This window comes from Oryctolagus cuniculus, chromosome 1, assembly GCF_051225735.1.
Source record: "Oryctolagus cuniculus isolate XC-2025 breed Fujian yellow rabbit chromosome 1, ASM5122573v1, whole genome shotgun sequence".
Lineage (NCBI taxonomy): Eukaryota > Metazoa > Chordata > Mammalia > Lagomorpha > Leporidae > Oryctolagus > Oryctolagus cuniculus.
This window is the reverse complement of record NC_142867.1, coordinates 45894885-46183242: the sequence shown is the minus strand read 5'-3', so window position 1 is coordinate 46183242 and position 288358 is coordinate 45894885. Positions and strand designations below refer to the sequence as shown.

The window sequence follows — 288358 nt, the reverse complement described above, 5'->3', positions numbered from 1 at the left end:
TGTGATTTGGATTTTAGTCAATCTGACAGGGGTGAGGTGATATCTCATTGTGGTTTTGATTTACATTTCTGGAATGACTAGTTATGTTGAGCAATTTTTCATATAATTTTTGGCCGTTTGTATTCTTTTGTGAACTTTCTATTGAGGTCCTTTGCCCATTTCTTAGCTAGATTGGTTGTTTTGTTGTTGTTAAGTTGTTGATATACTCTGCATATTAGTATTTTGTCAGGTAGGTATCTTGCAAATATTTTTTCCCATTCTGTTGGATGTCTTGTCACTATTGATTGTTTCCTTTGCTGTGCAGAAGCTTCTGAGTTTGATATAATTTCATATATTTAGTATTGCCTTTGTTACCTGTGCTTTGGGTATCTTGTCCAAAAAGTCCACTACACCAATGTCTTGGACTGTTTCCCCTATGTTTTCTTCAAGCAACTCCACAGTCTCAGGTCTTAGATTTAGGTCTTTGATCATCTTGAGTTGGATTTTATATAAGCTAGGAGGTATGGATCTAATTTCATTCTTCTACATCCAATTTTGCAAGTACCATTTGTTGAAGAGATTATTCTTATTCCAATGTATGTTCTGAGCACTTTTGTAAAAATATCAATTGGCTGTATGTATGTAGGTTAATTTCTGAGCTCTAATCTGTTCCATTAGTCTATGTGTTGGTTTTTATGCTAGTACCAAGCTGTTTTAATTATTATATCTTTGTAATATGCTTTGAAGTCAGGTATTGTGATGCCTCCAGCTTGATTTTCACCCCCCTCAGGATCACTTTGGCTATTCTAGGTCTTCTGTGAGTCCATATGAATTTTATGATTATTTTTTCTAATTCTATAAACAATGTCATTGGTTTTTGATAGGGATTGCAGTGACTCTGAAAATTTCTTTAAGTAGTATAAACATTTAATGATATTGATTCTTCCAAATCATGAACAAGGCATATCTTTCCTTTTTTTTAAAATGTCGTTGCTGATTATTTTTCATCAATGTTTTATAATTTTTATTTTGGAGATCTTTCATTTCTTTGATTAAATTCATTTCAAAAACTGTGTGTGTGTGTGTGTGTGTGTGTGGCTATTGTTAGAATTTCTTGATTTCTCTTTCAATGATTTTATCATCAGCATATATAAAAGCTACTGTTTTTAATGTATGTTTCATTTATAACCTACAAATTTACTGAATTTGTTTATCAGTTCTAATAGCTTTTTGGTGGAGTGTTTAGGGTTTTCCATGTACAACATCATGTCATCTGCAAACACGGGATATTTTTACTTCTTCTTTTCCAATCTTGATGTTCTTTGTTTCTTCCTCCTCCCTAATTGCTCTAGCTGAAGCTTCCAGTACTATATTGAATAAGAGTAGTAAAAGTGGACATCCTTGTCGTGTTCCAGATCTGAGCAGAAATGCTCTCAGCTATTCCCTATTCAGTATGATATTGGCTGTTGGATTGTCATAGGCAGCCTTTATAATTTTGAGGTATGTTCTTTCTATTCCTAATTTGTGGAGGATTTTTTTTTGTCATGAACAGGTGTTAAATCTTATCAGATACTTTCTCAGCACCCTTTGACATGACCATTTGGTTTTTGTTCTTCATTCTGTTGATGAGATTTGTGACATTTATTGATTTATGAATATTGAACCACACTTCCATTTCTGAGATAAATCCTACTTGATTGTGATGTATGATCTTTTTGATATGGTTTTGGTTTGGTTTGCTAATATTTTGTTGAGAATCTTTGCATTTATGTTCACTAAGGCTATAGGTCTGTAGTTTTCTTTTTGTGTTGTATCTTTGGTTTTGGTGTCAAAGTAAAGCTGGCCTCATAAAAAGAGTTTGTAGAGTTCTGTCCTACTCAGTATTTTGGAATAGTTTGAAAATTATTGAAATCAGTTTTTTAAATGTTATGTAGAATTCAGAAGCAAAACCAATCAGGTCCTGGGACTTTCCTTGATGGAAGACTTTTGATTACTGCTTCAATCTTATTGTTTGTTGTAGGTCTGTTTAGAATGGCTATATTCTCTTGATTTAATCTTGATAGGTTATGTGTATCTAGGAGTTTATTGATTCCTTTGAGGTTTTCCAGTTTATTGGTGTATAGTTTTTCATAGTAGTTTCTTATGAAATTTTGTATTTCAGTGGTATCAGTTGTAATGTTTCTTTTTTCATGTCTATTTTCAAATATTTAATTTTTTATCTTTTTTTGTAAGTCTGGCTAGAGGTTTATCTATTTTATTTACCTTCTCAAAAACCAATTTTTTATTTTGTTGATCTTTTGAATGTTTTTAGTTTTAATTTCATTTATTTCTGCTCTAGTTATTATTATTTCTCACCTCCTGCTGATTGGGGGTATGGTGTGTTCTTGGATTTTTTTGTCTTCAAAATGCATCCTTGGATCTTTGAGACATTTCTCTTTTTATAATATAAGCAGTTAATGCCATTAATTTCTATCTTAATGCTGCTTTTTCTGTATCCCAAAGGTTTTGATATGTTGTGTTTTCATTTATTTCAAGAAAGGTTTTGATTTCCTTTTTAATTTCTTCAATGACCCATTGATCATTCAGTGGCATGTTGTTTGATTTCCATGTATTTAAGTGCTCTATTCTTCTTCTTGTTGATTTCTAGTTTTATTCCTTTGTGATCTGAGAAGATACATGCTATGATTTCAATCTTTTAAAATTTACTGAGACGTTATTTGTGGCATACTATGTGTCCTATCCTAGAAAAATGTTCCCTGTGGTGATGAGAAGAATGTGTATTCTGCAGCTGGTGGGTGAAATGTCCTGTAAATGTCTGTTAGGTCCCTTTGCTCAATAGCATGTTTCAACTCCTGTGTATCTTTATTGATTTTCAGTCTGGATGATCTGTCCATTGATGAGCGGTGGGGATTGAAGTTATCAAATATTGTGTTGGATTCTATGTTTCCCTTAAGTGTAATAGTGTTTGCTGTATATATCTGGAGGTCTTTTGTTGGATGTGTATATGTTTATGATTATACTATCTTCTTGCTGAATCAAACCTTTTGTCAAAATATAATGTCCTGGGGCTGGCGCCGTGGCTCACTTGGCTAATCCTCCACCTGTGGTGCTGGCATCCCATATGGGCGCTGGGTTCTAGTCCCGGTTGCTCCTCTACCAGTCCAGCTCTCTGCTGTGGCCCAGGAGGGTAGTGGAGGATGGGCCCAAGTGCTTGGGCCCCTGCACCCTCATGGGAGACTAGGAGGAAGCACCTGGTTCCTGGCTTCAGATTGGCGCAGCACGCTGTCCGTAGTGGCCATTTGCGGGGTGAACCAACAGAAGGAAGACCTTTCTCTCTGTCTCTCTCACTGTCTATCTGTCAAATACAAAAAATTTAAAAATATAATGTCCTTTATCTCTTTTTACAGTTTTTGATTTAAAGTCTGTTTTATCTGATTTGAGGATAGCTATTCCTGCTCATTTTTGATTTCCATTTGCCAAGAATATCTTTTACCAGCCCTTCACTTTCACTCTGTGTTTATCTTTGTTTGTGAAATCAATCTCTTGAAGGCAGCCTGTAGTAAGATCTTGGTTTTTGATCCATTCAGTCAAACTAAGTGTTTTGGCTGGGGAATTTAATCTATTTACATTCAAGTTTAGTATTGATAGAAAAGAACAGACATCTTCATTTTGTTGATTGGATACTGATTGTACCCGCTCTGTTAGTGAATTTGGGAGTATCCTGTGTTTTTACTATGCTTCCTTCTAATGCAGGACTCCTTTCAGAATTTCTTACAAGGTTCATCTGGTGGTGGTGAATTCTCTCAGCTTTTGCTGATCTGGAAAATACCATATTCTCCTTCACTTTTTAAAAAAGATTTTTAAAAAATTTTATTTGAAAGGCAGAGTTAGGGAGAGAGAGAGAGAGAGAGAGAGAGAGAGAGAGAGAGAGAGAAAGAAAGGGAGAGAAAGGGAGGGAGAGAAAGAGAGGGAGAGAAAGAGAGGGAGAGAGAGAGAGGGAGAGAGAGACAGGGGGAGGGAGGGAGAAAAAGAGAGAGAGAGATCTTCCATCTACTTGTTCACTACCCAAATGGCTGCAATGGCCAGAGCTGAGCTAATCCAAAGCCAGGAGCTTCTGGCTCTTCCACATGGGTATAGGGATCCAAGTACTTGGGCCATCCTCTACTCCCAGGCACATTAGCAGGCAGCTGGGTAGGAAGTGGAGCAGCCAGGGTTCAAACCAACACCCACATAGAATGCCATGGCGCCAGCCCCTCTTCCTTCACTTTTAACAGATAACATCACTGGATGTAAATTTTGGGTTGGATGGTTTTTTCTTTTAAGACCTTGAATATATCATGGCACTCTCTTCTGTCTTGTTTTTGCTGATAAGTCTGATGTAAATCTAATTCATTTTTCTTTATGTGTAACTCGAAACTTTTATTTTGCTGTCTTTAGGATTCTCTCTTTGTTCTTAAATTTTGGAAATTTAACTATGCCTTGGAGAAGATCTTTTTGGTTGAGTCTACTTAGGGTCCTTCAATCTGCTTATATCTGAATGTCCATGTCTCTCTCATGATGTGGGAATTTTCCAACTATTATTCCACTCAGCAGGTTCTCAATGCCTTTTTCTTTCTGTTCTTCAGGAATCCCTATTATATGAATATCTGGTCATTTAACAGTACCCCACTTTCATGTAGATTTTCTTTATTGTTTTTGATTCTTTTCTCCTTATTTTTATCTGGGTTATTTAAAAAAAAGTCTTGTCCTCAAGGTCAGAAATTCTTTCCTGTTGTTAACACTCTGAATAATATTCTTTATTTCACTGATTGAAGATTTCATCTCCAAAATTTCTATTTGGTTCTTCTTAATGATTTTGATCTCCTTGCAACATTTTCATTCATGTCACTCATTGATTTCCTCTTTTCTTTAATCTGTCTGTACTCTCTTGTATCACATTAAGTTTCCTTACAATCATTATTTTGAATTCTGTTTTTGGCATTTCATAGATTTCCTTCAGTTCAGCATCTAATTGTAGAGGGCTATTTTGTTCTTTTGGAGGCATGATACTAACTTGTTTCTTCATGTCTTCTGTGTCCCTGCATTGATGTCTGTGCCTCTTGCATAATTGTCCCTTCTTTATAGTCTAGGTTTTATTGGAAAAATTTATGGTTTAGGGCCAGCATTGTGGTGTAGCAGGTAAAGCCACCACCTATGATGCCTGCATCCTATATGGGCCCTGGTTCATGTCCTAGCTGCTTCACTTCATCATCATCATCATCATCATCATTTTTTTAAGTTATTTGCAAGAGCTACAGAGAGACAGAGAGAGAGGAATCTTCCAACTGCTGGTTCACTCCCCAAATGGCCGTAGTGGCCAGAGCTAGGCTGATCTAAAGCCAGGAATCAGGAGCTTCCTCCAGGTCTCCCACGTGAGAGCAGGGTCCCAAGGACTTGAACCAGTGCCCACGTGGGATGCCGGCACTGCAGGAGGCAGTTTTACCCACTACGTCACAGCGCCAGCCCCAAAGGCAAACTTCTAAGCAGCTTATGACTTAGGGGTATACAATCAGTTCTTTAAGAAAGCCAAGATTACCTTAAATAAAAGGTTTCTAAGTTAAAAAAAAAAAAAAGGCAAGATCAATGATTAATTCCTTTATGTTTTTCAAATAATGACTTTGTTCCCTAGGCTCTTCCAAAGATCAAAAATGAAGTTCTGTTTTGGAATCTTTTGATTCCTGCTTTGAATTAAGAATTAGCCATATGAATATTTAGTATATTGAACCCATGGCCACTGTGATCATTGATATTAACATTGTCTCCATTTTGGCCAGCAGGAGATTCTTCAAGCTGGCCTAATTTTAGTGGCTACAGAAATGTAAGAATGTATTTGGAGTCAAGGCAAGTCATGTTTAAAAATGTTAGCATTAGTAATATCTGAGAAGATGAGCCCTAAGTGACACATTATGAAATATGCTTTCATTTTCTTATTCAGTGCTTTAACAAACACTTCTTGAGCCTCAACTCCATGACAAGCCTTATGCTGAACACTGGATATCTGATGCTAAAGCAGAGAAAATTCTTTCCTTTCATAGCTAGGGTGACCACATAGTATATTAAGCAACCCAAGACACTTTTTAGAGTGAAAGAGAGCACTAGTAACAATTACGTGGGTCTATAGGCATAAACCCAGATTATGTTGGGGAAACTCCTGGACATTATACACTCCTAACTGGACCCCATCCCTGGGCTTTGTTTTAGGAATAAGATCCATGCCCTTACTGTGGACAGGACTGTTAATAAAGGGTCCTCAGCCCAGCTGCTAAGTGTCTGGTCAAGTTACCAACCACCAAGGAAGAAGGCAGAGATCAAGATATCAAAACCTAAGCAGTTGGCTGGCGCCGCGGCTCACTAGGCTAATCCTCCGCCTAGCGGCGCCGGCACACCGGGTTCTAGTCCCGGTCGGGGCGCCGGATTCTGTCCCGGTTGCCCCTCTTCCAGGCCAGCTCTCTGCTGTGGCCAGGGAGTGCAGTGGAGGATGGCCCAGGTGCTTGGGCCCTGCACCCCATGGGAGACCAGGAAAAGCACCTGGCTCCTGGCTCCTGCCATCGGATCAGCGCGGTGCGCCGGCCGCAGCGCGCCGGCCGCGGCGGCCATTGGAGGGTGAACCAACGGCAAAGGAAGACCTTTCTCTCTGTCTCTCTCTCTCACTGTCCACTCTGCCTGTCAAAAAAAAAAAAAAAAAAAAAAAAAAAAAAAAAAAAACAACAAAACCTAAGCAGCTATAGATCACTGCCCAATAATAGGAATAGAGATGATTCTCAACCTTCAAACTTCAGACCAAAGTTCTGTTATAGGACACCCCCAAAACTGGGTCCACTTGGCCAACATACAGCAAGCCCACTACTGACAGCAGGATGCTCAAAGAAAATAGGTATTGATTGCAAAGCAAAGATCATGGAGCTGTATAGGTATTATTTAATTCTTGGGCTCCCTGAGGGGTCAGGGATAACATTTCTCATAGTTAGAAGTTGGGCCTGAGAGATGCATATTCAGTTCATGTCCGAGGTCCTGGTTGATCTGTAGTGCTTGTGACCTTCCTTTGATTGGTTGGTGATTCCATGCTTTTTTGTGAATTTTGAAGAGGGCAAAGTGAACTCCAGCCAGTATGGAGGCTACATGTAGGTGGTAATTACTTTTTGATTGGAATCTGGGCTTCCTGGAAGAGAAAGCCCTCCAGATGAGAGCAAGCATCAAGATGCTATCTATACAGGAAATAAATGACCTTGGGAGTCTTGGGTTCAGGGACCTTCTAGAGCCAGTTGCACTACTCCCACAGCTCAGTGAGCTAATTTTAGTAAGAAGTCAATTTTCAATCATGAAAACAGGACAAGGGAGCTTTAAGCTAAGGAAGGGAAGCTGGAAAACATGGGAAATTAGGGTACAATTGTTTCTAACATCTGCATCCAGGGCTCTGTATAGGCACTCCATTTCAGTTCCTTTCATGCCTTTGATTCAGAATTTGGATAGGGCAAGGTTGTGGTCAAAGGTCAGCACTAAATGACCACAGCATTGAGTCAGAGAGGACCCAAGGTGTCATGTCCTTATGTTCCCTCTTAGAAGGCAAGCTTCTGAAGACCCGTTGGATCTCTTGTCTTTTTTTAATCACTAATAATTTGTTAGTTCTAATCACTGTGTCTCCGCCATAGTGGATGTCCATTGTAGTTTGGTCTGTCAGGCTGGACTGTTGGCTATAAGCCACAGCAAACTTTATTAGGAGAACACGCTACAAAGAACACTGATGGGCAAGTTGGGAGGCCAGGCTCAGGAACAGTGGTAAAAGCATGAAACACTGTTGAGATCATGACTCAATCTCTTCAGGATCCTTGACCTTGGTGCTGCTGTCCTACAGCCCAGTGGGAGCACGGGTTTTGGGATGAGCAAATGTATCTGCTTCCCTTGGTTTCTCTTATGGGAAGCAGAGCTGTATCTCCCACTATTATTTATATGATGCTTGCTAGCCAAAAAGAATGTCAAATATACACTATAGTTATTTGAATAGAAATATCAAATAAAATTATGCTGTTTTTCCATCAGTCAGTTTCTACTCTGTAAAAGAAATCCAAAAATCTAAAAAGATGACATACTCTTGTTTTGCTCAGGCCCATAACTTCCGGAAGTACCTTTGTGCTTTAAACTCCACCTCTGCTCCATTTGTCGCCTAAGTCATCCAGTTGGAAGCGGGAGGTCCAGGAGCTCCACAGTTTGTAGAGTTTTCAGCACATTAGCATTGGCTTTGGGAGGTATCCTACAGGAAACTGGGTCTCATTTGGTCCAGGATCCCTTCTTTTCTGGGATGATTCCTTAGAGGAAAATGCATGTATAGAACGTAGTACAATTGGGACACTTAAGATAATAACAGTAATTAACAATAGATCACATATACCAAGCAGTTATTTTGCAGTAGGAACTGATGTATCACTTTGTGTTAAGTTATCTCTTATAATCCCCACAACAAGGCTAGGAAGTACATACAATCACTATTTGTATTTCATAGATAAGGAAACTAAAGTGCAAAGTGCAATAGCCTGTCCAGGTTATTCAGCAGAGATTCAAACACCAGGGCCCACGTGCAAGCAAAGGGCAATAGAGCCTGGAATGTCACCATGGAAACTAAGATTCAACAATTAATTTGCACAGCTGAACTTGAACCTTGTCTGGCTGACTTTGATGCCTATTGTTGTGACCTGGCCTAAGCCAGTTTGATCCATGAACAACTTTAGGTTCATTTTGGTAGACAGTTGTAGCTACTAAAGAAGTTAGTGATAGGTGGCTAGGTTGGCTTCTCTCCTAAACCCTGCTATGAGATGATAAAGAAATTTAGTTTCAGACTTCATTCTGCTGCATATACCACCAGTAACTGCATACAGTTTCTATGCTCTGTCCTCTATTCTTGATTAGGTACCAGTTGTCTGCTCATTTAGGTGCTCTGGACATACTCTGGAAGATTTACCTAAGGCAGGCATCAGCTTTCCTATGGAGTGAGTATTCAGTGCCCTTTAGTTGCATCAGACATTCAGAAATCCTTCTAAAGCAATATCTATATGCAGGATCAATTAAGGATCAAGTCAGTTAGGGTCAGCTATCCCCAAGAAGTTCAGAATATAGTCCTCAATGGATTCTTACACCTTCTTCATTCAAGGGTGGGAGTGATCCTAGATTATTTTACCCTATCCTTACATTTTGAATGCTTCTCACTTCTCCACTAAGTGCCCATTTCCTAATATTTATAATATTACCTAACAGTTACTAGTCTCAGTAATAATATCCTCCTTTTGACACCCAGAATACCAATTAGCACTCTGTGAGTTGTTGATCAAGAATGACTTGGCATGGATTCCAAAAGACTATGCCTTTTCTGAGACAGATGAGCAGGATACCATTTCTAGATATTGTATTCTTTATGGCATGTGAACTGCCAAACACTGGGGTTATAGTTAAAGCCATTTGGCATGTCCAGGGTATCGCATAGGCTAAATGGAAGTATTCTACAGCACATTGCAGTGCTATACAGCTGACCACTACATTGTACCATCAGCAGGGGTAATCCCAGAATTGTAGAAGCAGTGGTAATAGTCTTTTCCTAGTACATTTATGTCCTTGGGTCTCATCTAGCCTCTCATCTTACCTCCTGAAGTTCAGTTTTGTCATCTAAAATGGGAATGATGATACCAGCCAAAGCTTACATAATACAAGATTGTTGTGAGGCTCCAATGATATGTAAAATTTCAATTTTCTTTTTTTTTTTTTCCAGGGTGTCTTGGCTTTCCATGCCTAAAATACTCTCATGGGCTTTTCAGCCAGATCTAAATGCCTTAAGGGCTGATTCTGAGGCCAGAGTGCTATTTAGGATATCTGCCATTCTATGAGTCTACTGTGTATCCCGCTTCCCATATTGGATCGTTCTCTCCCTTTTTGATTCTATTAGCTAGTATTAGCAGACACTAGACTTGTTTGTGTGATCCCTTTGACTCTTAGACCTATCAGTGTGATCAATTGTGAAATGAAATTGATCACTTGGACTAGTGAGATGGCATTGGTACATGCCACCTTGATGGGATTGTATTGGAATCCCCTGGCATGATTCTAACTCCACCATTTGGGGCAAGTCCGATTGAGCATGTCCCAAATTGTACATCTCCTCCCTCTCTTATTCCCACTCTTACATTTAACAGGGATCACTTTTCAGTTAAAATTTAAACACCTAAGAATAATTGTGTGTTAATCACAGAGTTCAACCAATAGTAATAGAACAAAGCAAAGAAGACCTAAATGGAAGATCTCTGTGAGTGAGATCTCAGTGGAAAGAACAGGGCCATCAAAGAAGGAGGTACCTTTCTCTGAAGGGAGGAGAGAACTTTCACTTTCACTATGACCCTGTCAGAATAAGATCGAAGTCGGCGAACTCAAAAGGCTTCCATAGCCTTGGCAACTCATGACTAGAGCCTAGGGAGATTACTGATGCCATAAACAAGAGTGTCAAATTGTTAAGTTAACAACAGGAGTCACTGTGTACTTACTCCTCATGTGGGATCTGTCCTTAATGTGTTGTCCAATGTGAAGTAATGTTATAACTAGTACTGAAACAGTATTTTACACTTTGTGTTTCTGTGTGGGTGCAACCTGATGAAATCTTTACTTAATATATACTGAATTGATCTTCTGTATATAAAGATAATTGAAAATGAATCTTGATGTGAATGGAATGGGAGAAGAAACGGGAGATGGGAGGGGTGTGAGTGGGAGGGAAATTATGGGGAGGAAGCCATTGTAATCCATTAACTGTACTTTGAAAATTTATATTTACTAAATAAAAAAGAAAAAAAAAATTCCATTTTCTTTTTGTTTCTCCTGTTCTGACCTGTCCTAAGGTTCTTGGAATCCATTATTTAAGTTGTAATCTCTGAAAAATCAGAGAATAAGTTTAACCTCCAGTTCAGATTCTCTACAACATCTAAATGTGATGAAAAATAAAATTAAGCGTAATATCTCTTTTGCTAACACGATTTGATATTCATATATTTCAGAACATCCTGATGTGGTCCTGTTTTCTTCCCAGGTTTTAGCTGACTATTGAATAGGCTTGATCTGAGCTTTGGTTTGGAAATTAAGCCCTACTAATTAACATTTGCCTAATCCCCCCTGTGGATCCAGGGTTGTGTTTTCAAACAAAGTGAAAAGAGTTAATTATGAGGGCTTTGATATTAGATCCCAGACATCCAAAGTTTTTCCCCATTTCAGAATCTTTGGTGGTGCAGAGACAAAGCACTTGAGAGATTAACTTAATGTTGCAATACCATGTTTCATCCTTTGTTGTGCAAAACGGAAGGTTTTGATTCTTTTTCCAAGCATGGAAACCTCCTTCCTCAGGAAATGTACACAACCAAGACTGCCTCTTACTGCGTTCATTTATCAGTTTTTTTGATAGTCTACTTTTTCCAATTAAAAAAAAAAGTTCCTTTTGAAATCAATATTTCCCTTTTATGTGGTTTACTACCTGCTTTGTGAATCTATTTCTTCAGGCTCTCAAAATAAACAAAATGATACCCCACCCAATTGACCTGTGGAATTTCTGATAACAAATTAAGTATTTGAAGTGAGACAGCTTTGCAAAAGGAAGTCTGAAATAGCTCAGCCATTATCTATAATGTATGTGTGAAGTTATTAATTCTGCAAACATGTTGAATGCTTTCTATCTGCCAGGTGCAAGTGAATAAAATATAGTCCTGCAAAGAAGGAGTGTGTGTCCTCATTATGGATATGCAGTGGTTTCTTTCTTCTCCCCGCCCCCCCCCATTTTTTTTTAAATAACTTTAGTTTCTGTCTCTGAATCTCATCAATGTCTTTCTGAAAATGAAGCCTGGTCTATGTTAGATGTACCCAACATTGAAGTAGCAAAGATTGGCCAAGCTGCCAATAACTCTATGAAGGGAAAAAAGCAGCAAACACTGGTGATTCTAGGTTCATTCCCCTATGAGAAGAGTTCTTTCTCAGCAACTCAAAAAGTAAAACATTTAAAGTATTTCAGTGCTTCAAATGTTAATGGTATAAATTCAGTTTCAGTTTCAGTGTGTTCATTGGGTGCCTGCTAGCTGTTGAGTGAAGGAGTTGCGTTTTTCACTTTTTTTCATAAAGGCAGTGGATATTAGGTGTTAAATGTGTAGAATTGTTGCCAAAAACCTGAATATGCTGCATGCACAATATTAATCATAAATATCTGCAAGGCACTGTATATATTTTATTTCATGTTAACAATATATCATGGACTATTGATTCCATTTTTCTTTTTTGATCCAGGTAAACAAATTAAAAATCAATATCAAAAATGAGACCAGGCAAACAAAGGGAGATTTTATAATACAAAAATAGAAAATGTGCCTTAGAAGCCACTGTTCCCTAAGAATACTACTACAAATGTGACATTGATGAGACATTCATTCATTGTGGCTTCAAATGTTGCTAAAATGCCTGCCTCTGCGTCTCTGTTCCCTATGTAATTGATCTCTGAAATCCTTCCATTGTGAACATTGTATGGTTCTATTTCTGGCCAACCATCAAGTGCAAATGAATACTACTTTGTGGGGGAATTGCATTTGTAAAGGAAACAACTTAAGTGGCTATTGATTCTTGCTAGAATTGGATGCAGTAATTGGCTAATTTCTTCTCTTGATGGCAATGGCAGTGGCAATAAGAGAGAGCATGAGGTTTGGAGTCGGAGTTTTCTCACCATCTAGTATCTGCAGGACCTATGGAAATGGTTTCTCCCTTAAAGTCTTAGTCTCTTCATCTAAAGGCAGTGGTAATAAATGAAACTTGCAGGATTTTTGTTAGGATTGAGATCATGTGTGCTATTATAATGTATAAGGATTATTCAAAATATTAGTCCAATGATCATTCTACTTCCAATTAATGACCATTCATTAAGCTTTAAAGAAGCTACTTGCCACATCCCATCACCTCAAGACCTCACAGCAAGCTAATAATCCTAATCACAGAATCAGTTTGTGTTCTTTTGTTTTCTCGTACCTCTTCCTGCCACTCTGCAAATGCCTAGACCCATCTGGATTCCAGGAGCTTGCTTGGAGCTCTTTCCTTGACTAAGAATGGTGGTCTCCATTGCAGTTGCATCGGGAGAAACATCTGCTCAGAGAAGCCAGTCAATATTGTGGAAAAGTTCAAAGAATGCGGATCGTTAGTAGTGTCAGCTTTACAACTGGGAGGTAGTGGCGGTAAAGGGGATGGTCATAATACCCAACAATAGTGACCTCATTAACCAGTGATTTATCATGATGAAAAGACCTGTTTAACCTTTGGTCTCCACAAGCTTTCTCCTTTTAACAAAAAGCTCTATTATTTCAGGTTGTCAGGAGATAATTTGTGAGTTGTTAAAGGACAGATTCAATTACTCTTAAGGCAATTATATGGAAACTGTACTCGCTGCAAGATGCCTACACAACAATTTTTGTTTTCTTCAGTCATCTTTTCTGGGAACAAACAAGCAAACAAACAAAACAACCAAAAAACAACAAAAAAATGGGGTTAGATGATTTTGCAGCAAACAGCAATTGCAATTGTGCCTCCTTATGCCCCATTGTCAGGGTCTGATTACAAATTGGGCTTTCTTTGAAATTAGTAGAAGGGAGATTAGAGATAAAGGACTTCACTGCATTTTGATCCATGACAACATCCAAGCAACATGCCAAGCTCCCGTATCAACTCTGTGTAGCACTTACAGAGGGACTGTTGCAGGATCAACTGAGTTAGGTGCTGCAGGAGAACACAGTACAGTAATGGATACACTGGGCGCTGTCTTCTAGAAGCTCACAGAATTCTGTTGGGGATGTTCTTTCAACTTGTATTTTTAGAGCCATTCTAATAGTTTATGAAATGGTTGTGTGCCTGTTGATCTCCTGAAGTTTGTGTCAAAGACTAGGGACTGCTTCTCTCATGCTAAGGAAACTGATCTAGAATGTCAGAGAGACAGGGAAAAACTGGAAAGAGGTTCATCTTTTGGAATGGGCAGAATATTCATGCTACTGGATTTTGTCTCTTGGGTCCAAGGTGAAGAAGAATAAACACTACAACATGTGCCAATCCAGATCTGGGACTGTTTAGATCTGAAGCTGCCAGTTGTGACAAATTGAACCCAATTGTATGGAGGCTTTTGTGTGGTAGACAAACGTCCATCAGGGTCTCAAATGAGATCACCAAATTCAATTCACTGTGTCTTCTAATTTATACCCTGGGTCCTTTAGATGGGAGACTCTGCTGTTTGATTATCTGACCACAGTAAATAGCACCAACCAGGGAACTTTTAACTGAAGAAATTTAGAGAAAGTCGGGCTTTCTGAATGTGATGGCAGGCATATCTGGAGTGTAAGAAATGTTTGAAATATAATCATCTCTGAAGACTTGTATTCTGGGCTAAATGAGAACCTCAGGTTTTGGTTATAAGTTAAAATATGTGGTGCTGTCTTTAAGAAAACTTGTTGCTTATTGTTTATGGTGTCCAAATGTCTCACATTCAAAAAACTTAAATTTTTCTTTCTTTTTTTTTTTTTTTTTGAAAGGCAAAGAGACAGAGACATACAGATAGTCCCATCCTCTGGCTAATTCCCCAAACACCTGCAGCAAGCAGGGGCGGGCCAGGGCAAAACCAGGAGCCAGGAACTCACTCAGGATCTTCCATGTGATCAGGAGGGACTCATGTCCTTGAGCCATCACTTGCTGCTTCCCAGGAAACACATTAGCAGGGATCTGGAATTGAGAGTAGAGCTGGCACCCAAATCCACACACTCCAGCATGCAATGTGGGCATCCTAGGTGATGTCTTAACTGCTAGGCCAAATGCCAACCCTTGTGTTAAACTATTGTTCTTGTAGGACCCCAAAAGCGGTGTCCTCTTGTGACGACCCCAGAAACACAGACTCCAGACTGAAAGGAGCCAAGAGCCACCATAAAAAAAAAAAAATGGGGCTCCTGAGACAAACCGTTCCAGAGACGGCCTTGGGAAATGGGGAGTAAACCGGTTCACAGAGAAAGCAGTCAGCTACTGACCAGAGATACACAGAACACCCGCCTTGTAGATAAGCCCCTTCCTTCCTCTTGCTCAAGGTTAACTAAGAAAGTTACAAGGCATGTAGCAACCTACTCCTGTCTCCTAGAAACCCCCTCCCCTAATGTATCCCTTTGACCTAGTACTTTTCCACCGACATTAGCACTTCAGACTGCCATACAAGGCCCGCTACTGAAAATTATCCAATGAACTTACGCCAGCCTATAATATGTTAATTTTGTGGTTTTGCCCTTTAAAAGCTGTGTGAGATAGCTGCTCGGGGCTCCTCTCACTTGCTTGCTGCTTGCAGCAGTAGGGGGCCCATTTGTACAAATGAAATAAATTACCTCCTGTTCTATTGCATCGTCTGGTCCGGAGTCTGTGTTTCTGGGGTCGTCACAAGAGGACACCGCTTTTGGGGTCCTACATCTGGGGGCTCGTCCGGGATTTGGGGGACCCCAGACTCCCACACTCCATCGGCCAGACGGAGGTAAGTTTGCTTATTTGTGTATTATTGTAACTGTGGTTTGTACTGTTTGTCCTTGTCTGCCAGGACGACGTGGAATCCGTCCTGGGGCGCCTGTACAGGCTCAGTACTGACTGGACCAAAGGGGAGACAGACGTGTCGTGAGGCCCCTGGTCCAACCCTGGAGGACGCTCCAGTGGTGGTCTGGGAAGGAGGGAAAGAGAGCGTTTCCCTTCTTCAAAGGGAGAGCCTGGCCAAACGGCCGCTCCCTTCTGAAATTCTGGTTTTGGGTTTGTCTCGGTCTGTTGCCGCGCGGCTTGTGATTTGTGTTCTGTGTGTCACTGTTTTTGTTGTCCTTTATCTCTTACTGTCTCCCCCATCTGTTTTTATTGTTGTGTTTGATAGATGTATACTTGTATAAAAAATGTGTATTGTATTCTTATGATGTGTTAATTATGTCTACTTCTCAATGCAACTCTAGGGCCAAATGTAAGGACAAATTTTTGGGCTGGAGAGGCTTGTACCTAAATTTGGCTCTGGTAACCAAGAAACTTTGCTGCCGAATGACCTTCTCCTGCTCCTTGGGAGCCTGGCCAGTTCCCGGGGAGGAGGATAAAGGAATGTTTTCTGATAAACAGGTGGGCATGCTTCATGTCTCGGCTCTCTGGCCAAGACCCGAGATGGGACGCACTGCTTGCCTAAAATCTTGGCAATGAGCCACCCTTGTCCTTGGAGGCTTTAGGGGGGAGCCGGAGCAAGCCTCTGTTGCTGCTGTTTCATCCTGGGGGAACACGCAGTCAAGCTGAATGTTAAATGTGCCCGTAATGATTACATGATCAATTGGCTACTGTGATTGAGGTGTTCTGTGACAGTCCCTTTAATGAAAAATTAACAAAATGGATTAATAACAGGACATTCAGGACCTGACGCTCTGCTTGGTATGTCATTACAAAAATCATCAAGGAGGGCTATGCCTGATAAATGAGGGTGCTATAAATGTGGGCAACAGGGACATGTACAAAAATTGTCCAGAAGTCAAAAATCAAAATAAGGCTCTTCCTGGGATTTGCTTCCAGTGCTAAAGGGAAAGGCATTGGGCCAATAAGTGTCACTCCAAAACTGATAAAGAAGGTAATTCATTAAAAAACAGAGTTCAGGAAACTGGAAGCGGGGCCAGCCTCAGGCCCTCCCTACAGGGATCAGTGGACCATCTTGCTATAGTATCATTAAAGCAATGGAGCCATGTTTATTGCAACATTCTGTTAATCTATGCTCCTTTACCATCTTTCCTGTAAATAATTTTAGTGTGCACTACAAGGCTTGCAGCATATTTCTTGCAGATTAAAAGTAACTAAGTCTGTGCACAGCAGACAGCTAAAAAATAATTTACTGTCACAAATTGGCATAGTTGGCAGGATCTGCAAGTATGCAAAGCAATGCCTTTCTTTAAAAGAAAAACTGAAGTTGCATGTGTAACCTGTGATGTTCCTGGCTGAAAAGACCTTCAGTTCGCCTCTTTGGTGAAGGAATGGGCTCTCTGCTCAGAATCGAGTGAGAATTGGGATGGCAAGTTACAGAGTGCACAGCCTCCACAAGTTATTGAGGTTTTCCTATCAGTGCCGGTGGAAAAGGGGGATGAACTATAGGCTTTGGGGAGGTGAGAATAGATTTTGTTATCTGCATACTGATGCATGTATAAGCAATTAGAAAAATAAATACAGAATAAATATAAATTGGAAAAAAAAATACTGCCCTTTGGAGTCAAACTGCTAGGTAGTGGTAAAAAAAATTATATCAAGCTCCTGTACTGCTGCCAGGGCCAACTAAGGTTATTCAGTGTAAACAATACAGAATTCCAGGTGGATATGAGGAAATATCTAAAACAGTAAAAAAATTATCTTAGTGCTGGAGTGATGATTCCCATAATCACTAAAAGGAATTATCTAATTTGGCATGTTAAGAAATCAGATGAAACCTGAAAAATGACTGTGGATTACAGGGAATTAAACAAAGTTACTCTCCCATTGACTGCTACAGTCCCAGATACCATCATTTTGATGTAAAAGGTCACAAACATAAAAGCGTGTTCTTGATAAGGAAAGTTAAAAGAAAGAGATACTTTTAACTAAAAAAGGGATATGATTTGTAAAAATTGTTTATCTTAATGGCTGGTTTATACTGGAATAAAAAAAAAAGGGGGGGGAAGAGAAAGGTTTGAGCAAGTTACAGAAGGTGTAAAAAAAGTCGCAAAATATTATAAAAAAAAAATCTTTGGTTATTTTCTTTGACATAAAATCAAAATCTGATCCTCTGTTAAAGCAATGAGTTAAAGTAATCTATTATGTTCTCTTGATGTCTCTGTTAAATTCTAACTGCTTAAAAACAGCTGTAAAAAGAGCAGTGGTGAAATGGAGGGATCCTATCACCAATCAATGGAATGGACCTGATCCAGTACTGGTATGGGACAAGGGCTCCTAAGGGATGGGTTTTTCCATGTAACCAACATGCCTTTCTGCAATTGCTCCCTGGGCCGTGTGGCCCTGATGCTAACATCTGTATTTACAGCAGCGGATAGAGCACGTCAGTGGTGTGCTTTACCTGAAGACTACAATAACAACGTCATCCTAATAGGAGAGGACACTGCCCTTGCCATGGCTGCATCAGTAGTAAGTGTTCCTGGACTGGCCTTTGGAAATAATCGTGGACTATAAAGGCTTACATGTTTGGTGACCAAAGCAATCAATCTTACTGCTACTGTGCTATCCAATATAGCCAAAGAATTGGATCAAGTTCACTCAGGAGTGCTTTTAAGCCATGCAGCTAACAATTACTTGCTGTTAAAAAGATCATTTAAGTTGTAAACCTGCACCTGGGGGATATTGCTTTAACATTACTAACAATGTGCCATATATAGAGTCTGTTATTGATAAACTTAAGAGTGAAATGCAACATATGTTTATTACTAACCCACTATTCATTTAAAGGGTTTCAATGGATTCATTGGTTATTAATGTTGGCTGAACTGTTACTGCTCTTCTTACTTTGTATGGGATGTATTCTGTGTGTTCTGCATTTTATGCTGACTTCCCTATAGTATGAATGGACTGAGATTCATCATTTAAAACTTCGTACCAAGCCTCCTTTGTAATCAAAATAATTGATATTTGGCTGTATGTTTCATCTCTCACCTAATGTTGGGCTGGAATGGTACTCAAAGACGGGTAAGACGCTCAGCATCCTGTACCAACCTAAGACAGGGCTCTAGGCCAAGCTGCCAGAGTTACCGATGACGGGTAAGGACAGAGATGACTGAGGGCAACCTAAGACAGAGGCCATTCTCAATTTAATAAAAAAAAAATATATATATATAAAAACCCATGGCTGGCCATGGGCCCACATGCTAAGGCCTGGCTTGCTGATCATTGGCATTAGTCCTCACGCAACAGTATCAAGCCCTGGCCACCAGTGACCATATTGAAACCCCTCATTAACGGGCACACAATTTTAGGATTAAAATTAGTTCAAAGAGAAAATGGGGGAATGAAAGGAGCCAAGAGCCACCATAAAAAAAAAAATGGGGCTCCTGAGACAAACCGTTCCAGAGACGGCCTTGGGAAATGGGGAGTAAACCGGTTCACAGAGAAAGCAGTCAGCTACTGACCAGAGATACACAGAACACCCGCCTTGTAGATAAGCCCCTTCCTTCCTCTTGCTCAAGGTTAACTAAGAAAGTTACAAGGCATGTAGCAACCTACTCCTGTCTCCTAGAAACCCCCTCCCCTAATGTATCCCTTTGACCTAGTACTTTTCCACCGACATTAGCACTTCAGACTGCCATACAAGGCCCGCTACTGAAAATTATCCAATGAACTTACGCCAGCCTATAATATGTTAATTTTGTGGTTTTGCCCTTTAAAAGCTGTGTGAGATAGCTGCTCGGGGCTCCTCTCACTTGCTTGCTGCTTGCAGCAGTAGGGGGCCCATTTGTACAAATGAAATAAATTACCTCCTGTTCTATTGCATCGTCTGGTCCGGAGTCTGTGTTTCTGGGGTCGTCACAAGAGGACACCGCTTTTGGGGTCCTACAAGACCAGACGATGCAATAGAGCAGGAGGCAATTTTATTTCATTTGCGCAAATGGGCTCCCTACTGCTGCAAGCAGCAAGCAAGTGAGAGGAGCCCAGAGCAGCTATCTCACACAGTTTTTAAAGGGCAAAACCACAAAATTAACATATTATAGGCTGGCGTAAGTTCATTGGATAATTTTCAGTAGCGGGCCTTGTATGGCAGTCTAAAAGTGGTAATGTCGGTGGAAAAGTACTAGGTCAAAGGCATACATTAGGGGAGGGGGTTTCTAGGAGAGAGGAATAGGTTGCTACGTGCCTTGCAGCTTTCTTTGTTAACCTTGAGCAAGCGTAGGGAAGGGGCTTATCTACAAGGCAGGTGTTCTGTGTATCTCTGGTCAGTAGCTGACTGCTTTCTCTGTGAACCGGTTTACTCCCCATTTCCCAAGGCCGTCTCTGGAACGGTTTGTCTCAGGAGCCCCATTTTTTTATGGTGGCTCTTGGCTCCTTTCATTCTTAAGATTGACTCCAAGTTTTCACACCAGTCTTTTCTTGGGGAATTAATATTATCCATTATCTTGTTTGAAAGGCTTGAAAAATTTTTTTCTATTTTTAAAATTTACCTTTTCTAGGAATCAAATAAATCATTTCTGATTTCATTAGGAGGTAAAGAGTAAATACCACCCAACTTACATAATAAATATTTTTATCTGAAATAAGCATTGAGGTACAGTGCGTTAAGCCTGTACTTGAGAAGCTTACATCCCAAATCAGAGTGCCGGTTCAAGTCCCGGCTCCTCTGTTTTCTGCTAATGCATCCGTGGAGGCAATGGATAATGTCTCAATTACATAGGCCCCTGCCACCCATGTGAGAGACCCAGGCGGAATTCCTGGCTCCTGGATTCCTCCTGGCCCTGCCCAGGTTTTGTGGGAATTGGGGAAGTGAACTAGTGGATAGAAGATCACTCTCTCTTTTTTTTTTCCTTCTGCCTTTCATGTAGATGAAAAAAAATGCAACTTTTAAAAATGTATATTTTACCTGACTATATCATTATATGAATTTATTAAGAGGAATAAATATGGAGTCTTGTGTAGGTTGTAGATTTCAATATTAACAAAAAGTAGTGAAGGAAGGAAAAGACCTAACAGAACCCATTCTTAAACTGTCCTTACTAATTGTTTTTTTAAAGATTTATTTATTTATTTGAAAGTCAGAGTTACACAGAGAGAGGAGAGAGAGGGAGGGAGGGAGAGAGAGAAAGAGAGAGAGAGAGAGAGATCTTTATCTGCTGGTTCACTCTCCAATTGGCTGCAATAGCTGAAGCTAGGCCAATCCAAAGTCAGGAGCCAGGAGCTTCTTCTGTGTCTCCCACGTGGGTGCAAGGGCCCAAGGACTTGGGCCATCTTCTACTGCTTTCCCAGGCCACAGAAGAGAGCTAGATTGGAAGTGGAGCAGCCAGGTCTTGAACCGGCACCCATATGGGATGCCGGTGCTTCAGGCCAGGATGTTAACCTGCTGCGCCACAGCACTGGCCCCTGTCCTTACTAATTCAATCAGCTTCCTTTTTGAATGCCATCTACCCATTTACTTCCACAGAAGTTCTGAGGCAATTTAAATATAGTTGCAAGACAGACAAAAAAGTTTTGAGAAGTCAAAAGTCATAAAAAGAAGGGGGTAATTGTGAAGCAGCAGTAAAGTGCCTTAAACCAAAACGAGAATTGTGATAAATTTCTTATTTCCATTTTATAAGTACCTGGGTTTATCAGGAAAGACACTGTCTTGAAAAGAATACTCCAGAAGTAAGTTCTTTGTAGATGACTGACTTTCAAACTACAGTATTAGTTTCAAACTGAAAAGCATTTTAATCATTATCTCTTAATGATTAAAATCACTTTAGCAAAGAAAAAGCCTGGAAATTAGATCTCTATATAAACTTGGCAAACTTCACTTGAAAATATCAGCATGTAAGAGGAAATTAATGTTGGATGCATCGTCATGATCATGATCATCCTCATTTTAATTTGAGAGGTAGAGAAAGAGACCTCTGTTAGCTCACTCCCCAGATGCTGTAATGGCTAGAGAAGGGAATTCAATCCAGTTCTCCAACATGGGCGGCAGAGACTCAGCGACTTGAGCCATTACCTCCTAGGGTCCACATTAGCAGGAAGCTGGAATCAGCAGCAAAGGTAAAACTCAAACCCAGTGCACACTGAAATGAGATGCCAGTGTCCCAACTGGTATCTTAACCATTATTCCAAACACCCATCTATTATCTTAAGTGAAAAAAATCTGTTAGTAGGTAAATACATAAAAATTGTAAGCAAGTAGATGAAGGCAATGGAGGCAACACATATGCATCAAAGGCAATTTAACTATCTAATTTTAAAAAAAGATTTATTTATTTGAAAGAACTACAGAGAGAGGTAGACACACACACATACACACACACACACACACACACACACACACACACACACAGAGAGGTCTTCTGTCTGCTGGTTCACTCACCAAATGGCTGCAATAGCCGGAGCTGAGCTGATCCAAAGTTGGTAGCCAGGAGCTTCTTCCTGGTCTCCCACGTGGGTGCAGGGGCCCAAGAACTTGGGCCATCTTCTACTGCTTTCCCAGGCCATAACAGAGAGCTGGATCGGAAGAGGAGCAACCAGGACTTGAACTGGCGCCCATATGGGATGCTGGCACTACAGGTGGCAGCTTTACCTGCTATGCCACAGCGCTGGCCCCAATTGAATCATTTTAAAAGAAAATTTTCACTTTAGAAAATTGATATAGATACAAAAGAAAAACAGAAAAAAGTCGCTGTTAACACTTTGGTCTGTATACTTTTACTCTTTTTTTCTTTGTAGGTATCTTCTGTAAATTTACTAAAAACAAAATCACACCAAATCTTTTTTTTCTGAGCATCTTTTCATGTTGTTAAATATTCTTCAACAACACCATTTTAATGGCTTCAGAGGATATAATTGTACAGTTGTAGAAACATTAATTTCTAAAATTTGTTTCCTATATATAAAACAATTGTTCATATTTCCATTATTATAAATCATCCTTTATTGAACAGCCAGTAAATAAATTGTTGCACACTTGAGCAAAGCTTTTCCTTTTTTGAAGTCCTTAATGTGATCTTATTTTTGTGCTCCAATCATTCAAGCATTTATGAATTGTCCTTGCTTTGCACACACACAAAGTAATTTGAAGGCAGTTGTCAATGAGTGACATTTTCCTTAACATAAATTATTTGTAGGGAAATTGTTGACTCAAAGGCTATAAATTTTTATTTGTATCTCACAGAGCATTTCAATTTTTTAATTGCCATATAATGATTGTAATAGCCATGGGATAAAGTTTGGTAGTCCAGTCCACACATACAATGTGTGATGATCTTGTCATGGTAATTGGCATATTCATCACCTAACACTTGTTATTTGTTTGTGGTAGAAACATTAAACATCCTTTCTATTAACAATTTTACAATGTGCAATTAGTTATTGTCAACCACAGTTATCTTCCTGTGCTCTAGAACATGAGAAGTTAGTTCTCCCAACCAACTGCATCCCTCAACTCATTATGGATTTAATATAAGGTCTTTGTGAGTGCTGTTGTTTCCTGGTAAAGTTACATAACTTTATATCTACCAATAGCAAAACAAAGATGAACACAGGGAGTAATATCTTAAACTTTTTTTGATAAGTGAAAATTTCTATATCATTTTAAGTTGCCTTTAATAGAAAAGTTGATCATTTTATGTATGTTTTCTATTTCTGTATATTATAAAATTTTCATTATGCTTTTAGCCTATATTTTTATCTTAGTGTTTTAATAATCTTTAAGAAGCTATTTTCTTCTAGTGACACATCATGTTTCAAATGCACTTCTTTTGTCATTTGCCTTTTTTTAATGATGCCTGTAATTTTTGACATCAAAATTTTGTTTATGTAATTTGTTTTTAAGATTTATTTATTTACTTGAGAGGCAGAGCTACAGAGAGAGAGAGAAACAGAAAGAAAGGTCTTCCATCCCCTGGTTCACTCTTCAAATGGCCACAACAGCCAGAGCTGGGCTGAAGCCTGAGCCAGGATCTTCTTCTGGGCCTCCTACACAGGTGCAGGGGCCCAAGCACATGGGCCATCTTCCACTGCTTTCTAAGGCCATCAGCAGGGAACTGGATTGAAAGTGGAGCAGCCGGAACTCAAACCGGCGCACTTATGGGATGCAGACACCACAGGCAGATGCTTAACCTACTATGCTACAGTGCTAGCCCCTATATGTGTTCTAACTATCAATCATTGGGGCTGGTGCTATGGTGTAGCAGGTAAAGCTGCCACCTGCAGTGCCGGCATTCCAGTTGGGCCCCGGTTCAAGTCCCAGCTGCTCTACTTCCAATCCAGCTCTCTGCTATGGCCTGGGAAAGCAGTGGAAAATGGCCCAAGCCCTTGGGCCCTGCACATACATGGGCGACCCAGAAGAAGCTCCGGGCTCCTGGCTTAAGCTGGGTGCACCTCCAGCTGTTGCAGTCAACTGTGGAGTGAACCAGTGGATGGAAGACCTCTCTCTCTTTGCTCTGCCTCTCCTTATCTCTCTGTGTAATTCTAACTTTCAAATAAATAGATAAATCTTTTAAAAAAAATTATCAATCATTCCCTATAGACTAGTGTTAGGAGCCATCCCCTGATGTCCTTTTGCTCTCTGTGATTATTAAAATATTGACTTTCATCGTATATAAATATTTAATACATGTGGAATTTATTTTGACATATCAAAAGGAGTAATGCTTTACTGTTTCCCACCCAATGGTGAGCCAGTTGTCCCAACTATATGTATTGACCCTTTCTTCGGTGTCTTGAAATGTCATGTTTGTCGCATATAAATTCATTATATCAGTAAGTATGTTTCTTAACTCATTTTGTTCCACAAAGTTTCCTATCATATCCAAAAATGAAAAGTGATGCACTCCTTTCTTTTAAAGATTTATTTATTTGTCTGAGAGGCAGAGTTAGAGAGGGAGAGGGAGAGGGAGAGGGAGAGAGAGAAAGAGAGAGAGAGAGAGAGAGAGATCTTTCACCTGATGGTTCACTCCCCAAATGACCACAGTGGCTGGAGCTGGGCCTATCTGAAGCCAAGAGCCAGGAGCTTCTTCTGGGTCTCCCACATGGGTGCAGGGGCCTAAGCACTTGGGCCATCTTCTACTGCTTTCCCTGGCCATAGCAGAGAGCTGGACAGGAAGTGGAGCAGCTGGGGCTCAAGCCAGGGCTTGAACCAGTGCCCATATGGGATGCCAACACTGCAGGCAGATGCTTAACCTACTATGCCATGGTGCCGGCCCCTGTCACACACTCTTATATTTGCTAATATTTTTACACAGCAAGCACTGTGCCTATCACACTTATTACAATTCCTTTCTAAATGTTCTAGTGTCAGACCATACTATTCTCAATATACTTAAGATCATATTTGAGACTGAAACATGAATTGGGATCTTTATTGAAATTTCATTACATTTATAGATTATTCTAAGGAGAACTTGCATCTTTATAATAATCATTGAAGGGCAAACTGGGTCTCACATTTATTCAAGTTTTCATTTATGTTCCTCAGTAAAATTTTGTAGTTATTTTAAAGTCTGTTTATTTAGGGTTACCCAAGGTGTTACTTTGTTGTCCTTACCACTTCTGCTGGTATCTGTCTTTCCATTATATTTTCCAATTGAGTGTTATTATTTTGTAGCATTCTATTTGTGTTTTTTATTTCAAAAAAAAGAAAAACATTTTAGTTAATTTTGATAGATTTAAGCTTATTTTCTTGGGTTTGTCAATGTTAATTATATAATCTATAAATAATTATAATTCTAGCTCTCATTTTCTGGTTTTATTCCTCATGTCTATGCTATTTCATTATTTACAATGTTTTGGCTCGTAATTTCAGGCAATTCTTCATAATATTACATAACTAGTTATTCTTGAGAAGAGGAAATACTGTCTGAGCTTACACTACCAGAGACTTAACGGCCAGAGACTTCAACATGTGCCCTTCCCTGGGCCTCCATAGGCATTCTGCCACATCACCATAGAGGACTGTGGCCTTACAAACCCAACCTGGGCCAGCCCAAACCAGCATAGAGCCCTGCCCTACAGGGCACAGGTGGTTCAAGCTCAGAGGGGTGAGTCTATGTCTATTATCCCCTGGGATCTAGGGTCTGTCCCCCTCCACTCCTGGAGCCAGGTTACCTGTGGGTTTGGACCACTTCTGTGTCTGAGAACAGTTGCCACTCTCCCAATAGCTGCCTGGTACCACCACTGGATTGAGGGCAGCTGCTTCACGTTCATCTGTTGCCTTCCTCCATGTCCAGCTGCTCATAGGCCTATGCTCAGGTTGGTGCTACTTTTTCTCACCACTGCCTCTCCCCCATATCTGCATGCACTGGGACAAGGATAGGTGCTACAAGACCCCACTACCACTAGGGCTGCCAGAAAATCCCCTGGGTAGCAGATCCAGCCCCATCAGTGCCTGAGGAAGTTCCCATTGCATTCTCGGTAGCACCACTCCCATCACTGGAGTGGCCACACTGTGGGCACTACACCCCCTCCATTATCACTCAATTGAGCTTCTAGAGTAGTCTCATCCCTGTGTGGCCCCTGAAGAGAGTGGGTCCCCCCGAACTTACTTCTGCAGACATAACACATAAGACCAATGTTACAGCCAAAGAAGCTATAGGGAGACTGTATCACCCAACTGTCACCAAAGCCAGCATTACCTACCAAATTTACACTGCAAGGTGCATCTTGAGAAGAAAGAATTTACCATGAAACCCAACCTTTAAAAGTGGTAGAGACAACAGATCCACCAGATGTACAGATCTCAGTGTAGGGCATAGGAAATATGGAAACGCAGGGTAACATGATGCCTTCAAAGGAATATGATAATTCTCTATCAACAGACCTCAAAGAACAGAACATTGGCAAAATAAAGAATTTAGTAAATAAGAGGAAACTCCATGAAATTCAAGAGAATATAGATGTTTAACAAAATCAGGAAAACAATTGTTGATATAAATGACAATTTTAGCAAAGAGACAGGACATTAAAAATAATCAGATATAATACTTGTAAATGAAGAATTAAATAAGTCAAATAAGAAATACAGTTGAAATCCTCAACAACAGACCAGATCTAGCAGAAGAAAGAATACCTTTTGAAAATATGTCTTTTGATATATCCCAGTCAAACCGAGAGAGAGAGAGAGAGAGAGAGAATGAGAATGAAGACAACCTCTGAAACCATATAGGGCATCATTAAATTAATAAATATTCAAAATTTGAGGATTGTTGAAGGCAAAAAAGTGGGGGAAGCATTGAACTTACATTCAATGAAATAATTGCTGAACACTTCCCCACTTGGGAAATATTTGGGCACCAGATACAGAAGACTTATAAGACCCCCAAGTAGACATACAGAAAAGATCCTCACCATGACATATTATAGTTACACTGTCAAAAGTACAAGGCAAAGAGAGAATTCTAAAAACTGCAAGAGAATAGTGCCAAGTCACATTTAGGGGAATCTCACTAGACTAACAGCTGATTTCTCAGTAGAAACCTAACTAGCCAGGGAATGGAATGATATATTCCAATTTCTGAAAGAATAAAACTTCTACACAAGAATACCCAGCAGAACTAATCTTCAAAAATGAGGGAGAAATAAAGACTTTCCAAGACAAGCAAAAACTGAGGGATTTCATCACCACCAGACCAACATTACAACAGATGTGTAGGGGAATCCTACATCCAGAAGTGAAAGAAAGATAACTGCTATGTGAAGGCACATGAAAGCATAACACCCACTGGAAGAGAAGAAGCACAAAAGATAAACTGAAAAGAATCAAACCTGATCATTACAGTAAACCAGCAAACCAGAGGATGAGCAACAAGAGAGAGAGAATCAAACAATGAATATTCCAAACAAATGGAAGAAAGTTAACAAAATGACAGGAGTAAGTCTTTACTCTCAGTAATACCCTTGAATGTAAATGGACTAAATACCCCAATTAAAAGATGCAGACTGGCTGAATGGATTGGGGGGGGAGTAAGACTCAACAATATGTTGCCTGCAAGAAACTTCACCAGTAAAGACACAAACTGAAGGTGAAAGGATGATGAAAGGCATTCCATGCAAGCAAAAACCAAAACCAAACAGGAGTAGCTATGCTTGTATCAGAAAAAATGGACTTTAAAATAAGCAAAAAAACTATAAAAAGAAACAAAGAATCCCACTATACAGTGATCAAATGATCATTTCAATATGAGAGAGGGAAAGCTCTCACCTGCTGGTTCACAGCGGCCAGGGGCAGGCCAGCCTGCAGCCAGGAACCAGATCTGCCATATAAGTGGCAGGGATCACACTATTTGATCCATCATTGCTGCCTCTCAGGGTCTGCATTAGCAGGAAGTTGGATTAGGTAGCTAGAAGTGGGTATTGAATTTAAGAATTTTGATATGGGACACAGACCTCTTCTCCACTCTTTTGAAAACCCACCCCTTCTCTCATTTAATTTTTTTAAAAAAAGATGTATGTGTTGGGGCCGGCACTGTGGGATAGTGGGCTAAGCCTCCATCTGTGGTGCCAGCATCCGATATGAGCACCTGTTCCAGTCCCATTTACTCCACTTCCAATCCAACTCTCTGCTATGGTTTGGGAAAAAAGTAGAAGATGGCCCAAGTGATTGTGTTCCTGCACCTGCATGGGAAACCCAGAAGAAGCTTCTGGCTCCTGGCATTGGATTGGCCCAACTCTGGCCATTGGGCCATTTGGGGAGTGAACTGGTAGATGGAAGACCTCCCTCTCTCTCTGCCTCTGCCTCTCCATAACTCTGCCTTTCTTTTCTTTTCTTTTCTTTTTGATTTGATTGCTTCTTTTTTTTTCTTTTTTTAAAATAACTTTTATTTAGTAAATATAATTTTCCAAAGTACAGTTTATGTATTACAATGGCATATCACCCCCCCATAACTTCCCTCCAACCGGCACCCCTCCCCACTCCCGCTCCCTCTCCCATTCCATTCACATCAAGATTCATTTTCAATTATCTTTATATACAGAAGATCAATTCAGTATATATTAAGTAAAGATTTCATCAATTTGCACCCACACAGAAACACAGAGTATAAAATACTGTTTCAGTACTAGTTATAGCATTACTTCACATTGGACAACACACTAAGGACAGATCCCACATGAGAAGTAAGTACACAGTGACACCTGTTGTTGACTTAAGAATTTGACACTCTTGTTTATGGTGTCAGTAATCTCCCTAGGCTCTAGTCATGAGTTGCCAAGGCTATGGAAGCCTTTTGAGTTCGCCGACTTCAATCTTATTCTGACAGGGTCATAGTGAAAGTGAAAGTTCTCTCCTCCCTTCAGAGAAAGGTACCTCCTTCTTTGATGGCCCGTTCTTTCTACTGGGATCTCACTAGCAGAGATCTTTCATTTAGGTGTTTTTGTTTGTTTGTTTGTTTGTTTTGCCAGAGTGTCTTGGCTTTCCATGCCTAAAATACTCTCATGGGCTCTTCAGCCAGATCCAAATGCCTTCAGGGCTGATTCTGAGGCCAGAGTGCTATTTAGGATATCTGCCATTCTATGAGTCTGCTTTATATCCCACTTCCCATGTTGGATCATTCTCTCCCTTTTTGATTCTATCAGTTAATATTAGCAGACACTAGTCTTGTTTGTGTGATCCCTTTGACTCTGAGACCTATCAGTGTGATCAATTGTGAACTGAAATTGATCACTTGGACTAGTGAGATGGCATTGGTACATGCCATCTTTTTTTTTTTTTTTTTTGACAGGCAGAGTGGACAGTGAGAGAGAGAGACAGAGAGCAAGGTCTTCCTTTGCCGTCGGTTCACCCTCCAATGGCCGCTGCAGTTGGCGTGCTGCGGCCGGCGCACTGCGCTTATCCAATGGCAGGAGCCAGGTACTTATCCTGGTCTCCCATGGGGTGCAGGGCCCAAGTCCTTGGGCCATCCTCCACTGCACTCCCGGGCCACAGCAGAGAGCTGGCCTGGAAGAGGGGCAACCGGGACAGAATCCGGCGCCCCGACTGGGACTAGAACCTGGTGTGCTGGCGCCGCAAGGCAGAGGATTAGCCTAGTGAGCCGCGGCACCGGCCAGGTACATGCCATCTTGATGGGAGTGTATTGGAATTCCCTGGCACATTTCTAACTCCACCATTTGGGGCAAGTCCGATTGAGCATGTCCCAAATTGTACATCTCCTCCCTCTCTTATTCCCACTCTTATATTTAACAGGGATCACTTTTCAGTTAAATTTCAACACCTAAGAATAAATGTGTGTTAATTACAGAGTTCAACCAATAGTATTAACTAGAACAAAAAAAAATACTAAAAGGGATTAAGTATTACATTGTACATCAACAGTCAGGACAAGGGCTGATCAAGTCACTGTTTCTCATAGTGTCCCTTTCACTTCAACAGGTTTCCTTTTTTGTGCTTGGTTAGTTGTCACTGATCAGGGAGAACATATGATATTTGTCCCTTTGGGACTGGCTTAATTCCCTCAGCATGATGTTTTTCAGATTCCTCCATTTTGTTGCAAATGACCGGATTTCATTGTTTTTTTTACTGCTGTATAGTATTTTTATACTCTATAGAGTATATGTCCCATAATTTCTTTATCCAGTCTACTGTTTATGGGCATTTGGGTTGATTCCAGGTCTTAGCTATTGTGAATTGAGCTGCAATAAATATTAAGGTGCAGACAGCCTGAATATAACCCTACCATACAACCCAGCCATCCCACTCCTTGGAATTTACCCAAAGGAAATTAAGTTGGCAAACAAAAAAGCTGTAAATCTGCCTTTCAAATAAATATTTGAAGAGAGGGAGGGAGAGATAGAAACATCTTCCATTTGCTGGTTCACTCCCCAAATATTTACAACAGCCAGGGTGGACCCAGCTTAAACCAGGAGCCAAGAACTCCAGACAGATCTCTTACATTGGTGGCAGGGCCCCAAGCAATTAGGCTAGCATCCACTACCTTTCCAGGAACATTAGTGGGAAATTGGAATTGGAGGAGACAGGAATCAAACCAGCACTCTCATAGGAATGCCAGCACTGAAGTTTGTTATGGTGGAGTCTTAGATTATTGATTAAAGGACTTCTTCACCTATAAAGCATGTATTGCTATATTTTCCTCTAATCTGTATCAAGAATTTGTAATGTGAAAAATTAGCTTGTTCATGCTTATCAATTTATATAGCCTTGGTTAGAGCAGTAGATTCCTAAATGTTAATGATAGAATCTGCATTAGTTATCTTGGATCAGCAATAAATGTTTTGGCTGACAGATTGCATCTTTAGTATCTCTGCCTTGGAAGATGAAATCTAGGGGCTGGCACTGTGGCACAGTAGGTTAACCCTCGCCTACGGCACCTGCATCCCATATGGGCTCTGGTTCTAGTCCTGGCTGCTCCTCTTCAGGTCCTGCTCTCTGCTATGGCCTGAGAAAGCAGTAGAAGATGGCCCAAGTCCTTGGGTTTTTGTACCCACATGGGAGACCTGGGAGAAGCTCCTGGCTCCTGGCTTCAGATCAGTGCAGCTCCAGCCATTATGGCCTTTTGGTGAGTAAACCAGTGGAAAGATCTTTTTCTCTGTCTCTCCTTCTCACTGTCTAACTCTACCTCTCAAATAAATAAATAAAATCTTTCAAAAAATAAATAAAAATAAAGATGAAATCTAGGTTCTGACCCAGCTTTGCTCAGCATAGCAATGAAGAAGTGAGGGCTCGGGGAGAATATTGCAATTGGGTCCCCTTGGCCAGCCTCTCAGGAAGAGAGAAGAGCAGACTGTGGAAACTGCCACCTTTAACACTCCTCACTGCCAGCGATAAAAATGGTCCTAAAAGCTCAGGTTCTCTAACTCTCCCATCTGAGTTGGCAAGGAATCAAGGTGAGGAAGAGGAAAAAGTACTTTTTTAGTGCCTAAATAAAGGAGGAATTTCCGTTCCTCTCCATATATGAATGGGGGGAAAGGAGACATGGCCCCACCCTCCTTATGCTCCCACCCCACTTTCCCCAATTCACACATCTTAAAGATAAGTGCACTTAGGTTGGTGCTGCAGCTCACTAGGCTAATCCTCCACCTGCGGTGCCAGTATTCCAGGTTCTAGTCCCGGTTGGGGTGCAGGATTCTGTCCCAGTTGCTCCTCTTCCAGTCCAGCTCTCTGCTGTGGCCCGGGAAGGCAGTGGAGGATGGCCCAAGTGCTTGGGCCCTGTACCTGCATGGGAGACCAGGAGAAGCACCTGGCTCCTGACTTCGGATCAGCGCGGTGCGCCGGCCACAGCAGCCATTGGGGGGTGAACCAATGGAAAAAGGATGACCTTTCTCTCTGTCTCTCTCTCTCACTGTCCACTCTGCCTGTGAAAGAAAGAGAGAAAGAGAGAGAGAAAGAGAGAAAGAGAGAAAGAGAGAAAGAGAGAGAGAGAGAGAGAGAGAGAGAGAGAAAGAAAGAAAGAAAGAAAGAAAGAAAGAAAGAAAAGAAAAGAAAAGAAAAGAAAAGAAAAGAAAAGAAAAGAAAAGAAAAGAAAAGAAGAGAAGTGTACTTATTATGACTTCCTAAATAAGGCTCACAAGGCTTAAGTGGTAAGTCTTACCATACCATTGGTTAGTAATCGCACACACAAAGTTCCCTGGCTGCTGCTCTAATATACTTTTTCCACAGTGTAATGTTTAAATCATTTTCCCCTTGCTTTTAAGCTTATAACCAAAGTGTAGAGTGTGTGCATGCATGTGTGTGTGTGTGTGTGTGTGTGTAGAGGTAGATTTTAATTAAAGGATTTGATTAGTTAATTCCTAGCTAATAGAGATAATTGTCATATGGAAGAACTCTGTTTTAAGGAATAGGGATTTTAATAGAAAACATTGTTAATATTGAATTATGTCAAAATCATTTAACTTTGGAGACTGGGTGTCCCTTATTCAAAACCCTGCTCTGTCACCTCGTCTTCTTTCTTCTCTTAGGCAATGACAAACCCCAAATCATAAAGGCTTTTTGGTCTCAAAGGCATGATTTTCTTGCTGTTTTCCCAACTGCACAGCACTTAACCCAGAGGACTGACTGCAGGACTTCCGGCTCTAACTAACTGCCCTGATTTTGACTTCACAAGAGGAAGGAAGGCTTCCGTGGAGTGGATGATCTGGTTGAAGCAGACCCTAGTGTTAAAAGAGCAGTCGCTCCTCTTACTAAATGGTTCCAAGAGCAAGGAGTCAGCCTGCTCTTTCCCCTCCCAGCCAACCTCCCACCCTCCATCCACACCCCCTTTACCCAGGCAAAGGGATGTGTGTCTATCTGCATATTCATTAAAATGCGCCAAGTCTCAGAACTGGCTTTCTCTCCCCTCATTCTACTGCCTGACAAAGGATTTGTGACAAAAGACCTTCTTCCTGGTTTGTAAAACAGTTGTGTAAAACTCGGACTGTAAAGTCACAGTTGACTGCTTTAATGTGGAACAGCTGGGAGGGTGTAGACACACTGGCAGGTTGAGACAGGGACTGGGAATGGTCCCCCATTCTGCACAGGGTCGACTTAGTCACACCACCTGCTGCCCCTATTATCTCAAGAGCAAACCAGTCATGACAGCCTCAACAGACGGACACACGGCACCAGACGGTGCAAGGGAAGTTAAGAAAGGATAAATTAAGTGATCAATAAAGATAAGGGACCCGCTCAGCAGTAAATGGTGCTGACAGATCAGACAAAACATGAAGCAAAGGGGCATTTGATAATGTGGGGGTGTGTGGAGCTTAGCGTCAACTTTCATAGTATTGACATTTCAGAAACCACTGGGACATTGACAGTGGATTTTCCCTGACTGCTTGGAGGTGGTTGCCTTTATCTTTCCATGGTACATCGAGAAGGGTCCAACATCCAGTTTAAAAGTGTAGAAAGATACATGCATGAAGGAGATTTCTGCTGGCACTGCCCCAGGCCAAACTAGACAGTACACGTGGGGGAAATCTGAGGTCTGGTGACCACAAAGCTGCCTTTTTCTTTTGATGTGAGGAGGGTCATTCATTCATTGGGCATTCATTCATTCATTCATTTGAGCTGATCTTGTATGAGCATCCATTCTGGACACTAAGCACAGTGCTAGACCTAAAAGACGATGGAGGCTGATGGTTTTATTAGTGGCAGTGGTACAAAATTCTAATTTCCTGGAAGACATTTCAGACCAACAAAGGAGACAGCTTGTCCCAACTCAACACCTCCCCACCTCAACACCAGTCTGTAATCTTTTAAGTGCTACAGATGCTGATGAATGACCAGGACTGCATGAAGGCGTCAAGAACGTTTGTACAGAGCAGGCTGGACGGGAGAAAGTTCAAGGAGAGGCATTGCTGGCAGAAGAAACAGCATAGAGAAGCAGGGAGAGGTGGCAGATGTGGCCTTCTTTCCCAGACTTGGTCCTGCAGAGTGCTCAAAGTCATGGTCTACTGAAGGGAATGATTTCAACAGCGCAGTTTTCTTCACATAGACAGTAGTTCCATCAGCCTTTCGTATCCATGTATTTCGCATCCATGGGTTCTGCATCTGTGGATCCACACTCATGGATTCAAACAACTGTGGACCAAAAATTTATGAAAAAAAAAAGCAACTGTACTGAAGATATACAGAATTTTCTTGTCATTGTTCCTTAAACAATATAGTGTAACAACTAGTTACACAGCGTTAGGTATTATTAGTAACCTAGAGAGGATGTAAAGGCTGCAGGAGGACTTGTGGATGTAATATGCAGCCAGTACAGCATTTTATACCAAGAGTTGAGCATCTGCCGGGGATCCTGGAACCAATTCCTCTCAGACACCATGGGCTGACTGTGTGTAGTGGGGAGAATGAAAATTTGAATTAATTTTTTTGAGGTAAAACCCCAATATGTCCAAGGCATTGGGGGAGGGGGCTGTTCCATCAGGCTGCTTTCAGCTCTGTCCCTACAACTTCGAGAGTTTGTGCCTATTCTGCTCTGCTATCAGTAGAAAAGCTTGGGACTTGGATTTGCGCTGCACTCAGTGTGGTGCAGCTGGAAAATAAGAAGCATGGAGGGAAGAGCTGGGGTGAGCTGGGGAAGGGAGAAGGAACGAGGGTCGGAGAGGGCATGGCCATGACGGGAGGGCTCCCAGGCCTCCTGTTGAGACAGAGCATACAACATACAAAGTACTTTTAAAGAATTGTTTCGCTGGACTCTGAACATAACCCTTGAAACGGGGATAGTACAAGCACATCTGTGCATTTGTTTAATGCTGATTTTCAAGAAGGTCCTGTGACTAAAGCAAAAAGAATGGACTCAATGAAAAAAAGAGACTAAAATTATTGAGTGCTCACACTAGGCCAAGCACTTCAACATTCGTTATCTTATGTAGGTTTGGTTCATGCGGCAGAAGAGCCAAAACAAGATCAGCCTAAGCAGGGTTTAAATAAGAGCTGTCCAGAGGCGGTCATTACAGAGCTGGTGGGAGGGACCACTATCCTTCATCCTAGGCTCTTTCCATACTGTTCCATTATCCCCAAGAACCAAAAAGTGGTCAACCATGGCCATCATGCCGGTGTTCCAAGAAATAGGAAGGGATTAAAGAAGGGCCTGGGAGAATCCCGATTTTGTTTCACTGGCCAAAATTTAGTCATGTGGCAAAACTAGCTGCAAGGGAATCTGGGAAATGTAGCCTTCTAACTAGACAGCAGTGTGCCCAAATATAAATGAGGAGAACAGCTACGGAATTAGTATCTAGATGAGCCAAGTGCTTCTGAGAAGGTAAATGATTTGTCATGAGTCACAGACTAGAATGCTATAGGAAGCTAACGAGCCTACGTTCAGTTATAGTTCGCCCTAAATCCAAATCTGGTGCTACTTCTATACTTGGCTGCTCCTGGACATGGCACTGTGGAGTTTTGGGACGGTGGTGGGAGGTGATGGCTAAGCTATGATAAAATTAAAACTGAAAAAGTAGGAGTACACTGAATTCCATGATGAAGATCAGAATCAATGATAAAGAATCCTATACCATATGTTTGGTGATAATAATAAACTACCATTTCTTGAACCTTGACCACATAGAGGGCTTTATTCTGCAAAAGCTCACTATTGCTCCCACATTTAGAAGATAGTTATCAGTAGTTCACATTTACAGATGGGGTGTGTTAAATGAGTGGTTGGGATAAGCAGGAGAAGGGAGCCAGAGAAAGGCTAGTTACAGAGGATCTGGCCAGAGGGGTTAAATAACTTGACCAATTAGGATTTTTCTCTTTTTGCTCTATTTTTATACCACACTATCTCCCAATGAAGCATTTTAAAATAGTAAACTTCACTATATATTTGTATTCACCTACAGTTTACCTATCATTATTTCAGAGGCAAAACGATCCCTAGTCTTTACCAGTCAACGTCTGTGTCACTAATAGTGGAGATACTGAGGCACAGGCGTGTAACAACAGCAACAACTACATCAGTAATCCTAGTTAGGGAGTTCCGAGTGCTGCAGGGGAGCTGACTGCTCAGTGCTGGCTGGCAGTGCTAGGCTTGCTTCCATGACCCCTGTCAAGGGAAAAAGAATTGCTGATCCGAAGAACAAGACTCTAAAACGTTGAATGCATCATGGTTACTAGTAGGCAGGATCACTGTGCTAAAGAGCCCCCAACATTGCTCCCTACATCTGTATTCTGAGATCTGGACAGGGCCTGGTCCATCAGGGTAGGCCTAACCATCTCTGTCTATCTCATCCTCCTTCTCTTTCTCCTTTCTTCTCATCCTTTTTCCTCTCTCTCTTCATTCCTTATTCTCCCATTCTTCTTCCTCATTCTTTGCCTGTCTCTTCTCCCACTCCCACCCCCCAACAAACTAGCCAACACCTCTTCCCACTTTCCCTTGACCTCCTTTCCACCAGAGGAGAGTCAATTCCGAGATTCTGATTTGGAAGAAGAATGTGTAGGCTCGGCTTAGTCCTCAAGCTAAAACCATATTCCCCACCACAGCTTTTCCAGAACTTAGAACAAAGGTTTGCAAAGATAAATGCCAAAGTGGAACTTGGATTTCCATTCTGCTATGGATCCTCAAGTGTTTAGCTTCCTCAAAAGGAGGAGCAAATGCAGGGTGGGATTTGGTCATGCCTGATTTCTTCAATCCAATACAATCATCCTTGAGCAGCAAGAAGGGGTTACCTTGTGCAGGATCTCATGCGGCCCTCACAAAAGTCATCTTAGGAAAATGCTCTTACCGCTGACGAAGAAACCAAGATTCCCAGTGTGGAGGATGTTCCCAAAGTAACACCACCAGTGAGTGGCAGTGCCACCAAGGCTGTAGTCCATGTCGGTCTGGCTCCAGACCCTGCTCTCTCTGAAGGCTGGCCACTGGTTCCTCTCTTCTCCCCTCCACACACTGTACAAAAGGAACTTACATGTGCCAGTACCACCTTGACTGGTTACTCTGACAATCTTAAGTGAAGTAGAAAATCCCCAGTTTTTCTAAAACTGCTCCTGACAGTCAACATCCTAGTCTTTAGTTAATGCTTTGTATCTGTGAGCTGATTACTCACCAAGCTGGCCATGGAACTAATTCCTTTTGTGAACTGGACTACAAATTAAATCTTTTAAAAATATTTATTTATTTGAAAGGCAGAGTTGTAGAGAGAGGGAGGGAGAGACAGATCTTCCATCTGCTGCTTCACTACCCAAATGACTTTATTTTTTTAAATTTTTTATTTTTTTAATTTATTTGACAGGTAGAGTTATAGACAGAGAGAGAGAGAGAAAGGTCTTCCTCCCATTGGTTCACCCCCAAATGGTTGCTATGGCCGGCGCTGCGCCGATCCGAAACCAGGAGCCAGGTGCTTCCTCCTGGTCTCCCATGCGGGTGCAGGGGCCCACTTGGGCCATCTTCCACTGCCCTCCTAGGCCACAGCAGAGAGCTGGACTGGAAGAGGAGCAACCAGGACTAGAACAAGGCGCCCATAAGGGATGCCGGCGCTGCAGGCGGAGGATTAACCAAGTGAGCCACGGCGCTGGCCCCGCCCCCAAATGACTTTAGTTGGTGCTGGATCAAGCAAAAGCCAAGAGCCTGGGGGCGGGCACTGTGGCATAACAGGTAAAGCTTCCTCCTGCGGCACCAACATTCCACATGGGTGCTGGTTGAGTCCTGACTGCTCCAGCTCCCTACTAATGCACCTGGGAAAGTAGCGGAGGATAGCCCAAGTCTTTGGGCCCCTGCACCCACGTGGGAGACCCAAAAGAAGCTCCTGGCTTCTGGATTCAGCTCAGCTCAGGCTGTTGCGGCCATTTGGGGAGTGAACGAGCAGATGGAAGACCTCTCTCTCTGTCTCTCTCTCTTTCTCTACCTCTCTCTGTAACTCTTTCAAATAAATAAAATAAATCTTCAAAACGAAACAAAAAGAATGCCTGCCTTCTGTGTTAAAAGCCTAGGCCTCAGACCTTATGCTTAATTGCAAATGGCCAAAAGGTTTTGCAGACTCTGCTTTCTGGCTCATTGAATGTGGGCTGGCCTTGGGACTGACTTAGATCAACAGAATACAAGTGAAGTGGCTATAAATTCTGAGACAAGGTCTCAGCACTACTTGTAGGTTCTGCTTTCATTTCCTTGGAAGGCTGCCACCTGATGAGCAAATCTACAGAAGCCTCCTTGAAGAGAGGTCCAGTCCCAGCATTCCCAGCTGAGGCCCAGAGCAGTCATCAAGGCCATCCCAGGCCAGCTCCAGTGCAGCCAGTGTAAGCCCCCAGCCAAAGCACAGAATCAGAGAGAGTAATAAAATGGCTGTTGTAAGCCAGGAAGTTTTGTTGTGTAGCAAGTGGTGAGGTCAGGGGGCTGAACTACTGTGTAGCCGTGTGACCTCGGACAGGCTTACACAGTTTCCTTGAGCTCCAGCTCTCCTATCTATAAATGTGAATAACTAGTCACAAGTCAAGGGAACTGCACGTGTAGCACTTGCTATGTAGATATCAGATGGTTAAAACACATGAAATTCCTTCCTCATGAAGAATAAATTATGCAAGGATAAGCTTGAGAGGAATGCAAAGTGGCTGGAATATCAAACTGTAGATTAGATTTGTAAAAATTTAAGAACATGGTAAGTCACAAACTCCTGGAACAGATAAGTAGGTATAGGGAATTTTTTTTTTCTAAGAGGGGATTTAGAGTATTGGTTGCATGCCTGGATTTGAGGATCTTTAAGGTTTATTCTGTTCTTGAGAGTCTGTGAATCTCGGCTCCAAGAATCATTCTGTGAGCCAGAATAAAACTTTGTTCTCTTTTCCTCATGGTCTTTCTAACCAGATTTCCTGTAATGCTTACTGGTAATGCCGGATTGTGGCTGACATCTTACCTGCTTTGTTAGGCTTGGGTTCTTTCTAATGCCAACTTAAAGCTAGCCAAGAATAGAAGACTGAAAATTTGATGAATTCATCATCAAACACAGAGCAATTTTACAAGCAATGCTAATGGGAGCAGAAAAAAATGATTATGATAATAAAGGCAGCAGGAGATAGAAATATAGAAGTTTGGTTTTGCTGATTGATTAAATACATGTTAAGTGTTCTACGAGTGGTTGTTTGGATGGTATTTTTATTCGTGGTTTTGGCTTGCTTATTTTCAGTTGTTTGTTTCATATTTAAAGATTTCATCTTGATTTTATGGTGAAAAACCTTTTACAACAAGTGGCCTCCTGTTTTTCTGTTACCTATGGGGATCTCATGTAAACTCCTTAATTTCATTAAATAAATTGAAAACCCATACAAATGTCTTAACTCAGAAACCCACAGTTGCATTTGGTAGATATTCTTTTTTTTTTTTTTTAAACTAAAGACACTTAAAAACATAAAGTAAATTAAAATGAAATATTTCAGCAAGTGATAAACCAGTTGCTAGTTTTCCAGTTTTGGGTGGTTTGAGGGAACAAGGTACAGGGCTATGGCTTTTAAATTGAAGTTATAAAATAAACCTTCACAGAATATAAGTGAGCTGAAATATTCTCCTATGCCTCGCTAATGTTTTCATGGAAGAAAAATTAAATTCCCAGGTCCAGTTTTCTCCCTGTATTTTCTGGTCTCGAGCTCTGGCCTTGGGATCAGACCACATTCTGCATGTCTCTTTGCTGGTGCGAGTCCTCATCTTTGGGCTTCGCTCACCCCAGCGCTACTGATGAATAAACATCGTGCTGTCTGTGGCGCCCCACACACTTTGGAGACACTGTTCAGCTTCAAAGTGTTCAGAATTGTCCAGTCTGGTTTCGGTAATGACATTAGTGGGCCTGCATTGTGGGGGTGAGGGGCGAGACAATGCGCATCTCTTACATCATCAAGCACAAGGAGCTCTGTCTCCAGCTGTACAAACAGCACAGGAAATGGATTTTTTATCGTGTTATTTTTTTGCCTATTAAAATTATGCAAACCCGGCAAATACAACAATTGCTTTGTTAAGTCTCTGAAATGTCTAACCATTCATTTCCCAAATAAGGAGCCTGCGGTGCGTTTGATGCTGAGGACTGTTAATCCCAAACATGGAGAACTAATAAAATAATCAAAAAAAAAAAAGGGCCCCAGAAGTGTTTATAAATTTCAATTATCTCTTGCTCTCTATCCCAGGATTGGGTGAGACGGGATGGGGTTGCCTTCAAGTAGCACTTGAGTCAGGTTGCATTTTCTCTTCCCCGGCCCCTGCTCACCAGCGTCTCTCTTTTGTGGCTGAATCGCCTTAGTGGGGCTGGTGTTTGGAGGTGCTCAGGGCCAGTGGAGACAAAGCAGGCCTGCTTCACAAAGGCAAGGGAGCCAAAGAAAGCAAAATTGAATCTCCAGCACCCTGCTCCTGAGTAAACAGACAAAACTAATGGGTCTGCCATTTCTCCTCCCATCCAATTATCGAGCTCCAGTAGAGAGAATATGGCGACATCAGCTCACACGCATTCTAACACTTTTAATCCCCTGCACACATATAAACCTCACATCCACCCACATGACTGCATTCCCAAAGCCACCCAGGCAGGCAGTGTGAAGGAATGGGCTGACCAGCTGCAGAGACCTGCTTCTTCAAGTTTCAGTCAGCTAATGAGGGATATGCAAATGAAAAGCTTATGGGATTACGGCTTGTCGGACAGCGGTTCACCCCAGTGATAGAGAACTAATACAGGTGTTAGTAAACGGGTTATTAGGCCCAGCCTAATTTAGGCCTATTCACGCCGCGCTTGCACTCTTAGCCTAAGCATTTGTCCTCGTCCTGGAGGCCCAGCAGGAGCTATCTTTAGGCCTGTGGTGGGTCTGACGTGAACCCCTCACTAGAAGATATGAAGTTAATCAATCCAGCCGTTGGATAGTCAGGCACACAGGGCGCCATGAGAGCGGCCTTGCAGTGCCGGCTTTCTTCTCTCTCCAGGGGGAAGGGCCTGAGAAACTGCCGTGGGGCAGCGAGAGGCCGTTCAGCTCAGCAGTGTCCCCCGCCTCCTGCTGCCGCCTTCCAGCCCCTCCCAGGCAAGTACTTCCCGGGAGCTGCACCCCGCCCCTGGGCTTTTCTTTCTTGGAGCCCGAGCGCTCACTCTGTATGCTGCGCACCTCTGCAGGGTGGCACAGCCTCGCTGCGGACTGTGCAGCTGAGGATGGGTGCTGTGGAGGAACCAACAGCTTCAGCCGGGCAGTTTCCTCTGCTAGCTGACTACCAGGTGGGGTCAGGTCCCCAGCTCCCCTAGTCCAAAGCCAAGTAAGGCCCACATTCTTTCTCTGCATTTCTGAAATCCCCAAAGTTTAGAAAATCAAAGGGTTTTTTTCTTCTTCTTTTTTAAAAGATTTATTTATTTGTTTGAAAGAGTTACAGAGAGAGCGAGAGTGAGTGAGCGAGAGAGAAAGAGTGAGAGAGAGAGAGTGAGCTTCCATCCGCTGATTCACTCCCCAGATGGTCACAATGGCCAGGGCTGGGCCAGGCCAAAGGCAGGAGCAAGGAGCTTCAATACAGGTTTCCCATGTGGGTGGCAGGGGCCCAAACACTTGGGCCATCTTCCACTGCTTTTCCCTGGGCATTGTCAGTGATCTGGATTGAAAGTAGAGCAGCCGGCACACAATTCAGTGTCCATACAGGATGCTGGCATCACAGACAGTGGTTTTACCCACTGCACCACAATGCTGGCCCCCAAAGGATTTTTTTCATAACCATTTGACAGCTTTTGAATTGACACAAGGCTACATGCACCCTTTATATCAATCAAGTCTAAGAATTTATGTATATCTAGTGGCAGATATATTACTCTGTCTGATTTTGAGGTGCTATTATAGATGCTTTGGGTTTTATGTAATGTATATATTTGACATCATTTATAAATTTTTTAAAAAAATATGAATACTGAAACATATGTGGTCTAATAGTTTCAGAAATGAAGTTATAAAACTGAGTACTCGATTAATCCAGCAACAACTAGAGGAACATTTATCAATAACTACATTATAACCCTATACCACAAGATTTTTCCAATGTCAAAGACACTGCCAATAGTACAGGCTAACCCCTGTGTCGTCATCAAGGTACCCGTGAAAGCAAGCTAGAAGGCAGTAGTTAGGTGGTAACCGTAGATTAATTTGAACACATATCAACAACTGCTAATGTTACATGAAGAATTTCCTGTGTCGCCAGGCTCTGCACACACTGTGCTATTCAACACACAGGAAAGCCACCTTACAAATGGAGCAACAAAGACTCAGAGAGACAACTTTCTCATGTCCTTCATGTATTCTGAGGGATATTTCATCCAGACTTGAGAGACAGTGGTAAATTAGAACTACCTGAAAGTAGAATTCCTTGTTCTGGTAGTGGGAATATTCTCAGCTTCCTCCTTCCTCTGATAACATGGCAGAAACACTGACCAAGCTTTATAATTTTTGCTTCCGAAAGTCATTTTGCCTCACTCTGTCATGCCTGTCACTTGACAGCTTTCATTTTCTTTTCCAGTATTCTCACCTTCTGGGAATACAGCCTTCATCATTTCAACTTTATACCTGAGAAACTCAACTTTCCCTCTTTCCCATTACTACTTATATGTGTGCTTGTCTGTAAAATACCCAGATTAGAGCTCTGTGTTCAGTGTATCTGTATGTCTCCAAGAGCAGCTAGAACAAGGCTTCAAACAGGGAATTCACTCCCCAAATATCTCATGAACACCTACTACATGCCAGATACTGGGAAGACAGTACAGATGAAGAAATGAAACTTAACTGAAAAATGATCGCTGTTAAATATAAGAGTGGGAATAAGAGAGGGAAGAGATGTGCAATTCGGGACATGCTCAAGCTGACTTACCTCAAACGGTAGAGTTAGAAACATACCAGGGGATTCCAATTCAATCCCATTAAGGTGGCATGTACCAATGCCATCTCACTAGTCCCAGTGATCAATTTCTGTTCACAATTGATCATAATGATAGGACTAAGAACCAAAGGGATCACATAAACAAGACTAGTGTCTGCAAATACTAGCTGATAGAATAAAAAAGGGAGAAAATGATCCAACATGGGAAGTGAGATACACAGCAGACCCGTAGAATGGCAGATGTCCTAAACAGCACTCTGGCCTCAGAATCAGCCCTTAAGGCATGTGGATCCGGCTGAAAAGCCCATGAGAGTATTTCAGGCATGGAAAGCCAAGACACTCTGGGGAAAAAAAAAAAAAAAAACTAAATGAAAGATCTCCGCGAGTGAGATCCCAGTGGAAAGAACGGGTCATCAAAGAAGGAGGTACCTTTCTCTGAAGGGAGGAGAGAACTTCCACTTTGACCATGGCCTTGTCTAAATATGATCAGAGTCGGTGAACTCAGGGGGCTTCCATAGCCTTGGCAGCTCATGACAAGAGCCTAGGGTGATTACTGATGCCATAAACAAGAGTGTCAATTTGTTAAGTCAACAACAGGAGTCACTGAGCACTTACTCCTCATGTATGATCTTTGTCCTTAGTGTGCTGTACATTGAGATTTAATGCTATAACTAGTACTCAAACAGTATTTTTCACTTTATGTTTCTGTGTGGGAGCAAACTGTTGAAATCTTTACTTAATGTATGCTAAGCTGATCTTCTGTATATAAACAGAATCGAAAATGAATCTAGATGTGAATGGAAGGGGAGAGGGAGTGGGAAAGGGGAGGGTTGTGGGTGGGAGGGATGTTATGGGGTGGAAGCCATTGTAATCCATAAGCTGTACTTTGGAAATTTATAATCATTAAATAAAAGTTAAAAAAAATAAAAAAAAAGAAATGGATGGGATAGAAGAAAGCACTTATTGAACATTTACCATTCTCATTGATAGATATGTGTTAACCTGTTTAACTCTCTTCAAAATCCCTGGAAGAAAGAGCTAATATGATCTCCACTCTGATCAGAGAATGGAAATCAATTGCCCATAGATGATACAAAGCATATGGCAAATTTGGAATTCAAACTCAGGCAATATAGCACCAAAGTGTTGGTGTTGAACTGTTTTGCTGTCTTGTAGCTCCACAAGAAATAGTCTTTTTCAAGACATTACTGCACTGTTGGAGAAAATGGATTTGTAAAATAATTACAATTCCATATCCTCAGTATTAGCATGTCAGACAGTGGAAATACAAAACCAGGAGGCATCGACTCTGCCTGGAGAACCCCAGGAAAACCTCTTAGAGGCGGCTTTGATAGATCTTCACATAGACTTGTTGATTATAGCATGCATAGACTTCTTCACTTACTCTTGTTTATTTAACACGTGTCAAATATGGAGGCATGGAAAATGTTAACTCAGAGGGAAGTAAAGACGGTGTCTCCAATATGAAGACTTTCATGCAATACAACAGTTCAACTCACCTGTGTAAAAGGATGAAATCCTGTCATGTGCAGCAAAATACTTGAAACCGGAGAACATCATGTTGATGGAAATAAGCCGGACACAGAAAGACAAATACCACATGTTCTCCCTTATATATGGGAGCTAGAATTAAAAAAAAAAAAAAAAACAAGAACCTCAAGCTGAACATAGACTGTCGATTGCTAGAGGCTGGGCAGGGAGCTGGGAGGAAGACAAAGAGGAGTTTGGATTAAAAAAATAAGGAAAGCTGGGTGTGGTTCATTAATTGTGACCAAGGTACTAATATGAGACGTTAATACGGGGAATGAGGCCGAGGCCAGCATTGTGGCACAGTGGGTTAAGCCACTGCCTGCAGCACCGGCATCCCATATGGGTGCCGGTTTCAGTTCTGGCTGCTCCATTGGTGACTCAGCGCTCTGCTATGGCCTGGGAAAGCAGTGGAAGATGGCCCAAGTGCTTGGGCCCCTGCACCCATATGAGAGACCCAGAAGAAGCTCCTGGCTTCATCCTGGCCCAGCCCCAGCCCCAGCATTGCAGCCATTTAGGGAGTGAAGCAGCAGATAGCAGACCTCTCTGTCTGTCTCTCACCCAGCCTCTGTAACTCTGCCTTTCAAATAAATTAAAATAAAATTCTTTTTTAAAATGGGAGAAATGGAGTGAGGGGTATATGGGAACTCTGTATGTTGCCAGCTCAAAATTTTTGTTTTGTAAATTTAAGACTTCTGAAATAAAATGTTTAGAAGAAGACTTTCCCACTGAGATCAATCGTGATATTAACAAAAATAGCTTTTTAATGCTGTTTAAAGAAAGGTGCCAACATTTGGAAGATCTGCATAATTTATTTAACCAATATTTTTCAAATGACCAGTGCAAAATGCTGCAGTCAGGTATGGGTAAAAGATCCATTCAGAGTGCCAGTTGCACCAATGGTTTTTAATGTGACAAAGTATGAAAATTCCATTGAAATGGTTTAATTTCCACATTGCTGCTAATCTTTAAGAATTCACTACTTTTAAAGCTGAGGGGCACAGTCAAAGAATTAAATCCAGTAATGTGAGATAGTTGTTGAAACATTCATTTTTGTTTTTTCCGATTACATCCTTGTGGGGCCAATTTTTCTTCATATACTTCAACCAAAACAACATGTCAACAGATTAAATGCACAGGCAAATATGAGAATCCAGTTGTCTTCTACTAAGTCAGACATTAAAAGGATTTGCAAAAATGTAAGACAATGCCACTCTAATCAAGTATGTTTTCTTTTGGGAAATGGTTATTTTTCATAAAAATATATTATTTAAATACACTAACATATAAGGCATTTGTTTTTAATGAATTAATAAATATATTTTAAACCTTTCCATTTTAGTTGTTAATATTGCAAATAGTGAGAGAGATAGTCTTCATCAACAAAAGTCTTTGGAATTCTTGATCTTTTTTTTTTTTTTTTCCAAAGTATACAGGGGTCCTGAGACCAAGAAGCTTAAGAATCACTGACCTAATAGAGCATTATTTTGTCCATGAAGGAGAGGCCAAACTGGGTGCGTGAAGCCAGGGGGGCCCATGCTTGGGATGCCGTAAGGGGGTCAGCTTGGCTGGGCTGCAGCTTCTGCAGGGCTGAGGACAAAGGAGAGCTTGTAAAGCTGCAGACCCCTTGTTTGCCTGCACAGGGGTTTGTGTTTATTCAGTGGGCATCTGGGAGCCACCGGAAGTCTTTAAGCAGGGTCATGATCTGATCTGATCTGCAATTTAGAGTGATCGCTCTGGCTGGGTCTGTAGCAACATTTATCAGGGCCTAACCCCAGGAATTTTGTTGGGCTGTCATTGCATTTTAGAAGTTTGGGTTTGATAGCTGGTCTGTCCAATCATTGCTCTCGCAATCCCCGAGTCCCACATGCATGCCAGCTTCCTGTCCTTGGAGGGTGCAAACCTGAGAACACTGCAGCGGGAAGAGACAGGGAGGTCCACAGCAGAGGGGCTTTGCTCTCGATGGGGCAACCCTGACGGCTTACCAGTGTCTCCGGGAGGGTCCTCTTCGACCGGAGGGCCCTTGAAATGCAAGCACTCTTTGGCACAACAGAAAGAAAAGAAGGGGGCTTTATGTAACAAGCAAAATTAGGTTTTGAGAAAATAAGATTTTTCCAATTTTTAGATTTCTCTCATTTTCTTTTAGTGAAAAGAAGCCACTACACCTTATGAACTAATTTTCTACAAACTCTTCTGGAAGATAGCAAGTTGATGTACCCATTATCATAAGGGGTATCTTTTATCCTCTTGGGGGAAAATCTTATAGTAAATTAGTGTTTAAAAAATTGTAATTCTTATTTATTTCTCAAGGACAATTGTGATATAATAAAAGAAAAGAAAAAAAATCACCTCCAATCCCCTCCTCCACACACACTATTTTTATTATTTTCCATGAGCTCTGTCTTGGCCCACAACATATATAATTACTACACAGTCACAGCATTAGAACCATTTTCTATTCTACCTTCTTGGTTTATTAAAGCAAGAGAAAAATGGACCCAATTGAGTTCCTGCTGAATACCAGAGACTGTAGATGCTGTAACATACTTAATTCTTGTAGTTACTTAATAAGCGGGAATTAGTCGTAATTTTCTAGAAAAGTTAAGTGTCCTACAAGAGGCTGTGTGAATACTTATTGGTTATCAAAAGAACCAGCTTGTTAATGACAGAGGAAGACCAGCTCTTTCTGGTTGTAAGGTCTCTTCCTGTTTTCATCATATTTTCCCATATTGGTTCATCATCTCCATTGCTATACATTGTGTTAGTTTCACAGTATTCTTATAGATTATAAACTGCCCGAAGGCAGGAACTCTGGCTAAGCTGTCTTTGTCACCAGCACCTGCACAGGGTCTGCCATGTCAAAGGTACTGAATAAATATTTATTGAATAAATGCAGCCCACTTTGGATGAGCTCAGGGCTCATGAGAGCCTCCTACTGGATTTTCTCCCTCCTTCTCTTTGATTACTTCATTTGGCAACATTTGGTCAAATTTTTATATGCTTCATGAGTTCTTCTTCCATGTGAGTTCAAGAAGAAACTCACAGTCTAACAACGAGGCAGCAGGATACTGGGAAGGAAGTGCTTGCTAGAAGCGTGCACTTAGAGAAAGGAGCAACTCTCCTGGACTAGGGGTGTGGGAACATCTGGGATAGCCTTCCAAGAAAGACGGTGCTGTTCCTTCCACAGATGGCACCTAAAGCCTAGCTAGCTGTCATTTGCGTGAAAGAAGCCTCAGATGACAGGGATTTCATGGAGCAAAGGCGTGAAGGTTTAAGCTCGTCTTAATTCTTTTTGACATTTTATCTTAAACAGAAAGTACATAACACACATTTTTATTTTTTGAACACCATATGATTTAAATCCATAAAGGCATCTTGCTATGTTAAGGAATTGAAGGAATTCTATTTGTAATTTCTCTAAAAAGTGAATATTTTGCTATCTTCCCCCTGAAAAAAGTGACTTTTATCCATGACTCCATATACCTAATTTTCCAGCTTCTGTAGTTCATAGGGTTTAGAGTTAGTGTCATGTACAATGACTTTGGTTATTAAATTTTTCTTACCTGATACTGTAAAATGAAGGTAAACTCTTTACTGATTGGTTGGCATCAGTTTCATATGGATTTACTAGTGTGATCTTTTGCATTCTATCTATGCCAACATCCTCAGAACTCAGAATGTTGATGTGACACTTATAGCGCCAGATAGAGCTGATTCAGGATGTGTTACATAGTTATCTAAAGAAATGATTTTCTCTCCCTTCAGAAATGTCATTTACCAGGTCTATGAACTGGTATAGAATTTATCTTTGAATAACAACATAATCAACAGCCAGCGCAGTGCCCTGTAATTTGACTGGAGGAAACTTTTCTGAACTTGGAATTTGTAGGGACAGGTATATAATTAGACTTCTGTCCTCTGTCTCTAAAATTGTCTTCTTCTTCCTGCCCTCGCCTAGATTTCACTGGGGAATTTATTTTCCTGAAAAACTAGAAAAGATATTAGAATTATTTAAATGCCAGAGTACGAGGCAACCATATGTATTTTGTGATCCTGGTTGATCTATGGAAGAGTAATTCCAAATGAAAGTTATTGAACAGGGAGTCTTGTAATATGATTCTGCTTTTCAAACACAAAATAAATATCAGTTGTTTTTATCTGCAGTTGTCTCCTTGAATAGGAGAGAAACTTTAACTTCGTTTGTTCTCTTGGAAGAGAGAGGGCCGAGATTTCTCAAATTCTTCTACACAAAAGTGTTTTTTGCTGCCTAAATACTTTTACTGTTGGAAATAAAGGAATCAGTTGGCTAAGTCCTTCAGCAAATGTTCCAAATACCTAATTTGGGCCAACACCTTGTCCTGGGATTGGCCTGTTAACCTTTCACCCTTTACCCAGCCTGCCATGCGGACATGATCCTCTCAGCATCCTCCCAGGCCAGGCTCACAACATGCACGCTTAAGTCTATTTAGCCTGGGGATTTGGGGAGGCAGCTTTTCCACACGGCGTTGTTCATCACTGCCATTTGTTCTCTGTAGTTGCTCCCAATTAGTGGGCCAGCACTTTGAAAACACGTGATTTTATTGCCTTGTAGACAATTCCTCTGTTCCCAGTGGAGAGAAATAAGAATGGGTTCCTGACATTGTATAAGATGTCATTGTGTTTACGTATTCAGATCTAGTCCTTAAAGAAATTGGTGCCTCACATATTGCAACACCTGTGACTAACAACATTAGAGGTTCCAAGCCCACTTTGTAAGTTACAGACGGTGTTACATGTCCAGTTTCCCTAGCTCCTTGCAAGAAACCTGTGGAACAGGTAGCAATCATCAACACTCAGTTTCAACTGAAATTGAAGAAAGTATTTCCAAAACCATTCATGTAAAATTGACTTATTGCCTATTTCCACTTGCTATTTCATTTGAATAATAAGCTTTAGATTTAAAATAATTTGGTTTTCAACTTAATTGGTTCATTTTTCATTAACACAAGCAACTGAACAGGGAAAGTAAGATGTATCACAAGTCTACTGCTTCACAGTCTAGGGTTGGCACAACATAGAAGAATAAAAGAAAAATGAAGCATTAGAGGCAAATCGGAAAATCTAAAGAGAATGCCTTTGCGGACTTAGAATATGAGATTTGGCATTATAATTCAATAAAAATAGATGAGTCATTATGTAAATGGTACTGGATAACCATTTGGAAGAAAAAAGTCCCTAACGTACATCCTATATGAAAATTACAAATGGTTCAAATATCCCAATGTTTTAAAAATAAAATTAAAAATTTAGATAAGGGTTTTAGAAATCTATTAAGTAAGAGACTTTCTAATCAAGACAGGAAATCTAGAAGTCAAGAAAGAAATCAGATGTTTTTAATACAGCAAAATATATCATGACAAAATCAAAACCAAGCACTGGCCTAGAAATAAATATGAAATATAGAACAAAAAATCTTAATATTCCTACTATAATTAGTGCTTCTACAAATTTTAAAAACCCAACTCTAGAATTAGTCAAACAATATAAACAGGAAATTCACATAGGAGGAAAGCTGCAAGACCTAAAATATGTGAAAACCAAGCAATCTCAGTAGTCAAGAAGATATCTAATATTGTAATGGTGTGATATCATTTTATCTCATCCAATCGGCCAAAAATATAAAGAACAGTACCATTGTAAACTGGAGAGGATGCTAGAAAGTTGTCATTCCAAAAGATACATAGGAAGGGGGAATTTGTCAATCACTACAACCTTTTTGGAAAGTAATCTGGCAACAAATATTAAAATACTTTAAGATATTAAATTTCAATCTGGCTTAGCAACCCTAATTTTTTAAAGAATTATTTTTATTTCTTTTGAAAGAGAGGAGTTACAGAGAGAAGTAGAGCCAGAGAGAGAGAGAGAGGTCTTCCATTCCGCTGGTTCACTTCCCAAATGACTGCAATGGCCAGAGCTGAGCTGAGCTGATCTGAAGCCAGGAGCCAGGAGCTTCTTCCGAGTCTCCCACATGGGTGCAGGGACCCAAGGAGTTGGGCCATCTTCTACTGCTTTCCAGGACATAGCAGAGAGCTGGATCAGAAAAGGAGCAGCCGGGACTTTAACCTGCGCCCATATGGGATGCCAGTGCTGTAGGCTGGGGCTTTAACCCACTGCTCCACAGCACAGGTCCCAGCAACCCTAAAATTTAAAAAACACATTCCAGAGATACAAAACTTGATAAGGTTCTAAGATCAGGAATGCCTATTATGATGTCTATCATCATAAAATAAAACAGAGTATTCATTAATAGTGGCAAGGTAAATATATCAACTGTATGAAATATTATTCAGTCTCTATACAAACTAAGTTATAATTTTGTCTTTTAACTCAGATTAATCATGTGTTTTAAGAAAAAACTAGACTGGGAATGACTTTGACATCTTATGTTTACCTTTTTAAACTTTATGTGTGTATGTGTGAACTGTGACTTTTTCTAAGCCAGTTTAGTAATTCACTCTCTTAGGCTCCTACAATGCTAACCTCTTAAATTTTTTAGGTAAGTGAAGTTACAAAGGTACTTCAAAAATTTCATGGGAAAATAAAAGTATAAGATGTTTATTTTGGTGCAGAAAGTTTTGAAATCCATGCATAGTTTTTTCATAATACACATTATCCACGAGCATTTTAAAGACCCTTTATGCATGAATTTCAATTTTTTGACATCAAAATAAACGTATATTTTAATTCATTTCCTTTGGGAAGTAACTCATAGCAACTCTCTATAATATCACTACAAGTTTTAAACTAAACTTAATACATATACAAGTATGAACGCTTACTAGGAAGTAATTGCAAATGTGTCCCATCACCAGTCCTGGAAGCTCCGGGAAGTCAGCTAGCCCTTTGGTGGCTTTAGTCACAGTACTGCATGCCAGTTTTCCTTGAGCCAGAAGTGACACCAGTGCAGAGGCAGTTTTGATCAGGCTATCAGAAATCCCCCAAAACAAACTGGACTAACACCCTTTGAGATCAAGCCTTAAATATCATCTCTGGAGAAGCATGCTTTAGACCTTACCAGCACTTTAAACCTTACCCATGCAAGGACATGGAATTTAGATTAGCCCAATACAATTGAATACTGACAACTTCACCAGTGAATCTAAAAAGCTACTAAGTTCACTTGTGGAACCACTGAGTTCCCTGTGCTTATCAGCAAAGAATCATTGTGCTGATCAAAGATGAAGATTGTAGTAGCACATCTAGGGAAGGGCAACTGATTAATATTGTGTCACCTAAGCCAACTAAAATACACAATTTCAATCTGACATTTTAAGACAAATTAGCTATATTTTAATAGCATAATAGAGAGGAGAAGGTGGATTCTACACAAAAGCATTTCTTACAGATTTGTAGAAATGGAATGAAAAGTGGAGATAAAGAGAATACTAAGGAATGGGTATTTGGTGTAGCAGTTAGGACATGGCTTGGGATGCCCACATCCCATACCAGCATGCCTGGATTCATTCCCAACTCCCTGGATTCTGTCCCAACTCCTGCTTCCTCCGCATGCTTATGCAGCCCGGAAGCCAGCAGGTGATAGCACAAGTAGTTGCTTCTCAGCCACCATATAGAAGACCTGGATTGAATTCCTGGCTCCCAGCTTTGACCTGGTTCAGCCCTGAATGTCACAGAAGACATGGATAATCTCTCTCTTTCTCCACCTCCTCCCCCACTTTAAACAAACAAAATCCACAGACGGTAAGGACCACACACACACACACGAGAATATTAACTTGACCTTTATATACCTTTATACCTTCAACACTCATATTGTTTTGGTACTTTAATGATTTTAGAGAAATATTTTTAAAAGAGGCGATAACGTCATAAAATTAACAGCTAAATTTTGCACATGCTCTTCTTTCTACCTAGGACGTCCCACCGTCCTTTTCCATTACCTTGAACTTCCTCTGCTTCCTTCCAGTTCTCAGTTCAGAATTCACATCCGTTGGGAAGCCTTCCTTATCTGCCTCATGTACTTATTGTCTAGGCTCCTACATGACCACAGGTTTCCTAGCTGTACTCTAATAATGATTCTTCTTTGTCTGTCTTAGACTACACATTTTAGGAGAGCAGGAGCTTTGCCTTGTTGGATGCTGCACCTCTAAACCCCACACTTAGCAGTAGTATTCTTGTGAATATTAGGTATTGGATCCATAAAGGAATGAATGTTGAGATATAGCATTTAGGTTTTTTGTGGGACTTTTTAGCTTCACAATGGTTATGAAATAGGCCCAATAAAATTTCAAACTTTCTTGCCGACCTTGTTTCTGACCATTGTCTCATGAGAGAATACATGAGTCACCAGCATAGTTTTAAATGGTAATATTTGCAGTCCATAAGGGGAGAGTAAAAAGTTCTCCTATAGTAAATTGTCAGGCCTTATGCAGTAGTGGAAATTACACCCCTCCAAACCTACTTTTTGAATCATGGACTCACCGCTTATTTAATGTGAAATCTTGGAGGAAGTATTTAACCACTCACTGAGTTCTAGTTCCACCATGTGTAAAATAAAACAAAAAAGAAAATCACGACTTGAAGGTATATGGTAGAAATCAAATGATAGACTATAGGTGAAACCACTGTGTTAACTATGAAGTGAGGGCACTTTTTATTATAAGGAAGGGGGGATAAAGTCTCATATTAAGACCTAGGTGCACCATATTTCATCTTTTGGACCCTTCAGGAGAGAGGAACTATAAAATTACAAAAATATGAGCAGCTGAAGAGACTGCAGATTCTTAGTCCACTCTTCCCATTCTGAACTGAGCCCCAAGGAGTGTTTTTATGACTTTACTGAGGCCATTTTGGAACTTGGTTCAACCGAGGTTATCACATCCAAAAAGTTGACTTACCACACTTTTACCAGCTCAGTTTTTTGTGCCCCAAAATTCCAAGCAGAATTTTCCTTACTTTGACAGAAAAAAATATTTTCAATCTCAAACACAACACAAAAACTTCTTTAAGGAATTCACTGATGCGTTGAGCAATGATTCAGTTTTTGCAATGAAAAGATGCAAATTTCCTCAAAGAAATGTGACAAACATAATAGGCAGGTTTTTTCTAAAGATGCCGTGTGTGTGTGTGTGTGTGTGTGTGTGTGAGAGAGAGAGAGAGAGAGAGAGAGAAAGAGAGAGAGAGATGTATTTATGTGAATGATAAAGGAACAATAACAAGACAATGTGGGAGGGGGTTAGTGGAGAGTAAGACTTCCAGTAGCGTAAAGAGATAGATTATCTATAGCATCTGGACTTACTGTTTCAAATTTTCTAAATATCTATTTTTATGTAATATAAGTTAAAGGAGTTAAAGACTTGGCTGATTCACATCGGGGGACTTTTATGTCAACAGTGATGGCGGTGGCTGTGGCTGGATCACTTCTTCAGTAACCTGTACTGGCAGCTACATGATAGCACGTGGAACAACACAGTGATTGTGTACGAGTGCAGACTCTGAAATACTCTCTGAATTTAAATCCCAGATCGAACACTGATTGAGTGTGTGTTACTAGTTGTTTTATTACTTGTGTCTAATGTGGGGTGAATCATTTAACCTCACTGACTAGTTTTCCTTTCTGGAAAATGGACATGATAATGGTACCTACTTCATAGGGTTATTATGAAAATTGAATAATGACAAAATTCTTAGAAGAGTGTCTGGTAGAAAATAAATACTACATGTGTTTTCTATTATCATCATCTTCATCACTCCTAAGCCTGTACACCTAAACTCTCTTTTTAAACTAGGTGTTAGAGTACTAGGTATGTGTCTTAAGATAAGCAAGTTTTATAGCTTTAGATTTTAAAAAGTGTTGTGAAAGTATATGGCAACACAGCAGAATTTGGAAGTTTGCACACAGTGATTAAGTGTCCCAGCTCTCTTGGGGACAGAGCTATGGCATGGAGAGTTAAGCCTCCGCCTGTAATGCCAGAATCCCATATGGCTGCTGGTTCGGGTCCCAGCTGCTCCTCCTCTAATCAGCAATGAGTTATCTCAGTAGACTTCCTCATGGATTCAGTGAAAAAAATTCCCATGAGAAATGAAAACAGAGTTTCATATCAGCAGGTAGTACAGTTAGACTGAATTCTTGAGAAATTTCTCAGTTATAATCCCTTTTGAGAGTGAAAACTGACCCTTTTGTTTATCTATCCTTTTGTTTAAATCAGGCAGCCAACAATTAGCTATTGTTGATTGAGCACCTTCTGGGGGAATGTGAGGGATGCAAACTTGGATGTTTATATTTGAGGAACTCACAGTAGAATTAGGAAAAAGAAATGCTGAAGCATTGAGCTGTTCAGGAACAATTAAATTACATGTCTGTTGCACAGATGACCATCGGTGTGGGCCCAGTTTTCAGAGAAGGCTTCAATAAAATAGTGGAACATGAATCCAATGACAGTAGGGCCAAGTATCCTTTCTCCTTTCCAAAGGGCATCATGACTGCCTGTCTGTGCAGATCTGCTCTAAATTATGATTGTTTTAAGAAAATACCCAAGGAGAGAATACAGAGACAGTGCTACAGTCAGTCATGCAGCACAGCCAGCTGCCAGCTGCAAGCCACCAACCTACCATGTCGTGCACATGCCGCTGAGTATCTACTGAAGGAGCAGACACTCCACTGAGCCGTGACAGAGGCGTATCTCAAAGGTCAAAGCCATCAGAGGAGAAAATCAACAAGTGGTTTCACAAATGCCTACAAATAAACAGAGAAAAACAAGAAACACGAACATGGAAAATAATAGGACTCCCCCAAAGGAGCGCAACAATATTTTGATATTAGAATATGAAGACAGAGAGATTGATGAAATGCCTGAAAAGGAATTCAAAAGATTTCTCAAAAACAATGAGTAGCAAATTCATGTGTTAACAAAATCCATACACAACACGGATGAAAAATTTTATTGAGAGTCAGAGATATTAAAATGAATCTGAAATATTAGAAATGAAAGTTTCAATATATCAAAAATACAGTGGAAAGCTTTAACAACAGATGTGGTGAGGCAGAAGATATATTGTCCAATCTAGATAGCTAGGTAGTATCCAAGAAGACAGAAATAGTCAGACAAAAAGTGCATTTCTTTGTCTCTTTTAACAGTTTTTGTCTTAAAGTTTTTTTTTCTGATATTAGGATGGACACTCCCACTCTTTTTTGATTTCCATTAGCATGGAATATCTTTTTCCATCCTTTCACTTTCAGTCTGTGTGTATTTGTTGGTGAGGTGTGTTTCTTGCAAGCAGCAAATATATGGGTCTTGTTTTTTTATGTACACTATGGACCAAATATACTTAATTAATACTTACAGAACATTTCACCTCACAGTTGCAGAATACACATTCTTTTCATCAGTGAATAGAACATTCTGTAGAATAGACCACATGCTATGGAAATAGACAAAAAGAAAAAAAATATGATGGGGCTGGTGCTGTGCGCAGTGGATTAAAGCCCTGGCCTTAAGTGCCGGCATCCCATCTGGGCATGGGTTCTGAATCTGGCTGCTCCTCTTCCAATCCAGCTCCCTGCTACGGCCTGGGAAAGCAGTGGAAGATGGCCCACGTCCTTGGGCTTCTGCACCCATGTGGGAGACCTGGAAGAAACTCCTGGCTTCGGATTGCCACAGCTTTGGCCGTTGAGGCCATCTAGGGGGTGAACCAGCGGATAGAAGACCTCTCTCTCTGTCTCTACCTCTCTCTGTAAGTCTCTCAAATAAATCTTTTTTAAAAAAGAAAAATATATGAAATTAGAAAAACTAAAAACAATGTTCAAAATTTATGGAATAGTATCAACTGACGTAACATATGGGTCTTAGGAGTTCCTGAGGTGTGGAAAGAGAATGGATTCAAAGACCTACTTATTCAGTGAAATAATAGTAGAGAACTTCCCTGATTTGGAGAAAGAAAGTGTCATCCAAGTAGAAGAAGCACATAGAATTCCTCATAGACATGACCAGGAAAGAGCTTCACCATGACACATTATAGTCAAGCTTTTAACAGTAAAACATAAGAAAAGATTCTAAAATATGCACAAGAGAAACACCAGATTAGCTTCAGAAGATCTCCAATTAGACTGACAACTGATCTCTCATCAGAAACCGTATGGGCTATGAGAGAATTGAAAGACATAGTCCAAGTCCAAACAAAAAAAAAAAAAAAAAAAAAAAAACCTGACAACCCAGAATACTGCACCCAGCAAGGCTCTTATTTACAAATGAAGGTGAAATAAAGACTTTCCAAAATAAATAGAAATTGAAAGAATTTGTTACCACTTATCCAGCCTTACAAATGATATTTAAGGATGTGCTATATACTGAAACAGAGAAAGATAGTCATCATTACGAGAAAATGTGAAGGCAGAAAATCTCCTAGTAAAAGTACAAAAGAAATCTAAAACAAACAACAGGAATATTTATGGGAAAATGGCAAGAAAAAGTCGTTGCTTATTAATAATAACCTTGAATGTAAATGGCCTAAATTCTCCAATTAAAAGATATAGGCTGGCCAAATGGATTAAAAAACAAGACCCATATATTTGTTGCTTGCAAGAAACACACCTCACCAACAAAGATACACAGAGACTGAAAGTGAAAGGATGGAAAAAGATATTCCGTGCTAATGGAAATCAAAAAAGAGTAGGTGTGTCCATCCTAATATCAGAAAAAAAAATAGACTTTAAGACAAAAACTGTTAAAAGAGACAAAGAAAGGCACTGTGTAATGATTAAGGGATCAATTCAATAGGAAGATATGACTATAATAAATGTGTATGCACCTAATGCCAGGGCACCAGGCAATTTAAAACAAATGTTAATAGATCTAAAGGGAGACATAGACTCCAATACAATAATAATGTGAGATTTCAACACCCCTCTTTCATCAATGGACAGATCAACTAGACAAAAAAATTAACAAATAAATTACAGAGCTAATGTACACTATGGACCAAATATACTTAATTAATACTTATGGAACATTTCACCTCACGGTTGCAGAATACACATTCTTTTCATCAGTGAATAGAACATTCTGTAGAATAGACCATATGCTAGGCCGTAAAGCAAGTCTTAAAAATTCAAAAAAATCATACCATGTATCTTTCCTGAACACATTGGAATGAAGCAGGAAATTAACAACTTAAACTCTAGAAAATATGCAAATACATGGAGACTGAGCAACATGCTCTTGAATGAAAAGTGGGTCATAAAAGAAATCAAGGGGCCGGTGTTGTGGTGTAGTGGGCTAAGCCTCTGCCTGTGGCACCAGAATCCCATATGGGTGCCAGTTCATGTCCTGGCTGCTCCTCTTCTGATCCAGCTCTCTGCTGTGGCCTGGGAAAGCAGTGGAAGGTGGCCCAAGTGTTTGGGCCCCTTCACCCATTTGGGAGACCCAGAAGAAGCTCTTGGCTCCTGACTTGGGCTCAGCTCCAGCTGTTGAGGTCGTCTGGGGAGTGACCCAGTGGATGGAAGACTTTTCTTTGCCTCTGCCTCTGCCTCTCTGTAACTCTACCTCTCAAATACATAAATAAAGTCTTTTTAAAAAACTCAAAAGAGAAATCAAAATATTTCTGGAAACAAATGAGATAACAACACAACATACAAAAGCTTAAAGGATATGCTCTCTCTCTCTGTCTCTCCCTGCACCTCAACCTTTCAAATAAAATAAAATTAAAGCCTTTTTAAAAATTAAGATAAGGGATCGACATTGTGGCACAGCAGATTAAGCCACCACCTGCAGTGGTAGCATCCCATTTGGGCACTGGTTTGAGTCCTGGCTCCTCCACTTCCTATCCATCTCCCTGCTAATGTGCCTGGCCCCTACATCCATGTGGGAGACTTAGATGAAGCTCCTGGCTCCGGGCTTCAGCCTGGCCCAGCCCTAGCTGTTGCAGCCACTTGGGGAGTGAGTCAGAGGATAGAAAATTTCTCTGTCTCCCCCCACCCCCACTCTCTAACTGTGCCTTTCAAATAAATAAAATCTTTAAAAAAATACATTGAAAGTCATGAAATAAACAATCTAACAATGCATCTCAAGGACCTAGAAAAACAAAAACAAACCAAATCGCAAATTAGTGGAGGAAAGAAATAATTAAAATTAGAGGAGAAATAAATGAAATTGAAACAAAAAAAATGATACAAAACATCAATGAAATACAGATCTGGTTTTTTGAAAAAATAAAATTGATAAACTAATGGCCCAACTAACAAAAAATATTGAGAAGAGCCAAATTAATAAAATCAGAGATGAAAAAGGAGATATTACAATGGATACCAAAGAAACAAAAAGAATCATCAGAAATTACTACAAACAGCTATATACCAACAACTTGGAGACTCTAGAAGAAATGGACAGATTTCTGGACACATATCATCTACCAAAATTGAGTCATGAAGACATAGAAAACCTAAATAGACCAATAACCAAGATGGACATTGAATCAATAAGAAAGGCCCTCCCAACAAAGAAAAGCCCAGGACTGATGGATCCATTGCTTAGTTCTACCAAACTTTTAAACAACTAATTCCAATTCTTCTCAAACTACTCAATGTGATCAGAAGGGAGAGAATCTCCCCAAACTCCTTCTATGAGGCCAGCATCACCTTAATTACAAAACCAGAAAATGACAATACAAAGAGAACTTTAGACCAGTATCCCTGATGAACACAAAGGTAAAATCCTCAACCAAATACTAGCTAATTGAATTCAAGAACACATAAGAGAGATCATTCACCCAGACCAAGTGGAATTTATTCCTGCTATGCAGAGTTGGTTCAACATATGCAAATCAATAAATGTGATATATCACATTAACGAAATCCATAGATTATCTCAATAAATGCAGTGAAAGCATAAAATACAATGTCCTTTCTTGATAAAAAAAAAAAAAAGTTAGCTAATTCGGTATAGAAGGAACATTCCAGAACCAACACTGTGGCATGGTGGATTAAGCCACTGCCTGTAGCACCAGCATCCCATATAGGTACCAGTTCAAGTTCTGGCTGCTCCACTTCCAATCCAACTGCCTTCTAATGCACCTGGGAAACCAGTGGAGGATGGCCCAAATACTTTGGCCCCTGCACCCAAGTGGGAGAACAGGAAGAAGCTACTTGCTCCTGACTTCAGTCTGGCACAGCCCAGCCATTGCAGTCATTTGGGGAATGAACCAGTGGATGGAAGACTTGTCTCTCTATCTCCCTCTCTCTACCTTTCTCTCTCTCTGTAACTATACTATGTATTTATTTATTTATTTGCATAGAGGTTATTTAGTTTATTTTTTTAATTTTTAAATTTGTATGTATCTCATAAATACATTATGAACGTAGTAATGCTTCTCACCGTACCCACCCTCCCATCCATCCCCCACCCCTTTCTACCCCATCTCCTGTTTTACCTGAGATAGAAAAAGAAAAAAAGAGCAAGCAAAATAAAAGAAAAACTAAGAGTACTGTTCCTCAACAGTCTAGACCAGGGCTGTTCTATGTTATTGCTTCTCAAAGGTGATTTCACTTTTGTTCCCCCTCCCTCTTTTCCCTTCCTTCCTCCCCCTTCTTTCCTTTTAGAAACGTATTTGTCTTTAAAGAAGAACCAGTGGAGGATGGCCCAAGTCCTTGGATCCTGCACCCGCATGGGAAACCAGGAGAAGCACCTGGCTCCTGACTTCAGATCAGTGCAGTGCGCCGGCTGCAGCGTGCCAGCCACAGCGGCCATTGGAGGGTCAACCAATGGTAAAAGGAAGACCTTTCTCTCTGTCTCTCTCTCTCTCTCACTGTCCACTCTGCCTGTCAAAAAAAAAAAAAAAGAACCCAAGGATGATACATATTTTGTGAGCTCTTAGACATAACTATAATCTATCAGACATAATACTATCCTCCATTAAATACACTAAAAGGAAGTAATTCTTCAGAACAGGTTTTACTATTAAGTTTCATGGTACAACTCTTTGGGTACAGAGATCCTGCCTGGGAAGTTAATGCATACTGACTCTTGTTTATTTAACAAATAACACTCTTATATAAGACATCAGTGATCACCCAAGGCTCTTGACATGAGCTACCTAGGATATGGAAGCCTTTTGGATCCACTATCTTGACAAGGCCATAAGAAAACTGGATGTTCCCTCCACCTTTCAGAGAAAAGTACATCCTTCTTTGATGGCCCCTTTTTTCCACTGGGGTCTCAATCACTGGGGTCTTTTCACCAAAATCCACTCAAAATGAACTAAAGACCAAAATCTATTACTTGACACCATCAAATAATTAGAAAACATTGGGGAAACCCTGTAACTATACCTTTTAAATAAATAAAATGAGTCTTAAAAAAAGAAACATGTCTTAACACAAAGCAATATAAGAGAAACTCACAGCCAGCATCATATTGAATGTGGAAAAGTCAAAAGAATTTCCACTAAGAATGCCCACAGACAAGAATGCCCACTTTTACCATTGCTATTCAACATATTTATGGAAATTTTAGGCAGAATCATTAGGTAAGAAAAAGAAATCAAAGGGATACAAATTGGAAAAGAGGAAGTAAAATCATCACTGTTTGCAGATGACATGATCCTATATAGAGGGAAAACAAAAGACTCTACTAACAGACTACTGGAACTCATATAAGAGTTTGGTAAAGTTGCTGGATTACATAAAAATAAATAACCTTTGTATACATAGTCAATGTAAGATCAGTACCATTCATAATAGTTACCAGAAAATTTGATATCTTGGAATAAATTTAACCAAGGAGGTGGAAGAACTCTATGATGAAAATTATAAAATATAAAAGAGAGAAATAGAAGACACATATCAAAAAAAATGGAAAAATCTTCCATGTTCATGGATTGGAAGAATTAGTATCATCAAAATGTCCACATTTCCCAAAGCAATTTACAGATTATGTGATCCCAATTAAAATACCAAGGACAGTCCTCAGATCTAGAAAAAAGATGCTGAAATTCATATGGAAACACAAGAGACACCAAACAGCTGAAGCAATATTAAGCAACAAAAACAAAGTCAAAGGAATCACAATTACAGATTTCAAGACATACTACAGGGCAGTTATAATCAAAACAGCCTGGTACTGGCACAAAAATAGATATATAGACCAATGAAAGAGAATAGAAACTCCAGAAGTCAATCCACGTATCTATAACCAACTAATCTTTGACAAATGAGCTAAAATCAATCCCTAAAGAGAGTCTGTTCAACAAATGTTGCCTGGAAAATTGGATTTCTGCATGCAGAAGTATGAAACAAGACCCATACCTTACACCTTATACAAAAATCAACTCAAAATGGATCAAGGATCTAAATCTATGACCTGGTATCATCAAATTACTGAGGAGAACATTGGGAAAACTCTACAAGACATTGACATAGGCAAAGACTTCTTATAAAAGACCCAAGAAGCATAGGCAATAAAAACAAAAATAGACAAATGGGATCACATCAAGCTAAGAAGCTTCTGCAGGGTAAAGGAAATACTCAGAAAAGTGAAGAGGCAACTGACAGAATGGGAGAAAATATTTGCAAACTATGTAACTGATAAAGGATTAATATCCAGAATTTATAAAGAGCTCAAGAAACTCAACAACAACAAAACAAACAATCCAGTACAAAATGGGCAAAGGACATGAGCAAGCATTTTCAAAGGATGAAATTCAAATGGCCAAGACACATAAAAAAATGCTCAGGATCACTAGCCATCAGGGAAATGCAAATCAAAGCGACAATGTTTTACCTTATTCAGTTAGAGTGGTTATCATCCAAAAATTTAAAAATAATGCTGGCAAGGATGTGGTGAAAGGTGCCTGAACACACTGTTGGTGGGAATGTAAACTAGTATGACCATTATGAAAGACAATATGAAAATTCCTCAGAAATCGGAAAATTAATCTGCCGTATGACCTATCCATTCCATTCCTGGGAATTTACCCAAGGAAATGAAATCAGCATGTGAAAGGGTTATCTGTATCCCCATGTTTATTGCAGCTCAATTCACAATAGCTAAGATATGGAATCAACTCAGATGTCCATCAACTGATGACTGTATAAAAAATGTGTTATATAAGGCCGGCGCCGCGGCTCACTAGGCTAATCCTCCGCCTAGCGGTGCCGGCACACCGGGTTCTAGTCCCGGTCGGGGCGCCAGATTCTGTCCCGGTTGCCCCTCTTCCAGGCCAGCTCTCTGCTGTGGCCAGGGAGTGCAGTGGAGGATGGCCCAGGTGCTTGGGCCCTGCACCCCATGGGAGACCAGGAAAAGCACCTGGCTCCTGGCTCCTGCCATCGGATCAGCGCGGTGCGCCGGCCACAGCGCGCCGGCCGCGGCGGCCATTGGAGGGTGAACCAACGGCAAAGGAAGACCTTTCTCTCTGTCTCTCTCTCTCACTGTCCACTCTGCCTGTCAAAAAAAAAAAAAATGTGTTATATATACACAATGAAATGCTACCCAGCCATAAAAAGAGTGAAATCCTGCCTTTTGCAACAAAATGGATGCAAATGGAAACCATTATACTTATTGAAATAAACTAGTCCCAAAAAGACAAATATCACATTTCCCCTGATTTGTGGTAACTAATATACAGAGTACAAAAAATGTTATGCGGGCCAGCGCCGTGGCTCAATAGGCTAATCCTCCACCTTGCGGCGCCGGCACACCGGGTTCTAGTCCCGGTTGGGGCGCCGGATTCTGTCCCGGTTGCCCCTCTTCCAGGCCAGCTCTCTGCTGTGGCCAGGGAGTGCAGTGGAGGATGGCCCAGGTGCTTGGGCCCTGCACCCCATGGGAGACCAGGAAAAGCACCTGGCTCCTGGCTCCTGCCATCGGATCAGTGCGGTGCGCCAGCTGCAGTGGCGGCCATTGGAGGGTGAACCAACGGCAAAGGAAGACCTTTCTCTCTCTGTCTCTCTCTCACTGTCCACTCTGCCTGTAAAAAAAAAAAAAAAAAAAAAAAAGTAATGCATATGAGTGAAATTGACATTTTGGGATTAGATTAATATTTACAACTCTTGAGGAACAATTGTTTTTTCCATTTACTACTTGTTGAATTCTTTATTTCACGAAGGGTTAAGCATGCGATTATAAAATAAACAAAGTATGTCATTGTAGAAATTAAAATGGGCCTGTGCTGTGGTGCAATGGGTTAACGCGCTGGCCTGAAGCACTGGCATCCCAGATGCCCGTTCTAGTCCTGGCTGCTCCTCTTCCAGTCTAGCTCTGTGCTATGGCCTGGGAAAGCAGTAGAGGATGGCCCAAGTCCTTGGGCCCCTGTACCCACATGGGAGACCCGGAAGAAGCTCCTGGCTTCTGGCTTCGTATCAGTGCAGCTCCGGCCATTGTGGCCATCTGGGGAGTGAACCAGCAGATAGAAGACCTCTCTCTGTGTCTCTACCTCTCTCTGTAACTCTATCTTTCAAATAAATAAAATAAATATTTAAAAAAATTAAAATGAAAAATAAGGAAGGAGGAGGGAGGGTGCGAGGATGGGAGGGTAGGTAGGGTGGGAAGTATCATTATGTTCTTAAATCTGTGTATATGGAATACATTAAATTTGTTCACCTTATATAAATTAAAACTTCTAAAATTTTATTTAAGTTATACGTTTCATGTATTTCATACATACAGATTTAGGAACATAGTGATACTTCTCATCCCATCCCACCCTACCCCCCCTCCCACCAACACCGCAACCCTTCTTTCTCCTCCCTCTTGCATTCCCACTCTTCATTTTTACAAAGATCTACTTTCAGTTTACTTAATGATCATAAAGTTAACCTTACACTAAGTAAAAGAGTTCAATATAGTATGAAGAAAAAAGCCACTGTTCCTCAACAGAAGAGACAAGGGCTATAAACAATCATCAAATCTTAAAATGTCCATTTCACTCTAATATATTACATTTTAGCTACTCTATTACCTCGGGTCTAGGAAAACATATGGTATCTGTCTTTTTGGGACTGGCTTATTTTACTAAGTATAATGGTTTCCAGTTGCTTCCATTTTTTTTGCAAACAACTGAATTTCATTTTTTTACAGCTAAGTGGTACTCCATAATGTATATATACCATAATTTCTTTACCCAGTTAACAGTTGATGGACAGTTGCTGTCATTATCCTATAAATTAAATTTTCTTTTCTGGGGTAGTTGTCATAGTTGTTGGGGTAGTTGTCATAAACTAAAAGCATTTTCATAACCATGAGGATGCTTTCATTATAAATAAGAAACTTTCATTTTGGCTTAAGTAATACAAGGAGTATATCCTCTTTCTTAGAGACATGGGTGGATCAGGTTTTGGGTGCAGTTTGACTAGGGATATACCTCTATTTTTCTATGATTTCTTTTAAGATTTATTTATTTATTTGAAAGGCAAATTTACAGAAAGAAAGAGGGAGAAAGAGAGAGACATACCTTCCATCTACTAGTTCACTCCTCAAATGGTCACAACAGCTGGGGCTGGGACAGGCCGAATCCAGGAGCCTGAAATTCTATCTGGGTCTCCTACATGGGTGGCAGGTGCTCAATAACTCGGGCCATCTTCCACTGCTTTCCTAGGTGCATTAGCAGGGAGCTGAATTGAAGTGGAGCAGCCAGGACTAGAACCAATGCCAAAATGGGATACCAACATTTCAGGTAGCATCTTAAACCACTGTACTACAATGCCAGTCTCTATGAATTTCTCTTTTTATTTATTCCTTTGTGAATGGCTTTATCCTCAAGCTGGTCTCCAATGTTCTTCCATGTATGGTTCTGAGCTCAACTTCATCAGGATATCCTACTGATCCAGAACTTTGAGGTATGAGGCCAGGTGAAGGTGTCTAAAAATCTTACATGTTAACAGTATTCCAGGTGACTTAGTCATAGTAAAGATTAGAAACCACTGGGGAGCCTTGAAAGAGCACAGGGTGTATTCCAGGTGTTTCAATCCCAGGCCTGCAATGACGACAGGACATTAGCCAACACTTGGCAAGGCAAAGTCCCTTTATGATTATACCAGAGGCACTCAAAATTCAGATCAAAAATGCCATAAATTGTTTCCTGTATCTTTCCCTTGAGATATTTGACACAACAGCTCAGTCTTCACAGGGAGATCTCTAGAGGGAGAGGCAGAAGGGGGACTGGCAGAGACGATCCTTACAATATTTTCTTACAGCAACCAAAATATATCCTCTAACTGGCACTATTAGGAATAAAGGCATTCTTTAGATAGACTAAAGTATTTTCCAGGGAAAATTGAGCCTGCCATCTGGAACAGAATTTCCCTGGGTCCAAAAGGTGCTATGGCAGCTGAACAGCACAACCAGTGACTCCCCAGAGGGAGAGAAATGTTGCTCTCAGTCTTCATTTGTCTCATTTATGATTTGCAGGGTCTCTGTTGAGCTGCATTCGTGAAAAGATCCAGTGGGTAAGGATGTTTACACTTCCTTTGAGTATTTGTGGGATTCACATTTATTTCCAGGGAGACTTAAAATCAGAATTTGAAAATATTCATAGAAGCCTAGAAACTCCATAAAACTTATTAGAAATGAAAGAGTACATTCGTTTAAAAATGTTTTAGCCTGAGGTCTCCTTCAAAGTGTGCTCTATACAGTAGATGAAAGTATCACCACTCTGGTTGAAGTGGGGGGAAATCCCAAGCCACCTTTCTCAACCTCTCCAACTTCATCCACACCCTGTTGTCCCCCAGATAAGTCCCTTGAGGCACCCGTGCAACACTGTGCTAGTCAGCTATTATTGCTGCAAAGCTGTGTGACAAATCAGTCCCCAAACCCAGTGGTGTAGAACAAAGGGCACTGACTTATTTATCTATTTATTAACATTTAGCCACTTTCATTGACATTTGGGCATTTGCCATTTGTTTGACAGCATCTAGGTGATCGTAGGAATTAAGATTATTTTATAATTGTAACAATACCCTGTTATTCCTAGAATGCTAGTACAAATGGCACTAATTTAATCTCTTATGGTTCTGTAGACTGCATGGTGCTATGGTCATATCAGCAGATTAGGCGAAGCATGTGTGGCTGCTTAGAGTTTAATGGCAGGCAAGTAGGCTCTCTGCCTTAATATAAATTGTTCCATTGATGATGCCTTAATTTGGGTGTGCTTTCTCCACTTCTATTTTCAATAGTCCTAGAAATTTGTGAACTGCCTATTCTGTATTTGAGCCTACCCTGGGCACTTGAGAAACAGCACAATCTTTGGTGGGAACTTTGGTTTGTAATTTAAATTAAGGTATAGATGAGTTATTAAATCTGTTCACCACATACCTACTAGGACTTGCAAGCACAGAACACAGATATTTAGATAAATAGGGATAAGAGGACTGTGCTAGGGGCCAGGACTGTGCTAGGGGCCGGCACTGTGGCACAGCAGGTAAAGCCACTGCCTGTAGTGCCAGCATTCCATATGGGCACTAGCTGCTCCATTTCCAATCTAGCTCTCTGCTATGGCCTGGGAAAGGAGTGGAGGATGGTCCAGGTCCTTGGGCCCCTGCACCTATGTGGGAGACCCGGAAGAAGCTCCTGGCTCCTGGCTTTGGATTGGCACAGCTCTGGCTGTTGCAACCATTTGGGGAGTGAACCAGCAGATGGAAGACTCTCTCTCTCTCTCTCTCTCTCTCTCTCCCCTCAGCCTCTCTGTAACTCTGCCTTTCAAATAAAAAAAATCTTATAAAAAAATAAAAGGACCATGCTGGGCAGAAAGGACATAAACAGGGTTGCTATGGACTTTCTCAGCCTGTTTTCAAGGCTCTATATCTTCCACTTTCAAAACAATATACTTCTGAGAACACCAAACACAGAACTACGTATTCAATCTAGGCTTAATAAATAATTAATTTGTTCAGTAAATATTCACTGGTGTGGGCATTTAGTTTAGTGGTTAAGATGCCCACAACCCACACTGGAATATTCAAGTTCAACACTTGGCTTTGGCTTCGCTGATCCAAAACCAGGAGCCAGGAGCCTCCTCTGGGTCTCCCATGCAGGTCCAGGGACCCAAGGACTTGCGCCATCCTCTACTGCATTCCCAGGCCATAGCAGAGAGCTGGATCGGAAGTGGAGCAGCTGGGACTCCAACCAGCACCCATATGGGATGCCGGCATGGCAGGCAGCGGCTTTACCTGCTAGGCCACAGCACTGGCCCCTCTAATTACTACTTCTAAGTGGCACTAGTGCTACAGCTCCAATAAAAAAAAGTTGTAGAGCTAGGCTGTGTGAGCTACAGAGTACTGTGTGCATATCAATACTTGTGAAATCAGGGATTTAGAGCACTATCAGTATTATTGTTTAGGGGAGATGAGAGACTTAAAATGTGAGGCCTGTTTCAGGTTGCTGGAGAATGGAGACTCGTGTGATGAAGAGGGAACTCCACAACGAGTGTTGACCGTTTGATTATGGGCAGCATCCCCAGCCACTGTAATAGGTGCCGAGGACACAGCCGTGAACAAGGCAGGTACAACCAGAGTCCTCATGGAGCCTCCAATCCAGTGGAATGAGGGCCTATGGACAGGTGGTGATTATAATTTCCTGGAGTCAATCTTTACTGATGTTCCTCCATAGTAAACCACACTAGGATTAAAAACAAACAACAAACCATCCTGGCTTAGAGGATACTCACAGACATATAAGAAATGAATAAAATGACGTTTTAAAAATGCTGTCATCCAAGATGCACTTGTCGGAGACTATTACTTCTGACTGAGGAGGGCAAAGTCAGAAAAAGTCACAAATCACTGTCCTGGCTGAGCTCAGAGGATTGGGTTGGTTGACCAGATGGATCTGTGAATGTTGGGTTAAGAAGTTACCCTAATAGTTGACACTAGACTGTGCAAAACACACAACTTTGGAAAATATATGAACAGAAACAACTGCAGCAAAGCAGCCTTAGGCTTAATTCGGTTTATTTACAAGCTCAGTTATTTAAAACTTAGGTTTTTCTACTGATTTTGTTAAAATGTCTCCCGTAAGAGCTTGTCATTAGAAACATACTGATTGGATTATGCAGTGTTTGGATATAATTTATAGAGTGCTGCATGGGTGGCACATAAAATTTTCCAGTTGCTTCCTATTTTAACTTTACCTTTCCTGGACATTGCTTACCAAGACAAATAATGATAAAATGAAAAAACAAGATGGTGGGGGTGGGGGGAAGAGGAGACTGCAGAGGAGAAAGAGGGGAAGGAGGTAAAGGAGAAAGGAATAAAGGCAGGAAGGAAAGGAATAGGGGAGAGAGGAAAACTCAGGCCAGGGAGCAGAGATGAACTGGGGGTGTGTGCTCATTTGGAGGTGAGAATACAGTACAGAAGAGACATCAGTTGTGAAAAGGAATGGCACAAAAGCCTAGTACCAAGTGTGGTAAGAGACAAGCATGCTGAAGGAGTCAAAAGAACCAAAAAAAGTGGCAAAAAAAAAAAAAAAAGTGGACTAGGTCAGAAGACAAAGATGGTTGGGCAATGTGTCAATGCTCAATGAAGGTAACCTGGTTTCAAAAACAGGTGGAGCCTGGGCTGTTGCTTTACTTCCTAGCGAAACTTGCAAAAGGCATGCACAGGTTTTATCCTCATGCACAAAACCACCTAAAAATGAAACTTGCTTCAGTACAGGCAAAGTAGTTAAAAATGGGCAGTTTGCAGAAAAGAATATTAAAATTGCATATCCTGTGTGTGAGGTGAATAAGCCTAAAACCGTCTCTTTTAAGCCAGCAAGAATTATGCTTTGCAGGTTGCTGGGCACCAGGGTTGTTTCTTCTCCTTCTAGTGAACCTTTGGCCAAGAGCAATTTCCCACTTGCAGGTGCCGCCCAGTTGTTGCTAGCTATGGTTCCACCAGGAAATCATTTTCAGCTCTTTTGTAACAGAACAGTTGAAACAAGCTCGTGGGGGAAGATGACAAAGCCATCTTCTTTCTCATTATGATGGCTGAGTCCCACAGAGTTCCATTCCTTGAAAATATCCAAAGCCCAGGCAGCTGCACATGACTTGATTTTTCAAATAGAGTCGCAGGACTGTCATTTCCCCCAGGGATTTACCCTTTAAGCTGCAGAGCGACAGGCATCAAATGATACCCATCCTCCGCCACCGGGGAGCACAGGGAGAATTTTCATGTTTCACAGCTGAACCAAACTTCACAATGCGCCGCGGAAGAATTGGTAAAAGGTTGAGCTAGAGCAACCGTCTTCAAATTGGAATACTAATGATGACCTTTAATGAAGCCTGACAGTACAATCTGTTTCTCATTGTTGCTTAAGTGCCAGCTCCCAAGCTCACCCTGGCTTTCAAGGCAGGGCTGGACTAGGATGAATGGGCCCTGCTGGTGAGCAGGCCTGAGCACAGCTGATCTTTCAGCCAGGATTAAATTAATTAAAGTGATTCTCTCAGTCAGAGAATTAGTCTTTTTATCTGTCATTATTGTATTGTTTATTAATCTCCAATGGAGGCTAATTGGTATCTGAGCTTTTGGGGGCAAGGGATCTTGGAGTGATAGGGATGAAATTGTCCTCATTTGGAATGGGGAGAAAAGGAAGGGTTGTCTTAGTTGTAGATGTGAAATGACCTTGTTAATGTAAGACCTTCATCAAAAGACTACAACAGCCCAAGGCAAGAACTGTAAGGCCGATGAACCTATAAAGAGAAAGGTTTGCCTGTGTTGGCTTTGCCTCAGATTATTAACCAATGGAATGGTCACTAAGAAACCTACTACATGCAGAGAGCTGTGCCTGGGAATTGAGGGTGCACTCTAGTTAAATAGACTCTGAGTTCCATGCTCCAAAGAAATCTAGAAAAAGTGGGAATGCTTTCTAGTTCAAACTCCGATCTCAACAGATAATAGAGAAAATGTAGTATGTAGTGAGGAAGCTTATCAAAGCTATGTTATTTTGTAGAGTGGAGAAAGGTACCAGGCCAGCTTGAATCACCAAGATGTGCACCGAGTCCAAAGGGAATATAACCTCATTTTTAAAAGCTTTTAAAAATTTTATTTGAAAGGCGGGGAGAGAGAGAGAGAGAGAGAGAGAGAGAGAGAGAGAGAGAAATGGATCTTCCATGTACTGGTTCATGCCCCCAAATGGCTGCAACAGCCATGGCTCTGCCAGGCCAAAGCAGGAGTCTCAAACTCCATCTGGGTCTCTTTCCTGGGTGGCGGAGACCCATGTACTTGGGCCGTCTTCTGCTGCTTTCCCAGGTGCACTAGCAAGAAGCTGCATTGGAAGCAGAGCAGCCAGGACTTTAACTGGCACTCTGATTTGGGATGCTGGCATCCATGTGACCACCCCTTGGGGGTCACAGCATTGGCCCCAATGTGACCTCAGTTTTAACTCTGTCTTTGGTGCTCCTCTCAGGGCTGGGTGAACTCAGATGAATGACCCTTGGAGGGGATCTGGAGAATGGGCATATGTGGGAGGGTAGGACCCAGGACACCTTGAGAACAATTTCTCAGGGAAAGAGAGTCCCACGCTCTGTCTGATTTAGTGAATGCATTCTACATGGCAGCTGGCCAAAGCATCATTTCCTTCACGGTCATTCCAGGAGGAGACATCCAAGGGAAATCCCTGTTCAGAAGGTTCTCCTCTCTTCTAACACAGTGAGACACCACCCCCTCCCCATATGATATTGGAGAATGGGCTCTTAATGAAACACTAAAACACACAAAAAAAGTTTAGTATATTATCTCCTCTTTTGCTCAAAAATATTGTTTTGAAGTTGGCAGCAACTCCAAGATTTCCACTAAAGATCAGGGCTAATAGCACCATCTGTTATGAGATTAAAATCCCAACTTTCACACAACTTAATCGACATTGCTGCCTTATTGTATGATACAGAGCTAGCACAATATTATATTCAGTGAGATTTACTCTACACTCAGACACAGGTTAAGGCTCAAAGGCGGGGTGGGGGGGGGGACACCGAAGTATTGAGGAATGTAATCACTGCTGCAGACCAAAGGCTGAAATTTAAAATTTTGCAGTATTACCTATGATGTCTTAATAATTACAAAATTTTGTGTTACCTGGCTCATGAAAATTCAGAAAATTACACTTAATTTGGTATTTATTTAAAAAAAAAATCTATTTATTTACAATGCCAGCATCCCATATGGGCACGCATTTGTGTCCTGGCTGCTCCACTTCTGATCCAGCTCCCTGCTAATGGCCTGGAAAAGAAACAATGGAAGGTGGTCCAACCATTTGGGCCCCTGCCACCTACTAGGAGAACTGGATGAAACTCCTGGTTCTAACTTCAACTTGGCCTGTCCCTGGACATTGCAGTCATCTGGGAAGTTAACCCAAGAATTAAAGATGTCTCTCTCGCTCTCTGAAATGCAAATAATAAATAAATTAATTAATTAAATATTTTTTAAAAATATGGATAGCAAAACTGACTCTACAGAGTCATTGTGGGCGTCCAAGTAGGAAATATATGTTGTAAAAAGTGCATTCTCTATTAACTATATAATTCAGGATGATTTGGGGTACAAGTAACAGAAAATACATTTCAAAATAGCCTAGCTATACAGAGAATGTGTTAGCTTTCATGGCGGGAAACCCCTGAGATATGTTAGGCTCTACTTCTTTCTGTACCCACCTCTGCTCTGCTCATCTCTGTGGATATATTTACCATCAGGTTGCCTTCATTGGTAGTCTCGACACAGCTGCCAGCAATACACTGGGCCAGGGACTTCCTGGCCTTCCTATGGATACTTCCTACAGCTTTTAGACAAAAGTTCCAGGTTTTACTGTGACTTGGCAACTCCCAAATAAGGTCAAAGAGGAAAGAATTTTCCAGAGTGGCCCAAAACAATAAAGGACCACCCTAAGACCAAAGGATAAGGTCAATACCATCTAAAGTGTGTAGAAGCTAGATAATAAGTAATGTCTTTCCATAGTAGCATTAACATTGAGAAATAAAAGGGAGGGAGGGGGACAAATGCTGAGTAGGCACAAATCTCTACTCACTTGTGAAAATGGATATTAGCATCCTAGCTCAGTTTGGAGCACACACCTTTATACTTCTGTGTATTTAATCTTCATAGCTTTAAGTTTAATTGATTGAACTTATCACATTTTCCTCCTCACTTTTTGTTGCATGCCTCAAATTACTGAGCTTTTTCCACATTTGGTTTGTAACTCCACGTGTAGTTTCTCCACAGTGTTCATGAACTTTTTGAAGACCCTTCAGATGCATGGATTTCAAACATTTCTTGGACCCAAATACATTTATCTTTGAATTTTGTTTTGCACAAGCTTCTTTAAGTACTCTCAAACGTGGAAGAGCTTAGAAAACTGCTTTATACAAACAGCCGATACTCTCCTCGCAACTTGGCTTTTCAATATGGTCCTTTAAGTTTGGGGAGGCTGACTAGAATGTCAGAATCTTGTGCTTCTCCAGATAGTCAAATTCCTTAGAAATTAGATCCATTCATAAGAGATATGGCTTATAGATTCCAAGAAGAAACTGTTCATAACTTCAGACTTCTCTGAACAGATCAGTCACTGGCTTTTCATAGAATAGCTCTAATAATTTTTTAATGGCTCAATTTGTTTAGTGATTTAGAATCCTTAGGGATCAAACAGTGAGTGGTACCTCTAAAGCAAACCAAAAGCAATAACAACCAAAATTCCTTGTGGCATAATTATGACCTAAAGCCTAATATTTCTTTTTATACTTCTTAAATATCATAAGGCTTAAAAGTCTTTAATACTTAATTATCATATTTCTTCAATATATCTGTTCATTTGAGTCTTATAACCTCTTTTGGGATAGGTAAGAATTATTAGCTTGGCTTTATAATTGAGGGTAATGAATTGAAGAAAGGATAAAGACTTTGTCAAAGATTTTTTAAAAAGTGACAAATCCAGGTCTTTTGACTCCACGTTCAGTGATCTTGCTACAACAGCATGATGTGTGCATTTGGAAATTCATGGGAACTACTACGAAAATGTCCGATTCACTTGGAGCTCAGGGAAGGACTTGGGCGTCTGTGTCAGCAAGCTCTTGGAATGAGTCATGAGAGGAGCACCAGATCTTCGTCGCTGAGGAGTTTTCGAGGTCAGGAGACTCTCCAGCTTCATGAGTGGACACAGGAGGACAAGCTAATGATTTACCATCTCTTCTAACTCTTATGTTCTGGAATTCATAATGAAGGGCAGATGATCATTCCAAGAGCTTCAGTTACATTGTGAAAAATGACGTGCCCATCTTAAAGCATCTGTTTCTGACAATTAGGGTGTTTTATTGACAATTAAGTCTGCTTCTGAACCATGACCATAGAACTGATGTTGCCCGGCCACTCAAGTTGTTCCAGAAAAGAGAATACCGATGAGATGAGTTCATGTTGGCCCTGGTAGGTGTGGTCTCATCCATGACCCTCAAGGGAAAGGACCACCAATTCTGAATTGTGGAACGCATTTACAGGTGAGACCTCAACCACAGTGGTCCAATGATGACCATTCCTCCCTTTGGATTAGAATAGCTTTGGTTTAAATCACTAGTAGAAAAACAGATACAGATCCTAGCCAAGTTTTCTTATTAAAAAAACTCACTTTGTTGTTGTTGCATAATCCGTTAGCTGTAGTCTTTGCATCTCAGATACCTATAGTACATTTTTCACTTCAAAAGCACAATGCCTTTAAGACAGTAATCTTATATCCATTTTTGTGTCATATAACTGTAATGCTTTGTTATAAGCAAAAATAATCAAAGCAGATACTTTCATAGTGCCTGGAGAAGATAATGAATTATCTCTAATGTAACATGGATATATGGAGTTATTTTTCTTGTATTTACATAACAAAACTATTGCCAAATTACATTATCTTCCAATGATGCTTGTGTATTGTATATTTTTTCTTAATAACCATACATAATTAACATAACCAGCATATGCCTATTCTAAAATTTAATTACTATTTTTTATTCCATTTCACTCATATACATATAGCTGGAGTTGTACCAAAAAGGATATGCGGTAGAATGCTGTATGTTAATTAAAAAGTAAGATTTTTTAAAAAAACTTATGAGGAGACTATTTCAAGTCCACAAAAGAAACTTGAAACTCTAGCAGCTGACTTCAATCTCATCTATTTATGTATAATCTCAGAGTAGGCTTCAGTTTCACCACTTTCAAATCCCCCGATGAGTTCGTATTTCAGACCGAAGTGATCGAGGCCAGCAATGGTGGTAGAAAGCTTTCTGCGCCTATGGAACAGTTACTGCTCCTAAATGTTAGAGCTTCACACGTGACCTCTACTGCGCCAGGGAGCTTCACCGACCCCTTCCGGTCTTGATGTGCTTTTCTTTAAGCTCTCACCAGCTGAGCGATCCATAGCCTTGTGAAGTATTGTCATTACGGCAGGATGACACTTGGATGTGTAGGTGAATTTCTGACATCAAAATAATGCTATTGTTGTTACCATTACTGTTGTTATTGGAACAGGTCCTGGGATTTGACGAGAAAAATGGGGCTTGTGGGGTCTGTTAATAAACCTTTCCTTAACATCACCTTAACACATACTAGGACATTTGCATCTGCAGTGGCTCTGCAAGAATTCGAATTTCTGTATTCAAATCAGTCCAACTGAGTTCCACAGTTGTTAAATGGTTTTTTTGGTATGAGAATGAATGTGGCGAGACTGAACTCATTACACTTCTCAGCCATGACAAGGATGAAGATAAACTGTCTGCTGTTGTCATAGGTTGTGCATTGCCTATCTCATTCAGAAGTGGTTATGTCTTATGAAAATCAGTTTAGAGGAAAACAGTTACCAATTATGTTGCAAATATTGTGTTCCATAGGCTTGCTATTAATTGTGTTATCGAATCCTTCCAAGAATTCCATATATCTTTATGTTGCAAATAAATAGTGACTCAGACTGATGGATACCCAGCATGGATCCATCTGCCTCCAAAGCATGTGCTTGTTTGAGAGTAACGAATCCCAAAGCCGAGGCGTGTCATCCAAAATGTTATAACTCTAGTTAATGCAGTGTGTACTGACTCTGATTTAAAAATGTAAAATGTCACTTTTAAACACCATGAGGAATCAAACAGGCAATTCCTTCAACAAGTCAATAGCATCAATAAAGATTTGAGGTTTGGGAAAAGGAGATTATTTTATGTAGATTAAAAGAGGCAAAATAGAGCAGCCAAATACAATGCATGGACCTTGTTTGGTTACAATTCAACTATGCTGTAAAATTGTATTTGTGAGACAAGTGGAATTATTTGTACATTAAGTATCAAATAGTAGCACAGAAATTAATAAAGAGCAATAATCTATAATTATATAAAAGATGCATATTGAAGCATGTAGAGAAAATGATAACATGATGTCTGGGATCCACTTTAAAATGCTTCAGAAATAGGAGAAAAGAAAGGAGACATCTCTAATAAGGCTGGAAACTTGTTAATTATATTATCTGGGTGATGGGTATGGAAATTCACTATAGAATTCTTGCTACTTTTATATATATTTCAATGCTTGAGCATAAAAGCATTGAAAAACCTTGCTTGTATTTTGTCCATAATCTTATAGATGGACACTATAATCCTTATACCAAAGCTTTGCATGTTAATGTAGTATTTAGATACAACTGATGTTTAAGATTTCAGAGTTGGAGCTGAAATTCTCGAATTTTAGCGCTACACTGCTCTCTTGTGGTCTCTGTCAACATTACAGCATCAAGGCATGACTAAAATCCCCTCACTGTCTGCTCCCACCCCATCCTTCCTCTTCCACTCCATCAGTTGAGCTTGCCCGCTAGTTTTAAATTTAAATGCAGGTTTTAGAAGGCTCTTCGGAGATAATAGTGCCTTTGTCCACGCTGGAATCCTGAATGCTTCCTCCCCTGCACTTGAGATTTTCTCCCCTTCATTGCTTTCTCTTAACAGTAGACTGCATGAAAGTGACAAAGAGACTCCAGAGCAGCTAGTTTCCAAGAGCTCACATGTTTGAAAGGGAAACTGAAATATTTATTGAGCTGAGAAGATGACTGCGTTTTGATAATGAATTTTTGTAATTACTCAATTATGAATTTCCATTTATAAATAATTAATCAATGTTAATCAGAGCTCCTGAGAGGAAGCACGTTTGACAAATGGCCAACTGATTAGAAATCCTATTCAAAGGTATCCTTAAAATGACTTGAGGAAGAAAAAGAAAAAGACTTGGAAATGCTTTAAAATTATAAAAATGCTAAATGATATGATTCCTCCATAACTGAGAAAACGAAATATTCTTTACAAAACTTATTCTGACCAAGGCATCCGATGGGTCACTAATTTTTAACCAAACTGCTCTCTTACAAATCATACAATTAATGACTAGATTGTTTTCAGTTCACACTAGGCTTAACCCAGTGTTAAACACATAGCCAATCAACAGAAGAAAGTCAGCAAAATGAATTTTTTTATCTCTTTTACCCAGAAGTGGCATGAATCTAATGCATGCCTTCCCTGCTGTATCATGTTTGGCTTTTCCAGTCTTTTCACAACCCTATCATTTGATCCTCACAAGAAGTTGGGCGCTAAACTGAATTATTTTACACATGAGGAAATGGTAGAACCAACAGTACAAGAGCATTTGCCCAAGGCCACAGAGCTGGTAAGTGGCAGAGCTAGAATGAGGAGCCAGATTTGTGGGACACCAATGCTGGGCCCAGTTCCATCACAACAGTGCCAAGCACATAGCCCCTGTCTTGACCTCAGGGAAAGGCCCTGGAGCAAAAATTTAAGAAGATTCACTTAGTTCCAGTGCAAACAGATGCTCACAAAATCCTGCTGTAGAACCTGACAGAAATGAGCTCATCTTAAAAAAGTGTTATTTTAATGTCAGAGTGATAGACACATGCACACACACACATACACGCAAACACAGAGAGATCATCCATCTACTGGTCACTCCCCAAATGACTGCAACAGTCAGGGCTGGGCCAGACCAAAGGCCAGAAGCCTGGGACTCAAGCCGTACACCCGACATGTGTGGCAGGGACCCAAGCACCTGAGCCATCATCTGCTGCCACCCGGTGTGCAAAGTAGCAGGAAGCTGGATAAGATGCAGTGTAGCTGGGACTCGAACCAGGCACTCTGATATGGAATGTAGGTGTCCCAAGTGGTGGCTTATCCTGCTGTGTCACATATGCCCTAGGTTTAACTTTTAATTAATTAGTTAATTTATTTTATCTATTTGAAAGAGGGACAGACAAGAGTGGAAGAGAGGTCTCCCATCCATTGGTTCAATCCCCAAATGGCTGCAATCGTTGGACCAAAGCCAGGAGCCTGGAACTCAATCCCAGTCTTCCATGTTAGCTGCAGGGGCCCAACTGCCCAAGCTATCATCTGCTGCCACCTAGGGACACTGGAATCGCAGCAGAGTCAAGATCACTGATGTGGGATATGGGCATCCCAGGCAGCATCTTAACCACTGTGCCAAATACAAGCCCGCAAAAATCATTTTAGTGGTAGAATTGATGTATCTGTCAGTCAAAGTTCATACGTGCACATATGCATGTGGATACAGGCATGGGTGCATATGTTCATCTTCTGTTATGAAGATGTGAAATATATGTTCAAACAAAAGGGATTTTCATCATTGGTTAGTGTTGTGGCACAGTGGGTTAAGTCATTGCTTATAATACCTGCATCCCATATCAGAATGCTGGCTTAAGTCCTGGATGCTCTGCTTCCAGTGTAGCTTCCTGCTAATGTGCCTGGGAAGGTGGTGGAAGATGACCCAAGGACTCGGGCCCCTGCCAGCCATGTGGGAGACCAAGATGGAGTTCCTGGCTTCAGCCTGGCCCCTACCCAGCTGTTGCAGCTATTTGAGGAGTGAATCAGCGGTTGGAAGATCTCTTTATCTCTTCCCATCCCTCAAAATACTTTTTAAAAAAAATAGATTTATTTACTTGAAAGGCAGAGTATTTTGACCAATGCTATCAAGTATGGAATTATAAGTATTCTGCTTTTCAGGTTGTCCCATGCAGTCAAGGAAATATAACCCACATTTGTTCATTCATCCATTCAACAGTTATTTACTGCGTGTGCTGCTTGGGCACCACTCTGGCTGTTGGAGATATAAGAATGAATCAACCAGATTCCCTACCTTCATAGAACATTCATTCTAGTGAGATGCTTTGTCAGTACTATAGCACAGCCTGAAATTGCAGAGAAATATGGTGGCTGTAATGGTGAAGGTGTGAGTGGTGTAGAAAGGCACCACTGTTATATGGAGCCACCGACAACCAAAGTCACACGTCAAAAACATGGGTTGTACAAGGGAGTATTTGTGTCACTTCTGAATTAGTTATTTTTAAAAATGTATTTATTTATTTGAAAGAGTTATAGAGAGGGAAAGTCAGAGAGAGAGAGAGAGAGAGAGGTCTTCCATCCACTGGTTCACTCCCCAGATGGCCACAAAGGCCAGAGCTGGATCAGGCTGAGTTCAGGAGCCAAGAGCTTTTTCCAGGTCTCCCATGTGGGTGGCAGCAGCCCAAACACTTGGGCCATCCTCCACTGCTTTTCCCAGGCCATTAGCAGGGAGTTGGATTGGAAGCAGAGCAGCCAGGACACAAATCAGCTCTCATATAGGATGCTTGTGTCACAGGTGGTGGCTTCATCCACTACACCACAATGTTGGCCCCAAATACCTGACTTTAATGAGTAAAGCAAAAATTACATTCCAATTCCAATTCTTTCAGTTAGAAGTTGTGTGATCTTAAATGAGTTACTTAATGGTTTTACACTCCATTTCCCGATAATATTAATACCTACCTTATCTCTACTCACAGCATTATTGTGAGGATTATAAGATAAAACAGATTAAATATGGAAGGCACTCCACACAGTAACTGTCACAAAGTAAGAAAAAAATACAACTGTTGTATTAGTTGAAATTCCTTTTGTTGCAAATGACTGAAACTTAAAACAATTATTGGCCTTCATAATTACATCCAACAGTGCCTTAGAGCCTGATCTCTCTCTCTCTCTTTTATAAGGTTTTATTTTATTTATTTGAAAGTTACAGAGAGAGGGAGAGAGAGAGAGAGAGAGAGGTCTTCCATCTGCTGGTTCACTCCCCAAATGGCCATAACATCTGGAGCTGAGTTGACCCAAAGCCAGGAGCCAGGAGTCAGCAGCTTCTTCCAGGTCTCCCACATGAGTACAGTGGCCCAAGCACTTGGGCCATCCTCCACTGCTTTCCTAGGTGCATTAGCAGGGAGCTGGATCGGAAGTGGAGCAGCTAGGACTTGAACAAGTGCCCCTATGAGATACCAGTGCTGCAGGCTAGGGCTTTAACTCACTGCACCACAGCGCCAGCCCCTGATCTGTCTCCTGCTTGGTCCTGCTGTACTCTGCTCTGACTTCATTCTGGGACAGAGCCTCCTCCTCAGGTAACAGGACACCTTGCAATAATTGATATATTCAGGGCACACTGCCCCAGAATATGCACATTCACATACAGAATATTTAAGCTGAGGGAAATTGAGAAATGGCAGGAAGTGCTCCCTGAACCTCCCCCACCTGCCCTGAAGCTGCTCATGGGAGCCTCATGTGAGAGGTGCCCTCCCCACACCTGGAGCAGAGGAGCACCTTCCAACACGGAGGGATGCAGGGAGGAACGTGAGTGAATGGAGTTCCCCCAGCGCATTACCCTTTGTCCTAACTCACTTGTCCATGACTTTCCCCCTCTTCATCCAACCTGCCCTAAAAATGCTCCGGTTTAACCACTTCTCAGGCCTTCATTTCCTTATGAAGGCCCCTACTAATATAAATCATTAAGTTCATTTGTATGTTTTTTTCTCTTTTTAAATTTTATTTATTTACTTTGCTTACTCAATAATCAATTTATTTTTTTAAGATCTGTTTATTTATTTGAAAGAGTTACACAGAGAGAGGAGAGGCAGAGAGAGCGAGAGAGCGAGAGAGAGAGAGAGAGAGAAAGTCTTCCATCCGCTGGCCCACTCCCCAATTGACTGCAATGGTCAGAGCTGCGCCTATTTTTTTTTTTTTTTTTTTTTTTTTTTTGACAGGCAGAGTGGACAGTGAGAGAGAGAGAGACAGAGAGAAAGGTCTTCCTTTGCCGTTGGTTCACCCTCCAATGGCCGCCGCGGCCGGCGCGCTGCGGCCGGCGCACCGCGCTGATCCGATGGCAGGAGCCAGGAGCCAGGTGCTTTTCCTGGTCTCCCATGGGGTGCAGGGACCAAGCACCTGGGCCATCCTCCACTGCACTCCCTGGCCACAGCAGAGGGCTGGCCTGGAAGAGGGGCAACCGGGACAGAATCCGGCGCCCCGACCGGGACTAGAACCCGGTGTGCCGGCGCCGCTAGGCGGAGGGTTAGCCTAGTGAGCCGCGGCGCCGGCCTAAGAGCTGCGCCTATTTGAAGCCAGGAGCCAGGAGCTTCTTCCCGGTCTCCCACACAGGTGCAGGGGCCCAAGGACCTGGGCCATCTTCTACTGCTTTCCCAGGCCATAGTAGAGAGCCGGATCAAAAGTGGAGCAGCCGAGTCTCAAACCGGCGCCCATATGGGATGCTGGTGCCTCAGGCCAGGGCATTAACTTGCTCTGCCACAGCACCAGCCCCTCAGTGATCTATTTATTTAAAAGACAGAGATGGGGCTGGTGCTGTGGCATAGTGGGTAAAGCCGCCGCCTGCAGTGCCAGCACCCCATATGGACACCGGTTCTGTGTCTCTGTAACTCTGCCTTTCAAATAAATAAATGAATCTTAAAAAAATAATACAGAGACAGACTGGATTTTTCACCCACTGATTCCTTCCCCAGATGCCTGCAACAGCCAGGACTGGGCCAGGCTAAAGCCAGGAGCCCAGAACTCAATCCAGGTCTTCCACATGAGTGGTAGGGAACGAGATACTTGAGCTGGAACTGGAAGTGGAGCTGGGCATGTACGCCAACATAGGATGAAGCTGTTCCTAGTGGCGTCTTAACTGAGACACCAAACTCCAGTCCCTGCTTTTCTCTGGTTCATCTCTCCCTTTTTGCTCTCGTGGTCCTAGCAGAAAGCTTAGAAGGCTCGGAGGAAAAGATGTTTTTACTCCCCTCCATAGACAAATATACTCAGAGATTCGGGGCTGGCAGGAAAGACCACGCACCTTCTTCTTCAGCAGTCACAGCCAAAATAAACGATAGCCCGCGAGCTCTGCTTGAGTCCTGTAACACAATTACTAGGGCAAGGGGCAGAAAACACTCGGAGTGGTCAGCCCTGGATTGCATGCCTCTTCTTGGAAGTGGATGCTAGAGGCCCCTGCTGAGCTGGGATCAGAGAGGAAGGTCCCAGGGGAGTGTAAATAGATGCTATGTCAGCTGTCCACTGTTGTGTAGACATAAATGCTAATAGATAATGGAGCCGAGTACAGACTCTGCATGACTTTTTAGAAAATGCTTATGCTTTAATGGGAATGTCTTATTTTGTCATTCTCTGTCTCCAAGGCTATGTTTTCACTTTCTCTGATACATAGTGTTTTAATATACTGACTCAGTGTTTATCAAGCATCTGGTAAGTGCCAGGCTCTAATGTAGGTGGCAGGAATACAGTAGTGAAGTAAACACTGTCTCCATGGAGTTTATGTCTCTAGTGGGATGTACACCTGCACCTGCTCCAGCTTCTGCGCACAGCCTGGAATATACATCTGAGAGTCAGCACTGTGGCATAGTGGGCTAAGCCTCTGCCTATGGCACCGGCATCCTATAAGAGCACAGATTTGTTAAAGGGGAGAGTGATCCAACATGGGAAGTGAGATACTCAGCAGACTCATAGAATGGCAGATGTCCTAAATAGCACTCTGGCCTCAGAATCAGCCCTAAAGGCTTTCGGATCTGGCTGAAAAGCCCATGAGAGTATTTCAGGCATGGAAAGCCAAGACACTCTGGCAAAAGATCTCTGTGAGTGAGATCCCAGTGGAAAGAACAGGTCTTCAAAGAAGGAGGTACCTTTCTCTGAAGGGAGGAGAGAACCTCCACTTTGACTATGACCTTGTCTAAACAAGATAAGAGTCGGAGAACTCAGAGGGCTTCCATAGCCTTGGAAACTCATGACTGGAGCATAGGGAGATTACTGATGCCATAGACAGGAGTGTCAATTGGTAAAGTCAACAACAGGAGTCACTGTGCACTTACTCCTCATGTAGGATCTCTGTCCTTAATGTGCTGTGCATTGAGTTTTAATGCTATAACGAGTACTCAAACAATATATTTCACTTTGTGTTTCTATGGGGGTGCAAACTGTTGAAATCTTTACTTAATGCATACTAAACTGATCTTCTGTAAAAAAAAAAAAAAAAAAGAAATTATCAATTCCCAACTTGACTCTCGCTGGGATTAAACATGACAATAGGTCTGATCTGATTTCATCATCATTTAAAGAAAATCATCTACTATTTTTCACTTTATGTTTCTGTGTGGGAGCAAACTGTTGAAATCCTTACTTAATGTATACTAAGCTGATCTTCTGTATATTAAGATAATTGAAAATGAATCTTGATGTGAATGGAAGGGGAGAGGGAGTGGGAAAGGGGAGGGTTGTGGGTAGGAGGGACAGTATGGGGGGGAAGCCATTGTAATCCATAAGTCGTACTTTGGAAATTTATATTCATTAAATAAAAGTTAAAAAAAAAACTGAAAGAAAAAAAAAAGAGCACAGATTTGTGTCCCAGCGGCTCCTCTTCTCATCCAGCTCTCTGATTATGGCCTGGGAAAGCAATGGAAGATGGCCCAAGTCCTTGGGACCCTGCACCCTTATGGGAGACCAGAAGCTCCTGGCTCCTGGCTTTGGATTGGCCCAGCCCCAGCCATTGGGTCATTTGGAGAGTAAACCAGCAGAGAGATGACCTCTCTCTGTCTCTCCTTGTATCTTTCTGTAACTCTGCCTCTTACATAAATGAATAAATCTTTAAAAAACAAACAAACAAAAAAAGACATACTTACCTCATCTTTCTTTTCAACCAGGAAAGCAATATGTGTGCCTTCTTTTTATGTCATGGCTGAGAGGGACTTTTAGCCTCAAGGGACATTCCATGTCCTCTCCTCATGCTGTCCACCTCACAGTCTCTGGTATCCTGTCCTCCTCACAGAAAGGGAGAAATCCAAGCGTGCTGTGATGTCTGAGGTCTTTCTCCAGCTGTCACTTTGAAGTTTAAGGTATGTGTCCCTTCCATTGTGTGACTATTGCAAAGATAGTCTTTGTAGTTTGCCATTTGTTTGGTCTGGTGAGAGGGGTGATGGTAAAATCTGAAATTACTTGGCCAGTTTTCTCTGAAAGCCTCAGGTTTATAGTTTGTTGGTTCACCATAGCATGGAAGAACTGAACACTGATTCCGGGTGGTCTCTGGTGGTCTTAATCTGGGTGCCTTGGTTTTTTTGTTTGTTTTGTTTTATAAGATTTATTTTATTATTTATTTGAAAGAGAGTGACTGAGTGAGAACGAGAGATTGGCCATCTGCTGGTTCATTCTGCCAGGGACCACATGCCAGGGCTCAGCCAGCCTGGAATTCCATCCAGGTCTCCCATGTGGATGTCAGGGGTCCTAGTACTTAAGTCATCTTCCTTCCACTGCTTACCCAGGAACATTAACCTGGAGCTGGATCAGAAACGGAGCAGCATGAAGTCAAACCATGGCTCCGATATGGAATGGCAGCATCTCAGGAGGTGTCTTAACCCACTATGCCAAAACACCAGCCTCATCTTGTTCAATTCTCTCAACAGCTTTGAGAGGTAGAGCCATTAGTTTCCTTACTTGAAAGGTTAGGAACTTCTCCAAGTGTGCACAGCTAGCAAGTGGCAGAATTTAATTTTCTCACTTGTAAGATGAGGGGATCAGATTAGATAAGATTTCTGTTCCAGCTCTGCTGTGGTGTGATTCTGTGATTGCAGTGTGGGTTGTATCTAAACAGGAACTCACAGAGACAGAGCTCTTAAACATGACGCGATTCCAGGCACTTCGCATGGGTGATCTCATACAACCTTCACAACACCCAATGAGGCAGGTACTATACTGTTATAGTTCCATTTTACAGATCAGGAGACTAAGGCACGAGGAGGATAATAGCTAAAGTGAAAGAAGTAAGAATTGAATTCAGCTGTCTTACTCCACAGCCTTTCCTCTCAAACATTGCACATACTTTCTCCGGATATGATGTGAATGTGGTCATGGATGTGTATTACTAGGTGAAAGGTAAAGAGTAGAAGAATTTCAATTAGGGAAAATAAAAATCCCACAAAAAATTTAATTTCCAATGTCACTAATGGGATCAAGAGAAAATTATGAGTCTGTCTATCTTCCTGCCCACAGCATCTAACACACCACCAAGCACACAGGAAACAACTAAGAAGTGTTTGGTACATGGACAAATTTATTACCAGCAAACTCCTTTACTTTTTGCATTCTCTAACATCACTTATTTATTTTACCTTTTTCAACTGTGAACTACCCCGCTCCCCAGCGAAAGTACTGGTCAGCAAACTTACATGCTTAGTCATTCCACGTCTTGATAATCAAGAGAATAAACAGTAAACCTCTTGTTAAGGATGGGAGGGACTTTTCCACCACCAAGTGGGTCCTTGGGAAATACTGTTTCCACCTTCTCTGGCGCCCTCTGGTGCTTTGTAGCTGCGACAAATCCAGAGTGTGGCGGCTCCCAGGAGTTGGGGGATTTGCCAGGGATTCTTCCCTGCAGTGCTCTCTCTCTTTCCCCACCCCAATCCCATCTAAGGTACTTTTTGTTCCTAAATGTTGTTCTAATCAGTGCTTGCATCAGTAACCGTGAAATGCTCTGTAATCTGACTTCCTCTAGTCATTGCTAGGTTGTAATTTGCGTTATCAGTTTGAGTTTCCTTCAGGCACTGCTAGAGACACACAGCCTATAGAATGCCTTTATGTGTTTCTCGGAAGCAGGTCCCATGTGCGGCATTTGGCAAGACTGCTTCTCTTCCCAGCTCTCCCTCCCTCCTCTTCCTGAGCTCGGGGCTCCCAGTTTCTTGAGCAGTGTAAGGCGTAGGGAATACTCTCTGGATGAAGAAAGCATACAGTGTCTCCTTTCATTGTTCCTTTTAATTTTTGAAGATTTATTTATTTGAAAGGCAGAGAGAGAGAGAGAGAGAAATCTTTCATCCACTAGTTCACTCCCTCAGATGGTTGCAACAGACAGGGCTGGGCCAGGCTGAAGGCAGAGCCAGGAGCTCCGTCCAGGTCTCCCATGTAGGTGGCAGGGTTCCAGACACTTGGGCCACCCTCCGCTGCTTTTCCCAGGCCATTAGCAGGGAGCTGAATCAGAAGTGGAGAAGCTGGGACTCACAGGTGGCAGCTTTACCCGCTATAACACAGCACCAGCCCCAGCTTTTCCTTTATTTAAAGGAGTCCTCCAAGCAGCACTACTTATGCTTAAGTACCTTGCACAGCTTTTTGTGTGCATGTTAGTGAAACAGGGCTTTTGGCTTTGTAAGTCCCCCATGTACCATCAGACTCTTACACGTGACAGTGGGAAACTAACAGAGGCTGTGGAGGTAAATGTGACAACAGATCCCACATGGTCTCTGGGTCACCCTTCCTTCTGATGACTTTCTTACTGCATGAAGCTGCCTTGCCTGGGCTGGGTGTTTGGCACAGTATTCCAAGGTACCACTTGGAATGCCTGCATCCCATAATTAGAGGGCCTGGTTCTAATCCTGGCTCCTCTGCTTCCCATCTAGCTCCTTGCTAATGCACATTCTGGAAGGCATAGATGATGGTTTAATTAGTTGGGAGCCCCAGATGGCGTTCTAGCCCTGGGGAGAGAACCAGCAAATGGGAGATCTGTCCATCTCTCTGTCTCTTTCAAATAAAAATGAAAATAAGTAAATAAGTGAAATTTGTTTTAAATAAGAAACTTTTCGTACCTGGATCTTTCTTTTCTTTGGAGGCATCGTCTCCCAAGAAGCTCCTCAGACCCCAGCAAGTAGATTCCAGGTAGTCTGTCTCAGTAACTGGACAGATAAGCTCAGGTATTTCAGATTCTCATTAGACCTAAGTTGGCATCTATGCTGTATTTCCATGAACCTGAATAATTAATGGTATTAAAATGATCAATAATAATGGCTAAATTTCCCTTAGCGCATAGATGCAATTTATTTGTTCTAAATACACTGCTAAGTGCTTTATATGCCATAGCTCACTTAATTTTCAGAAGCCCCCTATGCAGTAAGGTATATAACAATCCTCATTTTATAGATAAGGTCACCAAGCTTTAAAGAGTTGACATGCTTTCAGAAACACCATAGCCTTGAGATAATCTATTTGATATAGTTGTCTAAGACAGAAGACTGTAGTTCAAGTGCTAGCTCTTCCACTTTGTAACTGGGCAACTTTCCGTGAGCTAGTTAACCTCTCTGTGCATCTGCTTCAGTGTCTGTGGTAATAATTCCTCCTTCATAAAGTTGTTGTATTCAGTGCATTATTATGTAAAAAGTGATTTAAAGTAATTGGGAAATACAAAGGACTATATAAATGTGGGCTTTTAAAATTTTTTAAAAAATTTATTTGAAAGGCAAAGTGGCAGGGAGGGAGGGAGGGGGAGAGAGAGAGAGAGAGAGAGAAATAAAGAGAGAGATTTTCCATCCACTGGCTCACTACCCAAATGGCTGCAATGGCTGGGAAGCCAGGAGCCAGGAACTCCATCAAGGGCTCCCAGGTGGGTGGCAGGAGCCCAAGTAGTTGGATCATCTTCCTCTGCCTTCCCAGGTAAATCAACCAGGAACTGGCAATGGAGCAGGCATCAAAAGTGGTGGCTTAATCAGTTGTGCCACAATGCCAGCCCCTATAAATGTGTTTCTTGTTTTTGTTTTTCCAGTAAGACAGTTGAAACCCAGTTTTCTTCAGGACACTATATGTCCTAAGGTGAAGACTATGTTCTCTTTATGGATATTATTAGAAAATGGGTATTATTAGAAAATGTGTACCATTAGGAAGTGGATCATAATAACATGTCCTTCCCCAGTGAATTTCTCCTGTAGTTTGGTAGCAGCATCACCCAAGCTATTTTAAAGGGCAAATATCTTTGCTTGTCTATAAGGTCCAGGGATGTTCATGTGTGGACAGCACTGCAAACCATGCTGCCATAGCACTGTGAACTTCCTTAAGGTCTTTCCCAGAATAAGATAATTGCTAATATTCTGCAGTGCTTACTTTATGCTGGATGCTGAGTGCTTTTTTGAATCATCTCAATTCTTCACTGGAAATGCTGTGAGTTAGGTAATTTTTATCATGTGCACTTTATATATGGAAAAAGCAAGACTACACAGACTAAGGCATTTGCCCAAAGTCTGTGCACTGAAGGCTGGCAGAGCCAAGATTTGAGATGAGGAGGAGGGATGCCATGACCTGAACCCTTAACAATAACTTATACAGCCCTCTCAAGTGGTGTTTCATTTAAATTTTGCAGATAAACCTCTGAGATAAACAGATTTTTTACCAATGCCCTCAATGTGTATTGAACTAATCAGTGCGCAAGCCAGCGCTTCTACCTGAATCTCATACCTCAAAAATGTATACTCTGTCATTATTATTGTAGAGAACTTCAGATAGACAGAGTTGGTTTTTTTAATAAGAATTTTTTAATGCATGGGTTTGGATTTATGGCAGGCCGGTTCCCCTGGGCGTCTCATAATATTCCATGGCAGAGCAATCTATGATCCCAAACCATTGGCTGGCATCTGTCCTTAGGTGTTGGCACTGAAGTGGGTTGCACAGTAGAAAAGAAAAAAAGAGAAAAGATTTTTAAAATTTATTTGAAAGGCAGTGAGAGAGAGAGCGCGCATGCTTCCATCTGCTCATTCACTCCCCAAATAGCTGAAATGACCAGGGCGGTGCCAGGACAAAGGCAGGAGCCCAGAGCTTCTTCCAGGTCTCCTATGTAGCAGGGAGCTCGATTGGAGGTGGAGCAGCCAGGTCTCGAACCAGTGCCCATATGGGATGCTGGCTTTGCAGGTGACGACTTAACCTGCTATGCCAAAATGCCAGCCCCCATTTCTTTTTAAGTAAGGTCTTTCACATGCACTTCCTCTTCCTGTTTCCTGCATGCTGCTTCAGACCAAACCCTCCCCCTATAGATTCTTTCAGCAAGAGCTTCCACCGGAAGTCAATCTTGTCTTCATTTCTTCCTGACTTTCTTTATCCATCAGGTGTAGAGTTCATCATGCAACTCTTTTGCTTAGTATCTGCCTAACATTTGTCCTGTTTGCCATGTGCAGTAGGCTGAATGGTAGCCACCTAAAGTTTATGTCCAATTCCTAACCCCTAGAACTTGAGAGTGTGACCTTTGGAAAAGGAGGTCATGCTGATGTCATTAAGGATCTGGAGATGAGATCATCCTGGAGCATTCCGGTGGCCTCAGTCCAACAGCAAATGTCCTGCTAAGAGGAGGGAGGAAAACACAGGAGCATGGAGAAGCCACGTGCAGACAGAGGCAGAGATTGGAGTTGCAGCCACCCACTAAGGAATGCCTACAGCCTCTGGAAGCCGAAAGAGGCCACATAGAATTCCCCAGAGTCTCCAGAGGGCACCGGACCCTGCTGACACCTTGATTTCTGACTTCTAGCCTCTGGAACTGTGGGAGAATAACTTTCCATCATAAGCTGCCAGTTTGTGGCCATTTGAGACATGAGCCCTAGGAAATGGTCATATCCTCTCATCACCTCTTCTTTGGCTTCTCTGCTCTTTCTGTTTTGCATAAACCTTCTGTCCATCTGGTTTCTTCTTCATTGTCTCCTCCCTGGGACGTTCGGATTGCTTTATGTGTCTTCTTTCATGTTGCTTTCTGTGCATTGGAAACAAGACATGCTGGCTCAACAGGATTTCTCCCTGGAAGGGAACTGTCTTTTGAGGTGGGGGTGACACTGGGGATGGAGATGAGATCTCCAAGGACGTGGGGGCGGTACAAGCAGGGCTCCCTCTGCGAGTGAGTTCCTTGCTATGTTTTCTCCTTTTATTACTACTTTCTGGTTTTTTCTTTTTTTTTTTTTAAGATTTATTTATCTGAAAGGCAGAGTTACAGAGAGGCAGAGAGAGAGAGAGAGAGAAAGAGAGGTCTTCCATCTGCTGGTTCACTCCTCAGATGGCTGCTATGGCTGGAGCTGTGCTGATCCGAAGCTAAGAGCCAAGAGCTTCTTCCGGATTTCCCACACAGGTACAGGGGCCCAAGGACTGGGGCCATCTTCCACTGCTTTCCCAGGCCATAGCAGAGAGCTGGATCAGAAGTGGAGCAGCCAGGACACAAACCAGAGCCCTGTGGGATGCCCACAGTGCAGGAGGTGGCTTTACCGGCTATGCCATGGCGTGCCGGCCCCACTTTCTTTCTTCTTCTTCTTCTTCTTCTTTTTTTTTTTTTTTAACTAGCCTCAACCATCCCATGCTGCCTCATGAAAGAGTATGTCTGAGGCTCGTTACTTCACAAATTGTGCCACATCCTTGGGCATCTTCTGTAAAGTCAGAATACTGACAAATGGACCACGACTCTCCTTCTCAGGCTCACGTATAAAATAAGGAAACCTATCCATGAAAAACTTTCTTCCAGAACATCTGCTAAGTGTGAAACACTGCCCTGGAGCTGGGGCTAGAGCGAGGAGATAGATGTGTTGGCCTCACAGAGCAGAGTCTTCCCGCGTTAATGAACACAGGGCTTATCTACTTGGACTTGGCCAAGGTCATACAGGTAGGCAGTGGCTGGAGAGGCTTCAAACCTACTTCTGTTTTGCTTCAAAGTTCCTACTTTCTGCTAGACTGGGTACATCAGTCAAGGACCTGGCAGGAAACAGAGAACATGCACCCATGGGGGCAACTGAGAGCAATTTAGACAGATGATTTAAGGGCTTGGGGAGGGTTAAAGAAAACCCGAGAAGAAGGGTGCTTGCCCCAGTACTAGAAGCAGCAGGAGGCCATTACCACACCTATGTCTAAGGGAGTGAGGTGAGCAGGTGGTTACTGGAGCCCAGAGGGAGTGCCGTAGCCCTAAAGGAGGCCATGAGACAGGAATTAGGAGCTTTGGTAAAGGGCCAGGCCCCCAGCAACCCTGCAGGGAGAATTGAGACTCTAACTTCTTACTCTTCCTGCCTTCAGTCTCCTGCTCTTGCTTGCTGTTGGCCAGATCCCACCAGAAGCCAGAGGACAAGGGTGATGCAGGTCTTCAAGGTCAGCTGAGGGTCGCAGAAGAAGGTACAGAGCTGAAAGTGGGTCAGCAATGCTGGAGTGAATGGAAAATGCCCAGCGCACCAGTGTTTCCCACACCTGACTCATTCAGACCGGACCTTCATGAATTTGTCTTCCTCATGTCCCTATAAGCTCGGCTGTACTTAATATAGTTTTAAACATTTTCTCAGCCGGTGCCACAGCTCAATAGGCTAATCCTCCACCTGTGGCGCTGGTACCCCGGGTTCTAGTCCCAGTAGGGGTGCCGGATTCTGTCCCCGTTTCCCCTCTTCCAGGCCAGCTCTCTGCTGTGACCCGGGAGTGCAGTGGAGGATGGCCCAAGTGCTTGGGCCCTGCACCTGCATGGGAGACCAGGAGAAGTACCTGGCTCCTGGCTTCGGATCAGCGTGGTGCGCCAGCGGCAGCACGCTGGCCGCGGCAGCCATTGGAGGGTGAACCAACGGCAAAGGAAGACCTTTCTCTCTGTCTCTCTCTCACTGTCCACTCTGTCTGTCAAAATAAACAAACAAACAAACAAACGTTTTCTCACTTTCATAATCTTCATTGAATGTATTAGCAGTAACAAGTACTAACAAACCTATGTTAATTAAGGTAATAGTCCACAGAAGAAAACTGTGAAAAATCAATATAACGACTGGAAATCAAGTTTACTAAATTAAAGATAAATAATAGATAAAGATAAATAATAATATTTATAAAGATAAATTAAAAATTAAAGGTAAATAATATTTATAAATGGTTATTTATCTTCTGAGGTCCTATATAATCCAGGACCTACTTGCCTCTCCAGTCTCCTGTCTTCCATCTCTGCCCCATACTTCTATTCCTCCATGGCTTTTTGCCTTCTCAAAACCAGCTATACTCCTATCTGTAACATCTGTAGTACCACTATCTGTACTTTTGCACATATTATTCCTTCAGTATAGATCAGTGAGAGAACAGTCAGGATTGCTAAGGAGGATGAATAATAATAATAATAAAAAAAAGAGGAGTCTTTAAAAGGTTCATGGAAAATGCAAATCATGAAGAAAAAAAAAACAACTATGCACTGGGGCCAGTGTTGTGGCCTAGAGAGTTCAGCTGCCATCTGCAACAGCAGCATCCCATATGAGCACTGGTTCGAGTCCTGGCTGTTCCACTTTTGACCCAGCTCCCTGATAATGTGCCTGGGAAAGCAGCAGAAGATGGCCCAAGTCTTTGGTCCCCTGCATCCAAGTGGAAGACCTGGATGAAGCTCCTGGCTTGGCCTGGCCCAGTCTTGTGCATTGCAGCCATCTGGGGAGTGAACCAAGTGACAGAAAATCTCTCTCACTCCCTCTGTCTCTTCCTCTCTCTAACTTTTCCTTTCAAAAAGAGAATGCATGGATTTCAACATTTTTTCCCACAAAAATATATGCTTATGGTTTAATTTCATTTTTCAAAATACTTTTTGAAGTACTCCCATAAAGCACTATCTGCTAAAAACAAGAATGATGCATTCCAGAAGAAGATTCTAGAACTGGACAGGTATTGCTAATGATTTTGCTATTGATCTGGATATCAGGTTTTTGTCCTGGCACCAACGCTTAACTCTATGCTCTTAGGTCATATATTTTACAGACACTTGAAGAAAATTAACACAGAGGCAGGAAATGTGGACGGATACACAAAAGGCTCTCCACCTTCACACACCTTTGAAAAGGAAAAACTGCTGAGAACATGGTAGATACACTAAATCAGCTGCCTACGTCATTGAACCTAATTCTTGGTTGTATTTGTTCTATGACAGGGGAATATTGCAATATTTTCTTTTAGATGCTTACCTCTACCAAACTCAACCTTTGTGTTCCTAATCAGATATCTTGGTTATGTGACATTTATTTACAGCTCTCCTTTGCAAAAAATTACCCAGCATATATATCCAGCATTAAATGGGGTAATAAAATGAAGACATATGGCCACTGTACATGCCATTTAGCATCCATTCTTCTTTCTTCCTATAATAATGACTTTTACTTTCTTTGGAGATGCTACCTTGTCCCCTAATCTCAGCCATGTGGAGAGAGTTAGGTCCACCCAACTTTGTTCCCTGGGCTGCAGTGACAGTCATAAACTCAAACATGTGGATAAATATTAAAACACATTTAGCAAAAAAAAAAAAAGACACAAAAGAATAAGTCTATGCAATATGATTCTGTTGTTATGAAGTTCTAGAACAGGCAAAACTAAGCCAGGTTGACAGTGATCAAGTGCTAGTGTCTAGGGCAGGAAGGGTTCACCAGGAAGGAGGAATGAAGGTGCTTTCTGGGTTGACAGACATGTTCTATATCTTGTTTTTAGTGGTCCTTACCTAGGTGTATACACAGCTCTCTAAAATCCTGTCTGTGAACCTTAAGAATCTGTGCACTTCGTTGTATGCTGATTGTGAAGTTGGGGTGGCCATTGGGCCTAGTAGTTAAGGTACCACATCGCATATCACAGTGCATGGAATGGAGTCCTGTCTGCACTTCTGATCCAGCTTCCTGTTAATGCACACCTTGGGAGGCAGTAGGTGAGGAGTCAATTAGCTGGGTTCCTGGGACTCATGTAAGAAATCTGGACTGACTCCCTGACTCCCAGCTTGTGCCTGGTGCAAGCCATGACAGGCATCTGGGCAGTAAACCAGAGGATGGAAGCCCTCTATCTCCCTCTCTCTCCCTTACTCCTTCCCTCCCTGCTTCTCTGCCTCTCAGAAAGTTATTATTATTAAAAAAGAGGAGAGGAGACACTAGAGTACATGAAACAATCTATCAACAGGCCTGATAAATGAATTCCTAAGACAAAAGCGAGCTGACAGGTGTTATGCTGCATTTTGGACTCAAAGGGAAGAGTCCAAGCGCTGAAACAGGCAAGTGGGGAATGAACCCATCTGCTCCCTTATCAGTCGAGGTTTTCCTTAGCAAACAACAGAAGAGATCTGGTTGGCTTGAGGGAGGAGAAAAATAATTTATTGATTTATATGTGAAGCAAGTCACAGAGAAGCCCCATGTACTGAAAATTTGGAATGTGTCCTTTATTTAGCCAGCAAGCCGGAGCAGGCTAATGCCTCAAGCTCCCTCCACCCGAGCAGAAGCAAGGGTTGGACTTTGAAAGCCATAAACCACAGTCACATTTGCTGGAGGGATAAACAGGACCAAGGAGAAGGCAGGAGGGTAACATTCAGCCATTATTATTTTTATAAGTTGATTTACAGGTGTAGACTGTGCTGTTGAGCAGGACATGGTAAATCAACCTGAACCATCAAAGCCTGACAGTTCCCAGAAAGTCTCCCGGCCTGCTCTCACCGGGCCGGGGGTGGTGGTCAAATAGAAAACAGCAAAGGGCACCTTCAGGCATTATGGAGGTTATAAAGTTAACCTGACACTTCTATAGAATAACAGAAAGTATTCAGAACAGGCTGTGAAAACAAGCAGCAATCATGGGAGGCAAAACATAGACAAGATCACATCAGTGGATCACGGGCATATCATGGGATGCCATCATCCTATACCCTTACCCTACCCGGTGGGACTGCAGCACAGGCTTTTCCGAGTATCTGGAGTTAAGTTCCAGTCCCACTCCCAATTCCAGCTTCTTGCTAATGCATACCCTGGGAGATAGCCATGAAGGCTCACGTAGCTGGGTTCCTGCTACCCACGTGGGAGACCTGGACTGAGTTCCCAACCCCAGCCATTGCAGACATTTGGGCAGTGAATCAGCAGATGAGAGTTCTCTTTGCCTCTCTTTCCCTCTGCCTCTCAAATAAAGATAACTAAATGATTATACAAAGGATCAGCTTATTGTAGTGCAATTTATTTTTAAATGTATGCATGGTTTTTTCATACTGCGCATTTCCCATGAACGTCTGAAGAGGTATAGCATAGTAACTCCCAAGAAGATAGGAGAGGAAATGTTTTCATTTGGCTTCTAGAGTGGGCGGTGGGCCCCACATGACCAATGTTCACAGCACAATCCATCTCCATTGTTCATATTCCTGCTGGTCATTCTAATCCATGTCTGGGACTTCCAACATCCAGGACAGGCCCAGTGTGAATAATTGTGGTTTAAACCATTGACCTGGGCTATGGATAAAATGTGGAGGGTCACCCTATCCTAGGCCAGGACTAGGGAGGGATGACTAGTTATACTGGTGAGCCAAGGCAAGAGCTTGAATTACATGACAGAAATATCTGGAAGGCCAAATGGGTGGACAGGAGTTTGTGGTTCATCTGGGTAGTGGAATAGCTGGCTAGGAGAGGGGTCAGAGGATTGCCCAACCGTGGTCAATGTCAGAAGGTCAGGGTGTGTGGAGGCCAGTGGCACTCAATAGGCAAAGAATAGGATTGTTTTATCTCTGGATGGCTAGACGGGGTAAGTTTTTAACGTGGTAAATGTGAGATGAAGACGTGTGACAGACAATTAAAACGACAGCTTGGGCGATCATCGAAGGTAAACCCCACAAAGGCTATGCCTGGGGCAGATGTGAGCTGACCCCGGTAGCGAGGAAGAAGGAGCCTGTGCGGGTCCTGGGGATTCCCGGAGTCGGGCACGAAGGCTCAGGGGCGATTGCCACCTAGAGCTGCGCACGTGCTGGGGCCATCGGCCCGCGCCGGCACCGGTCCCACGCGCCCTTGCCCAGGTCCCGCCCCAGTGGGCGGGGCGAGGCCGCGGCGCCGCGAAGTCACCCGGAAGACGAAGCCGGGTAGGCGAGGGCGTGGCCGTCGCTGACCGCTGGGCTGAGCCGCGGAGGGGTAGCTTCAGGAAGGACGGCTGCCCGGATGCGCGGGCCCGCGGCACTGGGCGCGGCGGCGAGCGCGCTGGTGGCCGCCTTGCTCCTGCTGCTGCGTGAGGACGCGGGGCCCGGTGCGGCCCCAGGGGACCCCGCCGGGTAGGGGACCGAGCCGGGCTCCCACACTCCCGCCGGGGCTGCGGCTGCTGTGCGGTCTAGAGGCCCGGTGGAGCCAGTCTAGTTGGTGGCGCCTGGGCGCACCCTGCAGGTCGGATCCCTTCCCAGGTGCCTGTTGGCACAGGTGCGGGGCCGCGCAGGTGACTCACCACTTTTCCCTTGGGCACCGATGAGGCGATGAACAGTATCTTCGGGACAAATAAACAGCCCTTATATCAGGGGTAAGAACGGGCCGGCCCTTCCTCAGTTCAGCAGCTGTCTCTGTTATTTCCCCAGCATGGCCGAGGCCGAGGAGCTGCCGAAGCTTCGGGAAGACTTCAGGATGCAGAACAAATCTGTCTTTATTCTGGGCGCCAGCGGGGAAACCGGCAAAGTGCTCTTGAAAGAAATCCTGGAACAGAGATTGTTTTCCAGAGTCACTCTTATTGGCCGGAGGAAGCTCACCTTCGACGAGGAAGCTTATAAAAATGTGGTGGGTATTTGAGCTGGGACCAAAAAATGTTCCGGCAATGATTCTGCCTGGTGAGCCCCTACTCTACTCCTGAGGGCTGAGCCGTGCGGGGCTAGTGGTGGAGACAGCCAGAGGTGGTCAGTCGGTGCCTGATTGATCTGTGACAGCCCCTCCTGGAAGCCTTGGCCAGGTTGTAGGCCCAGGCCAGCCTCGTTCCCACAACCCGTCTCTGGCCACTGCTCTATGTGGCCAGATCTAGCTTGTAAGGAGCGCTGTGCCAAGTCCAAAGAGTTCTCTTTGGTGGTTCATATTTGTACTGGATTCTAGAAATGGTCGTGTGACCGTGGCAGTTTTCTCAACTACTTTGCTTATTTTGTCGGCCTGTGCACTTCACATTGATGTGGTCAGTTCATCTGAAAATGCAGAATGCAACAGGTGTATGGAAATGACCAGAGGGCGTATTTTCGCTTGTTAAGAATTTTCCCTGCTTAGCTTCCCAGGCTTGTGTCTGTAAGTGGAATATCCACACTTATGGTGGATATACCAGTTTTCTATCTGGTGATAACCCCTGAATGTATGAAGAGTGAGCTCCATGGAGACCAGGTACTCTAAACTGGTTTGCTGAACAGCAGTGAATCCAGTAATATAGTGTGATCCTGAGATGCCACAACCGCAGGATTTGGCCCTGCCAATTTCACAGACATCCCAGATAAAAAGTGATCTCACAAATACATATCCTTGATTCCTTCAGGTCCATGTTCAGGTATTTTGCGAATGTCTTTGGTTCATCAGGTCTTTCCTGTTTAAAACAGACATTTTTGCTTAGGCTTCTGCAGATAATGTGCCGTCTTCATAATCTGGTTTGATGGACTATGTTAGATGCTCCTAGTATTTGGAACCTACCGTTGAAACCTTTGTTTTGAGAGTCAAGTTTTCGTGGCATGTATTTTGAGCAGGTGCTTTGTGAAAACGTGTGCTCTGGCAGCATTATGTAATTACCAGGAGAATTCTTTAGGAGGAATTGACGGTAGGGAAGGAAACCAACATTTTTGAACTTCTGGAAGACGGAATCTATCAGACTTTCATGTTTGAAGTTTTATAGCAAATCTTCATGGTTAGTTGGGGGTTCTTAAATTTCAGTGTGCATGAGATTTACTGTGGGAGCTTGTTAAAATACAGGTTCTGTTTCACCAGTATTGCTATGAGACCCAGGAATATGTGTGTTTATCTAGCACCCACTGACTGATTCTGATGCAAGTGGGTTCATGGATTGGACCAAAGGAAAGATTATCACCTACATTCTATACCTGAAAAAAAATTGAGTGATCACTAAGTTAGCCCCAATTACATGCCTTGTAAGTAGCAGGCCCAAGATTTAAACCTAGGTCTTAGAATCCAAACACCATCCCATCCCCACGTTATACTTGAGTGGTCTCTTTTTTGGTAGGCTACAGACAGATCTTTTATTTGTCCATAGAGAAATTGTAATTGAACCTAACTTTAGCAATCTAGTTAAACTTACAGGTACTGTGGACATTAAAGTTTGTGGGAAAATGGAATTAGAAGTGTATTTTGGTGCAAAAATGTTTTTAACACCATGCATAGTTTTTTCATAATATGCATTCTCCATGATTTTTTTTAAAGATTTATTGATCTATTTGAAAGTCAGTTATACAGAGAGAAGGAGAGGCAGAGAGAGAGAGAGAGAGAGTCTTCCATCTGCTGGTTCACTCCCCAGTTGGCTGCAATGGCTGGAGCTTTGCCGGTCCGAAGCCAGGAGCCATGATCATCTTCCGGGTCTCCCACGTGGGTGCCGGGGCCCAAGGACTTGGGCCATCTTCTATTGCTTTCTCAGGCCATAGCAGAGAGCTGGCTCAGAAGTGGAGCAGCCAGGACTCGAACCTGTGCCCACGTAGGATGCCAGCAATGCAGGCGGTTGCATTACCTACTATGCCATTGTGCCGGCCCCATCCATGATTTTTTTTAAAAAGATTTATTTAGTTGAAAAACAGCTACAGGATGAGGGTGAGGGAGAGGGAGAGAGGGTCAGAGAGGGAGGGAGAAAGACAGAGATCTCTAACATTCTTGGACTCACTTCCCAAATGGTTGCAACAGCCAATTCTGTGCCAGGCTGAAACCAGAAACCAGAAATTTTGTCCTGATCTCCCACCCAGGGGACAGGACCCAAGTACATGGGCCATCTTTTTTTTTTAAGGATTTATTTATTTATTTGAGAGGTAGAGTTACAGACAGTGAGAGAGACAGACAGAACTGTCTTCCATCCTTTGGTTTACTCCCCGAATGGCTGCAACAGCCGGAGCTACACCAGTCCGAAGCCAGGAGCCAGGTGCTTCTTTCTGGTCTCCCTTGTGGGTGCAGGGGCTCAGGGACTTGGACCATCTTCTCCTGCTTTCCCAGGTCACAGCAGAGAGCTGGATTGGAAGAGGAGCAGCCGGGACCAGAACCAGTGCCCATATGGGATGCTGGCGCCACAGGCGGAGGATTAACCTACTGCGCCACAGCGCCAGCCCCAAATCTTTTGCTGTCTTCCCAGTCACATTAGTAGGAAGCTGGATTAGAAGTGGAATATCCAGGACTCAAACCAGCATTCCAGAATGGGATGGCAGCATCACAAGTGGCAGCTTAACCCGCTCTGCCATAGTACTGGCATTTTGAAGACCTGTCATATGCAAGAGCTTAAAAAATGTTTGCATTGAAATCTGATACTACTTTCCATGAACTTTTTGAAGTACCCTAGAACATGTGCATTTTACTGCTTTTTGATTGGGAAAAATAAATTAGAAACATTTGATGTTATGTAGGCAAACCCTTCGGTAATGGTTTGTCGTTTATTCTTTAAATTAACACAGCTATTCCCTTGTCTAGAATCAAGAGGTGGTGGACTTTGAGAAGTTGGATGACTACGCTGCTGCCTTTCAAGGTCACGATGTTGGATTCTGTTGTTTGGGTACCACCAGAAAAAAGGCCGGGGCGGTAAGAAGCAATGTTCCCTTCCCCTTTTTGATGGCCAGTGATGTCCAGGAGCTGTTTCTTGCTCCCTCTTGGTCTTTCTGCCCATTGCAATGCTTAAGGCGGAAAAGCTCTGATTCTTGAAGATTCTCTGTGCTGCACTAACCTTTGCTGTCCTTTCAAGAGAAACTGATAAGTTCATCTTTCCTTCAGACTAATTCCTTCTTCAGTGCTGGAGACATGGAACATATTTGTATGATCTTCCCTCTTGTAAATATCATTGTCATTACAATAGCCCCTCACTAATTACTGAATAAAAGTAATTGGCTCATGCTGTTAGCAGTAGACTTTTTTCTCCCTTTTTTCCTTAATAAATGTTTGAAACTTGAAGCGTTCTCTCTCACTTGAGTGATTTGCTATTTTCATGCCAAGCTGTGAACTTCTGGGCTAGAAGATCAGAACACAGCGGCACGATTCAGCCATCCTCCAGGGATGACTCAGCCCGCAGCGCTGATTCAACCCCAGTGATGATTCAGTCTTCACTGACGCAAAACTCCTTTAAGCACATTTTATTTTCTTTTTAATAGTGTTCTAAATTGAGTCGGCTCCTGTCCAGAAATCATAGTTTACTATATAGTTATAAGCCCTAATTTATGGTGTAGATTCTGGGCAAATGCTAATACATCTTATTTAATTTATACTTATCTTTAGTGTCTCTCTCTAGCAGAACTCACTTGCTGGAGCTGAATGTGTCTGTTAAATATGCAGAATCCTGTTTCTGCCATAGGCGCTTGGCATTGGGTTATGAATAAGGCTGGTGCATCTGAATCTTTAGGGGAGCTTAGGGTTAGAAGCTATGATTTATACCAGCTGAGCAGGTGGGCTCAGCTGAATTTCTGCGGGCCTTGTGGAGTCCAAAAAATAAATTCTGTTTATCCTTTCAGTTGAGGTGTGTTTTCGTAGCATGTCCACCTTGGAACACAGTGTGGTGTTAAGTTCTGTGCTGGGAACTGTGGAGTGTAGAGAAGTTGGATTTGCCCAGGAATTGGCACAGCATCTCTGTTAGAAAGGGTCACGTTCCTACTCACCAGCTGGTACAGTCTTTTCTGTCCTAGAGACAATCACAAGCCATGTGCCCTCCAAAGGCATCCAAAACTTTTGTCCTAGTACACTGCAGGTTTCACAGTCTCAACTGCCAACCTGACTTTGGTGGTGACTCAGCAAAATAAAATACTGCATTAGGCATAGATCAGTTGATTTTCATGACATAAGGCAAATCTCATTGTAGAGCACTCCAGGGAAGAGTCCAAATTACATTCAAACTGTGTAATGCAATTTCCCGAAGAAGAATTGAGTGTCTTCATGATCCAGAATGTATTTTTTAAAAAAAATAGGATTGTTTCCCCACCTCTCAGGCTCCTCAGTACCTTTTGTTCCCCTTTAAAATCCATTTGAAAAGATAAAAGCAATGAATGAGTAAACCAGGTAAAAGGCTAGAAGCCAAGCTGTCTCATCAGAGAGTCAGGACTTCAGTGATCTAAGAGGTAGTGACAGAAAGTAAGCTGACACGGTCTGGGAGAGATCTTCTTTTTTTTTTTTTTTTTTTTTTTATGAAACTAATCGGGGTTGGGTGCAAAATAAAATTTGGAAGCTGTGATAACTTTGGGCAGTTTAAGCGGTCAAAAACAATGAAACCCAGTCATTTGCAACAAGATGGAGGAATCTGGAAAATATGCTGAGTGAATTAAGCCAGTCCCAAAGGGACAAATATCATATGTTCTCCCTGATCGGTGACAACTAACTGAGCACCAAAGAGGAAACCTGTTGAAGTGAAATGGACACTGTGAGGAACAGTGACTTGGGCCGGCGCCTTGGCTTACTAGGCTAATCCTCCGCCTTGCAGCGCCGGCACACCAGGTTCTAGTCCCGGTCGGGGTGCCGGATTCTGTCCCAGCTGCCCCTCTTCCAGGCCAGCTCTCTGCTATGGCCCGGGAGTGCAGTGGAGGATGGCCCAAGTGCTTCGGCCCTGCACCCGCATGGGAGACCAGGGAGAAGCACCTGGCTCCTGGCTTCGGATCAGCGCGATGCGCTGGCTGCAGCGCGCTGGCCACAGCGGCTTGGAGGGCGAACCAACGGCAAAAGGAAGACCTTTCTCTCTCTCTCTCTCTCTCTCTCTCACTGTCCACTCTGCCTGTCAAAAAATAATAAAAAATAAAAAAAAAATCTGTTAAAAAACAAAAACAAAAAAACAGTGACTTGATCAGCTCTTGTCTTGACTGTTGATGTACAATGTAATACTTTATCCATTTTACTATTTTTTTTTTTTGTTCTAGTACTATTGGTTGAACTCTGTAATTAACACACAATTATTCTTCGGTGTTTAAATTTTAACTGAAAAGTGATCACTGTTAAATATAAGAGTGGGAATAAGAGAAAGAGGAGATGTACAATTTGGGACATGCTCAATCGGACTTGCCCCAAATGGTGGAGTTAGAAACGTGCCAGGGGATTCCAATACAATCCCATCAAGGTGGCATGTACCAATGCCATCTCACTAGTCCAAGTGATCAATTTCAGTTCACAGTTGATCACACTGATAGGTCTAAGAGTCAAAGGGATCACACAAACAAGACTAGTGTCTGCTAATACTAACTGATAGAATCAAAAAGGGAGAGAACGATCCAACAGGGGAAGCGGGATACACAGCAAACTCATAGAATGGCAGATATCCTAAACAGCACTCTGGCCTCAGAATCAGCCCTTAAGGCATTCGGATCTGGCTGAAGAGCCCATGAGAGTATTTTAGGCATGGAAAGCCAAGGCACTCTGGGAAAAAAAAAAAGAAGACCTAAATGAAAGATCTCTGCTAGTGAGATCCCAGTGGAAAGAACGGGGCCATCAAAGAAGGAGGTACCTTTCTCTGAAGGGAGGAGAGAACTTCCACTTTGACTATGACCCTGTCTGAATAAGATCGAAGTCAGCGAACTCAAAAGGCTTCCATAGCCTTGGCAACTCATGACTAGAGCCTAGGGAGATTACTGACACCATAAACAAGAGTGTCAAATTGTTAAGTCAACAACAGGAATCACTGTGTACTTACTCCTCATGTGGGATCTGTCCTTAATGTGTTGTCCAGTGTGAAGTAATGTTATAACTAGTACTGAAACAGTATTTTACACTCTGTGTTTCTGTGTGGGTGCAAACTGATGAAATCTTTACTTAATATATACTAAATCAATCTTCTGTATATAAAGATAATTGAAAATGAATCTTGATGTGAATGGAATGGGAGAGGGAGCGGGAGATGGGAGGGAAGTTATGGGGGGGAGGATAGCAATTGTAATCCATAAAGTGTACTTTTGAAATTTATATTTACTAAATAGAAGTTAAAAAAAAAAAAAAAAACTTTGGGCAGTTTAAAAGAGAAGACAGCTCATCAGAGGCTAGGTTGCAAGAGTTGCTGGGAAGGTCATTGTGGATTTCCAGACTCCTGCCAGGTGTTCTTTAGAGGCGCTCACCTGCAGCTCATCAGATGGGTACTGCAAATCTGGTAGCAAGCCTAGTGTCATTCCGTAGCTGGTTTGTAACTGCAGCACCCTAGATTTTGCTTTTGCAACCCGAGTTTCCAATAGAGAAACTGCAAGAACTCCAGAGTTTCTACTTCAGTGTCTAGATCTCCCAGGTTACTGCTCTGTGGTCTTCAGTGCATTAATTTGCTGAGGCCTTCATAACAAAGTCCCATAACCTGGATGGCATAAGCAACAGAAATGTACGGCCTCACGGTTCTAGGGCCTGGACGTCTGAGCTGAAGTTGTCTGTAGGGTTGGCTTCTTCTGAGAGCCAGGAGAGAAAGGTTAGTTCAGTTCTCACTCCTTCTCTGTGTCTCCTCTTTCTCCGTGCCTCTTCACATGGTGTTTTCCCCGTGTGTGTGTGTGTGTGTGTGTGTGTGTCCACATTTCCGCTTTTAGAAGAGCACCAGTCATAATGGATTAGGGGCCACCCTCCTCACTGTGGCCCCATTTTAACTAATTACAGTGATCCTGTACAGTAATCCTGTTTCCAAATAAGGTCACACTCTGAGGTACTAGGTGGTTGGGACTTCAACATAGACTTTGTCTGTCTACTTAGATTTCTACTTAAAAGTCTGTCTACTTAGATTTCTGTTGAAAATGGTGCTTAGATAGGTGGGTGAGCTTTCTAATCTTCATTTCACATTCAGAAGCCATAGTTGTTGAAACAGTGCAGTGGCTTCCTGATATGGCCCTGATCCAGATCTACTGGATCTAAATCTGAGATTGGAGTCTGTATTTTTAGCAAGCTTCTTGGGAAATCCAGATGCAGCCAGCCCTGTTCTTCTTGCTGTACCTGCTTTCGGGAGGGCCTTACCTGCTGTTTTTCTGGGTACTGTAGTTGTATATGTTCTTCAACTTGCTTTAGTGAGTAACTTATATGCTAGGGAAGGTTGACGTACCCTTTGAAAACCAGATCTACGTTGACCTTGAGTGAAGAGCAAAAACTTAAGGATACCACTCAAAAACAATGTGTTTCTCCTTTGTGTTAAGAAAAGGATTTGGTTGGGAGTTTGATAGGGTTTCTCCATCTCCTTACCCGTTCAGAGTGGGCTCCAGCAGTCTGGGTTCTTAGATTCTGTTGGATGGATGTGTCAATAATGTGAAGAAAGAATGCAACTGCTGTAGTATTTGTTAGACTAAAATAGAGTCTCATGGCTTCTGGTTGTAGTGATAGACTCTTCTAATCTGGGAGTTTGCAACTATAACTTGTGGGCCAAATACTGAGCAGCACCTATTTGGCCTGTGAGCTAAGGGCAGTTTACTATTTTTAAAAGATTAAAAAATTCCAAGAATAATATATGTCATGCCATTTGAAAATTTAAGAAATTTAGATTTTAGTATCCATAATTAAACCTTCATTGGAATATAGCTATGTGCATTACCCTACATATTATCTATGGCTACTTTTTGTGCTATAATGCTAACATGCTCATTACAGAAGCTTCCAATGCTGAAAGTATTTACTATCTGATCCTTTACAGAAACAGTTTCTCCATTCCTCTTCTAATGTCTGTTGTTTCTGATGTCTAGGAGGGAGCTTGTGAAGTAGCAAGGACCCAGGTCAGGGGTGAGGAACCTTTTTTCTGCCAAGCGCTGTTTAGGTATTTCTAACGTCATCTAACATCGGGCCATACCAAATGATCAACCTAAAAATTGACCTGCTATAGATTTATTGAATTTTGAGTCCCACCTACAGTTGCTTTAGTAAGGCCAGAGTGGAGGCCAGACGTTTCCCACTCCTGACCTAAATGACTCAGGGGACTCAGATCACAGGCTCTATTTGGATGCCAAGTAGCTGGGGAACTTGGGTATGATGGTTAGCTTCTGTGAACTGTGCCTCCTTGTCTTTTGAAAGCAGAGGTGGCCACTACAAATTCCCTTCCAACTGCAAAATTCTTTGATTCAGCAAAACAGAGAGAAGTATTCCCCAAGTGGAAAAACTTCTAATGTAGAGATTGACCCAGGAATCCTCAATATCTGATTTTATTTTTCTACCCAGAGCTCTTTCCCTGACCTAGATCCTTCCCTGCTACAGTACCTCAAATATAGTGGTACCCTCCAGGACACAGATGGGGTCTCAGCTGATGCCGTTGGTTGGTTGTCAGCATGTCTGTTTTCTGGTCTAATTTATGGTCAGAATGAAGCAGAAATGTGGCTAAGTGGGTCCATTTACAGAGTGATAGATCCTTCCTCCTTAGAGAAGGACTCCATGACCTTGAGTCATTGGGCATGGTTTGTTGTCCTATCAGTCAGCTCTGAAACACCTTGTTAGGGTGAATTGTTCTGAAGTGCTGTTCTGAGTTTTCAGGCATTGGTAAAGAAGAGAAGAGGAAATACTTAATAGCTTTGGATTTTAACAAGACTTAAAATACGAATAACTGGGGAATCTGACTTCCTGGAGGTTTGTGGAGCCTGTGTAGATATCTCTGCTTAGTACATTGTGTTTATTTTGAGTGCGTATTGGGAAGGATTTCATCAATTCCTTTCTCTGGAAGAAACTCTGATTAGAGTAGAACACACCTGCTATGTAATCATTAAGCCATGATAAACCTGATGGACTTTGTGTTCTTTTTTCTGGCCATATATGGTTAGGGAAAGTAAGTACAGTTTTGCTGAAAACTGTTTCTGAAATACAGAGTAGTGTGTTTTAGTTCGTTTTTCTATTGTTTTTTAATTTGAGCTATTGGAAAACAGGGCAGGGCATTAATAAGATTTTAAAGATCGCTCCCTCCATCTATAAATGGAAACTGCTTTACTTCAAAGAAAGTGTGTGTCGATAGCTCCTAGCCAGTCAACCAGGACCCTTGCTTAAGTTCCATTTCTAAGTCCTTGAAAGCCGTTGACCCTTTTGCTTTTGAATTTCATTCAGCAGCTAAAAGGCCATGCCATCAGGGTGAGGGAAGTGAAATTCAAAATTTAGTGGGCTTGGAAAAACGCGTATCTATAATCAGCTTGAGGGCTCAGAGGATTTGTGAAATCGTTTTGGATTAGCAGCCATTGATTGCTAATAAAACAATATTTAGCTTTGTCCAGAGAACAGCAATGGAGAAAGGTATGGGCACCTTGTCAACGGGGCCCATTGAGCAGGGATGATGGGTAAGTGTGGGGGTCTCTGTGGCGGCGTGGGTGCTCGTCCTTCAAGGAGCGGTTGTCAGCCGCCGGCGAGGCCGGTGAAAGGAAGGACGCCAGAGGCTGATGGCTGGGGGGGTATTGATGTGCCTTAGCTGACTAATCAGATTGAAAAAGGCCCATGGTATTTATGTCACTTTAATTTTCATCAAACAATTGGAGACGACAGCACTCTATTAAGGAGAGGTTGATCCAGAACTAAAGCCAAATAAATTAGGGTCTCAGTTTAATCAAATTATCCCTTTACTGGCTCTAGGATTAAGTGAGGGAGACAGCGTCGGTCTAGAGACTTGTGATTGGTTGAATCTTTCCCTTATTTTTAAAGAAGCCGATGAAAGAAAACGCATTTTTGCAGCAACAACTATAATAATCCTTCTAAGAACTTGTGCTAAAAGAACAACAAAAATCACAGAAATTATTTCACTAGTTAACCATGTGATTTTATTGTGAATAGCAAACCTATTATTAAAAATTAGAGTTCTGGTGAATTGGAGGAGAAGAAATAGAGATGGAAGAGAAATTTGTTGTGTTTTAGAATTTTTCTACATAGTTTTGGGTTGTTTTTCTTGGCATACTTTCAGCACATTTAAAGTTTCATTTTAGAGAAAGACTCAAGAAGAATCACTCCTCTCTCACTCTCTCTCTCTCTCTGTCTCCAGGATGTGTTGAATATTAAAATTACTTTTCTTCACATTGAGTTACAAAGCAACAACCTGAATTTGAACCAGGTTGGAAGACAGGTTAGCCAAGTCAATTATTTAAGCTCAAACGTCAGCGTGTATAACACAAAAGGAAAAGGTGATGGTTCGTGGGACAGGAGATAAATTTATTTTACCTAAGGTAAGGCAGAAAAATAGCACTGCGCTGCAGGTAGTAGATGTGGTTAAAAATGTACTGGTGAGTGACGAGAAAGGAGGCTGTAGGGGGCTTTCAGGGTAAGGGTAATGCTCTAGTTCCTGTCTGGGAGGTGGTTGCAGAAGATGTCACTTTATGAAAATCTATCAAGCTCTGCGTTTATAATGTGCATACTTTTTTTTTTTTTTTTTTTTTTGACAGGCAGAGTGGACAGTGAGAAAGAGAGACAGAGAGAAAGGACTTCCTTTCAGTTGGTTCACCCCTCAATGGCTGCTGTGGCCAGCACACTGTGGCTGGCGCATTGTGGCCGGTGCACCACGCTGATCCAAAGCCAGGAGTACTTCTGGTCTCCCATGCGGGTGCAGGGCCCAAGGACTTGGGCCATCCTCCACTGCACTCCCTGGCCACAGCAGAGAGCTGGCCTGAAAGAGGAGCAACCGGGACAGAATCCGGTGTCCTGACCAGGACTAGAACCTGGGGTGCCAGCGCCTCAGGTGGAGGATTAGCCTATTGAGCCGTGGCCAATAGGCTAATATGCATACTTTTACAATCTACTTCATTGCAAAACAAAAAACATGCTGGACCTGTTGTTTTAAAATCGCATTTTTTGGGTGGGGGTTTTTGCTGCTCTAGCAAATTACAAATTACCACAAACTTAGTGTTTTAAAAACACAGATTTATTATCTTACAGTACTACAGGTTAGGAGTCTTCTGCGAGTTATCACTAGGATAAAATCAAGGTGCTGATCGGGCCTGTTCCCTATTGGAGGCTCCAAGAAAGAACCCACTTCCTCACCATCTCCAGCACCTGCAGCTGCCTGCATTCCTTGGCCCACAGTTCGATTTCTCCATGTTCTGGGCCAGCCCTCTTCACATGGCATAACTCTAACCTCTTCTGCTTCAATCCTCCATTTTCAGGGACCCCTCTGGATATGTGGGGCCTTCTTGTGTGATCTAGAGTGATCTCCTTATGTTAGGGTTGGTTGATTAGCAACTGTAATTCCCCTTTGCCAGGTAACCTTTTTGTAGTCATTTTTATCATTATAGCAGGAGATCAAAAGGAACATGAGTGGGAGGAAAGAGCCCTCCTCAAGGCCTCAAGAATCTGGAGTTCTGCTCTGCTCTGCTGCTTCCCAGCTGGCAGTTCACTGGGCCTTATCTCCCGTCTATACATGAGGGAGATCGACCCGATACCCCCTGAGGTCCCTCCTAACGTCTATGAAAGATATACATCACCACACCAAATAGAGCATTTAGAATCAGGAGCTGCCACAGAGACAGTTGTAAATTAAAAAGGTCACTGGGGAGGGACAGGTGTCTGGCACAGTGCTGAAGATGCCATTGGAGCACCTGCATCCCATATTAGAGTGCCTGGGTTCGAGTCCCAGCTCCACGCTTAATTCCGGCTTTCTGCTAATGTGCACAATAGGAGGCAGCAGGTGATGGCTCAGGTAGTTGGTCCATCACACATATTTCAGAGACCTGGATTAAGTTCCTGGCTCCTGACTTCATCCTGGCCTAGCCCTGGCTTTGTGGGCATTTGAAAAGTAAGCCAGTGGATGGGAGTGCTCTCCCTTTCTCTCTCTCTCTCTCTCTATATATATATATGTGTGTGTGTGTGTGTGTGTGTGTGTATACATATATATGAATATAAGCATATATAGATTAAAAAATCATCAGGCAGTAGTCCAGTCTTCATATTTGGAATCCCACACTGTAAGACGTCATTATATAGTTTTGTCACTTAGTGTCAGTAGACTTTAAACTTCTCTTCAGTTGTCTCAAGTTTGAGGATGCCACAATTTATAGTGAGCCCAGGAAGCTGTTACTCCGTAGAATTCCCTGCTCTGGGTTCTTCAGTTAGGCCCTGGACATGAATCTTCATCCTGTCGTTTCTGTCATCCTTTTCACTCCTGCTTTCACTGCATCTTAGTTCTGTGTATGTGTGTGTGTGTGTGTGTATGTTTTCCTGACTAGATTTGTCTTTTCTCAGCTTTGTTGGACTTTCATTCATTTAAGTATTTTTGGAGCACCTACCACGTTCTGGGCACGTGCAGATGCTGCCGTGTGATTCAGAAGACAGAGCTAGCCACCAGCCTCACTGGACTGAGTCTAGACCGGGGCTCTGTGCTCATTTTTTATTATAAACCCATGAGTACGAACATTTGAGGATGGGTTCCTTACTAATGTGTAAGGTATGTTGTATAGTATACCCCCAAATTGGGAAACTGAATATATTTTGTTCTCTTAGTACGGGTGTAGGGAATGGCCAGCCCACTGACAGTATAAGGCCCACAAAATCATTTCATCTGGTCTCGCCAGGGCAGCTGCAGGTGGAACTTGAAATTCAATGAATCTATAGCCAGCTATTTTTTTAAGATTTTTTTTTTTTATTTATTTGAAAGGCAGATTTACAGAGAGGCAGAAGGAGAGAGAGAGAGAGAGAGAGGGAGGGAGAGAGAGGTCTTCCATCTGCTGATTCACTCCCTAGGTGTCCGCAACGGCCAGAGCTATCCCGATCTGGAGCCAGGAGCCAGGAGCTTCCTCTGGGTCTCCCACATGGGTGCAGGAGCCCAAGAACTTGGGCCATCTTCTACTGCTTTCCCACACCACAGCAGAGAGCTGGATTGGAAGTGGAGCATCTGGGATTTGAACTGGCACTCATGTGGGATGCTGGCACTGTAGGTGGCAGTTTTATCCACTTCGCCACAGTGCCAGCCCCTTTGGCAGGCTAATTTTTAAGATAATTTTGGGAGCCAGCATTGTGGTGTAATCAGTAAAGCTACTGAGATACCAGCATCTGATATGGGCACCAGTTCGAGTCCCAGCTGCTCCACTTCCAATCCAGCTCCCTGCTAATGTGCCTGGGAGATCAGTGGAAGTTGGCCCAAGTGCTTGGACCCCTGCACCCACACACCCTTGTGGAAAATCTGGATGGAGCTCCAGGCTCTTGGCTTTGGCCTGACCCAGCCCATTGCTGTTTTGGCCATTTGGGGAGTAAACTGTGAATGGAAGATCTCTCTCTGTTTCTCCTACTCTCTCTGTAACTCTTTCGCATAAAGAAATAAATCTTTAAAAAAGGGGAGGGGGATGATAACTTTGTATGGCATACAAATGATGTTGTAAATATTCAGAGTGCCTTTGGCAATAAAAAGATTCCACACCCCTGTCTTAGTGTCTGGGCAGCGTCCCTAGCCATGCTTTGAGACCCTGGAGGAGTTGACCTAGAAGAGAAGACAGAGAGAAGGTTGTAAGACCATAAAATTATTAAAAGACAAATGTGTAACTGAACGCGGTTTCCCAGCTTGATCGTATGGTTCCCCTGGCTGCGCACAGTTTTGTATAGTGTGTGTTTCAGTGCCATCGTCCTTGCTTTGTCATTGCCGTTTGCCTTGCTGCTGAAGCTTCTGTGTCTATCCGGAGGACTGTACTTGGAGCATTTCCCAGGGTCTTCGTCTGTCTTTCGTGTCTTGCTCGGATGCATTTTATTTAGATCCTCTCTTCCCCTTGGCCTCCCAGACTGCCACCCAAGCTGAGTAGCAATCTTTAAAATAAACTTGCAGCTTTTTGGAAATAACTCACATCCTTTTCCCCCTCAGGAGGGATTTGTTCGTGTCGACCGAGATTATGTGCTGAAGTCTGCAGAGCTGGCAAAAGCTGGAGGGTGCAAACATTTCAACTTGCTGTCTTCTAAAGGAGCTGATAAGTCGAGCAATTTTTTATATCTACAAGTTAAGGTTTGTGCATGTTTCCAGCTTTCATAACTGTAGAGAACCCGGCCAACTGGCAGTTCTGAATATTAGAGTACTGTGTAATACCAACAATCTGTAAATGTGTTATGCATTTTTCTAGCTATAGGGACTGTTCCTTCAGGAATATATTCAGTAAGTGGGAGTTATTTGAAAGATAATTTCCCATGTCTTTCCCCTTATTAATTAAGCAGTAACCAATGGAATGAGGTGCGGCAGCTCTGGCCAGTGTGGCATCTTAGCACTGGAAGAGACTGGGAGACAGTGATTCTTAAACTTTTCCCTCAGTTGCCCTAACAGCTGACAGGAATATTTCAGTTTCCTGTAGATCCTGGGACAGCTAAGCTGAAGCAGTCTGCTAGGTACAAGCTTAACTTCCTTGAGTCTTCTGTTTTATCTTAAAAGGAAATCCATGTACATTTTACATGAGTATACATTCAGTACTGTACATGCTGTTAACATACCCGTGTTCGTTTCAATAAACATAAACATAAATCCCATGTTTATTTTATTAAGAGGATTCCATTGACTTACCTTCAGGATGAATCAGTGCTGAAGGAGTGCAGGCCAAGGCTCTGCTTTGTGTGGCTCCTGGTGCACCCCCAGTGCCCTTAGTTTACAAAGCAGGGCCTCAGAGGGCACTCCGCTGACGACTTCCAACATGAAATCTTTTTACACAAGGTCTCCAGCTTCTGCTCCAGTATCTGCAGCAGTAGGGAGTTGCCACTTGTGAAAACCTCCTCACCTTGCTCAGATCCACTTAAAGGCCTCCAGTTGAAATGCATCATTCTATATTTGAATTGTTATCAGTTCTGCATTTTAAAACAACAAAAACAAGTGTAATCCTTTTTTTTCCTGCCTGTAGTCTTTAACATATTTGGAGATTGTAATTGCTTTAATTGTCTTTTTCCCAGTCATAAGTCCTTGCACTGTTCGTTATTGGTTCCTATTTCTACCCCCTTCTTCACCCTTCCTCACTTTGTTAAGGGCAAATGTCACAAAGATGTACCAGAATTGTAGTGAATTTACTACTTTTCATGTCCTGGACACCATACCTTGATACCTCTTTTTTTTTTTTTTAAGTGAGATTAAGAGAGTGACCATTTTAGTAAATATCTTTTATCAGTTTGCTCATGATAAGTCTGTGATAATGTAAATTTTTAGAACTTTTCCACATGGCTTACAGCTGAGTCATATCTTTCCTATCCTAAGATGGTATTTTGTGCCAGGTAAAGATCAGGGAGCCACTGATGAAGTTAAATCAAGAATGGAACAGTTTAATTTTTAGAGTTTAGAACAGTACTGAAAGGAAAAGTATCTGTTTGTCCAAATACGAATGGAGGTTCTGAGAAATGTTATCAAGTAGGATTTTTGTTCTCACTGCTAGCATAATAAAAATTCATATCTTTTTGGAAAGAAAATATATTTTTTCATCTTTAAGAATAAAGACACAACAGCCTACTCATTGGGCCATAATACTGATTCAATTGAATAAAAAGAATAATATCTGGCATTCATTGAGTAAGGCAGTACTCTTTTTTTATCTGTGAGGGAGATGGAGAGAGACAGAGATTGCCCGTCTATTGGTTCACTTCCTAAATGCCCACAGTGGCTGGGATTGGGCCAGGCTGAAGCCAGAAGCCTGGAATGTAATCCAGGTCCCCCATGAGTGTAGCAGAGACCCAAATACTTGAACAATCACCACCTGCTTCCCAGGACACACATTAGCAGGAAGCTGACATCAGGAGCAGAGCCAGGTCGAACCCAGGTACTCCAACGTGGAGTGCAGGTGCTCCAATGACTTCTTAATCTCTACACCAATGGCCCACCCCCAGGTAGTGTTCTGAGGCCTTTGATGTGCATGTGTGTGGAAACTGAGGTACCATGAAACTAAGATCACCAGCTAGTCAGTGGCCTAGCTAGGATTTCAACGCAGGCACTGTGATTCCAGGACCCAGCAGAAGGACCTGGCACAGTACCTGGGCCACGACAGAGACTCAGCAAATCCTTAGCAAGGCCAGGAAAACAGAAAGAGACCTCTCCATTCGCTAAAGTTGACCTGCTTTTCCAACTGTGCTGGGTTATGCATTAGACTAATTAAAAGAACAGCAAGCCAGATGAATATTGAGCAATCTTCCCTCCTGAATAATGCATCGTCTCCTGCATGTAACAGTCTTAGTATTTATCTCCGATGTTCTCAGTCTCCTTATGGGTGAACTCGCCTCCTCGCACCTGGGCGTAGAAAGTCCTGCATTCTTTAGGAACAGTTACTGTACTCAACAACATTTCAAGCTGCCTTCATTGTGGGCCAGCTGTGGGGAGAAGCAGTCACATCCTTTTATGGGCTTCCTGCTGGTGCTGTGGGGAGAGATGCTGGGGTATGGAGCCCAGAGTGCTGGGGTGTGTTCTGTGCCCTCAGAGTCTGCTCTGTCGGGGAGGACACCACCTTCCAGAGTATGTGATCTTTTGTTATTGCATATAGTCCTTGACCTCAAAGATCTTTAAATCCGCTTGTAATAGGGGATCCCCAAAGGCATCCCCAAATTCAGTAGTGTGCTACAGGGCTCACAGGACTCAGTATATAGTCATTCTCACAGTGCTGATGCATTACAATGAAAACATAAAGCAAAGGGAGAAGGGCATGGTGTGAGTCTGGAGGAGAGTGGATGCAAGCTTCGACGAGACCTCCTCTCCCTCTCTCAACTCTGTTTGCACAGGCTGAGCCCATTTTCTCCAGCGTGAATACTGTCTACCAGAGAAATTTGCCCGAGCCCAGGATTAAGTCACAAAGGTGCACCCAGGCAGGCAAACATTGCAGAGCTTCAGAAAGAAAGCAGCATAAACCACACTGTAGGCACCAGCTCTTCAGGCACAGTGACATTCTCCTTGTCAGCCAGGGAACGGTGGGAGCATTCCTGAAATCCAAGCTCCCAAACCCATGCTCAAGGGCCAGTCATGCAGGCAGTCTCAGCTTGCTGCGGTAACTCCTACACACACTGCTGATAGAATCAAAACACATCATTGTAAAAAGCTAATCAAGAAGTGCATTTCTACATAAACCTAGTCAGTGATTGTTAGTAATAGCACGCTACTAGAATGATAGCCATCAGTTGATGAATGGATGAGTAAGATGTGGTACATCCATACAGTGGACTATTACTCAGCTGTAAAAAGGAATGCTACATGCTACAATGTGGATGAACCTTGAAAACATTAAAAACATTATGCTGGAACATTATGCTCAGAGAGGCAGTCACAAAAGGCCATAAATTATATGGCTCCATTGATAAGGAATATCCAGAATAGACACAACTGTGCACACAGAAGGTAGGTTAGTGCTTGGCGAGGTCCTGGGGAGGAGATGGGGAGTGACTGCTAATGGGATGGGATTTTTTTTTTAGGGTGATAGAATGTTTTAAACTTAGATTATGGTGAAGAGTGTACAACTCTGTCCATATACTAAAATCCACTGATTAAAAAATTTAGAAGATGTTTAAAAATAAGCAGCTAAGGTTATGTGATCTGGCAGGCTAGGGCCATGTGAATGTGGGAACAGGCCAGGAGGAAGGAGGAATGCCTGCCTCTGGCTGTCGACTGGCAAGGCCTTCTGAGGGGCCTGCAGCCTGCGCTCCCCTGGCATTTCTGGCTATGCAGACACATTGCATGAACAATCATGGGTTGCTTACCGACTCAGTTTAAAGCAACATCGGGATGTAATCTCATTGTCTTTTGAACTTCCGTGGGGTTTGCTAAGTGAGACATTGGGGCCAGGGTTGTGGTACAGCAGGTTAAGCTGCTGCCTACAACACCAGCATTCCTTATGAGTGCTAGTTCAAGTCCGGCTGTTCCACTTCTGATCCAGCTCTCTGCTATTGCATCTGGGAAAGCAGAGGAAGATGGCTCAAGTCCTTGGGAGCCTACACCCACGTGGGAGACACCCCCCCCCCCCCCCCCCCCGTGGAGTTCCTGGCTCCTGATTTCAGCCTGGCCCAGCCTATGTCATTGCGGTCATTGGAGGCGTGAACTAGTAGATGAAAGATTTCTCTCTCCTTTTCAAACTCTGGTTTTCAAATCAATCAATCAATCAATCGATCTTTTTTTTTTTTTTTTAAAGAAGTGAGTGGCACAGAGGGTCTGTGGGTTTTAGACACACCAGAACTATCTATAAGCCAAAAAAAGGCTGATGTCTGCTAGCCTGCTTTGTTAACCTGGATTAAAGGGAGGGTATTCTGTCATGATTGATCTACTAATGTATCATGTACCCTCACTGGATCTTGCCAGTGTTCATGAAATGAGAGGCCCAGCGATGCTGCCATTCACTCTTTCAGAAGATCCTATAAAAACACTCCACACAGCAGGACTGAATGATCTCTTCCTTTTTTAATATCTCTGACTCTTTGGAATCTAAGATTTTTGATAAAGATATTTATGAGTTTTGAGACCTAAGGAAGCAGATTATCTTCAGAACCCTAAATGATTTTCCCTTAAGATTAACCTAAGTGTGCTGGTCTCAATTAAATACTAAAAATGTGGGTTTTTTTTCTTAACAGGGGGAAGTGGAGGCCAGAGTTGAAGAATTAAACTTCGATCGCTACTCAATATTTAGGCCTGGGTAAGTATTGTTACTGCTGGAGAGTATTCTGTGGCTTGTCAGTCCCTAGGAGCTCATGTTCCTTTTGGAGAGGCTGACATCTGAGGTATTATTGTAAGATATGAAAGAAATAGGCGAGAGGTGGGTTGCCTCTCTGAAGGACCCACCCCTTGGCTTTGAAAGAACAGGTCAGTGGTGGTACCAGCTGCAGAACAATTCAGAAATTCCTGGATGGCACCGGCTACCTTCTTTTGAAACATTGTCTTCCTGTACCACCGTATCAGCTTGGGCTGCCATGATGGAGTCCACAGACCAAGTGGCTGAGGCAACAGAGATGGATTTTCTCAGTCTGGAGGCTAGAGTCCAGGATCAGGGGCCTGCCAGTGTTGCTCTCGGGGGAAGCTTTTTCCCTCACTGGCAGATGGGTGCCTTCTGTCTGTGTCTTCACCTGGCAGTTGTTGGTATATTGAGTGTATCCCTCAAAGGCTCACATTGGAAGCCTCGTCTCCAGAGTGGCAGGGTGCAGGTGGTGGAAGATGGGTCCTGGATCAGGTGTTTGGTGTGATGGTTAAGACCCTGCTTGGGGTACCTGCATCCCGAATCAGAGTGCCTGGATTCAAGTCCTGTCTCCCCTTCCAATTCTAGCTTCCTGCTAATGTGCACCTTGGGAGGCAGCAGATCATGGCTGAAGTAGATGGGTCTCTGACACCACATAGGAGGACCTGTTGGAGTTCCAGGATTGTGGCTTTGGCCTAGCCCTATCCTAGCTGTTGTGGTGTTTGGGGAGTGAACCAGTACATGGGAGATTCTCTCTCGCTTACTCTGGCTCTCTGTCTCTGTATGTCTGCCTTTCAAATAAATAAATAAAAATTAAAAAAGGATATGAGATCTAGTTAAGTATCATTAGGGTGGGGGCATGACCCTAGGAAGGGATTAATTCAAGTATTTGGGGACTGTATGAGTTCTCAGCAGAGTGGGTTGTTAGAAGGGAGCCTGGCGGTTCCCTTGAATATTTCTTCTGTGTGCATTACTTGCCACTCTTTTTTCTTTCTTTCTTCCTTTTTTTTTTCTTTTTTAAGATTTACTTATTTATTTGAAAGGCAGAGTTAGAGAGAGGGAGAAACACACAGAGAGAGGGATTCCACTCTCTAGTTCACTCTCCAAATGGCTGCAACCAGGCTGAATTCCAGAGCCAGGAACTCTCTCCAGGTATCCCACATGGGTGGCAGAAACCAAGCACTTGGGTCATTGTCCTCTGCTTTTCCAGGTGCATTAGCAGGGAGCTGGATCAGAAGTGGAGCAGCCTGGCCTCCCCAGTTTGAGCTGCAGCACCATAGGCAGTGCCACTATGGCTGCCCCTCCTCGCCACTCTTGCATGCACTCCAACCATTGTGACTCCATCCGCCATGACGGGCCCTCACCAGGTCTGAGCAGATGCTGGTGCTGTGCCCTTAAGCCTTCAGAAATGTGAGCTAAACAAACCCTTTATTATCAACTAGCCAGCCTTAGGTATTTTAAGAGCAACACAAAATGAGTTAAGAGAGACATCATTTAACCTCAGTTACCCCTCACATTGGCAGTTGGGGCTCAACATACAAGTTTTAGTTGAACCCAGAGCACCCGATATGGTCAGAATGCAAGTTACCATCTCCTCCTGTTTTTCTTTTTTTTTCTCTTTAGAGTTCTGTTATGTGACAGGCAAGAATCTCGCCCAGGTGAATGGATGGTTAGGAAATTCTTTGGTTCTTTACCAGAATCCTGGGCCCGTGGGCAATCTGTGCCTGTGGTGACCGTGGCTAGAGCAATGCTTAACAACATGGTGAGACTGAGCGACAAGAAGATGGAACTTCTGGAAAACAAGGGCATCCACGACCTGGGGAAGGCCAATGGCTCTCTCAAGCCATGAGCACAATGGAGAAACACTTTGCACTATAAACCCCACACCCAGCACCACATTGGTAATTTCAGGGTCTGAAGAAAAGTCAGCATGCCTCAACTTTGTTGTTTATTCTGGGACACTCAGAGCCAATCAGGACACGATCGTGCTCCGCCCCACTGGTTCAGAGCCCAGCTGGACATGCAGCTCACCCAAGGAGCTTTGGAAGAAGAGAGATTCCTAGGCTCTATCTTAAGCCTTCCAGATCAGAAGTTCTGGGACGTGGACACCAGAATATGTGCTTTCCTTTTGCTAAAACTGCTGCTGCTGGTTCTGACGTCACTGGTTGGGAGACCAGCTTTGAAACACTTGCCTGCAGAGTCACAGCAGCAGTCTCTGATGGACCAGAGATGAGCTCTGTTCTAAAACGGGTGACATTGTTGTCTCTGAGTTACCCAGGTGCTAATGAACCATAGAGCATTGTGTACGTGAACATTGTGCCTTTACTACTGCTTTGGAAAATATAATAAAAGTTAGAGCTAAGCTTATATAATTCAAGGGGAAAATGAAAAAGAAGAATAAATGGACAAATCTTAGGTGCTGCTTCAATTGTTTGAAAATGTCCAAGTATTCGTGGTGAAAGAATAGCAATTAATGTTTATTAAGTGCTTGCTAAGTTTTATCTTTACATGTGTTAGCTGTATGTTAACCTTCCAAACCGTCCATACTGTCATTAACCTCGTATCTTAAATGGGGAAACAGGCTCTTTGTAGTCAGCTTTCTTGCCCAAGGGCCAAAGCTGAAAACATCGCTGGGAAATGCCGGTCAGGATTCTAACCTAGATCAGCCTGATTGCATGGCTTCTGCTTTTATGTACTCTGCAAGAGCACCTTGTATCTGGGTATTTTCCAGTGACTCCAGTTAATTGTTAATACAAGTTGTGGATGAATAAAATTGGAATATTTGGGTTTCTCCATTGGTCTGAGAGCCTTCTAATTAATAACAAAATGTTCTCATAGTCAGGTCCTAGCTCTGTTCCAATCCAGCTTTCTTCTAATAGGTACCCAGGGAGGCAGCAGGTGATGGCTCCAGCAGTTGGGTCACTGTCACCCACATGGGATCCTGGGACTGAATTTAGGCTCTTGGCTTTGGCCTGGTCAGCTCCGGCTGTTGGGGATATTTGAGAAGTAAACAAGCAAATTAAAATTTCTCTTTTTCTGGCTCTCTGCCATTCAAATAAATAAAAATTTAAACATGTAAAACCATGGCAACAGAAAGGACCATGCAGAAGGAAGAATGAACAGTAAGAGGAGCACACAGTGCTGATTTCCATCATGAACAAAGGATGATGGTGAAACTTGTCTTAGCTTCTGTGCTGGGGGAGGCAAAGTGATTTGAGTGACTCAGTCAATTGCAGAGTCTGCAGTATGTCAAGTACATTTATAGCATCAATGGACACTGGAGGATAGAGGTATATATATTCTTAAAAGGGAGAGGATATTCCCCATGTCAGTCCTCCAGAGAAAGAGGCATACTCTAGGGCAGGCTGGGGTCCTGGAATCAGTTGTAATAAGCAGATGGGACACTTTCCTCCTACCCACTGGGGTTCCCTAGTGGCTGGATTTTCAAGAGCCTAAGTGGGTCCCAGTGCTGACAAATGTGGTCTCCAGGAAAAGAGGCAGCTGATGGGGGTGCCCCATGAGCATATGCTGAGACCAGTGGCCAGTTTTAACGTATTTCCTTACCCACAAACCTTCAGGCAGGTATCGTTCAATCCTCCAGTCTGATATCAAAAGTGAAGTGGGATGATGGAAGAGGGTCTGTGTTCATCTTTGCAGTGTGGAGAAAAGCAGCCCACTCCTGAGGCCCACCCGGTGGTGAGAGGTGAGCTTCAAGGGACAAGATTCTGGTCCACTCAGCCCTCCAGGCTGGGCGCGACTTCTACTTAACATTGGTGACCTGGTTGTCACTGAGTCAGCAGGTTTCCCCTCGCATGCAACACAGAGATGAGCCTGGCTGGATGAGTTCGTTTTGGAAATACAAAGGGAAAAATTCGATGGGCCCTGAATGCGTTCTTGAATTTACTCAGCAAACACCGAGTACTGCCTGTGTGCCAGGCACTAGGGCTACGTCAGTGAACAAAGCTCTTATCCAAGGGAGCCGGCAGATGCTCTGGCACTGTCATAGAAAGTAAAGGGGCTTCACAAAGGTGGTGGGAAAGTGGAATGAAGAGTTTGCATTTGGGTGCAAAAAGATTTTGAAATCCATGTTTAGTGTTTTCCTATGATGCATTTTTCTAAGCACTATGAAAAACTTTTTTGCACCAAAAAGTCATTTTGACGGTTCAACGTGGCCTCCAGGAGTTCCCAGTTAAGGGAGAGAGTGCATTCAGAACAGTCAGCCATAACACAAAAGCATCGCTTTCTTTATGGGCCAGGCCGCGTGATAATGTGACATATGGCCTTTTACCTCATCGTGGAAACAATCGAGCTAAAAAACGGTACGTGCTCTTGAAATAACAGTGGAAGCTATTTTTAGAAATGGTGGTCTCCGGAAAGACACTCCAGTTAGACCAAAGGAGGACCACCCATTTGCAGTGTTCAGTCCCCTCCTCACTTGGGTTACTCAGGGCGAGCCCAGGACCTGCGAAACCTGTGTCTGCACCGGGCTTCCTCCGCCACCAGAGGGCGCTGAGGGGTGGTCGCTCCTCCACAAAGCGCTCATCCTAGGAAACAGCCTTCCAGGCTCGGAGCACGCCATTCCGACCGTAAAACTGCACTGGCGTCTCACCGTATCAGGGCTCAGGGCGGCCGGCCGGGACCCCTCTCTGAGGCCTGCCGCTGCTCAAAGAGGGGTCTCCCACCAGACTGCGACGCCCACAGCTCATTACGGCGCTGTGTCAGCGCGCACAGCGCTCACCCTGCGGCAGCAGGAGGTGGGCCCCAGCCCATCGCCCCGCCCACTCGGCCCCACGTGATACTCCAGTCCCTAGCCCCGCCCACTCAGTCCCACGTGATAACCACCGCGGCCGCGAGGCCGGAAGCGCTCGCGAGCTAACGCGCGCTCTCGTTCCGGGTCGTCCACGGAGTTGTCCAAGCCCAGGCCCTGCCGCGCGCCCGCGCTCTCATTTCGGGTCGTCCACGGAGTTGTCCAAGCCCAGGCCCTGCCGCGCGCCCGCGCTCTCGCGTTCCCGGATCCCCGGCCCAGCGAGCTTGGCGGCGGCGGCTGGGCGCGCGTGGCCCGGCCGGTCCCCGCCCCCAGACACGCGGGGCTCCCGGGTGTCTCAGCCATGTGCTCGTTAGCGTCGTGCGCTGTCGGTGGGTACCCCGGCCCCTCAGCACCGGCCATGCCAGCCCCCGCCCCAGTCCCCGGCCCAGCCCCAGGGTGTGCCGCCGTGGAGCTGGAGAAAGACCTTCCGCTCGCCCCGGCGCCTTCTGACACGCGGGCCGGGGCCGTGGGGCCTTGTCGGGGGTGGAGTCGGGATGGAGGTGGTGCTGGGTGGGGACGGCGGGCCAGCGCGGCCGTAGGGCCCACCGGGGAGTGCCCTGTGCATCCCGCGAGCCCCGCGGGCTGCGGGGCGCACAGGTGTCCGGCGGCGCTGACTGTCGTGCATGTGTTAGGCGGCCGGGGCGCTGTGGAGGAGGCCGAGGACCTGCCAGAACTGTCGGACAGCGGTGACGAGGCCGCCTGGGAGGATGAGGACGAGGCCGAGCTCCCCCACGACAAGCAGCAGACCCCCTGCCTGTTCTGTGACAGGTGCGTCCGTCTGAGCACCCGGCTTGCTGAGAAGGAAGAGCCCACGGGGCGCAGCGGGTTTTACGCTGCCTGCCTCCTTGGGCCTCGGGGGCCCCTGTGTAGGATCAGACCGTTTTGCGCTGCGTCTGTGGTTCCCACTTTGGCGTGCACCCTCCTCCCTTGAGTCAGTTAAGACTACTACACATGCTCAATTCTGCACCTCGGGGACGGGTCTGGAACTCTGGGACACCCTCAGGTGATTCTAGTCTTGGTAGCTTGGTTAACACCTGTGGGAGCCACGCTGAAGCAGATAATTGCTAAAGGCCCTTCAAGACTTTGCATTCTGTAATTCCTTGACCATTGGAGAAACGTTGACCATTGGTGAAACGTTTCCATTTGAGCCCGTTCCATCCTGTTGTTCGGCTTAAGCAGCCCCCTCCACCTGTCGAAAAGGAAGGGATTGATGGCCTTTTCACTTAGGGAAAAGAGACTGCAGTATCAATAGCTTGCCCGAGGCCACAAAGTGGTGATATCTTTCCCACTTAAACTTCTGCCTCTTAGTCTCAAGAAGTTCTGACTTTGATTGCTGTGGGCAAGTAGGCATGGGAGAGGCATGGCTGACATTGGCCAGTGTGACTTCAATACACATTTTCTAGTGTCTCCTACCTCTGGGCATGGTGCTGGTTGGTAGTCTGTCCACGTTCCCGTTGGGTGGGCCAGTTGGCTGCATAGCCTCTAGTTGTCATGCAGTAATATTTATTGAGCATCAGGCATGCTGTGTCTTGCGATAGGCTCCATGAGTAGGGCAAGTAGCCTAGCTCGCTAAGCATTTGTTGAGGTCTAACTACAGTGTCTGTGCTAGGCCTCTGCAAGAGGTCCCCAGCTACCTTCTATGTCATTCGGCTTTGCTGGTCGTCATAAGGGCGTGGTCCTGTACTGCAGGTTCTTTGGGAACACTCCCAAGATTGCTTTTGAAATAGGGCACTTTGGGAATGCACGAGCTGTAAGCTTGCATTTATGGCTTTATTTCTAAAAGCTGTTTGAGCTGTGCCAGGTCAAAGCCTCTGAAAGCAAAGTTGACCCTTGAGGATCAAAGAATTCTCTAGAAGGGAGTTTTCAGGCCTTGTGGGAAACAAGGTCTCTCGAAGGGAACTCTTCAAAGCCCATTGATAAAATCGGTGCTGTTCTTCAGTGAATAAATTAACTTCCACATTTAATTTGCCCTATGTGTAAAATGGGACCCAGTAGTACTAATTCCCTTTAGAAGTGCTGGATTCTGTTCTTTTCGTTTGCAAGTGTGTGCTCCATCTTATTTGAAAATAGAATTAGAAAATAGCTGGGTGAAAAAAGTATACATTTAACATGAAACCCGTATTCAGACTTCTCCAAGGCCTGTTCCATGAAGCTGTTCTTGATTTTCCAGGTTGTTCACATCAGCCGAAGAGACATTTTCACACTGTAAGTCTGAGCATCACTTTAGTATTGACAGCATGGTCCATAAACATGGTGAGTGTTTTTAGAATTGAGACGATTTGAGTTGTGAAATTTGAGTTCAAATTTGATGATTTCTCAGTCTCTTTGTATACAAGTCTGAAACAATGAAACATACAGTAATATCTTCTGTAAATGCAGTTTTTTGACAAGTGATTTTGAGAAGGTTAATAACTCACCCTTATAGGCAAGATTCACAGTATTTTTCTTTCTTTTTTAAGATTTTTTAAAAGATTTATTTATTTGAAAGTCAGAGTTACACAGAGGAGAGGCAGAGAGAGAGAGATCGAGAGAGATCGAGATCTTCATCCACTGGTTCACTCCCCAAGTGGCTGCAACAGCCAAAGCCAGGAGCCAGGAGCTTCTTCTGGGTCTCCCACATGGGTGCAGGAGCCCAAGGACTGGGGCCATCTTTTCTTTTTAAGATTTATTTATTAATTAGTTATTTGCAAGTCAGAGTTACACAGAGAGAGGAGAGGCGGGGGTGGGGGGTCCTCCATCCGATGGTTCACTCCCCAATTGGCCACAACTGCTGGAGCTGTGCTGGTTGGAAGCCAGGAGCTTCCTCTGGGCCTCCCACGTGGTGCAGGGGCCCATGGACTTGGGCCATTTTCCACTGGTGTACCAGGCCATAGCAGAGAGCTGGATTGGAAGTGGAGTAGCCAGGTCTCAAACTGGCGCCCATATGGGATGCTGGCACCTCAGGCCAGGGCATTAACCTGCTGTGCCACAATGCCGGCCCCTTTTTTAAAGATTTATTTATTTATTGGAAAGGCAAAGTTACAGAGAGGCAGAGGCAGAGAGAGAGAAGTCTTTGATTGTCTGGTTCGCTCCCCAAATGGCTGAAACGGCCAGAGCTGGGCCAATCCAAAGCCAGGACCCAGGAGCTTCTTCCAGGTCTCCCATGCAGGTGCAGGGGGCCCAAGGACTTGGGCCATCTTCTGCTTTCCCAGGCCATAGCAGAGAGCTGGATCAGAAGTGGAGCAGCCGGCACTTGGACCAGCGCCCACATGGGATGCTGGCACTGCAGGTGGTGGCTTGACCTACTATGCCACAGCACCAGCCCCCACAGTATTTTTCTTAAGATGTATTTGTTTGTTTGAAAGTCAAGAGAGAGAAGGAGACAGATCTTCCATCTGCTGTTTCATTCCCCACGTGGCCAAAACAGCGAGGAGCCAGGAGCTTCATGTGTGTTTCCCACGTGGGCGCAGGGGCCATTTTCCTCTGCTTTTCCCAGGCCCTTTGCAGGGAGCTGTATCAAAAGTGGAGCAGCCAGGATGTGAACCAGTGCCCAAATGGGAAGTCAGCTATGCAGGTGGTAGCTTTCTCTGCTCTGCCCCAGTTCACAGTATTTGAGCTTATGATGGCTTCACAACTAAAAGGAGGGAAAAAAGATAAACACTTTGGTGTGTGATTGAAGTTTTGACCTATTTGAATTAGGGAAGGAAACAGTGGAGGTGGACTTGAGAAAAGGAGATACATCATCATGAAAAGAGGTAACTTCATCACATCCAGGCACATCATAGACTTCAGGGCCTACAGAATTGAGTTTTATAAGAAATGTGGTAGAGAGTATTGAAAAAGGGAATGATAAAATTAAGGTAGTACGTGAAATAGGTGGTAATTGCATTGAAACCTGCATTTAAACATACTTGGTGGTTAAAGCCTTCAACTGAATTACTATACTGTTACACTAAAGTGAGCTAAATAATAAATATTATTCTTCAATAATATTCAAACAATATTACTGAAGTATTCTTCAATAATATTCAAACACCAGATAGAATTTTAGGTCTCAGAGGAATATGTGATATAATGTGTTTATACATCATAAATTCAACTGCATTGACTTTTGTAAGACATCAATGACAACCATTTTTCTTCGATTTTTAGTATGGCATTTGTAAACTGAATGGAATAACACTTAAGTAGTAATTTTGTGTTTTTCAGTTACCAATATAAAGCCCTTAGTATGTTTTTAAAGCTACTTCATAACAATATTTTTCATGACAAATAGTAAGCAGTTTGTCATTGCTTTCCTTTGTGTTAAATGCTGCTTTGTTTCTGGAAAGATACAAGAACCAGATAACAAGCCTCATTATTTTTAATTTGCACTAACTTTATATAAGCTAATAAACTTTGACTATTCTGTGTCCCAGCAAAATTATAATTTGGTAGGCACCATAAAAAATAGAGATTGAGAAACTTTCAGCTCTCATGTTAACTGCCAAATACTTGATAAAATCTAGGACTTAATTTTCTGGCTTTGTGTTGTTCTGACAAATGAGTATAATTCTAAAAATTAATCTCCCGTTTTTATAAATACAAGAAAAGCACTTAATTTTGTCATCTATGGCTGCTTCTCAAAATATTTAGAGTTAAAATATCAAAATTACTATTTCTAATTAATAAAAAATGCAAAATACTGTAGTAGAGGTCAGACATTTTACTGTCTAATCAGAAGTTTTTATAGGACAGATTAAATCATGCTTACATTATGTTAAAATAAGTTTTTTTCTCTTTAGGACTTGAATTTTACGGATACATTAAACTAATAAATTTTATAAGACTTAAGGTAAGTTGGTAGCTTAATTTACAATTTTGATTGGAAAATAAATACCACAGTGACCGTCAATGCACTGAAGAAAGATGATGAGCAATTATATAAGGAACTGTTTTAAATTTCTCATTCATCCTCGAGGGAATCATAGACAATAGGAACTAGCACAGCATAAAATGCCAAGTATACGTTTATACACATACTTACATAAATGTCATTTTTACTGTGTCTAAGAGATGATTGACTGCTATGTGTGAAAGTAATTGAGATAAAGGGAATTACTGATAGGCAGTATTTCCATAAAATCAGAAATAATTTATGCTGTGATTTCAAGAGCTTAGGTTGCTGTTTTGTTCTTTTTTTCTTCAAATGCTTTTTCTTTTTGTCCTGTTTAATATTTACATTGTCACTTTCCCCAAATCTAAATGAAGATGAAACTCTACCTGGAGAACATTAAGTAACCAGATATCCAGTCAAGCTAACAAAATGGCAGATTGACTACAGACTCTTTTAACACTGATTTTATAAAATGCAGATAGAATTGTTTCTTAATTTGGTTTCCCTAGTTTTCACTAGGGAGATTTTTCTGACTACATGCAATTCAAAATCATGCAACTAATTTTACATCCAGAACCCTACAGTTGAATATATGAATTCCATATACAACCCAGTGCCTTGGGAAAAAGAAGAGTATTTGAAGCCAGTATTGGAAGATGACCTTTTACTTCAATTTGGTAAGATGAACTTGCTGTATCTGCTTTGACAGAGGGCAATTTCTTTTTTTTTCCCTTTTTTTAAAAAAGATTTTATTAATTTATCTGAGAGGTAAAGATACAGAGAGAAGGGCCCTCCATCTGGTGGTTCATTCGCCAAATGGCCACAATGGCCAGAGCTGGACTGATCTGAAGCCAAGAGCCAGGAGCTGCTCTGGGTCTCCCATGTGGGTGCAGAGGCCCAAGGACTTGGGCCATCTTCTGGTTTGGCAGGCCACAGCAGAGAGCTGGATCAGAAGAGGAGCAGCTGGGACTAGAACCGGCACCCATATGGGATTCCAGTGCTGCAGGAGCAGGCTTAGCCCACTATGCTACAGCACCGGCCCCAACAGACGGCTATCTCTTATAACAAAGTAGAGGTACAGTGTTCAGGAAGATATACAAGTAGTCTCCCCTTATTTGTGATTTCACATTTTGTGGCTTCAGTTGCTTGCAGCCTGTCGTGGTCCTAAAATATTAAATGGAAAAATCCAGAAGTAAACAGTTTATAAACTCTTAAACTGAGCCATTCTGAGTCACTTGATAAAATCTCAAGCCATGCTGCTCTGTCCCAGCAGGATGTGAATCATTCGTTTGTTCCCGTATCCATTCTGTGTACCCTGCCTGCCTGTTAGTCACTTAGTAACTGTCTTGGTACTTAAACACTTGTGTTTATTGAGAGAGAGGGAGGGAGACCATGTTCACATAATTTATCATAGTGTATTGATAAAATTGTTGTATTTTATGATTTTTATTCATTTATACTGTACCTAATTAATAAATTTTATCATAAACATGTATATAGGAAAATGGTATATATAAGATTCAGAACCATCATACTTTACAGGAATCAATTGGGAGCTTGGAATATAAGCCCCACAGATAAGAGAGGGCTATTTTATCATCTCTTTAATTCTCTGAAGACTTCTTCAGTTAGTTGGTTTCAGTCAGAAAATTAAGGCATTGAAAGTTTGACAGTCACACTGACAGTTACCAGGGAGGAGTTTAAAAGTAGAAACTGGTTCGAGACTTTTTATAGGATGTTTGAAACATAAAAAGACTTGAAAGAATAATTTTTTATTGTTTAACACTGATTTTAGGAAAACTTGAAGTTTAATAATATTTGCTACTCTTGTGTCATATATTCAGCCCATACTTTCATTGGGACATACATAGTTTATTGAGATCTTATTTTGATGCAGGACAGATTTTCATGGGCTTGTCCTTGTTTACTCTTAATCTTCCCTTGAGGCAGGGTCACTGTCATGTTGTGACAACTGCTTTCTTTTGTTTACTCTGTGCTTCGGTTTATTGCTTATTAAACAGGAGTCCAGGAAAAATGTTGTTTATCCCTTATACTTTATAGATCTGATTTGCAAGAGTGAAATTAAATACTCTTTTATTTATATTTGATTTCCTATTTCTTAGGCTAGTCAGGTGGAATGGAGGGTTTGAGCTCCTCAATTACCAAGGCTTTTTTTTTTTTTAAAGATTTATTCATTTATTTGAAAGAGTTACAGAGAAAAGGAGAGGCAGAGAGAGAGAAAGGTCTTCCATGCAGTGGTTCACTCCACAGTTGGCCCAATGGCTGAAGCTGCGCCCATCCAGAGCCAGGAGTTTCCTCCAGGTCTCCCACATGGATGCAGGGGCTCAAGGACTTGGGCCCTCTTCTACTGCTTTCCCAGGCCATAGGAGAGAGCTGGATTGGAAGTGGAGCAGCCGGGACTTGAACCAGCATCCATATGGGATGCTGGCAGTGCGGGCAGCGCTTTTACCCACTATGCCACTTTCTGGCCCCACCAAGGCTGTTCTAAACAGACTCCCACCTACAGAGAATAGGTTGACAATATGTATTTCAGCAGATGTTTGATTATAACTGGCATCAGAGAGCAAGGACCGTCCAGTACACAGATTCTTGAATTCCTATCAGGAAGAGATTTGGAGAATAGCAGGTAGCAAGCAGCAAGTGAGAAACAGAAAGGGCACACTGCACAACTAGAGTATGGAGGTGAGTGGCCCCATCTCTGAACTGTGTTTTTTATGTGGGTGTTTAATGAAAGGGAAGTTGCATTCTAATAAAGAGGAAGAGTAGTCATGGTTTTCCTGGGAAGTAGATGGGGATTTCCCTGAAGTGTAGCTCCTGCCCCTTTTTGCTCCTTAGATGGTCCAGTGTTTCATGTCCTGGTGGCTGGTAGCTGTGTTGTTTGGTATACTAATGTATCCAGTGAGTGTATAATGAGCGGTGGGTGCATCTAGGTCAGCCTTTGCTCCTAAACTGGTATGAACCTAACCTGTATTGGGGGAGGGGGCGGTGTCTGTTTATCTTCAGAGCATGAGGAACCAAACCCATATCCTTTACACCTTGAGATAACAAGAACTATTGCCAGGTGGCTAAGCTGCTCCATTGGCCTCTCTCTCATTACTACTTGTTTTCTTGAGCAGCACTGTTAGTGAATTGTATGGTGGTAAGATGTGGTATTAAGAACCTTAAAATCATACCGAGGTACTATTGACCTCGGACAAAGCTCTTAAGCTTTCTGTTTTCAGTCTTCTCATTTGTAAAATGAGGAATTAAGGCCAGATTTCTGAAAATTTTCTAGGTCTGAAATTTAGTGATTGTCAGATTGATTATTCCTCCACTTCACAACTTCAGTTTCACTTCTCAAAGTGTTTATTGTGATCTTCTTGGTGAATGACAAAGTGCCCAATAGGTGTTGATGACTTCCTAAATTCAAAATCGGGCGGATCACTCACAGGATGAGAGTAGTATGTTAAATGGATTAGGAACTTGAACAAATGAATGTCATTATCCTGTCCACAGGGAGCCCACAGTCTTGTACTTGGGTGCTTTGTAAAATCAAGTGTTTCATGAGAAGAAAAGGTAATGCAGGTCAGAAGAGGACATTTCTTAGATCAGGAACAGATTAATTGGGGACTTTGTGCCGGTCAGTATGGATACAGATCAGTATTGAACTGTTAACTTTCCAAAGCTCAATCAACTTAATTTCTTTGAGCCCGAATTTTAATTCATAGGAAGGTGATAATGACACTAACCTTGTAAGATTGTTACAAAGATAATGCATATTAGCACAGTCCTTGCCACAGGGTAAATACTTAATAAAGGAGAATTTATTGTTACTGGTAACTAAATAAATTCTACAGAAATTTATATGAAAAAGTTGTGACTAAGATCTAAGGCAATTAAAGAGACCTGGGATAGGAAGTAGACCATGAATTTACTTTTTTTTTTTTTTGTGCATTGCCATGTTCTCTTATAATCTATTCCTGGTGGATGGTGGAAAGATTGAAGAACTGGTATTCAGTCTCCTTGCTCCAGGCTTGATGACTAACCATTTCACCTCCATTTTCTTGCTATAAACAGTTTCCAAGTATCTGCTAAGTATTTGACTTTGAGAATATAAAAATGACTAATTTAGTGAAAGAGAAGACAAAGAAAATAGGCAGTAAAAGTTCAGTCTGAGTGGGAAAAGGTAACTTTATCATGGAGAAACCTGGCAAGGCTGTTTTTTTCAGATAATCAACATTTGCATCATCAGTGATAAGTCCTACAGATAGTAAATACCCTTGATCAAGGTTATCAAAGCCAGGAATCTGAGGAACTGCCACAGTCAACTGGGATTTAAGGAGATAAGACAGCTAGATGTACTGTATCCTAGGTGGGATCTTAGAACAGAAAAGAGACATTAAGAAAAAACTTGGGAAATCTGTATCAGTAAAAAAATATTCTGCAATGGGTTAATATCCTTTATGAGTTTAAAGAGTACTTAAAATTCAAGGGACAAATATTTGATAGATCAGTGGGCAAAAAATATGATTAGACTGTTTACCAAAAGTATGAAAATGGTTCTGAAATGTGAAAAAAAGGTTCAAACTCTCTCAGACATGCAAATTAAAATAACTCTTGAGATACCATTTCTCTTTAGCAGACTGGCAGAAGTGCTTTTGGATAACAAACTGTTCTGTTGCTGAGGCAATGGACAGTTAGGTGGACTTGTGCTTGTGGAGTGCAAATTTGATAGTGCTTAACAAAATTATGCATGCACTTATTTTTTTTTTTAAGATTTATTCATCTATTTGCAAGAGTTACAGAGAGACAGAGACAGGAGCGAGTGAGCGAGGGAGGGAGGGAGAAAGGGAGGGAAAGGAGACAGGTCTTCCATCCTCTGGTTCGCTCCTCAAATGGCTGCCAATCCGAAGACAGGAGCCTGGAGTTTTTTCCGGGTCTCCCATGCAGGTGCAGGGGCCCAAAGACCTGAGCCATCTTCTGCTTTCCCAGGCCATAGCAGAGAGCTGGATTGGAAGTGAAGTAGCTGGGACTTGAACCGGTGCCCACATGAGATGCCAGTACTGCAGGTGATGGCTTTACCTGCTACGCCACAGTGCTGGCCCCTGCACTTATACTTTAACACAGCAGTCTGACTCTTAAGAATCTTTCTTGAAGATACATTCTGAAAGTACCTATACACAAAAATTACTCATTGCAGTATTGTAATTTCAGAATATTGGAATTGACCAAATTCCCGTGTATAGGAGAGTCATATAAACTGTGCATCCACAGCATAGCAGAGTATACACCTGCTAAAAAACAAATAGCTCTGTGAACTGATGAGAGTGACAGCCAGAACATAATGTTAAATGCAAAAAAGTTAAAACCCAAAAGAACACTTAAAATGTGCTTTTCTTGTAAAAAAAAATTCAAGAAAATGCACATGTTGGCCATTTGTGCAAAAGGAATAGCGAAGCTAAAAAAGATTAGTTATTTAAGGGGGTGCTAATGTGGGAAGGGATAGCAAAAGTATATATTGGGAATTCGATAACAGAACAATGAGAGTGGCACTGTCTGAGTATATTTTTGTTTGGCTCCAACTTTTAGGATTACTGTAATGTTTCTCGTAGCTTTCATATAGTCCGAAAATCAAGGCACAGTATTTGGCCTAGCAGTAAGGTGCTGATTGAGAAGATTGAGAGTCATATGTTGGAATGCCTGGGTTTGAATCCTGGCCCTGGCTCCCAAGTCCAGCTTCCTGCTGGTGCAGCCACTGGAGGCAGCAGGTGATGGCTCAGGTAGTTGGGTCCTGGCCACCCACATGTGAGATTAAGTTCCTGGCTCCCAGCTTCCACCTGGCCTGGCCCCAGACATAGCAGGCATTTGGAGGGGTGAGCCAACAGATGGGAGCTGTCTGTATCTGCCCCTCTCTCATGTAGATTTAAAAAAAAAATTGGAAAAAAACAGGATGGGACTGGAGGAGATGGCAAGTGGTGTAAAATGGAATCAAAACACTAACAAAGTTGACTGTATTACAGGTGAATAACATAACATATTGAAGTGGTTGGGAAAGAGAACCTCAGTAGCCCTCCCCCCATCCAGTTTCCCTTTCTACAGTTTGGGTTACCTGCAGTAAGAATTACAATCTGAAAATATTAAACGGGAAATGTAATTCATACATTTTATTTTATTATGGCATATTATATAATTGTTCTATTTTTTTATTATCTCTTACTGTGCCTAATTTAAAATTAAATTTCATCATAGGAATGTATATATAGGAGCAAACATAGGCTCCGAAGGACTTGCGGTACTCTCCAAGGTTTTAGGCCTTGAGGGGCATTGAATGTATGTGTTTACAGTTAAGGGGATGAACCACTAATGTACTAGAATTTTGACTCAGTAATGTGATGAGTCAAAAAGCACTAATGTAAAGGAAGGCATTTCTCACAGGGTGTGGATTAGCAATTCTGACACTACTTTTTGTGTATACTAGAAATGAACAAGTCAGTATACTGTGGGAAATAAGAGCCATGTTGCTCCTTACCAGAGGAAGAGATCTTGAGGTAGTGAGAATGAAATGAATCCTGTGGTGATAGATTGGAATCAGCATTATCAGTGTGAATTCATGGTCTTTATGTAAATACAGATATATAGATGCAGAAACAGAGATGTATGTGCATGTGTTGGTATATTTGCATATATTTCCTGGCTTTCTACTGAGGGGGCCTAGAAAAATCCCATGATCAAAGAACACACTCAGTGCCCAGTTCTTTGTTTCCAACACTATTGTCCAGTAAGATGAACCAAGACTTCTCGGGAGGAAGTGCTGGAAAAATGAGGGAGTGATTATCAGGAACACAGAAAGCCTCCTGAAGGAACCCCTCATGCCAGAGCTAGAATGATTTGAGCAACACAGAAAATGATCATGAAATTGGATTTTAGCTCATTCCTGAGTCCATACTGACATAAATAATAAACCAAATAAATGAGGAGTAGCTAGAGTTTGACTTTAGAGTAAAATTCCCATTAATAAATACAGAAGGAAAGAGAAAAATGGAAAACCACCATTAAAGAAGCATAACAATAATTGCTTTCAGAAAAGATTGACCAATGAAAACTAATATTAGTGGACAGAAATTTAAGGATAAACAGGATTTGTGTAAAGTGAAGTATCTTCCCTAAGAAACTTTAATAACTTCAAAGACATAACATTTAAGAGCCGAAAACTGGCAGACAACTGAGGATACCCATTTCTGTGCTATTCTTGAAAAAATGTGTAATTTTATGCCAGTCATTAAAAAAACTCAGATAAACCTAGATTGAGGAACAGCTACAAAGTCACTGATTGGTACTCCTCATAAGTATCAAGATCATAAAAACGTGGAAGGACAGAGGAAACCAAAGAAATAAGTAGATGTAGTATGTAAGCTACATTAGAGGACATTATGGGGAAAACTGGTAAAATTAGAATAAGGTGTGTTATAACACTGTAGTGATTTTTTTTCTAATATTATGTAAAGTGTTGGTTAATATTAGGGGAAGGAATGTACTATTGCACTTTGCTTAAGTCTAGAATTAGTTCAGAATGAGCTTTTAGAATGTAATGATGTTTGAACATAGGGTTCTATAGGGTGGTGTGGAGGGAGGTAATCTAATCTGGAGGGTTTGGGAAGGCTTCCCAGAGGAAGTGATGCTTGAATAGAGTATGAAAGATTAAGTTGGGATTATTCAAGTGAGAAAAAAGAGATGTTCCAGACAGTACTTTTAGGCAAGAAAAGTTTAATAAAGCATATGAGGACCAGAAAGAACCAACCAATGTTATTTGCAGGTGTTGTGATTATCAACATAGAAGAGATAAAAGGATCTACAAATAAATTGTTAGTATACAAGAATATAAAGAAGTAAAATGCTTCTCATCTAGAAGTTAAGATTACTTGTGCATGACAAAATTAAATGGAGACAAGCTAACAGCAGTGGTAATAAAGACACCCTACTGTGTGTAATGTGTCCAAACAACAGACTTAGATTCATGTGTCTAGATTAAGGCAGATACAGACCAAATGAAGCTCTATAGAGTCAGTTGTGAAGTATCAGTTACATTGTACCTTCAATAAATGTCCTCCAAGGGTGGTTTGGGTATTGACTTCTGGCTGACAGAGAAAAAGTATGGAACACTGAGTGGAAGCTAGTTTTTGTTCTGTTTGTTTTCAAATGAAACCTGAGAGTGGCATCAGTTTCTTCTAATCATCTTCACTGAATGTAACTGGCCACACTTGAAGGCTGAAAAAGGCTGAAAAATACAATCTAGGAAGAAGTGGAAATGTTGATTTAATAGACCTGCCATAGTGCTGTATTTCTAAATTTTGTAATCATACAACATATAGATATCAAAGGTTGTTTGCTCATTGTTAAAGAGTAGGCAGGACTTTTTGGTTAAATAGATTATATGTCAGTTGTGCCTTGCTGATACTTAGTTTGTAATAGCTTTTGCAGCTGTGCAATGAAATGTTCTGTAGGTAACAGGTCCATTTGTTCAGTAGTGTAGGTTGGCTCTTTTTTTTTTTCTTGTCTAGTTGATACATTCATGAAAGTGGAATGTTGAAGTACCCTGTTATTATTGGAGCAAATGTCTCTAGATCCATTAATATTGTGAATAGCTGGGTGCTCTGGAAATAGCTGGGTGCGCTAGCATTGGGTGCATGTACATTTACTAAAGTCACATCTTTCTGTTGAATTGATCCCTTAATCATTACATAGTGCCCTTTGTCCCTGTTAAGTTGTTGTCTTAAAGTCTTTTTTTCTGATATTAGGATGGCTGCTCCAGCTTGTTTTTGATTTCCATTTGCATGGAATATCTTCTTCATCCCTTCACTTTTTTTTTAAGATTTGTTTTTATTTATTTGACAGTTACAGAGAGAGGTAGAGACAGAGACCTTCCATCTGCTGGTTCACTCCCAATTGGCTGCGACAGCCCAAGCTGCGCCAGTCTGAAGCCAGGAGCCAGGAGCTTCTGCCAGGTCTCCCACATGAGTGCAGGGACCCAAGGACTTGGGCCATCTTCTACTGCTTTCCTAGGCCATAGCAGAGAGCTGGATCAGAAGAGGAGAGCCAGGGCTAGGACTGGCGCCCATATGAGATGCCAGGACTTTAACTCACTGTGCCACAGCGCTGTCCCCCATCCCTTCACTTTCAAGCTGTGTATATCTTTGTTGGTGAAATATGTTTCTTGTAGGTAGCAAATAGATGGATCTTGTTAATCCACTCAGCCAGTCTGTCTCTATTTTTTTAAATTTTTTTTTAGAGATTTTATTTATTTGAGAGGTAGAGTTATGGAGGGAGAGACAGAAAGGTCTTCCATCTGCTGGTTCACTCCCCAGATGGCCACAGCAGCCAGGGCTGAGCCTGTCCAAAGCCAGGAGCTTCTTCTAGGTATTGCACACAGGGGCAGGGGCCAAATTGCTTGGGCCATATTCATGCTTTCTCAGGCCTTAGCAAAGCGTTGGATCAGAAGAGGAGCAGCCGGGACTCAAACCAGCATCCATATGGAATGCTGACGCCACAGGCATATGCTTAACCTGCACACCACAGCATCAGCCATTTTTACTTCTAACAGGAGGTTTTCTGTGCATTCTATCATGATGCTGATTATCTTTCTCTGTTTCTGTATGTTGCACACTTGCACATCCTTAAGTATCATTTGTAAGGCTGGACGAATGGTGACAAATTCTTCCAATTTCTGTTTGTTTTGGAAAGTTTTATTTTAACTTCATTTATAAATGAGAGCTTTACAGGGTACAGTATTCTGGGTTGACATTTGTTTTGGGACTTGGACTGTGTCTGTCCTTTCTCTCCTCTGGTGGGTTTCTTCCTCCCTCCCTCCCTCCCAAGATTTATTTATTTATTTATTTGAAAGTCAGAGCTACACAAAGAGAAGGAGAGGCAGAGAGAGAGAGAGATCAATCTTCCATCCACTGATTCACTCCCCAGTTGGCTGCAACAGCACGAGCTGCACCGACCCGGAGCCAGGAGCCAAGGGCTTCCTTCAGGTCTCCCACACAGGTGCAGGGGCCCAAAGACTTGGGCCATCTTCCATTGCTTTCCTAGGCCACAGCAGAGAGCTGGATCAGAAGTGGAGCAGCCGGGTCTCAAACTGGCGCCCATATGGGATGCTGGCACTGCAGGCGGTGGCCTTACCCGCTATGCCACAGCACTGGCCCCTCTCGGATTTCTAAAGAGAAATCAGCTGTTAGTGTAATTGGAGATCCTCTGAAGGTAACCTGGCATTTCTCTCATGCACATTTTAGAATCTTTGATTTTTGTTTTACTGTTGACAGTTTGACTAGAATGTGTCAGTCATGTCTATTCAGAGTTCTTTGTGCTTCTAGTACTTCATTGTCCCTATCTTTCTCCAAATCAGGGAAGTGTTCTGCTGTTATTTTACTGAATAGACCTTCTAATTGTCTTTCCACTCCTTCAGGAATTAAGACAGGTACGTTTGGTCATTTGATAGTGTTCCATAAATCTCAAACACTGTTTTCCTAACTTTTGTTCTTCTTATCCTCTTCCTCCTCCTTCTCTTCCTCCTTGTCTTTATTCCCTTTCTCCCTCCCTCCTCCTTGCTCCTCTCTCTTTCTTCTTCGTTCTTTTTTTTTTTTTTGCCTGCTCCCTCAGTGAATATCTGGAGTTGTGTGCTGGGTGGTGCCAGGGAGCTCTGGCCAAGTGACATGCAAATTGGGCATGGTAGATCTCTATCATCTGCGGGGTGAGGGTATGATCCTACTGGCTGGTGTGTTCACAAACCCAACCCCTCTTTGCCAGGGTGAGCCAGCTCCCCAGGATAATCCCAGAGTGCCTGTGCACCCCACCCTGTCAGGTGCACCATCCACATGAAAGGATCTGTGTGCTCCATAGTGTGACTAGGGAGCCTCACCAACTCTCAGGTGGCTCCTAGCTTCTGGAGTTGGACCAGTTGGACCCAGTGATCACTGAAAGACCCATCCACACCCCACACCCTCCTCAGTTTCCTGGTCTATGGCGCAGTCACAGGATTTCCACAGTCGCAGGCTGCAGGGCTCCCACAGCCACAACAGGCAGGGGATCTGCTCCCTACCCAGTGAGCTCCTCTGCGCACAGAAAGAGCCGCTGTGTTCCCAAGTCAGCCACCCACCCACCTGAGGCTGGCCAGGGGACGGTGGGGAACAACATCCCCTCCCTCCACAGAATCAAGTGGGTGCCCCGCCCCACCCCAACCAGTTTCCCAGACTGGACTCAAAGTCAGTGATCACCAGATTTTTCCCTGCTGTGTGGTCCACAGCAGCTATTGTTTGCTTTATTATGGGAAGATGGTGCTTTTTCCCCACTTGTCACTGGATACCTTGGTGGGGGAGTGGGAAGGAAATCGATGTGACCTCCCTTCACGGAGTTAGGAGGATACTCTGCCCCCTGCCAGCTCTTCAGGCTGCACCCAGAGTCAGCGGGGACTGCGAGGTTTTCCCTCAGTCAAGATCACCAGTGCCATGCTGGCTGCTGCAGCTTGTTCTCACCCCAGTCTGAGAAGATGGTGTCTCCATTGGCTGCAGGCGTCCCTAGTGGCCTCCTGCTAGCTGCTGTGTCACTGTAGAGTCTTCACTGCTCCACGGTGTCTCTCTTCTTTCTGTAGACTTTCCACTGGAAACCCCTCTCCCACTGTCCCTGGGAACGTGGTTCCTCCCCTGGTCTTCTGTGATCTTCTTATGGTCAGAGTCAACTGTCTGTTCCCTAGTTGGCCATCTTGGATTCTGGCTATTGTTTTTGTAGCTTCTTAAGTAGAACCTTGAGTGTTTCATTTCAGACCCTTCTTTTATATTGTAAACCTTCAAGAGCATACATTCTTTTCTTAGTACTGCTTTAGCTATGTCCCACCATTTTTGTAATCTTAATATTTTCATTGTTTAAAATATTTTAAACTTTTCTAATTTTTTTGACTGATACTTAATGGGTTTCTCAAGATAAAAATGTTTTCCCTAAACATTTCAATAATTGATTTCTAATTTGATTCCATTGTAGTCAATGATCATACTCCATTTTCTTTTCTTTTTTTTTTTTTATTTAATGAGCATAAATTTCCAAAGTACAGCTTATGGACCACAATAGCCTCCTCCCCCCCGTATCTTCCCTCCCACCCACAACGCTCCCCTCTCCCACTCCCTCTCCCCTTCCCCTTGACATCATGATTAATTTTCAGTTATCTTTATATACAGAAGATCAATTTAGCGTATGTTAAGTAAAGATTTCCACATTTTGCTCCCACACAGAAACACAAAGTGTAAAATACTATTTGAGTACTAGTTATAGCATTAATTAAACACCTGAGAGTAATTGTGTATTAATTACAGAGTTCAACCAATAGTTTTAAGTAGAATATAAAATACATCTTTTGTATTGTTGTGGCTTCCCCCCTGACCTCCCTCCCTCCCGTCGCCCTCCCCTCACCCACTCCCTCTCCCATCCCGCCCTTCATCACGTTTCATTTTCAATTACCTTCATATATTGAAGATCAACTTAGTATATACTAAGCAGGGATTTCAACAGGTTACACTCACACAACCGAACCAGGTATAGGGTATTGTTCGACTAGTAGTGTTGTTTTTGAGTTTCATAGTTAAACATATTAAGGACAGAGATCCTGTGTGGGGAGCATGAACCCAGTGACTCCCGTTGTTGATTTAACAATTGGCACTCTTATTTATGATGTCAGCAATCACCTGAGACTCTTGCTATGAGCTGTCTAGGCTATGGAAGCCCCTTGAGATCAGCAACTCTGAATTTGTTTAGTCAAGGCCATATCACAGTGGAGGTTCCTTCCTCCCTTCAGAGAAAGGCGCCTCTCTCCTTGATGGCCTGATCCTTCTGCTGGGGTGTTGTTCACCAGGATCCTTCATTTAGATTGTTTTTTGCCACCGTGTCATGGCTTTCCATGCCTGCGAGACTCTCATGGACCTTTTAGTCAGATCCGAATATCCCAGGGTTGATTCTGAGGCAGGAGTGCTGTTTTGGGCGTTTGCCATTCTGTGAGTCTGCTGTGTGTTCTGCTTCCCCCACAGGATCATTCTCTCCCTTTTGATTCTATCTTTCATTATTTGCTTACACTGGTCTTATTTGTGTAATCTCTTTGACACTTACCCTATCTTTTTTATCAGTTGTGTATTTATATTTGTCTCTTTACCAAGTGTGCTGGCATTGGTACCTGCCTCCTTGGTAAGGTTGAGTTGAAATCCCCTGGCACATTTCCAGTTCCACCATTGGAGGTAGGTCTGAGTGAGTATGTGCCGTCCTATATATCTCCTCCCTTTCTTATTCCCACTCCCAATGTTCCACAGAGATCAATTTTCTGTTAATTTTTAAAAGCTTAAGAATGGTTGTGCATTGATTGCAGAGTTCAACCAGTGGTCTTGTGTAGAGCAAATCGAGCAACAACAACAAAAATACTAAAGGAACAAAATAGTAAGTTGTTCCTCAATAGTCTAGCCAAGGGCTGCTCATGTCATTGTCTCTCATAGTGTCCATTTCACTTCAGTGGGTATCATTTTAGGTGCTCATTTAGTTGCCATCGATCAGGGAGAACATGTGATATTTATCTCTTTTGGACTGGCTTATTTCACTCAGCATGATGTTTTCCAGCTTCCTCCATTTTGTTGTAAATGCCCGGATTTCATTGTTTTTTACTGCTGTATAGTGTTCCAGAGAGTACATATCCCATAGTTTCTTTATCCAGTCATCCGTTGATGGACATTTAGGTTGATTCCATGTCTTAGCTATTGTGGATTGAGCTGCAACAAATATTGAGGTGCAAATGGCTTTTTTCACCCCTTTAATTCCATTTGGGTATATTCCAAGGAGTGGGATGGCTGGGTCCTGTGGTAGTGCTATATTCAGGTCTCTGAGGACTCTCCAGACTGTCTTGCATAGTGGCATTACCAGTTTGCATTCCCACCAACAGTGGATTAGTGTCCCCTTTTCTCCACATCCTCGCCAGCATCTGTTGTTGGTTGATTTCTGTATGTAAGCCAATCTAACCGGAGTGAGGTGGTATCTCACTGTGGTTTTGATCTGCATTTCCCTGATGGCTAGGGATCCCAAGCACTTGGGCCCTCCTCCACTGCCTTCCTGGGCCACAGCAGAGAGCTGGCCTGGAAGAGGGGCAACCAGGACAGAATCCGGCGCCCCGACCGGGACTAGAACCTGGTGTGCCAGTGCCGCTAGGTGGAGGATTAGCCTATTGAGCCGCGGCACCGGCTGATCATACTCCATTTTCAACACTTAGGTTTATTGGGGCTTGTTTTTATGGCCTGGCACTTAGTCTTTCTTGGTGAACATACTGTTTATATTTAAGAAGAATGTATATTTTCCAGTTACTGGCTGTAGTATTCTATAAATATTAGGTTGAGATGCTGGATAATTTTATTCGGATCTTTTCTTTTTGAATTTTTTGAAAAGATTTATTGAAAAGATGTATGTATTTGAGAGGCAGAGTTACAGAGAGACAGAGAGAGAAAGGTATCTTCCATCCACTGGTTCACTCCCCAAATGGCCACAGTGATTGAAGCCATGAGCCAGGAGCTTCTTCTGGGTCTCTCACGTGGGTACAGGGGCCCAAGGACTTGGGCCGTCTTCCACTGCTTTCCCAGGCACATTAACAGAGCTGGATCGGAAATGGAGCAGCTGGAACTGGTGCCCATATGGGATGCTGGCACTGCAGGTGGCGGCTTTACCCGCTGTACCACAGAGCTGGCCCAAAGATTTATTTTTTATTTATTTGAAATACAGAATTAGGAGGAGAGACAGCATGAGAGAAAGATTGAATTTTTTATTTGATTCTATCAGTGGTTGAGTGAGATGTGATTGAAGGATTATCTCTTTTGCCTTTTATTGCTTCATGTGTTTTGGGGCTCTTTTGTGACATTTATAAATGTTTGTAATGTTATGTCTTATGAAAAATTGATCATCTTTTGTAATAGTTCTCATCTGCCTCAAGGAAGTTTTAAAGGTGATTTGAATAGCGTGAAACGGAATGTAAACCTGGCAGTTTTCGTCTCTCTGAATGTGGTTTTGAATTAGACTGTCGTGACGAATTTGCTCTGAATCTTAATGTTTATGGAATACTTTGTCATTTTCAAGTTTATACGTTTAACCTTTAATATCTACAGATTGTTTGAGTTTTTAATATGACTGATTTTCACTGTAGCAGAAAGTAATTAGAAACTTGTCCAACAGTTTTGAGGAATTTTGAAAACAAAATAGAAATGAGGTTTGTAAAAAAAAAAAATGCTGTACGAGCCTTTAATGTCCAGGAAATAGTTTCTTGTGCTCATTATTTTCTGGTAAACTAAATAATGAACTAATATATAGTTTTAAAAACATCTCAGTATTCTGCAGAATAGTGAGAGGTTAGTAATATATAGCATGGCTTTTATAACAAGATTTCAACTTTAGCTCTATCCTGTTAGTTACAGTTTTATATCAAGCTTATTTTCTCTAAGAAATATCCTCTTAAATATTTCAGCTATAAACTGAGTGGGATGAAAACATTGCCATATTTCCTGGAGTGCTATATTGAGAAAATATAATATTTGCCTTGTTTATAGGATAAAGTTGATCTGAAAGTTAGACTGGTAAGTGGATATTAGGATTTTGTGAAACTTACCAGCTATGTATATTGTTTGTAGTTATTCTACAACATTAAATGATTTATGTGTACTGAAATTAAAATTTAAAAATTTAATTAATATTTATTAATATCAACTATATAAACTATAAAGTATTAATTTATATATTCTACTCTACTTTGCCCCAAATGAAAAAGTCATTGAATATTTAGAATTATTTATCTATACATTGTTCCTGAAGAATATTCTTTTTCTCTAGCTTTATTAATGCTTAATTGATAAAAGAAAGTTATATACATTTAAGATATACATGATGATTATATATATGTATGCATTGTGATTCCAGTCAATCTATTTAATATACCCATCACCTCATATACACATTTGTGTGTGGGTAGAGAATACTCAAGAGCTATTGTGTTGGCCAATTTCAAATACACTGTAAGCGTTATTAACAGTAGTCACCATGGCGTCATTTAGATGCTAACAACTTACCTCAAAATTGAAAGTTGTGCCGTTGTTGACCAGCATCTCCCCATTTCCCCTAACCCTTAGCCCCTGGCAGCCACCATTCTCTGATTTTTCTGGGGGGAGGGGGTGGCGTTCCCATATGTATGTGAGATCATGCAATGTTGTGTTTCTTTATTTGACTTATTTCATCTAGCATAATGTTCTCCAGGTTCATTCATGTCAACACAAGTGGCTGGATTCCACTTAAAGAATATCTAAATGGAAAACCTGCTTTTCTATAGATCAGGGCACAGCTTGTGATCTTGTGAAGTGGCGAGTCCATGAGCTAGGAGGGCAGGTCTGGGTTTGAATCTTGGTTCTTCATTAAACATCCATGTGACTTTGGGTTAGTTACTTAATTTTGCTGAAATTTATTTTTCCAGTACTTTAAAATAGAGATAAATATTTATTGACATCTTAGGCTTGTTGTTAGGATGAAATGAGATATAATGCATGTATACTTGAAACATACCTGGTGATCTGTAAATGTTAGGGTTTTTTCTTCTACCTTTTCCTTTCTTCCTGGGTTTAACTCAATATAATTCAAGTTCATATATATGTTCAACTTAGGTGACTAATAAACATTTAGAATATTAGCATACTCTGAATTCAAATTGAAACAGCTTGAATGTTAAACATTTCATTAAAAGTACTTCTGAGGCGCCGTGGCTCACTAGGCTAATCCTCCGCCTTGCGGCGCCGGCACACCGGGTTCTAGTCCTGGTCGGGGCGCCGGATTCTGCTCTCTGCTATGGCCCAGGAGTGCAGTGGAGGATGGCCCAGGTCCTTGGGCCCTGCACCCACATGGTAGACCAGGAGAAGCTCCTGGCTTCAGATCAGCGCGATGTGCCGGCCGCAGCGCGCCAGCTGCGGTGGCCATTGGAGGGTGAACCAACGGCAGAAAGGAAGACCTTTCTCTCTGTCTCTCTCTCTCACTATCCACTCTGCCTGTCAAAAATAAAAAAATAAATTAAAAAAAAAGTACTTCTGAAGGGCCAGCGCTGTGGCTTAGGTAAAGCTGCCGCCTGCAGTGCTGGCATCCCATATGGGCACCAGCTCAAGTCCTCGCTGCTCTACTTTTGATCCAGCTCTCTACTATGACCTGGGAAAGCAGTAGAAGATGGCCCAAGTCTTTGGGCCCCTGCACCCACATAGGAGGCCTGGAAGAAGCTCCTGGCTCCTGTGTTCAGATCGGCCCAGCTCCAGCTGTTCTGGCCATTTGGAGAGTGAACCAGCAGATTGAAGACTTTTCTGTCTCTGCCTCTCTATGCCTTTCAAATAAATAAAAATCAATACTTATGATTTTTTAATTGACTTTATAATGGGTACGAGGATATATTTATTCCTAACATAATGATGCATATTTCATTGTTATAAGATGGCCTGATAATAATGTCCCTTTATTTCTTTAGATGTAGAAGATCTTTATGAACCAGTGTCAGTCCCATTCTCATACCCCAATGGACTCAGTGACAATACATCTGTTGTTGAAAAATTGAAACAAATGGAAGCCAGGGCCCTGTCTGCTGAAGCTGCATTTGCTAGAGCACGTGAGGATCTGCAGAGAATGAAGTAATTAACCAATCTTATAGAAAATTAGATTCCCCAGAATAATATAGCTAATGGCAAAGCAGAATATAGTAGAACCTTTCTATTTTAATAGTGTTAAATGTATGTAGCATTTTATATATTGTGGATATTGTTGATTAATATAAAATTTTAGGGTTTTACCTGTTCTCATATACTTTTTCGTAATAACTGTTATACTAATGGTAGTCATTCTGACAGCTGTGCTCTTGTTCCTTGATGCCTATAGTCTTCCTTTCAGTTTGCCTGTTTCCAATTCATTTTTCAAATTCTTCCTATCCTAGATTTTCAAAAGTGTAGGGATTAGTGTTTTTTAGGTTTGAGTAAAAATAACAGGGTTGAAATTATTGTGTTTAAAGATTCAAAATGTGATTATAGTAATCAGAAAACCAGAAACATGGAGCAGCCTTTGTAGTGAGTAAATTAGCTTTCTAGTGCTATAGGGCTTCTCAAAGTTTAATGTTTATAGAATCTCCTGGGGATCGTCTTAAAATGCAGATTCTGACTGGAGAGTTCTGGAGTAGGCCTGAGATTGATACCTTAGAGTTTTCCCTGTTGAGTTTGTAAGGTTGTTGCTTGTGCCAGAGCACCTATTTGATACTTTTCTAGAGTGTCCAGCAAAAAAGGTAGAGCCAGTTAGTTCTTCCATAACCAACACTAGCTAGTTTCTGTTCTTGGCACTTCTCTCCCTAGCATGCCGAATCTGTGCTTAATTATGTCAAAGAGGGAGATGAGTTACAGAGATGGAATGGGTGGTGTTAGTATCTGTAGGGGCCAACTTTTTGTCCATTTTAACCTCTCAAGAAGGTTTTAAAGAATGTTAACAGAGCTGAAATATGCTAAATTGACTCAGCTTCTAAAACAAAGTCTTTAAACAATAGAAATAATAAATTCCAGTAAAGGTAAAGTGCTATTTTGTTCAATTGGAAGATATAAAGAGTTCTAATCCACGGCTAACGTTGTTTTTGTGATTTGCAGAAGTGCTTTCAAACTTGGTTTGAATATGCCATTGCGTTAAGATCCAGCAGGGGGAGCTTTGGGTTGCTTGGGATAGAATGTGATTTAAAGGCTCATCCCACTCAGTACTCCGCTCCCTCCCCTCTCTTCCTCAACCTCTAGCCTTTCCTTCTTTCATGGTCCAATAAACCTGTCTCAAGGGTGTATTTCAAATTGATTACAGACAATTTGCTCAGGATTTTGTGATGAACACAGATGTCAGAACCTGCTCGTCATCTACTACCATTGCAGACCTCCAGGAGGATGAGGATGGTGTTTATTTCAGCTCATACGGGCATTATGGGATACATGAAGAAATGCTAAAGGTTAGAAAAGAGCGCAGATGCTCCAAAGCCATATTAAGGGGAAAATAGAATTCAATAGGTTCCTTCTTAACACGTGTACAATGGGAGAACTGCTGCTTGGTGTGTTTTGGCATTTTTAGTGGGGGAGGGTATTCTGGGTTTTTGTTTTAGAACTTTTTTTTTTTTTTTTTTTTTTTTTTTTAAACCAGAGTAAGGGAAAAGGTTTATTGTCAGGTCGGAGGAACCCAACAGGCTGCATAAAAGAACAGCCTAGAACTCCTTTTTAAAGCTTTTTGGAGCTTTGTAGCTCATCTTAGGTTGAACAGATTAAAGAGGCATCAAAGTCCTTGTAAATTCTGTATAAGATTATTTATGAAATCACTTCTTAGAACATGGGAAGAAACTCAGTAGTGTTTTCAAGTGCAACTGTTCAGCAGTGATAATTAAATGATGCATTTTCCCTTTAATTTACAAAGGAAATGATTAGCTTTAGTGTTTTAGATAGCAATGTTGCCTTTCATTAGGCAATTAAATAATATTTTTGGTATAAAGTTTGACAGGTAACTCATGGTTGTTATGGTGTTAACTTTTTTGCATTTGAAATCATTGATAATATGGTAGTAGTTCCTAAATTGGCCAAATAAAATATTTAAGTCTGGCTTGTCTTTATTTTCATAATGGTAACATTTATATAAAGTAGAAATAGATTTTTCTTACCTTGTAATTACACATTTTATTAAATATTCTATTACGAATATAAAAGTAGGATGTTAATTTTAATCAGTAAAACTGAAAATAGCTAACTAGAAGAAATATATGTGAAAATGTAAAAATTACTGAAATTTTTAGATGTTTATCTCTGAATTTTAAATGCTACATTACCTTTTCATTTCTTAAACCAACAAAAAAAACCCTTCTAAATCCTTTCAAAAATTGTTTTATTCTACAGAAGCTCTAAGAATAGATTTTCCTGAAATGTATGCATTTAAAATAACCAGGAATATTTGATAGTATGTGTATATTGTGCTGAGTCAGTTTTGCAGAATCACAGAGTTGAAGTTTGCTGATACATAGCAGTGTCACATTTGTGCTTTTTGTTGTCACATGAATAGTGACATAGCATTACCAATTACAGGTATCTTGTAAGTAATGATTTTAAGTGAACTTGTTTAAAAGAAATTGACATTCTCTGTTTTTTGTTGTTAATTTTATGTTGTGTAGAATTTGTTGTCATTGCAGGAGTTAATCTCAGCCTGTGTTTATCATTTTAAATCACCCCCCAGTTTAAATGCCATGGCCCTTTAATGGGTTTGTTATAGAAATTATTTTGGGCTTTTCAGACAAAGAGCACTGAGACTCCCAGTAGATTTGAGTGTTCTCCTAGAGTCATCAGGAAAACTTAGTTTGAATAATTAGCACTACAAATCTCTATCCTGGACACTTGTTGTGGGGGTCGGAGGGAGAGACAGAGAGACCTTCCATCTGTTGGGTCACTCCCCAAATGGCCTCAACAGCTGGATCTGTGCTGATCAGGAGCCAGGAGCTGATCTTCCGGGTCTCCCATATAAGTGCAGGGTCCCAAGCACTTGGGCCATCCTCCACTGCTTTCACAGGCACATTAGCAGGGAGCTAGATTGGAAGTGGAGCAGCTGGGACTCGAACCAGCACCCATATGGGATGCTGGCTCTGCAGCTGGCAGCTTTACCCTCTATGCCACAGCTCTGTCTCCGTAGCTGTCTCTCTCTCTCTCTCTTTTTTTTTTTTTTTTTCGTAGCTGTCTCTTAAACTAGGGAGTGTTCACATCTGACTGTGTACCTTTAGGTCCTCTGATTCATAGAGATTAAGAAGTTCCAGGGACCATTGCTGTGGTGTAGCAGGGTAAAGCCGCCACCTGCAGTGCCAGCTTCCCATATGGGCACTGGTTCATGTCCTGGATGCTCCATTTCTGAGCCAGCTCTCTGCTATGGCCTAGGAAAGTAGTAGAAGATGGTCCAAGTCCGTGGGTCCCTGCACCGGTGTGGGAGACCCAGAAGAAGCTCCTGGCTTTTGGTTTCAGATCGGCACAGCTCTGGCAGTTGCAGCCAGTTGGGGAGTTAACCAGCAGATGGAAGACCTCTTGCTCTCTCTGTGTCTCTTCTCTCTCTGTGTAACTCTGACTTTCAAATAAATAAATAAATCTTAAAAAAAAAAAAAAAAAAAAAAAAAAAAAGCTTCCAGGGCCATCTTCTTCCCTTGAGAGAACCATTTAAGAATTCTTATTAACATCACTCTCCATTTCTTGGTTTCCCTTAGCTTTTGTATAGTATCATTACCTCTTGGAGATGATGGTCATCTGAGCCCCTTGAAGATAACTAAGTTCTAGTGATTTCATGGAAAACATGGATATGTTCAATTCAGAAAGAACTATGTATTATAGTTTGCATTATGTGCTATGGGTGAATGTAAAATGCACCTTAATCTATATTTCTTCTCTTTCTAACCAGAATAGTTCTTAGCAGATATAAACTGTTCATTGTTAACTTATCACTACAGTGTTATCTAATTTTTATAAATAATTTAAAATTCAGAAGCCGTATTTACAGGATTTATTTTTATGCTTAAAATTGGCATTTTGTTTAGTCTTAGGTATTTTAATGACTTTAGCACATGTTTTTTTTTTTTTTTTTTTTTATTTTTTGACAGGCAGAGTGGACAGTGAGAGAGAGAGACAGAGAGAAAGGTCTTCCTTTGCCGTTGGTTCACCCTCCAATGGCCGCCGCGGCCGGCGCGCTGCGGCCGGCGCACCGCGCTGATCCGATGGCAGGAGCCAGGAGCCAGGTGCTTTTCCTGGTCTCCCATGGGGTGCAGGGCCCAAGCACCTGGGCCATCCTCCACTGCACTCCCTGGCCACAGCAGAGGGCTGGCCTGGAAGAGGGGCAACCGGGACAGAATCCGGCGCCCCGACCAGGACTAGAACCCGGTGTGCCGGCGCCGCTAGGCGGAGGATTAGCCTATTGAGCCGCGGCGCCGGCCAAGCACATGTTTTAATTATGATTTTGAGCAAGTTATTAGCGGTGTTAAGATGAGGATAAATTTTTGAATTTCAGAGATAGCTATAAGGGGATAGATTTTGAAATTCCTTGCCACTTCATTTTTTCAAAGCAGAGTCATTATTAATATAACCTGAAAGCACCACTTTTTTTTATTTGATTTTTTTAGGAGAAACATTGTTCTCCCTAGTAGCACATATACAGGTCATAGTGTTAATTTGAAGTTTTGGCGATGTTTCTTTACTATATTCTTCCCATTGTACCAGCAGCTAATGCATGCGTTCTGTCAAATTTCACAAGTCTATAAATTAAAAACACTGTCATCTGTGTAGGTAAAATAAATAGTACATACCTTGTCTATTAGTCTCATTTTTAGTTTTTTTAATATTTGTAGAAATAATCCCATTGTACTTTACTAATCAAAATATATTTTCGCCTTGATTTTTAGAGCTTGATTTTGTTCTTTGTTTTAATAGGTTGGTAGAAAAGATAACTTTCTCTTTAAACCTTGTTTTATGTTAGTCTTTTTTTTTTTTTTTTTTTTTTGGAATAAATTTTTAGGGATGGTTGCAAAAGCTAGTCTTCTGTTTGCATATTCATGTTAAGTGGGTTATTTCTTTCAGAATTTCAGTTTTTAAATTGAGGCTGTGCTATACACAAGGCACAATGTTTGTATTGCGCTTTGAATTTCCATATAGTGGGGTGAACACATATAGAAAGAACCAAAATGAAAGATTGCAGTTCTCTTGAGCAGCAGTGCATGGAGTTAGGGCAGTGGTTGGGATTCCATTGATTGAGTTAAACAGTGGTGGGCCAGTGTGATTGGTGAAAACTTTCCAAGTGACTGCAATCACCCATTTTAGGTTTTGTTGTTTTAGCAAAAATCACTGGTTATCGTGTAAGCAGAATATAAATAAGTATAAATATAAATATAAGCATATTTAATGTTTAAAAATAAGTATATATGTATATAAAATGTACATTCATATATATGATATATGTATATATAAGTAAATATAAGTATATATAGGTATGCTTTAAAAGTTTTGAAAATAGATAATATATATAAATTTATTTAAACAGTAACTTTCCCTAGTAATTTCTTAAAATATATTTTAAGAATTAAAAGTTAATAAAGGGGAAAATTTAATAAGCTTAACAAAATTTTTGTAGAGCAGGTAGATGTGATAATCAGAATGCTTCCAGTTAGTTATGAATATTTCCCTTCTAAGGTCCAGTAATTAAGTAAAATGACTTGAGTTCCAATTTAAGATACGCTTTTTTTTTTTTTTGACAGGCAGAGTGGACAGTGAGAGAGAGAGAGAGACAGAGAGAAAGGTCTTCCTTTTGCCATTGGTTCACCCTCCAATGGCCGCCACGGCTGGCACACCGCGCTGATCCAATGGCAGGAGCCAGGTACTTATCCTGGTCTCCCATAGGGTGCAGGGCCCAATTACTTGGGCCATCCTCCACTGTACTCCCGGGCCACAGCAGAGAGCTGGCCTGGAAGAGGGGCAACCGGGAAAGAACCCGGCGCCCCGACCGGGACTAGAACCCGGTGTGCCGGCGCTGCAAGGCGGAGGATTAGCCTAGTGAGCCTTTAAAAAAGGCTCAATATTGGCATAAAAATGTTTTGGGGAACTATGGTTTGTATAAAATTTCCATATTATAACATTTGGTGTAACTCTTTTTACGTAGTGTGAGACTCAAAACCAGGATTGTCCTGTGATGTTTATTTTTATCAAAGTCATTATTTACTCGGTAGCAGAGCCCCTGACTGCTTAATTTGCAGTCAATGTGTGTCTCAACTTAGAGAATCAGTGCATGAACCAACGTAAATGTTAGAGTTGAATGCCTGCTATGGTTGCATATCAGTGTAGGAGTCTCATAATCTGGGCTTTGGTGCTTAAATGATTTACCTTTAGGCTTACAGGCTTTTAAGGATCATTTCCTAGTACAGAAATTTCTAGAAATTAAACTGTATTATAAATGAGATATGGGGTGATCACCGACTTTCTTAGAAAAATGTATTCAGAATGCCTTCATTTTTCATATGTAACTGCAACTTTTATGTTTACCTCTTTTTCTCTTTCCTGTTTTAATATAGCTCTGTTACATTAAGTACAGGCTCTAGGTTCCAGGCTCTTTTCAAAGGAGCATATATGATGATCATCTTTTGTTAGCTTTAATCATCACTTGAAATCTTATGGTAAAAAATACATGTGAAGAGGAAAATGTGTGCAGTTTTTAAGAATGTAAACAGCTCTTACTTGACATTCAGTGATCTTAAATATTTTGTTTTTGTGTTGTTGCTACTTATATTCTTTATTATTTTTTTTTGAAAAAAAAAAAAGTTTAATTTTCCAGGCAAAAAGTAGCTGTGGAAACTAGCAGTGTGTGATAAAATAGCAAATACTTTTCTAAAAAAATTGTTTACCTATCTTGTGAAATGATGTTTTTTTCTCTCTACCCTAGGATAAAGTACGAACAGAAAGCTACAGAGATTTTATATACCAAAATACACATATCTTCAAAGACAAGGTAAGTAGTAGAGGTTTAGAATAGAGTAATAGAATTGCACATTTTGTGGTGTTCTTGGGCATTATCCTCTGTTGGGTCATCATCATGATAAGCAGTTGATTTAACATACTCTAGCTTTATTTCATGGAAGACTTTTATGATAATGTTCTGTGATGCAGAATATTGATAACAGAAATGCTGATTGGTGCTGTCATTCCACACTTTTGTAAAAAAGATTAAGTCATTAATTACAATGACAAAGCCTAGTTAAATCCTCATTCAGATAATTTTACTTAAACTGTACTTTGATTTACAGTAATGCCTCTGAATTTCAAATGTATTAGACAAACCTTAAAGCACACCTTTGGATTTTTTAAATTTAGAAACAAATACAGAGATACCCCTAAGTATTTTTAATTCGAGAGGCAGAAAACAGGAAAAAAAGCACTCTGATCTGCAGGTTCATTCCCCAGGAGCCAGGAACTCAATTCAATCTGTATTTCCCATGTGAGTGATAGGAACCCAGTGTTTTAGCCATCGCTTGCTGCTGCCCAAGGTCTGTGCTGGCAGGAAACTGGAATCAGGAACTGGAACTCGGACTCAAACCTGTGCACTGGGATTTGGGACCCTGACATCCTAACCTGTCTCTTAACTGCTAGGCCACCAACCTGCCCCCACAGCACACTTTTAATTATTATTCTAGTTTATATTAAGTCATTAAAAATTAACAATTTTAAGATGTTATTAATGAAGAGGGTTAAATATTATAAGGTAGAACTTGCATTTTATGCGTTCTTGTACTACCTTATTAATTCACCTCTTTTTGAGTTACTTTGTATTTTACAATTAGTTTAATACTGCCTCAAGTTATTTCAAAGATGATCATACTCGTGTATGTGTGTTTGAAATTTGTGTCATTTGCTCTTTTGTTCCTTATGAAATTGTTTATTTTTTCCTTACTCCTTCCTTCCTTCTATCTCTCTTTTCCTCTTTGTCTGCATTGGCTCAGTTACTTAAATGTTCAGGTTTTCTGTTTATTCTTTCTTACTGGAAATTAGTCCACTAATTTAGTCAACAATATTATGATCACTTCATTTATAAAACTGCTTGGAAATTTTTCCCACCCTTTTCCTTCAAGAACATGTATATTGATAACGTAACAGATTTTTATAATTCCTTTTTCATCTCCATTTTAAAGGATACTTCTCTAAGGTTATTTTATGGGCTTTATGTGGTATTGGAGTAGAAACAACATTTATGTGTTGAGACTGTTTTTTCCTCATTTTTATAGTGCTTGGAAAGAAATCTGGGTTGACTTTTTAGAAATCTGGGTTGATTTTTCATTTTCTATGTTTCTTTCATAAGGGTACTGTTTCACTTATGAGTTAGCTGAGTTATACAGAAATGTTCTGAAATTTATATGATGCTGTGATATCTTTTGGCCAAAGTATATCATGAAGGACTTACAGTTGTGTGTTTTTGCTGATTCCCATCATAGACATACATGATTTCATTTTTAAAATCATACTTATTAGTACTTAGTTTGTTTTGAGTTAGATTATGCCAAGATTTTAATCTCATTTTTTCCTTTATATATTTTATATAATTTAAGCATGTGCTGGTCTGGGAATTGCTAATATTGGCTAGTCAGGAGTTAGCTATATAATTTTGGGCAAATAATGCATCTGTTTGGACCTTGTATATCAAGTGATTTTTTTGAATCCCTCTGGTTTTAAAATTCTGTAATTTTTGCTGTTGTGAGAGCATCCTCATTATCTTTCTTTGAGACATCTTCTGTTAATATTTGTGTAAGATGAATAAATTGGTTCAAGAAGTTAGAGGTTTCTCCTTCAGTATACTCTTGGATGTATTTTCACCTTACAGTAGGCAGAAGAGCACTGAAAAGGCTCGAATACCAGTAATTACAAGATGAATCATTGAACACTTAGTGTTAGTGTATATTTCTCTATACATGAACCACTTCTTCTAATTTGTTAAATTGAATGTATTTTTCTTTGGTATTTTACCTAAGCTGCTTGCATTTAACTTAGTGTGTAACACATTTGCTTGTTATTTATGTTTTCAATGCTGTAATGTAAAATATTATACAGAGAGGGCATTGTGTTATAATGGGTTAACCAGCTACTTGGGACACCTGCATTCCATGTTGAAATGCAGGGGAGTCCCAGCGACTGTGCTTCCAATCCAGCTACTGCACACGCTGGGAGGTAGCTGATGATTTAAGTGCCTGGGCCTCTACCACCCTTATGGCAGTTACTGGCTCCTTGCTTTGTCCTGATCTGGTGCTGGCTGTTGTGGACATTTGGGGAGTGAACCAGAAAATGGAAGATTCTCTGTTTCTTTCTTTTACTCTCACTATTGCTGTGCTTTTCAACTAGATGAAAATAACTATATAAACTTAAAAAAAAGGATCAGTTAAAGCACATTCAGGGTACAATTTTCTATAATTAACAATATTAAATCCAAAGAGCTCATGTTTTTAAATGATTTGGGGTACTTTTTTTTACACTAAGGCTGCTGATTTAGAAAATATATATTTAAATAGCTTTTGATAATTTGACAGATTAATTTCAAATATATTGTCCCATTGTTACTATATAATATAATTAGGACACATATTTGTTTCCATATTACTCATGAAGAAACTTCAACTAGTAAGATAATTGACTTGCCCCCAAAACTAGAAAAAATAATCAGTTTTTTACTATGTCTAGGGCTGCTAACTCTGCCACCATGCTTTGAACACCATTATGTTAATATAGAGTAATTAAGTAATAATTCAAATGGGATATGTTACATATCAACTCATACTGTTTTTCACATGTAAGTGGTATCATTGCCGTGTGCCATAACAGGATGTAGTCATGAAATTATTTAAATATAATTCTTTTTGTGCAAACATGGCACTGCTAGTGGCATGGAGCCTGCAGGTTTGCTCATGGCCTCGGCGCCTGCTGCACCCTCTTTACCTCTGCCTTGGCAACTGAGGGCGGGCGCAGTCCAGATGCCGCATATGGGACCTGCTCTGCCTTTGGTGCGTAAATTCACAGAGAAACATGAATGGATAATAACAGAAAATGGTATTGGAACAGTGGAAATTGGCAATTTTGCACAGGAAGCTTTGGGAGATGTTATTGTAGCCTGCCTGAAGTTGGGACAAAATTGAAAGAACAAGCTAAGTTTCGTGCTTTGGAAAATGTGAAAGCTGCTGGTGAACTCTATTCTACTCTGTCCAGAGAAGTAACTGAAATTAATGAGGAAGCCCTTGAAGAAAACCCAGGACTGGTCAACAAATCTTGTTAGAAGATGGTTGGCTGATCAACATGACACCGTGTAACCCTTCAGAACTAGATGAACTAATGAGTGAAGAAGCCTATGAGAAATACATAAAATCTACTGAGGAATGAAAGTGGAACCCTTATGTGAACTAGTATGGAATAACAGGACTTAAAATAGCAACTTTTAGCAATATTGATGGGAAGAGATAATACTTTCAACTCTGCTACTGGAAGAAAATCTCCCCTAACTTTGTAATGATTGCAAATGAACGCAATATGTATCTTTTTCACAGTACCTTGTGATTTTTATACTAGGGTCTAGACACTAGTATGTAGAATACATGACGTTATCTGTGGTAAAAACTAATTATAGAAATAATGTAATTCAAAGATCACATTGTTATTTTAAGCCTTTTGTAATATTGTAACTTTCTTATACCCATCCCTGGATTGGTCAAAATATGGAATGATCTTTCCATTGGAAGTAACTGGGAATAGAGAACAGTTTTTGTTGTACAGTGCCAGAGAAAGAACAATACTATCTTAATTTTGCAGTATACTGCATTTGCTGATGCTGTTTTATACAGTGAAGCAGCAGCTCTGTAGCAAAATAAGAAACATAATAAAATTTTCAATTTCCTCATTAAACAAAAATATAATTCTTTTTAAAATGTAGGAAATAACAGTTTCTTAAATTTTATTTCCATTTTTTTCTATTTGCTTTTGATGCAATTAGAATGGCAAACCACATCACCATACCAGCTTCTATATCACATTATATAAATGCATAATAGAGATTTTTTGAAGAGTACTTACAGTTAAAAATATTTTTCTTCCTTTTTTCCTTCCCTTTTCCCTCCATTCTTTCCACCTCCCCCATGCCTCCTGTTGTTAATATATTTTCAGTTCACAAAGCTCCTGTGGAGGCCATATGGTTTCTCATATTAATTTAACTTTGGTGTTCAGTCACACTATCACCCACTCATAATTAATTTCTATTTGTAGTTCATTGGAGAAATTCCCAGTTAGGTGGCTTCTTTATGCATTTGGTTATTATCTACAGTTACAATTGATAAATTTTTTGTCATCTTTTAGAACAAGTAAATCATATTCCTTCATCATTTTGTAAAATAATGTTATCCTGTCATTTCCACCTCTTTCTTTAATTCCATCAAGTTTTGTCTGCATAATCACTTCCTCCAAAGCTACATGTGAGAAATAATTGATAGGTAATTTAAAATAGAGGCTTTAGAGGCTAATTGACCTATGTTTCAATTCTCATTCTATAATTTACCTGTTGGGTGACTCTTCACCTGTTTCTTTCCCTCTCTGGAACCTCCTTTTGTAATTGAGGGTTAAATAACAATCAAATATATTTGTATGTACATTTACACATTATGTATGTGTGTGTTACCAGAGAAAACATACTCTAACTGAAGTGTACTATTCATGTCCTTCTATATTGTCTTCACTCAGAAATTTTTCATAGAGATAATTCATTCCTTTTTAACATTTTATTTCCTCCAGATTTGTTATTGTGGTCATGGTAGTGGCAGTAAAATACACATAATATAAAATTTACCATCTTAATCATGTAAATTATTAAAAAATTTATTTACTTATTTATTTGAAATGCAAAGTTAGCGAGAGGGAGAGACAGATCTATCTGCTGGTTTCATCCTGAATAACTTCAGGGCTGGGCCAGGCTGGGCCAGGCTGAATGTAGGGGCAGATCATTACCGGGAAACCATCTAGGCAGGGGTTAGGCCCAAAACAGTGCCCCTTTTTAAAATTATTTGAAAGACAGAGAAACAAACAATAGACAGATACTGCCCATTGGCTGGTTCACTTCCCAAATGCCTGAACAGCTGGAATTGTGCTAGGCCAAATAAGAGTGCTGAAATCTGAGTCCTGGTGTCACATCTGTGTGACAGGAACTCAACTCTCTGAGCTGTCACCTGTTACTTCCCAGGGTGTGCATTAGTAAGGTGTGCAATAGGAGGAAATTAGAATTGGGAATGGAGGCAAAGGTGGAACCCAGGCACTCTGATATGGGATGCAGGCATCACAAGCAGTAGCTTAACTGCCACAACAAACACCAGCCCCTGATACTGTGTTTTGACAACTTTCTTTAGTAAATACCAGACTGTTGAGATTTTCTGTCTTTTGGAGTCAGTTACATTAAGTTGTATTTTTAGCATATAATGAATCTCACTTATAATAATACAGAAGATAAAATACTGATGAACTATGTGCAGGACTTACCTGAACAGAGATTTTTTTAAAAAAACTGAAGAGTAATGATTTAAAGTTTAAAATTATACTGTTTCTGAATAGGAAAATTCCAAATAAAATTGTCTGCTTTCCCTAAGTTAATTTGCAATTTCAGCTCAATTCTCTTGAAAATTCTTTGACTTTTCTTTTATGACAGAGAAACTGATTCTCAGGTTCACGTAGAAAAATATATAAACTTATTCCAAAGCACTGTAGGAGAATTTTTGAAGTAAGGGTAGATCAGCTTTATTAGATGCTAAAATAATCTACAAAGTTTCTTTAACTAAAATAGTCTCATGTGAATGTATAGATTATTGGAACAAATGAAAATCCAAAATAGACCCAGATATATGCAGAAATACTAGTAAATGGTAAAGGTTTCATTTCAAATTGGGGGGATGGGGAAAACAGACTAATAATTGATATTAGGACAATTTGTTAGCTTTCTGAAAAAAAGTAGAACATTGCCTCTTACGTCATGATTAAAAAGTAACTTGTGTTAATGAAAGCACAAATAGGAAGAAATGTATAAGGATGTAATTGAGTACACTTTGGGGAAGGTTTGTACAATTATCAAAGTTCAGAAACCACTGACAAAAAAGTTAATAAGTTTAACTAATTAAAAATTTTCTGTACAGCAGTAATCACTGTATATCCTGAAGGGGTCCAGCATTGCAGCCTAATGTGCTAAGTCACCTCCTGTGACACTGGCATCTGATACTGGAGCACCAGTTCAAGTCCTGGTTGCTCTGCTTCTGACCCAGCTTCCTGCTAATGTGCCTGGCAAGCAATAAAAGATGGCCCAAGTGTTTGGGCCCTTGACTGCCACATGGGAGACCCCAGTGGAGTTCCAGGCTCCGGGCTTCAGCCTGGCCCACTGGCCCAGACCAGCTGTGTTGTTGCCATTTGGGGAGTGAACGATGAAGGCAAGATCTGTCTGTCCTGTCTCTCAGTCTGCCTTTCAAATAAATAAATCTTTTTTTAAAAAAATGCTAAAAGAAAACATTACGAATCATATCACAGATAGCTAATCTCAAAAGAACTCTTGTTTGATTACATTGATAAGAAAAGGACTAACATCAATGAAAAAATGCAGACTGAATATAAGTAGATAGTTGTCATAAAAATACAGGTATCTCTACAACATCAGAAATTATGCTAAATAATGAGTAAGAAAAAAATATTAAAACTAGACCAGTGTCATTACCTTGTGATTACCAGTTTGGGAGATATTCAAAAATTTGTGTATTCCTTGGGCTGATCTGATCTATAAAGTAGTTGGTACTGACACATGATTCATTGGGACCTTCAGGAGTAGAATTGCCCAGTGCATGCTAATTTGGTTATGTCTAACAAAATTAAAGTTACAGATATAATTTTTGACTCAGTGTTTTCACTTCTTGGAATATATCCTATAGATATACTCATGTGGGAATGGAATTATATATTAGGTTATTTATAGCATTTATTATCACAGTAAAATTTCAGAAACTACCTAAATACTTTTCAATAGGAAACTGGATTGGTAGATTATGGTACAGCCATAATATGGACTCCTACACAGCTATATAAAGGAAAGGAATTCTAAAAACTGATACAGAAAGAGGTCTAAATGAAGTAAAAAATTAAAAAGGAACATGTAACACAGTGAGCATAGTAAGTTACCATTTGGGTTAAAAGGAGAAGGGAGAAAGGAAAACAGCTTGTAATGTGCATAAAAATTCTCTTAAAAGATTAATAAGAAATATTTTGATGATTAAGCTATAAATATATTACCTAATAAAAAAATTGGTTAGCAGTATAATAGATTCTGTGTTTTAAAATGGTTTTATTTTTCTTACAGTAGTTTTTCCTTGCCTTGTATAAAATTGAAGTCTCTGTGTAATGTAACCCCTGCCTAATTCTGACCTTTCTTAGCTCCGCATGGCCTTTTTGTCAGCTAGCTAAGTCATGCTAGCTGTCTTTGCCTGGGATTTTGTGCTTTGCATTTAATAGCCTCCATGACTAAAATGGTCTAACACTGGATCTTTTCCTGGCACACCCCTTTATGTCATTTGGTTCTCTGTTCACCTGGATCAGGGTGGTATTCTCAGACCTATCTAAAATGCCACCCTTGCAGCCTCTACTTGATTTTCCTTGTAATACCACTTCCAGATGCCATTTTTTACTTGTTTAATATCTGTGTCTCCTACTTGACTGTAAGCACCTTTAGGGGAGGTGGTAGGTCTTGTTTGTGGCTGTGCCCCATCACTGAGATAATGCTTGCTTCTTGGTAATGTTCCGTAATTCCTTACAGTAGGAAAGGACAAAGGTTTTCATATTTTTGGGAAAATATCTAAGATTTTTCACCATTGATAATAAAAGACTTAAAGTACTGAAACTTTTAGTAATTTCGGAGTAGCATACCTCCAAGTATTTTAATGTTCTCGTGGCAACTTATTTTTGTTTTTACTATGAATTGAGCAGGTTTCACTATCCCATTCTGAGAAAGCCTTACGAGATTCTGATCTAGAAATAATTGCTCCCCAGTTGCCCCCAGTATCATCTTAAATTTTGGTTCTTCTAAGTACTTTTACTAATAATTGAGTTACTGGATTTTGAAGTTTATTCTTAGTTTTTTGGCATTTACTAAATTTAGTTGACTGATTTTGAAGATGGAAAAGATATGGTGATATTCTACAACCTTAATTCGTTTATAACCATTTTTAAATTGTTTTGGATCAAGCAGTTCTGCTTAAGTTAATTCCTGCCATTCATGCTTGAAAAGGTTTATTTCTACTAAAATCTACAATTATTGAGCCCAAATTAGAACATAGCTATAGTAGGGAAATTAAAAACAATAAATGTCTATGAAGAAATCTATTGAAATTGCTTGTTTCATACAAAATGTCTTTTTTTTTTTTTGAAGATTTATTTTTTATCTGAGAGAGTTACACATAGATAGGAGAGGCAGAGAGAGAGAGAAAGAGAGGTCTTTCATCTGATGGTTCACTCCCCAATTGGCTGCAACAGCCGGAACTGTGCTGATCCGAAGCCAGGAGCCTCTTCTGGGTCTCCCATGCGGCGCAGGGGCCTAAGGACTTGGGCCATCTTCTACTGCTATCCCAGGCCATAGAGAACTGGATTGAAAGTGGAGCAGCCAGGACTAGAACCGGCACCCATAAGGGATACCAGTGCTTCAGGCCAGGGCGTTAACCCACAGCGCCACAGCGCCAGCCCCACAAAATGTAAATTTAGCATGGTTGGGCCTAATGACAGCAGATTAAAATTATGGCTAATTATGCTGTTACTGATTTAAAACAGTCCACCGTAATATCTTCCGTTTCCCTCAAGTAGAAATTACCATATGTGCTAGAAAAATGTAAAATGTTTGTCATCTTTTCTTGGTCAGAAACACTACAATGTATGAATAGAATTTAAAATAAAAGGCCAGCACCATGGCTCACTTGGCTATTCCTCCACCAGAGGCGCCGACACCCCAGGTTCTAGTCCCGGTCGGGGCACCGGGTACTAGTCCCAGTTGCTCCTCTTCCAGTTCAGCTCTCTGCTGTGGCCTGGGAGGGCAGTGGAGGATGGCCCGAGTGCTTGGGTCCCTGCACCCGCATGGGAGACCAGGAGAAGCACCTGGCTCCTGGCTTCAGATCGGCGCAGCGCACCGGCCATAGCGGCCATTAGGAGAGTGAAACAAGGGAAGGAAGACCCTTTTCTGTCTCTCTCTCACTGTCTATAACTCTACCTGTCAAATTAAAAAAAAAAAAATTTAAAAGACCTTTTTGATGACATCTGTTTTTTTATTATGCCAGGTGGTTTTGGATGTTGGATGTGGAACTGGAATTCTCTCTATGTTTGCTGCTAAAGCTGGGGCAAAGAAGGTTCTTGGAGTTGATCAATCAGAAATACTGTACCAGGCAATGGATATCATAAGGTAGATGCATTTTTTAGTCTTCATTTTAGAATAGTTTAAAATTTGATTATTTAAGATATTTTATTGTTTTAGTACCTATGTAATGCAACCACAAGACTTTTCTCTCAGTAAAAACATTTCATAATAATAACATTTGAAATTGAATTGAGCTAGACATGTTTGAGCTCTGGTGCTGAATAATCTTTTTACAGTTCTCATTGACAAAAATCATCTCTATATAGTTTTTGGCTTTCCAGTGATGTCGACAAATATGTTAATTCTAATGAAAAATTAGAAGTCATTGGTACGTAGAGTAATATTGAAAGAGGACTCTATAGAACTAAATACGGCCAGCACTGTGGCTCACTAGGCTAATCCTCTGCCTGCAGTGCTGGCACCCCGGGTTCTAGTCCCGGTTGGGGCACCAGATTCTGTCCCGGTTGCCCCTCTACCAGGCCAGCTCTCTGCTGTGGCCCGGGAGTGCAGTGGAGGATGGCCCAAGTGCTTGGGCCCTGCACCCGCAAGGGAGACCAGGAGGAAGCACCTGGCTTCTGGCTTCGGATCGGCACAGCATGCTGGCCGTAGCGGCCACTTGGGGGGTGAACCAACGGAAAAAGGAAGACCTTTCTCTCTCTCTCTCTCTCACTGTCTAACTCTGCCTGTCAAAAAAAATTAAAAAAAAAAAAAAAAAACTGAATACATCAGTAATGTTTTTCTTTTATGAATAGCAGTTAGACTTAAGATTACGTTTTTCTTTTGTGACAACACTAGCCCTTCTAATTAAGTAAATTCCAAAATGTCCAAAGAAATAGAGTAGATTTAGTTTATCTCCTGAAACTTAATTTTATTCTCTAAAAATATCTCCTTTTTTTTGCTAGTTGTTAGGTTAATTGATTAATGGTAGATTTTATGGTTTTATATTCTACTAAGCAGGCTTTTAATTAAGTATAGCTTATACAATTAAATTTCTTTAGAGCCGTGCTTTACAAAAGTACCTTAGATTTGAAACTTAGGAGTAATTTGTAATTAATAAGCTTCTCAAAGCAGTTTTTAAATGGTGCTCCCACTTAGACTTATGCTCCACTTTTAGAATTGATTAGTGACTTATTGGTTGATCTTTTATCATGGATATAAAATTTAAATATGAGTATATAAAAATTTTCAGTGTTTTAGATTTTATCAGAATGGCTAAGATGTGTTGAAGAGTGCAGGGTTGAGTCAGGCTTGAATTGGAGTCCTCATCTACCAGTTAACCATTACAATCTAGTAACATTTGTTTTCCTAGGTCTTAAGTACAGTTACTGTGTACATCCTCCTCATTTTGTGGGTTCTGTAGAGAACACCTTCAATTGTTTGTGCAATTGCCATTTAAGCAAATGAGATCCACTGTTCCTAGAGAGGTCAACAGCACAAGAAATATTAATCCCAAACTATCTAGGTTCTGTACTTATCATAAACATTTTTTAGAAGTTCTTCTGATTCAAAATATTTAGTTATGTGAGGAAAAAAAACTTTAATCAGCATAGAACAAGTATATCTTAATAATATTTGAAAATATTTCCAAAGTTTTTGGAATATATTGAAATGTCACTAAATTATGACTTGCACAGATTGGCTGGAAAATCAGTTTGGAAAAGTATAATAATAAAATAGGGGGCCCCCTGCTGTGGTGCAGCAGGTTAACGCCCTGGCCTGAAGCTACACCAAGCACTGGCCTCTCACTCTTCTCTCTTGAATTCCACTCTTGACTTATATGTTATGAGATACATGTAGGTAAATTGGTTCTATAGTGAAGCAGTTTACCTATTTATCGTTTGACAGTTTGTCTGTGTGTGACAGGAACATCCAAAATCTACCTGTTCATCAAACATATCTAATACAGTTTAGTTTATTAGCTATAGTATTCATGTTGTACATTAGATCTCTAGACTGGTTCATCCTACACTTCTGCTATTTTGCATCCTGTGACCTACATTTCCTACCCACCAATCCTACCCATGGTAACCAGTATTTCATTCTCTATTGCTATTTGGCCTCCTCCTCTCTTTTCTTTTTGCTTTTTTTTTTTGGGGGGGGGGGTGGTGTTCCATATATAAATGAGATCATGCTGTATTTTTCTATTTCTGGTGTATTTCACTTAGCATAGTAATTTACAGAGCATTATAAATAAATGCCACATTTTCATTGTTTATTTGTTGATGGGCACTCAGATTGTTTCCATATCTTGGCTATTCTAACTGATGCTTCAGTGAACATGGAATACATATATCTTCATTAGGTGATGATTTCATCTCCTTTTAGCATATATCGAGAAGAAAGATTACTGGATTGTAGGGTAGTTTTGATTTTTTCTTTTTAGGAACCTCTATACTTTTAAAAATAAGGGCTGGCGCCGCGGCTTACTAGGCTAATCCTCCGCCTTGCAGCGCCGGCACACCGGGTTCTAGTCCCAGTCGGGGCGCCAGATTCTGTCTCGGTTGCCCCTCTTCCAGGCCAGCTCTCTGCTGTGGCCAAGGAGTGCAGTGGAGGATGGCCCAAGTCCTTGGGCCCTGCACCCCATGGGAGACCAGGAGAAGTACCTGGCTCCTGCCATTGGATCAGCGCTGTGCGCTGGCCGCAGCGCGCCAGCTGTGGCGGCCGTTGGAGGGTGAACCAATGGCAAAAGGAAGACCTTTCTCTCTGTCTGTCTCTCTCACTGTCCACTCTGCCTGTCAAAAATATATATATATATATATATGGACCGTATCAATCTATATTCCCATTAACAGTAGACTAGGGTTTCCTTTTTTCACACCCTTACCAACACTTGTTATTAAGGATGGATTTTTTTTTAAATAGCTAGTTCATTATTCTTTTAAATATGTGCAACTGCATTAGGGATTATGATTTCAGCAAATGAATATTCAGTCCATAACATACTCTACAGTTCAGTTTATAGGGAAATCTAGACAACGTAAACAAGTCTATAGTGACAGAGTGGAAATCAAGAGTTGCCTGAGAGGGGCCAGCGTTGTGGCATAGTGGGTTAAGATGCTGCCTGTAATGCTGGCATCCCAAATGATTTGGGTTCAAGTCCTGGCTGCTCCACTTCCGATGCAGCACCCTGCTAATGTGCCTGTGAGGACAGTAGAGGATGGCTTAGGTCCTTGAGCCCCTGCATCCAAATCGGGGATCTGGCTGAAGCTCCGGGCTCCTGGCTTTGGCCTGGCCATTGTGGGACTGACCCAGAGGATGGAAGATTTCTCTGTCTGCTTCTCCTTCTCCACCTCCATCACCCAAACTCTGCCTTTCAAATAAATAAAATAAATCTTAAAAAAGAAAAGAGTTGCTTGAGAATGAGGTTAGGGAAGGTTGGAAGAGGGATTCCCAAAGGGATAGGAGGAAATTAGGGGACTGTTGGATGTGTTCATTATCTCGATGGTGACGATGCTTTCACAGAAGCATAGTCACGTGTTATTAAATTCTACATTTGAAATATGTATGGCTTGCTGCTTATTAATTTTATTTCAACAAATATGTAAAAAGTAGAGTCTGATCTACTTGAAATAAATCATTTAAAAATTGTAAAAAAAATGTGCAACTGACAATCTTTGAGTTGTGTTCAAAATAATTATTTTTACCTCATGTTTTTATTTAAAAATGTTTTTATTTAAAAACATGACCTGACATTTCTAAAGAAATGAGTTTAGAATAGGATTAGAATTCGAATTGGGTTGATGATATAAACGGGGACATTAGGGTTTAAGAATAATCTGGCTATGCTGAGTTTGCAGAAATGATTAAAGTAGAATATAGATTTTTCTAAAATGTTGTTAGTAAGGACAAATAGAACTCAAAATGATTTATAGAAGGGAAAGAAATTGTTCTTGTTATTCTACATTGAACTGAACAGTGAATGATCACTTCAGAAACATAAACTTACCTAAGGATAGCAAAGCTATTCAGTGGCCAGACAATTGCATCCTGTGTTCACCCTCAGGAAGTAGAAATAGCTTCTGGTAATATTTTTACCATTACTCTGTTTGCCTTTGGTTTCTCATTGACACGGGCATAGAATAACTCATTTAGTTAGACTCATGGATTATTGCAGAGAAGTTTTCATGAGAAAGTTGATCCATTCAAATCAAATAGCCTCAATGCAGTGCTTTCAATTTCAGTTTGACATTAAGAATGCAATCTTTTATATTGCCTGTGTCTAGAATACTGTTAGGAAGAAAGATTAAGAGAAGCCTAGGGAGTATTTTGATCTGTTATAGTGCTTATGTAAGTGTCCTTCTCCAGACTCTAGGACAGGAGCTTTAGCTTCTCCTTCTTATCCCCGGCACTTTGCTAAGTGTCTGATACAGGGTAGATACTTAGTAATGGTATTTGAGTAGAACTGAGGTATCTGAAGATAATAATTTTACAAGGATACTTCAGAAGCTCATAGAAAATGGAATTAAAAGATCACTTTGTTTTTGGTTTAGTGAAGTTTGAAATTCGTGCATAATTTTTTCATAATACTCCTTTTGCATATATTTAAAGACCTTACATATAAGATTCACAACAGTGTCACAAAATATACCATCAGTAATTCTTAAAGTGAATTAAAGCTGAAGAGAATCTTGAACCACTGATGTGGCTAAAATGGTAAAACCATCTATTTTTCTGTTCAAAAGCCATATGACTGTATTGCAAGTCATGAAAGTGAGCAAGGCACGTTGTAAGGAAACTGATTTTAATTCCTCTTTCCCTCCCACCCCTAAGATCTCTTAATTTCCTGTCTGCTCAGTGAGCCTATCTTTGCGATCCCATGACTACCCACTAGTTCAGTGGTTCAACTGGAAAAACGCACACAACTCTCTATAAAGCTGTACTCACACCTGATATTTGTTTCAGCAAAGGATGCAGTACATGAACAGCAAGAAAGACACTCAGAGGCAGAGAGGCAGGTGCAGAATCCCACATCATCACTCCTTCTCTACAAGAGTCACTCAAGTTATGCTTTTATCTCCAGCTTCAAACCTAAGGAAAACATGTGAGGGGCACTATCCAGGGAAGGTTGCTTGGGTCTTAAGTATTCATAGTTCTTAATAGACATCTCATAATGCCAGAATATACCTGTCATGTGACCAGCCATGATGTAAACACAAATAAGACACCAGGTGCACATCATGAATTTTCATATTTACTTCATTCATGCTGTTAACCTGGCTTGCCCACTGCTTCAGATCAGTAAATTGCTACCCAGTAACTATGTGAATGTTCTAGGAGTTCTGGTTTTTAGACTTTGATGGAGAGTCATTGCCATGGCCACAGAAATAAGCAACAACTGAGTAGAACAGACCTGCTGTGTTAACTCTCTTTTCAGAGATCTAATCGGAACCCTGGGATTTGTACTTGATCTTTGCTTTTCCTTTACTCAACAAATCAGTTGGAGAAAGAATTTTATTGAGTATCCTAAATGTTTCTCAAATCTGTGCCTTAACGTACATTCTTTTATCCTCACCTGCATTCATGTGTCTGCATTTAACTGAGCTGTTGCTTGTACTTGGTCCTTACCTTCCATTGCTCTCTGTTACCCATTCTTCTTAGTGCTGCCAGACTGACTTTCCCACCCAGTTCTCCTTTCCTTTAAATAAAAAAGGATGAAAGGAAAAAAGAAGTTTTTGTGTTGGGATAAAAAGAAAACAAAAAATACCCATAATACTGCTGTCAGAGATGACTGGTACATTTAGTAAAAAAAAAAAAAAAAAAAAAAAAAAAAAAAAAAAAAAAGGCCAGCTCCGCGACTCACTAGGCTAATCCTCCTCCTGTGGCGCCGGCACCCTGGGTTCTGGTCCCGGTTGGGGCACCAGTTCTGTCCTGGTTGCTCCTCTTCCAGTCCAGCTCTCTGCTATGGCCCCGGGAAGGCAGTGGAGGATGGCCCAGGTCCTTGGGGCCTGTACCCGCATGGGAGACCAGGAGGAAGCACCTGGCTCCTGGCTTGGGATCAGCGCAGCGGGCCAGCCGCAACACGCCGGCCATAGCAGCCACTTGGGGGGTGAACCAATGGAAAAAGGAAGACCTTTCTCTCTGTCTCTCTCTCTCTAACTCTGCCTGTCAAAAAAAGAGGAAGAAGAAATATAAAAATAGGTTTGTTTTGGTGCAAAAAAATCTGAAATCATGCATAGTTTTTCATGATATACATTTCTATGAACTTCTTAAAGATCCGTCTTCTCTATAGTCTTAAAAGTGTTAGGTCACAGGAAATGAAATACTCAGAGATGTAAGCGTCACTAGAATATAAGCTCCCAAAGTTTAGGCAGAGATTTTTCTCTCTTCTGATTACCAGTATGCCTCATCCACCTGGAAGGGTACCTGGCACATAGGAGTTAATCGTTATAAAATACTTAGTGAATGAGTAAATAAACGAGTAAGTGTCCTAAGAACACACAACAGAAAATACAAAGGATGCATTTGGGGTGGGGCCAGTGTATGGAGTAGCCATGGTAGGCGTTCAGGTCTGACCTGTGTTTTTCACTGCCTGCTGTATTTATTTTTCATGGATGTGCATCCTTTTGCCCCTGCCTCTTGTGGTTGAGGATCCTTGCATTTTGTTTACATTTGTGACTGGAGGACCACGTTCTTTAATAAAAGGAACTGATACAGGTTTTCTGTTTGAAGGGAGGAGAGGGAGACCATGTCAGCTTACAGTTCCTTCAGTACTTGTTTAGTTCCTTTGTCAGGCCCACTTTACATACCTCTACACTTGAGGGGTTGGTTCCCTCCTACCACCTCTGTTGTCATCTTTCCTGATGAGTTCTGACCATTCGGTCCTTTGTCACATCTTATATGATTGCATTATAATTTTGCCTCCCATTAAGTGACCAGAATCTTTGGTTCCTCAATATTCTCTCCAAAATCTGCATACATTTGTTTGTTAGATTTTGTATTAAAATTTAAGTTATGTTATTTCAGTGCACTTCAGAAACAAAATCGTAATAAATATGTGTGTTTGGATGATAATAAAGTGATGAAACCAAAGTAATATTACTTTTTTATATTTTTAAATCTATTAGGGTATTACTAACTCCTTTATATGCTTTTTAAAAACACGGTTATCACTCATGTATTCTAGGTGAACTTGAGAGTTGTTTTTGTCACTAATTTTAAGTAGCGTTTACTTGATGATGTGTTCTGCATATAAATTCGCATAATACTTTATGCTCTTCACTTGTCAATATCCCTGTGTTCCTTAGAATAGACAATATATTTTGTCTAAGTCACATTGTACAAAAGCAGAGAACAAATTTCATTCTATATTTTTTAATCTAAGGATTGTGAAATGGCTGGCTCTTCATTGTCTTTAAGTAAAATCTAGACTTCTTACCATCACCTCTGAATACCTCCCAGCATTGTCTTTGCGCACTACCTTGTATCGCTGTCATTGAACTAAGCTGTGCATAGTTGTTAAAACTTGCCATTCCTGTGGCCGGCGCCGCGGCTCAATAGGCTAATCCTCCACCTAGCAGCGCCAGCACACCGGGTTCTAGTCCTGGTCAGGGCGCCGGATTCTGTCCCGGTTGCCCCTCTTCCAGGCCAGCTCTCTGCTGTGGCCAGGGAGTGCAGTGGAGGATGACCCAGGTACTTGGGCCCTGCACCCACATGGGAGACCAGGATAAGTACCTGGCTCTTGCCATCGGATCAGCGTGGTGCGCCGGCCGCGGTGGCCATTGGAGGGTGAACCAATGGCAAAAGGAAGACCTTTCTCTCTGTCTCTCTCTCTCACTGTCCACTCTGCCTGTCAAAAAAAAAAAACAAACAAAAACAACAACAACAACAAAAAAAACAAAAAACAAAAACCAAAAAACTTGCCATTCATCTCCCATACATTCACATGCAGGCAGCTGTATGCACTCGCATTCCTCCAGACCTCTAAACATCTTTGTGGGTGCTGTTTTCCTGGCCAAGTTCAGATGTCTCTGAGGTTTATCATATGAGATCCTGTAGTGCCCTGCCTGCTTACTGTCCTGTCTCCTTTAGACCATATTCTTTACCATATTCTTTCTTTCTTTTTCTTCCTTCCTTCCTTCCTTCCTTTCCCTTTCCCTTTCCCTTTCCCTTTCCCTTTCCCTTTCCCTTTCCCTTTCCCTTTCCCTTTCCCTTGACAGGCAGAGTGGACAGTGAGAGAGAGACAGAGAGAAAGGTCTTCCTTTGCCGTTGGTTCACCCTCCAATGGCCGCCGCGGCCAGCGCACCGCGCTGATCCGAAGGCAGGAGCCAGGTGCTTCTCCTGGTCTCCCGTGGGGTGCAGGGCCCAAGCACCTGGGCCATCCTCCACTGCCCTCCCAGGCCACAGCAGAGAGCTGGCCTGGAAGAGGGGCAACCGAGACAGAATCCAGCGCCCCAACCGGGAGTAGAACCGGTGTGCTGGTGCCGCAAGGCGGAGGATTAGCGTATTGAGCCACGGCACTGGCCAGACCATATTCTTAAGGGCTTGCACTTTATGTCTCTAAGCCCAATGTATGGTAATTAATCATGATGATGTCCGTGTACCATTATGTAAATGTTCAGTTGCTACTTTTAAGATGGACACTAAAAAAGTGTGTGTTCTAACAGAATTTCCACTCAGAAAAAGTTGGTAATTTAGTTTTTAAGGAATTCTCAGGTAATCCAATATAAATGCTCTTTAAATATATACATCATTTCTGTATCAAACAAAGCTATGCTGGTTTTTCAGCTCGTGTTTCCAAAGATAGGATTCATTTACGATGCTTTTATATTGAAGGAAGGTTTAGTGAGTTGCCGTTTGATATATAATTTCAGTATATATATATACACATATATATATATAAAATCTGTAGTATTTTTCATGAATGGAAAATCAGATGGTGATTGACAGTCTTAGGAAAGAGGTTATTTATGTAGTTGATATCGGTGTTGAGCTGTTTCATTATGAAAGTACTAGGATTTATGGAGCTTTTTCTTTTACTGTGTATTCCCTGAAATCGTATCTTTCCTGTTATATTCATATTTGAACAACAAGTAATTACTGATGCATTTGGGATTGTGACTTGTAGCAGACAGTAACCAGCCTGAGCAGGTGGCCTCTTAGAAAACACGGATCTTGTTGCAACATGACCATTCTGAAGATTTTTCTAGGCCATTGGGAATATTTTGCTCATTTAAGAAACTTGCATTTTGTTTCTCTTTGAAGTGTTTATGATTTTAAAGCCTTAATTAACTATAAGTAATTAATTGTATGCTATTTTAGTAATCTTATCAGAAGGAATTGTGTTAAGTATCCTTTTGAAAAACTTAGATAAGAATTTAACTTTCATCTTAAATATACATATAAAAGAAGTACATAAAACACAGATTTAATATGCATAAGTTTGTACAGGCATTGATTTTTGTGTGTGTTGTGAAGTAGTGGTTCAGGTTTGTTTTTCATTTCCCCCCACCCCCCTGCTTCTTTCCATCATTCTGAAAGGCAGAAAGAAAGAGATAGACAGGGAGATGAATTCCACCCAGTGAATGTCCCTCATGATGACGTGGTGTTTCTTTTTTTTTTTTTAAAGATTGAATTATTTTGAAAGGCACAGTTACAGAGAGGCAGAGAGAGAGAGAGAGAGAGAAAGTCTCCCATCCACTGGTTCACTCCCCAAATCACTGCAGTAGCTGTAACTGGGCCGACCTGAAGCCAGGAGCCAGGAGCTTCTTCCGGGTCTCCCACACAGCGCAGGGACCAAGCACTTGGGCCATCTTCCACTGCTTTCCCAGGCCATAACAGAAAGCTGGATGGGAAGTGGAGAGCTGAGGCTTGAACTGGCGCCCATATGGGATGCGGCTTTACCCTCTACAGCATAGAGCTGGCCCTGTGATGAGCTGTTTTGTTACTCCTCAGTCTATACCTACTTGCCATATATTTTTCAGGTCTCTCTCATTTTATTGTTTTCTGCAGTCATTTATGCAAACAACAGGCTTACTCAAATACTACTGACTGCTAGGATTTGTACTGTATCCTACACAGCTTGTTAATAATTTCCCACTAGAAATCCCTTTTAGCTTCTCTTTTTCACTTCATTTTTCAAAAACCATCCAAAGAAGCTCCTCTCAATGAGCTGATCATTGTTTTGTCCACAAGTCTTTTCACCCACTGATTATCCTTTTCTCTGTATGTCAAAAACATCATGTGGCTAACAGTCCCTGTTGCTTCAGCAGGATTTTATTTATAGATATGGGAGAGAATGGGGCAGTTACTGCTATTGGGGTAAGTGTCCTGCAACCCATTTTTACTCTCAGTAGCAGATAAATTGTCATGCTACTTGCAAGCATCCATTCACAACCACTTAGGTATTGATCATCAACCCGAGTAAGCCCTTCTAGTTAGGTAATGTAAAATGAGTGCTATAGCTCCTTGATTGGTATTCCTGAGAATCGGTGCCTGTAGTGCTTCCCCAGGCTTTTCTGGTATTTCTCTGTAATATACATCTGATTTCTTTCACTGAATACACTCAGAATCTGGGCCCACAAACTTGTTCTCCAGCTACCTGTGTCATCTTTGTAGGAACTCACAGCTTCAAGTTCATTACTTTCCTGGTGAGTACTTCATCTTTCCGGGCAGCCATAGAAGCATAAGAAGGCCTTTCAGTGAGAAGAAAAGAAAGGTGTTCTTAGAGCTTTTTCTCCTACCACGGTCTCCTCTGTGAAAGGACAGGTGTTTGTTAGAAACACTGCTAACAGCCAGAGAATGGGAATTTTCCCTCTTTTCCCCTCTGCCTGTTGGTCTCTACCAGTCTGTCAGGCAGTTTCTATCTTGCTACTTTATATGAAGGGTGGGTAGGCAGCCATTGCAAGGCTAGAACCTTTTCCTAGTTTTTAAGATTTATTTATCTGAAAGTGTTACGCAGAGAGAGAGAGAAGAGAGAGATCCTCCATCCGCTGGTTCACTCCCCAACTGGCCACAACAGCCAGAGCTGTGCCAGTCCAGAGCCAGGAGCCTCTCCCAGGTCCTCCATGCCGGTGCAGAGGCCTAAGGACCTGGGCCATCCTTCACTGCTTTTCCAGGCCACAGCAGAGAGCTGGATCAGAAGTGGAGCAACCAGGACCAGAATCAGTGCCCAGTGGGATGCCAGCACTGCAGGCAGCGGCCCCATCCACTACGCTGCCGTGCTGGCCCCCCTAGTTTTTGTTTTTTTTTTTTTTTTTTTTTTATCTTTTTCTTTTATTTAATGAATATAAATTTCCAAAGTACGTCTCATGGGTTACAATGGCTTTCCCCCCCATACCGTCCCTCCCACCCACCACCCTCCCCTTTCCCACTCCCTCTCCCCTTCCATTCACATCAAGATTCATTTTCGATTATCTTAGTATACAGAAGATCAGCTTAGTATACCTTAAGTAAGGATTTCAACAGTTTGTTCCCACACAGAAACATAAAGTGAAAAATAATAGATGATTTTTTTTTAAATGATGATGAAATCAGATCAGACCTATTGTCATGTTTAATCCCAGTGAGAGTCAAGTTGGGAATTGATAGTTTCTTTTCTACCCTCCTTTCTCTGGCCAAAGAATGCCTGTATTTTGGATTTAATCAATTTTTTTTTTGTCAGATAAGGTATTTTGCCTTTTTTCTTATAGTTATTTTTCTCTGTATATAGAATTTTTAAGTTGCTAGTGAAACTGCTGTAGTATGGAGTCAGTAAACTTAAGCCTGTAAGCCAGACACTGTTCTTGTAAAATAAAGCTGGGCCACTGCCATGCCCTATTGCTCACATATTGTTTCTTGCTGCTTTTACAGAACGTAGTTGGATAGTTGCAAAAGAGACCATAAGACCTACAAGTCTAAAATATTTGTAACTTGGCAATTTAAGAATAACATCACCAAATCTTTTTCTAATTCCTCATTAGTATCATTCCATTGTCTTCTGGCTTTATATTATTGATGTTGGTAAGAGACCTGTTAGAACAATCCTTACTCCATTTTAGGAAATTTGTCTTTGTTGAAGACTTTTCTCTTTGTCTTTGATTTCCTCAAGTTTCACTGTAATGTCTGAGGTTTTTTTTTTTTCTTTGAGATTCATTAGATTTTTTTAGTCTGTATTAATTTTTATCAGTTCTAGAAAATTCCCTCAGCTCCTCAAATGTTTCCACTTTTTCTGGTACCCATTTAACTCTAGATTAAGTCTTCCAACTGCATCTTTAATTTTCTTTGCTGTGCTTCCGCAGTGGTCGAAAGCATGACATGGTGTATTTTTTCTGTAAATGGTGGGATAGGAAATATTTTAAGCCTTGAGGATTATCTCTGTTGCTGCAACTACTACTCTTAAATATCTCCTTCGTTTGTGGCTGTACAAAACTGGATCATAATCTGAAAGGCCTTAATTTTCCAGTGTCTGATCCAGACATTCAGTTAAAGGACAGATTGTTGGGGGTCAGCGTTGTGGCATAGCAGGTTAAGCCTCCTCCTGCTACACCAGTTGGAGACCCGGCTTCTCCACTTCTAATCCAGCTCCCTGCTAATGCGCCTGGCAAAGTAGCTGAAGATTGCCCAAGTGCTTGAGCCCCTGCCTCATGTGGGAGACCCTGAAGAAACTCCAGGCTAGTAGCTAGTTTTTTCAAATACTCTATCAATAGGTATTTGAATATTACATTTCAAAAATATTTGATATTCATAGTGAAATAGCCTATGAAGTCAATAGGGCAGGGCTTACCTATTTTTACACATGAGCTCAGAGCTTAAAAAAATCTTCTTTTTAAACCATACATTTATTGGGGTCAGCATTCTGGTGCAGTTGTTTAACCTGCCACCTGTGATGCCAGCATTCCATATTGGAGCACTGATTTGAATCCTGGCTGCTCTGCTTTCATTCCATCTCCCAGGGAAAACAGTACAATGCTCAAGTGTTTGGGCCCCTGCTCAGCCTGGCCCTGTTGCAGCCATTTGGGGAGTAAACCAACAGATGGAGGATTTTTCTCTGTTTTTTTCTCTCTCTCCCCCTCATTCTCCTCCCCCCAACACCCATCTCTTCATCTCTCTCACTCTGCCTTTCAAATTAATTTAAAAAAACTTAAAAAAATTGTTATGTTTTTGATCTGTCTGTAACCTCCTTTTTTAAAAAAAAATACTAACTTTATTGACATGTATTCTTAATAAAATTAGGATTTCTTTTCAGGAAGCAGTTTGAAATGTTGCTTCAGTGTATTGCTGTATCAACCAGAAACACTTTTTGGTGTCTGAAAAATAATTATGATGACCAGAAAATAAACTTTGAAGATACTTTTTTTGTTCCACAAAACAATATGAACCATTGGCAAGAAATTATGTAATTTGACTGCCTTTCAGAATCTGTTTCATTTACTAATCCAGTTCATTATGATAATTTTCAGACTAAACAAACTTGAAGATACTATTACACTAATTAAAGGAAAGATTGAAGAAGTTCGTCTTCCAGTAGAAAAAGTGGATGTTATTATTTCTGAGTGGATGGTAAGTGTTCACAGAAGAAAAAAAACCTCTTCATTTATAAAAATAAATTAAAGCAATTTATATGGTAGCACTTTTTCTGCATTTAATTATATTTGATAAGTGGAAGAATGGTAGCATTATTTTAAAAATAGCTATAATCTTTTCATGATACTTTATTCTGAAAAGGCACTTGTAAATTGGCTGTTTATCATCTTTTTTAAAAAGAATAAAGTTTTTTAGGTTTATTAGAACAAATAATTACTATTTTTCTACTTTCTAAATTTGTCAGGCCCTGAATGTTTGCCTGAATCCCTCCAAGGACTAATAAGTACTTATTAGGACTATTTCATCAAAATCAATATGATGCTAGCAACATTACTGTCATACTAAACGTACTATTTTGTGATGTTAGGTCACGTAATCAATCTTTTATCACAAAAAATAGTTTTTTTTTTTTTTTTTTCAAAGATTTGTTTATTTGAAAGAGTTACACAGAGGAGAGGCAGAGCAAGAGAGAGAGAGGTCTTAAATCTGATGGTTCACTCCCCAATTGGCCGCAGTGGCCGGAGCTGCGCCGATCTGAAGCCAGGAGCTGGGAGCCTCTTCTAGGATGCAGGTGCCCAAGGACTTGGGCCATCTTTTACTGCTTTCCCAGGCCACAGCAGAGAGCTGGATTGGAAGTAGAGCAGCTGGGTCTTGAACCGGTGCCCATATGGGATGCTGGCACTTCAGGCCAGCGCCACAGTGTAAAATTCTATTACAGAATTTTAATTTTTTCTTCATTTTTTAAGGTAAACATATTCCATATAATTCATATGTACAGATTTATGAACATAGAGATACTTTCCACCCTACCTTCCTGCCTACCTGTGCTCCCACCCTTCCTCCTCCTTCCTGTCTTATTTTTACAACGATCTGCTTTGAGGTTATTTCATACTAATAGATTAACCCTACACTAAGTAAAGAGTTCAGCACATAGAAGAAAACACACTGTTCCTCAACAGAAGAAACCAGGGCTTTAAACAATCATTGAATATCAAAATATCGATTTTACTACTATACATTACCATTTTTGGTACTCTGTTAAATACTACAAACAGAAAATACATGGTAGTTGTCTTTTTGGGACTGGCTTATTTCACTAAGCATAATGGTTTCCAGTTATATCCATTTAGTTGCAAAAGACAGGAATTCATTTGTTTATATGGCTGAATAGTGTTCCATAGTTTATATATACCATAATTTATTTATCCAGTCATCAGTTGGTGGGCATATGGGTTGATTCCATGTTAACTATTGTGAATTGAGCTGCAGTAAATATGGGGGTACAAATAACTCATTCATATGCTGATTGTGTTTCCCTGGGATAAATTCCCAGGGTGGGATTGCTCAGTCATATGGTATCTCTATTTTCAGCTTTCTGAGGTCTCTCCGTACTTCCTTGCACAGTGGCTGTACTATTTTACATTCCCTCTGGCAGTGGATTAGGATACCTTTACCACACATCCTCACCAGCATTTATTGTTTGTTGATTTCTGTATGAGAGCCACTCTAACTGGAGTGAGGAGAAACCACATTGTTGTTCTGTTTCGCATTTTCCTGATGGTTAGTGATAAAGAGCATTTTTTCCTGTTTCTTTTAGCCATTTGATTTCTTCTTCTGAAAAATGTCTGTTCAAATCCCTGCCCAATTCTTAACTGGGTTGTTTGTTTGTTGTTGTTGAGTTTCTTGAGCTCTTTATAGATTCTGGATATTAATCCTTTATCAGTTGTGTGGTTCCCAAATATTTTCTCCCATTCTTTTGGTGTTTTCTTTTGCAGTGCAGAAGTGTTTCAGCTTGGTGTAATCCCATATGTCTATTCTGGCTTCGATTGCCTATGTTTCTGGGGTCTTTTCAAAGAAGTCTTTACTTATCCCAATTTCTTGCAGAGTCTCTCCAATATTCTCTAGTAATTTGAGGGTAACAGGTCATAGATTTAGGTCCTTCATCCATTTTTAGTGGATTTTTGTGTAAGGTGTGAGGTAGGGGTCTTGGCTTCATGCTTCTCCATGTGGAGATCCAGTTTTCCCAGCACCATTTGTTGAAGAGACTATCTTTGCTGCAGGGATTGATTTTAGTCCTTTTGTCAAAGATACGTTGGTTGGAGATGTGTGGATTGATTTTCAGAGTTTCTCTTCTATTCCATTAATCTACAAGTCTGTTTTTGTGCTAGTACCAGCCTGTTTTGATTATACCCCCAGGATATATCTTGAAATCTAGTATTATGATACCTCTGGCTTTGTTTAAGGTTGCTTAACTGTTCAGGGTCTCTTGTGTTTCCATCTCAATTTTAGCATCCTTTTTTCTAGATCTGAGGAGAATGTCATTAATATTTTTATTGGGATTATACGGAATCTATAAATTGCTTTGGATAGTATGGATAATTTGATAATAATTCTTCCTATGCACAAATATGAAGATTTTTCCATTTTTTGTCTTCAGTTTCTTTAATGTTTTATAGATTTCAGTGTAGAAATCTTTGATATCCTTGGTTAAATTTATTCCAAGGAATTTCATTTTTTGTAGCTATTATGAATGTGATTGATCTTTGAAGTTCTTTTTAAACATGTCATTGTCTGTTTATACAAAGGCTATTGATTTTTGTGTATTAATTTTATATCCTGTCACTTTACCAAAATCTTTTATGTATTCCGATAGTCTCTTAGTGGAGTCTTTTGAATCATGTCATCTACAAATTGGGATAATTTTACTTCCTCTTCCAATTTTATCCCTTTGATTTCTCTTCTTGCCTAATGGCTTAGGCTAAAACTTATAGGACTATATTGAATAGCAATGGTGAATATGGGCATCTTTGTCTGGTTCTGGATCCTAGAGGGAATGCTTCCAACTTTTCCCCATTCGATAAGGTGCTGGCTGTGGGTTGGTCATAAATTGCCTTGATTGTGTTGAGGAATTTTTCATAGATACCGAGGTTGCTTAAGGTTTTTATCATGAAAGGATGTTGTATATTATCAAATTCTTTCTCTGCATCTCTTCAGGTTATCATATGATTTCTGTTCTTCAGTTTGTTAATGTGATGTATCACATTTGTTGATTTGCGAATGGTGAACTATTCCTACATACCAGGGATAAATCTTACTTGGTTCAGATAATGATCTTTCTGGTGTGTTGTTGCATTTGATTAGCAAGTGTTTTATTGAGCATTTTTGCATCTGTGTTCATCAGTGATATTGATATATAGCTCTCTTTCTTTGTTTTTTTGGTTTTGCAGTTAAGATGATGCTGGCTTCATAGAAGGAGTATGGGAGGATTCCCTCCATTTCAATTGTTTTTTTTTAATTTTTTTTTAACTTTTATTTAATGAATATAAATTTCCAAAGTACGATTTATGGATTACAATGGCTTCCCCCCCATACCGTCCCTCCCACCCACAACCCTCCCCTTTCCCACTCCCTCTCCCCTTCCATTCACATCAAGATTCATTTTCGATTATCTTAATATACAGAAGATCAGCTTAGTATACATTAAGTAAGGATTTCAACAGTTTGCTCCCACCCAGAAACATAAAGTGAAAAATAATAGATGATTTTTTTTAAATGATGATGAAATCAGATCAGACCTATTGTCATGTTTAATCCCAGTGAGAGTCAAGTTGGGAGTTGATAATTTCTTTTTTCTTTTTTTTTTTTTTTTTTTACAGAGGATCAGTTTAGTATGCATTAAGTAAAGATTTCAACAGTTTGCACCCCATAGAAACACAAAGTGAAATATATTGTTTGAGTACTCGTGATAGCATAAATCTCAATGCACAGCACATTAAGGACAGAGATCCTACATGAGGAGTAAGTGCACAGTGACTCCTGTTGTTGACTTTACCAATTGACACTCCTGTCTATGGCATCAGTAGTCTCCCTATGCTCCAGTCATGAGTTTCCAAGGCTATGGAAGCCCCTTGAGTTCTCCGACTCTTATCTTGTTTAGACAAGGTCATAGTCAAAGTGGAGGTTCTCTCCTCCCTTCAGAGAAAGGTACCTCCTTCTTTGAAGACCTGTTCTTTCCACTGGGATCTCACTCACAGAGATCTTTTGCCAGAGTGTCTTGGCTTTCCATGCCTGAAATACTCTCATGGGCTTTTCAGCCAGATCGGAATGCCTTTAGGGCTGATTCTGAGGCCAGAGTGCTATTTAGGGCATCTGCCATTCTATGAGTCTGCTGAGTATCTCACTTCCCATGTTGGATCACTCTCCCCTTTATTTATTCTATCGGTTAGTGTTAGCAGGTACTAGACTTGTTTATGTGCTCCCTTTAACTCTTAGTCCTTTCATTATGATCATTTGTGAACTGAAATTGATCACTTGGAATAGTGAGATGGCATTGGTACATGCCACCTTGATGGGATTGAATTGGAATCCCTTGGTATGTTTCTAACTCTACCAATTGGGGCAAGTCAGCTTGAGCATGTCCCAAATTATACATCTCTTCCCTCTCTTATCCCCACTCTTAGGTTTAACAGGGATCACATTTCAGTTAATTTTCAACACTTAAGAATAACTGTGTATTGGCCGGCGCCGCAGCTCACTAGGCTAACCCGGCGCCGGCACACCGGGTTCTAGTCCCAGTCGGGGCGCCGGATTCTGTCCCGGTTGCCCCTCTTCCAGGCCAGCCCTCTGCTGTGGTCAAGGAGTGCAGTGGAGGATGGCCCAGGTGCTTGGGCCCTGCACCCCATGGGAGACCAGGAAAAGCACCTGGCTCCTGGCTCCTGCCATCGGATCAGCGCGGTGCGCCGGCCGCAGCGCGCCGGCCGTGGCGGCCATTGGAGGGTGAACCAACGGCAAAAGGAAGACCTTTCTCTCTGTCTCTCTCTCTCACTGTCCACTCTGCCTGTCAAAAAAAAAAAAAAAGAATAACTGTGTATTAATTACAGAATTAAACCAATCATATTAAGTAGAACAGACAAAAAAACTAAGAGGGATAATGTATTAAGTTGTTCATTAACAGTCAGGGCTATGCTGATCAAGTCACCGTTTCCCATAGTGTCCATTTCACTTCAACAGGTTTCCTTTTTGGTGTTCAGTCAGTTGTCACCAATCAGGGAGAACATATGGTATTTGTCCCTTTGGGACTGGCTTATTTCACTCAGCATGATGTGTTCCAGATTCCTCCATTTTGTTGCAAATGACTGGATTTTGTTGTTTCTTACTGCGGTATAGTATTCTAAAGAGTACATATCCCATAATTTCTTTATCCAGTCTACCGTTGATGGGCATTTAGGTTGGTTCCAGGTCTTAGCTATTGTGAATTGAGCTGCAATAAACATTAGGCTGCAGACCGCTTTTTTGTTTGCCAATTTAAATTCCTTTGGGTAAATTCCAAGGAGTGGGATGGCTGGGTCGAACGGTAGGGTTATCTTCAGGTTTCTGAGGAATCTCCAGACTGACTTCCATAGTGGCTTGACCAGTTTGCATTCCCACCAACAGTGGGTTAGTGTCCCTTTTTCCCCACATCCTCGCCAGCATCTGTTGTTGGTAGATTTCTGTATGTGAGCCATTCTAACCGGGGTGAGGTGAAACCTCATTGTGGTTTTGATTTGCATTTCCCTGATTGCTAATGACCTTGAACATTTTTTTCATGTGCCTGTTGGCCATTTGGATTTCCTCTTTTGAAAAATGTCTATTGAGGTCCTTGGCCCATCTCTTAAGTGGGTTGTTGGTTTTGTTTTTGTGGAGTTTCTTGATCTCTTTGTAGATTCTGGTTATTAACCCTTTATCTGTTGCATAGTTTGCAAATATTTTTTCCCATTCTGTCGGTTGTCTCTTCACTCTCCTGACTGTTTCTTTTGCAGTACAGAAACTTCTCAATTTGATGCAATCCCAATAGTTGATTTTGGTTTTGACTGCCTGTGCCTCCTGGGTCTTTTCCAGAAATTCTTTGCCTGTGCTAATATCTTGAAGGGTTTCTCCAATGTTCTCTAATAACTTGATGGTGTCAGGTCGTAGATTTAGGTCTTTAATCCATGTTGAGTGGATTTTTGTGTAAGGTGTAAGGTAGGGGTCTTGCTTCATGATTCTGCACGTGGAAATCCAATTTTCCCAGCACCATTTATTGAATAGACTGTCCTTGCTCCAGGAATTAGTTTTAGATCCTTGATCAAATATAAGTTGGCTATAGATGTTTGGGTTGATTTCTGGTGTTTCAATTCTGTTCCATTGGTCTATCCATCTGTTTCTGTACCAGTACCATGCTGTTTTGATTACAACTGCCCTGTAGTATGTCCTGAAATCTGGTATTGTGATGCCTCCGGCTTTGTTTTTGTTGTACAAGATTGCTTTAGCTATTCGAGGTCTCTTGTGCCTCCATATAAATTTCAGCACCAATTTTTCCAGATCTGAGAAGAAGGTCTTCGGTATCTTGATTGGTATTGCATTGAATCTATAAATTGCTTTTGGGAGAATGGACATTTTGATAATATTGATTCTTCCAATCCATGAGCATGGAAGATTTTTCCATTTCTTGGTATCCTCTTCTATTTCTTTCTTTAAGGTTTTGTAATTTTCATCGTAGAGATCTTTAACGTCCTTGGTTAAGTTTATTCCAAGGTATTTGATTGTTTTTGTAGCTATTGTGAGTGGGATTGATCTTAGAAGTTCTTCCTCAGCCATGGCATTGTCTGTGTATACAAAGGCTGTTGATTTTTGTGCATTGATTTTATACCCTGCTACTTTGCCAAACTAAATAGTCTCTTAGTAGAGTTCTTTGGGTCCCCTAAATAAAGAATCATGTCATCTGCAAAGAGGGATAGTTTGAGTTCTTCCTTCCCAATTTGTATCCCTTTAATTTCTTTTTCGTGCCTAATAGCTCTGGCTAGAACCTCCAGAACTATATTGAATAGCAGTGGTGAGAGTGGACATCCCTGTCTGGTACCAGATCTCAGTGGAAATGCTTCCAACTTTTCCCCATTCAATAGGATGAAAGCATTTGATAAAATACAACACCCGTTCATGATGAAAACTCTAAGCAAACTGGGTTTGGAAGGAACATTCCTCAATACAATCAAAGCAATCTATGAAAAACCCACAGCCAACATCCTATTGAATGTGGAAAAGTTGGAAGCATTTCAATTGTTTTAAATAGCTTGATAAGAATTAGAATTAGTTAAAATTCTGGCTTTTCTTTGTGGGGAGGGTCTTTATTACTGATTCAATTTCCATCTTGGTTATTGGTCTGTTTAGGTTTTCTGTGTCTTCATGACACAATTTTGGTAGATGTATGTGTCAAGGAATCTGGTTCTTTGAGATTTTCCAATTTGTCAACATATGACTGTTTGTAGTAATTCCTGATGATTCTTTTTATTTCTGTGGTATCTGTTGTTAGATTTCCTTTTTTGTCTCTAATGTTATGAATTTGGGTCTTCACCCCTCCCTTTTTTTTTTGGGGGGGTGGGCTAATGGTATATCAGTTTTGTTATTTTTTTAAATAACACAGCTCTTCATTTTACTGGTCTTTTGTAATTTTTTGATTCAATTTTGCTTATTTTCTAATTATTTCTTTCCTCCTAGTAATTTGGGATTTGGTTTGTTGTTTTTCTAGGTCCTTGAGGTGCATTGATATTAGATGTCTTTCAAATTTGTTAATGTCGGCACTGGTTGTTCTAAACTTCCCTGTTAACACTGCTTTTTGTTGTAACTCATAATTTTTGATATATTGTATTGTGATCTTTATTTCCAGGATTTTTTTTATGTCTCTTTTGATTTCCTGTGACTCACTGTTAATTCTGGAGTATGTTGATCGGTATTCATGTGTTTGCATATTTTCTAGAGATTCTTGAGTTGTTATGTTCCATTGTGGTCACAGAAGATGCATGGAATGACTTCAGTTTTTTTGAATTTGCTGAAACTTGCTTTATGGCCTAGCATATAGTCTATCCTAGATAAAGTTCCATGCACTGATGAGAAGAATGTGTATTCTGCGACTGTCAGGTGAAAAGTTCTATAGATATCAGTTACATCCATTTGGTCAATAGTGTAGATTAGCTCTGTTGTTTCTTTGTTGATTTCCCGTCTAGTTGGTCTGTCCATTGATGAACATGGGGTGTTACTATTGTATTTGAGTCTATGTCTCCCTTTAGATCCATTAACATTTCTTTTAAATAGCTATGTGCCCTATAATTGGTTGCATATATATTTGTTATAGTCACATCTTCCTGTTGAATTAATCCTTTAATCATTATGTAATACCCTTCTTTTTTAATCTATTTTGTCTGATATTAGAATGGCTACACCCACTCATTTTCACTTTGAGTTACCATGAAGTAACTTTTTTCATATTTCACTTTTAGGCTTGCATGTATCTTTGTTGGTGAGATATGTTTATTACAGGCAGCAAATAGAAGGGTCTTGTTTTTTAATCCATTCAACCAGTCCATGTCTTTTAATTGGAGAATTTAGGCTATTTACATTCAAGATAACTGTTAATAGATAATGACTTGGCCCTGCCATTTTCCCATAAATATTCTATTGTTTGCTTTGGATTTCCTTTTTACTTTTACTGGGAGATAGTCTACCTTCACATTCTTTCATAATGATGAATATCTTCCTGTGTTTCTGTGTGTAGCACATCCTTAAGCATCATTTTTAAGGTAGAACTAATGGAAACAGATTCTTTGAATTTCTGTTTGTCATGGAAGGTCTTTATTTCCTCTCATTCCCAAATGAGTGCTTTGCAGGGTACAGTATTCTGAGTTGACAATTCTTTTCCCCTTAAGACTTGGACTATATCAATCCATTCTTTGCTAGCCTATAGGGTTTCTGATGAGAAAGCTGTGAATCTAATTGGAGATCCTCTGAAGGCAGTTTGGTGTTTCTCTCATGCACATTTTAAAATCTTTTCTTTATGTTTTAGTTTTGAAAGTTTGACTACATTGTGTCATGGTGAAGATCTTTTCTGGTTATGTCTGTTAGGAATGCTATGTGCTTCTTGTACTTGGATGTCCCTTTCTTTCTCCAAATTGGGGAAGTTTTCTGTAATTACTTCACTAAAAAGGCCTTCTAATCCATTCTCTCTTTGCAAACCTTGAAAAACTCAGCAAGGGAGAGGGCATGATCATATCTGTTGGTTTATTCACACCTTCACCTCTCTTCTAAGGTGATCAGTGCCTGGGGTTAGCCCACAGTGGGTGCAGTAGTCACCAGTGCTGCCACATGAACCACACGAAGGATTTGTGCAGCCCTCAGGGTGAGCACAGACGCTCTGCAATGACTCACTCTAGGCAATAGGGAGCTCTGGGCCTCTGGCACCTCACACGGTCATTGCCCAGAGACCAGCTACACCCTGTGCCTTTTGCAGTTACAGTGTTCCCACAGTCATAACATGCAAGGCTCCCACCGTCACCTGAGGATCCTCACTGTCCCACTGGCCTGTCCCATCCACAGAGAGAGCAAAGATGTTCCCAAAGCCAGCTGCCTGTGGGTGCTCTGCCTCAACCATTTGAGCCCTAGAGCCTGTGATATGTTGAGGGCATTGGGGTACCTCACAGTCCTACGTGGCGGCTCAGTCCCTTCTCAACCCTCCCAGCTAGACTCAAAGTCAGTGGGGAACACCAGTTTTTCCCACTGGTTTAATCCTCTGATCACACAAGCCCACATGAGCCACCGCAACCACTACTGGTGTCAAAATGGCACTTTCTCCCCACCAGTTGCCATGTGCCCTTCTAGGGGGATGGGAGAAAGAAACATTCTTTTCTTTTGCTGGAGTAGGCAGATGCTCTACCTCTCATTAGAACTCCAGGCTGGACTCAAGACAGTGTGGTCTGCAAGGCTCTCCTGGCAATATCATCAGTGGCATGGGCTGCCACAGTCTGCTCTCACCTTGCTCTCCAAAACTGACATAACCTCCAGTTCTGGACTGCAGGTGTTGTATTTGGTTCCCACATTAGTTGTTGCAGGTCTGGGCCTTCCACACTGCTCCATGAGGTACCTCTTCCTTCTCTACAATTTCCACTGCAAACTTCTCTTCAGCTGTCCCCCTGAAAATGCACTTTGCTTTTTTTTTCTGCCATTTTAGCCTTGTCTGAAGCAGTACATCTTTTCCCTAGTCAGCCATTTTGGATTCCCCCAGATACAGTCTGCTGTTACAGAATTAATAACTGTGTATTAAAAAGCTTCATATTGTGCTGTTAAAATCTCTATGTAAGCAAGAATATTTATTTTAAAATGTTTAGAAGTTAAGATTAATGGTATTTGACGTACTGATACGCTAATATTATCCATATTAGCATGATGCGATGGAGCTAGGTAACATTTCTTGTGAACAAAGCTTTCCTGTTATCTTAGTTTTATGCTTTTCAATATTTGATATTGCAGTGTGACTAGCTGAGTAGTTCTTGCCCTAACCACAGAAACTGTATTCTGGATATTGATGTTCTGGGAGTTTTTATTTCAAAATCTAAGATAATCTAGAAGTATAAATATGCAGTTGAAGTCTTGGAGCCAGTTAGTCTCATGAGTGAAATAAGAAACTAGCTGGATCGTGTGAATTTCTGAGACTTTATTATGTGAATGAACTTTTTGAAAGTCGTGTTAGTCTTTGTCCTTAGATCCATTTTGCTCCCTTCTGTTTTTTTCTGCACTGAATGTGGACTAACCTGGAAGGCTTCCTTTTACAACTGACTTCCACTCAGTTTGAGGAAGCCAATAGGAAGCACTTATAGCTTTAGAGTAGGAAGAAACCGGAGCATTTCTTCTCTTCTCACATTACTTGTCTTGTTGCTACAAAAGCTCACTCTTGGGTGACTGGACTATCATAGTCCAGCAGCTTCTATGCTGCTGTGTCCTTATGGTCTTGCAGCGCTACCTCTTCTTTTGCATTTGACCTGTAGGTGGTATCATTTCCTGGGGTTACTAAAGTCTGGTTGCCCCATAGTCTTGATGATGCTCATGCCTTTTATTTTTTTGGATAACTTACTTCCTGCATTTTCCTCTTTTTGAGAGAGAGAGGGCACTTCCATCCACTGGTTTACTCCACCAAAGCCCACAATAGCCAGGACTATGCCAGGGCAAATCCTGTAGCCCAGCAAACTATCTGTATGTCAGGAAACCAAATCCTTGAGCCATCAGAGCTATGTACCATGGTCTGCATTTCCAGGAAGCTGAAGTCAGGAGCCAGAGAAGGGAGTCAAACCTGGGTACTGTGATATGGAATGCATGCATCTTAACCACTAAGTTAAATGCCTGCTCCCAGTTGTCCTCTATTTACTTCTGTTTTTCTAAGTGGGCTCTAACTGATATAAAGGGCAGCTTTCATTTTGGGAGGCCTGTCAGGTGTGATCTCTGCTTGATTCAGAAGGCATTGTTACATAAGCAGTGTTGAGCAACTGGATCCTGAGGTGAAAGGAGTCTTTGGTTTGCGAGCCAAGAAGCTGATGGAAGCCCTTCAGTAAGGGAAACAAATCAGCATGTCCTGGAAGTTTTAACTAGGAACTTCCCTTTTTACTCACAACAAAGATGTAACTTAAGTGTTTGTATTATCTACATTTCTTTGTAAGTGTAAGTGGAGTTGAAGTGTAATCGTAGTATTAAATGCTCTAGATATTAGACACAGTACTCTTTGGCAGTTCTATCACAGTCAACTCTGGATGGTTATTTCTCTAATGAAATTTGTATATAAGACTTTTAGAGGGATTGTGCTGAAATATTTTGAATCATCTTCGTAAACTAAAAATACCCTTCTAAATTCTATAAGTCCTCTCCTAACTGTGGTGTTGCCATTATAATTTCTGAGCTGAAAACCTGAAAAATAATGACATAATGAAAAAAGGGACAGATGTGCTTTCTAAAGTTTATCCACCATTTTTATGATACTCCTACTTTGGCTGAAATAGTGGGCAGTTGGCAAATATTTGACCATTATAAATCTGTAGCCACATTTTCATGAACCAACATTGTAAAAACAGAATCTTCTTTCAAAGATTTATTTTTATAAATGGCGTAGTAAGGTCACAGAAAATCTAGAATGAGCCATGTTTAAGCTGTAGCACATACTTTTTTGTTTCTTTTTAAGTCTATTTTCAATGGAGAGGTACCAAAAAAGGAATCTCCTCTCCCAAATTAGCTACAGATGTTTAATGGACTTGTAATCCAGTGTAGCAGTGTAAACATCATACATTGCAGAGATATACATCTGTTTTCTCTACTATGGTCCACTAACTGTTTCATGGCTTAATCTAGATATGTTTTTTTGTCTGCAGCTGTTCATGGATTTCATATTCCATTTGGAAGATTTTTCTAGACAAGAAAGTAATTCTAAAAGCTAAATCTGCTGTTAAGCAAGTTGTCCAGTAAAGTTTCCTTTCCTTTTATTTTTATTTTTTTAAAGATTTATTTATTTTAAAGGCAGAATTACACAGAGAGGAGAGGCAGAGAGAAGTCTTCCATCCAATGGTTCACTCCCCAAATGGCTTCAATGGTCGGAGCTGTGCTGATCTGAAGCCAGCTGGGAGCCAGGAGCTTCTTCAGGGTCTCTCACACGGGTGTAGGGGCCCAAGGACTTGGGCCATCTTCCACTGCTTTCCAGGCCAGAGCAGAGAGCTGGATCAGAAGTGGAGCAGCCTTGTGCCCATATGGGGTGCCGGCGCCTCAGGCCAGGGTGTTAACCCACTGTGCCACAGGGCTGCCGGCCCCTCCCTTTCCTTTTAGACTAATGAATTTCTAGGCTCAGACTTGCCTTTAATTTTACATTTCCAATTTTATTTCCTAAAAATATTTTGTTATATTTAGAATATAATTTATTTTATATAAGGTGTATATCATGATGCTTTGATGTCTGTATACGTAATCAAATGATGACTAGACAATTTAACATAGCTATCATCTGACATATCTACTGTTGTGTGCGTTTGGTAAGAGTGCCTAAAGTCTACTCTGCAAATTTCTGGTGTATACTACAGTATAACTAAGTGTAATCCTCATGCTGTACGTTTTCATTTTATTGAATAGGAATTTCTGTTTGACAAAATTGTATCAGTTAAATATAAACAGCTGAATCCCTGGAAGATACTAATATTTATACCTAAGAGAATGTAGTCTAATTTCTCACATTTTATAGAAATAAGATAGTAGAAGCTATTGTTTCTTTTTTACTTCTTTCTGATTGCCTAATAAAACTGCAAAAAATAAGTTTATTAATTCTGGTCAAGCAAACCAAACTGACTCATTTTTGTCTTGCTTCTTTCTCTGTCATTAGCATCACTTACAAGTACATGGACAGGGTTCTGCAGCTGTGATTATGGTAGTCACCACAGGGGATTCTTGTTTGTACTCCTGTTATTTTCATTCCTCAGGACCATCAACCAAAATACACATTAGGTGAACTATATATTTTGTAGTCGTGATCACAAATGATACACATCCAAATTATTTAAGGTCCCTTGTAATTTTTCTGTTTAAGTTTGTTTTTTACAAATTTGTTTTTTCAAATGTTCCTGGATTTGTCCTTGAAATTTAAGAATCAGTTTTCCATCCCATCTTCACCAGATAGGATTATCTGTATGCGCATGTACTCACTCATAAACCCCCCACTTAGATTGGTGGGATGTCCTTATTCATATTTAATTCTCTTTATTGTTATAAGTAGCTATTCAGGTTTTTAAGCCTTTAATCACTTGGAAAATATAGCTTATGTTTGGCTTGCCAACTTTCCGGGAAGTGACCATGAAGCCTTTCATAAGGTCACATTTTAATCTGTTGGCAGTAGAGCTATGCCATTTCAACCAGCTGCTATGAAGATTAGGGGCCTTTCCTAGTGCGTTTTCTGCTTTAAGTGATAAAAGTTTATATTTTTCTTGTTCTAAGGAATGTTATTCTGAAAGTTTTAAGATAAACTTAGGCAATTTTGTATATATAGTTTCATTTACAAAAATGTTTTCTAAAATAATATCATATGTCTGGTAGTTCAAAATAAGGGAATATAAGACATACTTCACTCAAACTCTCTACTCTTCCCATTTTTTTCCTTAGATTTCTTATTCCTCTGTTGCTGCCTAAGAGAAACAACACCTTTTCACTGTAGGAGTTCTTCTACTTTTTAAAGTCAGTAATCAGAGTTACCTAAAAGTAACTGTAAAACGTGTTTTTGAGGGCAAGGATTATTGTTCTTGTTGCTGTTTTCTTTCTTCTCTTTTCTATCTTGTTTTTGTTGCTGTAAGAGAGAGACACAGACAGACAGACAGACACAGCTAGCTTCTATCCTCTGGTTCACTCCTCAGATGCCCATGACACCCAAGGCTGGGCTGAGGCCAGGGAGCCAGAAACAACCCAAGTCTCTCTCCCAAGTGAGTGGCAGAAACTCAATTACTTAAGCTATTATTACCCTGCCTCTTAAGGTCTGCATTAGAAGAAAGCTGAAGTCAGGAATGGGAGCCAGGAATTGAATCTCAAGTACTCTGATGTGAAATTTCAGTCTCTTAACCACTAGGCTAAATGCCAACCTCTTTGACACTTTTTAATTAAGCCTTCTTGAATTTTTTCCAGAAAGAAATTATATAAAAGAGATTTGAATGCTGATACTGGCATGGTTCATAATAGCAAACACTAGAAAGAAGCCAATTTCCATTATAGAAGAGCTCAATAAGCTGTGACATATTTATTCAGAACATCATCCTGAAGAGAAATGATCATACAAGCATCAACATGTATAAGTCTGAAATAAAATATATATATCTGAAATAAAATATTTTGGTGAATAGCACTATAAAAAGGACTTGTGAATTTCATTGGTACCTTTTTGTTTTTGTCTTGTTCATTTTGAAATACATAACACATAAAGAGTATTTGAAAAATATCTAAATACAATTTGAGAACAATAATAAAATAAGCACCCTTGTCCTCACCATACAATCCAAGAAAACGTATTTTCAGGAAGCCTCTTTGGTACTTGAACACAGGTCACATATTTATAAACCTATAGTACCTAAGCTTCTTAATTTTCATTAATTACGCCTTTTCTGCTTGGGTATATATCCTTAATTCCATTGCTTAGTTTTTACCTATTTCAACTTTATGTAAAGGAATTATACAGCCTATATTTTTCTTTGACTTGAAAGTTGTGCTTAACTTTATGGTTTTATTTCAGATTTATACATGTTGATGCTTGTATGATCATTTCTCTTCAGGATGATGTTCTGAATAAATATGTCACAGCTTATTGAGCCCTTCTGTAATGGAAACTGGCTTCTTTCTAGTGTTTGCTATTATGAACCATGCCAGTATCGGCATTCAAATCTCTTTGTCCAGGTGAATACCTGCAATTTCTCTAGAATATATGTCAAATAATAATAATGTTGATAGATCATGGGGCTCTAAAAATACTGAATAATGGCAGATTTTTCCATAGCATTCGTGTGAATTTACACTCTTTTGTATGTTGGCTGAGAGCTTTCTTTGCTCTGCGCCTTCACTAACACTTGATACTGGATGACATTTTAATTTTTGCTAACCTAGATGATGTAAAGTACTTCTTACTAGTATGTTTGTAGCTCATTTAAGTGTACTTTTATGTGAGATTTCTATGGGATTTTTAATCTTTTTATTATTCTGAAAAGGTACTTTATTTTTCTAGTTACCAATCCATTATTAGTACTTTTCTCATTACCTGTTCTTCTTGTTTCTGGGCACATAGAATTTAACTTACATGTCCTTTTTGAAGTCAAATGTGGCCCTATGATTTACTTTGGCCAATGAATTCATTAGAAATGGCATGTCATATCCAGATAGATTGTTGAAGAGCCAGTGTGTGATTTGCTACTACCGTTTTCCCTAGAACATTTATTGTAGAATTGTATATTAAAATGAACCTCCTCTTAGCCTGACTCCTTGAGTAATAGTAATGAGCAATGACTCTTGTCAGCTTGTAATACAGGAAATAATTTTCTTTAAAGTAGTGATTTGGGTACTATTTCTTTTTATTTTTTGACAGGCAGAGTGGACAGTGAGAGAGAGACAGAGAGAAAGGTCTTCCTTTACCAAGTTGGTTCACCCTCCAATGGCCACTGCGGCCGGCGCGCTGCGGCTGGCGCACCGTGCTGATCCGATGGCAGGAGCCAGGTACTTATCCTGGTCTCCCATGGGGTACAGGGCCCAAGTACTGGGGCCATCCTCCACTGCACTCCCGGGCCACGGCAGAGAGCTGGCCTGGAAGAGGGGCAACTGGGACAGAATCCGGCGCCCCAACCAGGACTAGAACCCAGTATGCCGGCGCTGCAAGGCGGAGGATTAGCCTAGTGAGCCGTGGCGCCAGCTGGGTATTATTTCTTAATGTAGGATAACCTAGTTTTGTTTGTTTGTTTGTTTTGGTAGGAGAAGATCAGAGGCCCTCTGTGGGACCCTTTGCTGCTGGTGGCCTATGGGGGCATAGGGAAGGTCAGGGAGGCAATGCACTGTCCCTTCTCAAACTGCAGCGGTTGTTTAGATACCAGTCAACTTCTTTGACTAAATAGAATTCCCTCTCAGCTACAACTGCACAGCAATTTCTTTCTACCTTTACTTGGTAAGATGGCAGCTCACAGCTGGCAAGCTTGCTGTGCCTGACGGCAGGCTGCAGCAATGGTCTCTTCTCTCCTCTGGTCACACAGTCTTTGTTGTTTTGTCACTTCAGTACCAAAAATTTCCTTTTCAGGACCCCTGGAAATGTCCTCCTTTTATTTTTTTCATCTCCCAGAGCAGCTGAAGTCAGTGTGGCTGCACCCTATTCAGCCATGTTGGATCTCTGACCTTATTTCTGATAATTTTATTATACTTAACCATGAAATTTTTGGTTTTGATTATTATTTTTTACTTCTAGGGATTATTTTTGGTTCCTTAAAAATTTGGCTTGCTTATTACTAGTATATTGAAACCTCTTCTAATGAATCATAAATTAACATATTTTTACTATTTTTAACTGTAATATCAGTTATTTTTGTAGGTTTGTTTTTGCTTACTGTTTTTGTTGACCCTTATTCATGGTGCTTATTGTTATCTGAGTGTTTAGCACTGTTTGATGTACAATATACTTTATATATGGAAGATACTTTGATTCCTAGGTAGAAGTTTCTTTCCAAATGATTGGCTATACATCTTTGCCACATATCTGAAGTAATTATAAATGCAGAAGATTCACTCTATACTAAGAGTTCAACAAATAGTATGAAAAAAAAAGAACTGATCCTCAGCAGTTTGATTTCCTCCATGACCCACTGTTCATTCAGGAACTGTTTAGTTTCCATGTGTTTGCATATGTTCCAGAGATTCTTGAGTTCTTGAGTTCCAGCTTCATTCCTTTGCAGTCACAGATGACGCATGGTATGATTTTTTTTTCTTTCTTTTCTGAGACTTGTTTTATGGCCTGTCGCTCCCCGTCTTCGTGGAGGAACGACACAGGACCCTGCACTGTTCTTTCGTCTGCTCGGCCCTCCCCGGGTTGGCTGCTGGTCCTTCCCGGGTTGGCTGCTGGTCCTTCCCGGTTTGGCTACCATCCCTTCCACCTCCGTGGAAGGGCAGTTCCCCCTGCCACATTCCCCACTTCCGCAGGGGAGCGGCACACCGCCGGCCGGCTCTCTCGGGGGCTGCACAGGTGTTCCTTCAGGTAGATGTTCCCCTTAGATGTTCCTGGTGCATGCCGTCTCTCTCCTCCTTTATAGTCCTCCTCTGCCAATCCCAACTCGGCTGCCCACACGCCGAGTACGCTGCTCTCCTCCAATCAGGAGCAAGTCCTACAGTTTATTGGCTGAACTGGAGGCAGCTGTGTAGAAGCTGTTTTCTTCTCTCCCAGCGCCATATTGTGGGAGGGCAGATGCATAGAATAAGTCTTAATTCCAGTAACTTAGTCTAGTCGGAGTTGCTCCCAGTTGCTCCCCACAGATCCCCCTTTCTTTTTATTTTTTGGCGTTGATACGCGCCTGTCTTCGGTGTCCCGCGGCACACACTCTGCTCTGCTTGCTAGAGTTGCCACAGGTTCTTACAAGTCCTATCAATCAGGCAAACCGAATCCAAGCCCTCTCATTGCCATATTGTGGGGAGGCCTTATTGATGTTAATTCGTGCCTATCTTCGGTGACCTGCAGCTCATACTCTGGTCGAGCCGCCTGCTGGTGCTTACCGCCTTACTAATCAGGCAGACTGAATCCAAGCCTTCTCATTGCCATATTGTGGGGAGGCCTATTGATGTTAATAACGTGCCTGTCTTCGGTGACCTGCAGCGCATAAGTTATTAGCCGCCCACAGGTGCTCACCACTTCCCTAATCAGGCAGACCGAATCCAAGCTCTCTCATTGCCATGTTGTAGGGAGGCCTTTCTATTTCTCTATTTCTCTATCTCCGGGCATTCCTATTTCTCCCATTTTACTTCTAAAACTTCTGTTTCTCTTATCCCTGCGGCTTCCCGGCGCCCGCCCCGAGGCTGCTTCTTGGCGGCTTCCCGGCTCTGAGCCGCTTCAGCTGCTTCTCTCATCTGCGCGGCTTCCCGGCGCCCGCCCTGCGGCGGGCTCCCGGCTCTGCGCGGCTCGGCTTCGCGCGCACACTCCGCGGTCTCCACGCACTTCGCGCCCGCACCACGGCCTTCGCGCCAGCCCCGCGTTCCCTATCTATTCACGCCCTGTGCTCTCTCTGCACGCGGCGGCTTCCACGAGTCACACAGCCCCAGCTCACGTTTCTGCCACTAGCATTCAATCCAAGTTCCCCGGACTAACCTGGCGAATTCCAACCTGGCGGCCCACGTCTCTGCCTCTGGTTCCAGATCTTCGCCTCTTGCTCCCCGGGCTGACTTGAAGAATTCCAAGCTGGCTTACGTTTCCGCCTTGGCCTGCACTCGCGGCTTCATCCTCCCTAACATTTTTCTCTACCCGGTATGTTTCCCTAAGTTTTCTTCCAACAATATTCCTCCCTCATTTCTCCTGGCCTCTCCCCACAGTCCGTATCCAAGTCTAAGTTTCTTATAGGTTTCACTTTCACTTTCAACCTGCAGTCCGTATCTGAGTCTAAGTTTCTTCTTGCTTTCACTTTAAATCCTAACTTCTTTCCCACAGTCCGTATCCGAGTCTATGCCTAGGCTTTCGATAGCTTCTTCCAGCACCTTTTCTGTCCGGCTTTTCCCTAGGCTCTTTGCTAGTCTCTCTCTCCGGTATTTTCCGCTTCTTCCCGTTTCTTCCCTCCTAGGTTTCCTATCCGAGTCACGGCACCATTATGTCGCTCCCCGTCTTCGTGGAGGAACGACACAGGACCCTGCACTGTTCTTTCGTCTGCTCGGCCCTCCCCGGGTTGGCTGCTGGTCCTTCCTGGGTTGGCTGCTGGTCCTTCCTGGGTTGGCTGCTGGTCCTTCCCAGTTTGGCTACCATCCCTTCCACCTCCGTGGAAGGGCAGTTCCCCCTGCCACATTCCCCACTTCCGCAGGGGAGCGGCACACCGCCGGCCGGCTCTCTCGGGGGCTGCACAGGTGTTCCTTCAGGTAGATGTTCCCCTTAGATGTTCCTGGTGCATGCCGTCTCTCTCCTCCTTTATAGTCCTCCTCTGCCAATCCCAACTCGGCTGCCCACACGCCGAGTACGCTGCTCTCCTCCAATCAGGAGCAAGTCCTACAGTTTATTGGCTGAACTGGAGGCAGCTGTGTAGAAGCTGTTTTCTTCTCTCCCAGCGCCATATTGTGGGAGGGCAGATGCATAGAATAAGTCTTAATTCCAGTAACTTAGTCTAGTCGGAGTTGCTCCCAGTTGCTCCCCACAATGGCCTAGCAAGTGGCCAGTCCTAGAGAAAGTTCCATGTACTGGTGAAAAGAACGTGTATTCTGTGGCTGTAAGGTGAAAAGCTCTGTAGATAACTGCTAGGTCAATTTGGTCTCTTGTGTCAATTAAGTCTGTTGTCTCCTTGCTGATTTTCTGTCTGGTTGATCTGTCCATTGCTGAAAGTGAGGTATTGAAATCCCCCATTACTATTGTATGGGAGTCCATGTCTCCCTTCAGATCACTTGACATTTTTTTTAAATAACCAGGTACCCTGTATTTAGGTTCATATATATTTATTATAGTCACATATTCTTGTTGAGTTGATCCCTTAATCATTGCATAGTGCCCTTTGTCTCTTTTAACAGTTTTTGTGTTAAAGTCTATTTTGTCTGAAATTAGGATGGATATACCAGCTCTTTTTTGGTTTCTGTCAGCATGGATTATCTTTTTCCATCCTTTCACTTTCAGTCTGCATGTATCTTTGTTGGTGAGATGTGTTTCTTATAGGCAGCAAATAGATGTGTTTTTTTTTTTTTTTCCTTTCAGACAGTATCTTTTAATTGGAGAGTTGAGGCCATTTACATTCAGAGTAACTATTGATAAGTAATGACTTGGCCCTGACATTTTTCCATTAATATTCCTATTGTTTACTTTGGATTCCCTTTTTACTTCTACTGGGAGATTTTCTGCCTTCACCTTCTTTCACAGTGATAATCATGTTTCTTTGTGTAGCAGCATATCCTTGTAAGGCTGGATGAGTGGTGACAGATTCTTTTAATCTCTGTTTGTTATGGCAGGTCTTTACTTTACCTTCATTCATAAATGAGAGCTTTTCAGGGTACAGTATTCTGGGTTGACAGTTTTTTTTTTTTTTCTCAAGACTTGGAATATATCATGCCATTCTCCAATCTGTAGGGTTTCTGATGAGAAGTCAGCTGTGAGTCTAATTAGAGATCACATTTTAGAATCTTTTCTTTATGTTTTACTGTGGAGAGTTTGACTACAATGTGTCATGGTGACTATCTTTTCTGGTCATGTCTATTAGGAGTTCTGTGTGCTTCTTGTACTTAGATGTCCCTTTCTCTAATTATTTTACCAAAAAGGCCTTCTAATCTATTCTGTATTTGCCCGGTATGTTGAATGTTGGGTTATTTGATAGTATCTCATAGATCTCCAACACTGTTTTTTATTTTTCTAATTTCCTTTTTTTTTTTTTTTTTGGTCTGACTGTAAATTTTCCAGAGATTTGTCTTTTAACTCAGATATTATTTCTTCTGCCTTTTTTTTTTAAGGTTTGGATACCACTACTTTTTTTTTTTTTTTTTAAGATTTTATTTATTTTTTGAGAGGTGAAGTTACAGAGAGAGGGAGAGACTGAGAAGGGTCTTTGTTCTGCTGGTTCACTCTCCAAATGGCTTCAATAGCTGGAGCTGGACCATTCTGAAGCCAGGAGCTTCTTCCAGGTCTCCCAAGCAGATGCAGGGGCCCAAGCACTGGGGCCATCTTCTGCTCCACTCCCAGGTGATAAATAGAGAGCTGGATCAGATTAAGAGCAGCTGGGACATGAACTGGTACCCATGGGAGATGCCAGTGCCGCAGGCAGAGGCTTAGCCTACTATGCTACAGCACCAGCCCTGGGCTTTTTGTTTGTTAACATTTGATTTGTTTGAATCAGGATCCAAGTTATACTCTCATGTGGCACATATTTAGTATGTTTCATAAATATTATTTTAATTAAGCCTTTTGTTTCAGGAAAATTATAACTGACATGTAATTGTAAGAAATAATACAGAGATCCCTTGTGTATTTATTAAGCTTTCTTCCAGTGTCACATTTTGTAAAGCTAGAATGTAGCGTTTCAACCAGGTATTCATACTGGTATCATCAAGACTTAGAGTTCTGTCACCACGAGGACCCTTCCTGTTGCCCTTCATAGCTACCCCCACCACTGTGTTCCAGTCCTCATGCTTGACCCCTACCAATCACTAAATCTGTTTTCCAGTTCTGTAATTTTGTCGTCTTAATAATGTTATGTAACTAGAAGTATGCTGTATATGCTGCTTGAGATCAGCTTTTTTCCACTTAGCCTGAGAAATTCATCCATATTTGTTGCACATACCAATAATTCGTTCCTTTTTATTTCTGACTTAGTATTCCATGGTTAAGAATATGTCACATAGTTTTAACTGTTTGGTTTTTGGAAGATATCAATTTATTACTGTTAGAAAGCTGTATAAATATTTGTGCATAGATTTTTGCGTGAACGTAAGTCTTCATTTCTCTCAAATTCCCAAAACAATTTGTGCTTAAAGTTTGATGACATATTTTTACCTTTTCTGTGTGGAAATTCTTGGTTCCTGAGATGATGTGGCTTATATGCTTTATCTTACGATCTTATGATTGAAAAATTTTATACCAACTTGACTACTAAACTGTGAGATTTCTAAATGCAACTTAGAATTTTAGATTTTCTTTCGCCCTAGATGATGGGGAATCTTCAAAATGTCCATGGAAAATATATATTATGAAAAACTCTTAAGTATCCTTGTATATATCAGGAAAAATGTACTGTCAAAATACTGTTTTAAAGTCACCTGAAGTAAGTCACACTGTTGCTAGAAAAAGAATGAGGTCTTCCTCTTTAAGTCCTGAGTCATACTATTCATAAATATTTTCTGTGCCTTCAAAAATCTGTAACTTGTAGGTATATAGAATCACTCTGTTGGTTAGACCACCTTTGCTACCATTAAAAATGACCAGAAACTATGTAACTTATAAACTGGGAAAATTTATTTCTCAGTTTGGGATGCTGGAAGCACAAGATTAAGGCACTAATAGATTTATTATTTAATGAGGCCCTAGTCTCTTCTGAGATGGTACCTTGTTGCTGTATTCTCTACAGGGGGCCAGAAGTGTATGTTCACACTGTGGTTGGGACAGGAGGGAATAAACCCACTCCCTCAAGCTTCTCCCTGCCCTGTTTTTTTTTTTTTTTTTTTTAAGTTTTGTTTGTTTGAAATGCAGAATCTCACACACACACACACAAACACATCTTCCATCCACTTTTTCACTGTCCAGAGCTCTGTCAGGCTCTACTAGGTCAAAGCCAAGAGCCAAGAATTCAATCCAGGTCTCCCACATGGTCTAGGCTAACACCCAAGTATTTGAGCCATCACCTTTTGCCTCCCAGAGAGCACATTAGCAGGAGGCTGACTTGGAAGGGAGGTAGAATTCTTTCCCAGGCACTTCAAAAGGACCCATCTCTTAAGATCATAACCCATGCTGTTATTATAAATTATTGTCTTTTAATAAGAGTAAAATATTTGGTTGTAATTACTGATTTTTTTCAACCAATGTGGAAAACTCAGAATGGTTTTGAAATACTCTACCCTCATTCTTGGAAACTGACTCTGTAGGTTTAGTTAAGGCACACACATGCCGTTGGAAAGATCTTGAGTTGGTTTATTTTTTCCTTTGATAGACTTGGATATTCAGTAGCTGGCTGCGGTTTGTGGAAAAGGCTGAATAGGCTGTCAGTCTTTTGATAATTGAGAGTGCCATCTAGTGGGAGAAAGACTTGAACTAAATTTTTTCAGACTTCAAGAATGCAGAGAAAATTATCTTGTTCTCAGTGGCATACTCCAGAGGTTCACAACACTAAAAAGTAAGAACTATCTGTTACAAAGTGAAAGAAGAAGAAATAGTAGTCATCCCAGATGGTAGTAAGCAAATAATAGCTACCTATTAAATGGTAGTTATCACCATGGTTCTCAACTGTGAGTCTTACTCTTGCATGAAAGGCAGTGAGTAAGTGAAATAACAGTTAAATAGGACTTGTTCTGACATATTTGTCATTTATGTTATAAAATTTTGTCATTTTTGACTAGTAATCCATAAATGTTAGTTTTTTGCAACAAATATTATAAATTTTATCTTTCCCTTTATTACTCAGAACCAACTACTAATCCCCCATACAAATCTGTTAGATTTCTAGAATATGCTTCCTAAAAATTTTAAATCTGTTACAAACATATGTTCATATATTGATCCCTTGGCATACTCATGCATGTAACAAATATTGTATAGCGGCTGTGCCTGGCACTGTTTCAGGTAGGATCAAGCGGAGAACAAAACAGATCATAGGAGTCAGTGCTGCGGTGTAGCAGGTAAAACCTGTGATGCCAGTATCCCATATGGGCGCCAGTTCAAGTCCCATCTGCTCCACTTACTGATTTTTTTTTTTTTTTTTTTTCAGATAGAGTTAGACAGTGAGAAAGAGAGAGACAAAGGTCTTCCTTCCATTGGTTCACCCCCCAAATGACCACTACGGCTGGAGCTACGCCAATCCAAAGCCAGGTGCTTTTCCTGATCTCCCACATGGGTGCAGGCACCTAAACACTTGGGCCATCCTCCACTGCCTTCCCGGGCCACAGCAGAGAGCTGGACTGGAAGAGGAGCATCCCATATGGGATGCCGGCATTGCAGGCAGAGGATTAACCAAGTGAACCATGACACTGGCCCCCTCTACTTCCAATCCAGCTCTCTGCTATGGCCTTGGAAAGCAGTAGAAGATGGCCCAAGCGCTTGAGCCCCTGCACCCGTGTGGAAGAAACTCCTGGCTTGAGATTGGCCCAGTTCTGGCCATTGTGGCCATTTGAGGAATAAGTCAGCAGATGGAAGATTTTCTTCCTTCCTTCCTTCCTTCCTTCCTTCCTTCCTTCCTTCCTTCCTTCCTTCCTTCCTTCCTTCCTTCCCTCCTTCCCTCCTTCCCTCCTTCCCTCCTTCCCTCCTTCCCTCCTTCCTTCCTTCCTTCCTTCCTTCCCTCCTTCCCTCCTTCCTTCCCTCCTTCCCTCCCTCCCTCCTTCCCTCCCTCCTTCCTTCCCTCCTTCCTTTCTCTCTCCCCCTCTCCCCCTCTCACTCCCTCTCACTCCCTCTCACTCCCTCTCACTCCCTCTCACTCCCTCTCACTCCCTCTCTTTGTCTCTGCCTCTACCTTTGCCTTTATGTAACTGTACCTTTCAAATAAATAAATAAATCTTTTATAAAAAACAAATTGTAGTCATCACATTTATATTTAGCATAGGGTAGGCATATTCTATACTATGGTTCTATATCTTGCTTTTTTCTCATCAATTTTTAACGTATAAATTTCCCTCTGATGACTGATATAGCTGTATTCCTATAATTTGTTCAATTCGTAATGTTATCTTGTGATTTCTGCTTTGATTCATACATTATTGAGTAGTATGTTGCTGTTTGTGTTAGGAAATTTTTTAGGTTAATCTTTCTGTTAATCATTTCTAATTAGGCTGTCATTCCTTTAAGTTTGCTCAGACATTGTTAGCTGTGTCTTGTGGTCCAATGAATGGTCTGTTTGAGTGTTCCACATTGATTTAGGATGAATATGCAATATTCTGTTATAGGATGAAATTTTATATATTGTCATTTGAGTCAGGTTGGTTGACTAGATCACTTAATATTTTAGTTTACATCTTTTGTTAATTACTGAAACAAGAACAGTGAAATTTCTACCTATAGTTTAAATTGTATGTTTCTCTTTTCAGTTTTTATTTCTGACATTTTTCTAGTTATTAGATGCATACACATTAGGATTTATCATGAATTCTTGATCAGTTTGACTTTATTATTATGAAGTTTTCTTTGCCTTTGATAGTATTTTTGTTCTTTTAGTCTATTTGGCTGATATTAATAAAGGCACTGGAATTGTTTTATGGTTAATGTTTGAATGTAAGGTATTTTTCAAACTTTTTCTTTTAACTCATTTATGTTTCTGTCTCAGGGATTTTTAAATCCATAGCATATGCTATAAATATGCTTCAAAAAGTTCATGGGGAGTGCGATATTATGAAAAGACTTCATGAATTTCAGATTTTTTTTATATCACGTTAATCTTTTATATAAAGATTTCTTTATTCGAAAGGCAGAGTTAGAGAGAAAGAGATGTCTTCCATCTGCTAGTTCACTCCCCACATGGCTGCAACTGCTGGAGCTGCACTGATCTGCGGCCAGGAATCAGGACCTTCCTCTGGTCTTCACACGGGTACAGAGGTCCACAGCCTTGGGCCGTCTTTTACTTAAGCCATAGCAGAGAGCTGGATTGGAAGTGGAGCACCCGGGACTCAGGGACTCAGGGACTCAAACGGGTGCACATATGGGATGCCGGCCCTGCAGGCAGTGGCTTTACCTGCTGCACCACAGCAATGGCCCCTCGTTAATCTTTTAATTCCATTTTTCATGAGCTCTTTACTGTCATAGTTGATTTTTTTTAAGCTGCTCTAACAACTCAGCCTATAACCTTTTTTTTTTTTTTTTTTTTTTTTTTTTTTTTTTTTTTTGACAGGCAGAGTGGACAGTGAGAGAGAGAGACAGAGAGAAAGGTCTTCCTTTGCCGTTGGTTCACCCTCCAATGGCCGCCGCGGCCGGCGCGCTGCGGCCGGCGCACCGCGCTGATGCGATGGCAGGAGCCAGGAGCCAGGTGCTTTTCCTGGTCTCCCATGGGGTGCAGGGCCCAAGCACCTGGGCCATCCTCCACTGCACTCCCTGGCCACAGCAGAGGGCTGGCCTGGAAGAGGGGCAACCAGGACAGAATCCGGCGCCCCAACCGGGACTAGAACCCGGTCTGCCGGCGCCGCTAGGCGGAGGATTAGCCTAGTGAGCCGCGGCGCCGGCCTCAGCCTATAACCTTTGATTTTGTCCCTCATTTTTAAAAAAAAGTCATGATTCCTGATATATTTTTATCTATCTATCTATCTATTTATTTAATAGGAAGAGGGAGGCAGATGGGTAGAGGGGGCTCCCATCTCCTAACTCACTCCCCAAATGTCTGCAAAGGCTAGGACTAGGCTAGGGCCTAAACCAGGAGAGAGGAATTCGCTCTGGGCCTCCCACGCTTATAGTGGGAATCCAAGCACTTGAGCCATTACTGTTGGCTTCCAGTAAAAGGCTGGAGTCAGGAGATAGAGGCTGATATTGAACCTAACCAGTCTGATATGGGATACAGGCATCTTAACTCCTAGGCCAAATCCCACCCCAGTTTCATGTTTTTGTTCCAAAATAAAGTATAAAAGACTACAACGGTTTTTAGCTTGTGATTATATAGTACAATAGCGGTTTCTAAAGTTAGGAATTTATATTGAAGAAAGAGTCTCATTCCCATGCCTGTAACCCTGCTGTTACATTAGCCTCTTTCCTTAATTGGGTGATATTCTATACATGTAAACAATTTTAAATAGACATGAGTATGTATTCTTTATGCTTTCATCTATATTATGGCACACTATATTATTTTGTAACTTTTTAAGTTGTCAAATATACAAAGAAATTGTGTGAACTTACAGGTGCAGTGTTACAAATAATTATATAATGAACCCTGTGTAATCATCAACCAAAATACAGAAAGAAACGAAATACTGTATCTGAGTATAGCTCCCTTCCTACTCCAGAGATAATGACTCTCTTGCCCTTTATGATTAATTATGTTTTTACTTTTCATTTATGGTTTTATCGCTTATATTTATATCAGCAAACCATGTACTTTCTGAAAAGCTTGTTTTTTTTTTTAACTAGGGTTTTTTTTTTTTTTGCTTTCATTAATCTGCCATTTTATAACATTTAATGATACTACCTATAAGGATAATTGTTCATTTTCATTTTTTGTTTTGCATTTATGCATATATTTATAATTTTAAAAGTTTTTTAAAAAATTTTACTTAAGGTATATAAGTTTCATGGATTTTATATATACAGATTCAGGAACATAGTGATGCTTTGCACCTTACCCTCCCTCCCCCCTACCCATTCTCCAACCCTTCTTCGGCCCCAACTCTTATTCTTAATTTTTACAAAGATCTACTTGCAGTTTACTTTGTATTCATAAGGTTAATCCTACACTACATAAAGAGTTCAACAAATAGTATGAAGAAAAAAACACTGTTCCTCAACGGTAGAGACAAGGGTTATAAACAATCATTGAATCTTAAAATGTCCATTTCACTCCAATACGTTACATTTTAGGTACCGTATTAGTTACGCCAGATCAGGGAAAACATATGGTATTTGCCTTTTGGGAACTGGCTTATTTCACTAAGTATTATGGATTCCCGTTGTATCATTTTGTTGTAAAGAAAGGATTACATCTTTTTTTTACAGCTGAGTTGTACTCTCTAGTATATATATACTATAATTTCTTTATCTAGTCATCAGTTGATGGACATCTGGGTTGATTCAATACCTTAGCTATTGTGAATTGAGCTGCTATAAACTTGGGGGTACAGATAACTCTTTGATATGCTGATTTCTTTTCTTTTGGATATATTCCCAGGAGTGGTATGACTGGGTCATATGGTAGATCTATATTCAAATGTCTAAGGTATTTCCATACTGTCTTCCACAGTGGCTGTACCAGTTTACATTCCCTCCAGCAGTAGATTAGGGTACCTTTTCCTCCCACATCCTTGCCAGCATTTGTTGTTTGTTGATTTCTGTATGAGAACCATTTTAATTGGAGTGAGGTGAAACTGCATTCTGCTTTTGATTTTTGGTGAGGTGTGTTTCTTATAGGCAGCAAATAGATAGTCTTGTGTTTTAATATATTCAGCAAGTCTTTATCCTTTAACTGAATTGAAACTGATCTTTTCCATTGTGGCTTAGGTGGAATGTTTGCACTTTAGTGAATACCCAGAGGGGTGGCCAGGGGGCTCTGCTCACTACTCCAGGGTGGAGTGAGTATCCAGGGTAACACCCAAATTGGGCATGATAGATCTCTCCTTGTTAACAGAGAGTGGGGCTATGGTCACCTCTGTTGGTGTGATCACACCCTCAGTCTCCTACCTTCCAAGGCGATGAGTGCCCAGGTGTTAGCCCTCAGTCTGTGCAATACTCATCTGCACTTCTTATAAACTGTACAAAGGACCTGTACAGTCCTCACCCACCCACCCACTTGAGAGTAATCCACCCAATGCAATCAGGGAGCTCTGAGCTTGTGGATTGACACACAGTGATTGCAGAGACCCAGCTACACCCCATATGCTTTTGTGCTGTCACAGAGTCCCCACAGTCTCAGTCACAAAGCCCCTGTAGTCACAGAGAGAGGATCCTCTCTGCCCCCAATAGCCTGTCCTGTCCATAGAGAGGCAGATGTTCCCAGAGCCAGCTGCCTGTGCTCTGCCTAGGTGGTTTGAGCCACAGAGTCTGTGGTGTTTTGGGAGGCTGGGGGCTCCTCACAGTCTTACGTGGATGCCCAGCCCACTATCAGTCCAGCCAGAATCAAAGTTAGTGGGGAATGTCGATTTTTCCCTCTGTGGGAATCTCTGGATCACATACATACACAAGAGCCATTGGTCAAATGTAGCCTTCTCCCCGCCGGTTGCACCACAGCTGCTCTGCCAGCACTGCGGAGAAGATGGCGTCGTGTCTCAGCTTGTTGTGCACTGCACAAGGGTTTCCGCAGCTGCTGCTTGTGCCCAAAATGGCGCCCTCCCTCTTTCTGTCAGTTGCTGGGTGCTGTTCTTGGGAGGAAGAAATGTCTTTTTTTTCCCCACTGGGTTAGTAGGTACATTTTCCCCCTTAGGGCTCTAGGCCAGACTCACAGCACACTCTCTGGCTATATCACCAGTGGTACAGGTTGCTGCAGTCTGATCTCACCTCATTCTCCAAAGCTAGTACTTGGTTCAGCTCTCACCTGCTGGAGTCATGTGTTGTGTCCCTGTTTGTGTTACGCATCTGTACCTTGCGCACAGATCCGCAGTGTTCCTCTTCCTTCCATTGAATGTCCACTGCAATTTTCTAACTCTCCCCTGAGAATGTATTTCCTACACCTTTTGTTTTCCATTATTTATCCCTAGCCTACCACTGTATGCAGTTCTCTATTCCACCATCTTCTCATTTTCATTTTTGTAGGTGCCTTTGTATGGACGTGCTGCAATGTATTCTTGTATTGTTGATGGACACTGGATCTTTTCCAGCTATATACCAAGAGAAATAATGCAGTAGTGCATCTGTTCATATATGCTGTTAAATTTAAGTATGCTCTTATAGGTGTATAATTAGAGTTGCTGGATCACAGGATGTGCTGCTCTTCGACTTTACTAGATAATGCCAGACTTTTCCAAAGTGATAAATTTTGTTTCATGCCTCCGTAGACTTAACACTGGGTGTTGTATAATTGCTAATCCAGTAGTGATGTAGTTGATTCCTGTTGTGTTTGAATTACCAATGAAGTTTAACATTTCTGCATATGGTTGATTATTGGTTATTTGGATTTCCTATTTTGTGGAATAATTGTATATAATTATTTTATCCATTTTTCTTGATTCTATGCTTGTATTAAAAATAAGTAGTATTCTGTGCTAAAGATAGAAATATGTGTGTATTGGGAGGAGGTAACTGATATCTTTTGAAACTCAGCAACTTATCTTTCCATTCCTTTTGTGCCTTTTGATGAGCAGAAGTTCTGGGTTTTAATGTAGTTAAATTTGCTACTTTTTTTAAATTTATGATTAGTACTTTTCCTCCCAGGCATATGAAAATATTCTCCATAAGCTTTACCTTTCACTGTTATTATTGGTCTTCAATCAACTACTACAATTACAGTGGTAAAAATTGTCATAGTCTTTCTGTGCAGCAGTTTGATTATTCAGATCAAAATATTAAATGTGCATATCTTTTAAGCCAGGAATTTTGGTTCAAAAACATTGAACAGAGATGTATGTGTATATATATAGATGTTCAAAACAACATTGTTTCTCTTATACATTCTGTGGCTAATCAGTTGAAAGGGTACAGGTATACACATGTTATTTCTTAATATCCTCAGTCACCTTGCATTATATGCCAAGTATGAGTCTGTTTCAGTTGCTATAGAACTGTCATAAGGAAAGTGTCTTACTCAAAAGGATTTTACCTAATTACCTTGAAAACTGTCATGTAACCATTTGTAATAAATCATGTAGTAAACATTAGCACATTTTAAGGTGAAAGGGTCAAGTGACAGACTGAGGAATCATCGGAAAAATTTTGTAGCTCAGTATCTAAGGCTGCTGTAATTGTTAACAGTGAAATAGAGTTTACATTACAACCTCAAGTTTGTTGCATTTTTCACAGAGGGCACTGTAGATTAGGAAAGAATACTTATCCAGTTATTTCTTGGATACCTCTACAGAAGAAGTTCTCAGTGGGATATGGGGGTCAGTTTTTTGCCCTGGGGAATATTTGGGTAACGTCTGGAAAATCGCATGTTGCTGCAACTCGGATGAGTAGGCAAGACAGTGATCATACATCAAGGAATGCTGCATCCTGCAGTGGATACAACAGCCCCCATAATAAAATTTTATCAGCTGCAGCTGAGTGAACAGATGCCCCTCAAAAAAGAAAGTTTTATCTGGCCCAAAATTTCAAATAGTATCAAAGTCAAGAAACTTTACTTGTGAGTTCTCATTTCTGTGCATTGGTAACAACTCAACCTCTCACTTAGGTAGTATTATTAAGGTTACCTGTCCTAATCTGGAGCATCAGGAAAAGTTCCCTGAAGCAGTGACATCATAGAAATATATTTTGTTATGTGAATATGTAATAGTCTTCCCTAACCAACTTGCATTTAACAGACTTGCCAAATTAATGATTTTCCTCATTTTTTTAAAAACACATTGCTAGGTTACTATGGCCTAGGTTTCTATGGCTTCTTTAAAACTTTAAGCTGCTCCAGTATGCTGCTACTAACTATTCAGCTCCTGTCATTTGTGTTATGTGTCTGTTGCCAAGAGTTGATAGTATTTGTCTGCTGTTTATGTTTGATCAGTGAAATACAAATACAGACTATTGAGTAAGATTGTAAAAAGGACATGAAAAGGAAATTGAGCACTTTGGAAAAACTCAAGGGAAACCACTAAAATAAATGAACTTGAAATGAAGGGGTTAGTAAAACAGTTATGAAAGACTAGGAGTTAAAAGATGGCAATTAGGGAATTCAAGGAATCTCTGCTTGGAAATACCCTTAGAATATTTTTCTGTTTCAAAACAACCAAAACTGGAAACTATGTATAACATGTGAGTATATTTATGCAGGGATGATGGTAAAGATTCCAATCAATGGAATCAATCAGTTTTGGCAACCAAATGTACATTTGTCTTGTTACTTAAAATCAACTCTCAGTCCCAATCACATTGGATAAAAATTAGGTTTACAGTAAATCTTATTGGAAATTGATAGTAACATTGGGGAAAATACGATCAAACATTTACTGTGATTCAGAGGTATAGTACATAGAAATTGTGAGTAGGTTTTGTAGTCTTGTTTTTTTGCTTTAAGTAATCTTTTATCTTTAAATAATTCTGGTTTATTAACTATTGTCAGCAGTCTTTTGCAGATTAGCTCGTCATTTTATTTGATTCATTTTTCCATAGCTAAATATTGCCTAGGTGTATATTGATAATTCAGCTATTTGAACTAAAAAGTAGACATACCTTACGCTGAAAGTATCAAGTTTCTTTTATTACTGATGTGTCACATGAATATTTCATGAACAACATTTAAAAAATACTACTAGGGTTTCCATTTCAATGAATAATGTTAATATTCTTGTCCCTAATTTAATTCCATATGTTCCTATTTAGTAACTAATTTTTAGAATATAAATGCAATATTTAATTTTTAAAATTGACATTTTTGAAAGATGACTGTCCCAAGAGCATCATGGGAGAAAATATCAGTATAATTCTGCTTCCAGATGGCACCCCTACAGGTGAGGCAGCAGCCTGTGAAATTACAGTCTGAATTATGCTGCAGATGAGCTGAGCATTTGGAGGAAAGCCTCCTGATATCAGTATAAATGATTTGGTTCAGAACCAAGGACAATTCCCAGGAACTTAAATGCTGATTTGTCACATAGGGAGCCTATAGTAAAATGATGTTTAGTAAAGTGGAAAGTTGAGAGAAAGAACAATGACCATTAGCAAAACATAGATGAATCTTCATTTGCTAATTTTAACTGGGTATATTAATGTATTTCATAAATTTCTTTTTTTTTTAAACTTTCATTTAGTAAATATAAATTTCCCAAGTACAGTTTATGGATTACAATGGCTTTTCCCCCCCATAACTTCCCTCCCACCCACACCCCTCCCATCTCCCACTCCCTCTCCCATTCCATTCACATCAAGATTCATTTTCAATTCTCTTTATATATACAAGATGGATTTAGTATATATTAAGTAAAGATTTCATCAGTTTGCACCCACACAGAACATAAAGTGTAAAATACTATTTCAGTACTAGTTATAGCATTAATTCACATTGGACAACACATTAAGGACAGAGATCCTACATGAGGAGTAAGTACACAGTGACTCCTGTTGTTGACTTAACAAATTGACACTCTTGTTTATGGTGTCAGTAATCTCCCTGAGTTCCCTGATTTCTATCTTATTTAGACAAAGTCATAGTCAAAGTGGAAGTTCTCTCCTCCCTTCAGAGAAAGGTACCTCCTTCTTTGACGGCCCGTTCTTTCCACTGGGATCTCATTCGCAGAGATCTTTCATTTAGGTCCTCTTTTTTTTTTTTTTTTTTTTTTTCATTGTCAGAGTGTCTTGACTTTCCATGCCTAAAATATTCTCATGGGCTCTTCAGCCAGATCCGAATGCCTTGAGGGCTGATTCTGAGGCCAGAGTACTATTTAGGACATCTGCCATTCTATGAGTCTGCTGTGTATCCCGCTTCCCATGTTGGATCGTTCTCTCCCTTTTTTATTCTATCAAGTTAGTATTAGCAGACACTAGTCTTGTTTATGTGATCCCTTTGACTCTTAGTCCTATCAGTATGATCAATTGTGAACGGAAATTGATCACTTGGACTAGTGAGATGGCTTTGGTACATGCCACCTTGATGGGATTGTATTGGAATCCCCTGGCATGTTTCTAACTCCCCCATTTGGGGCAAGTCCAATTGAGCATGTCCCAAATTGTACATCTCCTCCCTCTCTTATTCCCACTGTTATATTTAACAGGGATCACCTTTCAGTTAAATTTAAACACCTAAGAATAATTGTGTGTTAATTACAGAGTTCAACCAATAGTATTAAGTAGAACAAAAAAAAATACTAAAAGGGATAAAGTATTAAATTGTACATCAACAGTCAAGACAAGAGCTGATCAAGTCACTGTTTCTCATAGTGTCCATTTCACTTCAACAGGTTTCCTCTTTGGTGCTCGGTTAGTTGTCACCGACCAGGGAGAACATATGGTATTTGTCCTCTTGGGACTGGCTTAATTCACTGAACATGATGCTTTCTAGATACCTCCATTTTGTTGCAAATGACCGGATTTCATTGTTTTTGACTGCTGTATAGTATTCTACAGAGTACATGTCCCATAATTTCTTTATCCAGTCTACTGTTGATGGGCATTTAGGTTGATTCCAGGTGTTAGCTATTGTGAATTGAGCTGCAATAAACATTGAGGTGCAGAGAGATCTTTTGTTTGCCAATTTAATTTCCTTTGGGTAAATTCCAAGGAGTGGGATGGCTGGGTCATGTGGTAGACCTATATTCAGGTTTCTGAGGAATCTCCAGACTGACTTCCATAGTGGCTTGACCAGTTTGCATTCCCACCAACAGTGGGTTAGTGTCCCTTTTTCCCCACAACCTCGCCAGCATCTGTTGTTGGTAGATTTCTGAATGTGAGCCATTCTAACCGGGGTGAGGTGAAACCTCATTGTGGTTTTGATTTGCATTTCCCTGATTGCTAGTGATGCTGAACATTTTTTCATGTGTCTGTTGGCCATTTGATTTCTTCGTTTGAAAAATGTCTATTGAGGTCCTTGGCCCATCTCTTAAGTGGGTTGTTTGTTTTGTTTTTGTGGAGTTTCTGGAGTTCTTTGTAGATTCTGGTTATTAACCCTTTGTCTGTTGCATAGTTTGCAAATATTTTTTCCCATTCTGTCGGTTGTCTCTTCACTTTCCTGACTGTTTCTTTTGAAGTACAGAAACTTCTCAGTTTGATGCAATCCCAAATGTTAATTTTGGCTTTGATTGCCTGTGCCTCTGGGGTCTTTTCCAAGAAGTCTTTGCCGGTATCTATATCTTGCAGGGTTTCTCCAATGTTTTCTAATAATTTGATGGTATCGGGTCATAGATTTAGGTCTTTAATGCATGTTAAGTGGATTTTTGCATAAGATATAAGGTAAGGGTCTTGCTTCATGATTCTGCACGTGGAAATCCAGTGTTCCCAGCACTGTTTATTGAATAGACTGTCCTTACTCCAGGGATTGGTTTTGGATCCTTGATCAAATATAAGTTGGCTGTAGATGTTTGGATTGATTTCTGGTGTTTCTATGCTGTTCCATTGGTCTATCCTTCTGTTTCTGTACCAGTACCATGCTGTTTTGATTACAACTGCCCTGTAGTACGTCCTGAAATCTGGTATTGTGATGCCTCCAGCTTTGTTTTTGTTGTACAAGATTGCTTTAGCTATTCGAGGTCTCCTGTGTCTCCATATGAATTTCAGCATCATTTTTTCCAGATCTGAGAAGAAGGTCTTCGGTATCTTGATTGGTATTGCATTGAATCGATAAATTGCTTTTGGGGGAATGGACATTTTGATGATATTGATTCTTCCAATCCATGAGCATGGAAGATTTTTCCATTTTTTGGTTCTCTCTTCTATTTCTTTCTTTAAGGTTTTGTAATTTTCATCGTAGAGATCTTTAACTTCCTTGGTTAAGTTTATTCCAGGGTATTTGATTGTTTTTGTAGCTATTGTGAATGGGATTGATCTTAGAAGTTCTTCCTCAGCCGTGGCATTGTCTGTGTATATAAAGGCTGTTGATTTTGTGCATTGATTTTATACCCTGCTACTTTGCCAAGCTCTTCTATGAGTTCCAATAGTCTCTTAGTAGAGTTCTTTGGATCCCCTAAATAAAGAATCATATCATCTGCAAAGAGGGATAGTTTGAGTTCTTCCTTCCCAATTTGTATCCCTTTCATTTCTTTTTCTTGCCTAATAGCTCTGGCTAAAACTTCCAGACCTATATTGAATAGCAGTGGTGAGAGTGGGCATCCCTGTCAGGTAGCAGATCTCAGTGGGAATGCTTCCAACTTTTCCCCATTCAATAGGATGTTGGCCGTGGGTTTTTCATAGATTGCTTTGATTGTATTGAGGAATGTTCCTTCCATACCCAGTTTGCTTAGAGTTTTCTTCATGAAAGAGTGTTGTATTTTATCAAATGCTTTCTCTGCATCTATTGAGATAATCATATGGTTTTTATTCTGCCGTCTGTTAATGTGGTGTATCACATAGATTGATTTGCGAACACTGAACCATCCCTGCATACCCTGGATAAATCCCACTTGGTCTGGGTGGATGATCCTTCTGATTTCTTGTTGCATTTTATTGGCCAGAATTTTATTGAGGATTTTTACGTCTATATTCATCAGGATAATTGGTCTTTAATTCTTTCTCTGCTACATCTTTTTCAGGTTTAGGAATTAAAGTGATGCTGGCTTCATAGAAAGAATTTGGGAGGATTTCCTCTTTTTAAATTGTTCTGAATAGTTTGAGAAGAATTGGAGTTAGTTCTTTTAAAGATGTCTGGTAGAATTCAGCAGTGAATCCATCCAGTCCTCGGCTTTTCTTTGTTTGGAGGGCCTTTATTGCTGAATCAGTTTCTGACTCGGTTATGGGTCTGTTTAGGTTTTCCGTGTATTAATGGTTCAATCTAGGTAGGTTGTATGTGTTCAGGAATCTATCCGTTTCTGATAGATTTCCCTGTTTGGTGGCAAAAAACTCTTTGTTGTAATTTCTGGTGACTCCTTATTTCTGTGGTGTCTGTTATATTCCCTTTTTCTTCTCTGATTTTATTGATTTGGGTCTTCTCTCTCCATTTTTTGGTAGTTGGGCCAATGGTGTGTCAAAATTTTGTTTGTTTTGAAACACCGCTGTTCATTTTGCTGATCTTTTGTAATTTTTTTAATTCAATTCTATTGATTTCTTCTAATATTCTGGGTCCTGCGCTGTGGCGCAATGGGTTACAGCCCTGGCCTGAAGCGCTGGCATCCCCTATGGGCACTGGTTCTAGTTCCAGCTGCTCCTCTTCCGATCCAGCTCTCTGCTATGGCCTGGGAAAGCAGTAGAAGAGCCCAAGTCTTTGGGCCCCTGCACCCACATGGGAGAGCCGGAAGAATCTCCTGCCTGGCTTTGAGTCGGTGCAGCTCCGGCTGTTGTAGCCATCTGGGGATTGAACCAGCGGATGGAAGACCTCTCTCTTTCTACCTCTCTCTGTAACTCTGTCTTTCAAATAAGTAAAGTAAATCTTAAAAAAAAAAAATGTTCATTATAGGGTATTTGGGGAGATAGTTATTGTTTATTATTTCAAATGGAAGCAGACATATGGGAAAGTAAGCATAAATACCAAAGTTTAGAGTACTAAGTGAAACTGAGTTTTTGCCATGGCAGGGAGGGGGTGGAAATCCCTGATTATCCTTGGTAGGAATCTCAAGTTGGAATTGGTACTAATTTGACCATTATCCTCAAACTATTTTTAAAATATGAATGTGTGTGTCTGTGTATGTGTGTGAATTTGAAAGGCAGAAAGAGACTGACAAGGAGTGATCTCTCATCAACTAATTCACTCCCCAAATGCCCACAGTTACCAGGGATTGGCTATGATGAAGTCAGGAGTCAGGAACTAAATCCTCGTCTCTGATGTAGGTGGAAAGGACCCAGCTATTTGAACCATCATCTGCTGCCTCCCAGGAAATGTATCTGCTGATTCACTACCCAAATGGCTGCAATGTCTGGGGCTAGGCCTGGCGGAAGCCAGGCGTCCACAGAGTTCCATCTGGGTCTCCCACATGGGAGTCAGGGGCCCAAGTAATCATTTGCTGCTGCTGCTGCTTTTTTAAAGATTTATTTATTGTAAAGGCAGAGTAATGGAAAGGAAGAGACACAGTGTGAAAAACATATTTTATCCACTGGTTCACTCCCCCACAATAGCTAGGGCTGGGAAAAGCCAAAGCAGGAGATGGAAACCAGAGCAGCCAAGACTCTCTCGCTCCATGGCATGCCAGCAATGCGTGGGCAGCTTATTGTGTCATAACACCAGTCTCTATTAACATGTTTGATCAGCTGATTTTTTTCCCATAAACCACCTTTTAGTAATTCCTCAGAATAATTATAGTTCACTTTGATCAATGAATGATTGCCTGTTTATAAGCATTTGTGTGCATAGATCTACATAAATTATGTCAGATTGATAAAGATTTCTTAGTTGAATTCTGCAAAGTCCTTGGTCTTTGAATACACAGATATTAATGGAGAACTAACTTTTAAGAATTTGACATATTATTGAAGTATTCTATCCAAAAAAGCAGTGTCTACCAAATCCTTACGTTTCCTAATATAAACACATTAATAAGTAAGCTTTGTTTTGCAGGCAGTTATTTCTTATCAGTGAATTACTGTTGGGAGGAAGGGGGAGGTAAAAGCCAGTGTGGAGTTGCTGGTGGCAATTTAATTAAGTTCCTTTATAAGTGATTCAAGCATGAGAGCTGAATTTTCTATAAATTTAAATTTGCTGTTAATCTCTTGTGGTGATTATCCTTTCTGGGTTTCTAGGTTTCATTTTTTTCTTGTTCTAGTGAAACCCTTACAACATTTTTTGTTCACCTGGTTAAAGAATGTTGTGTTTATCTCATCTGGGAGTTGGGTATGTGAGGAACAAATGATTGGATGAGGACAGTTTTTATTTAGAATGCTAAGCTAAGGGTAAAATTCATATTGGTTCACCTTAAGCAGTAATAAGATGTATTATGTGTTAAGCAGTATGCTAAGCACTTGACCTTCCCTGTGGCATGGAGGCGATTGGGAGTGCATGCTAGAAAGCAAAAGATGAGAAGAAACAGGCACTGACTCTTCAGGTCATGATTTTGTCATTTTAGTAATAATCTGTATAGCATACTATTATGTTGCAGTGTATTTGTGACTCTGGTAGCAGCAGATTCTTTCTATTTGTATGATTATTGTCCTTTCTTGGTAGATGATTCATTACTGTGCTTTAAAATCTGCAGTACACTGGGATCATGTTTCATGAACTGTATTTCAAGCACCATTTGTTCTGCAAAATGTGGATAGTGGTAAAAAAAAAAGGGGGCGGGGGAGAATCCTGTATTCTGAAAGTGGCAATACTGGGTTCTAGCATGTTCAGCATTTCTCTACCATAATACTACTCAAAACTTCTGTTGTGTTGATGTGAACTTTGACTCTCACATGTAGCATGTGGTGTTCCTCAAACCTTTTAACTAAGGACCTTCTCCTCCTTCCCCTCCACTCTCAAACCTCTCCCCACACCTTTTAACCAAAAAAAAAAAAAAAAAGGCAGGAAACACTTTGTGAAATGCTGTTGTAGAGTAGGGTTTTTGAGCCTTAGAGCTGTTGACATTTTGGGACAAGGAAAAATATAGTTGAGCATAGTTGAAAATGGCTTCTCTACATTAACATTACAACATTCCAGGAAGCTATACTGTTTGCTAACAATTTCTTTCTACAATTTTCCTTTTAACAAAGAAGAAATAGTAGTATGGAAGGTAGACACAGGAAGACTGAGTGTATTCTTCTGTAAGGAACTTGATGGGTCTGCTTTGTCCTCTGGTTTTATAAAAATTACTATTTGGAGAATTTATGCCTAAAGTAACTTCAGATGTGGCAAATATTACATATTTTATTCATTATTGAAATCTACTCTTTTCCTTTTTTTATACAGGGCTATTTTCTTCTTTTTGAGTCTATGTTGGATTCTGTCCTTTATGCAAAGAGCAAATACTTGACAAAAGGAGGATCAGGTGAGTGTGAAATTCTACTCTTAATAATTTAATTTTAGTCCAGTAGAACCAGATAAACCTTTGGATTTCAAATAACCTATGCATGACTGAGAGAGTTCCCAATACAGATGAAAGATATTTCCATTAGAAAAACTTTAAGGCATTCTTCACTATATTTTTGAAAATAGAACATTATGTATGACATACAGCACTCTTAAGTTAATGGTTTTCTCAAGAACTATAATTAGAGGCTTTTTTTTTTTCTTTTTAAGTAAAATCCTAAGGACTAGGTTTTGGAAGCTTTTTGAAAAATATTTATTTAGGGGCCAGCACTGTAGCATAGTGGGTAAAAGCCACTGCCTGCAATGCCAGCATCCCATATGGGCGTCGGTTCCAGTCCCAGCTGCTCCACTTCCGATCCAACTCCGCTATGGCCTGGTAAAGCAGTGGAAGATGGCCCAGGTGCTTGGGCCCCTGCACCCACGTGGGAGACCTGGAAGAAACTCCTGGCTCCTGGCTTCAGATCGGCGCAGCTCTGGCTGTTGCAGCCAATTGGGTAGTGAACCAGTGGAAGGAAGACTTCTCTCTCTTTCTCTCTCCCTCTCTCTCTCTTCCTCTCTCTACCTACCTCTCCTTTCTCTGTGTGTAACACTTTCAAGTAAAATAAATAAATAAAAAAATATTCATTTATTTATTTGAAAGAGCTACAAAGAGAAATCTTCCATCTGTTTCTTTTGGTTCACTCTCCAGGTGGCCACAATGGGCAGGGCTAAGCCAGGCCAAAGCCAGGAGCCAGTAGCTTCTTCCAGGTCTCCTGCATGGGTAGCACAGACCCAAACACTTGGGCCATCCTCTGCTGCACTTCCAAGACCATTAGCAGGGAGCTGGATCACTATTGAGTAGCTGGGCCACTAACCTGTGCTCATATGGGATCCGGCATTGTATACTGTGACTTTACTCACTATGTCACAATGCTGACCACTTGGAAGCTTTTCGATATTCAAATTGAAATCTAACAGGAACTTCTTTTTGTTTTTAATCTTTATATCATTTAGTTCCTTTTTTCCCAGTAGCATATTTCATACTAATTTCAAGATTATTCACTTTAATGGTGAACTTTCCCTGATCTAACTACATAAACCTAGCATCTGTATGATTTATTGAGACTATCAAAGTAGTGACTGGTTTCTAGTAAGTTTTTGGAGTACAGCATACACAACCAGTGTATAAATGAATCCCAGTAAATTAGGAAGGCTTTCTTTTCAAGTTTCTGGAAAATATTTCATTTTACTAATGACATATTCAGAATAAGACTGTGTATAGGTCTTCTGCTGTGAATAGTTGTATATAAACAAAATGTCATTCAGGGCAGGGATTATTTTTCCTTATTATTGATTCTTCAGTGAGTTCCACAGCTTCTGGAATATAGAGTACCATAGGTGTTGAGTCATTAAAGTTGAATTGAATGGCATCTGTCCCTCCTTGTTCAACCCTCTCCTTGTACCTTTCCTTTCTCAAAGCTTTAGGTTCAACAAATGTTTTCCGTGATCAGAGTTCAGTTGACAAACTCTTAGATGATAATGGATAGTGATGGAGCCATGTGTTCTGTCAATGTGCATGCCAGCAGTTGGTCACCCACCTTTGCAAATTTTTCTATGAATAAATTTGATCTGATGGTAGATTCGTGTACTGTCTCCTCTGTTCTGTGCTTCTTTTCAGATAGAGAAGAGGGACATTTTGAACTGGCAACATAATATGCTTGACCATAGTCATGCCTCCTGCCCATCAGTGTTCAGTGAAGTTAGTTTGGCAATTATGGTACAATTAAAAATCAGTAAGGCCCAGGGCTAGCGCTGTGGCGTAGCAGGTAAAGCCGCCGCCTGCAGTGCCAGCATCCCATATAGATGCCGGTTTGAGACCTGGCTGCTCTTCTTTCAATCCAACTCTCTGCCATGGCCTGGGAAAGCAGTAGAAGATGGCCCAAATCCTTGGGCTGCTGCACCCGCGTGGGAGACTTGGAAGAAGCTCCTGGTTTCGGATCGGTGCAGCTCCAGCTGTTGTAGCCAATTTCAACCAGCAGATGGAAGATCTCTGTCTCTCTCTCTCCTCTCTCCTCCTTCTTGATCTATGAAACTCTGACTTTCAAGTAAATAATCTTTAAAAAAAAAGTCAGTAATGCCCAAGCATAAAACTCAGAAAATTTTCTCGGACAGTAGTAGAGTTATTTTCATAATACCATTTAATCTTTTTTTCATTGCTGTATTTCTGGCAGCCATTTCAAGACTGTGCATGTTCTGTGCCATGAACCTAGCTCCCCCTAGTGCGGGAGGACAGCGTGTAAGTGTTCTTGCCAGGCTCTCCTGGGTCAGTGGTGTGCTCCCCAGATGATTCCAACTGCCAGATCCGTACTGGCCTGAAACAGGAGTTGGGAAGTCTGGGGCTCCCACATGGGTAGCAGGGACCCAGCTATACCTGAGCTGTCGCCTGCTACCTCCGAGGGTGTGCATTAGCAGGAAGCTGAGATTGGAAGCAGAGCCAGGTATAAGACCATCCCAAATGGCATCTTTCCAGTGTGTCTAACAGCTGCCTCTAAAATTTTTGAATGTGTTTTATCTTGCGACACTTGGATATATCTTTCTCTAATTGTACTGGATTTCTTTCACCAGTACTAACAACACTATTTCCTATAATTTGTTCATTGTCTATTACCTGCCAAATAATGTACTCTCTATTTATTTTTGTTATCAGATATAATCCTCACAGCAGTCCTTTGAGGTTTTAGAAACAGTCTCATAAATGTTCTGGATGACACACATTACGTAGCCATGGCTTGCTATTTTATTATAATTCAGATCTATGACTTCAGATGCTCTTCACTAAACCGCTTTGTTTTTCTATTATAGGGCACTTTTTTAATTTGATGCTTGAAGTTCCAGGAAAGATTCAAATAACTTTTTATACTTCCCAGGGTGATATTCATTGATCTTACTGTCAGCAACTTAATACACTTAAATTGAATTAGCAAAATTCATTAAGAACCTTTAGCATTTTAACAGTGGCAGAAGCTATTTCCCATCATCAGAGCTATAAATAAGGAGGTTCAAGTATAGGCCTCTGCATATTTTTATATAGCTAATATTTATGTTAAGGTAATCTGGAAGTACATGGAAAAGAAGTTAGCATCTACCTGCATAACCGTGCTATTCAGTGTTAATTGTTAACAAAATCAAGATAAAAGAATAACATGAAATGTTTAACCTCTTTGTGTATTTGAGTATATCTTGATGAATATCACCAGTTGTTTAGATGCTCATTCTTATAGTACACAACACAGTTTTCCTTTAAATATTTCTGAAGGAAAGATTTTAGAAATAACAATTGCTCTATGAGAGAGGGAGAATATTGAAGATCCTTATAAACATGATGGAACTATGCTTTATTTTCACATGAATTTAGGTTCAGTTTATGTCTCACTATATGGTGGTATTTCAGTTTGAAATTCATACCTAGTTTTTCACAACATTTTCACACATTTTCCTTGAAGTTTTTGAAGTATCTCATACAGATACACATGGCATGGAGTAAAGGCTTTATAAATAACAGCCAAGAAACTGGTATTTAGCCTAGCAGGTAAGGTGCTCACTTCCCACATCAGAGTGCGTGGGTTCAATTCCTGGCTCCAGCTTCCTGACATTTCAGGTATTGGAAATCTGCAGTGATGGCCCACATGGCTGGGTTCAGGCCACCCACGTGGGAGACCTGGATGGGCTGTTCCTCGCTGCTAGCTCCAGCCCTGGCAAAGCATCTGCCATTGCAGACATTTGAAGAGTGAACCAATAGTTGGGAGCGCTCTGCCTTTCTACCTCTAAAATTAATTTAAAAACAAACCAAAAACATACAAGCAGCCAGTAACTTAGCTATTTATCCTCCTGTTATTGCCAAGTATTTCTACAGTTATTTAGAGGTACTCATTCATTTCTAAAACAATTGGTAAAGTTAGTTGAAGATAGGTTTACTAAATACTACATCTGTTTCTACTTAAGACTAACTAAGCACTGTGTGTCAGGAATTTTAGTGTTTTGCATTCAGCAAACTAAGTGATGAGGTAAAGTTGGAAAATGTGAGAAATAGGTTTTTTATATAATTAGAATTAAAACTACAACAAATGTGTATTTTAGGGTAATAACATAGAATGTAAATGTTTTATATGCTAACAATGACATATACTGTAACTCACAAAAATGGGAAAGGCGATGCAGAAGGCAGATGGGAAGAAGTATTTATGCTTCTGTTGCTTTGTCTTTCATAGCAGGAATTAATGGAACATATTTAAAACCAACCGGAGAGTAATAGAATGCTGTCTACAAAGCTGATGTTAAAATAATGCTATTAAAATTGAGTGATGAGATTTGTGGTGGTAGTTCATGTCAATCTCTTGCCTGAGATGGTGTATGTATTTTTCAGAGCACATAGAATTATACACCAAAAGGATGAGTTTTGCTGCATTTAAATTATACTTCAGTAAAAGTGATTTTAAAAACAAAATGAGAGGCAGGCATTTGGTGAAATGGATGAGTCAGTACTTGGGACATCTGCATGCCACATCCGAGTACCTAGTTCAAGTCCCACTTCCAGTCAGCTTCCTGCTAATGCATACTCTGGGAGGTAGAAGATGATGACTCAAGTACTTGGATCCTTACCACTCATGTTGGAGACCCAGATTGAGTTCCAGGCTTCTAGTTTTGATTTGCCCCAGCCCTGGCTGTGATAGGCATTTGAGGAATAAACCAGCAAATTAAAGAAACCTATCTCTATCTCTTTCTCTGTCTATTTCTCAGTCTCTCTGTCTACCTTTCAAAAAGTTAAAATGACACTAAATAAACAGAGTAAAATTTTAAACTGAAGTGGCAACTCTTTCCTGCTTTAGGACAAATGAATTATGACATGATTTGATTCCTAGCCTTTATGAACAATATATTTATTTTTTAAAAAGATTTATTTATCTATTTGAATGAGTTATATGAAGAGAAGAAGAGACAGCTTCCATCTGCTGGTTCACTCCCCAAATGGCTGCAAGACCCAAGGCTGGGCTAGGCTGAAGCCAAGCACTGCCTTCGGTCTTCCACATGGGTGTAAGGGCCCACACACTGGGGCCATCTTCAACTGCTTTCACAAGCACTAGGAAGGAGCTGGGTTGGAAATGGAGTAGTTGGGACTCAAACCTCTGTCCATATGGGATGTTGGTGCTGCCAACAGCGACTTAACCCATTGGGCTACAATGCTGGGCCCTCAGTGTATGACTTTTTTTTTTTTTTTTTTTTGACAGGCAGAGTGGACAGTGAGAGAGAGAGACAGAGAGAAAGGTCTTCCTTTTGCCGTTGGTTCACCCTCCAATGGCCGCCGCGACTGGCGCGCTGCGGCCGGCACACCGCGCTGATCCAATGGCAGGAGCCAGGTACTTCTCCTGGTCTCCCATGGGGTGCAGGGCCCAAGCACTTGGACCATCCTCCACTGTACTCCCTGGCCACAGCAGAGAGCTGGCCTGGAAGAGGGGCAACCGGGACAGAATCCGGCGCCCCGACCGGGACTAGAACCTGGTGTGCCGGCGCCGCAAGGTAGAGGATTAGCCTAGTGAGCCACGGCGCTGGCTTCAGTGTATGACTCTTAACACATCTTTTGTTAAGTTTAAAATTTTTGCAAACCTTAAAAATGCAAATTTTTAAACACCATTTTTCAGTTGGTTACTGCTAGTATAATAAACAACTGATTTTTATTAAACTTGTATTCTATAATCTTATTTAGTTTACTGGTTCCCTCTAGTAGTTGTTTTATAGATTCCATAGGTTTTGTTTGTAAATAATCATGTCCTTCAGAAATAGTTTTACTTCTCCCATTTCATACTTTATACTTTTAATTTTTTTCTAGCCTGTAACCATTTGAATTAAATTGGAAATAATAAGTTTATTTATACACAAATAACTAAATGAAAGTCTGATTAAAAATGTGATATTTGGGGCTAGTGCTGTGGTGTAGTGGGTAAAGCCGCAGCATATGGATGCCATTTTCAGTCCCAGCTGCTCCCCTTCTGCTCTAGCTCCCTGCTAATGTGCCTGAGAAATCAAAGGAAGATGACCCAAGTACTTGGTCTCCTGCATCCACATGGGAGACTCGGAAGAATCTCCTGACTCCTGACTTCAGTTTGGCCCAGCTCTGGCAGTTATGGCCACTTGGGGAGTGAACCAGTGGATAGAAGACCCTACTCCCTCCCTCTGTCTGTGTAACTCTACCTTTCAAATAAATACATTAATTTTTTATAAAAGAATGTGATATTTACTTACTTTCAAAGTCTCTTCCAGAAAATATTTATTTACAAAAGGGAAAATAAATTTGTGGTAGAAGCCCAGCTAAATCCACTTTACTAAACTAATCAAAATTGACATAGAGAGGAATAGAAAAAAATAAAATTGTATACTGTTAGGAGCATATAGAAATAATTCATTAGGTGAGGGCATTTGGCATAGCAGTTAAAATGCTGCATCTGATATCAGAATTCTTGGGTTTGAGTCCTGGGTGTGCTTCCAGTTCCGGCTTCTAGCTAATGTACACTCTTGGAGACAGCATTTGATGACTCAACTCTTGGGTCCCTACCACCCATGTGGGAGACCCAGATGGGATTCTAGGCCCTTGACTTCCTCCTAGCCCAGCTCTGGCTGTTGCAGTTATCTAGGGAGTGAACCAGCAGATGGAACATTTCTCTCTGCTTTTCAAATAAGAATTTTAGAAGGAAGAAAAATTCATTTCTTGGCAATACTCCCAAACCAGTAGCAGTTTGTAAATTATAACCGTTACGAAAGAAAACTTAGGGAGTCCATTAATTGCAACATCTTCCATATAGCTAGAAATTTGTTTTCATTGCCTTTCATTAGAAGCATAATGAAAGTGTTTTTGTTTTCTCTCTCTTTCTCCAAGATTTTCTATTACATTTGAAATTGGAAAACCTGATCTATGCTAATAAAAAACTGCTCTGTTATGAATTCTAAATTTGCAGATATACTTTCCATGCTGTTTCCCTCTTTGCATAGAAAACTGAATCATGTTTCTTACTCCTTCCTTATTTCTGCTCGACTGCTTCTTACTATTTTTTGTCCTGTCATCTCATTACTTAATTCAACAAAATAAGACAATGTTTCCATTTTCCTCACTTTGCCTTGAAATTTTATTAAACTCTACTCTTTCTCAACCCCTTTTCTCCTTCCTCTTTTTTCTTTTTCTTTATTTTTAATTTATTTATTTGGGAGACAGAAAAAGAGCTCCCATCAGCTGGTTCATTCCATAGATGCCTGCCACAGAAGGGGTTGGCCTGCATTGAAGCCTGGAGCCTGGAAATCAGTTCAGTGTTCCCCCACAGGGCGGTAGGAACCCAACTGCTTGAGTTATCACCACAGCCTCCCAGGTACCTAGATCTGGGAGGTGAATCCAACTCCAATGGGGATGTGGGCCCTCCTTCCTCTTTGTTTTCCAACAAGTGCCTACTGATGTAACTTAGCAAGATGGGGTTTCTCTTTGCCTTTCTTCCATTTGAAAAGCTTAAAATGTGGTGTCATACACAATTGAAATCATATGGAATTTTTAGTTAGACCTTAACTAACTGTGTCCTTGATGACTAATTACCTTATTGGCTGATGGAGAACAGTAATTTGGACAAGTTACTTTCAGTTTCTTTACCTTTACAATGAATGTTTTCATCCAGCTTTATAGAACCATTCAAAAGTCACTGAGATGCTTGACATAAAGTAGTTTCTTAATAAATATTAAATATAACCCCTCCTGTGTAAAATACAGGAATTATGAGATTAACATTAGGTTTGTACTTATAAATGTTATGAAGTGAATTTAAGTATTGTGATAATAATGCCTGTCATTTGTATAGCACTTAATATTTTCTAACTTTGACATAATCTCCATATAAACAACCACTGGCACTTGTTCATAGTGGTTATAAAGGTTTCATGTAGTCTTCATGTCTGGTTTTCACATTTAGCATTGCTTTTGTTCAGTGATGTTATAGCAGTATCATTTTTGCTTTTTTTCAATACACGGGTTTTCAAAGTATATTGTGGCTACATATTAGTCTAGCTGTGCTTTACTAGGCTTAGTCACTGTAAGTCAGTGTTGAGGTAATATGTCCAATTTCAAATAATATTAAGGTGCCCTGATTATACAAATTGGAAATTCATTATTAAAGTTTTTCTGGCTCCCAAAATATCAGCTGATTTGGTGGCTGTCTATTTCCTTTTTTGTATATCAAGCATTTTGCTATCATTGACTATATTAACTAAAACCTTGCTCTGTATTGTTCACATATATTGTGAGATGAACAGTTTATTTTGACTTCATTTACTATTCTTTTGTTCCCAATCTTTTTACTCTGTGGTTATTTATATACAAGCAGTGATTGTAGTGCTTCCTAGGAATCGATTCTTTATGCATCTCAGTCTTATCCTTCAGTGTCTAAAAGTTTGCAAGGCATTTCTAAGGGATAAAGGATTTCCCATCTTTATCTATTCACCATGTGAGCTGTTCTAGTGACAAATGAATTCTGGGCACTGAGTCGAGAAGGACACAGATGTCAAAGCCATGAATTTATAAATGGTCTGTTAAGAGGTGCTTTTGTCCAATCAGCGTTTTGTTAATTTCACCTAAAAGAAGGAATAATTATTCAATTATAGCTTCTATCTGACAAAAATCAAATGACAAATGTTTCAGGATGTGAACATAAAGGATCTGCCAGGATTCTGGCAGGTGACCCAAAATTTAGGCAGCTGTGAGGAGATGGACATAGAGCAAAACTGACTTATAACACTGATTATAAATATTATCCCTTATGAATATTTATAGATCTTACTGAGAGGTAAATAATTTGATTTATAAATACTGTCAAATGCAAAAACCATTATTTTGTATCTTTGTGAAATATAGTTAACTCAAAAATATACTTCAATAACTAATTGTATTCTTTTAGTTTACTCTTAGTATCAGTATAGTTTCAAGACTGTCTTATTACTTTCACTAAGTGTTTTTCTCACAAAAAGTTATTTTTATTTCTTAGTGACATTACTGATAATATTGAAATGTCACATTGCTTGATGAAGAGCCAAAGATCAAAACACTTTTTGTATAAAAGGCCAGATAGTAAATATTTTGGGGTTTTTAGGTCATACGGTCTCTTGGGCCCAACTATTCCTCTCTGCAAGTGTAGTGCAGAGCAGCCATGGACAATAGGTAAACAAGTGAAAGTGACAGTGTTGCAACTATATTTACTGAATAGCATCAGCCAGGCCATCGTTTGCTGACCCTAACATAGCGGTGGGTGGTGTTAGAAAATTCTGAGATTTGCAAGAATATTCTACAATAGAAGAACTAAATGGATGTGTCAGATATCTTCATGTCTATATACTGTACAGCTCTGGATGCTGCTTAATTCCTGTAAATGATAGTGTGACTGGCACTCCTGGAGGGTGGCACAGTGTGGTGGCCTTGATCAGAACCATCTGTACCAGGAGTTACCTGTGTATATCCTACCTGTTTTGAAGATAAAGTTTATTGGAACACAACATTGCTCATTTGTTCATGTTTTATGTATGGTTGCTTTTGCACTAATAGCAGTTTTTAACAAAAGCCATATGAGCCTACACAACCTAAAATACTAAGTTTACAGAAAAATGTTTGCTTTCTATACCATTATTATGATCCTCTTTAAGGATGAAATTACAGAGCATAATATAAGAAAGCTTCTATGATTGTCATATTTAGTCCAACAAAGGATATATCAGGAAGTTTGCCAAAAATCTAATGTCACTTTCAAATTCTTTTTTCTTCAACATGGAGGCTAAATATACTCACTCTAGCTGATTATTTTGCTGTGTGGGCATTTTGAGTAGCATATTATTACTTTGAAGAATTTATCTCAATCAGAAATTTAAGTAGGAGGTTTACCCGTTGGTGGAAAATGGGAAAATAGAAACAATCCAGTCTGTATAGTAGTGGATTCCCACTCAATGCAGCCAGCTTACTTTCTTTACATGCCCTCTTAAGGAAAACTTGAGAAACTTCTTATCAATGACATAGCCTAGGTCTTTTTTTTTTTTTTCTGGGTATCTCACAAATTAAGTTTGGAAGCAGTTGCTTTGATGCCAGAAGATATTATCTTGGGCCTTATTTGGAGGATAATTTAGTGCTGCTGTCATTAAATAATAAAATCATCCACACTGTAGATAGGAACAAAGTTGGGGAGGAAAGTGTGATTTCTCCGCTGTTTCACTGTTAGTGCTAGTGAATAAGCATGAGAATCTTTGTTTTCTGAGTGTCTTTGGTATGTTTATACTTGACTTCAGTTTGCTGCTATGAGAACATGTGATTTATATTTTTATTTCATGAATCACCTAAAAGTTGATATTTGAGATAGGTGAAGGATGGAGTTTGTGTTATAAAAACTTTTACTTGTTATCAGTAGGGTTTCTTCCTGAATGATTCTTTCTTAACTCTGAGGACATTTGCCCACCTGGTTCTCTGCTTGCTTCTGCGACCTCAGCTTCTCAGCCTCCTTTTCTCCATGCCCCTTAAATGCTGTCACTCACTGTGTATTCTCCTGAGGTCTCATGAGCTCCAGATACTTAATTTCCATTTGTATGTGCATATCTTGAAATTCATATCTTGAATCCATATAATTGCTTTTGCATTTCAAACCTGTGTATTATGCTTCTTATTAGATATTTTTATCTGTCCCATAAGCAGAGAACTCTCTCATCCCTATTGAATGTGCCCATATCATTCCCTATTAATAATGATTAGTTGGAAGTCTCTAAAGTAAGTTACTATAGCTAAATACTGCCTTTTTTGACTCTTCCACAAGTCCACAGCCAGCCTCAGGGTCCTGTGAGTTCTACCTCCTAAACATTCCTTGAATACTCCTTTCACCAGGGCATTACCCTCCTCCGGGCCACCTGGATTATTGCAAGTATCTCTTAATTTGTCTCTGCTTTTAGTCTTGTACCTTCCCATTCATTTTCCACATTGCAATACAGATGATTTTTACCAAAAGCAAAATCTAATCCTGTTACTATCTTATGTTAAATTTTTCACTAGATTATCCTTATTCTTGGACTCTTAATTCCAGCTTACTGACCCAGCCACACATTATTTGTTCCCTACTTAACTTGTTAGACCTTATATCTCACTGTGTGTCTCTAATTGGATTGTATAAGGGCCGTCTATTAATTCTAGTAACTATGCACATGACTGACTCTTCCTAAAACATCCTTCTCCTTCCCTTCTCCTAGCTTCCTGTGATGTCAGTTCTTACCTTACTGGTAGCCCTGCTGCCCTGCTACAGCCAGTTTTGAATTGCTTGTTTTTGCTTTGAGCTCCAACAATACCTTGTATTTTGTCTATTTTAGTATTTGTTAACTCACAAGTAGTTGTACATTTGTTAAGATTGTCTATGTATAACTTCCTTGAGAGTAGGAGGCATGTAAATTGGATTGGCATACTTGATGCCCATAAATATTTCCTTTTATATTGAGAGGATAGTATGAACTGGTATTCTATACAACTATAAATCCCATCACATTTTTTATGTGATATATATTTTTTCATTTTTTGTTTATTAGAGCGAGCCCACCTGCTGGTTCACTCCCTAAATACTTGCAGTGGTGGCCAGGCCAAGCTGAAGGTGAACTCAGTCCAGATCTACCATGTGGGTGGACTTACTTTAGCCATCATTGGAGTTTGCATTAGCAAGAAGCTGGAGTCAAGAGTTGGAGCTGGACATCAGATTTAGACACTCTGATATGGGTTAGAGCATCACACCCCTATTTCAACCTCTAAAATAATTGCCTGTCCATTTTAAAAATGATTTATCTTTCCATGTTTTAGAGCAGGAGTGGGGAATGTTCAGTCCTCAGGATGTATAAGGCCTGCAAAATCATTTGGTTTGTCCTGCTCAGGCAACTCCAGGAGGGAATAAAGTTTCAATAAATCTGTAGCAGGCTAATTTTAAAGTTATAATTTTGTATGGCCTGGGAATGGATGTTATAAATATCCAAATGGCCCTTGGCTAAGAAAGGTTCCCTATCTGTTTTAGAAGAATATACAAAGTAAAAATCTAGTACTTTTTAAATAGGAACCCATCACTAAAATCCTTATTTTATTCTTAGCATCATATCTTTTATTTTTTCTATCATGCTGTCTCTTTTTTTTAAAGACTACTAGATGGACCTTGGTTGTTTTCCCTTGTCTTATACCTTCGTGAATCTCCAGTTTTGTAATCCATACTGATGGGTTTGGTGTTTATATGTAACCTTTAAAAAACAATATTCTGTGGTGAAGGGAGATAATGCTAATTTGTTGTGCGACTTATTTGTTGCAGTCTACCCTGACATTTGCACGATCAGCCTGGTAGCAGTGAGTGATGTGAATAAACATGCTGATAGAATTGCTTTCTGGGATGATGTCTATGGCTTCAACATGTCCTGCATGAAGAAATCAGTCATTCCAGAAGCTGTTGTGGAGGTTTTAGATCCAAAGACTCTTATCTCAGACCCTTGTGGTATTAAGGTAGGTATTTTATCAATCTGTCTTTTATCACAGTATTGCCATTTATCTTAGTTCTTGAAATTATAATATATTGATTTTATATATGAATATTTAGTCTGCTTCCAATTTTAATGGTTCTAAAACAACTTGAAGTCATAATATTTACAGCTGACTACATTATCCTTTGGAATCACTTTTCTTTATGAATGCCATTTACCTTGTTTTATGTTTCTTCAAATCTAACTCTGAATTGATGTAATTATTTACATTTATTTGGTTCGTTTAAGGCAAAAAGTCTTGTAGTATTTTTTTCTGCTTCACTGCCATGCCCTAGCCTTGTTCTAGCTCTTCATTTACAGCTAGATTTTTCTTCATATCATATATTCTATGAACTTTAATTTCTCTCATTCAGATTTCTTCTAGTCTTTTCAGATTCAGTAATTACCATGAATTTGCCCATGAAGCTGAAGCTCTAGTCTTTGTTTCTCAGTTACACTTCTTGTGTTTTATTATCTTTCCCACATTAATCTTTGATTTTATTGTGACTTTTTCTATGTTGAATTTACTGTGTGAAGAAAAGTCATCCTGCTTTTCTTAAAAACTCTTTAATTTGTTTCAACAAGCTAATCAAATATATATATAGTTTGTTCAGCATTAGGTTAGGATCTCAGAGCATCAGTAATTGTTCTTCAAAAAGTAGATATTCAGTAAATGTTAATTTTCTTACATGGATAAAATGTTAAAAATTAGCATAGAATAATGAACATGAAGTTTCTAAAGAGCAAGCCAATTAAAATTACATTCAGCTTTTATGAAAAACAAACCACCGCCGGCTTGATGTTTATAGGACTGATCAGTGTTCTGGTATGCTGATAATAAGGGATTTACTTGGGCTTTTTTGGTTCAGGGTAGAGGTATACAGTTAGAGTCAATACAGTCTAAAGACTAAGCAGAAAGGGGATTTGGGGGAGGAAAATGCTAATTTCTCTAGGGGTCTTTATACTTAGTGCCCAAAACCACTATGAATAAATACATGAAATGGAAAATTTAAGACTGAAAAATAAAGATGTTTTAAAAACATGCATGCCTTTAAAAATATTTATCATTTTGAGCAAATGCAATTTGTTCTGTGTTCTCCCATCCTACAAATAAAAGTAACCACATTGTAAAGGCTTAATTTTTTTCTCAAACTATTCTGTGGTGTCATGTCTCAGGTATTTGGTTACATGAGTTGTGTTCTCTGGATTATAAGCTACTCATGGCAAGGCAACTAACGACACACTTCCCATCAGATTGCAGTGGCTGAGAGGTGATTCCCTTCTCTCTCCATGGTGAAATAGAGAATTTGAACCAGAGAAGAGTAGAAAAATAAAGATAATTGGCTGTTTTTTCCCCAAATTGAATCTTAGTTTTTATGTTTGGTTTCAATATTTGTGGTTTTTCCCAGTATCTTAAAACAAAGTTATCTTCAAGTGCAGTTAAAAAAGTGAATTTTAGAACAACTTTTTGTTTTCATTAGCATGTGTCTTCAAATTGGCATTTCCTATAAAAAATATTGACTGTTGTCATGTACCACTTGTAGTAAATGTAGGAGGAAAATCACAGTGGTATGCAATATGATTTTAGATGGAACACAGAAAATATTTATTTGAAATTGTTTACATTAGTTTGCCTAAGGAAAGCTTTAACTAGTAGATTAGAGCCATGATGTGATATATATTATTGCTTATAAGAAGTCCAAGTAAAAAAAAAGACTAATTTAAAGAAAACATAACTAAATGATAGTATTTGAAATTACTAAATGATACTAAATGTTATTTATTTGAAAGTAAATCCCAAAAAATGACACGTGAATAAACAAAGTTTTTGAAACATGGGTTTGAAGCATTTCCTTTTGCCAAAAAAGGAATCAATGTTTTTCTGTTTTGGGGTTTTGTTTTTATATGTATACTAAATTCTTCCTTTGCCCTTTTTAATGTGTAGCACATAGATTGCCATACAACTTCTATCTCAGATTTGGAGTTTGCTTCAGATTTTACCCTGAAAATTATGAAGACATCCATTTGCACGGTAAGTTATGTCATTCTGATTTCTCAGATTTCACTAGCAACTGAGTTGATTGGCAGGCTACTGAATTAATTACCAGATTTGTGATAAATGAAAATGCCTGTTGCCTTTGAGAGTCTGTCTTTGCCATCGTGAGGCCATTAAACAGATCTGAATAGGAAAGTGGACTTCAAAAAAGTTAATGTAGTTCAGTAGAGAAAGCATAAGGAAACTATGTTTACATAATGATTTCTTTTTAGATTCTTGATCATTATCTATTATATAATTAAGAATCTATTGTATGATTCATCAAGAGCACTCTCCAAAGACACAAATTTGTATCCTGGGGCCTGTGCTGTGGCATTGTAGGTTAAGCCTCTGCCTGTGGCACTGGCATCACATATGGGAATTCATCATTTCTGAGTCCTATTACTCCACTTCCAATTGAGTTCCCTGTTAGTGCACCTGGGAAAGCAGCGGAAGATGGCCTGAGTGCTTGGGGCCCTGCACCTACATGGGAGACCCAATGGAATCTCCTGGTTCCCATCTTGGGATTGGTGCAGCTATGGCCGTTGTGGCTATCTGGGGAGTGAACCAGTGGATGGAAAACCTCTCTCTCTCTCTCTCTCCCCCTCTTCCTCACTCCTTCCCCCCCTCTCCCCATCTCTTCCTCTCCCTTTCCTTATCTCTTTGTGTAACTCTGACTTTCAGAAAAATAAATCTTTAAAAAAAAAAAAAAAAAAGGCAGAGTTACAGAGAGTTAGAGCCTCCATCTGCTGATTCACTCCCTAAATGGCCATAATGGCTGGGGCTGGGCCAGGCCGAAGCCAGGAACTTCATCTGGGTCTCCCATGTGGGTGTAAGAACCCAAGGATTGAAGGCATCCTCTGCTGCTTTCTCTGGCCATTAGCAGGGAGCTGAGTCAGAAGTAGAGCAGCCACTTCTGACTTCTGCCAGGGCATGAACCGGTACCCATATGGTGAACAGTATTGGAATTACCTCCTCTTTGAAGGTTTTATAGAATTCAGTTATAAAGCCATCAGGTCCTGGACTTTTCCTTAATGGAAGACTTTTGATTACTGTTTCAATCTCACTGCTTGTTATGGGTCTGTTTAGATTGTCTGTATCTTATTGATTTAATCTTGGTAGGTTATATGAATCCAAAATCTGTCATTTCATAGATTTCCTTCCATTCAGGATCTAATTCTGGAGAGTAATTGTGTTCTTTGGTAGGTGTCATGCTGCCTTGCTTCTTCATGTCTCATGTGTCCCTAATTGATGTCTGCCCATCTGGTATCTCCTTTATGGACTGGCTTTTATTGTAAAAGAGTCGATGGTTTAGCTAGAATGCAGAGTCTTACTAGGCTTGTTGTTTTGGCTTTGGTTCTAGGTGAGCCCAGGAGTGTAGTCTGAGTGATTTCTTTTGTCTTTGCCAGTGTCAGCTGTGTCTATAAGTGACACATTGGTCTAGTCTGCTGCAATTCATAGCAATTGAAGTGTCACTTTTAGGTGAATAAGGGTTTCCTTGAGCATGTATCTCTGGTCCACAGAGAGTATGGTGTCAGTCTTCCTGGAAAAGGTGATAGCTAGGGCCTTGTTTTTGGTACTGAGGGAGACAAAGCTGGCTGCCCCTTGTCCTGCTGGCAAGCCTGGGTGATGCTAGGGCTTGTGACACTACATGCTGTGGCTCCAGGACTGTGTAATGTTGATGGACCCTTCCTTAGGTCCTGCTAGGAGAGTCCAGCTGGTACTGTGTCTTATAACACCAACAGCTCTAGTCTTTGGACTAGGGGACATGAATTGAACCTGTTGCAGTCCTACAGGGTGATTACAAGGTATACAGGAGAGTGTGACTCCAGAGAGGTGGAATGCAGGTAGTGTCTTCTCTATGTCCACCGGGTGGATTCCAGTGGCACTGAGAAATTTAGAACAAACTGTTACAGTCATGATATTGCAGGGTATAGAGTAGTCATTACCCATATCTCGCAGCATGGGTATAGTTTTTTATGGGCTGTTTCTGGTGTTAACTCCCAGAAGCCAAGGTGAGTCCCCTGGCTTATGTAGAGTACATGAGAATAGTTCTGGGGCTGAATCCCTTCACAATTGCAGGATACAGAGGGTCTATCTTCTGCCCCTCATGTTGCCCTGCCTCTGACTATGATGCTTGTAGGAACAAAAACAGAGGGGCACTGTGAAGCTTTTTGCTCCCAAGTATGACACTCTGCACAGGTTGGGAAGGGGGAGAAAGTAAGGGAGCTTCCCTGCTCCAAGCCTAGCAGTTGCTTATACCCCAGTCGGCTCTCCAGGCCGAAGTAAAAGTGAGTGAATGACTGTGGAATTCCCTCTCCACTAAAACTGCAAGTGGCTGTGCTTGCGGAAATGTCTTCCTCCTTGGCATGGTAAGATGGCAACTCAAGCCGTGAGCTAGCTGCACTGTGTGACTGGCTGCAGCCATATCTCTGATTGTTCCATGGAGTCCACATGTTCTCCCCGCCACCACACTTCTTTGCTAAAAATTTCCATCAGTGAGACCTCTGGAAACCTAGACCTTCCTTTGTTCTTTTCATATCCCAGAGCAGCTTAAGTTACTGAAGCTATACCCTGTTCAGCCTTCTTGGATCTCTAGATTTATTTATTTATTTAAATGGCAGAGTGACAGAGAAGGAGAAGAGTGATCTTTCGTTCATTGATTCATTACCAAGTGGCTGCAATGACCAGGACTGGGTCAGGCTCAGGCTGAAGCCAGGAGCTCCATCCAGGTCTCCCATGTGGGTGGCAGGGACCCAAGTAGTTGGGCCATTGTCCACTGCCTTTCCTTTGTAGCAGGGAGCAGGATCATAAGCAAAGCAGCAAAAGCTGGAACGTGAACCAGCACTCATATGGGATGCTGATGTCACAGATATTCTGTGCCACAAAGCTGGCCCCAAATCCATTATTTTTATAGAAATTGTAAGATTATAATTTATCTCATGAGTTCTAATTTACTTTTAATGTCATTGTGTAATCATGTAATGTTCTCTTACTCCATATACCAGCAGCATTTATGTTAGCATCAGTCAGAAAGTTCCTTACAGGTACAGAAAAACATCTTCGTTGATAATCTACAATGTATTTTAATTGACTTTTAATAATGCTCTTACTATAGCAAGTGAGTTTTTTATCTTGTAAATGAAAATATTACCATTTTATCAGGGACATCCTGATACAAATAAGTGTCTTCGGGATGTAAAAAAATTTATTTGGTATTATCTTAGTCATTTTCATGTGTTAGTTTCAGTGTAATAATAATAACAAGGAATGTTATCCTCCCTTGTTTTAAAAAAAAATGATTTTAATTCTTTAATTGAGAGGTAGAGTTACAGACAGTGAGAGGGAGAGACAGAGAGAAAGGTCTTCCACCCACTGGTTCACTCCCCAAATGGCTTCAACGACTAGAGCTGGACTGACCTGAAGCCAGAAGCCAGGAACTTCTTCCAGGTTTCCCACACTGTTGCAGGGGCCCAACCACTTGGGCCGCCTTCTACTGCTTTCACAATCCATAGCAGAGAGTTGGATCAGAAGAGAAGCAGCTGGGATTAGAACTAGTACCCATATGAGATGCCAGTGCCACAGGCAGAGGGTTAACCTATTGCACCACAGTGCTGGTTCCTATTCTTCCTTTGTATTGGCATGTACTGGAATAGCTTTTTTCCATTTATACAAACTTCACTTAAGAGGTTTTTAAAACCATTTAACAAGGAATGTTATTTTTCCTTAAGCATTTTTTAATATTTTATTTGTATGTATCTCATAAATATACCATTAGGAACATAGTACCCACTGTACCTGCCCTCGCTCCCATCCCACCCCCACCCCCATTTAATCCAAGAAAGAAAAAGAAACAGAAAAAAAGAATGGAATATAAAAACTAAGAGAACTGTTCAATAGTCTAGACCAGGGCTGTTCTATGGTTTTGTTTCTTGAAGGTGATTTTGCTTTTTATTCCCCTTCCTCTTTCCCCTTCATTCCTCCCCCTTCTTTCCTTTCAGAAACTTAATTGTCTTTAAAGAACCCAAGGTGGTACATCTCTTGTGAGCTCTGACGTAACTTTAACTTATGAGACATAGTATTATCCTCCATTTAATACACTAAATGGAAATAATTCTTGAGAGCAAGGTTTTTTTTAAGATTTCATTTATTTATTTATTTTATTTGAGAGGTAGAGTTACAGACAGTGAGAGGAAGAGACAGAGAAAAAGGTCTTCCTTCTGTTGGTTCATTCCCCAATGGCTGGAGCTGCGCTAATCTGAAACCAGGAGCTTCTTCTGGGTCTCCCACGCAGGTACAGGGACGCAAGCACGTGGGCCATTTTCCACTGCTTTCCCAAGCCATAGCAGAGAGCTGGATTGGAAGAGGAGCAGCTGGGACTAGAACCGGCGCCCATATGGGATGCTGGCTCCGTAGGCAGAGGATTAACCTACTGTGCCACAGCGCCTGCCCCATGGATATTGTTTTTTAATCCATTCACCCAATCCATATCTTTCAGTTGGAGAATTTAGTCGGTTTACATTCAAGATTATTGTTAAAAAATAAAGAATTAGTCCTGTCATTTTTAAAATTTCTTTTTAATATTCTGTGTTCTTCTCTTATTGGTTTTCTTTGTTATTTGTTGTTTTACTGCATCAACATTTGCTGCTTTTCTGTTTCTCTTGTATATCTGCTCTTCTAGTGGGTTTCATACTTTCACTTGTTTTTTTTTTTTTTTACCTTTAATTTAATGAATATAAATTTCCAAAGTACATCTTATGGATTACAATGGCTTCCCCCCCATAACGTCCCTCCCACCCGCAACCCTCCCCTTTCCCACTCCCTCTCCCCTTCCATTCACATCAAGATTCATTTTCTTTTTTTTTTTTTTTTTTTTTTTTTTTGACAGGCAGAGTGGACAGTGAGAGAGAGACAGAGAGAAAGGTCTTCCTTTTGCCGTTGGTTCACTCTCCAATGGCCGCCGCTGCAGCCGGCGCACCGCGCTGATCCGATGGCAGGAGCCAGGATCCAGGTGCTTTTCCTGGTCTCCCATGGGGTGCAGGGCCCAAGCACCTGGGCCATCCTCCACTGCACTCCCTGGCCATAGCAGAGAGCTGGCCTGGAAGAGGGGCAACCGGGACAGAATCCGGTGCCCCGACCGGGACTAGAACCCGGAAAGGGAGCACATAGACAAGTCTAGTACCTGCTAACGCTAACTGATGGAGTAAATAAAGGGGAGAGTGATCCAACATGGGAAGTGAGATACTCAGCAGACTCATAGAATGGCAGATGTCCTAAATAGCACTCTGGCCTCAGAATCAGCCCTAAAGGCATTCGGAGCTGGCTGAAAAGCTCATGAGAGTATTTCAGGCATGGAAAGCCAAGACACTCTGGCAAAAGATCTCTGCGAGTGAGATCCCAGTGGAAAGAACAGGCCATCAAAGAAGGAGGTACCTTTCTCTGAAGGGAGGAGAGAACCTCCACTTTGACTATGACCTTGTCTAAACAAGATAAGAGTTGGAGAACTCAGAGGGCTTCCATAGCCTTGGAAACTCATGACTGGAGCATAGGGAGATTACTGATGCCATAGACAGGAGTGTCAATTGGTAAAGTCAACAACAGGAGTCACTGTGCACTTACTCCTCATGTAGGATCTCTGTCCTTAATGTGCTGTACATTGAGATTTAATGCTATAACGTGTACTCAAACAATATATTTCACTTTGTGTTTCTATGGGGGTGCAAACTGTTGAAATCCTTACTTAATGCATACTAAACTGATCCTCTGTAAAAAAAAAAAAAAAAAAAAAAAAAAAAAAAAAAAAGAAATTATCAATTCCCAACTTGACTCTCACTGGGATTAAACATGACAATAGGTCTGCTCTGATTTCATCATCATTTAAAAAAATCATCTATTATTTTTCACTTTATGTTTCTGTGTGGGAGCAAACTGTTGAAATCCATACTTAATGTATACTAAGCTGATCTTCTGTATATTAAGATAATCGAAAATGAATCTTGATGTGAATGGAAGGGGAGAGGGAGTTGGGAAGGGGAGGGTTGTGGGTGGGAGGGACGGTATGGGGGGAAAGCCATTGTAATCCATAAGTCGTACTTTGGAAATTTATATGCATTAAATAAAAGTTTAAAAAAAAAAAAAAAAAAAAAAAAAAAGATTCATTTTCGATTCTCTTTATATACAGAAGATCAGTTTAGCATACATTAAGTAAAGATTTCAACAGTTTGCTCCCACACAGAAACATAAAGTGAAAAATACTGTTTGAGTACTAGTTATAGCATTAAATCTCAATGTACAGCACACTAAGGACAGAGATCCTACATGAGGAGTGACTCCTGTTGTTGACTTAACAAATTGACACTCTTGTTTATGGCATCAGTAATCACCCTAGGCTCTTGTCATGGGTTGCCAAGGCTATGGAAGCCCCCTGAGTTCACAGACTCTGATCATATTTAGACAAGGTCATGGTCAAAGTGGAAGTTCTCTCATCCCTTCAGAGAAAGGTACCTCCTTCTTTGATGACCCGTTCTTTCCACTGGAATCTCACTCGTGGAGATCTTTCATTTAGGTTCCCCCCCCCCCCCAGAGTGTCTTGGCTTTCCATGCCTGAAATACTCTCATGGGCTTTTCAGCCAGATCCGCATGCCTTAAGGGCTGATTATGAGGCCAGAGTGCTGTTTAGGACATCTGCCATTCTGTGGGTCTGCTGTGTATCTCACTTCCCATGTTGGATCATTCTCTCCCTTTTTGATTCTATCAGCTAGTATTTGCAGACACTATTCTTGTTTATGTGATCCCTTTGGTTCTTAGTCCTATCATTATGATCAATTGTGAACAGAAATTGATCACTGGGACTAGTGAGATGGCATTGGTACATGCCACCTTGATGGGATTGAATTGGAATCCCCTGGTATGTTTCTAACTCTACCGTTTGAGGTAAGTCAGCTTGAGCATTTCCCAAATTTCACATCTCTTCCCTCTCTTATTCCCACTCTTATATTAAACAGCAATCACTTTTCAGTTAAGTTTCAGCACTTAAGAATAATTGTGTATTGATTACAGTATTCAACCAAAAGTATTAAGTAGAGCAAACAAAAAAAATACTAAGAGGGATAATATATTAAGTTGTTCATCAACAGTCAGGGTGAGGGCTGATCAAGTCACCATTTCTCATAGTGTTCATTTCACTTTAACACATTTCCTTTTTGGTGCTCAGTTAGTTGTCACCTATCAGGGAGAACATGTGGTATTTGTCCCTTTGGGATTGGCTTATTTCACTTGTTTTCATGATAGGAGTTAGCTTTCTTTTGCTTCTCTGTGTAGAATATCGTTAAGCATCTTTCATAAGGCTGGTCTGGTGGTGATGAATTACTTATTTTTGCTTGTCTTCCAAAGTCTTTATTTCCCCTTCGTATTTGAAGGATGGTTTTGTTAGGAATACTATTTATGGGTGACCGTCTTCTTTTCTTCAGAACTTTGAATACTTTAATGCCTTTCCCTCCTAGCCTGCACAACATCTGAATGGAAATTCCTTTTAATGTACTTGGTGATTTCTTGTGTGGTTTTTAGAATTCCCTTTGTGTTGCTTTTTATTTGAAAGGCAAAAAGGAAGAAACAGAGATCTTCCATCTACTGGTTCACTCCCCAGTACCAACAATCGTTAGGGGTAGGCCATGCTGAAGGCAGGAGCCAGGATACTCCATCTGTGTCTACCATATGGGTGGCTGGAACTTATACTTTCGGCTATCATCTGCCATCTCCCAGGCACATATGCAGGAAGCTGAATAAGAAGCACAGAGTAGCCAGGATTCCAGCCACCCGTATATATGTAAATTCCAGCACTCATATGGGCAGTGGCTTAACCCACTGCGCCAAAACACCTGCCCCAGTGTTGTACTTTTAGTCATTTTGCTATGATATACCAATGGTGAGAATCTTTTCTGGTCATGTCTATTTGGGTTTCTGTGGGCCTACTGTCCCTGGGTGTCCATTCTTTAAGTTGGGGAAATTTTCAGCCGATTTTGGTTTTTCTGTGCCTTTTCAAGAATTTCCCAAGACTTACATATTTGTACACCTAATATTGGAACCTGCCTTCAGAAGTTCAGATATTTTTTTCTGCTTGATAGTTTTTTGTTGAGGCTTTCAATTATATTTTGTGTTTTACTTACTGAGTGCTTTTTCAGAATCCTATTTCTGCTGAATTTATCATTCATACATTCATATCATATACACAGTGTTTTCCTAATTTTCTTTGCATTGTATGTCATTGAGTTTCTTTATCATTTTAAAATTTATCAGCTAGTTCATGGGGGTGGGGAGCTAGAATTTGTTGCTATTTATTTTTTAAGAAAAGTTTTAATTATTTATTGGAAAGGCAGTGTCAGATGGATCTTCCATCCACTGATTCACTCCCTAAATGGCCACAACAGCTTGGGTCAGGCCAAGCCAAAGTCAGGAGCTGGGAGCTTCATTGGGTTCTTCAATGTGAGGGCAGGGACCCAAGTACTTGGGCCGTCTTCCACTGCTTTCCCAGGCCATTTGCAGGAAGCTGAATCAAAAGTGGGGCTTGAATCAGTATCCATGCTGCTTAACCCACTGCGCCACAACACCGGCCCTTGCTCAACATTTATCAAGTGCCTTTGGGAGACATCATGTTACCTTGTTTTCTCATATCGGGTATCAGCTATTACTTTTTTTTTTTCCATTTAATTGAAAGGCAGAGCTAGAGAAAGACCTATCTTCCATGGCTGATTGACTACCCAAATGGCCACAAATGCCAGGGCTGGGCCAGGCCAAAGCCAGGAATCTGAAACTCCATCTAGGTCTCCCACATGGGAACAGGGTCCCCAAGCATTTTGGCCATTTTCTGCTGCTTTCCCTTGCATGTTAGCAGGAGCTGGATTAGCAGGCAGGATTCAGCAGGTGCTCATATGAGATGCTGGGGTCATGGGCTGTGGCTTAACCCACTGCACTGCAATGCTGGCCCCTCTATTTCATGAAGTATCTTCATAGTCAATGCCTTTAACCTGACGATGTGCCTTACAGTATTTGTTTGGTGGGCTACATCAGCTTTATTTCCAGTTTGGCACCATAATATCATGTCTCCATAGCTCTTTTGGCCTTAAATGTGGTGCCTGCAGTGGTAAGGTCAGTTAGCCCTTCTAACTCCACAGGCCACTTAGGGTGAGGGTACTGTAGTGGCTCAAGTGGATATTGTGCTCACAGCAGTGGTAATGGCACATCCACTATGTGGTCACTCCAGCTATAGAAGTAGTGGTACCAAGAACATAGAGTGAATTTTCCTCCAGTAGCAACTGCAGTAGATGTCATACATTTATTGCAGGAGGTGGGTGGGACATTGAAGATAGCATGTTGTGTAGCATGCAGCATTCAGGCTCATAGTGCCTTGGGTTGATGACTGGCAGGCATCACTTATATGTCACTGTGCTATGACAGCCTGGACTCTGTAGCTTGGGAAAAGATGCTGCCAGAACTTGCTCTGAAGCATAACTATGGGCAGATCCCAGGTAGCTTTCCTAACTGGACTCCAAGTTTCCAACGTCTCTGGAACTCTAGGCCCAAGCATTGCCAGTGATGGGTCCATGGTGATGGGTCCTGCTGTAACTATCCCATTCACTCTACCCCCTGTAATGAGAACTGCCCCAGCCTGAGGACCAAGTTGTCCAGCATGCTTTGTACTACTCTCATTGCTGCTGTCTCAGGAGTCTGCATCTTAGAGTGTTGCCATCTCCCGCTTGCTGGCTTCCCGTGCCCCTAACCTTAAATTGCAGCTATTTGTTCTTCTGGTTCTTCTTTGGTGGAGCCAGCCTTGGCACCTTGATTGACTTTCTTGCTGTTCCTTTCCCATATTGTATTAGCTAATAATTATAAACATTCCAGATATCACATTTTGATTCTAGAATCGTAGTTATAATCATTCTCTTGGGATTTTCATATATGCTGATTCACAGAACCATCTATGATTGTACTTGTCTTTGAGTTATACTTTCTACTTTTTTCTCATGTTTCTTGATTTTATATTTTGTGTTAGATACAGTATTTTAAAAGTATAGACTAGAGTAGCTAGTATTTTCCCCTAGAAGGGCATCCCTAGATCACCAAGATGAGGAGCTGATTCCTTTTACCTAACCTGGAGTTGGTATGGGTGCCACTTCAGTTAATTTCCAGTGTTTTGAGCATAGGACCACTGCCTTGACCATCTTAAAGTCAGGATAGTGGGGGCTGACGCTGTGGCGCAGTGGGTTAACGCCTTGGCCTGAAGCACCGGCATCCCATATGGGTGCTGGTTCGAGACCCGGCTGCTCTACTTCCTATCCAGCTCTCTGCTATGGCCCGGGAAAGCAGTAGAAGAAGTCCTTGGGCCTCCGCACCCACGTGGGAGACCTGGAAGAAGATCCTGGCTCCTGGCTTCGGATCAGCGTAGCTCCAGCCGTTGCGGCCATCTGGGGAGTGAACCACCGGATGAAAGACCTCTCTCTCTCTCTCTCTCTCTCTCTCTCTCTCTCTCTGTGTGTGTGTGTGTGTAACTCTGACTTTTCAAATAAATAAAGTCAGGATAGTGATGAAACTTGGGGGTTCTGATTTTTTTTTTCTTTTTTTTTTTTTTTGACAGGCAGAGTGGACAGTGAGAGAGAGAGAGAAAGGTCTTCCTTTGCCGTTGGTTCACCCTCCAATGGCCGCCGCGGCCGGCGCGCTGCAGCCGGCGCACCGCGCTGATCCGATGGCAGGAGCCAGGAGCCAGGTGCTTTTCCTGGTCTCCCATGGGGTGCAGGGCCCAAGCACTTGGGCCATCCTCCACTGCACTCCTTGGCCACAGCAGAGGGCTGGCCTGGAAGAGGGGCAACCGGGACAGAATCCGGCGCCCCGACCGGGACTAGAACCCGGTGTGCCGGCGCCGCTAGGCGGAGGATTAGCCTAGTGAGCCGCGGCGCCGGCCGGGGGTTCTGATTTTCTGTCAGTCCTTCAAGTTGGATGGGAGGAGAAATGTCGTAATAGAAATGTCGTAATAGGGATTTGTTAGTTTCATGATCTAGAAGTCACAGGGAGGGTGGGATTCAGATGGAATCTTGTAAATAGTCCAGCTGAGCTAACTGTGCTTGAGAAGAAGGAACTTACACCCCGAGAGCATTGTTCAGGTGTTCTTGAGGTACCTGAAACCACCTCATTTTTCTGGGAAAGGGTAAAATCATGGTATGATGACAGGGAATTGTGTTATGATAGGTTTTTGTCCAAGGTCTAAGCACTGCAAGGAAACAACCTTGCCTTCCTGCTTGGCAGCACAACCACATACTTCATTCATCCACCTCCTGAAAAGGAATATGAAAGAGAATCATTTTGTTCCGAGGACTAGCTCTGCCTTTCAGGCTGCTCCAAATCCTAGGACACCATAAAAGCCTAGGCACAGCTATTAAAAGTGGCCTGGCTGCAAAGTTCCAATGGGAACAGCATTTTTGTTACTTTGTTCACCCCCATGGTCTCAGCACTGGGTCAATGCCTTCAGGTATGAAAGCTGCTATTTGTTCCTGCTCAACTAGGAAGGATTCATTTCTTGCTGGAGAAAATTTACTTAGACTTCTCTGCATGCATGACTCTTGAATGGTTTTAATGAAAACTATGATGTTTAGTTTTTCTAGTGTTTTCTTTTTATTGCATCAGAGCAAAAGTCTTGTACAATGGTCTGCATCCTAAATTTAAAAAAAAAAAAAAAAAAAAGTCCCATGGGGCCTACGCTGTGGTGTAATAGGCTAAGCCTCTGACTTCAGCACCACTAACCCATATGGGTGCCCGTTCCTCCACTTCCAAACCACCTCTCTGTTTCTAGCCTGGGAAAGCACCCACATGGGAGACCCAGAAGGAGTTCCTGGCTTCCTATTGGTTCAGCTCCAGTTGACTCTCCAACGTGGCCACAACATCCAGGTCGAAGCCAGGGGCCAGAAATACTTCCCTAGTCTTCCACATGGGTGAGAGGAGTCCAATTTCCTATGCCATCTTCCACTGCCTTCCCTGGCACATTAGCAGAAAGATGCATTGGAAGCAGGGCAGCCAGGACTCAGACTTGCACTCCAATGTGTGATGCTGGCGTCCTAGGCAACAGCTTAACCCATTGCATCACAATACTGGTCCTAGGGTTCCAAATAGGAAAAGTAAATGAAAGTAATAGTGAACCAAAAATGTATGCTACTTCTCAATTGAATCTTCTCTTTTGATAGGTGTTAGGTAATGAGTCACACTCGTATTTGATTTAACTGTCAGAAACTAGTGTTTAGTTTCTCTTAATAGCAGCTGTAAACCCAGAGTAATTAGAAACTGGTTTTTTTTTTTTTTTTTTTTTTTTTTTTTAAGATTTATTTGAAAGAGTAGGAGAGGCAGAGTGAGAGAGGTCTTCCATCCGCTGGTTCACTCCCCAGTTAACTACAATGGCCAGAGCTGTGCTGATCCAAAGCCAGGAGCTTCTTCTGGGTGTCTCATGTGGGTGCAGGGGACCAAGGACTTGGACCAGCTTCTGCTTTCCCAGGCCATAGCAGAGAGCTGGATTGGAAGTGGAGCAGCTGGGACTCAAACCGGCACCCATATGGGATGCTGGCACTGCAGGTGGTGGCTTTACACATTATGCCACAGCACCAACCCTATAAACTATTTAAAATCCAAACTTCAATGATCTTTAGTCATAGTACTGTTTTCATTTTACTTTTTAATAAAGCTGTAAATTTCCTGAGCTTAAGAAAAAACTTCAATATGAACCCATTTCTTTGCATTTGTGTTCCTTAAATCTTTTCGAGGCTTTTTAAAAATCTCTGGCAGTGTAAACCTAGTGTGTAACTCATTCCTGGGTATTAAATAAGCGCTTAGTACTTTTTGGTGTTAGTTGACCTAATTTTGACCTTGTGAAGCTAATCAGCTAAAGAAACTAATTATTAAAACATCTGTGCTGCTAAGAAATTAAAGATTTGTCTTGAACTTGTATCATAGATTTTTAGTGGGACATCTGGTATATATCTTAATAGGCTTCATTAGGTAAATTTTACGTCTTGGGAGAACATTTTTAAGTTGGTTTCAGGTTTCTCCTTGTGGGAATGGCCATGTGATCTAGAGCATGGTCTTGAACTTCCTGCTATTCTGAAACTTAAACCTTTGTTGTTGGGTTTAGGTGGTGGTGTCCACATTCAATCTCTTCACTTACCATCAGGAAATACTTTTCATTGTAGTATATGCTGTGAGGCATTGCCAATACTTTTTTTTTTTTAAACATTATTTCTTTTTTTTTATTTTTATTTTTTTTATTTTTTGACAGGCAGAGTGGACAGTGAGAGAGAGAGAGAGAGAGAAAGGTCTTCCTTTTGCCGTTGGTTCACCCTCCAATGGCCGTCGCGGCCAGCGCGCTGCGGCCGGCGCACCGCGCTGATCCGATGGCAGGAGCCAGGAGCCAGGTGCTTTTCCTGGTCTCCCATGGGATGCAGGGCCCAAGCACCTGGGCCATCCTCCACTGCACTCCCTGGCCACAGTAGAGAGCTGGCCTGGAAGAGGGGCAACCGGGACAGAATCCGGCGCCCCAACCGGGACTAGAACCCGGTGTGCCGGCGCCGCAAGGCGGAGGATTAGCCTAGTGAGCCGCGGCGGCAGCCTCATTGCCAATACTTGAAACACTGCTGAAGAGATAGTTCCTCTGTATACAAGGTGTTAATGGGGAAAACATCATAAAATATCAAAAAATTACTAAGAATTGGGTTAAGAGTGATAAGAACATAGTTATATAAGAAAATGTTCATGTTTTCTGAAAGATGTATACTGCATTATCCAGGAAAGAAATGACATATTGTGAAGCATTTGCCTCAAGATAGTTGAGTAGAGGAGACCAGCCTTGGGTTAAGCTGCAGCTTGTGTTGCCAGCATCCCATATCAGAGCACCAGTTCAGGTCTGAGATGCTCCACTTCTGATCCAGCTTCCTGCTAATGTGCCTGGGAAAGCAGCGGAAGATGGCCCAAGTGCTTGGGTTCCTCTTTCCCCTGTGGGAAACCCAGTTGGGTTTCAGGCTCCTGACCCAGCCCCAGCCCTTGTGACCAAGTGGAATGAAGATCTTTCTCTCCCTGTCACTGTCAATAAACAAATTTTATGCATATATAAGTAAATAGTTTAGCAGTAAAGGGGGCAGAGGGAGAATAAATGTGCCAGTATTGGAAATCATTGAATATAATATCAATATGCAAAGATACTATTTTTGTGTGTTTGAAATTTTTCATAGCAGAGTGTATTTTACAGAATCTCACTAGTGACAGTTTTCTAAGAAATATATACAAGTGATGAGGCAAGGAACATACAGTAGTGAGCTAAAGCTATTTCTCTGTAACCTAGCAATTTGCTGTAGCTTTTATACCATATGTCTAATGCATTTATTTCACTCCTAGGTCTTTTTACAACAGAAATGAGTTTTGGTGTTCACTAAAAATACATGTACAAGAATGTCCAATGAAGTCTTCCTCATAATAGCCACAAACTGGAAAACAGCCCAAACATTTGCTCAGAGTAGAAGCTAGTAGAATTAGGGTGGCATGTTTATGCAGTTAAAAATACAACAGTGGAAAAAAGATGAGCTTAACTATACTCTAGCACATGGACCAATTTCATCAACAAAAGTTCATGTGAAAAGGGAAAAAAAAGTACATACAAGTTTCAAAATCTAAATTTCAAGAACAGGCAAACTAATATGGTGGCAATAGATATCAGATTCTTGGTTACCATTTGAGGAGAGTTAATTAGATAGGAACATAATAGAGGTTTCTGACATATTGAGAATGGTTTATATCTCGATGTGGGTAGTGGGTAACCAGGTGTGTTTGGAAACAGTTTACTGAGCAGTATCCCAGTGATACACTCTCATGGGTGCATGTTATACCTGTACACTTCAGTAAATCACATTGGCTAAAAGAAATACCTCTAGTTTTGCATGTACTCATGTAGTACTTCAAGTTCACACACCCTAAAAATGCCCCCTAGTAACCTAAAAGAAGTCTACCAGGATTACAAGACAGATGGTTAGAGCTTTTGCTATTTGGTCTTTTTCTCTGAATAGTGGGGGATGATAGGGATATTTTTTAAGCAGAATGATGTGATCTGAAGGCACTTTTAAACAATCTTGGCTGGAATCTGCAGAGCAGAGAGAAGACCAGAGTAGATGTGGAAGGCCAATGAGTTGGCTATTATAGTAGCTCAGGCTGTGACTTACAGAAAGGTAGCTTAAGAGGAAAAGGAAAAATGTAGAAATATTCAATAATTATCTGTCTAGGGGTAAGATTGACAAGATTTGAGGACGAGTTAAGCAATGTGGGATGAGAGGAGAAATAACAGTGAAGATTCCAAGATTTCTTGCTTTTTCAATTACAGTACTATCTTTTCAGACAAAAAAAAAAAGTACAGAAAAAGAACAAGTTTAGTGGTGAGAACAGAAGCTCAGTTAGTACTATGTTGAATTTTAAATATCTTTGAGATATACAAGTTGTAATATCCAGTAGGGAATTGGAATACTGTTCTGTGGTCTATCTTGTCAAGACAGATTTGTGACATTTCATCCAGATATGTTAGGATAAAACGGAGGAACATTTTGTGAAAGGATATTTTGAAGTACCTCCCAAGATATGTCAACATCTGTTTGACAAAGCATTTTAGGCAATCATAGGATTATATAAAAAACTTTGAAACTAGATACATTTTTCAACCTGTTCTACTTTTTTTTCCCATTTTTTTAATTTAAAAAAAATTTTTTTGACAGGCAGAGTGGACAGTGAGAGAGAGAGAAAGGTCTTCCTTTGCCGTTGGTTCACCCTCCAATGGCCTCTGCGGCCGGCACGCTGCGGCCGGCGCACTGCGCTGATCCGATGGCAGGAGCCAGGTACTTATCCTGGTCTTCCATGGGGTGCAGGGCCCAAGGACTTGGGCCATCCTCCACTGCACTCCCTGGCCACAGCAGAGGGCTGGCCTGGAAGAGGGGCAACCGGGACAGAATCCGGCGCCCCGACTGGGACTAGAACCCGGTGTGCCGGCGCCGCAAGGCGGAGGATTAGCCTAGTGAGCTGCGGCGCCGGCCCAACCTGTTCTACTTCTAAAATATTTTTTTTTAACTTTTATTTAGTAAATACAAATTTCCAAAGTACAGTTTATGGATTACAATGGCTTCCCCTCCCATAACTTCATCCCACTCGCACCCCTCCCATCTCCCACTTCCTCTCCCATTCCATTCACATCGATTCATTTTCAATTATCCTTATATACAGAAGATCAATTTAGCCTGTATTAAGTAAAGATTTCATCAGTTTGCACCCACACAGAACATAAAGTGTAAAATACTGTTTCAGTACTAGTTATAGCATTAATTCACATTGGACAACACATTAAGGACAGAGATCCCACATGAGGAGTAAGTGCACAGTGACTCCTGTTGTTGACTTAGCAATTTGACAGTCTTGTTTATGGCGTCAGTAATCTCCCTAGGCTCTAGTCATGAGTTGCCAAGGCTATGGAAGCCTTTTGAGTTCGCCGACTTCAGTCTTATTCAGACAAAGTCATAGTCGAGTGGAAGTTCTCTCCTCCCTTCAGAGAAAGGTACCTCCTTCTTTGATGGCCCTGTTCTAAAAGATTATTCTTTACAACAAAGCCAATGGAGCAGGCATCATGAGCAGGCATAACATACAGAATAAGCGTTCAAGTAATCGCGGAAAGAGAACAGTCACACAGCTGATTCTGCCCTCTATTTTCTGAATGTGTACCCAAAAATGAGCATGAGATGAGAAAATGATCTTCCATTTCTTCAGTTTTCAGCTTCTAAGCATCCTGTGAGAATGTGATTCTTGTTTTTAAGAGTGTGTATTTTAATATAAATTAGTGATTTGCTATAAATCATTTACTTTTATCTGGAACCCAGACAAAAAAAAATGGTGATTTGTGCCTGAGGGATGGTTTATATGTTAGTCTCTAATACAACACCTTAGTAAGGAATTTTCAAGAATAATTTTATTGGCTGGGATTTTCCCCATATGTGATTTTTCCTCTGAAAATATATGAACACTAAAAGGGAAGCTTCATATTTCAAAGGATTACATCTAATTCTGGGATTTTTATATCTAATTGAAGTCCAAATATACCGTATGCATTACCTGACATTTATTCCCACTCGATTCCTTGCCTTTGCTTTTCCAACCTCCGAAAGTCTAGAACCTTCTAAACTACACCCCTACAGGGCTTTTAAAATCTAAATCATTTCAACTCATTCTTCATGTGTGGAAATATTCAGGATGTAAAACTGACAGGACTTGAGGATCAATTAGATAATTGTGGAATGAGGGAAAGAAGTACCAATGAGAACTTTTATACTCTCTCCTTGAAACATTACCATTAAGGAAAACAATATAAGAAGTGCATTTGTCTTTTTAAAATTTAACTATTTTCCCCAAAGGTTTATGTATTTGAAAGATGGAAAAAGAGATCTCCCATCCACTAGTTCCTTCCCAAATGGCTGCTAAGGCAAGGAACCCAGAGCTCCATCCAGGTCTCTCATGTGGGTGGTAAGGGCCCAAGTATTTGAGCTTTCGTCTGCTGCCTTCCAAGGCACATTAATAGGGGGCTGCATGGGAAATGGAGTAACCAGGATGCAAACCTGCACTCTGATACAGGATGCCAGAGGCTAAACCAGCTGCACCACAACACTGGCCCCCAAAAATTAACGCTAAGGTTCATTGAGTGGAATAGTGAGAGCAATCACCAGCAGTATTTAAATCTAGTCAGAAGGAATGCAAAAATGAGGAATCTTGAACGATAAGTATAATAATCTTTCTGTAGAATACTCCTCTAAAGACATGTGTGCTGAAAGCCAATACATGAATAATGCCTCTGAATCTATACCATAAAAAATTCATTGATTCCAATGAATGTGCATCAGAATTGTTGTAAAATACAACTTGAGTTGAATCTTGAAATTTTAGATAGGTATAGGATCGTGGTTGAAATCAGCAAATTGTAAGAACACATTGTGAGTGAAATTATCACACCCAGGCAGGACTGAAATATCTAGCTCAAGCACAGCTGTAAGCAGAAACGTGGCTGATTTATCAAATAGTCAATAATAGTGGGCCCTTGATTGGAGCTGTCAGGGGACTTCACCCTAGTCTTATCACAGAGGCTGCCAATTTGCATTATTAGATTATGGTGATAATTAAGTTTGACCAGGTATTTTTTTCTCTTTGATTCTGGCAGTTAACCCTAGAGTAATGACCTATAAGAAAGTAATCTTCCCAGTTCAGATTTCTTCTGACTAACCTGACAGAAACCATTGTGAATATTGGCATTCAGAGCTTCAGGAAGTCCTAAAGTATCTAATGTTTTCAGACATCTGATGTATGTGTATGTATTAACATGAGAGATTAGTCTTCAGGGAAAGAATTAGAAAGGCTCAGAACATGCTTTATATTTGCCAGAATGAGTCAGTCCATCTTTTCAAGAAAGGACCAGTCTTGATAATGGAAGAGTTTTCTAAAAATCACTCTTTTTAAAACAGATGAAAATATGCAAGGAACACTGGTAATGTAGCACTGTGGTTATTTTCAGCTTTAGACCCAGTGGGCCAAGTTTACCAGTACAATTTTAGTCAAGGTATTTAACTTCTCTGAACCGTTTTCATCTCAAATAGTGTGGTAACACAAATATATACCCTCCTAGTTATTGTTTTATGTACTAAATGATTCACACATTGACCATTATGCCTGGCACAAAAAATGCTCAATAAATAAACCAATTAATATTTCCTTTGATTTTTTCCCCATCAAGCTGTATTCTTAACAGAAGGGTTGTTTTTATTGCTTTTATTCTTATTTTTTGTTTATAGGAATTAAAGACTTCGTGATTTTATAGAAGGGCTCTCCTTATTCCATCACATACCAATTTTTTTTTTACAGGCACAAATGTGCAAAGATGACTTTGAGACCTATCTGTACTCATGAATGTCAAAGAATTAGATAAACTACCTTCTTTTAAAGTGTTATGCTCATCAGCTGTCTCTGCAAGGAAAACCATATCCTTTCTGCCTCTAGTTTCCCAGGGGGTCATGTTTTTAATTTTAGATCACTAATGCAATGACATACCACTTATTAAAGGAAAGGATCTTGTTTAATGTGTATGTCCTGGCTATTCCCAAACACTGCACCATGATGTTCAACCTGATTTCTTTTTTCTCTTCTCTTCCTACTCTTTTCATCCAGCATCCAACCCCAGGGATCTAAGATGGACCAAACTGAATACTAGAGCCCCAGAAATGGAAATTATCTCACCCATCCATGTCCAGGTTGCAACAGTAAAACACTTAAAATTTCAAATATATGTCAGAACTTATAATAAACTTCTTTGAAAAATGTCAGCTTCTAAATGAAAGAGCTTAATGATTATCAACAGATTTTTTTTAATTTCCACTCAAGATACTGCATGTTTTCAGAAGGGCTCAGGTGTAGAGGAGTGGTAAACTACCTTCACTTTACTTTTCTGGGTAGTTTTCAGAAAAGGGAATATGGAAAGCAAACAAACAAACAAAAAACCAGAATATTAGGAAATAGTAAGCATTGATATCAAGCAATAAGAATCTGTATAAGGGGAGCAGGAAAAGAGGGAAATCTGGAGAAGCAGTGAATTGCAAAACTTTTTAAATAGCAAACTATATTCAAGACACTTATTCAAGCAACACATATTGAAGGTAAATACTACGTGGGCTTCTTGCTACTTTGACTATAACAAAGAATCAGAATGTAATCTGTGGCCGTAAAACAGTCATTTAGGAGAGGCCAACATATAAATAGTTAGAACTTAAAACAGAATCTATAAAAGAGTCCCTTGGCCTATCACTCTTAGTTTCCCTTGATAATCCTGCTCATGCCTTAGGTGTGTCTTTTCAAAAACCATCTTAATAACCATATGCACTATATTTATCTGGAGTTATCAGGGAATACTTCTTTGGGAAGTAGTTGTCATGTCAGTTTTAAATAAAATTATAAAGTTACATTAGATATAAGCATCATAATCTCCATTTCCTAAAGGTTAATAGGAATTGAGCTTGTATCATTTTATCATTTATTTCTAAGAGTGCTAGGTAAAGGGAATCTTTTATAGATTGTTTATGTTCACTTCCTATAGTCCCTGCACATTGAGATGATAATTCATGCCTCTATAACCATGCACAATTGTTTTCACCATTCAGGAGGCATGCATAGGCAGTGAGTGTATGGAGGTACACAGGAGTGGTGAGTCTGTCCTTAAAAGACCTATTGGGGGGCCGGCGCCGTGGCTCACTAGGCTAATCCTCCGCCTAGCGGCGCCGGCACACCAGGTTCTAGTCCCGGTCGGGGCGCCGGATTCTGTCCCGGTTGCCCCTCTTCCAGGCCAGCCCTCTGCTGTGGCCAGGGAGTGCAGTGGAGGATGGCCCAGGTGCTTGGGCCCTGCACCCCGTGGGAGACCAGGAAAAGCACCTGGCTCCTGGCTCCTGCCATCGGATCGGCGCGGTGCGGCGGCCATTGGAGGGTGAACCAACGGCAAAGGAAGACCTTTCTCTCTGTCTCTCTCACTGTCCACTCTGCCTGTCAAAAAAAAAAAAAAAAAGACCTATTGGGATATGCCATTGAAAAGACATTGAACAGAAAGCATTGTGAATGTGATGAGTGCCGGTAACAGGGAGTGCAGGAACATTTTGTGTGTGTATTATAGTCTACTACATGGGATTAAGGAAGGCTGCCCAGAGAAAGTAACATTTAAATTTAGACATAAGAAGTGAGGAGCTAGAGAATGGGGAAGAGTGTTACAGGCCAGGGAGCCACAGGTAGGACAGAAAAATGCAGTGAAGGGCTACAATAAAATTTTGCTGAGAACTTCCAAAGCTGTCAAAAAATACCATTTGTTTTGAAGGTTTCAGAAAGCTGTTAATAAAGCATTATCAAACCAAAATTCAGAAAATAAGGAAGTCCAAAGAGATGAGAATTAACATTTGGGGCTCCTTTTGCCCTACAGGGACTTGCCAATCTAGAAGAAGGATAGCCCTTTTGATAGCACCACATGGTAGGAAATATAAAAATAGACCCCTTGTAACTCCCCAGCACTTTGCTTTGGGATACAGGAAGACTGAAGCCAAGAACAGGGCAAAACAGAGATACATGAATTGAAATGCTCAAATCTTGACACTGAATTAAGATGATCTTGGCTTGAAGAAACAAATTCTTTATAGAATTTAGGCCACAAATTATAGCTACAAGAATTTTTTTTCAAATATAATCAAACTTAATCAGTCATATAAGGACACAAAACAATATGAATCAAGAACCAGTTGAAACAACAGGCAGTAAGAACAGCTCCAGGTATTAATTCTGTCAATCATGAATCCTGAGACTGTGCATTAGTCTAAATTCAAGGAGAAAGGAAATTTCAGTGAACTGGAAACTTTAAAATCTATATACAGCAGATTTGAAAAAGAACCATACATTTTAGAATTGAACTAAATATGAGATGAGAAGATCAGTGAACTGGACCTTCGTTCAGAAGAAAATATTCAAAAAGAAGCACTGAGAGATTTAAGAGGCCAAAGAAAGGGTAGGAGACAGTGGATATAAGAAAAGTCTAGTGGGTATTAACTGAGAGTCCCAAAAGAAAAAAGCATGAAAATATTACCATATTTGAAGAGGTAATAGCCAAATTTTTTCTACAATAGATAAAACAGGAAGGTATAATTCATGAAGCATGAAATAACTTGCATGGTGTGATTTTAAAATGCCATCTAATTCTAGGAATATACATAATAGAAATGAAAATGTGTCCACAAAAGTGTTCATAGCAGCATTATTCATAATAGATAAAAGGTGGAAGTAATTCAGTTGTCCATCACCTGAAGAATGAATTAGGTGATATATCCATACCATGGAATATTATTTCAACCACTAAAAAGAACGAATTACTGATACATAACATTGTATGAATAAACCTTGAAAGTATTCTGTGAAGGCACAAAAAGCCACATATTATTTCATTTATATGAAATATCCAGAACAGGCAAATCTATAGCATGGACTAGATGAGAGGCAACAAGATTTCTTTTAGGAGCAATGATAGTGTTCCAGAATAAGATTACATTGACAATTACACAAATCTGTAAAGAATGTTGAATTGTATACTTTGTTTAAATTAGTAAACTTTTATGCTATGTGAATTATATCTGAATTTTGAAAAGGGAGAAGTGATATCCCAGGAAAACTTCAGAAACCAAGGAGGAGAAACTTAAAAGCAGTTAGTGCGGCTGTGGGTAGGGCACTAAAGAACCGTGGGTAGACTAATAGATGAGTACTCAGAAGAACCATGGAATCAAAAAAGATAGAGACACTTCAGTGATGACATCATCACTGTGCCAAAAGAGTAACTGAGTTCTTCCCAACTGAAATATCTTTTAGGAATGAAGCTGAAATAAAGATTTTTTTCAGATGAACACAGAAAAAGAATGTGAATTTGTTCCAGGAAGCCTGTAGTAAAGGAGGTACCAGAAGGTATTTAGGGATGGAAAGCCAGAATTACAGGAAGTTATAAAAACTAACAAAAATGATAAATATATTCAAAAATATGGAGCCTGTAGTGATTCCATCCCTAGGTGTGTACCCAGTAGCCATGAGTATGTATGTATGTTCACTCAAAGATGTCTGTTACAGGTTCATAGCCACAATATTTCTGAAACTCTCAAAAATGTTCAAATACCTGTCAGCAATAAACTGGGTAAATTGTACTCCTATATAGTAGTCCCCCTTATCTGAAGTTTCACTTTCCAGAGTTTCAGTTGCCGCAGTCAACAAGAAGGGGGTGAGTACAGTACAGTAAAATATTTTGAGAGAGGGTCAGAGAGACCATTCACATGGCTTTCATAACATTACATTGTTAAAATTGTTCTATTGTTATTAGTTACTGTTAATCTCTTACTATACCTAGTTTATAAGTTAAACTATCAGGTAATATGTATAGGAAAAAAAGTATATATGGGGCTCCTTACTATCTGAAGTTTCAGGCATCACTGGGAATCTTGGAATGTATCATCCAGAACACTACTGTAGTCACATTTCCTTGCAGTCATGAAAGTAAGTGGGTTACAACAACATGTGACAACGTAAGTGAATCTCACAACAATATTAAGGGAAAATTAGCTAGGCACAGAGGACTACATGATATGTGATTCATGTTGAAGTTACAGGGAAAATTAATGTATGCCCTAGAATTTAGAATAATGGTTACCCTTTGGAGATGGAGGTGTCTAAGATTGACTAGGTGCGCAAGGCACTCTACTAGAGTGCTGAGATGTTCTGTTTCTTGATCTGAGTGTGTGTTTCACACCCTTATGTGCACTTTGCTGCATATGCATGATATAACAGAAGATTCTTAAAAAGTGAAATATCAGTACATCTCAATGACCGTTCACTATAAAATAACATGTCATATAGCTGAGAATAAGTATAGAACAATTAAGATATCAATTTATGTCAATTTTTACATGAGTCAAAGAACTTACATTTTAGACTCTGAAAGATTATCTTTTACCTTGTAAAATCACTTTAATGGAGCCATTTTCCATTTACAGGGGAGGAGTCTAAATTTAAAGGGAATTTCAATTACTGAGACTATTTTAAGAAGATAAAAAGTAAATTTGAGTTTTTAAGTAAAAATATTGTTTTTTTACTATTTTTAGATCTATTGTCTGTTTTGCTGCTTCCCATATTGCTTGGTGTATTTCTAAACACCACTCAATCTGGAAGTATCCCTTGAGAAGTAAATGGCACTTAATGTGTATTGTACCCTAGAGGAATCATGAAAGAAAGATGCAGATTTTCTCTTGGGATAAAATAGAAAATTAATTGAAGAAGGAAGAGTCCATAATTTAAAATACAGTTAATACTAGAAAAAAATCATAATACGTAATTTATTTTTTGCTTATTCCCCTTTGTTCAAATACCAATTATCACTAACAGAGTTCATAAACTATATACAGGAGCTTGTATGGCTTCTGTTTGTATTATCATCTGCTTGCTTTATGTATGATGATGTATAAACTATAATAAAATCATTTTTATGCTTTATCTATATATATATACTTTTCATCAGATTCTGCACCATTTGGCTTTTCAATTCCATATTATGATTTTGAAAGAAATACTCCAACAAAATATGAACTGTATTTTCATTATAGTGATTCTGCTGCATGGATTACAAGCACTCTATCTCCATGCTTGGATAAACTCCATCAAAAGCACATTATCCTCCTACTTCTGTGGCCAGCTGCCTAATTGTATCTGCTGTAACCACACGCTGTTGGAACATGATACCAATGAAGAGCAGAAATGATAAATTACTCCCTGCAGGTGATAGTGATAATGATAATTTTTAATTTCCTTCTTCCTCATAAGGCCTAGTCTGATCTTATTTCACTGGCTGCCATCCTGTTACATGCACACATGATGAGTCCTATTTAAAGAAAGACTCACCACACCAAGATACATGAGAAAGTAAATTTATTTTTATTCTAAGTCATTGTTCTCCAAATGAGCATATATAAAATGGACTGTGTTTAATTTTATATATATGGGAAAAAAAAAAAAACAAGTAAAATGTGGCTTAAACAAGTTTTTAAATGCTCTAGTTTACAAGTGTTATTTTATTTCCTTTTGTGAAATATATAAAAAGACAAGCAGCTCATTCTGAAATTGTATTCTAATGCTTCAGAATACTCAGAATGTACAATAATTCTGTATGCTTGTGTTAATTTCCTGTATGCCTCAAAGTCATTTTGGAGGATTCTTAAATTTCAGGAGTGATCAAACTATCCCAGAAATTCACTGTATGTATTCTTCTTTCACGCTTTTTTCCCATTATCGTTGTTTTTATTTATTATTCATTACCACTCATTGTTTCTTCTTTCAGCCTAGAGGATGCACATAAACAAAATTTCACTGGACTGTATCGTAAAAAATTTTATTTAATTGTGACCCTGCCTTGGCAGATTGATCCAGCTCCTATGGATCCTTAATTTTAATTATTTATTCCCCACTTCAGCAGTCCTTAGTAGCCCTGACAAGCTATATATATGTAATAAGATGTATTCTGTGGTCAGACTTCTAACCTATCTGATCTTTTTCAAGTACATGTCAAGTTAAAGCTCCAGTTATGTATTGCCATGGCCATCATGTTCAATTTCCTATGGTGGTGGTTTATTCTTATTTCAGCAGCTTCCACTGACAGAATGTAAGTTCATTAAATTAACATTTAAAAGACTTATTAAAGATACTAGCAAGGGGATGAAACTATAATTGAAAAATAACTTTGTTCTTTCTACAAAACAAATGGTTTTGTCCCCAATCAGCTGATACATTTCATTGGTTATCTAATTGTTACCTGTTTTCAAATGGCTTTTCAAAAACAAAAACACCAACCATAGTTCAATTGGTTAATATGAATATATTTCAGGGTTTTTTTTAATCTATTTTAATTACTAAGAATCACATATACAGTAATTCCCCCTTATCTGAGGGGTTATGTTTCAGGACCTTCCCTGACTGAAACCACAGGTAATATTGAGCCTATTTGTATATACTATGATTTTTTCCCATGCATATATCCCTATGAAAAAGTTTAATTTATAAATTAGGCACAGTAAGAGATTAACAATAATAATAAAATTGAACCACTATAATATAAAATATATTTACAACTTATTTCTAAAACTTTCCACTTAATATATTCAGGCAATGGTTGACCACAGGTCAACAATTACAAGTTACGTTTCCTTTTCTCTCAAAGTTTATAAGCTACTTTTTTGTTACCCCTGACTACCCTCCACTGCCACTGTATTATTTTTTTAAAGATTTATTTTTATTTATTTGAAAGTCAGAGTCACACAGAGAGAGGAGAGGCAGAGAGAAGTCTTCCATCCAATGACCCACTCCCCAGATGGCCACAATGGCCAGAGCTGTGGCGATCCAAAGCCAGGAGCCAGGAGCTTCTTCTGTGTCTCCCACACAGGTGCAGGGGCCCACAGACCCAGGCCACTTTCCACCACCCTCCCAGGCCACAGCAGAGAGCTGGACAGGAAGAGGAGCAGCCGGGACTAGAACCGGTGCCCACATGGGATGCCAGCACTTCAGGCCAGGGCATTAACCCACTGAGCCACAGCACCAGCCCCTGCCACTGTATTATTTGGAAAGCTAGAAGGAGGGTTAGTTTCTTTTGTGGATGTGGGTAAGTGGTTTTTCTCAAAAAATCTTAAAACTCATGTGAATCTATTTGGAGGTTAGAGAATAGTTTTAAATTAACTTTATTTCAGATACTTCACTACATGTAGTTTTTGTAAGCTCATGTATCTTGAGTCTGTAATTATAATTCTTTAATTCTTCTTTCATATGATTGCCAGTCTATTTTTAACCATAATTGAAAATATGAAATTTCTTCCCATGAGTTTTGTACATTACAGACTCAGGTCATGTTTTCTGATGGCATAACAATTTGTTATTTTCACAAACATCTTTCTCCAACTCTGATTTTTGCTATCATAGAATAAACATGTCTTAAAGAATAATTATAAAAGTCTAATATTTTCATGTGGTCTAGCAGTTTGTGAGTGTGACTGGTCCATTTATCTCTTTTCTCCTCTATACTTTATCCTGATAATGTCTTTGTTAGTGTTAACTTTTTTAAAAAAAATCTTGAGGTAAATTTGTCATTCTTTTTTCCCCCCCTCAAATTCATCTAGTTCCTGTTACATGTTAGTGCTCTAGCTTTCCAGGGAGTCACGTATTGAATTGAATGCCTCTCCAGGCAATATTATAAATGTATGTTAAGCTTAATTATTAAACATTTTCACAGTTGTTCATTTTGTTGGAAAGCTAGTTAAAGATGAGCCCAAAGATTTAGCACCCATAATCAAGATTGCTCAACATCTTTCTAGTTACATGTGTAAACACTCAGATGTGCTCAGCATACCATACGTGCCCAAAACACACATACTATTTTCAAACTGCTTTTCACCTAACAGTATGTGACATTTTCCAAACCGATGAATATTTATCTAAGGATTACTTTTGATGGCCAAATAATATTTAAAGGAAAATCAGTTCTGTACTCAGAACACTTCTGACTCCAAATGTGTGGGTTTTCCATACCATCAGGCAGCTTTCCAGTTCTCTGTGACACCAACTGGTTGTGTTACAGTTTAATTCAACTCTTCCGTCAACTACTCAATTTAGCACAGAACCCTCAAGTTATGAGTCCTCAGATGACACACACTTCTGTGCAGTTTTGCTACAAATCCAGAGTTCTCACAACCGCAATCTGGTTTTAATAGATTATTAAAATGGCTTTGCCATTTTTCAAAAGATATTTCTGTGATCTTTTACTGAGAGGTTTTCTTCCTTTACCTTCTTTCATACTGATGGCCGTGTTTCTGTGTTTCTGTGTGTAACACATCTTTAAGCATCTTTTGCAGGGCTGGATGAGTGGTGACAAATTCTTTCAATTTCTGTTTGCCAGGAAAGGTTTTTATTTCACCTTCATTCACAAATGAGAGCTTTGCAGCATATAATATTCTGGGCTGGCAGTTTTTTTCTCTTAGTACTTGGGCAATATCTTGCCATTCCCTCCTGGCTTGAACGGGCCATCAAAGGAGGTACCTTTGTCTGAAGGGTGGAGAGAACTTTGACTATGGCCTTGTCTAAATAAGATTGGAGTTGATGAACTCAAGAGGCTTCCATAGCTTTGGCAGCTCATGACAAGAGCCTCGGGTGATTACTGGTGTCATAAACAAGAGTGTCAATTGTTAAATCAATAAATGGGAGTCACTGTGCACCTACCCCCCATGTAGGATCTGTCCTTAATGTGTTGTTCCATGCGAATTTGTGAATTAACGGTAAAACTACTACTCAAACAGTACTCTATACTTTGTGTTTCTGTGTGGGTGCAGTCTGTTGAAATTTTAGCTTAGTATATATACTAAGTTGATCTTCTGTATATAAAGATAATTGAAAATGAATCTTGATGAAGAATGGGATGGGAGAGGGAGTGGGAGATAGGATGGTTGCCAGTGGGAGAGTGATTATGGGGGGAAAAGCTGCTATAATTCAAAAGTTGTACTTTGAAAATTCATATTTATTAAATAAAAGTTGAGAAAAATAAAATGGCCCACAGAATTCAAGAAAACACTTCACTTACTTTTACTAATTTATTACACAGGAAATTTAGGTATCCAAATGAGCAACCATTTAAAGAGGTACTTAGGGTGAGGGCTAGAAGGGGTCCCAAGCACAGGAGCTTCTGTTTTCATGGAGTAGGGGTACACAGCCACCCCCTGGCACTTAGATGCACTCACCAGACGCTCTGCCAACGTTGTTAGAGTTTTATGAGGCCCATTAATAGTGGTGTGATTGAATACTTGGCCATTGGTGATTAAGTTTTATCTCTAGTCCCTTTCTCCTCTCCAGAGGAAAATTGTGTCTGATTGTTTTAAATTTCTTCTAAGCCGGAGGCTTTTTTCAGATGATTGCTAATCATTTGATTCTGCCTTTTATAAGTGTTCTGCTTTATCTTTTGTTCATTTCTTTTGGTATATTGTTTTCTTATTAATTTGTAGTAGTTTAATAGGCAGAGGACAGTGGCCCTTTGCTATTACATATTTTAGTCTGTTTTTGTTGTCTTAATTTTGATATTAAAATGTTTAATTGCCCTGATCATAGTTCCTGTCTCGTGTGTCGTACTTCAAAAAGCCTTCTCTACTTCTAGATTTTTAAAACACTTGTATATGTTGGTGGAATCTCACTCTTCCACTCTCCCTCCCCACTTCTCACAGATCTTTGTGATTACTTACACATCTATTGAAAAATGCCACTGAATTATGTTAATCATTTTTGCTTATTTTTTAAGGAATTCAGAGGGGAAAAGTTAGTTTTTTACATATACATAGCTATTTGTCATTTGTTGTTCTTCTACTTTTTTTTTTTTTTTTTTTTTTTTTTTTTTTTTTGACAGGCAGAGTGGACAGTGAGAGAGAGAGACAGAGAGAAAGGTCTTCCTTTTGCCGTTGGTTCACCCTCCAATGGCCGCCACGGCTGGCGCGCTGCGGCCAGCGCACCGCGCTGATCCGATGGCAGGAGCCAGGTACTTCTCCTGGTCTCCCATGCGGTGTAGGGCCGAAGCACTTGGGCCATCCTCCACTGCACTCCCGGGCCACAGCAGAGAGCTGGCCTGGAAGAAGGGCAACCGGGACAGAATCCAGCGCCCCGACCGGGACTAGAACCCTGTGTGCCGGTGCCGCTAGGTGGAGGATTAGCCTATTGAGCCGCGGCGCCAGCCTTCTACTGTTCTTAATATTCCCAGTTTCCAATATCAAAGTGAACAACTTTTTTAAAAAATGTCTTCTAGAGGAAATCTGTAGGCAATGGATTCTGTTGGTTTTCTGAGGTTTTTATTTTGCCTTCTTTTCTGAGGTATGTTTTCTCTGGATATAGAATTTTAAAGGTTTTCTGCTCTCATACCTTTTCTATGTCAGCCTGCAATTAAATCTCTGTTGGATCCTTGGGTTCATCTGTTGTGCAGTTTATTGCAATATTTTTTCTTATTCAAATTGCATAATATCTAGATTCATCTTCATATTCACTGATATCTTTTCCTCTGTCATCTCCAACTTGCTAGTTAACCAAGAGTTTTTGGTGTCAGTTACTGTGTTTTTCAGTTCTAAAACTTCCATTTTTTATTTTTTATTTTTTATTTCTCTGCTGAGAACCTCTCTGTTTTCATTCATTTCAGTTTGTTTTGTTACCTCATAGAGGATAGTTATAATTGGTGCTTTAAAGTTTTTGTCTGCTCATACAAGTAGCTGATCATCTCAAGATTGTCTTTTCTCTTGAGCGTTAAGTCTTCCTGATGGCTTTTTATGTTGAAATCCTCTGGACAGTGTTGGTGTTTGGTGTTAGCAGGCAGTCAGCCACATTAAGGTCAGACTTTAAGTTGTACCTCACAGTGTCTGGACAGACAGTGGCTCAAATCTCAATTCCGTCTCAAAGCCTTTGCTATCATGTCTTGGGGCTCTGCTGCACCTCTGTAATTGAGGGATCAGTCTGAGTCTTATGGGTTTTTCAAATCTCAGATCAGTTCTCTAAGCCTTTATTTACTGGTTTTTCCCACACATGTTTTATTCAACAGGCAGTCCTAACTACTGGTATCGTTGATGTCAAATTTCAATTCTGTTCTCTAAGCCTTTGCTGTATGGATTGGGTCCTGCCTTGGGCATGCGTAGTTCAGGGTTAGGCTGAGACGTGTGTGGGCTCACACATAGCATTGAGGGATCCCCCTCTCCAGCTGTCTCCTCTCCGGTTCATCCCAAGTTTTCCATTTCTTTCATAGTTGAAAATTATTACTTACATCCAAGGTCAGGTAGTGACTTAATAAATTATACTGGTAAGGCTAGCTCTAAGAGGGGTCTTCACAAAGCTCATGGAAATGCATAGTATCTTTTAATTCATTTTTCTATGAATTTTTTAAAAATATTTGTATTTAAGGGACAAAAAACTTAATTTGAAATGTATTAAGAACCTACTATATAATGTTGTACTGGGCAAGAGGTGAAGAATTGGGATTTACACCTAGACCCTGCTCTTAAATAAATTGCAGCCCGATTGGGCAAACTATATATAATGCAGAAAGCACTATAATAAACGCAATGACTCAGCAAGGATTTGTTATACATTGTGGGCCAGGCACTGCTATGTACACTAAGAATATAGTAATGACCTAGACTGATTTATAGGAATAAATTTAAGAAAACAAGTATTAGGAAATCAACTGAAAAAAAGTTTTATATTCTGATTAACTGATTTTCTTTGATAATCTATAGCTGACAATTGCATTGTTCTGTAACTGTTTGGCAGAATTATAAATAGTAATTGACCCTCTTTTGGTACATAAAGTGTGATTAACCTTAAGGTTAAAGATTGAATTTTTTGGATCCAATCTATATTAACCCTACAAAAAGCAATAGAACTTCATTCTTAACAAAAGCAGCAGAGTACACAAATTAGTTTTATAGTGGTTCCTCCATAATGTCTTGCTTAACACATTATAAGCTTAATGTAATTCCAGTTTTAAAAAGTAGATTATGTCAAGGTAGTCTCATTAATGTTCAAAAGGAATGAGTATTTAAATTTTAAACAGTAAAAATTACATATTCCTCTGAATATGTTCATTTCTGTTGGAGACCTTTTTTTACTAGCACAATAACTCTTAGTGGGTTTTTTTTTTTTTCAGTATTTGCTTAAATCTGAGTTTTATTCAAGTACTAGTATTTACTTTTATTTTCAGAAAAGTTACATTTAAAACTGTCTGTCTTGGAGTGGGTGTTGTGGCCCAATAGGTTACACTGCTGCTTACAACACTTGCATCTCATGAGTGCCGTTTCAAATTCTGACCACTCTACTTGGGATCCAGCTTCCTGCTAGTTCATCCTGGAAAGTGGTAGATGATGGCTCAAAGTGCTTGGACTCCAGCTACTCACATGGAAGACCAGGATGAAGCTCCAGAAAAAGAATTAAAGCTTTGGCCGGCGCCGCGGCTCACTAGGCGAATCCTCCGCCTGCAGCGCCGGCACACCGGGTTCTAGTCCCGTTGGGGTGCTGGTTCTGTCCCAGTTGCTCCTCTTCCAGTCCAGCTCTCTGCTGTGGCCTGGGAGTGCAGTGGAGGATGGCCCAAGTCCTTGGGCCCTGCACCCCATGGGAGACCAGGAGGAAGCACCTGGCTCCTGGCTTTGGATTGGCACAGCGCGCTGGCCATAGCAACCATTTGGGGGGTGAATCAACAGAAGGAAGACCTTGCTCTCTCGTGCCCCTCCCTCCCTCCCTCCCTCTCTCTCTCTCTCTCTCATTGTCTAACTTCCTGTCAAAAAAAAGAATTAAAGATTTAAAAAATTGTTTATTTAAAATAGGACGCACTACATCAGAAGATAGTAAATTGGCTCTGTATAGAATGAGTATGTTTCAGTTATTTATTGCTGTGCAGTAACTTAATCCAAAGCATAGTGGCTTGAAGGCACAATCATTTATACTTACTTATGACTCTACAATATGGACTGGATTTATCTGACTAGTAGTGTATGTGCTAATCTCTCCCAGGGTCTCATTGACTGCAGCTAGAGGTTTCAAGGTGGTCTCTCAGTACACTAGGGACTGACTGACTTTTCCTCTTTCCATGTAGTCTCTCACCTTTCAAGTAGTCTAGCATGATCATTTCTCTGCTAACAAAAGTAGTGATTATTTTTTTAGACATTATTTCTGTGGGGAAAAAAAAAACAAATTATACTACTTTACTTTTACTTATAATATCTTTTCCAGGAAAAATAGTAACCGGCCCTAAATTTGAGAGCTATTTGGTCTTTAAAATGGTTTTTCATTTGCCGTGTCTTAAAAGACTGAGAAATTAATTGGTATATCATGTCATTAGTTTAATTATTTACATTTTTTAACAGGCAATTGCTGGCTACTTTGATATCTATTTTGAAAAGAATTGCCACAACAAGGTAAGTATCATGAGTTATTCATATGAATTAATTATGCAAAGTGCATTGTATTTTTTTTTTTGCCCTAAGGTGTTTTGATCATAAGCATTTTGCTGTTGTAAGCAATTGGAGCTTGTGTTTGATGTGGTAGATTAATGTACCATGATATTAAAAATCTTGTACTTCATCAGATACTTTTGAACTCTACCAATGCAGGTCATGTTCTCTACGGGTCCCCAGAGTACCAAAACACATTGGAAACAAACGGTATTTCTACTGGAAAAACCATTTTCAGTGAAGGCAGGTAAGAAAGATAAGGAAGGGGTGGGGGATTCATTCTACAGTAAACAGCAGTCATTCATTTTACAGTCACTTCTTATATGCCCTCTGTATCTAAAGCAATGGAACAGATGTTAAGACGTTCTTAGAGCTTACCATCTGTTTGTGTTTTAGATGGCACATCATTTAACTAAAGACATAAGAATTTTTTATTTTACATTTAATCTCTGCCAATTAAAATGAATGGAATTATGTGGCTCAGAAGTACTACAGATTCAGAAAACTTCAGGCAGTAACTAAAAGAAAGTATTTTCATTTCCCAAGTTACTAAATTTAGAGAAATATCACCAATAACAGTAAAATACAAATTCAGCAAAATGCCATTCAATAGTTATTGTATTCAAAACATATGAGCATTTGTCTAGAATGCACTCCACTGTCTCCATCTATTGACCTTTTTATGGTGTTCAAGGATTGGTCAAATAACCTCATTGATTTTTTACTTATTTTACCACCTGTAAGTCTCACATACCCATATACTTAGCTCTAAAAATTAAATGTGATTATTAAACTTACTGTTATTTTAAGAGACAGAAAGGAACAATTCCTGTCCACTAATTCAATCCCCAAATGCCCAGAAGGACCAGGACCAGGCTGGGCTGAAGCCAGAAATGGAAAACTCAATCTGGGTGGGAAAGAACCCAATTGCTTTAGCCTTCACCTGCTGCCTCCCAGGGCCTGCATTAGTAGGCAGCTGGAGTCAGGAGCCAAGGCTAGGTATCAAACCCAGGTATTCTGTTGTGGGACTCTGGCATCTTAACCCCTAAGCTAAACTCTAGCCCAGAATTTTGTTTTTAATGTAAAACTGCTTATATTACATATAAGTGTTCTTGTCCTACCTTTGCAAAACTCCTAGGAGATAGGAAAGCTGAACGTACAAGTTGCAATACAAAGACACTCAATATCACTAGTAACTCTAATACAATGAGACATTGTTTCTTATCTATTATTTTGGGGGAAAATAATGTTTAACAATACCAAGTGCTGGCAATAATGTTAGCAGGTGGAACTTTCGTACTCTCTTGCAGTAGTCCTAATGGATAAAACAACCTTAGAGAACAGTTTGATAATAGCACGTGTAAAGGCACCATCCTTACAACTCAGCAGTCTTTTTCCTACACTTGTACTTTGAACAGTCTCTCTCATAACATGTTCACAAAAATCTATATGGTTTGTAGAAATGAAAAATTGGAATCAATCATCATGTCCATCAGGAAACAAATGAGTATGTTAGTTACATAGAATAAAATCTATGGAGCAAATAAATTATTTAAGTGTGTATATCAGAAGAAGTATTGAGCACAAAAAGAACTTGCAGAATGGCTCCTAAAATATGCCATTTATATGGCATTTAACAATTATGCATACAGATAAATGATAAAAGATGAAGCAACACTTCAGTGATACCACTCAGTTCACTGAAGTGGTGACCTCTGAGGAAGAACAGAAATAGGAATCAGGTAGTCTACAAAGGGAGTTCAGTGTCAAGTATGTATGCTTTGTTTTTAAATGAAACTATGGCAGAATGTTAATATTTGATGAAGCTGAGTCCATGGCTCCTTGTGGTCATTATATTACTGTCTATTTCTCAGAATTTCATAAAATATTTTAAATTTGCCAACGCATAAATTGAATTCAGTAGATGCACCTTGTTGTGTTCTCACTTTGGGGTTGCAGTGCTATGGAAATGAAAACCTTGATGGTGTTGTTTTCTCTGTCTCCAGTAAGCTTCAGCACAGCAAAACTAAAATGAGGCAAATTTAATGCAAGTTTTTTCAAATCTTGGTGTTGGGAAGTTTGAACATGTTACTTCTTCACTGTGTCCATTTTGTCATCTTATTGCTAGAGTTTTAAAGGATGTACTTACTCATTCACATAATTTTGAGGGAGATTTAAAATAGTATTTGAGTTTTATTATCTTCAAAATTTTCTAACTAATTACAACAAAATACTGTGTTATGCCTAGTTAAATTTCTAAATCCCAACAATTCTTTACCCAGTAATCCTTAGACTAAGTGACTCATGCTTTGCCCTTGGGCTTTTTCACAATCCTATGAAACAGGTGTGTGACTCTAATGTTGCCCTCTGGCCCATCTGCATTTCTCTTATCGCCACTATATAATGTATATTCTTGTATATAAGTAGTACAACCAGTAGTGTAGCACAGACATTGAAGTATCTCAAAGTAATACAATCCTAAAGAGGAAACATTTGAAAGGGAAATTTCAAAGTAAGAAAAAGGTAATCATTTCTTAGTTTTTGGAATTTAAACAAAGGATCAGAAGTAAATATAACTGTTTTCATACCCTGCTGAACTTCTGATGGTAGCTAATAAACAGAAGCTGTAAATCATAGGGCAGAGTGCTGAAGAGGACATGCTAATCAGGAAAAGACCTCTGGAAACCTACATAGGAAGTCCTTTTGCATTTTAGGTGAATTTTAAGATGTGTAGATGTAGGATGAAGTGTGCAAGGTGAGGTGACTAGTTTGGTTAAGCTGTGAACAATTCTGAGTTCACACAGGGTCTCTAGCTATTCACATCTCAGCCACCCACAGTACACAGTGCTTTTAGACTCTGTTCAGTAGGGATTCCAGGAGAACCACGGCTGCCTGGATGCTCCTCAGCAGCGTTTACACACAGCCCTGAAATGAAGAAGCTAAACTGTGAGTAACTTAGTGGTAACAAAAGAAAGAAAAGCTAGACACTAAACATAAAATTCTTAACCAGACAGTGAATGCAACAAATTATCAGCTGATAGACCTACAGATGAGGATACTGAAGCAAATATTCTAACTGCATTTATATGTACATCATGAGACTATGGGAAGATATTTTAAATGCAAGTGGCACCTCTAGATACAAAATACCAGTATCTGAAGTAGAAATGCTATCTGATTGAATTAAATGCAGAAGAAAAAACGATGGGAAACTTGAAGATAGAACAATAAAAGGGGGACCAGCGTTATGGCACAGCATGGAAAGCTGCTGCCTGTGATTATAGCATCCTGTATGGGCGCTGGTTTGTGTCCTGGCTGCTCAACTTGCATTCCAGCTCCTTGCTAGTGGCCTGGGAAAAGTAGCAGAAGATTGCCCAAATGTTTCAATCACCCACACAGGAGAACTAGAAGAAGCTCCAGCTTTGCAGCCATCTGGGAAGTGAACCAATAAACGGAAAATCTCTAACTCTGACTTTTCAAATAAACACATTAAAAAAAAAAACCAACAACAATAAAATATATCAAAATGAAGCAAACAGGGGCCAGCATAGTGGGTTAAGCCACTGCTTATGACACCAGCATCCCATGTCAGAGCACCAGATGGAGTCCTGGCTGCTCCACTTCCATCCATCTCCCTGCTAATGTGCCTGAGAAAGCAGTAGAAGACAGCCCAAGTACCTGGATCCCTGCATGGAGAAAAATAACTAAATCCTCTTTAAAAAAAAAAAAAAAAAAGTAAGAATACATTCACAGTAATGTGTGTGAAAATATCAAGCACTCTTCTTGTAGAAGTGCAGTAATAGGAGTCCCCTGAGGGAAAGAGGGGCAGTGCAAGGACAGAAAATGTGTTTGATGAAATATTGGCCAGATTTTCTTTAAAACTAACCCACAGATTAAATTTAGCAAAGCCCAAATAGGACAGATAGAAATAAAACCCCATGAAGATACATCATAAATAAGCAGCTGATAAACAGAGATAGCAATAACTTTTAAAAGCATAAGGCAGGGGCCAGCACTGTGGCATAGCAGGTAAGGCCACCGCCTGCAGTGCCGGCATCCCATATTGGCACCAGTTCTAGTCCCAGCTGCTCCACTTCAGACCCAGCTCTCTGCTATGGCCTGGAAAAGCAGTAGAAGATGGCTCAAGTCCTTGGGCCCCTGCACCCACATGGGAGACCCTGAAGAAGCTCCTGGCTTCAGATCAGCGCAGCTCTGGCCGTTGCTGCCAGTTGGGGAGTGAACCAGTAGATGGAAGACCTCTCTTCCTCTCTCTCTCTGTGTAACTCTAACTTTCAAATAACTAAATCTTTTTAAAAAATAAAAGAAAACATAAGCCAGAGGAAAAAACATTATCGAGAAAAGAATAAAAAAGGGTTAACTTGAGAATACTAATCAAGGACTATTAAGTCATTTGATAATTGAATGTGCTGAGAGAAATGAACAGCCTAGTTCTGTGTAAGAAATATGTATCAAAAATGAAGGCTACTTGAAAATTTCTTTTCAGAAGAAAATAGCTGTAAAAAGAATTCTTCAGTAATAGACCAGCAATATAAGCATGTACTGAAGTAAGTTCTGGTGGGAATAAAATGTCACCAAGTAAGCCGGCGCCGTGGCTCAATAGGCTAATCCTCCACCTTGCGGCGCCGGCACACCGGGTTCTAGTCCCGGTTGGGGCGCCGGATTCTGTCCCGGTTGCCCCTCTTCCAGGCCAGCTCTCTGCTATGGCCAGGGAGTGCAGTGGAGGATGGCCCAGGTGCTTGGGCCCTGCACCCCATGGGAGACCAGGAAAAGCACCTGGCTCCTGGCTCCTGCCAGGATCAGCGCGGTGCGCCGGCTGCAGCGGCGGCCATTGGAGGGTGAACCAACGGCAAAAGGAAGACCTTTCTCTCTGTCTCTCTCTCTCACTGTCCACTCTGCCTGTCAAAAAAAAAAAAAAAAAAAAAAAAAAAAAAAATGTCACCAAGTAGAAACTTGGATCTAAATAACAGGAATGGGAAATAATAGAAATAGTAAATATGTGAATACATAGAAAAGTCTATTTTTTTAATTTCTGAATTGATAATTGATTAAAGCAAAAATAATGCGGATTTTGAAACATGGATAAAGTGTGGGGAGCAATTCGGACTAGACTAAGTTACTGGAATTAAGACTTATTCTATGCATCTGCTCTCCCACAATATGGCGCTGGGAGAGAAGTAAACAGCTTCCGCACAGCTGCCTCCAGTTCAACTAATAAACTGTAGGACTTGCTCCTGATTGGAGGAGAGCAGCGTACTCGGCGTGTGGGCAGCCGAGTTGGGATTGGCGGAGGAGGACTATAAAGGAGGAGAGAGACGGCATGCATCGGGAACATCTATGGGGAACATCTAAGGGAACCCGTGCCGCTCCCCTGCGGAAGTGGGGAATGCGGCCAGGGGGAACTGCCCTTCCACGGAGGTGGAAGGGATAGTAGCCAACCCGGGAAGAACCAGCAGCAAACCCGGGGAGGGCCGAGCAGACGAAAGAACAGCGCAGGGTCCTGTGTTGCTCCTCCACGAAGAGGGGGAGCGACATAATGGTGCCGTGACTCGGATAGGAAACCTAGGACGGATAGGAAACTTAGGAGGGAAGAAATGACTCGGATAGGAAACCTAGCTCGGATAGGAAACCCAGGACGGATAGCAAACTTAGGAGGGAAGAAACGGGAAGAACTGGGAAAATACCGGAGAGAGAGACTAGCAAACAGCCTAGGGAAAAGCCGGACAAAAAGGGTGCCGGAAGAAGCTGTTGAAAGCCTAGGCATAGACTCAGATACGGACTACGGGGGGAAGCTGGGAGAAATCTCTAAGGTCGAAAGCGAAAGTGAAAGCTAGAACAAACAGACTCGGACGCGGACTGTGGGGAGAGGCCAGGAGAAATGAGGGAGGAATATCGTTGGAGGAAAGTTTGGGGAAACATACCGGGTAGAGAAAAATGTTAGGGAAATTGAAGCCGTGGGGGGCAGGCCAAGGCGGACACGAAAGCCACTTTGGGATTCTCAAGTTAGCCCGGGAATGGGGGGCGAAAAGTTGAAACCAGAAGCTGAAACGTAAGCCAGATTGGGATCCGTCTGATTAGCCCGGGGAGCAAAGGACGGGAAGCCAAATCGTGGGGCGGAGACGTATGCTGGGTTGAATTCGCCAGGCTAGCCCGGGGAACTTAGATTGAATGCTAGTGGCGGACACGTAAGCTACGCTGTGTGACTCGCGGAAGCCGCCGCGTGCAGAGAGAGCACGGGGCGTGAATAGATAGGGAACGGGGCTGGCGCGAGGCTGTGGTTCAGACGCGAAAGGGTTAAGCGTCGAGACCGCGGAGCGCGCAAAGCCAAGCCGCGCAAAGCCGAGCCGCGCAGATGAGGCGCGGGCTGAAGCGGCGCAGAGCCGGGAACCCGCCGGCGGGGCGAGGCGCCGGAAAGCCGCAGGGATAAGAGAAACAGAAGTTTAGAAGTAAAAGAGAAATAGGAATGCTGGAAGATAGAAGTAAAATGGGAGAAATAGGAATGCCCGGAGATAGAGAAATAGAGAAATAGAAAGGCCTCCCTACAACACTGCAATGTGAGAGCTTGGATTCGGTCTGCCCGATTAGTGAGGCGATGAGCACCTGGGCGGCTAGCAGCTTATGCGCCGCAGGTCACCGAAGATAGGCACGAACCAACACTAATAAGTCTCCCCCACAATACGGCAATGAGAAAGCTTGGATTCGGTCTGCCTGATTAAGGCGGTAAGCGCCAGCAAGCAGCTCGACCAGAGTATGAGCCGCAGGTCACCGAACACAGGCACGCATCAGCGCCTAAAAACCTCCTCACAACATGGCGAAGAGAGGACCCGGATTCGGTTTGTTTGATAGGACTTGTAAGAGCCTGTGGCAACTCTAGCAAGCAGAGCAGAGTGTGTGCCGCGGGACACCGAAGACAGGCGCGTATCAACGCTAAAAAATAAAAAGAAAGGGGGATCTGTGGGGAGCAATTCGGACTAGACTAAGTTACTGGAATTAAGACTTATTCTATGCATCTGCTCTCCCACAATATGGTGCTGGGAGAGAAGTAAACAGCTTCCGCACAGCTGCCTCCAGTTCAACTAATAAACTGTAGGACTTGCTCCTGATTGGAGGAGAGCAGCGTACTCGGCGTGTGGGCAGCCGAGTTGGGATTGGCGGAGGAGGACTATAAAGGAGGAGAGAGACGGCATGCATCGGGAACATCTATGGGGAACATCTAAGGGAACCCGTGCCGCTCCCCTGCGGAAGTGGGGAATGCGGCCAGGGGGAACTGCCCTTCCACGGAGGTGGAAGGGATAGTAGCCAACCCGGGAAGAACCAGCAGCAAACCCGGGGAGGGCCGAGCAGACGAAAGAACAGCGCAGGGTCCTGTGTTGCTCCTCCACGAAGAGGGGGAGCGACATAAAGTAGATGACAACCATAACACAAGAAATTTTTTTAAAAGATTTATTTATTTGAAAATCAGAGTTACACAGAGGAAGGAGAGTCAGAGAGGTCTTCCATTTGATGGTTCACTCCCCAGTTGGCTGCAACAATCCGAAGCCAGGAGCCAGGAGGTTCTTCCGGGTCTCCCACGTGGTTGCAGGGGCGTAGGGACTTGAACCATCTTCCACTGCTTTCCCAGGCCATAGCAAAGAGCTGGATCGAAGAGGAGCAGCTGGGACTAGAACCAGCACCCATATAGGATGCCAGCACTTCAGGCCAGGATGTTAACCCGCTCGCCACAGCGCCAGCCCCCACAAGGAATTAATAAAATGGAAATGTGTTATGAATTTCTTGTACTATATATGACAAAATAATGTTTGAAGGCAAACTGCAATAGGTATGTGCACTGTAAATCCTGGAACAGCAGCTAACAAATTTAAAATTAAACCACAAAGTATGAGTAATAAGGTAGCTATTGTTAGAGATAAAAAATGGAATCCTGAGAAAATATTTAATTGAAAAGATAGGAAGAAAGGAATATAATCATGATAACAACTAGATAGAAAGTTGGAAGACGTGAACAGCACTAACTGGTTTGACATCCATAGACTAGTATGCTGAGTCATAAAACAAATCTTAATACATATAATTGTATAGGAGTCATACAGAATATATTCAAAACTAAGTAAAATAAAACATAATTAACAAAAAGATATCTGAAAATCCTAAAATATTAGGAAGTAAACAGCAGATTTTTATTCCAAAGAAAAGCATACAAAAAAAGAAAATGAGACAGCATTCTGATCTGAATGATAATGAAACAGTAGATCAACTGGTAGAATAGTTAAAACAGTGCTTAGAGGAAAACTGTATAGCTTTAGATGTTACCTTAGAAAACAAGCCAAAGAGGCTTCAGTAGTGAGTTCCAACCAATATTTAAGGAAAATAACGATGAATCTATACAAATGTATTTTAAAAAGAAGTAGAATTCCTTTGAACAAAAATATGATTGCCTCATGGAATGTGGGGAAGAAAGGCATCTGACAAAATTCATTCATGGTAACTCTTAGCAAGCCAGCACAAAGCACAGGTAACGTTGGTGGTGATAAAAGACTGAATGCCTTCTTTCTAAGATACTGAGTCAGGGATGTTCATCGTGACCACTTCTGATCAGCACTCTTCTTAGAAGTCTTCATCAGAGCAATAGGAGGTGGGGAGGGGAAATTAAGCAGTTTCATTCGTAGATCATATAACACATGTAAAATCCTAGAACAAAGTACAAAAAAAAAAAGCTATTAGAACTATGAGGATGACAGAAGTCTTAAAGATCAAAATGTTAAATTTTAAAAAACACAACAGTATATGTAGTAACTTCAAAAAAGCTCCCAGTATTTAAGATATATATTCACGATTTAGTGACATAAAACCACTCTAAACATAAGAAATTGGGAGACACCGTTGTGTTTGTGGCTGAAAGATTCAGTGTTGTTAGGATATCAGCCCCCACCCTTGCAAAACAATCTATGGCTTCAGTGCAGTCCACATCTAAATCCTAGCAAACGCTTTTGGAGGGTAGAAATTAACAAACTGGAGGCTGGCATTGTGGTATAGCAGGTAAAGCTGCTGCCTGCCATGCCAGCATCCCATATGGGGTGCCAATTCAAGGCCCAGCTGCTCCACTTCCAACCCAGTACCCTGCTAATGCACCTGGGAAAGCAACAGAAGGTGGCCCAAGCACCCACATGGGAGACCCAGAAGAGGCTGGCCCAGCCCTGGCCTCCGTGGCCATTTGGGGAGTGAACCAGTATATAGAGGAACTTCTTTCTGTGTTTCTCCCTAACTCTGCCTTTCACATAAATAAAATCTTTAAAAAATGGTCAAACTGATTTTAAGATTTACATGGCAATATAAGGGATCAAGAATAGCCAAAACATTTTTTAAGATTTATTGGAAAAGTTACACAGAGAGGAGAGAGACATATTCTATCCACTGGTTCACTCCCCAGTTGACCACAATGGTCAGAGCTGCGCTGATCCAAAGCCAGGAGCCAGAATCTTCCAGGTCTCCCTCGTGGGTGCAGGGGCCCAAGACTTGGGCCATCTTCTACTGCTTTCCCAGCAGAGAGCTGGATCGAAAGTGAAGCCAGCTAGGTCTCAAACAGTTGCCCATATGGGATGCCGGCACTGCAGGTAGTGGCTTAACCTGCTGTGCCACAGCGCTGGCCTCGCCAAAATGATTTAAAGAAAAGCAGGAGGACTTATACTGTCTTATAAAGCCAGTGTCTTACTAGCTTAAGGACAGACATGCAGAACAATGGGACAAAACAGAGCTCAGAAGTAAACTATGCACATAGGTTATTCAGTTTTTGACAGAGGAGCCAAGGTAATAAAATGGTAAAAGGATATTCTTTTCAAGAAATGAAAGCTCTCTTTAATGAGTTTTGAAGACAAATTTATGGTTTGCTCTTTGTGATACAAAGATTTTTTTAATTAAGACACAAAAGAGTTTGTTTCTTATAAGAAGTTTATAGTTTCTGCTTCTACATCTACGTCTACAATCTGTTTCATGTTAAGAGTTAATCATTCATCTCAGCCCCAACCCCCACAAAACAAAATTGAAGTGGTAATACTAATGTATAATGACAGTATTACTATAACTGGATGTCTTGGGCTGGGAATAGAAATTGGGCGCTGGCTGCACAGGAGATTGACAAAGAAGCTGTTTGGAGTACTGGGAATATTTTCTGTTTCCATGATGGTGCATACATTTATCAAAACTTATCAAGCCTAAAATGTGTGAACTTTTATTATTTAATATTATAACATAATAAACATGGTGCCTTGGGAATAAACGTAGGTAAATGAAAGAGAAATCAGAAGATCCATTAAGAAGACTCAGTACCTGGTAATTGGGACATTTTAAGTTAGTGAGGAAGATATTCAATAAAATTGTGTAAACATAGTAATACAGTCTTAAATTCAGAAAACAAAGGAAAAGGTCGCAGGTTTGACTATACAAAAATGGAAAAAATTCTATAAAATGATCTAGTTTCAAGAAAGAAAAGCAAATTAAAAGTTTTATTTTGTACTTCTTAGAGGAGCAAATATATTTTGAAGTGTGAATTTTAAATTGATTCCCTAGGATGAATTTTTCATTAGCAAGTTGTATTATTAGAAACTAGACAACCATGGGGCCAGCGCCATGGCGCAGTAGGTTAATCCTCTGCCTGTGGTGCTGGCATCCCATATGGGTGCCAGTTCTAACTGTACCTCTCAAATAAATCAAATCTTAAACTAAACAACCAAACTTTTAAAATTACAAGGAAAAAAAAAACACCTTTTGTCTAGATAAACAAAAACCAGCATTTGGTTGCTCTGATTCCCATTTCAGTGATGATTAGAGGTGATGGGTATTATTTCAAGTGTTATCCACAATCTCAACAACTGATACATTAATTTCAGAGGATTTTCTTGTCGAGGTGTATGAGGTAATGCCGCAGATATTTTCTTTTAGTGCATTTGCTCTGACGGTTTCTACTCTGACTGTCAGAGTTATCTTGGGAATGTTAGATAATAATTTAAGTTGCCCTGGTTATAAATGTTCTATTCAATCCCAAGCGTGAGGGTCGAAATGAAAATGTTTCATGGTGTTTGTAAAACAGCTTGTCAGTTTCTTCGTTTCAGGATACAAGGATATACCTCTAAGAGTTCTGTATTTTAGAAATATATCTCAAATTGAAATGACTTACTAATAGATGTTTTTGTTACATTTTCACAAAAAATTTTCAAGCATCAGTATTAAACATCTGAAAAAAATCGTGACTTGCTCTATATCCTGATGCTGTTGTTGTCATGTCTGAAATGAAACACAAGCAAAATGTCTTTTCTGTAATGTTAATTTCAAAGAATAATGTACATACATACTTATTTAGGTTAATTAAATAGCAGGTTGGGTCACAGTAATAAATACGTAATTCACACTGCTGAACCCCCTTCAATTGTTCAGGCCTAAGTAAAATGCCACGGCAGTAGTTGCAATACCAGACTAGATCAGAGTAATTAATCAGTGTCAAATAGATAGAAAATGACGGATGTTGTTAAGTGTGTGTATTGTGAGGGCTGCAAAGGACACTGTGGAGCTGAGCTGTACCACCTAGGTTTTATCATCGGCAGACGGCTGTTTACCACAAAGCAGTGCTGCAATTTAATCAAGAGAAAAAATGATTTCATTTCAATTCGGTTATGAGGCATTCTTAAAATTTCCTCCAGAACAATGAAATTTCATTTCCCCACAAAGAGAAGAGGAAAAACTTAACAAATCATTGTCACTATTAAAACGTAGGGTTTAGAAATGAAACAAAATACCACTTGGATACTCCATCATATAAGAGGTCACTATGTGTATATGAGAAATAGCCTGATTTTACTCACATTTTTCATATCACATGAAATAGACCTGGATTTTTAGCATAAAACTATAATGTAAGTGATTATTATATAATTGAACACTATATTTCATGGAAAAAGAAAAATCCTGAATTGAAGCTTAACATATTCTGTAACTCCTTTCAAAGTATTTGGTCTAGGAAGCTGCTCCAAATGCTCAGATGCTTAGATCACTTCCTTTTGGAACTACTTTAGAAACTAGGTCAGAACAAAAACCACCTAGGCCCTTTAGTTTATAGTCAGTTTTGCTTTTAGCTAAATGTAGCCAAGTTCTTATTATTTTAGGCAAATTCTTAGTCTGAGAAATTCTGTATTCACATTGTCTCTTCCTGCTTTATAAATATCAAGTCTATTCTCAAGAGTAGATTTACCATTATCTCCCCCCACCAAAAAAAAAAAAAAAAAAACTTTACCTTTACTAAAGATAGTATCACACTGCGGGCGCTGCTGCTCAATAGGCTAATCTTCTGCCTGCGGCACCAGCACCCTGGGTTCTAGTCCTGGTTGGGGCTCTGGATTCTGTCCTGGTTGCTCCTCTTCCAGGCCAGCTCTCTGCTGTGGCCCCGGAGTGCAGTGGAGGATGGCCCAAGTCCTTAGGCCCTGCACCCACATGGGAGACCAGGAGAAGCACCTGGCTCCTGGCTTCGGATTAGCGTGGTCACAGCGCACTGACTGCAGCAGCCATTGGGGGGGGTGAACCAACGGAAAAGAAAGTCCTTTCTCTCTGTCTCTCTCTCACTGTCCACTCTGCCTGTCAAAAAAAAAAAAAAAAAAAAAGGCATCACAGACACACACTCAGAGACACTTGCATTACCAGTGCAGGTAGAATAACTATATAAATATGCTTATATTTTGCTTATTTTCTAAAGACTTATCTTTTGAACACTAAAACAAGGTCTACCTACACAGCAAATTTTCCCAGCTAGACTCCACTTTATTATATTTTTTTGACAGGCAGAGTTAGAGAGAGAGAGAGAAAGTTGGTTCACCCCCAAAATGGCCACCATGGCTGGCACGCTGTGGCTGGCGCGCTGCGCCAATCTGAAGCCAGGAGCCAGGTGCTTCCTCCTGGTCTCACATGCAGGTGCAGGGCCCAAGCACCTGGGCCACCCTCCACTGCCTTCCAGGGCCACAGCAGAGAGCTGGACTGGAAGAGGAGCAACCAGGACTAGAACCCAGGGTGCCAGCGCTGTAGGCGGAGGATTAACAAAGTGAGCCGCAGCACCGGCTCAACTCCACTTTATCTATAAAAACTACTTTCAATTTAAACCCAACTATAGAGAACTTTTTTAGCCATGCCAAGATAAAGTTGTATTAGTGTAATAAAATTTGAGACATGAAAATTGGCAGAATCAAGCAGCCAGGTACAGCAGCCAGCTAGGTGTCCTTGGCATACTATTACTCTGAAATAAGAGGAAATTAGATTTCATTGATAACACATTATTGTACTTATTTGGCATTAATTTTATTATGTGCAATACTACATCTGATCAAAAAGAGGGCAAATAACTTATTCTATTAGATTTCTGTATCACCACTTAGAACGTTGTAACACATATGTGTGCATGAATTGATTTGGGAGAACAAAGAAGGGAGCAGTCTACTTCCTGAGGACAAATGGAGAAAGATTTACAGAAATAAGCTTGGTCATCTACGTGAAGTTGAAATTTCTCAAGTCAAAGAGGTCAAAACAGCTTTCTACACAGACGAACAGCTTGGATGAAGGCAAAGAGGAAGAAGAAAGGGAAGGTAGCTTTAAGATACCCAGGCTTTGTAGCTAGAGCACGTGAGGTTATGTGGGGTTGTGAAGGGGTGTGACTAGAAACTGTCAGAACATAAAGGGCCGTGGTAAGGAGTTCGTATTTTATCAGGAAAATATTGACTATCTAGTGAGGGGTTTTTTAAAATTAACTTTATTAAGGCCTTCTTTACATAAAATGTTCACATTAAACACATACAGTTGAGTTTTGCTGGTATTTCATAAATTAAGCTGAAGTCTTAAAGGTCCTATATTGTATCCTACAAGTTTTACAGTTTTAAGATTTTATATTTAAATCTATGATCTTCTTAGTTTGTTAGGATGGTTTTGCATTCTCATAGTGTGAAGAATTGAGATTCACTATTATGTGAATATTTTGTTCTAGTAATATTTATGGAAAATATTGTCCTTTCATCATTGAATTACATTACCCCTTGGTAAAAATTCAGTTGATTATACAAGAATAGGTTTATTGCTCAATCCAGTTTTCCTGCATGGGTGGCAGGATCCCAATTTCTGGAGCCAGAGCCAAGCATCAAACCCAGTCACTCTGATACATGATTCAAGAGTCCTAATCAGCATTTTAACCACTAGGCTAAAAGCCCATCCCTCTATTATATTTGTCTTTGTAGTGTATACCAATAGTGCACTAGCTTGATTAATATAACTTTGTAGTACTTTTAGAAATCACTTATTACAATAATTCAAATTTTGTTGTTTATCAAGACCATTGGCTCTTCTAGGTCTTCTGTGTTTCCATACAAGTTTTAGGGACAGCCTGTTGATTTCTGCATCAGGTATTTTGAGTAGATTGTACAGAATTAATAAAATTTGGAGAAAGTAACACCTTAAAAATATGAAGTGTTCCAATCCAATGAGTAACTATTTAGTTTTTAACTTCTCTCAATAGTATTCTGTAGTTTTGAGTGTAATAGGTTTTACACATACTTATACTTTTTAGTTATCCATGTCTTAATTGGGGTATTGGAAATGTTGATATTTATTGTTATAAGGGTACTTAAGAGTTCACAGGACAAGTGTATTTTAAAACTATACATAGATTTCAGTTGTTTTTGGCACCAAAATTCCATTTTCTCATGATCTGTTTCCAGTACCTTTGTATATGGTAAATAGTAAAACTTTTAAAGATTTAAAAAGTAATTAATTGTTCAAAGCAAAGCAACATTTGTATTGTGGGGTCCCCAGCGTTTGGGGAACTAAAATGTTTACAACAATTGGAAGAGAATGGAAATGTATGGGCAGGTGTTGTGGTACTACTGTGTCACTGTTGGTAGTCTTTGATAAGCTGAAGATAGAGCAACCATTACAAAAATAACACCAAGAAGTATAGTTTATAAGTCAGAATTAGAGCTAAAGTGAAAGAGAATATTCAGTTGAAATGGGAGAGTAAGAAGAAAAACAGTGAATAAATAGAAAACAAATGACAAGTGGTAGAATTAAACCCAGTAATGCACATTATATGAGACTATTTCAAGTTGTTCATTGGAAAGGAGAATTAAGATATGTTTATTTTGGTGTGATTTTTAAAAAATTTGGAGAGTTTTTTTTTTTTTTAAATTCACATTTTTGTAAAAAGTCCCCTCATACTTACTTAGTTCTGGTCTTCCTTTAGTATTTATTCTATAAATTTAAAAAAAAAATTCTGCTTAATTGGAAAAGTCCTTAACTTCACCTTAATGTTAAAACATATTTGCTGAATATTGAACTGTAAGTAGTCTTTTGTCTTTAAGGGCTATTTGCAAATTTTTAGAAATCAAATGAAATTTGTTATAATCAGAAAGGTACATGGATAATCGATTCCACTTTGCAACATACAGAACAAGTTTTTAGAAATTGGTCATCTTTGCCTTTGAACAGACATGCAATATTTTTGTGTTGTTTCACCTACCTATGCATTTCTCACTTCCAGTGTCAGTTTCTTAAAAGCCAGCAGCCTTGTCATGGGCTTCTAGAAAATGTTTTCCCACCTGTAATTTCTAGTTCCTCAAAATGCTATTCCCTAAAAGGCTCTCTGCATGTTTTCTCCTCCTCAAATATCATTATTGCACACTCCTTAAAGCTGACCATGACTTTAGCCCTGCTCTCGGATAACTAGTCCTTGTGTGATCATTGCCTTTCCCAGTCCTTGCATTCTTGAGACACATGCCTGGTACATGGTGTAGCTACCTGTCATCACCCTTGACTGTTAACTCTGATGGTGAGAAACCTGTCTTCCATCCCCCCACCCTGTATGCCCTTGTATTCCAGAGTTCAATTAAACTGCCTGATCAAACCCTAGGTAGCCACCGTATTTAGCTCATAAAGATATGATACTGTGGTGCAAAAACTAATGAAGCAAAACTGCTCTAATAAGTGGTCAATTTTAAAAATAACCAAAGTTTCAAGTAATGCAATGTATCATGACAAAAAAAAGAGAAACCTGCTTGGTAAACATTATTCTCTTTTCTGCTAAACTGTACTCCTTAAGTTCTTAAACGGTTTTTTGCTTTTCTTTTCCAAGGTGAAGCCTTGAATGGAAGAATTACAGTTCACAAGAATAAGAAAGATCCACGTTCTCTCATTGTGACCCTTGCATTGAATAATTCAACTCAGACTTATAGTCTTCAGTGAAAAAAAATTGTGAAAAACACAGCTACATTACAGTTTTTCACATGGGGAGCGTGTGGGCCAGTGGGTGGGTGCCGGGCTCAGCTGAGGGAGGTGACCAGCTAATCCTGCTGGGCCACCTCGGTCGTTTATCCTCAGACGTCTGCTCAGCTAGATGGAAGCAACCATAACCTTCACAGTACATTTATCAGTATTGAACATTTCAGTTGGCCTATATTTGGAACAGATAAAGGCTTTTGTTTTTACTGTTTCTTACTATAAATTTTAATCAGTAATAATTGGTTATTTGGATGTTTTATTAAACTAATAGCACAAGGTAATGTACATTTTATTGCGGATTTCCTGAGTGCTAGAATGTCAGAAGACAATAGAGACGAGCAAGTATAGGGACTAGAATACAGACAAGAGCATCAGCCTTCTCAGCCCAACCATATTTGAAGACAGCTTAGTTGCTCACCCCCATAGCATTCCTGTACTTCTCATTTTGTATTCCTTCCCTCTTTGTGCATATGCTTTAGCCAGATATTTCTAGTATGGCCCAGGAAATCTAATTTCAATATGTGTCCTCAGTTTCATAAGAATTTTTAAACGGGATAAATGTGTACTTGTTTACTAATACATTGCCTTTTTCAAACTAAATTTATGTGCAGAGATAAACATGTAAGTGTTAATATACTCAATAAAAATGTTATTTGCAAGTATTGATTTAATTTGAAACATGGAATGGAGCACATTCAATAAAATGTATACAACTGCTAACATTAAAAATATTTCAATATTAAGGTCTTTGTGAAATCAGAAGCAATTAAAACAAGTCTTAACAAAGGGATCGTTTTTAGAAAATACGGTTTTCGGAGAGGTGAGCCATGACTGCTGGGTTTTTGTCAAACACAGTGTACATGGCAGCTTAAAGTGCCGTTGAAGAGCATAAGCCGTGAGGTCAGTGACAAGTTCAAACTGTGACTCCAGCTCGTACTTGCTGTGTGTGTGATCTTTGTCACTTTCCTGAACGTCTTGCTGCCCCATGAACATGCCAGTCTGAGTAATGCACTTCAAGTATGTAGATCTGTGCCTGGCACATCGAAAACACTCAGTAAATGTTAGGTGATGCTGTCATGTGAGATTTTCTTCTGGTCCAGCCACAGTTAGTGGATCTCAGTTTTCAGTTTGCCTTCCAAGGCTGGTCATTCTATTTTGTGTACCTAAGCATTTTCTGAGAACATAAGCATCCAAATGTTCGCAATTGGAATTTATGCCATTAAACTGCTCTGAAAAATAAGTATTTTATAGCCCTTGACAGTGATCCAGTGTCCTTTCATGCTGTGGCAGATGGACATTTATAGATAGCAATTTACTGTGTCCCAGAGATTTGATTTGATTTCCTTTAAGAAACTACCTTTTTCTCCTGTTTCCCCTTGTGAAAACATTTTTATGTTAATGTGTGGCATCCGAGTATGATAGTCACCTGTATTAACAATGTGTTGAGAAGCGAGCGAGTGCTTTGGAAGGGGTGTTCCAAGAATACAGCACTCTTGAGGGAGTACACATTGCACAAACTGGTCTAATAATAGCCTCAGCTACTGCTGAACACACTTTAAAAGTGGGATATCTAAAATGTATCAAGGGAAGTTACCCATTTGAAATCAGTCTACAGGAGTCTCCCCATTCATTCTATAAAGTGGGAGAAGGTAGGGTAACAGAATTGCTAAGAACAATCAACACTGAGAAATGAAAACCAGATGGATGACGTGCCACTTAGCTCCTAGTGGCAGAGCAGGAAACTCATTTAAGCTGCTGGGCTGTAGCATAACCCAAAATGTCCAGATATTTAGATTTTTCTGTATAGCAGAACAAAAATGTGTCAAGTTAGCAGACTGTCAGAATTCTAGCTACACTTTAAGGGAATTGCAAAAACAACGTAGCTTACAAATGTAGTTTATATTTGAAATCGCCGAAAGATACCAACTGGCGATGAACAGCAGAGTCAGTGAGACAATTGAGGTCAAGCATTGCCTAGAACAGAGGTGGAAAACTAGAGCCCTGGGAACTGTTGTGGTAAGTAAAGTTTTCTTGGTACACAGCCACACTTAGTTGTGGATTGCTGTAGCAGCTCTTGCACTACCTTGGCCAAGGTGGGTCATTGCAACAGAGATCAGCTAGCCCACAAGTCCTAGCACTCACAAACACACTTTACTAGCTGGGCCTTGTCAAAGTTTTCCCACTCTTGGCCTATGGCTTAATATCTTGTAACTGCCCCTTCAGGCTTATAAGAGTAGCAAGTTAACCACTAATGGTGTTTAGAATACATGTTTCTTAGAACTGAGAGTGATGTGGCAAGAGGGAGGTAAATTCTGAATGAAGCAAATTTAGGAAAAATCTGGTTTTGGTTGCAGCCAAGAAAGGACAACTGCGATGTGGGCAGAGACAGCTAATACTGAAGTAAAGTGTACCTCATTAGTGGTCGCGGCAGAGAATCTGCACACGGCAGCAGGACTGTGTTGCCCTCCCCACCCCCAACATTGAACTAAGCAACTGGAGGTGCCCTGTTTATGAAGACAGGATTGACCGAAACTTAACCAATTTCTTTTAAAAATACAGTATTTACATACATGAAACAGATGTCTTGAATTGTAATGTTTAAGGCTCTACATTTATGTAACAAATTGAAGCTTTGTTTCAGCTGATTATCCACTTCATTTGAAAGTTTTAATAGAAACCAGAAATGTACAGACAGAACTTTTCTCAACTAGATAGTTGAACTCTGCCTATGAACTAGGAAATAACAGGAGTAACTTCTGAGGCTTAGAGTATTTACAGTGGTCATGGGTGTATATGAGGGCTCTGCACCCAGAACTGCCAACATTAAGAGAAACAGTTGGGAACTCGGATCAGTGATTTCTAGCCTATCTTAACGCTTCGTTGCTGGGTTGTTTGATGCTCGTGTTGTACTGAGGCATGAGGACCAGAGCAAGATCAAGCCCCTGCGTAGCTATCAGCAGAAACTTTGCTAGACTGTAGGCTCATCTTGTTTGCTCGAAAGGGTAAACTTCTCCAGGCAGAATGATCAATAACATGCACTTTCAAATGTCAAATTCATTTGACCTCTCCAATAAAGTCTTAAGGGGGAAGAAATCAACAAGAAGCAGTTATGGTCTCAACACTCTGGCTAACGTGGAGCAGTTAGCATTCATTTAGTTCTAGAGTGTAGCTAAATACAAAAAAGTTGAGGGGCTGGTGCTGTGGCATATCGGGTAAAGCCGCCACCTGTAGCACCGGCATCCCATATGGGTGCCAGTTCGAGTCCCAGCTGCTCCACTTCCAATCCAGCTCCCTGCTAATGCACCCGGGAAAGAAGTGGAAGATGGTCCGTATCCTTATGCCCTTTTACCCACGTGGGAGACCGGGAAGAAGCTCCTGGCTTCAGATCAACCCAGCTCTGGCCATTGCAGCCATTTGGGAAGTGAACCAGTGGGTAGAAGAAAGGCATCTCTCTTTCTCTGCCTCTAAATCTTTCAAATATTTTTTTAAAGGAAAGGTTGGTTGTAATTAAAATTGAAGATAATGGTTTAACAATTAGTAAAGGAGGTAGTTTAACAAATTATAGCATACTCATTTCATGGAATTTTATGCAGTCAGTATCATTATCAAGTCCTCACAGCAACATGGAAAAGCTCATGTTGTAAATGCTACATAAAGCAAAATAACTTCATGTGTCTGATTACAAAAAAAAAAAAAAAACTGATATAAAGTACTAGGAAAGTACTAGGAAACAAATGTTAGATTGGATTATGACTTTATTACCTATACTTTGTGATGTTATGTATCTTTGATAAAATATGGTTTTTAAAAAACTTAACCAAGTAGCTAAAATACACAGTGTTGATACCACAAGTGAACCCCCTGGCCGCTCCCCACCCCCACCCTGCTCAGAAGGATGGTGGAAGCCCAAGACCTGTGCTTATTTGTGGGAGGACCCATGCTCCCTCTGCCAACACTCCCAGCCTTAAAACCACTGCTTTGGGACCATCAGAACTGAGAATGCCCTTTATTCCCATTCATGTCACCCGGCTCATTCTCCGTTTGTCATCTCTATGCCATTCTTCATATCCCCTTTTCTGTGGAGAATCTAGCTCTCTGGCAAACGTCTTGAGTGGCGACTGTCCTCTCCCTGTACACTGGGAGGTGAAGTAGATGCGTCCTTGCTCTTGGTTGCCAACCATGGACCATCTTCCCCACCTTCTTTACATCTTCAATCTCGTCATCAAGACTCCAACCACCTTACCTTGTCTCTATCATCCCCCTTCCCCCACATCACTCACCCTCATTCCTTAAAAATGTAGCTCCTAACTCCCCCACACTGCTGCTGCTGAACCAGCGAGTCCCTGTCTACTTTGGATGATCCTCTGGCCTGCACTGGATAATCTTGCCAGGCCTTTCTCCTTTCCTCCCTTTCTCCTATCTGATCACCCTCTAAGACTGGCCATGACTCAGAATTCCAACTCCAGCATGATCTCAATTTTAAGTACCATTGAACTGCCTAGCTTCAGCTCACTCTCCAGCAATCCAACTCCACCAAAACTAAAATCCATCGATTCTTACATTGTCCCTCCTCACTTCATATTTGCATTTGCTACCTTGCCCAGTTTAGAATCCATAGTTTATCACTATCACACTCCCTTTCATACAGCTTTAACCCCTTGCTGCTCTTTCACTCGCCTATACTCAGCCAAACCACAAGCCTATTTTAAGGCAAATCTGTAACCACCTGTGCAGCTGCTGAGGCGGAAGAGAAACACCCAGCTGTGTTGGTTGCCCAGTCTCCAGGTGGCATCTGTGCTGTGTGGAAGCCTGCCCCCGATCCAGTTAGTCTCCCACTCCTCTTAGACTGTTCATACCTTTTCCCCTCAAACCTCCAACACTTCCCCCTCATTTTTACTTCCAGCTGAAATCCTTGTTTCCTAGGCCTCTGAGAAAGAACCAAACAGGAGGATTCCCACAGGCTGTCGCATTCCCCGACTTTATGTCCTTACACTGCCTCCAACCTATGGGTGTGGGCAAACCTAGGCTACTTCTGGACAAGGCTGGCAGCTCCCTGTTACTCCAAGATGTGGGTCAGCATTTCTCCCCTCCCCCTTGTATCACCACACTCTGTCACTACTGCTCCCCAATTAGCATATAAATAGGCTATCATTTTTCCTCTCTTCAAAAGAATTCTCTTGACTCCACTTCCTCCTGCCACTGCCACATTTCCAATTTGCCCTTTACTGTAAGCTCACTAAAAGAAGTGTTGTCTGTGCTGTTGGTTTTCTCTTCCTATTATTTGAGCTGTGACTTATATATACAATAAGATGCACACATTTTTAATAGGGTGAGTTTTGACAAATGCATATGCCCATGAAACCATCACCCCTAATAATATTCAGAAGGTTTCCTTCAACGTTTCCTATGCCAGCTTGCATTAAACAGTTATCTGTCATCTTCCTGACCTGACTTCTATCAATATAAATTTGTTTTGCACGTGGAAAACTTCATGTACGTGGTATCTCAGTCTGTGCTGCTCTAACAGTGTCATCGGCTGGGTAATTTAACAAGAATAGAAATTAATTTCCTTGCAGTTCTGGGGCTGGAAAGTGCAAATCAAGTCTCCGGCAGGCTCAGTGGTCAGGCAAGGGCTGCCGTCTGCCTCCTGATGGAGCCTTGTTGGAGCACCCTCCAGAGGAAAGGATGGATGCGTCCTCATAGGACTAAGGGCAAGAAAGCTGAATGCTGATTAAAACTGCTTCTAAAGGGCCTTCGTCTCATTTCTAGGAGAGCAGCCTACATAGTCTAAGCACCTCTTACAAGCCCCACCCCTCAAGACCATCCCATTGGCCACTAAATTTCAACCACTGAATTTTGGAGGGGCCACATTGAAACCACAACAAATGGAAGCGGTTAGTGCATTCTCGCATCTGGCTTCTCTCAGCTCGCTGTTTTTGGAGAGTCACCACACTGTGTGCCCATGGTTCATTCCCTTTTATTAGTGACCATTATTCCACTGTATAAACGGGATACTACTCCTTTGTTTCTCCCTTCCCCGTTAGGGAACATTTGGGCTGTCTCTGGGTTGCAGCTGTTATGATAAAACCACCCCGAACACTTGTGTGCAACTTTTTTTGCACCCCCTCTCACCAGGCCTTTGCCTCCACTTGCTTTCAAGTTCATTTTTCCAAGGTCACAGTGAGCTACATGTTGCCGATTCCAGTGACCAATTCTCAGCCCTCATTTTGCTTGACCTTCCAGCAAAATTAAGTGCTGACAATCACTCCTCGGGATGCTTAGCTTGGGTTACAGCCTGAATGCTTATGTGCCCTCCCCCAGATTCATACGTTGAAATCCTAACCCCCAAGCAGAGGCCACTGGGAGGCTGTTGGCTCATGAGGGTGGACCCCTCCTCAGTGGGATGAGTGTCCTTAGCATGCTCTGCCCCTCTTCTCGCTATGTGATACAATGAGAAGTTGACCACCTAAAACCTGAGAGGGGACCCTCACAAGAACCCAAGAATACCAAGCATCCAATCTCAGACCTTCAGCCTCAAGACTGAGACATAGATTTCTGTTGTTTACAAGTCACCCTTAGGCAACCTTTTTAAGCAGTCTGGACTAAGACACTTGGCCTTCCCTATCTTCCTTTCTCCTCCTTGGATTCTTTTCAATTTCTTTTGTTGCTCTTCCTCATCTTACCTTAAAAAAAAAAAAAAAAAAAAAAAAAAAAAAAAAAGATGTATTTATTTGAAAGGCAGAATTACAGAGAGAGAGAGAGAAGATATGTTCCATCTGCTGGTTCTCTCCCAGATGGCTGCTGTGGCAAGGGCTGGGCCAGGTAGAAGCCAGGAGCTTCATCCCGGGTCTCCCATATGGGTGCAGAGGCCCAAGCACTTGGGCCATCTTCTGCTACTTTCCTGGGTGCAAGTCTCTCTTTTTTTTTTTTTTTTTAATTTTTTTTTGACAGGCAGAGTGGACAGTGAGAGAGAGAGAGAGAGAAAAGTCTTCCTTTGCCGTTGGTTCACCCTCCAATGGCCGCCGCAGCCAGCGTGCTGCGGCCGGCATACCATGCTGATCTGATGGCAGGAGCCAGGTACTTATCCTGGTCTCCCATGGGGCGCAGGGCCCAAGGACTTGGGCCACCCTCCACTGCACTCCCTGGCCACAGCAGAGAGCTGGCCTGGAAGAGGGGCAACCGGGACAGAATCCGGCGCCCCGACCGGGACTAGAACCTGGTGTGCTGGCGCCGCAAGGCGGAGGGTTAGCCTAGTGAGCCGTGGCGCCGGCCGAAAGTCTCATTTCTAGGAGAGCAGCCTTCATAGTCTAAGCACCTCTTACAGGCCCCACCTCTCAAGACCATCCCATTGGCCACTAAATTTCAACCCCTGAATTTCGGAGGGGCCACATTGAAACCACAGCAAATGGAAGCAGTTAGGCATTCTTGCAAGTAGCTAGATTGGAAGTGGAGCAGCCAAGACTTGAACTGGGGCTCATATGGGATGCTGGCATCACAGGTAACTCCTTAACCTGCTGCACCACAGTACTGGCTCCTCATCTCACCTTTTACATGTTGGCAATTTAGCCATGTGATCTTTTTTCTATCCATCTTCCTTGAATTGGTGATTTTTATGTAGTCAGTTAGTTTTATTTTTTATTTTTATTTATTAAGGAGAGAAAAAGAACTCCCACCCACTGGCTCATCCCCAAATGGCTGCTATGGCCAGGGCTGAGCCAAATCACAGCCAAGTGCTGGAAACACAATCCAGGTCTCCCACACAGGTGTCAGGAAACCAGTTACTTGAACCAGCACTGCTGCATCCCAGGGTCTGCATTAGCAGGAAGCTGGAGTCAGGAGCTGGAGCTGGGGCTTGAACTCTGGTATGAGATGCCAGCATCCTACCTGGATGCCTGCCTCCAGTCGTATGACTTTAAATACCTAGAAACGCATGGCTCCTCAGTGTATATCTCCATTCATTTATCTTCCACTGGGAAGTCTCATCCAGCTGCTTACATGATACCTCTACTTAAACATCTGATGGTCTTCTCAAACTTAACATTAAATTTCTGAATTTCTGATCATGTCCCAAACCCTATCGTTGCTATCTTCTTGGCTCATGTCACTTAATGGAACTACAGGCCAGAAACCTTAAAGCCATCTTTGACCCCTTTTTCTTTCTCACTCCACACTCAAGTTGGTTTGCAAATCTTACAAGATCGTCAACATCCATCCAGAATCAAAATATGTCTTACTACTTCCACGGCTGCCGCCTTTGTCCAAAACACCACTGTCTTTCACCTAGACCATTGTTTCTCAATGACTCTGGTAACTTCCTACAAACCCTTGCAGGCAGTCCAGCTGGGCAAAAGCATTTTGCCACGGTATTCAGATGTTGTTTGTCCTTTTCACTGGATTAACAAGTGCACTTGATGGGCAAAATTCTGGGTGCAAAACTGCTGACTCCCTATCTAAATCAAGGCATCAAACTGTACTAGTAGCCACCAAATTATTCATTATCACATACTCCCTTTAAAATATACTTGAAGAAGCTAGAGAGAAAAAAAAACGAGGGGTGGACATTGGTGGCACAGTAGATTATAGCCCCTGCTTGGGACACCCACTTTCCTCATCAAAGTGCTAGTTCAAGTCCCAGTTCCCCAGCTCCCTGCCTCCTGCCAATGCACCTGGGAAGACTGCAGAAAATGGTTTAAGTATTTAGGTCCACGCTATCCATGTGGGAGATCCAGATGAAGTTCCTGGCTCTGTCTTCAGCCTGGCCCAGCCCTGGCTGATGCAGGCATTTGGGGAGTAAAACAGACGGAAGCTCTGTGTTTCTCCCTGTCACCCTGCCTTCCAAATTAATAAAGCTCTTTAAAGTATGAGGGGCTGGGCATTTGGTACAATGGTTGGGATGCCCACATCCCATATCAGAGTGTTTGGGTTTAAGACCTGGCTCCGCTTCTAAACCCAGCTTCCTGCTATGTACACCCTAGGATGCAGCAGGTACTTGGGTCCTTGCCACCCATGTGGAGATCTGGATTGAGTTCCTGGCCTTTTGGCTTCAGCCTGGCTTAATCCTAGTTGTTGCAGGCACTTGAGTAAACCGGGAGACTCTCCTTCACGCTCACTCTGTGTGTGTGTGTGTGTGTGTGTGTGTTTGCTTTCGAAAGATATTTTTTCAAATATGAATCTTACTAAGTAACAAGATGAAAGAATTCACGGAGCGGTCAGGTGAAGTGAGCAGAGCTGGATTTACTGAACATGCTGCCGGAGCATCAGGTCTGCTGTAACAGCACTGCCATCTTGGCCATAGGCTTGGAGCGGCAGTTCTTTCTTTTTTCCCCCATGATCCAGTTGGTTTTCCCAGGTACATGATTTGCATGTCTATGCAGAGCTAGAAAGCCTGCACCACCCTTAGCTCTTGGACTTTCCCATTGCCCTGGGGCAACCCTCCCCAAAAGGCACTGGGCCCCTGGATTTGTGAGCTATAAATAAAAGGATTAAAAAAATAAAAGGAATTTTTTACTTGAAAGAATGACAAACCTTGGCAGATATTCCCTAAAGAGTGGAAAATGAGCTTGAGAACTTCAAATAAAATTGATAGCATTTGTTATTAATGGCAAAATGCAAGCTTTTAATCAAGTAACTGAATTTTGAAAAACATGTATCCACTAGCGTGAGCTTGAGGACTACACAATTCTCAAAGGCTTTGAGACTAATGGTGATTTTTTTTTAAGAATTATTTGTTTATTTGAAAGTCAGAGTTACACAGAGAGAGGAGAGGCAGAGAGAGAAAGAGGTTTTCCATCCTCTGGTTCACTCCTCAGATGGCCGCAACAGCCGGAGCTGCACCGATCCAAAGCCAGGAGCTTCTTCCAGTCTCCCACGTGGGTGCAGGGGCCCAAGGACTTGGGCCATCTTCTACTGCTTTCCCAGGCCACAGCAGAGACCCGGATCAGAAGTGGAGCAGCTGGATCTCAAACCAGCACCCATATGGGATGCTGGCACTTCAGGCCAGGGCATTAACCCACTTCACCACAGTGCCGGCCCCAAATGGTGATTTTTTTTTAAGATTATATAATGTATGTGTCAACATTTGGAAGCTCTGGGTAACCCAGTAAACTAATGGACAATGCTACTAATGTTACCAACATCCGTTCAAAGGGCAAGACATACTACTGAATTTTTAAAACTTTTTAGTATATTACTTTAACAGACACAGGAGTTTGGCATTGTGGCTGCCTCAGCAGGAAAAGCTGCAACCTGGGATGCTTCATGTCTCAGCTGCTCCACGTTTTTGGTTTTTTTTTTTCAAAGATTCATTTATTTATTTGAAAGAGAGAGAGAAGGAAAGGCAGAGAGAGAGAGAGGTCTTCCATCCGCTGGTTCACTCCCAGATGGCCCCAACGGCTGGAGCTGCTCCAATCTGAAGCCAGGTGCTTCTTCCGGGTCTCCCATTGGGTGCAGGGGCCCAAGGGCTTGGGCCATCTTCCACTGCTTTCCTAGACCATAGCAGAGAGCTGGTTTGGCAGTGGAGCAGCCGGGACTAGGACCGGCGGCACCCATATGGGATGCCAACCCTGCAAGTGGAGGCCTTACCTGCTATGCCACAGGCCAGCCCCAAGCTGCTCCACTTTTGATCCAGCTCCCTACTAATGGCCTGGAAAAAGCAGCAGAAGATGGCCAAAGTGCTGCCACCCAGGTGGGAAACCTCGAAGACGTTCCAGCCTCCTGGCTTTGGTCTGGCCCAGTCCTAGCCGTTACAGCCATCTGTGGAGTGAACCATTGGATAGAAGATTCTCTCCCCACCCCCACCCCACCCTGTAACTCTTACAAATAAATAAATGTTAGAGAGAGACAGACAGACAGACATAGACAGGGACACAGAGAGATCTTCTATCTGCTGGTTCCCTCTCCAAATGCTACAACAGCCATGGCCAGCGGTCTTACCAAAGCTAGGAGCCAGGAACAATTTCCGAGTCTGCCATGTGGGTGGCAGGGACCCAAGTAATTGAGATGTCACCACTGTCTCCCAGGGTGTGCATTAACAGGAAGCTGAAGCCAGCACCGCGGCTCAATAGGCTAATCTTCCGCCTAGCGGCGCCAGCACACCGGGTTCTAGTCCCGGTTGGGGCGCCGGATTCTGTCCCGGTTGCCCCTCTTCCAGGCCAGCTCTCTGCTGTGGCCAGGGAGTGCAGTGGAGGATGGCCCAAGTGCTTGGGTCCTGCACCCCATGGGAGACCAGGAGAAGCACCTGGCTCCTACCTTCGGATCAGCGCGGTGCACTGTGGGGAGCAACTCGGACTATACTGTTACTGGAATTAAGACTTATTCTATGCATCTGCTCTCCCACTGTGGGGAGCAACTCGGACTATATTGTTACTGGAATTAAGACTTATTCTATGCATCTGCTCTCCCACAATATGGCGCTGGGAGAGGAGAAAACAGCTTCTACGCAGCTGCCTCCAGTTCAACCAATAAACTGTAGGACCTGCTACTGATTGGAGGAGAGCAGCGTACTCGGCGTGTGGGCAGCCGAGTTAGGATTGGCGGAGGAGGACTATAAAGGAGGAGAGAGACGGCATGCATCAGGAACATCTAAGGGGAACATCTAGTTGAAGGAACACCTGTGCAGCCCCCAGAGAGCCGGCCGGCGGTGTGCCGCTCCCCTGCGGAAGTGGGGAATGTGGCCAGGGGGAGCTGCCCTTCCACGGAGGTGGAAGGGACAGTAGCCAACCCGGGAAGAACCAGCAGCAAACCCGGGGAGGGCCGAGCAGACGAAAGAACAGCGCAGGGTCCTGTGTCGTTCCTCCACGAAGAGGGGGAGCGACAGTGCACCAGCCGCAGTGCGCTGCTGCGGCGGCCATTGGAGGGTGAACCAACAGCAAAGGAAGACCTTTCTCTCTGTCTCTCTCTCTCTCACTGTCTACTCTGCCTGCAAAAACAAACAAACAAAAAAAAACCAGGAAGCTGAAATCTGGAACGAGGCCAGGACATGGACTCAGGCTCTCAGGGGTGGAACGCAGGGGTCCCCATGCCGACCAAGCATCTGTCCCAAATCACTGGATTTTCAGGTAATACAAAATTTAATAATTTGGTTTCAGATGCCCACATTGCATCAGACCTTTAAGAAAGCTGTCAAATTTTGTTCAGTGTTAAAGATTATCCACGTGAGGCTATGGGTATCTGACCCAACGCAGAAGTAGTCATGAGAATCCAGCCATGTTCTTGTGAAAGGAGACGTAAAGAGATTTGTAAAAATACTGCACACTACCACTCTCCCAAGAGGTTTTTGTTTTGAAAAATATATTTCCATATAATTTGTGCTAATATGCAAGGGCTTTAAAAATAATCATTTATCAGTTGTAATTTCTAGTAAGAGGGTTTTATGAACATACAGAATTAAAGACGAGTTTAGGAGCAGGCATTTGGCCTGGTAGTTAAGATGCCTAGACCCCATGTTAGAGTACCTGGATGTGGTAGATGGCTCTGCCAATACAGACCATGCAGAGCAGGGCATTATGGCTCAGATGGCTGGGTTCCTGTCACCCCTGGGGGAGGATTGCATTGAATTCCTGGCTCCTGACTTAGGCTTGGCCCAGTCCCAGATGTTGCAGGCATTTGGGGATTGAACCAGTAGACAGAAGATCCCTGTCTCTCCACTTTTTGAATTAAAAGTGTATGAAAGAAATCTAAAACTCCATGCAGTTTTTTTTTCATAATATGAATTTCATATGAAATTTTCGAAGACCTCTTATATTAATAGATATAACACACATAAAAGCTCTTTAAGATTCTAAATATTTACGAATGTAAAAGCTTCCTGAAATGAAGATGGTTTGACTTGGAGCTGGTGTCATGTCACAGCAGGTTGAGCTGCTGCCGGCAAGCCCCGCATCCCACATGAGTGTCAGTTCAAGTCCCAGCTCCTCCACTTACCATCCAGCTTTGTGATAATGCACCTGAGAAAGCAATGGAAGATAATCTGAGTGCTTGGCTCCTGGATGGAGTTCTAGGTTTCTGGCTTTAGCCTGGCCC

At 40.9% G+C, this 288358-nt stretch overlaps 2 protein-coding genes, 1 non-coding gene and 1 pseudogene across 12 annotated transcripts; all 4 read left to right on the top strand.

Moving 5' to 3' along the window:
• Nucleotides 1-88134: 88134 nt before the first annotated feature.
• LOC127485210 (small nucleolar RNA SNORA42/SNORA80 family) lies at nucleotides 88135-88267 on the top strand. The gene has a single exon (XR_007912361.1). It is a non-coding gene; the product is annotated as a small nucleolar RNA SNORA42/SNORA80 family (small nucleolar RNA).
• A 7142-nt stretch (nucleotides 88268-95409) lies between these two features.
• HTATIP2 (HIV-1 Tat interactive protein 2) lies at nucleotides 95410-117791 on the top strand. Of its 4 annotated transcripts, none has more exons than XM_008268768.5 (6): nucleotides 95410-95579; nucleotides 95899-96094; nucleotides 98960-99067; nucleotides 110199-110336; nucleotides 114899-114960; nucleotides 116620-117791. In XM_008268768.5, exons 2-6 carry the CDS (start codon nucleotides 95900-95902, stop codon nucleotides 116843-116845), a joined length of 729 nt encoding a protein of 242 aa, XP_008266990.3. In that variant the 5' UTR covers nucleotides 95410-95579; nucleotide 95899; the 3' UTR covers nucleotides 116846-117791. The 4 variants fall into 4 exon arrangements, with proteins under 4 accessions (XP_008266990.3, XP_002709014.3, XP_017201037.3 ...); XM_002708968.5 differs by having other exon boundaries at nucleotides 95418-95604; XM_017345548.4 differs by having other exon boundaries at nucleotides 95426-95746.
• Nucleotides 117792-119835: 2044 nt separating this feature from the next.
• PRMT3 (protein arginine methyltransferase 3) lies at nucleotides 119836-276067 on the top strand. 7 transcript variants are annotated; one of them, XM_089310610.1, is made up of 17 exons: nucleotides 119840-120132; nucleotides 120436-120571; nucleotides 121974-122056; nucleotides 124567-124616; nucleotides 125233-125335; nucleotides 142210-142369; nucleotides 143565-143706; nucleotides 149190-149255; nucleotides 158611-158732; nucleotides 172064-172163; nucleotides 211655-211733; nucleotides 224140-224327; nucleotides 226290-226376; nucleotides 231268-231390; nucleotides 258941-258991; nucleotides 259187-259274; nucleotides 275193-276067. In XM_089310610.1, the coding sequence occupies exons 1-17, from the start codon at nucleotides 120105-120107 to the stop codon at nucleotides 275300-275302; spliced, it is 1716 nt and encodes a 571-aa protein (XP_089166736.1). In that variant the 5' UTR covers nucleotides 119840-120104; the 3' UTR covers nucleotides 275303-276067. The 7 variants fall into 7 exon arrangements, with proteins under 7 accessions (XP_002709021.1, XP_089166748.1, XP_089166743.1 ...); XM_002708975.6 differs by lacking the exon at nucleotides 231268-231390 and having other exon boundaries at nucleotides 119836-120132; XM_089310622.1 differs by lacking the exons at nucleotides 125233-125335; nucleotides 142210-142369; nucleotides 143565-143706 and having other exon boundaries at nucleotides 119836-120132.
• On the top strand, nucleotides 152029-152799 carry LOC138849332 (glycine cleavage system H protein, mitochondrial pseudogene; annotated as a pseudogene).
• Nucleotides 276068-288358: the final 12291 nt, after the last annotated feature.

Excerpts from the sequence above, each read along its gene's own strand:
- PRMT3 (XM_089310610.1), top strand. The coding sequence starts at position 120,105 with ATGTGCTCGTTAGCGTCGTGCGCTGTCG. Across the intron at positions 172,164-211,654 it reads TTATTATTTCTGAGTGGATG|GGCTATTTTCTTCTTTTTGA; the intron begins GTAAGTGTTCAC and ends TTTTTTATACAG. Across the intron at positions 226,377-231,267 it reads TGAAGACATCCATTTGCACG|GCAGAGTGGACAGTGAGAGA; the intron begins GTAAGTTATGTC and ends TTTTTTTGACAG.
- HTATIP2 (XM_002708968.5), top strand. The coding sequence starts at position 95,495 with ATGCGCGGGCCCGCGGCACTGGGCGCGGCGGCGAGCGCGCTGGTGGCC. Across the intron at positions 99,068-110,198 it reads CCAGAAAAAAGGCCGGGGCG|GAGGGATTTGTTCGTGTCGA; the intron begins GTAAGAAGCAAT and ends TTTCCCCCTCAG. Across the intron at positions 114,961-116,619 it reads TACTCAATATTTAGGCCTGG|AGTTCTGTTATGTGACAGGC; the intron begins GTAAGTATTGTT and ends TTTTCTCTTTAG.